General features: G+C 29.9%; 2 protein-coding genes across 3 annotated transcripts; one reads left to right on the forward strand and one right to left on the reverse strand.

Annotated features, from left to right (window-relative positions):
• The first annotated feature begins 9,371 nt into the window (after positions 1-9,371).
• Positions 9,372-26,341, forward strand: LOC142331947 (uncharacterized). Its single transcript, XM_075377999.1, has 7 exons — positions 9,372-9,468; positions 12,439-12,620; positions 13,770-14,077; positions 16,045-16,236; positions 17,499-17,668; positions 19,253-19,325; positions 24,891-26,341. The coding sequence occupies exons 1-7, from the start codon at positions 9,372-9,374 to the stop codon at positions 26,248-26,250; spliced, it is 2,382 nt and encodes a 793-aa protein (XP_075234114.1). The 3' UTR covers positions 26,251-26,341.
• Positions 26,342-32,721: 6,380 nt separating this feature from the next.
• On the reverse strand, positions 32,722-216,844 carry LOC142332226 (putative divalent cation/proton antiporter TMEM165). 2 transcript variants are annotated; one of them, XM_075378517.1, is made up of 7 exons: positions 216,513-216,844; positions 137,651-137,846; positions 118,969-119,144; positions 89,610-89,765; positions 68,311-68,481; positions 50,444-50,549; positions 32,722-46,900 (listed from the first exon to the last, which is right to left on the reverse strand). In XM_075378517.1, the coding sequence occupies exons 1-7, from the start codon at positions 216,666-216,668 to the stop codon at positions 46,824-46,826; spliced, it is 1,038 nt and encodes a 345-aa protein (XP_075234632.1). In that variant the 5' UTR covers positions 216,669-216,844; the 3' UTR covers positions 32,722-46,823. The 2 variants fall into 2 exon arrangements, with proteins under 2 accessions (XP_075234632.1, XP_075234633.1); XM_075378518.1 differs by lacking the exon at positions 89,610-89,765.
• Between the last annotated feature and the right edge of the window lie 26,059 nt (positions 216,845-242,903).

Raw genomic sequence — 242,903 nt, forward strand, 5'->3', positions numbered from 1 at the left:
ATGTACATTCTGACCGTTACTTTTTGATCACAATTAATTCTTTCGACTGTATTTTTATCTTTAAATTCCAAGTTCTTATAATAATTACTTTTTATAATCAGCAAAGAATATAATAAACTTAAAACTGATAAAAGTGTGGAAAGCTATAAATTCAAAAATTTCACTAAATTAAATTTAACAAAAATAAACTTTCTATTATACATCACTCAGGCAAACGTTAACCTAAATGAAGATAAAAAATTTTAATATTGATTAAATGAAACTACCTAAAATATTATAGAAAAAACCGGTAAAACACTAATCCACAGAAAAATAATTTATATGGAATTAGCACATAATTTTATGATAGGAAAAAAAAGGTTCTGATTTGATTATATCTACCAAATAACAAAATTTAGTAAATGAATCATTTTCAAAATACAATTTAATACATGCAAATGTTATTAAAAAAAAAATTTCTGATATTTTGTGGTTACTTTGAACGAATTCAACAATAATTGTGTAGAATATATTTTTTTTTAAGTTTAACCACACACTGTCATGATTATGAATGCCTAACAATAATTAGAAATAAATAATAAACTAATAATGTTAATTAGGTTATCATAATTAAAGGCGTAAGTAAAGATATTTGGAATAAGTAATTGTAAATTACATTATAATACAAAGAACGAGAAGTTTGTAATCTAAAAACTCACACAACCAACAAAAAAATTACTAGTTTTAAATCTTACTCCTTTCTGTATGTCGTAGGTTATATAGTAACCCATGGTACTATCATTAAAAATATTAAGAAAAAAACTGATTGTTTGGAAACTATCACACTTATACCACCAAACTATGAAAAAGATTCTACAAGACTGTAAGTGTACTGTCATCAGCATTTAAACACCCATACTCCATCAGGCCTCCCTCCCTCTGATCTATTCCTGTAAAAAATTTAAAAATTATATTATTCAATTTTTTTTTAAATATGTTCTAACTTCAGAAAAAGAAAAAATACTGCATAAAGAAAGGGAGAAGATCACACACATCCTCCATAAGCCACTACTCATGGTTCCCCAAATTAACAAAAAATAAAGTACTGCAATATTTTAACTTTTTTTTCCCAAGATAAGTTGCACTTCAAAAAAAATTAAAAAATACCTTCCAGAAAACTAACAAAACATTCACTGACAAACACAGAAACTTAGGAAAATACAATTTCCAGATTAAACTACAGTGATTGTTGTAATAAATATTGCATTGGACAAACAAAATACTCATTCTACTTGAAGATATGAGGAACATAACAAAGACATATGAGGAACAACATATTACTATAAATAAGACAGAATCAAATGACTTTAACGAAACATGACATTTATTTCTACATACACATTTCTCACAACACAAACAAATGCGATCTCAAAACATTTGAACAATGTGAAATTTATAAAATTTGACAAAAAAACAACTCATTAAGTAAGCAGTCGCATTAGCTGAATATATTATTCAATTATTTACTTCAATAATATACTTCCTAAACTTTTTAAAATTGCCACAGTTGGAAAAATGCTACCACAGATTCCACTACACAGATAGTTCTTTTGTTAGCTCTGAAAGTCTGTTTTGAAAAAATGTTCCATTAATTTAAAAGCGAGGGTACTTACGTATTAACGCCACCACTGCAGCTACAGCTTGATTTAAAAACAAAGTAGTCAATCGGATTTCGGTGGAAAATGAACAATCTCTTTATTAATTTTAATAAATGGTTATTTATATTTATTATTTTATAAATATAATTTAACCAAACTTAACCTACGCTCACTAACCTTGACTAATTAACACCGTAATTTTTTGAGTATTTATTTAATAAATTCAGTAATTATTGCAATTATTTATTATTTAAATAATCAAAACATTCCTGTTAATTAGTCAAGGTTGGCGAGCAAAGCGAGCGTAGGTTAAGTTTGGTTATATATTTATAAAATAAGTAAATATAAATAACCATTTATTAAAATTAATAAAGAGTGTGTTTTGAATCTATGTTAAACTCTATATCGGCCCATTTTCCACCGAAATCCAATTGACTACTTTGTTTTTAAATAAAGCTGTAGCTGCGATGGCGTTAATACGTAAGTACCAAAGTGATTTATTTAATAATTATAAAAAAATCAACCTTTGTAAATAATTTAACAGGAAGTGCCTGCATCAGCTAAAACATGAAAATTCTGAACACAGCACGTAAAAGCCATCAATAAAAAAAAAACAAAGAAACACACATTGCATTTATACATTAAACAAAGAAACAACATTACATTTATACAATAAACAAAGAAACACAGCACTGGTAAAAAATATATTGTTTAACCATACAGGTAGTGGATTACCTAACCACTTCAAAACTGGCACAAATACAAATTAAGGAGCAACAAATTAATTCCAAAAAAAATTTTCTGGATTTATATTTCTCTATATTTAGTAAATTTTATATTTATTTTTATAAAAATAGATACAAGGCCAAGAAATAAAGTTAAAACACCAAGTGATTTCAGTGACATGCCACCTTCAGCATGGAATTAAAATTTTTATCTAAACAGATTCAAATGTATCAAACTTAATGATAGACTTAATTTATAAAAAACCACCATTAACAGCCAGTTCTATGACTTTCATTTTCCATTTTGAAAACACTGATGTAAGCATACTTTTTTAGTAATCATTTCATTAACTGGGGTCAGTGCAGTAGTTAGCACAACTATCTTCTAGTTCATCTGGCCTCAGATTTGATTAAAAATCTCACCCTTCTGATTAAAAATAATTTCACCCAGCTAATGGCTCATTTAAAAAATAAAAAATGAATGACTAGTAAATATTCATACTTTGTAGGCTGATGGGTTAAAATAGTAAAACATTTAACAAATTTGTAGAATTTTTATTTTTAGAAAAAATGTACATGCTGTGCTGTGTGCTATAAATTAATTTTTTTGGTGATCTGACATGACAAATGAAATCCAAAAACTGGCACAGCCATTTTGAAGAATGTTTAGCATCCTATGGCAGGTATACTAAAAAGGTGTGAAATGAAATGTTTCCTATTTATTCTTCACTGAGCCAAATATTCTGGTGTGTATTAATACTCCAAGGCTACTCAAACATAAGGGATTCAATCCTACCACCTTCACTCGATTTACCACAGGGACTTGCTATATAATGAACATCATTATTCTTAGAAAAACCAATCCTGACTGATACAGTAACGGCACATTTACAGGACTTTGAAGCAGAAGATGATGGCTTTCAAGAAAGAATTATCACTGGAGATGAAACGTCAGTCTACCACCATTGATCAGAAAATGAGTAAGCAAATAAGGAATAGCACCACAGCTCTTTACCAAAAAAAAAATTTTTTGCAGATAAAAGCAGTAAAGACTATGTAAGCCATCTTTCAGGTGAACAAGAGTTCATTTTGAAGCACTAAATACACAAAAGGCACTTTATACATAGTGCCTTGTATGCATACCTCCTAAAGAATCATCATCCTGTACTTAATTCAAAACGTTATGGATTTCTAACTACAAGTGTTTGTTAAAGCATGACAATCCTTAACCCTAAATTACACATATCACTATTGCAACCATTTACAATTTCTTCAAGCATCTTCCAAACCTATTTTATTCACTAGATCTCAATAGAGCAATTTTCACATCTTGACCACACAAAGAGGTTTGGGGAGGTAAGTTTTTTAGGTTCATCAAAAAAGAGGGGAAGCAATAGAACATGACTAGTTACACTTTCAGCCAAAAGAGGGAGTGTAACTAGGGAATTTTTTAGGGATTCCTGCAAATTTAAGGCATACAAACACTTTTATTGCACACCACAGAACTAAGAAAAAATTATTTGGAAATACGTACTTTTTTAATTCAATTTACTGCAACTTGAAAAATGTCTGATGTTTTTAGTTTACTTTCATTTATGTACACCCTAACCTGTTAGGAAACAACATTCTCTCTCTGATCCCTTACTTATAGAAAAATAATAAAAACAATTTTGTCAACAGTTTGAAAAAATATACATATAAAATATATATATATATATTTTTTTTTAAATATTGGATGTATTACATTTTAAGGGTTGAAAACTGTTTTCATTCTTAAAAACCCTTTTACAGAAAAATAATTTTAGAATATAATTAAAACTGAGACTGAAACATCAAAACTTAGAGAAGCTCAATAAAAATATTTTTTTTTTTATAAGAGGTTCTAATGATTTTTTTTCTTTTTTTCAACAGAATTAGTTCCAATAAATTTATTTTTCAATCAGCTAAAATATTTAATAAATAAGTAGAATTTTAATGAAATCCTGTTTGACAGCAGCTCTACTGTATCACATACTCCTTGTCAATTATTTTAGAGATATAGCCAAAATAGGTAAATTTACCAAGTCCATTATTCTTCAAACATCTATAATTCAGAAGTTCAAACTTCCTTATAAAGATGATGATTAAAATCATTTCATCATGGTAGCTCAAAAGCATAAATATAATAATTCCTATTATCAGTACAAAAATAAAAAAACATGATGTTTAGATTTCATAATCTAAAAGAATGCTAAACCAATAATAAAAGTATGGGTTCTCTTTGTTCTGTATATTTATTTTCATATTCAAATACAGAATAAATTAAGAAAAATTTTTATATTACTATTTGTTTATAATTAGATCCCTTAGTTTTTATCCTAGGCTTATATTCCCTATATTTCCCTATATTTTATTAACCTAGGCTTAAATCTTCACATCTATAATAATTCCAGCACTTTACTAGTTCCTGCCCATGATTTTAGTACCTGCAGGCATTTTTCATACAAAAAAATTTACATGTTGAAGAGTTATAACAGTTTATATTACTGCCCATTATTATAGAATACCAACAACATAAAAAAACATTACAGTATAAAGTTTACACTAAAACAAAAAATCCATTCATAAAAAATTATCAAGATTGATCTGAAAGAATTGCTCCATTAGTGACTGCATACTCAAAATGCACAGACACATACAGACTCTTCATAACATACTGACAGGATCAACCAAAATTAAATATTTTTAAAACATTTCATCTTTAATGATCATAGCATTATAAAGATGGCACTTAATATGATCATGCTAAAACAGGGAAATATAAAATTTCATTTTATAAATTTTAGTTGCTGTTAAGAGTAAAATTACAAGTTTAATTTTTAAGAAAATAATTACACTCGATTTCAATGAAATGTTAGAAAATTTAATTCATTTTTAAAGAAAATATAACTGGAAAATTATTTTTACACTTGTTTTTAGGAATTATAAGTAACTTTCATAAAATAAGAAATATTTTTTCTTAATCATTTCTTTTAAAAAAACTTAGCTTACAACGTGGATCATGCAATAAAATTTTAACTTCTACTGTTGAATAATTTTTTTTTTTATCTTTAAGCAATTTTCATAAAGCTATTGTGGAAATCACTTTTTAATTTCAAGTTCTTTCAATTTTTCCTAATTATATTGGAATAGAATTATATACAAAGCACTACTTTTTCATACAGAAAAGAAGAGTAACATCTAGCAGAATCTGTTAACGATTATAAAATTAAAAAAAAATCATGAATATTTATAATAGAAGTATAAGTGCCACACAGATGTGATGCTAGCATTCATTGCAGGCAGGAATGTGTTGACATAAAGCTCCAATGCCCATGTTTTGATAGGTTTGATTTGATCCCAATGATTAATCTATCATACAAAATGTATTTGACAGCAAATTTTAAGACCAACAGTTAAAAATGTCTAACTTATGACAACCAAGAAAAGCTCTGATTTACTCCAAGTTTTTCTCACAAAACATATTCATTTAAATTATTTGCCATGTTTATCTATATTTACCATACTCTGGTTTTGGTAATAAGTATCTAACATATTTACTACCTTCATTAGTAACCAACTATAGTAGTATTGTTAAATTCACTGTATCAAAATAGAAATTGTAAGTATGACAAACTAGCCGGCCTCTAGCTTGTTAGAAATAAAATTGAACGTTTTTAAATATGGTTATTATTCCGAGGTGTAGATTTTGATTTTTTCCGACTGATTGTGGCGTACACACTCCGACGCTAGTTTTTAGCACCATTATTACATAACTAGTGGATAGGATATAAATATATTATACACAAATTAAAACCTTTATCGGAAACTGCAATAAATAATGTATGTAATATTATAATGAAAATATATGTGATCACTACTTAGTTTTAATTGTTGAACAGTCACACAAAAGAGTTGTATAAAATATATATACTTACATGAAACCCCAAATTTCAAAATAAATTTGTTTGCTTCAACGTCTCGTGTATTCGTAACGGCAACCGAATCTCTACGGATCCGCTAATACATCGATATCTAGTTAGATAGATTCGATCAACCTCGATTTTTTAATATAGTTTACATTTGTCCGTAGTCAACTACACCTTCTATTCTTTGTCGATGTCAAGTGAACGTAACAAATTTGTTTTAAATTGTTCCTAGATAATAGTTTTTACATTATTAACATTAAATTATAATCATTTATTTGACTAATTTTCAGCAACTCTTATTTGTAAAATCAGTAAATTTGTTTTAAATAGAAATTATGTGACTCGTATTATCCTTACATCATCTTACGAAATTTAAGTGTATTTTCCTTATTGTTATTATTTTTATTTTTACTGAATGAACGAACGAAGTTCTTGATTGGGATTAAAAGTTACTTTCTTTTAAATATGCAGAATTATGCATTCTGATGAGTTGAAAGCAAACAACATCAATTATTCACTAATAAACCACTACAAAATGTTTACCAAAGGAATTTTTTAAGCTGCGTAAACGGAGTTTACATCTCCGACTTTCTCGTTTAGAATTAGGGGGAAAGACAAAAATTCTACAGTGATTACATAAATATAATAACCACAACGAAAATATTTACAAAATAATTTTTTGGTAGTTGAACTGAAATAATGAAAACAAATAAAATAAAACTAAAAAAAAGATCTCCCAAATTTTTTTCTCTGTTATGCATACTTTATTCATATTTGATTTTATTTTGAAGTTTTTCATAACCCAAATTTACTTTGTTTATTTAAGTAACGTTAGATGCATTAATTATGGTTATATTTGGTCAGCCTTTTTAAAGTGGTTCAAAAAAAGTTTTATCTATAATGATATATATATTATTCAATAGTTTGAATATATTAATTATTCAAACTATTCTATCATAAAAAAGATTTAGATCTAAAAAAAGGCCAACTTCAATATCTAAAGTGTGAAAGGAATTTATTATTCTTTGTGAAACAGGCCCTTATTTCTTCAGCTAAGTTATGGATTATTGAAGAATGCTTTAAATCAAATGACATAAACACTTTCATAATGTTGTTTGTTGATCTGATAAAAATCCTTGTGTAATTATGAAGAAGGAAGGCTTAATGTATCAGAGTTAATGTTTTGGTTGATCACAAAAAAAAGAAATGTTAGGACCTTATTTCTTTACTTAAGTATAACAGGCGATTCATATTTTTTATTTCCAAGTTATAAACAACCCTGTATTTGGAGGAACTTCTCACGTGATATCTTAAGCTACCTAGACCAGATTTTTCTACATGTATTAGAGAAAAATAAATAATTTAGTAGCCACCACCATATTCATGTCTTGAGATTTTTTGTTGAGGAAATTGTCAAACACAAGGTCATTTTCTTCAAATCCAAATGACCTGAATCACCTCAAGCTGTCAATTGTAAACTCAGTTGGTTTTATAGATGAGCACAAAAATTTGTTAGAAAAATTACGTAATTCAATAGTTAAATGCTACGATTGCAAAAGGAGAAAAGAAATATCACTGAATACTTCTTCTGATGTGTATTAAAAAATTAAATAAAAAAGATTTGGTATAACGTATTTAAATTATTTTCATATAGTAATTGAGAAAAGTAGTGTTTTGCCTTCCCAGTATTTACAAATCTTAAGTTTTAAAAACTATTTTTAAAGGAAAATTATTTAGGTAAAAGACAAACAGAATTTGAAATTAAAAAATCCATCATTTATTCCAATTGTTTGAAAATAATTTATTATCATTATTACATAGAATTGGATAATCACGTAAAAATGATACATTTCTTAATCATTCTTATTTTCAAATTATTATGAGATGAAATTTAAAGAAAATTAGATAAAACTTTAAGTGAAAAAAATAAATAACAGTTATTCCCATATTATGAACAGCCAGCCTACTGCACTACTGCAATTCAGTAGTACAGTGGGATGCCGATTATGTGAATGCTGATTTTCCAGATGTCCAACTATCTGGACTGCTTACATCTGCATTTGGAAATTTAAAAAAATTAATACACTATTTAAAAACTCTAAAATCCTATTCAAATAAAGCTTTGCTTCAACAGTAAATATATTTATATCAATCTTCAGTTTTACTGGGTTTTTAACTGACTTTTTTGCAATTCGTATAAAACAGAACCTAAGATAAAATAATAAAATTTAGGTCTATATTAAACTAATTATAAATTCAACTGCTGAAAATATTGATGTACATTAATCAGTCAAGAATGAACTATGATGTAATGACTTATCACTAGAATTATATGGTGTTTATTTTAATTCTCCTATGCATATACAGTAGGTCAAAACAATTACATTATTACTGTTTACTTTGCCATATAAAGCACAAATATATTTAAAAAAAAAAAATTGAATAATCTTTTTTTATATCATGATTTAAAGCTGCAAGATACAATTATGATAAAAATGAAGAGGTTAGGTCAGACAATTATAATATGCATCTTAAGACCAAAAGGAAAATAATTAATTACTGTTTTTTGTATTTAATTTACTCAAGTAAAAAAAATGCATTGAATGAGTAACTGTAATTATTTTTAAATATAGTTTAAAATCTATATAAAAATTTCTGTCTGTGTTGTGGTAAAATAATCCTGTCCACTCAGTAACCAGCTGGAATGTGTGGGTTATCATGCCAGGAAATACTATATTGCTGATTATATTGTAATTTAAACTGACAGTGTTCAAATTTTATGCAAACTTAAATATTTCTCATCTTAAATAATTTTTTAAGTTAAGTTACAGATGAAATTTTCTGGATTACAAAGTGTTGGATTGTAAGTTTTTTCTTCTTTTTTTGTAAATAAGACATGGGTTACCTAGCAACAGAATTACCTTTACTTAAAATTTTATTCCATTTTAAAAATTTGCAGTTGTTCATACAAAATACACATACTTCAAAATTACACGTATTTTTTTAATAATTTTCTAAGAAAAAAAATATTACAAAACATTTAATAGCTAATTTTAATCAATATGCCAACAGAATTAGAATTAATTGCTCTGGAAACAGAATTTGATCTATACTTACCTTTCTCAAAACGACTGGTACTAAATTTACCAAATTCTGATGGTATGTTTTAAATATAAATGTATATTCTATTTTATAAATTTAAGAGGAATTCATTTAAATAACAGTCCTGTAGTTCATAAGAAAAATTACTTTTGCATAAATGGATCAATCAAAAGAAAGTTATGTTTTTAACCTACTTTGATGCCAGTACATTGATATAACTCCCATTGTAAACCTATGCAACATCAATGCATTTAAATATAAATGTTATCTATATTCCTTCACTTAGTAATCATTCCTCAGAATCTTATTCCAACGGTGCCTCAGGTAATTTCTTTTTAAACCAAGGTCATTACTAAAAATGTAGGCAGGAATTTAATTTCTTATAAAAATTAATTTTTATAATTATTCTCATTATACATCTCTGGGATATTTTCTTAAATATTTGTTTTGAAACAAATCAGTGATGAGCCATATCCCCCTATGCTTTCATATTATTTGGTAATGGTATACCGCTCAACGAAGTTTATAAAAGTTACAGTACTATAATTATAATTGTCTTTTTACTTCACAATTTAAAAATATTTCAAGTAAATTTATATTCTATTCTTCCCTTGGGAAATTTGGTGTCTACAGAATGCAGTTGATCATTGTCTGGAGAATGTGCTTCTTAGTTTACAACAATCTGTCTGTACAACAGAACAGAATTCTTTTACTATCTCACTACAGCCCCTGATACTTTACTATTTCAAGGATATTATGCCAAGAATGATATATCTAATCCACTCATTATATTGATATTTTCCTCCTTCAGGCATTCCTCCTTGTCTTTTAATGCCTTATATTTGTCTAACAAACTATGGATGTTTAAACTATTAGTTCACTGTTGCCAGAGTACCCAGTTTTCCATCAAAAAGCTTTTTCTCAATATAGGCAACTTCCAGCAACTTACTTTCACACCCCAAACTACATTTAGCGAGTTACAACACACTCAACAAGCTTTGGGGGTACGCCTCTTGTTGTTATCCCAACTGTGAACCATTACAAACTTATCCATTCATCAGTGCAAAACAAAGCAAATAAAATCAATTTCTGAAATCTTTTTAAGATTCATATTATTTTTCTGTACTGTTAAATATAATTTCTTTTGTATTTGGCAACTACTGGTAAACATAAGACACCCAACATATAAAACATATTTTCTCTTTTAGCAATTAAGGTCAATTTGTTATTGTAATCAGAAATTTGATTACTGGTTATTCAAAAAGAATGAAGCAATTTCATAAGGAAAAGTAATACAAAATTCTTATCAAATCACATGTATTACTCATAATAAAACTTTCATTTCCATCTTACAAATGTTCAGTGTGACCTACAGAAGCAGCATGGATAACATCAAGACGAGAATTCCACCCAGATGCATGGCAACATGTCGCATGTCAGAGTTGATCACAATTTATATTCGATGTTTGTAATCCATGTTTGTGGGTAGCAGTAGATGAAAAACAAGATCTTTAACATATCCCCTCAAGAAAAAATCACATTCAGTTAAATCTGGAGTTCTCACAGGACAAGAACAAAGAGCAAGTTCTTGATTACTGTTTTGAGCAATCCATCATTGGGGCACTTTTTTCATTCAAAAAAGCTGGTACAATTAGGGGCCAATGAGGCGATGCTTCATCTAGTTGTAAAATGAAGTCATCTGAATCTGCTTGCAGTAACGAGAAGAGCCAGTTTTGGAGTATGTTGAGAAGGATTTGCCCTGAAAACTGTTTCCCCGGAAGAAAAAAGGACCATAAATTTTGTCTTAATACACTGCACAGAACACATTCACCTCAGAAGAATCTCTCTCGTTCTTGACTGTTACATATGGGGGTTCCAATCCCCAAATGCAAACAATATGAAGTTGGTTATGCCATTTAAATGAAAAGTCGCTTCATCAATGAAAATTAAATGTGAAATGAAAGTTTCATCTTCCATTTTCTTCAGCATCAGTATGCAAAATTCCCATTGCTTCCTATTGTCGTTATAGGAAAGTGCTTGAAAGAGCTGCAATCTGTATGGTTTCATAAGCAGATTTCTTAGCACATGCCAAATACTTTGAGGAATTGCAAGCTGATTGCTAGCCAGATTTGTGGACTTAATATGGGGTATGCTGAAAAGCATCATGAAATCTCTTCAATTGTTCCTCTGAAAGCCTTGGTCGTCTGTATTTTTCTCTTAGAGACACCCATTCTATAACAGTTCTATTGAACTGAAAAATTGTCTTGAAATCTGTTTTTTTAATAATACTGAATTAAGTCCGTAATTTCTACATTGCCGAGTCAAAGTGCAAATAACATTGTTTGATAACAGAGAGAGATATAATTTCCATATTTCCCATCTATCACTATCTCCTGTGTTTCACTATCTATCCTATTTCTTACAGATGTGAGGAATATAAAGCAACTGAAGTAAAAAAGGGAACAGTCACGTGTTTACTTTCTCCAAAAGTAATTGTTAATTTTAAATCCAGTCAATGTGATAATGAAAATTTCACTTCTAGAGCTGCTATCACCTCTATTTTGATAGTTGTGATATTCTGATAGTTGTGATATTCTGATATGCAGAGGTGGATTCAAAAATGTGCTGCCTACAGGGTGAACAACTGGCCAGTGCTGCCATTGCACTCTTGCTGCTGAGCTGTTGCCATGCGGTCCATTACTGCCTTTGAAAATTTGTTGCCTATGAACATTTGCTGCCAAAGGCTATAGCCTAGTTTCCCTATTTAGAAATCCACCACAGCTGATATGTTTATTTTGTATTTAGGTATAAGTAGTCTTTTAAGCTTGAATTCATTGACGCAGATGAAAGGATGCATCTTAAGTCCTCATTTAACAAAATGCTGAATAAAATGAATATAATTTAGAAAGACAAACAAAAATCCTATTGTATTTGTTACTGAAATAACACAATTGAAATCAGTATATGAAAAAAAGCTGGAATTTTGTTATTTCTACGATAAATAATAAAATAATACTAATTTTACAGACCGTGTCCGTGCAGCTCAGTGGTTACAGAAACTACGTACTATTCATGATGACAATTATAAGAAGTTGCGTAATGAACATCTTAAGCTACTCTTATTTGCACTTCATCGTCGAAGTCTTGTGGGTATATTTGAAGTGAAACCACCTAAGGATGAACTTGAGTCTTTCCATGATGGGTTGACAGTAAGTTAAGTATTTATCACTTTTATAGCTGTAACATCCATAGTATAAAAATCTGAAAAAAGTTGCCTATTTTTATCCCATTGAACTAAAAACTAAGATTATAAAAGTTTCTGATTAAGCCATTAACTCTTATCTTTCTCTTCCCATTTTTCAAAATCATTTTTAAGTTTTTGCAGATCATTAATATTCATATTTTCTCTTTTTCTACCATTCTTATTCAAACAACTATTAAAATTTTTCTATTCTTTCTACACACAATCATATTAGACTTGACATTTCAAAGCTGTCATTTCAAACTCACCAGTGCTTACTTCCTTTCTATTTTTATTCAGAAAAAATCGTTCTATTCAATGTTACTTGTATTATCCATTTTGATTATGTTGATTACTAAATTATTTGTATTGAAAGTGACAAAGCAAAATAAATAGAAGCTCAGTTATTGATGATAAAGCTGCGTCTACTGCTACTGTTAGTGTACTGCTGCAGTACTTTGCAGACAGCTATCAATTCCTGACGTGTTCATCATTTGGATTTGGTCATATATGTAACGTGGCATTGCTTTAATGTGCACTATTCACCTCTGATAAAGTTATTAACCTATAACTCTACCTAATATGTATGTAGTAACTACTTAATTTTGTTTAATAAGAATCTAAATTGTAGATTACACTATTTGAATAATCGCTGAAGGGAAACACATCTGGGTATACAGAGCCACCCATTACCAAAGTACAATAATAGAAAGGTTACTAATCAAGGAACTGAATGCTAGTTCCAAATACATAATATAATTTGTGTAGGTAATTTCAATTATTTTTAAAGCTGTATTTTAAATTGGTATTCATATTAACACTTTGTCACACAGGTCAATGAATTATTGTTATACTGTGATCACATAATATAAAGATGAGTATATTATTTTGTTACTTTACATTGTCTACTAACTGTGCTGTTTATAAAAAAAATAGCTTGGATACAAAAAACCACTATTCATTTTAAAACATAAATTTATTGATTAGGAGTAACTGCTAAAATGAAGTGGAGTGTTCTCAGGTGTTTCTGCTACTTGAAGCAACAACTATTGTTGAAAGAGAACCTCACTGTAAAACATATTATAATGAAATTTATATTCCTTTATGTATTTTATAGTTGTTGGAAATGACAAGAGAGTTAATTGAGATAACTGAAGCAAGAGCTTCATCTGGTGCTAATGCTGCAGATCCTTTAGCTTGTCCATTACCACCAGTTTGGACAAATTTATCATTCGATTTGAAGGAATACTCAGCAATGCAACATATTCCAAAATTTGGTGCTCATTGTTTCTATGCTGTTTCAAATGAACCCATTCAGTTCTGGAGGAAATCTTATGGTGAATATCCAGGAGTCGGTGATATTCCTAACAGTCTACAGTGGGAGAAGCTGTTGGCTAAAATCAGTGATCATGTGCTGGAGAAACAGTAAGTTATAATTTATAGCTGTTATTTAATATTTAAATCAAATATTGTAAATTTTTAACTAAATTAACTGTAGGTTTAAAGTTGTGTGTGCAATAAGTCTTTAAGTTTTTTCAGCATAATTGATTGATGCACAGTAATTCATTTTGCTTGCCTCTAGGTGTGTGTTAGTATTTGTTTTTGTGAGTGAGTAAACAGGATGAAGGAAAATAAAAACCATATGTGCAGTAAGACAGTGTTGGTTCTTCAGTCACATTGCATTGTTTGACAGTGTCATTTTTATTGCATTTTATCCGGATTTATTACTTTTCCTACAACTAGCAGCATTTTGATGAAAACCCTGGAATGTTAAAATTGGAAGTTCAAGATCATGTGGCTAATCTTTGTGGTCCTAGTTGTGCTTCAGTTCATATGTAAAGGAAATTATTGACAAAGGGAAAAAAATTTTGTAGAAAATAAAACATTAGTACGCCAGCTAAAATCATCTGAGAATTAACAGAAAAGTAAGTATAAATAATTTACAGAATTCCATAAATGCCCAACACAGACTGCCTACTTTAATAAGTGTGGTAAGTATTTTGAAGCTAGACCATCTGCAATTAGAATTCAATTTCAACATGAAACACTGGACAATAATTTTAAGGAGCATCGAATTTAAATGGAGGAAAACTGAAGACAAAAGGAAAATGTTAACACTTGCAAAACTTGGTTACTACTGTACTTAATTATATATTCTATTACATTAGTAAAAGTAATTCTTCAGCACAGTTTATAATATGTGTGTAGAAGGTATTTTGCTATTAGAAGGTAGTCTAAAAAGAAGTGAGCCTTTTCTACATGAGACAGCATTAGCGCCCCAAATCTGAGTATATTAGTTACAGTGGGTCAAGCTGAATGTCATTTGACAGTTGAATCCAGTAGATGTGCAAAAAGTGTTGGAATTCTTATACTCATGTGAGGTATTGCGCCATGAAGATCGGTGAACTTTCTGCAAAACAATTTTATTTTGATAAAGGTACAAATCTGTATAGGCCTGTGAAGAAATTTGTTTTTTACGGTCAAGATATTATCAAAAGCTACAGCCAAAATATGGTTGTCACTTTCGTTCTGGAAATTTCAATATCCAAGATGCTCCTTGCAATGGGCAACCAATCATAGAAAAAGTGAATGATATTCTGGCAAAAGTCCAAGACCAGCATTTAAGCAGTTGTGACATTGCCAATTATCTAAACATTAATCACTAAATGATATCATTTGGAGAAATCTGGCTACAAAAATAAACTCAAGTTAAGGTGCCACATGATCTGACATGCAGAGATTTGCAGATAGAAATTCAATTGAGTAGATTTTTTTGTCTACGAATCTCTACTGTAACATAAAGAAATTGAAAAATTTCTGAAGTGCTTAAGTTATGAAAAGTGGATAACCTACAACAACAATGTGCAAAAAAGATGTGGTTGAAGTGAGGAGAAGCTCCACAGTCTATGGCAAAGCCCACATTGACACCCAGAGAGGTTATGCTGTGCATTTGGTGAGACTGGAAGAGCATTGTGCATCAAAAGCTGCTGCTGCCAGGCAGTACATAGACTCAGACCTGTAACGTCAACAATTAGCATGATTGCACCTAGCAATTCAGTGCCTGCTGGACCCTGGCACTGTCAAACTGTCATTTGTTTCTGTCTCTGCAGAACTCCCTGAGTGATGTTAGTTTCAAAAGAGGCCTATGAAAATGTCACAATATTTTCATCAGAAACCACAAAATGTTCTGCAGAAACAGGATTATGGTGCCAGAAAAATGGCAGGTCATAAAAACAAAATGGTGCATATGTGTTTCCATAATGTTATTTTCCAATAACAATAAATATATTCACAATTTTGGCCTTCAAAAGCTCAATTTTTTTAGATAACCTATGAAAGATATTAGTGTTTTTTATTAATATGCTTAATACAACTGCTATTATTTTTTTCAGGGCTGAAATGGATAGACGTATAAATATTATGAAGGCAATTGAAAAAGGTGAAGCAACAGAAGATGAATTATATCCAGATATTGATTTCAGTAAAAAGATTGAGGTTCAAAAATGTCCTGATGAAGTTTTTAAATGGAAAACTGATTCACCATTGCAGTTACATCAGAATTATGATTTCTCTGATGTTGGAATGTAAGTAGAATTTTAAAAAAAATAAATATAAATAAAGAAACCCAAATTTATTATGTTTTCATGCCCATTTAACCTTGTTCCTTAATCTAATATTAGGATACTTATTACATATGTTTAGAAAGAATTCCACCTACATTGATATTAAAATAAAAAACCTCCAAGGATGTTACAGTAATTGCAGAAGAAATATTTAAAAATTAAGAGATCCAATATCACAATCGGATGGATTGTTAAAAACTATTCTATTGATTAAAAACAACTAACCAAAATATTTCTATTTTTTTTTCTATTCCTAATGTGTATTTTGCAACCTCTTCAACTATGGACCAAAAAGGAACCCCATATATGACATTGAGATGTTTTAGGCAATTAGAACCATCAGATAGTAAGAAATTGAGTTTACAATACTTCCAGGGATCCTTAAAGAAACAATTTTTTTATACAGAAAAGTACAAAGAAGGAAAAGTTACTTAACTACAAAAATCAGGTGGCTTTGATCAAAGTAGTATTAGAAAAAGAAGATAGCAAAACTTTTCAAATTAATTTTTCCCTTGTAAATGGAATCCACATTGTTCGCTACATCTTTTATGTGATAAAATTATGTGAATGATAAAATTTTAATATTTATTCTTTACTTCTGGTCTTTTCAAATACTTAATTGCTTTTTCTTAACATAAGTTAAGAACAAGCAAAACTACTAGATCTTTTTCTTATTTCTTTGTGCACTGGAGCTTGCCTACCTTGATCATACTACCTGAAGTTATGTCTTCTTTATTAGCTTAACCATTTTTTTCTTTTAATTAGTTGTATTTTTCAAATTAGTATGCACTTTCAATGACTTGTTATATTTTTGATTAACTTTTACATTTTTTCAGAATTAAATCCTCTACTAAATTTCTTAATTGGCAGTTGTAACAGTTTTTATACTAAACTTAAACAAAATCAGATTTGAGTTTTACATGACTTTTCTAAAATTAAATGTGAGATACAGTTTTGGGGGAACCATTTATAAAATAATTTTCAGGTTAAATAACATAAAAGTACTTTTAATTTTTTACCATAATTATTATCCAAAAGACATTTATACTGGATTATTCTCACTTTTTATTATAAATTAGCATTACTAAAACAAGATAATATACTGAATGACTACTATCATTACAATGTATCACCTAACTGATTTGCATTTGTAATTTTTTAGAAACCAAAATTGTAGATTATTTATCATATTTTTAAACAAATTTTGTTTGATTTTGTTATAGAGCTGAAGATATAGAATCACAGGGTAAAGAACAGTTGGAATTAGATGAACAAGCATTCCAAGTACTAGATTCCAGTTTGCCTGGTAGACAGCGTATACATGTGCGTGAACCGTACTTCTATCATCTACCTGGTGACATCGTAGAACGCAGAAATCACGGTGTTGATGATAGTATGTATATCTTAATATTTCTTATCATTACAATTCATTAAATTAGATTGAAATAAGAAACCTCCCTGAAATAATAATATTCAGAACTTTACATGGTAGTTGTATGCAGCCAATGGCTAGGTTCACGGGCAGATCTACAACCAACAAATTAGATAAATACCAAGAACAGAGTAACTTTAAAGGTACTAAATATTCTGAGGAAAGGAATAGTTTTCAAGAAAGAGTGAAAAAGTGATAACTAACCCACAAGGGAGCTATGAAACAAAACAATTCCTCAGGAGATCAAGGAATTTTTTTTATCCTTGCCTCAAGGAATGGGAGCAGCATCTTTTTAGCTACCCAAATGTGCTGAAACTGGTTATCCTTCAAATACTAAAGATCCATCTAACAAGTCTCATGCTTTCTTTATAAAATCATATTACTCATGCCCAAAAAAATAAGGTATCTGAAGTAATCAATTTAACTATGTGCTATTTAATTAGACCTACCTCCCATCCCAAAGAAAGAAATCATTTGAGAAATTTATTTATATAAGCAACACTATACTAACATACAAATACTATTTTTATGAGATAAATATTCTAGTATGTGACACAACTGTTGAGCCTGAAAATATTAAGATAAATTACTAGTATAATACAATATTAGTTCAGGTAGATAAAAAAACGTAAAAGAAAAAAAAACAGTTTCAAATACAGTGACAGCATTGAGGATCTGAACTTAAGGATGGAAAATATCAAGGGATGATTCAGAATTAATAGTAAAATATTAATGATTAAAATTTGGTATTAATTTATTTTATATTTTTATTATATGGGAAATTTATTTCACATAATAAAAATATGATATAGGCAGTTTTACTTCACACATATTTTATCCTATCATATCAGTAATTCCTTAGGTCCTATAAAAAATTAACTGTTTTCAAAATCTGACTTCTGCCAAATAAATATTAATTTGTGGTACACCGTAGAAATGATAGAGATTTGAATTTAATTAAGGATTAATTAAATTTGTACATAGGCAGTCCCATTTACCAGAGGTGTATTTGCTGTTAAGGTTCTAACATCCTCAGTTGGGCCACTGTCAAAAGTAGGCACATGTATAACTCTAAATGAGAAAGAATGGATAAATAAAGAAAAGTAATGGACATTTGGTCTACCCATAGAGGAATTGAAACACAAAAATATTTCCTCCAGGCAATGGTACAAACCCTATATATTCATATATATATATATATTCATATATATATATATATATATCTGGTAAAATAAAAATTGCCAAACTCCTCATAACTTATTTTCTCTCAGAAGTTACACTGTAATGATTGGTATAACAACTGAGCCACCACTCCTATTAACTTCTCTTCAAGCAAGGAACTTGAGTTAGTAGAATTATTTTATCATATTATTGGCTAGACTTTACAAATTGCAAGAGTTTTTTACAATTAGTTATATTAATTGCAACAGATTTAAATAATGCACTTTTCGGAAATCCTGTTTAAAGTAACAGCCATAGTTTCTGTATATTATTAAATATTTTCCATAAATTTATCATAACTAACAATTTATTTCAATTTTACAGACGTAGCTGAAGATGCTTATGATTATGAATTGCGGATACAGATGATGAAGAAAATTTGTCCAGTGTTTTTGGAGTAAGACGATAAATAATTTTTAATTAAATTTGTTTTTCAACTAATCAGTAGGGCATATTTATAACACAATTTTTTTTTTTAATTTTAAGATGTTCTCCAACATGGGTAATTATTATTCAATGGAAGAAATATCTTTACACATTGCCTACAAATTTAATCTGTGCTTTGTACATTGTAATTAACTGTAATAGATTATAAATTTTATGTTATTTGGTTGACTGTTACCTATGAATTTTTAATAAAAAAAAAAGTTTACCCAAATATATGAATTGAGGAGAGTAAAATAAGTTTGGGTGATAACATTTGTGCCCCTGTAACTATGAGACAGTTGCACTGATTTTCAAAAATAGATATGTATGATTTACCTTGTATGAATCTGCTGGACTCTTTTATTTGTTAACGGACTTCAAAAAAGAAGGAAGTTTTCAATTAAATCTGAAAGTTTTATGCATATATATTGAAAAGTATATAAAATCTATTATTTCATTTTAAGGCAAAAGTTATAAAAAAAAATTACAGTTTATAGTTTTATTTACAATTTTATAAATTACAACTACAAAAAAAAATTATAAGGCAAAAGTTACAAAAAAGTACTTTACCACTGTTTGAGCTGGCTGTTACTTGGGAGTGCTGAAGTAGTGATAGATGTGATGCTGGTGTTATATTGGTTTTTTAAATGCTTTTCTTATTGTTTAATCATATACCTAGCTCGAACATTGTGTATTATTCATCAAGAATGAATTAAATTACATTTAATTCATTAAGAATGTTGATTTTATAATCTAGTTCAGAATATAGTAGTTGGTCAAGTGTATCTAGTATACATCGTTTATGGTATATGTATAGAAATTCCATTAGTTTGTTTCAGTTGGGGTGGTTTACTAAATGGAACTGAATGGTGAAGTGTTTTTAAAGCTTTTATATCATATCCAAAAAAATCCTGTTTTTCTTATGTGGGACTAGTTACAGAACAAACTATAAAAGTTTTTTACATGCTAGATCAATCAATATTTGTTGGATGGATTGTCCGATGAATATTTTATTTATGGTTCAGAGGATAGTGTGTTTTAAACTGTCTTTTTTGTTTACTTCCTTTTTATTTTGTGGTGGAAGATTTTTTAAAATAATATATTATGTACAATATAAATATCATACATAATATATGTATGACATTAGTCATACATATCACTGATGAATAAATTACCTTGGATTAAAAGTGAACGATATGTCTGTTCTTGATACTCTTTTCACCCCTAATCAGCTGCATCCTTAGATTTGATGTACCATACTAATTCTTTTCACTCTTCATATTAAGTCTGACACTTATTAAAACAGCAGTCTTATGATACTACAGGACATATTGAATTTTACTTTTTTCTTGTTGCATGTGAGATTTCTGTCAACATCAAGCCATGTCAATGCAAACTACATTGTGTCCAACTTAGAGACCCCATCACTAACAGATATTAATTTATAAAAGGTGTTGAAAATGATGTCCATTCGCTTCTATGCACTTGTCAACACATTTGACCATGTTCCTGACTACTCTTATTGGTTGTACCCTGTTTGTTACCTGGATGGCATTGGTAATGTTTGTCTTCAATTTCTGCAGGATGAGTTCAATTTCTACAGGATGAGTTGATTGCTCATACAGAACTAGTCAAATAAGGGGATGTTGGTGGCCACAATCCTTCAGAAAAATTCTTCCACCAAAAAATACTGTAGCAGCCAGAAGATGACATGCTCATCCTCTTGTAGTAAGGCGATGAACTATTGGATAACTTTTGGTAAATGGTAGCATCCAATTTTTTCATAAAACAAGGGTTCTGTTATTCATCACCTTGTAACTGCATGCCTATTTGTATGTAATATATGTGTACGGGAGATTCAAAGAAAAAGGTGTGGGTTTTCAGTACCCCATATCCAGTAGTTCTGAATATTAAATAATCTAAAATGCCAATCCTTTTAGGATAATCAACATTAGTTAGCTCAGCATTCTCCTCACTGAAATGTGGGCTGAACCTAGTAAAATGTTCTTTTCCCAGCTTAGTCTTTGCAAAAATCTGAGGAAATCTTTGGAACTGTCAGATTAATATCCTGTACAACCTGTGTCATTAAAACTGACCTTTGTTGGGCATGTTTCTGATCACTGAAGCATTTTTCACTAGTGCTTCCAGTAAAGATTTATAGAATGCTGTGCATTTATGCATCCACATTTCTCCTTAGCATTTATTTTTTCTAAAAAAATATATATATATATATATATAAAATATATTGTTATATAAAATATATTGTTTAACGGTAAACAATTAAAATTGCAATAATAGATTATTAATCAAATGTTTAGTAATTGCCATGAAAACAGCTTCACAGAATTAATTTATTCTATAGGCCACTTCATTCACAATGTTGGCAACAACAAATCCATCAGAAAAAACTAAAACTACAAATAAAAACATGCAGTTGATTTGGTTGCCACACTGCTTTCCTTGCTGGTGAGATATCCATTCCTTAAATCAGTAAAAGTAGTATTCTTATGGAAAAACTTACTCATAGATTTGATCAGACTGAAAGATATTTTGTATGCTTTGTAATAAGGATTATGGTTAAGTACTTGGTAAGATAGTAATTAACTGACAGGAATATACTTCTTTTTTACTGATCTACTGCCGCATTTCTTGAATCATTTTTCCTTTTTATGGGTTCATGTTATCCTGCTACATCTAAATTACTGAAAATGCCTAACTCTATATACCATGATTTGCTTTAAAAACAAGTTGCAAGTTAAGATAGTAAGCTACTTAAGTCAGCCCTAAAAGTGTCTAAGAAGTCACATTTACTTTGTCAGTAAATCTGACTGTGACTATTTCATATCTAGTCTTATCAGCTTTTGTTGCACAAAAAGCCATAATATGCTTATTCATCTACTCTTAAAGGAAGCAAAAACCCTCTTTTCCATTTAATTAGATCTTTCTTTCTTCTCCCTCCACTTTCAACTTCTTATTTTTCACATTTGAACTATTACTGCTCCACCCATATGACCCACTTCATCTATGTTTTTGTAATTTGCTTCATTTCAGACCTGAACATCATCATAGTTTTTCTATTTTTCCTTTCACCTTTCTCTTAAATTCATAAACGGGTTCTAAAAATCTTAATTGTCTTACTATGTTTAATGATGACTTCTTACAAATTGGTATATCCTATTTCATACAATAGAAGCAAGTCTTGAAGAGATGTCAATTAGTTCATTTTTATTTGTAGTTAAGGCAAAAAATTATTGGTTTTATGAAGTGTGGGTAAGGATTTTATGTTAATATAATAAATTCTAACCCCATGTAATGAATGAACACTACATTCAAAATTATGTAACTTAGATGATTTATGCAAAGTAAATCTATAATTTTTTTTTTAATTTGAGATATTATGAATAATAGGATCATAAGATTTGAAGTTTTGTTAAAATCACTTTTATTTCATGTTTCAGTATAAATTCTATTTGCTAGTGAATTATTTATTCAAAATACAGTATAGAACCATATTAAAAAAAAAAAATTTCAAAATTTTACAGCCACGGAAATAATTTTTCATAAATTTTAAGACATGTTTCACGAATAAACAAATATATAATTGATTGAACAGAATGAAACAGTTTGATAAAGCTAGATACAACAGCTGGCTACAATAAATAAAAGTTAATTAATAAATTTTAAACAAAGTTTATGAAAACCCGATCACTCAGCTTTACAAAACTGGACCATTTTAATTATTAAACAATTACTATAAGTAGACTGCCTAATAAATTTGAATGAAAGGAAATAAATGAAAAATATAATTAAGAAATAACAATATTTAAGAACTTTACATGAATAATCTTTATCAGCAATTATACAAAAAATTGATATGATAATTCAAAAAGTTTAACAAATTATTGGGAGTCAGATTTTTGTTTGGCAATAGTAAATTATTTTGATCGTTTTTTAGCCAATACAAAAAAAAGTTAATTAAGGATAGCTAATTTTCCTTAATATTCAACAGTATATCCAGACAAAACTATTTTTTGTGTTTCACAGTATAACTTATGAGAAAGTAGAGGTGTACGTATATCTCACATTATATTTTAAATATATTACCTAATGATCTAACAGATTATACCTACAATTTCTGATTAATTTATACACAGCATAGTAGTATTGTGGGGTTATACATTGCTTGACCACACTCACTCTTTAAGTTAGCTGTGTAATGTAGATGTTACTTTTTGGTTATTTGGGAATTTTCATGTTATAAATAGTATTTTGTGAGTTTATTTCATTTTTTATTATAAAATTACATTTTTGTATTTTTTGTTTGGTGTATCTGAATATATAATAATGGATATAACTCCAAGAGAAAGTTCAAAAAATTGCTTACTTTTCTGAGCATACTATATGTGACAAACAAAGCTTCTGAGCGTGGTGTCGGACTACGGACAGTGAATACTATTTTAAAACAATTTAAAGAAACTGGTTTCTTTTCACCTCAAAAAGAAAAACTACTCCAACACATGATTGGTAGTTAGTGACAAAAAGCAAACTTGATTCAAAATTAACTTCTGGGGACTTAAGTCAAGAATTAGCAGGAGAACAGATTTACATATGAAAACTTGACTTCCTCATATGAAAACTCTGACTTCTTGCAATGGACAGTAAGCTATTTGGCCAACTAAAAAGCATCTTTTAATATCATGCAATATGCAAAAAAAGCTTTTGAGGGCCAAATGCACATGCTAATGGAGCAAAGAGACTACAAAATGTTATTTTTTCTGATTTGCTAACTGGATCAAAGAAGATTAGAAAAATGTTGTTTTCTAACAAGTCACATTTTTATGTTCAGTGGCAAAGGGTTCTGTAGATGCATCAGATGAAAATACATCACCAACTCATATCCAACAATCAGTTTAAACATATTTTTGGGGTTGTTTCACATTTGAAGACCCTTGTTCATTACTTCCAGTAGATGGTATGTTGAAAAGTGATGGATATATAAAAAGATTCTGAAGTAAAGGGTTGTCACAACTTCATAAATTCCCACAAGGCAACTGAGTGTTCAAACTAGATTTGGTGTCATATGTCACACTGCCAAAACATTTTAAGTCCTCACATAACCAGGCAAATCCCCAAACTTAACCCAAATGAAGATCTTTGAGCAATCAAAAAATTACATAAATAAATTGTACCACAAAAATTTACCTCATTAAAGCATTAATATCGAAATGGTTTCATGATGAAATCAGAAAATGTGTAGTACAGTTGTTGAATCCACACCAACTCATGATGTGAAGTGATTAAGAATAAAGGAGGACTTAATAATTACTAGATCACAAATAGTCCAGGTATGATTTATTTTTTTTCTAAAAGTTGGATTAATTTCTAAAAGTTGTATTTGGATTAATTTGCACAGATACAGTATGTATTAACTATGTTCTTTTCTGATTAAAGTACTTGTCTTCAATAATATTTTTGAATATTAATTTTTTTAAATTAAGAAATTGGTAATGTTTAAACAATTTTTAATGAATTTCAGACGGGGAGGAAGCTCAAATACAGCAGTTAGCGATGACTCTACAGTCCTTGGTCGTGGATACATGTCAGACATATGCAAAAAAAAAGATTTTGAAGAACCACCGTGCTGTAAAGAATTAGATATGTGTTCAGATAACACACAATCAGGAAACAGTGTTTCTTTTGACACCCACCAGAATGTGAATGTACGTTTTCAATCTGATTTTACATCGCAGAAAGAATGTTCAGTGCTGTATTCTGGAGTTAATAATGTTGTAAATCAGAATAAAGTAATAGCCTGTTTGCCTACGCTACCACTACCTGATCTTGAATACTTAGTTAATTCACAACCACCAAATTCTCTGAACTCATCTCAATGTCCAGGTAGTTGTCAAACACCAGTACTACCACAGGTAAACTGTCAAAATCCAGAACCACAACCAAAAATTAGTCAAACTTCAACTCCGCAACTAAACATTTGTCAAACTTCAACTCCACCACAAAATATTTGTCAAACAACTACAACTCCGCAACCAAATATTTGTCAAACTTCAACTCCGCAACCAAATATTTGTCAAACTTCAACTCCGCAACAGAATATTTGTCAAACTTCAACTCCGCAACCAATGAATTCTGGTTTTCAGATTGTTCCAAACAGCTGTCAGACACCACCACTCTCAATGAATCCCAATTTTCAGTGGAACACTACTCCGTCTACAACACCACAATCGACAACTTCTAATTTCCAGTCACACATTTGTCAGACTGCACCACAAACTATGAATTCAGATTTTCAAGTAGCTAGGAAAGGTAGTCCAACTACAACACCACAGTCAATAACACCCAGATCAATGAATTCCAATTTACAACTGGCTTCCGCATGTCCTCAAACACCCCCGACACAAACTTTAACAAGTAATTTACAAATTTCACAACCGCAAATGAATAACCTTCAAGTTTTAACGCCACAAACAATGAATTACAATTATCAACAACCTTCTACACCACAAACACCAACTCCACAAACACCGACAACACCACAGACACCGTCAACCCTGGACAGTTACCAACTTGGACAATTTAACTGCCCAATTTCACCATCACAATCGTTAAATTCTAGTTTTATACCCTCTACAATGACAACACCTTCATCACAGCTCACAATGGATCAGATAAACTGGTTCAATCAGGCACAACAACAACAGCAGTTGAATTATATGGTAGGCGATTATCAGATGCAACAACTGGGACAAAATCCGGGTGATATGGCGCCCCAGTTGGATTCATACCAGCTATATACTCTACAACAATTACAAATGCAACGAGGCATTTGTAATTTTCCACAACCGCAACTTCAACAAGATAACAATACATGTAAATAAATAAAAAAAATCCTTAAAAAATGCAATAATTTACTTCAAATATGTTTTTAAAGAATGTATTATGTAGACATATTTTATATATTTTGTCCAATGTCACAAGTTATGTTAAAGTTTGTTTTGGTTTTTTCTTCTGTACAAACAAGAATTTGGTTAATTTTAAATTGTCTGTAACAAAAAGCTTTTTTTTATTTCAAATTGTCTGTAACAAATAAATTTTGAAATTATAAATATCTTTTGTGTGTAAAAAATCTTAATTTCCTTTTCCCATTTCATATAACATAAGGCAGGTTAGGATTCCTTAATGAAATGAAAGTTATTAACTTATTATGTATGTTTGTTAAATGAATCCCCATATTACCTACCGGGCTGGTCTAGTGGTTAACTTGTAATCGCAAATCAGTTGATTTGCAAGTCAAGAGTTCTAAGGTTCAAATCCTAGTAAAGGTATACTTTTATACGGATTTGAATACTAGATCGTGGATACCAGTGTTCCTTGGTGGTTGGGTTTCAATTAACCACACTTTTAAGGAGTGGTCATACATATCATCCTCTGAAGTAATATGGTGGTTTAAGTAACAGTAATTTTGAATTGCTGTTGGTTAACCTGGCTACAACTAAAAATCCTTTTACTGACACTTCCAATGTAGTTGTCAAGATTCCACTTCTCTAACATGTCCTAACAGGGTTTCTTTTTCGTTTATGTACTTCCTGCATAAGTGTTTCTTTAATCCTGTTCATTACTCATTTTAAACTATAGTTTACTCACTTGTCTGTTATCTTGTGTTTGTGACTCATTAAAATTATTCTACATGTTAAAAGTTAACTGGAATTTCTAATCTTATAAATCTTATTCATTAAATTAAAACTTATATGTAACATTATTGGAACTATTATAAGTAATATTAGCTTATCACCATTTGTTTTATGAAACCAATAGCAAAGTAATATATTAATCGCCTACGTCATAGCATTTTTTTTTTTTACAATGGATTTCGTTGGTTGAACCAACTAACCAACCAATTATGTGCAGTTTTAATCATTTGTAATGTTTCTCTTTGAAAATAATAGGTGTACTTGCCAATTTTTTGTATATTATACTGGGAGGTCAATAATTAGCTGATGAGAAAGGATTAGGTAAAATGACCTCCATTTTACCTAAACAAATGACTTAAGGATACTTTGAAAAATACTGAAACTGCAACATTCTAATAACTTTTTGCAAGACATTTTGGCATGACTCCACCAGATTTGGGCGCACATTCTTGACTATCATCATCACAGAACCACTTTAATATTATTAGTTATGTGTTTTTTTGTTGTACCATCTTACCTAAACTTCTCTCCAAATATTCAAGCACATTAATCTGATTTTCCAGTATTAAAGTCTTGACCAATTTTAAATTATGAGGAGCCAAGTCATGTTGAAAACTACAATAAAAAATTTGCATGATTGGAACAAAATTACATTGTAATATTTCTACATACTTGGTTGAATTCATCATTCCTGTTCAAGGAATGAATGGCACTAAAATTCCAGTGCCATTTGTCATGAAAAACCCCAAAACATCTGTTTCAGAGGATGTTTTACAGTTTGTTGGATATTCTCAGTTCCCAAAGAGTCACAATCACTCATCTCATGAAATTTGCTTTTTTACCCTGCACAAATAGTTTTCATCACAAAAAGTTACCTTCTTCCAGTCATGATTTATATTTTTGTTGTTTCTTTATTTTAGGAGTTAAAAATTGCCAGTAAATCTTCTTAAGATCTGAGCTTAATTAAAATTAATTTAAAATAAAAATGAATCCAACTTCCTTGGATTAATTTTATTTATTACAATTTAATCAGTTCTTGGAATAGTTTATCTGTTTGTGCCCACATTTTCCTTTCCTTTTTGGAGATTGATCCAGATTCTTTGACTGTAGTCAGAACTCTTGACACTTGATTTGTGTACACCAACTGAAGAAATGATATCTCTTCCTTTCATAGAAGTGTGATCTTTAAGAGCATAATCTTTACATGCTTCCTTGAGGTAATATCAATTTTTAAACACAAGAAAGCAACATGTGTTACACAGAGCACAAAAACTAAAAAAACTATTCAAACTTTTCTTCTAAACTAGATCAGTCACACCACCTCAAGGCAGAAACCGGTTATCACATAACAATTTGGAGAAAAAATAGCTGTCCCAATTAATTTTTACAGTATAGTATGTCATACATTACATCCCCATCTCATTGAGCCATGGAGGCAGTTGCATATTGCTCACTAGTTGAGCAGATTGCAACATACACATTAAAATAAAAAAAAATATTATTCAATTGGGCAGAATAGCAATAAATTTTTGAGTCCGGGAACAGTTAAAATTAAATCTTACGAATTTTTTTTAAAACAAATGTGATTTGGAGATTACTGAAAAAATTTAAATACATAGAACAGTATTTTTTGTATATCATATAAAAATGATAGAAATTTGTTCTTGCAGCCTGTTTTGTTTTTTATTTTATAAATTTGTCAAATAATGTACATTGTTTCTCTTATGAATAAAATTTAAAAGCCATAAAAAATAGAATAACATCTGATTTCTTGTTGAAATGTGCATCCATTTACGATAAAAATATTGAAGCAATTAGGCAAAAATAGTAATTCAGTGTTTCTCAATTGATCAATTTAAACAATAAAGAATTGATCTGTATTGTAGACCAATTGAGCTGCACTGAATGGTTATTAAAATAATTTTACTAAGAGAAAATTTTCAAGCTCAGTTATAAAAAATAATCTAAACCTTCACTTCCTTTTCCAATTGCTAAGCAGTCTACATTCTGTTTACATTATGACTGATACCAATTGAAATGGAAGTGAAGGTTTAATTATTTTTTATAACAGAGCTTGGAAATTTTTAAGTAATTGCTAAGAATTAGCAAAAAACTAAACGAAATGAATAAAAAAAAAAAAAATTAAAAACTGATATAAAATCACTAAAAAGATATGTATATTTATAAAAAATACAGTTCAGCAAAGTATTGCATTATTTCTAACATTTTTTTTAAATCCATTTTTTGTTAAAATTGTGGATAGAATTTTCAAGTTTTTTATTTTAACTTCATCTGTTTACATTGACTGATTTTCAAAATACACTCTAGGTTTAGGGATTTTTTTTTTTGTAACAATTACACAAGTATTTTTTCTTTTATATATATATATATATATATATATATATAGCTTTGACCGATTATAACGGTTTTCTCTTTCAAATTTTCTTGCAGAATATGTGGAAGTTTCAAAAATTTGAATTTACTACCTTATTAGTAATGCAAGAGCATTTATAAAAAAAACATTTTTTTTGCTTTTAAAGGACTAGCATTTTCCTGAAAAAGCTCCCCTTCAAAACCCCCCAAAAAAAAATTTGAAGATGAATGTTAGCTTGAAGGTCTAAATGACAGTAAATTCTATTTTTTATGCTGAAAAAATTCCCATTGAGACTTTGGATTGAGAAGTAATTAAATATTCTAATTAGCATTTCAGCTGCACATCTCTTTTAATACATTTAATGCAGTAGGAATGTGTTTACTAGATTTCTTATTCAAAATTTATTAACTATTATTAATACTTATTTTGTATACTTTAGATTTGTATAAACTTCATTGATATTTCCCTAAAATATTTGTAGTCATATACATCACTGATTGCTTTCAAATTTTACTTAAATGTGTTGTGTATTTAGTCAACTGGGCTGGTTTAGTGATTCAAATGATTTAAAACATTTCTTTAAAAGCTAATTTTTGAAGTTGAAGGTTCTGATGATTAACTCATCAGAAATCAGTTCTTTAAAGCTCTTAATTTTTGAAATGAAGGTTCTGAGGTTCAAATTATAGTAAAAGATACGTGTACTTGGATGTCTGAGTTCAATTAACCATACATCTCAGGAATGTCAGCCTGAGTCTGTACAAGTCTAACCTCATTTACATGTCATGATATACATATCATCTCATTGGCTTTGAGGGGGGGGGGGAGGGTTACTTATTGTTCACTAGTAGAAGAGATTGCAATATGAACATTAGGAAAAAGTATATATACAATAATCATATACAGAGCATTTCAAATATCAGGGTTTTAAAGTTATGTAATATTTATTGTTTAACTTTGATTTATAAATTATACTTGAAATAGTCCCTGGCAACCAATCCAGTGGTCAGGAAAAATTTCATTCAACCAATTGCATAACAGTGTTATGTCAGTAAGGTGGCACCATTTTGTTGCCAAATAAAGTTCTGTGGTTTGTATTGCAGTTGAGGGAAGAGCCATAGTTGTAACATATTAAGATATTCATTTCTGACAAAAAGAATGGCTTGAAAACTTACCATCAGGATACAAGAAAAAAAACACTAATTTATGGTCAGTATCATACACACTGTAATATTTTCTGAGGATTTTCTCATCCCCAGATATGCAGTGAGTGTTTACTTTTCCATTAACATGAAATGTTGATTCATCACTGAATGACACTATAGTCTTCATCGTCATCAAGGTGCATAATTTCATTTGCTAGCAAGCAAAGCTTCATCAGTAGGCTTTAGAACTTGTAACAGGTGTAAACGATATGGATGCTGTTGTAAGCATTTCCTTAAAACCAGTCACAGATTTCATTGGAATTCCTAATTTGCAGCTAACAATCCGTGATAATTACATTTTTACTGTTTTTTTTATTTCATTCAATCACTGTCAAGTTTAATTTCTTTCTTTGTTTTTATCAAACAAAACAGAATAATAAGTTACTTTGATTTAAATATTTTTTTATTATAAAATATTTATTTTTAAATAAATTATAATATCAACAGATAAGTTTCATTAAAAAGTTTGTTTTCCCTTATACTCACAATAAAACTAAAATAGAGGAAACATAAGTCAAGGAAAATTAGAAACATTATTCTTTTATAAAAATAACATTTTTTTAATAATTACATATTACCAGAAGATATAAAGTTATTTTCATTTTTTTTTTGTTTTTAACTTTTTCCACTGGAGATGTAAGAAGAGTTTTTTAAATTCTTTATTTTCCTCAAAATTTTGACATGGATTTCTCAAAATGACCATTCATTTATGAAAGATATATCACAATTTAATATTATTTATAAATTATTTAACGTATGATTAACAACATTTTCAACATTCAAAAAAGATTAATTTTTAATATTAGTTAGTTTAAAAATAGAAGTAAACTGCCAAATTAGAACTCTGTAGGAGATTGAACATTTAGAAACAGAAACATACCAGTACTAAATGTTATAAACACTTACTTTCTGTTCAAACGGTTTTATCTTACAATGAAGAAAACCAGAATCACAATTATTTTTAATTCAAATACATTAAATAATCTTTCATTTAAATGTGTGACTGTAAACAAAACATTAGCAAGAATACATATTTTATATGTATTTTAAATATTTTTAAATATTCTATAACATTTATATGTATATAAAATACTTAATAATTAATATTTAATAAACCATAAAAATTCTTCAAAACATTGATAAAATTATTGTCTTAAAAAAAATTCTAAGCCATAAATCATGAACAAAAAAAACACAAGTTAGTTTACTTAAGAAATATATACAATTCTAAGAGAAATAATTAGCTAATAATAAGTTAAATATAAATTAATGTTAGATTTTAATGATTAATTAAAATTTAACATTAAAATGAGGTGTTACCATTAAAAATTCCCAAGCTCTACACACTTATGAAATATGGGTTGTGTTTTGCAACACTATAGGATTAACATTAATGAAACTATTACATCTGTTGTTTAAATTACATTGTGCAATAAAAATAAATGTAATTTATTTTTTTACACAAAAAAAATAAATTTAAAAAAAATAAGTGTAATCACAATTTCAGTTTTAAAATAGAATTTCTTGTAATGAACTTATTGACAAAAGTAACAACTTTTCCAAATTTGTTGTATTCATGTAAAAACCAATCGAACAATTAGTGGTGAAGGATATAAAAAAGTTGCTAGTAATTCCCAACTGTGTATAATGGTACTCTGGGATATCATGGTCATTACGGTTAAATGTTGTTACATTAATTGTATAATTAAGCATCAATTACATTTTTTTTGTACTCCTTTCTAAATTTTATCCTGAGTATTTTTTTTATTACTTTTAAATTTTGATTATGACAATTATAATGAACAATGATATGGCACAAGTGGATGAACTAACATCTATTTGCTAGGTTCTGTGTTTAATGCACAAAGTTAACATTCTCTATTTGCAGGAATATATTTTCTAGAAAAAGTATTCACCAGTAGGTAATAGAGCCAAAAGTATAATATATATAAATAATTTAAAACCATTTCTACTGTTCTGTCTTGAATTTTACAAAAAAATTGGGTATTTTAAAGAAAAATACAGTTATGTATTTTTACAATAAAATACAATCTTAAAACAGTTTCACATTAAGTATTAATGTAAAATGTGTGTGTGTGTGTGTGTGTGTGTGTGTGTGCGCACATGTGTGATATAGATAGGGGGTTACAAAAAAAATGGCTGTAAATCAAAGAAATCAGCAGTTTTAAAAGTTTAATGATTCCTGGGAAATTACTTTGATTTTTAATTAAGTTTTTTGTTTTAAATATACAATGTACTCGATTAGAATAATCTGGATATAAAACATAAACTTGGGAGAGAACCTGAATAAAGAACCAGAAAAGAATATTTTGAAAGCTCAGGGGGTGTGAACACCTAGTAAAGATTAACGAAGACTCGCTTACTTTATAGGAAATAAAAACAAGACTGCAAAGGGAATAAGAGAGTGGCAAGATTCCAGAGAAAAAAGGGAAAGAATGATTGTTAAAAGATGGCTAAATATAGAAGAACATAAGAAGTTACGATAAGCCCAACAATGCAAGTACAAGGGACTGATAAAGAAGTTACATAATATAACTTTTAGTTATGTAATATCATTTATTTATTATTGTTTTCGTAATGCATTATATAGATCAAGGTTTTCAACTAAAAAATACTACAATTACATTTTTTATTAGATATCCCCTCAACTTCAGAAATTTCCAAAAAGCAGACAATTTGATCCTACAGTATGCTGTTTAGAGGTGTCACTAGTAGTTAATAAAAGAGGAACAATTTCTCTAAAGATACTGTGGTAACAATCTCTTTCATTCAGAATATTCCAAATTTCAATTCTTGGCTTGTATGTAATTCATTTTGCCCATCACACAAGAAAAAATTAAATTACAAGAATCTATTATCATCAGAACAAAAAGAAAATATACATTGATATTAATGAATGAATAAACATGGCAAAGTTTTGGAGTCTCGCATAATATTAATAGGCTTGGAAAAAAAAAATATTGGGGGAAAAATGCTGACTTAATATTTTACTACTTTTTAATATTTTTCCAAACATATAGTGGCCAGTTGTAAAGAATTAAATTTTTTCATGTGGCTTATTATTAATATTATGTGAGACTCCAAAACTTTGCCATGTTTATTCATGCATTAATATTAATGTACATTTTCTTATTGTTTAAGAAGATATATACCTTAAGAAATTAATATAATTGATTTTTATGGCTCTATGATTTGAGGTCCCACATGAAATAACATGGCCTCTCAGAGGTTTGAACATATATTTTCTTGATATGCTAATTTCATACAATAGGAATAAAGTAGGATATAATTTGCAGATGGTAGATATTTTTATTTAAACTTAATAATATGGTTTCCTGCTTAAAATTTGTTATAATTTACTTGTTACTTGTTTAAGAGAATATCTTGCTGGTTGGTTGTATGGCATAATTTTTTATTTATATTTGCCATGATTCTTGCTAGATGAAATATAACTGCTCAGTTTTTACAAATAAGTGAAGTATTTTATCAAAACATAATTTTTTTTATTAAAAATGAATAATATACTATACATTAAAAATATAAAAGAAAAAAATTAAAATGCAAAAAATATACATGTATTGAGATAAACTGAAAGAAAAATTAATATTTTTTAATGTATTATTTGACAATAAAAGATTGCACATACTGAGCACGTAGTATTCATTCTTGGAATGTCACCGAGCATACTTTCTTCGAGATTTGGTGGAATATTGTTTGTAACATGTAATGAAATGACTCTTTTTAGCTTTTTAACAGTATTACATTTTTATTAATAAATAATAAAAATTCAAATTTCAGCATTAAAACTTGATATTTAATTCCTAAATATTATATAATTACTGACACTATTAAAATTTAACATACATGACACTAAGTATATCAATTTCTAACTTAGAATGTGAAGAACATTTGTACATAGAAAAATACGCAAAATGAGATATCATATTTATATATGATATATCTTTGTGTCCTGCAAAAAAGATAATTCCAAATGGAATCTCATGGCCTGATTTTGATATTATGCGAGCTTCAATTACGATCTTATAGCCAGTAAAAAAGGCTCAAAAAAATTCACATGGCAGTCAAGTTGTTAAATAATCTTGATAGGTTTCTAAATATCTAAGAATAAAACTTGTAATGATTTTACCAGATATAGAATAGTGAAGATTCTTTTTTAAATAAAATTTTGGGAATTAATTCGGTAACACTTTATAAATAAATTAAAAATATTATAAAATATACACCAGTTATAATTTAAAACACAAACATTAAATTATTAATATTGTTATAAACAACTGAATATATATTTATTAATTATAATAAACTAATATATTTTGATTATAGATTGGTAATTAGTGCCATAAATGAATTCACATGAGAAAATTATATATTAACAAATGATAATGTGAGTGGCAATAAAAAAATGTTTTTGTTAAAAAAAATCAGATCAGTGATCTCAACTGTGTAATCAACTTAATACAAGTTTCTCCTAATATATACAGCAATCTAAACAACTAATGAAGGTAAGCTTACATCTGATATCCAAATGGGTGCACGCACAATGCCACACTCCCAAAAACCTATGACCCTATATATTTATTTAGAATCATTCTTATCAATATTTAATAAAATAATACTCTTTACCAGAATATATGAATAACAAAACATATAAATAAACATATAAATTCCATAAAACATTTGTTAAAAATTTCCCAACTCTGTTATTAAAGTGCTAATAAAGTAAGGTGACAGAGCTATGTCATGTTACACAGAAATATATTTTTGGAAAAAAAATTTCAGTTGAAATATTGGCATGGAGTGGTGAGCAATATGTGTTTGTCATTGTGAATTATTTTACAAATGGCAAATCGAGCATCGAAACTTTGCTTTAGGCACGGCGATCACTTTAGGCTAGGTCAAATTATTTTGGTCCCTGACAGTCAGACCATATTATTGAGTGTTAAATTTTGGAGCTATATCTTAATCTGCAGAATAACTCACTCAGTACAATTTGTTGCATTTTAAAGCATCTTATTTGAGGGTTATGTAACACAATCTCCATAACACTTGGCTTTTAAACTCGCTGCTGCTGCTGATTTTGGGTTCTCAGATAAGACTGTGAGAAGAATTTTATACATGGACATGAAATTTCATCAGCACAAAATGATGGCAATACAGCAACTAAGTGAATGTGATGGGGTAAATCGCATTACATCTTACCAGGCTATTCTTCAAAATGCTCTAGCATACCCAAGTTACTGTTAAATGTCAAAGTTTATTTTCGCTAGCAAACCCAAGTTACTGTCAAGTGACAAAGTTTATTTTCGTTTGACAGGTTGTTATTGAACAAAATTTTCAGTTGCACAAAATAATCCTCAATCCTCTCAATGAGCGTCTCTTCACTGTGAAGGAGTCATTATTTGATATTCTATTGCGAATATTTGAGTCGTAGACATGTATTTTTTTGAAGAAAGAATGCAAGCTGTTACTGTAACTTTCAATCATTATGTTGACATGATATGCAACTTTCCAAATGAAGCTTAATGAACTGTGATCAAGAAGTATCAATTCATTGATCAAACAGCTACAGGATTAATGAGTAGAGAGAAATGTTTCCAAGATGTTTAATCTCACATCAAGGTGATATTCAACAGCCAGCAAATTCATCTGACCTTGCAATTTGTGATTTTTTTCTATGGGGGCATCTGAAGACATAAGTCTTAAAATATAAGCCAATGACAATTGATGATGTTAAACTTGTTATACAACTACAAATGTTTTCCTGGTGTATTATGAGAAATGACTAGGCAAGTAATGTGGAACGTTAGGAAACCTTTCAAACTTATATATATAATTGAGGTCGGCATATAGAAATCATTTTTAGAACAAAGTAACAAGTATGTTAAATAAAAACTGAAAACATTGTTCTTTTCAATTATTAAATATAATTTTTACATCTTGTATTATGTCAATTTTGTTCTTTTTTTCAAAACCAGGAACTATTCAGTCAAGCCCTGGTTACTCTTGTTCTTAAAAAAATTATGAATTAATTTTCAAATTTACAATTAACAAAATACTCCTTGATAATGTTTCTCTCTGTTCACACCGATTCAAAGTAAATTTATTATTTTAGTTTACTAATGATTTTTTTTTTACTTTTTTTTTGTAGCAATCTATGTAGCAATGATTATGATTTTGTTTTTATTAGTTCTGAAATTAAAATAAGGGTTAAGGCAACAAATGAATTTTTTTTTTAATGTAAATAAAATTTAAAACTTGTTTATTTCGATATATTCCCTTAAAAAAATTATTCAATTTTTTCCATTTTATATTATCTGTAAATGATTACATTAACCTCATCCTGATCTATTTAAAAATTGTTTAAATGAAAGAAACATTTTTCATAGTAAACCTTTTTTGCAATAAAGAACAATTCCACTCACATTATATTGGTAACTTACAAAATGATAAACTTAGATGATAAGGATTAAAATGAATACAAAATATTAATTAACTTATAGCCATTAAATAAAAATAATTGTGAAAACATATACGAGAATAATTTTATAATTACAGGTTATTTGCCTCAAATAAACCAAGCAGTTTCATAATTTATAAATTTAAAAAAAAAGTGTGCAACACATGCTATAAGTATTTTAATGAAAGAGGTATAAAAACTTAAAAGAATTGAGATATATAATTTTATAATTTCTACATTACAAAGACTGACATTATATGTTTCTGAAGTTAGTGTCACGATTATAATGAGCACATGCAAATTGAAATGAGGCAGGCAAGTGATAAATGAAGTAGTTTCTTTTGGCTGTTTTTTTAGGCCAAATACACTATTACAAATCAGTATGTCAAGCCCACCTAAATGTAAGTGATATTTAACTTTAAAAATGATGTCAATATTTTATCCAACATAAGAACTGGCTGGCTATATAATAAATGTTACTACTTTTGGAAAAAGATACAATGTGTAGAGTAGTACCTAGCATATAAATCACATGGCTAATATTCTTAGACAACAGACCACATAACTTGTTCTATTAAAATTACATATAAGGTTTATCTGGTAAATTTCAGGATTTTATAACTTGTATCCCAGATATGCTCATAATGGAATGTCTATCAGCGTATCATATTGCAATCTACTGGCAACATCGCGAGAGTGGCACAGCAAAAACTAAAACATATTTTTTAGCCATACTAACTATACCTTTTAGTATTAACGAGTGTTACATGTGCTTTTCATTGCATTTGAATGATTTTCACAAGCAACAAGAATTTCAATAAAATCTGTAATTAAAAAGGAAAAATCTTACAGAGACAAAAACAACAAAACAATTTTACTTTAAAAAATATTAAAAACAGCATTATGTAGTAAGATTTCAACTAGCAGGCAAATGTACAAACAATGGAAACATTTCAAAAAATATCCAAACTTTTGAAATTATGATGATGCTTGTTCAGGCCAACCATCAACATATATTAGGTTTTGTTAGCCATGAATTTCTTACACAAGGTAAGGCAATTACCAAGGAACATTATCTTAAAATTATACAGACATCTTTGGGAAATATAAGATAACTGGAAAAAAAAGGTTCCATGTTTTGAGAGTAAAACTATGATGTTCATGCTAAAAATACACCCATCACTATTTATCCATTAGTTTTTGGTGAACCATGAAACAACAGTTGTTTGCTTATGATCAATAGACTTATTTGAAAGCAACAAGAGAATAGTTTCTAAGGTAAGCAAAGAAAATTTTTTTTAAATTTGACTTTTCTGGGCTATTTTATTCATAAAATAAATAAAAAATTTCAATGAATTTGCCATAAATTATGATCAAATGAGTCCATCAATTACTTTCATACCATAAGACTCTTTGTAAGACATTGCACTTCATGGGGACAAAATGATATTTAAATTATTCCAATTTAGACATAATAATATCAAACAATCTTTACTTCCTGAAAAATATTTTCAAATAATTATTTTAATATAATACAAAAGAAACTTTTTATTAACAAATACAATCTTTTAATATTAAGAGAAGTGTACATATTTTATAGTGACCCCTATTTAAATAAAATTAACTTTCTCCAAGTGCCCAGATAAGGGATTTTCCATTTCATTTACGTAAAAAAAAAGTTGATAAAAAAATATATCTTCTTATATAGATTAGTATACGAGGTGTGGCTATTACATAACGAGACTAATGCTGTAAAATATTCTATTTTAAATTTATAAATATTTAGTTATTACCCCCTTCTATACCTACTATGCTCCACGCAAATTTTCTATTGTTCGAAACAGTGCTGAAAGTCTTCTTCTGTGAGCTCATAGACACGTGCCGCTTTTTCTTTCACAGCTTCAACAGTCTGAAATCCTGTTACTTTTAATGCAGATTTGACCTTGGGGAACAGATAAAAGTCACATGGTGCCAAGTCAGGCAAAGGTCTAACACTGGGATGTTATACTTGGCTAGAAACATCTTGGCAGACAATACAGTGTGAGCCGGTGCGTTGTCCTGATGAAGAACCCATGACTTGTTCTTTCACAATTCAGTTGGTTTTTTTAATATTATTTGTTGAGCAAGGACCTCAAGGTAGTAATGTTAATTGATAGTTTGACTTTCAGGAACTCAGTGAAGGTACACAATCCCATGAATATCGAAAAAAACAATCATCATTCCTTTGAATTTTGATCATCTTCAACGTCTTCTTGGCCATCTTGGAAATGCTTAAACCAATCAAAAACCCGTGCACGTGATAAACATTCACTGCCGTATACTTTTTTTAATAAAAGGTAAGTTTCAGTAGCGGTTTTTCCAAGTTAATATGAAATTTCACGACAATTCTTTGCTCTAATAAAACACTTATAATTTTTTTGACAAAATACAAAAAAGATGTTATCCAAATGAAGGACATGGCCAAACTAATATGTCTACAGAAACTGGGAATGGCAACCAAAGAAACATATGGATGCACAAATTTGCCATATGCACAGTTCTTCTGTAGCAGCATTAATCCCGTTATTTAATAACCATACCTCATATTATAAGAAATATATCAAAAATTATTTGCCTAAAAATGAAACTTTATACCTGACTTGATAATAAAAATAATTAAACATATCAAATTAAACAGAACTTACGCACAGAATGATAGCTGTTGAGACTAATGAAAACTGGTCACAATTATTACAACACGTGACGACTTTTTTCAACTATTAATGTTTATCATACTTTCATGAGTAAATTATTAAATTTGCAATAATAACATAGGCATAAAGATCAATCTTTTTTCAACAGTTATAAAATAAGAAGTAACCACTTTAAGCAGATGGTTGAAATTATTAAAGGTGATCGATTAATAAGTACTGCTCCATAATTAATAATAAACCTGTTTTTACCTTTTAAAGGCCAAAAACTACTTATAAATGTGTAATGATTTTTATTTTTTTACTTTCTAGGACATATTTTCAGAATGGAAGAGACCAGACTTATCGGACGGATAATCAAACTTTTCTGGAACAAGAAAAGCAGACCGAACTGGTAATATGAAGTATAGAAATACATGGAGGAATTAGACATAACAATAATGGATTAATCCATTAAGACCATAATGGATCACTTTAGTTCATTTGTTTTTGGGCAAGTTCTTTCTTTTTTTGCTGATTTGTTGTTTTTCAGCTTTTCTTTTTTGCCAGTAATTTCTAAGGGTTTCAGATCTTCTCGCCCTTTCTTGTTCAGAGTACACCCGGCTTATTGTTTTCTTGGGTTTTGATAGGAATCTCGTTTCTTTATTTTTTTAATTTCTCATAGTTTCCAGTTTTAGTTTTTAGGTTTTCATGGGTTATGTCTAATTCCTCCATGTCTTTCTGTACTTTCTGTATAACCAGTTCGGTCTGCTTTTCTTGTTCTAGAAAAGTTTGATTATCCGTCTGACAAGTCTGGTCTCTTCCATTCTGAAAATAGACCTAGAAAGGAAATTCTCTTCTTTCTAAACTTATTAATTATCGGGATGATTGTTTTGTAAATCTCTTCGTTTGGAATATTTTATTTTATAAAATATACCAAACATTTTTTAATTGAAAACAAATACAGGTTAATATATTAAACTATTCTGAGTCGCAGTAACAGATAAAACTATTGTTCTAATCTGTTTAAAAATTATAAATCAAATCTTATAGCATGTTGCACAATTCTTAGAATACTAAGAGATTAATAGTCACATTATCAGGGAAAATTAGATAACAAATTCATAAAAATATTTTTCAATCACTTTGTAGCAAAAAAATTTGAATAATCAATCCCATACATTAAAAAAGTCCATTTAAAAATTTTTAAAAACTTTACCAATCATTATACAAATATAGATTTATTTTAAAATTCACATCAATTGACATGTGTAAGCAAAAATAAAACTGATCTGTAAACAGAGAAATATGTTTATTCAAAATTATTTTATTTGGCATTGCTTGATAATTATTGAATAAATAGAAAAATGAAAAGAAAATAACTTAACCCATCTCATACTTCAATACATGCAGGTTTACAGTAGACTCTCACTTAACTGATTCACATTCGACTTGGTCATGGCTAGTCATGTAGAAAATTGGTTAACAAAGAATTTATATACATTCTGATAAAAAAAAGTATAAATACAATAAATAAAAATTATGCTTTTACATTGAGAATTGTTAAGTGACTAATTTAAATATTAATTTTTTTTTTTTTTTAATGATTTCCACACAGTCTACCAAATAACAATGAAATAAATTTTTAATTTTAATCAAGACACAGATGCCATTTTTTGAGGGGTGTATGAAATTCATAAAATTATACTTAATCTACAATAGAAGAGTAATTAATTTCCTTTTTTACATTGATATAAACTCAGGAAAGTGCATCTAGGTCTGTACAATTGCAGTTGAAAAGCTGAATGATGAAGATATTTGTTTAGTTTATCTACATATGAAGTGGTATATTTAAAATTAGCTTCAAGTAGTGCTTAGTTTATCTGGTATTTAATTTAGTGTACTATAAAAAACATAATCTTAGTAGAAATTAATACTAATGTGTATTATGTGTGTAACACTTGTGTGTATTATTAGTATAATTATTGTACTGCTTTAGTGATGTATACTATTAATAATAAAATATTGCAGCTTGAATTATCAACACAGCAAACAATTTCCTATAAGTTAACAACAGGATGTTCATACTTATGTTCCTGTAAATGTGTTATTGCTCTATTGCTCTATGTGCATATGATTTTCAAGTGGTTATTTTGTTACCTTATTCTGCAGTCAAAAGTATATCAAACTGCTTTAATTAAGGTTTAATGTATCTCTACGTTGTTTAAATTAACTCAACAGAAGAAAAAGGAAAAATACCCTACATTAGGTCTACCAATGAACTCTGCAAAAATTTTTTGTGAAAAATTAAGAAATTTTGTCATGAATTTAAAGAACCAGACAACTTGTACTCTATTTGTGATTTGTGCATCAGATGCTGAGGTTTCTTTTGCGTTGAACGGAGTTACAATAAATTAACACAGCAACTGATCTCTCATAAAAATTATGTCAATGAACACTGCATAACATAAAGCTAAAAACCTACAGCATCATTTTAGTTCAGGAAATTACGGACAAGACAAAACTGACTATAAAATATTTTGTGAATGGTTTCTGGGTAGCATCGAATAAGGTTTACGGAGTCTTTTCTCTTTTACGCTTCAGATAAGGGATGGTTTTCATTTAATGGGATACATAAATTTGCAAAATACACGACACTGGTCCACCAAAAATCCCCACTGATTTTAAATCAGACCATTTTATGACCTAAAGATTGGCGTTTGATACTATATTACAAATGAGTATTAGAAAGTGAGAGTGTACTGAATTTTATATTTTTTATTCTATTTAAAAATACAAACACCACTGTAACTAACTTTAGTTAGTAACATTAAAGTAACTTACTGAACCGTAACTAAAGTTTTTATGACAAATTTAAAAAAAATTGTATATTAATTAATTTTATTAAGTTGAAAAAAAATAAGAAAACTTATTTATATTTCTCAAAATATGTATAAATAAAAAAACTACATAAAAGATTTCTTTTAACAATACTTCTACATAAGCTTATAATTAAAAGTAAGTCAAACACTTTACTAAAATAAGAATATTACATACAACTAGTATACCATTTCTATTAAAACTTTACACAACTGCCATTTCACCAAAAAGGAAATGACTATGATATATATGTACGAGAATATATACATAAATATATATCATATAATAATATTAATAATCCTTAATATCACTTTGGTTACAAATATAATATAATACTAAATTTTATAATAATACACCATAAAAAACAACAGCCAATAAATTCAACATATCTGTACCAGTAATAATATTATAAAATAAACAAGCAAAACAAAATAATCAAATCCTTTCAATAAGAACCAAAGAAAAAAAAAATCAAGTTAATATTTTGAAACTATAGACTGTATAGTGTCCTGGGAAAATCTTTTACAAAGCATTTATTAATTATATTCAACTGAAAAGGCACACTGTTTAGATTTCTTAATATATATTTTACATTGTTATTTTAATTAAAAGCAAAGTGATGAGCATACTAAAAAAAATTATGAACCACTTAAATTTTTTTTGATCATGAATATAATCACTTTTTAAAAAAGGATACATTTAAAATAAAATATTTAAAAAATCACCTTTCAAATATTTAACGGCAATATCAGAAATATAATCTCTAATATTACAACTATAATAATAGAATAAGTAGATCTGTTATTGTAGTAAAACAAAAGATCACAATATACATATAATAACCTAACACCTACAATTGGTTATTTTGTTGTTAATTTCAATAACATCTATATAAGTTAAAGAAAATTAATAAAAATGCTAAAGATCCAAACAGGAAGGTATATGCTGAATAGATTTTAATATAAAATTGATCAAATAATAATCAGATTTAGGTGATTTGTATACTAATTTTCAAAGTAATATTTAAAATAATTTTTACAAAACAGAATATATTTGTGAGAATTTTACTTATAAGAAAACAGACAGCAAAACATTTGTTAACATGTCTATTAAATATTTTAAGTAAGAAATAAGAATTGGCCATCAAAACTTGAGAATTATTATTGTGGGCAAAAATTGTGGTTTAGCTCAAGCTCTGGTAAGTATGTTCTAACACGAGACACATACTATTTATGTACAAGTTTACATAATTATAATAAAAAAAATAATAGTAATCTTTTTTTCCTATTGTAATCTGAAAGAGGTTAAATTTATTCCATTTTTTGTCCATGTATTTTGTTGTTTGGTTTTGCTCTACATTTATAGTGCTTCTTTTTTGGTACATATTCTATTATTTATTAGTTCTTTGTATATTATGTTTTATGAAGATGAAGGAAGCCGGCCTTGGGCTCTAGTTGTATGGGGATTAATACTGGAGTTAAGAGTTCCCCTTAAGTTTACACAACCAACAATAAGGCTGGTTTTATATTAGGCCTAAATACAGAATCCATTTAGCAAGAAATTCATACAATTCGTAGGGCTACTCTTAATCTGTAGTTAGACAACACTGCACTGCAGCATGCAAAGCATGTTGGGAGGACAGTATCATGTCATGTAGGTAGGAAAATATTGTTAAGTATTATAGGACAAAACGAATATAAAATCTTAGTTTTAACCTCTAGAAAAAGGATTTAAGAATGTACAGTTAATGAGGCAAATGTATGGTGTAGATTTTATCTTATTGAAGTCATTCAGGTGGAATGCAAGTTCAAAAATGAGTAAGAAATAATTGAAAATGGAAGCAAGCCTGGACAACTGATTTCTATTTATAAAGCAGGAACTCACTGTCAAACAGATAATAATATCACAAAAATTATATGACTGAGAAAGATGAATGCGGAAGATTCTGGTATTAACAAACAAATCATTTGCCTAATGTAGGATTTGGACAAAAAACAAGATTGCTTCCCAGTATGTGCCGTATTCTTTATCAGATAATCAAAGATGTAACAGTGTGTGTTATGCAAAAGACATTCTTCAAATTGTTGGTAAAAATAAAAAAATTCTTGAATTTGATTGCAGCAGATGAATAGTGGTTTTCTTAAGATTCTATGACTAAATAACAATACTGAATGAAGTCACAAGAATCACTAAAAAGAAAAAAAAAACAAGCCTTCAAAAGCAAAAAATAAGGTCAAGGTTTGTGTGTTTCTATAACAGCAAATTAATTATTTAGACAAATTTTTATTTGAGAGTTCTAGAATGTTTATAGAGAATGATTCATTATGTTTGACTTGAGTATTCAGCACCAAGCAATAGGTTCATTAATCCTGACAATGCTCTGCCCCATTATGCGTAGTTATCAAGAACATTTGGTTAAAAAACAAGAATGTATGCTCTGCACCCAATTTCTCAGATATCTCTAAAATTATTTCCTGCTTCAAATTAAATCATTGAAAGGCTGTTCACTTATCTCCAGTGAATTCCATTCATTGTTACATTGTGTCACTAATTTTATTGTTCTACAAAATACTATTATTTTAATGGATTACTAAATCCAGTTATCAAAAATACTTATATCTTTAATATAAAAGGAAAATTGGGGAAAATTGTTCTAGAACTGATTCTTAACTATTCTCCAAACTTAAAATCTCAAAACTAAAGAATTGGCTTGTGTCTCCACAAGCTCTGGTCTGTTTGGGTAACATTTTAGAAATAGAGATTCTAACTGATGAACTAAATGGGAACCAACCTCACCAAATCACCAAATCATACCAGACTAGATCACATCTAGAGTTGTAATTTGGGACTTACTGAATGTGACAAAGCGGTAAACAGAAAACACATTTTTGGATTGGTGTTTTATCCTGGTTAAAACACCACTCCAAAAATCAGACGAATCATCTTTAAACTTATATAAGCAAAGAAAAGAAACCCATTAAACATTTAGATTTCAACATATAACAAAAATTCCTATCCACAAATACAAAATTAAGACATTACACAACAGTCCTAAAACCAGAAGTAATCTACGCAGCAGAGACACTCTTCAACCTAAAGAACCTAAAGACGCTCTTCAGAACGTCTAAAGAAGTACTGGGAAGGTAAAACCAAAACAGTGCACTCTTTGAAATAAACCAGACATGGTATAAATAAAATGGTTCAATGTGGCCTCAAAAAAGAAAGGAAAATTTTTCATATTGTACATTAATTTTACTGGAATATAAGTTTACATAACACAGTTGAAAACTCCACTCTATATCCCTGATTCTGCAGTTTAGTCAAAGCTATGTTATATGATCAATATTTATATATCACAATAATATATAATACATACAATTATATCTCTGTATTTTGTTTAGGACTAAAATGGGTCACTAAATTAAGATTATCATTTTTTTTTAAATCAGCGTCTTAAACACTCAACAAACTTTAAACTGACATTTCTTTATTTTATCTCTTTACAAAATAATATTTGATAGTATTTTGTAAAACCTTTTGGTAAAAACCAGAGAACATCATAAATATGAAGTAAATTTTTATTGTTATTATTAATGTTAACATCATACAAAAGCTGTAAACAAATTAACACAAAAATATTCTACCTAATATTATGTACAATAATAACTACATAATTATAATGAAACAAAATACTATAATTGTAATAAATCTGAGATATCAATTTTATTACCTACCAGCACAAATATGTTAAATAATATATTTTAACAATATAAATTACAGTATAATTAATTAACCTAATTACATATTTACATCAATTAATAACAATATTCTTATCACATACATTGTAACTAATATTGTATCTTAATATAAACAAACAGCCAACTTTTTATTTCATCTAAAAAAAAAAGAAAACCTGTTTGATGCTGGCTTGTACTGACATTTATAGAATAACATCATTTTACGTATATAAGCTAACAATGTGATACAATGACGTGTGATGTTTTTCTAAATATTCTGTGACTTAGCTTTTTTTTTTAATATTTTTTTGTTATTACATTAAGATATTAATTCTAATGAAGTCACAGTAAATACTCGATTCAAACTTATATAACTCATAATTAATTTTACAGCTAACACTATGTTTCAGTTACTGGATTAAATATTAACGCTGATAACGCAAACACTAAAAAGACAACTCCACCGATAATAGTTACTGTAAAAAAAAATAAAAACATAATTATTATAATTCTATTAAATTACGTTTATATTTAATTTTGAGATTATACTACCTAGTAAATGTAACATAATTCAGGCTCAATTGATTACAGTTTGGCAGCTGATCTATTCCAATCTCATTCACTGGGGATGAAATTTATTGTTATTGTCAGTTATAAACTACTCATGCATCAATGTAGTATAGTTTTGTTCAATGTAGTTGGATCTTCTGTCAGGACTCCAGAGACCAAAACCAATATTCAAAGAAGAATTTTTATAGGTATGATGAAATCATATATTTTATCACAACAAAGTGGTATAAAATACACATCTTGCCTAAACTTTTTCACTATTTGAACTTGAAACCATATCATGTAACAACGAACAACAAAAAGAGAACAGAAAAACTGAAACATTTTAATTATTGCAACCACCTTCTAAAAAATATTGTTGATGGACAGATAGACCTGATGCATATTTAATGTGAAATAAGCCAAGGTTTCAATCCTCTAGCCATGTTAATTAGTACAAAACTGTGTACTGGGTAACTGAATTGTTGATGGACAGATAGACCTGATGCATATTAAATGTGAAATAAGCAAAGGTTCATTCCTCTAGTCATGTTAATTAGCACAAAACTGTGTATTGGGTAACTGAAATTCTCACTGGATGTTGAGTATTCACTTCACAATGAGAAATTTGGTATATGGTATACTGTTTCTGGTAAGTACATGAGGATGTGATGTTATCTTCAAAACGTGAGTTGAAAATGTAATGTCTGTTCTTGTTCTTTACAATGGTAAAGCATTTACAATGATAAGCAATGTAGTTCTTGACTCATTTGCCATTTTCTAAAGTGTTATTGTTGTAATTTGCAATATATTAAAAGCTGTTGCTCTAATATATAATTAATTGCATTATATATGCATATAATATATAATAAAAGCAAACTGATCTATTACTTGACTTTTGACCTGTAGTCTTCTTGTAGTATGAACATATATTTTCTGACAATAATTTTACATAACAGCTCTGTATCAATAACTTGTATGGAATGTATCTGAGTTGTAAAGTTTTGTTTATACCACTACTATTTTCCAATTTCACTAACTTCCTTGATTTTAACACTTCTAACATTATATTGTACACAAAGAAATACAAACAAAACACTAAAAAAAATAAGATTGTGTAAGAAGCACAATTAAGGACTTTGTTGATAATGTCTCTCATGCTATATCTAAAGTTTACTAATTATTCCTAGTCGACGTAACAATATATACATATTCTTGTACATTTCCCTGGTTGAAAGGTATATCTGTACATGATTTGCAACAATTATTCATCACAAAAAGAAAATGAAGCTATTACTGGTGCCAAAAGTGCAATTGTATGATTTGTCCTTTTGAAGAATTACAAATGTAGGAAGGAAAACAGAAGAGAACATTCTGAAAATGACTCTATTAAATATTTATTTTATTAATAAGTATTAGCTATTAGTATTAAGGATTCACAGCAAAAAATTGTAAAAAAAAGATAGTGTCTAAATTATCTCAATTTTTCTATAAATAAGGCGTGATTTTAAAGTACGAATCATTTTGAAATTCCGCCACTGCTACGCTGCGGTTGGCATTCCACACAGTGCACTGCGTACCCACATCGGTTGGCAAGCCACAGACACCATTATGGAAATATTCAACGTTGTTTACGTTTGTAAGTATTTAAAATGCCTCTTTGCTGATTGAGAATCCTGCCAACTGTGAAATATTTGGTGTGATTTGTTTTCTTAGAGCTAAAGACAAGAAAGCAGCTGTAATTCATCATCAGATCAGCGAAGTGTATGGAGAAAACATTATGAGCGATGGAATGGTACAAAAATGGGTTGAGCTTTTAAAGATGGCCGCCAGAATGTTCATAATGTGGAACAGAATCGGCAACCTTCTATCATTATGGAAGATTTGGTGCAGAAAGTTGATGAAAAAGTGAAGTTCTTCTTTGTTGAAACAGTTTTTCAACACATTTCAACTAAATAAAAAATTGGGTTTGAATATTTTTCAATCTATTTAAATAAAAGATTTATCTATTTATAACCTTCTTCATTAAAGATTTCTATGAGCCATTAACTAATATAAATATATAATGTATGTTAAAAATACTAATTTAGAAGTTAAAAAAAAACATTTTGTATAAATTTTGAGTTATGTTCAGAAAGTAAGATTATAAAATTTTTCAAAAATTGAAAAATGCAGATCTATTAATGAAACTTGTGTGCCATATTATAAAAGTATACCACTATTTTTCTAAGTATCTGCCATTCAGTTCCAAGTATTTGTTCAGCCAAGGTATTAACTTTTGTATTCCTATGTTACACATCCCTACTGCCATCTCCTTTGATCTATTACACACGACATTCTTCATCCCTTCGTCAGTTTAAAAGCATTTTCTGTCCATATAAAAAGGGTGAAAAGAAAAAACATCACTTGATGCCTTGTCAGGACAGTTCTGAATGTTTTGGTTTTGTCAGGACAAACTGTTTTGGTTTCCCAACCAAAACAGTTGAGGAGGTCAACTGTTTTGTGTACGATGTGGAGCTGAGCATTATCGTGCAACAGACACACTGCCTTTGTCAGCTGCCCTCTTCTTTTGTTTTGAATGGCCTAACGAAGCTATTGAAGAGTCTCGCAGTGTCTGTCGGCATTTATGCATTGACCTGAAGTCAACAAATTAATAAGTAAAATTCCTTTTAAATCTCAGAAAAATATGTTTTTTTTTGATGACTGTTGATCTTTTTGATCTAGAAAAATGTGATCTTTTTCACAGTCTGTTGCATTTTGAATTTTTTGCTGATGGGGGAACAGTATACCACCACTGTATAAATAGATTTTTGAATTTCAGTGTGCAGTGAGCCACCAGGTTTTATCCTGTCAGTATAGAGTCAAGGAATTCTTCATCCTTGAGCTCTTAACAGTTGAGAAATCCCCAAGCACAATGAACTCAATTTATGATCTTCTGTTAACATTTTCTGTACCCACTGCTCACACAGTTTTAAAAAATTCAAATGGTTGATTACTGTGTATAACTCAGTTTGACCGACTTCTGGACACATAGCTGTTCAACTTTGACAACAACAAATTCTTGCCACAATCGACAGCTTTCCCAGCCCTCTGTTCTTTGATAATGTTTGTTCTACCATCTTTAAACTCCCTAAACCAGTCTGTTATTTCATCACATGATGTCACATCATCATAAACACAAAAATTTTTGCAGTGGATGTTGGCGGGCTTTACATTTTTAGCGAAAGTCAGATATCAGTTGATGGCTTGCACTTCACATTTCGTAGGATCGGGAATTGCTGGGTTCATGTTAAAACAGGATTCTAACACAACTGATCAAGCTACTGACACCAACCTAGGCTTGTTCTCTTTACTTGGACCTCCCTTTCATGCAGAAGTGCCAACTTTGAAAGGAAAAATTTCCCTCAGAGCTACAAACGCATTGTAATCTTACTTTCCGAACATACCTTGTACATAGATTAATTCCATACCTGTTCTAACAGATATCCTCTGTGCTATAAAACGACCACCTAGTACTGCTAATCCTGTACATAACGCATGTCCAATAATACCCCCTAACGTTACACCAAACACATCCTGTAAAGAAAAAAATGTAACATATTTAATTATAACAAATTAATGACTATAGGAAAAATTAATTCAACACAAATGTATAATTATACCACACAAAATTGTTTCCAATGTTCAGTGTAAATCAAATGGCCATAGAATGATTTTTACTCATTCACTTACCTATCACTTTTCTTCCTTCACAGATCTGGAGAAAATACTTAATAATGCAGGGCTCTAATATAATAATATTATATTCATCTATTTCATCAATATTATATTCATCTATATTTCATCTTCACAAGTGGGATGAATAAGAAACGTCACTAGCAGCTGAGGTCATTCCACGTCAAGTGAACCAGGGGTCCCCAGTTAACTATCTCAAACTTCATCGAATTTTTTGTGGACAATCACTGTAGTCTTAAATGGCATTTTACCAAATTGTAGCTCTATATCTGCTATTGTTGAAAAAAGGGTACTTACTGGTAGTCTGCGCATACATGCAAAATAATCTAACTCTGACATAATTTTGAAGGCAATAATATAGGTTTGAGTCCTAATACTTTCGGTTAACATTTTATGCTGAATTCAAATATATTATTCACAAGTTTCTTTTAGCACCTGGTTCTGAGATACAGCAGCTGAAATTAAGCTAAAAAGTTGTGACGTTTTGTAAATCAAAGTTTGAGCTTATTTAATTTCTTATCTAGCACTTTAATCAGAACAATACTTTGTAACTGGAAAAAGGGCATAATTGTGTGTAACATCCTAAAGTTTCAAAGCAACTGGAGGCTTGTCAGGATTTATCATCAAATTTAATCAAAAATGTTTTAGTTCGATTTTTGACCTACATTTAAAAACTTATATCTCAGCTATACCTTCTTAGATTTTGTTAGTCTTATAATAGTTAGAAAGAGAACTTAAACTACCAAATGGTAGTTTACCTCGCAGTTTATAAGTGGTATAAAAACAGTTAAAAAATAATGCATCTTTCACACAGGGATCAAGTTTTCTGTAACGTTTATGGATTAAATGAATACTCTTTGGTAGAAAGTAATTTTTTAAGTAATATCATCCATTTTTCTGCCTGTTAATACAAAGTTGTTAACTGTATTAGCTGTACCTTGCCTCCTATTGAATATACAGGAGACAGTTTCAACTAATTATATCTGTTATAGCAGGCATAATTTTTTTAAATATTTATTACACATTCACAAAAATACTAAAATCATAAACAAAAAGAAATAAAGTCGTAGTAGTAATAACGTATTACAAGATTATAGAACATAGTAGCCTCAAAATAAAATAAAAATATCTAAAGCAGTCATAAACTATTTAGCCACAATATTTTTAATCCCACTTCAGCTTAAATTGTTTCTCAATCATAGACTGGATGCATTCTAGATACATATATTGTCGTCCTGATGATGCTTCAATAGTAGAAAAAATGTGTTGATTTGGAATCCAGAAAGTGTCCTTTGTAGGGGGCCAATGATAAGAACGAGTTGTACCATGAGGGTGTCATGATCTTCAAAAGATATATCACGTATATTTCCAATCCAAATATTGGCCTGGTTGCAAGCTGGTAAGTGATATGTCTTCAGTAGGTTTATCAGTTTCATAAACATCAACTTTCAATACTAAAGTATCATTTGAGACTCTGCTGATTTAGTTTTTAGCTTTGGTAACTGGCTTAAACTGGTGGTTCTCTCTTGTTCCAGCAATTGTGTGACCACTACTAAATTGGATTTTCTGTTCAGGCCTCTGATTTTCTCAACTTCTTCTATTGGAATAAAAAAGAACCTGATTCTTGGTATAATTTCTTTATAAAATTCAAATAAGTCACTTGGTATCAATATCTGGTTTTCTATAGGTTGCTGAAGAGTGGCACGTGCTGCTAATCATTCTGTAGTACCTCCAATTCCATCATAAGGTGATTTTCCATGGCTAGTACCAAAGAAGTTCCATTTAGTTGTTATCTCAAAGTCTTCTTCATGGTGGCACAAATTGATAAAATTCTTGTATTGCGCAGCTGAACGATCACTGAAGTAGTATATATGCTTTATTTCAATCGCTGTCTTCAAGTATTTGATCAGTTCAATCAAAAATGAATGAACAGCAATGACATTACGGCACAGACAATCACTGACCATGCAAATGCTATGATTCTGAAGCTCATTTTTATTGTAATAAACCACAAATGGATGGAGTGTAACTTGGCTATTTTTCCAATGGGATCCTTGTCATCTTTCACAACAAATTAATAGTTCTCAACAAAATCCATTAGCATAATGGTATGATTATCATTTAAATTTTACTTCAGTTGTTTTAAATATGAACTAGCATCTTGTGCTCTTCTTACCTTCTGCATCAGGTAGTCTTTTGAAAAATATTCTTTTGCTAAAAATATATAGAATTTTGAAGCTTTTTATTGTAAAGGTTTTTGTTGTTGTTAGTATGCTAAATTCATGAACATTGTTATTTAGTTACAATTGGAAAAAACATTTAACAAAATCATGTAGAATGAAATATAAACCAAAAATTTTTTTCTGCATTGTGACTTTGGATCATGGGACCCAAAACTAATACATAACATACCTTGAAATTAAATTTTTACAGGGTTCTAAATGAAGTAAATATTTAGCTACGACTGTACAAATCAAAAGTTAAAGACATATCATCCCTTTTATCTAATCATCTCAGTGTTAGAAGAAACATTATAAAGACTATTTGTAATTGTACTGTGTAACATTATCTGATACAATGGTCAGTCACATTCAGAATCCAGGATGATTTTTAAGACAAATTTTTCCTGATTGTATATAACCAAATAAATCATCTGTCTTTTTTTTTGTTTAACGTGAAACATACGTGTAAACCATACGGTCAACCATTGGCTTTGCATGATAATTCGTAAAAGTAAATAAAAAAAAAAAAAAAAACAAAGAGAGAGAAATTCTATTGCTACTGGATGAAGAGAAACAAATTAAAAAGTAACATCTCTTTATCAGCTTTCATACGGCTGAGAAAATTTATACTATGGGTAAAAAACCCCTGGATTCTTATATTTTTTAACATTTTGAGGATACTGAGTTAAAAACTGTAATCTTAATTATATAAATTAGCATGTAAGTATTTGTATGTTCAGGCACACATTTCTTTTTTATATTTCACTAACAGTTTAACCTCTACAAACATGAATTTGATGTGATAATTATATATTAGGGGATCTCATTCTGCAGTAATATGCAAATAAATCTACACCGGTTTTTAATTTTTTCTGTATTGTGACTGCAATATTTAAACCATAAATATTCTGTATGCTCTTTCAATAATATATAGTTATGTTCTTTGTTTATCTAATAATCAGCACAAAACAGTTTTCCATTAAAAATCACTACATTTTTCATATTTAGTTCAATGTAAATAAAATATTAGATGTAACTCCAACAAATTATTCCAAAATTGTTTCTTTTGTAATAACATTGACAAAGAAACAAGTTTCACTATAATGCAATGACAAGTAACTTGTAAATGTGGTATTAGCTTTAATACTGCAACTAATGTTCTAAAGAAGCTCAAAAAACCAGTTTCTATTCCCTTTAAAGAAAGGGTATGTATGACTGTAGAAAAAATTGACTCATTGTAGATTACATTACTAGTAAGAAAAAGTAAAACTGAATATATATAAGAGTAACAGAGATAGTCTACTGTAGATCAAAGAGATAGCAATTGGCGATACAAATGCACGTATACAATAACTGCATGATATAAGTTTATGTTGCTTGTGGCAATATTACAACTTAGATGATAACTTAAAAGCAGCTCTTAACACTTGTAATGTGCATAAAAAAGCTGATGTGGGCCAAAGTATTGCAAACAAACCAAATAAGACTGGAAAGAAAAAACAATTTTCTGTTAAGTCAAACTTTTATGAAAAAACATCCTGAAAAAAGAGGTTTTGGAGGTTGCTATACATTTGAAAGCCTGAGTTTATTAGTGACAACATCAAAATGTGATAAGTACATCAAGATTCTGCAGGCATAGGTTGCCAAAGTACTTCAAAAACTCTTTCTGAAAAAAAAAACAATATAGCTAATTAGGATTTCGTGCCAAGCCAAATCACCAAAAAAGTAAAATGAAAGAGGCAATTCCCCTGATATTAAATAGATAAAAAATTTGAGGCACTCATTAGAAAAGAGATGGCAAAAAATATATGGTACACCCACTAACTTCATTTAATTAACTGCACAGGTTTCACAACAAAGAAAAATAAAAATGCTCAGCTAACTGAATTTATGCCAAATTACGTAGGAAAACCAATCAAGAATTAATGAGGGCATATTATCTGCTACAAACTTAAAATTTGTACAGGTTTATGATTTTTTTAATTAAAATAACATCATGAAAACTTTTTTCAGATTAATTTGAAAGCATACTGAACTTATATTTTTACAAATGAAAAATGCAACCAGAAATGTAATTAAAGCCAATGAGAAAATAAGTATAAAAAGCACACTGCTCAAAAATAGGATTTTTAATAATTGTTAAAAGATTTATCAACTTGGAATTTCTTAATTATTTTTCAATAAATTATTATAAGTACAAAGTGTTAGGAAAGTCGCTGTGCAGTATGCTTTAGAATTATGTGATGCATTCTGTTCTTTCAGTGTTAGGTTAGTTGCCCTATGGATTCGTTGGGCATTGCTAAAAAATAAACCAAGATGTCAGCTGCTGAGTTGTAACTGAACGTGCTTTGTTTTGTTTTATGTTGTTTTGTTCATTGGAATCAATAGTTGAGCAAAACATAATAGTTTTTTTGGTAGAGGAACTTTTTTTTATCGGTGAACATGTCTTTCGTGATGTTGACAAGTGTACTGATTTAGTGAAGCACAAATTTTCTGAAAAGTTTCCAAATACTCCTGTTCCTCTCCACAATGGTGTTCGAACTCTTACTGAAAAATTTTGGGCAAAAGGCTATGTTAAAGACTGATCAAAGTTGAAGGCCACCTACACTAAATGAACAAAGTTACTTGATATTTCGGATGTGATGGCCAAAAGTCCATCGACGTGAATGTGAAAGTTAAACACATTCACGACAGCCGCTGTTTTTTATTGCTGTTGTTACACATATACTTACAAAAATCTGAAAATTTCCTTTTTACTTTTTTAGTTTATACTTAATAACATATATGTGAAACAAGCATAATTTCAAACAAGTATCACTCCAATCATATGTTTTTTTTTTTTTGCACGTATCCTGTTGGGTGCACGATGTGCCTTTGTTATGATATATAAACTCCTGGGCGTCGTGCACCCACATGGGTACACGAGCTCTCATTCTTCTGCGTATGCCGCTAGTTGCACCACTAATTGCATGCAATTGCGCACTAATTGCTTTTGTGTTTGAGGTTATAAACCAGTATTGTTTTAGATTATTGTATTGTTTTTACATGAACCAAAACATGGATTCCAGTGAAATAGCTAATGCTTTAAATGAGTCTATGGATGAACTAGAACTAAGTGATTTCGAAGAATCCAGCAATGAATACATCCCTTTTTCAGGTCATGGTAGTGACAGTGATAATGAATTGTCAGGCGATAGCGGTGACAAACAATCTGAAGGTGAACAAGGAAATGCTGACAGTTTCAGTACTTCTCGAAATGTTGAAGATAACTTTGTAATTGAAGTTAATGGTAATGTAAATATTGTACATATTCATAATTTAAATAATGTAGATTTTGCGATTGAAAGTGTAGTAGGTGGTCAAGGAGACCTAGGTTTGGTTGTAAATGCTACTGATCAACCTCACCAAACAGTACAAGAAAATGTATAGGGAGATTGTTTGTACACTATGAGACAATTTCCTTTCACAGGTAGAAATGGTGTACAATATGATTTCAACCGATCAGACCCTATGACACATACAAGCAATTTCTATCTGAAGTTATCATAGATCATGTTGTACAGAAAACAAATAGATTTGCACACAAAACCTTGGAAACCACCTAGCTAAAGTGATAATCAATGATGGGAGAATGGACCTGATTGTTCTAATGCAGAAATTAAAATAATGTTTGGCATAATCATGATAATGGGTATGTGCACAATACAAAAAATGAAATTGTATTGGTCAAATAATCCTTTGAACAAACATGAGGTAATTAAAAAAGCAATGACAAGACAAAGAATTGAAATGCTTCTCAAGTGTTTACACTTTAATAGCAATTAATATGTTGATGCAGAAGAAACTCGATTGTCAAAAATAAAAACTCATGTATATTTACTCAACAAGCAGTTTCAAAAAGTGACACAAGATAATACATGAGAACGACGTCACTGATGAAACAATGATTCCATAACGGGCACCTTATAATTTACCAATGTAGCACCACAAAAAGTCATAAATATGGTGTGAAATTATATAAACTCTATGGGGAACATGGCTAACATTCAAAATGAAAGTATATGCTAGTAAGGGAGACATTATTTTTCTTTTGCCTGTTTAGCCTCCAGGAATTACCGTTCAGGTACTACTTCAGAGAATGAATGAGGATGATATATATGAGTGTAAATGAAGTGTAGTCTTGTACAGTCTCAGTTCGACCATTACTGAGATGTGTGGTTAACTGAAACCCAACCACCAAAGAACACTGGTAACCACGATCTAGTATTCAAACCCATATAAAAATAACTGCCTTTACTAGGATTTGAACGCTGGAACTCTCGACTTCCAAATCAGCTCATTTGGGAAGATGTATTCACCACTAGACCAACTTAGTGGGTAGTAAAGGAGACATTACTGGGAAATAAGAGCACTCAGAAAAGATTGTGATGCATCTTATATCTGATTTCCTTGGTGAAGGGCATATTATTTTATGCAGATAATTTCTGCAACAGCGTTTCACTGGCAGAATGTCTGCTGGAAAGAAAAACTTATTTGTTTAACAGTACACAGTAACAGTAAACATAAAAAACCCTACATGCAAGATTGAGGAAAAATTGAAAAAAGGAGAACTCTTTGCTAAAGAAAACAACAATGATATGAAAGTTATAAAATGGGTTGACAAGAGACATTGTTCCTCATTCATCCTCTGAAGTATTATCTAAACGGTAGTTACCGGAGGCTAAACAGGAAAAAAAAGAAAGAGACATGTTCTAATGGTTTCCATAAGAGTAGAAGATACTGATAATTTGACTTATTCAGGTAAATGTAACAGAAAGGGGGAGTAAGTTCAAACCAATTGCTGTAGTTGGATATAACAAAATTAAAAAAGGTGTTGACATTTCTGAGCAAATGTCATCATATTGTACAACACTTTGAAAAACTAACAAATGGTGTAAGAAAGTAGCCATTAAAGTGCTTCTTGGGACCAATGTTGTGAACGCCTTGTTATTTTAAATGAAGGCCGAGCTCGACGAAAAAAATGAGAAATGTTGTGCTTCAAAGAGGAGTTAATCAATAAGCTAATATCAGCTACAGATGATCAAACAATGCTAATATTCTGCCAGTTTCTATAGCATAAGCAGAGGTACGGAGGCAACAAAAGTCAAAACACCACAGCCTCATAAAAATGGAAAATCCAATTCACAGCACAAGACCTGCCTTCCTATGAAAATCTGACTAGAGAAACTAGCACAAAAGAAGCCAGAAAAAAAGCCAAAAGGATGTCTACATATTGCAAAGACTGTCCAAGCACGCCACCCATGTGCCTGCAATGTTTTAATTTAAATATAATGTGTAGTTTCCAGGAGCACAATACCGAATGTTTTTTTATAAAATTCCTCATTTACATTTCATTTTGTTTGTTTTCATATTTTATTCTTATTTCATTTTGTAAATAAAAACCATTTACTGTATTTCATTTTAAAACTTAAAAAGTCTTAATTTAGAATTGTATTATGCAAAGTTTGAAATATTAACTTAAATAAAATAGTTATTTGTAAACTTGTATTATATAGTTCTTTTCATGACACTTCCAATATGCTGTTGTATGATTTTAAACACCAGACTAAAAATAAATGCTATAAGAAACCGGTGAAAATGTGTACTCCATAAGGTGCACAACACACTTTACTAATGGGCAGAGTGCACCCCTATGGGTACATGACATCATTTAAAAAAGAATTTGTGTGCCTGTATGGGCACATGACTTAGCGAACATATTAACACAACATTAAGATATCAGATAAAGCTTTAAGAAAAGAAATGAAACTTTTCCATACAAAGTAATTGTGTTCAAGAACTGAAACTTACAGACTTCTGCCAAAAGACTAAATTATTGTCAATGGTTTAAACATTTTATTGACCAAAATTTTGTAGGTATCCTTGACATTACGTTTTTTTACAGAGTGTGATTTCATCTAGGAGAGTATATTAATTCACAAAATACATGACTGTGCTCAACAATTAACCCCCATGAATTACATGAATAATCTTTATACAAAGCAAAAATTGTATGAGTAGAATGCACACATTGTGGGTCCAATCTTTTCTGAAAATACAGTTAATAGTGATCGTTATTGTGCTATTTTAACAAGCTTTATTAGTCACTTAACAGTAGTAGAAATCAATCATAGTTGGTTCCAACAAGAAGGTGCCACAGTGCACACAGCTAACAGGTCAATGACTTTTTTACAAAATGTTTTTGGTGAACAAATCATTTTGAGGGTTTTGTGGCCTGTATTATCGCCTGATCTGACTCCCCCAGATTTCTTTCTATGGGAAGCAGAGAAACAAACAGTATATTACAATAGATCATGCACAATTAACGTACTAAAAATTGCAATAACACATTCCAGTACGTCAGATGGTTTAAGTGTTTGAAAATTGTGCAGTGTTGTATTGATGTTGGAAGTATTTTCAACAACTTTTATAAACTATTCAGTTATTGTAATATCCATTTCTATAAAATAATGAAATAAAAAGTATTAATAAAGAAAGTTTCATCATTACACTTCCATAATTCCAGTAGACAGCAACTTTCCAAATGCACTCTATTATTACATGGTAGAAATAATAGTTAACTATCAGAACAACATTAATACAGAGGTGTAAGTAAATCATATTTCTATAAACACACACTAATTTTTTAAAAATAACTTCACTGTGATAAATTTTCTATTTTAATCTAACAATTACAAATTGTTTATTATTTTTTTCCAGTCGTCTAACTTTCATCAAAAAAAGTTTGTAAAACGTTGGTTTTAATCTCTCACAAAAATTTTTTCTATAACATTACAGCTTAGCAAAAGATCATTCAAAAATAATAAAAGATTTACTGATAGATAATTCAATAATCAGTTGATAAATGGGTAAATAAAGAATGATTCAGCACATTTTAGAGGTTAATAAAAAATGAACAAAGAAATGTTGCACGTGTTTTTATTTTCAAACATTAGTGTAGGTACTAGAGTTACTAATGATCTTGAATGACACACTACCATGATGTAAAAACAGGGGTGATCAACAGTTGAGCAATGGCTACCATGCAGGAGAAAGCAATGTACTAGTATGGTTTCATGAAAGCGGATCTGTTATTACTGTTTGTAAACATTTTGTTTAGAGAACGGTTATGAGCCTCTTAATAAAGACTCTATTAAATATTGGTATCAACAATTTAAGGTTACAGGAAATGTGATAAACAAACAGGGGCTGGCAGGCCTCCCTTTTCTGAGGAAGTTGTGGAGTGAGTAAGAGAAACTTTTCAGAGAAGCCCGGGTAAATGACTTGTCGTGCAAGTTTAGAACTGGGAATACTGCAATTGACAATCGTGAAGGTTCTACACAAATGTCTAAAATTTCATACATAAAATTCAGTTGGTACATGTAATTGAAGATGACGATAAGCTATACTATTATAATGTTCCCATGACATTCTTGATAAACTGAAAGAAGATAATGCGTTTTTAGAGAAAATAATCTCTCTGCCTCATCATAATTATCAAATATGAAATAGTGAGAAATCTTATGACTCCTGAAAAACACAACATGGTAGCCCAAAATTGTTTGATGCGCGTTGACTGCTTATGAAGTGATTCTTCTTCGCCGAGCCAACAGTTACTAGTGCTAGTTATCTCGACATACAGGAGTATGCAGTACCACAAATTGAACATCGGCAACCCAATGATTACCTCCAACAAGATGGCACACAACCACAATGAGTTTTACATGTTAGGAATTACATGAACAATTTTCCTCAGTTTACACCTCAAATTTCCTCAATTTGGATGACTGTGGTGAACCAATTTCCTGGCCATCTTGATCCTATGACATTATGCCATTTGTTTTCTTTCTTTGGGGGTTTGCCAAAGAAACACAATGTACAAATACAAGAAACACATTGAAGGTTGTCAACATCTATGAAAAATCCATGATGTATTTAATTTAATTTAACTCCAAATATTCTTTGTAATGTGTGCATGAAATTGAATATCGTCTACATATTTTATGCACCAAAAAAGGTGCTCATATGGAACTAGTTTGAAGTTAATAAGTGTTTAAACAAAACTGTTTTAAATGGCCTGTTCAACAACAAAATATACATTTAAGTACACTGCTTTGTTATTTTTTATTAACACCTAAAATGAGCTGAATAATTTATCATCACTCTGTATTAACTTATAAATATGCATACTTAATAAAATGTCTAGATATATAAATTAATACGAATATCAATAATTATATAATAAAAATTGTAAATGTAGAGATTAAGATGATAGTAATAATTGTATAATAAAAATGTGAATGTAGATTAAGATAGCAAGATGAATAGACTTTATGAGAAATCATCAGGGGTTTTTTTTATATTCAACATACATTTAAAATATTTAGTGATGCTAAAATAAACTAATGACAATTAAAAAAAAAATCTCTGTTTAAACAGCCCAAAATATTAGTTTTTTTTTTATTTGTACTGCTCAGTAATTTTAATTTATTTAATAAAATACTAACTTTTCAAAAGATGATCTAATATATTTTTTAAGTAAAAATTCCAAATAAAAAATGTTTAAGAGTGACCTTACTGTTACTAACTTTACACCCATTGTCTACCCAAAATTTACTAAAATTTATCAATTAAAAATGATACTCTTACAAAAAAAAAAATTTAACTAACTCCTTCAAAGTAAATCACCTGGTGCATTGATGCATAAGTTTTGGTGCAATGTCAATACTCAGTAATACTCCTGGATACAGCTAGATTTGCATGATTAGTGCCCATGGACCTGATGAGAAATTTTGAGCCCATGACCCCAAAATTATCCTACATCCCTCCCAGCTATCGTATCTGTCCCTCTCAGGTATCCTCCTGAATCCAATTTTTAACCAACATTATTCTAACTATCCTACTAAATCACTTTCATAAATCATAAAAGTTTGTAATCAATTACTTTCAAAATTTTAAAATATCAGGGGCAAGTAATACACAAATACATCCTACTGTGTATTCGTACTTACTGTGTTAACTTTTTATACTTTATTACCATAATTAAAAAGGTGAAAAACTTCCAAAACTTGGCATAAAAGGTATTAAAAGATAATAATTTTCAAGTATAATATAGAGGTTATATTACCAAAAAAGCTAAGTTCTATATGAGAAACTTCTAAAAAAAAAATGAATCTGTAGTACATCAAAACTGTTTACATCTTGCTTTGATATGAGCAAAATCATTAATAACATCATGAAAATCAAGTCATCTTTTTCGACTGCTAAAACAGCTAGATGAACCAATCTCTTATGAGAAAGAGTAAATCTCAAATAATTTTTGGTTCTTGATAATGTGGAAAATGATCTTTCAGCTCCACAGTGTACGTAGATATACTTTAAGGCAAATACTTATAAGTAAGTATTAACAGTTATCAGTCCTAAAAATTTTTCTATATAAGAAATTTGTTAAGTAGCGATAGCGACATTTGTTCAGCATTCGCTCGAGTTAAAAGTCCTTTTAAATAAAGACACTCAACAAGAAATGAAGATTTTTCAATGTCAGTTCCATAAATTTTCTGCTAAGAAGATGCTGCTGTGGTGATTTTCTTAGCATTCAAGCTGCATATATTTGTTAAGAAGGTGAATCTGCTGAGAAACTTAATACAGACAGTGATTTTTTTGTTCAAAAGATGCTTTATTAAGGATCTTATCAAAGCTTTCTTGAAAATTATGGTCTGTGCTTTTTTCTTCCTTCCCCTGTCCAGGTTCAGATTAGTCAGATTCATTGAAGAACTTCTTTCTTTTTCTTTATCTCTTAGACCTATTTCTACACATTCACCATCAAATTCAGTTTAAAGAACAGTTTGGACAGTCTAGGTTTTTTTATCAGCCATCTTATAGAAATTGAACAGACCTTTCAGTTCATCTGTAAATGCAATCAGAGATCTGTACAGCACCACAACTGTATCTGCATTCATATGGCATTACTGTATCTTTTCATTAACAGAGTTAAATTTATTATGAATATCACCCCATAAGGTTGCCATAAACAAGTTTCAGTGCAAACATTTTGCCACAAAATGGCACATTTCAAAAGTTCTACTGAAATATGCTGACAAGTATGTAAGACAAACTAACACTGTGAACTATTTCCTCATAATCTTTACAATTTTTATTTTTAAGAAGTTCAGCAATGATTGCAGTGATGTCAGTTGAAGAATAACCAAAAATTCTTCAATATCCAATCAACATTCTGGCATTATTAAAATCCTTAAATCAACTGTAGATTAAAATAAAAATCACAGCTGCGTAACTAGAAACTTGATTTAATATTTGTTGTGTCTGATGTCATCTTTCTGAATTTAAAACAAAATTTTTACTCTTTGTAGTACCATTCAAAAATTGTGTAGCAAAATTAACATACACTCATAAAAATGAATAGTGCAAATGAATACATGCTTACATAAATATGAATCACTACATTTCTTAGTAATTCTGGAAGTACTGAGTGTGGCATGGTTCTGTACCACACTCATTTGAGTGGATCATTTTAATTTTGAGAATCGTTGGTTAGCACCTTAAATTAATAAAAAAAGTTACTATTCCAGTCTGTTTACAAACGAAAGAAAAATTATGAATAAATACGCTGTGTGGTTCAAAAGTAAGGGCTGATGAGTAGCGATTTGCAATACTAATTGGTTCGCACTTGCGCAGTAGCTTTAAGTGGTATGTTGGGCATATAACCGCCACATTGCTATCAGTTCATTGTTGTTTACTTTTGCGAGATAGTGTGTTAAAATGAGTGCGATTTGTTACTGTTAATGCTTTATTAAGCTCAAATCTGCCAGTTGTAAAGTTTGATCAATGATTAGATTTCTGAACACAAGAGGACATAATGCTGCTGAAATTCACTATCAATTGTGTGAAATAAATTGTCCTCCGCAATGAGTAAAGGAAAAGTGAGGTAATGGTGGTGTCATGAATTTAAGGAAAGCTGTTCAAATGTCAACAAACAGAGAAATAGCAGGCCTAGTGTCCGGAATGATGATCTCATTGAACATGTGAAAGAAAATCTTTGTTTTACAATTAGCAATTTTTCTCTAGAATTTCCAGAAGTTTCAAGAACAATATTGTTGATAATTGTGACCGACACCCTAGGCTATCATAAACTGTGTGCATGATAGATGCCAAAATGTTGACAAATGGTCACAAAGATTACAGAATCACATTTGCACACGTTTTTCTCAACTGCTTTAACCACGAGGGGGACGATATGGGAAATTTTTTCTCATATTGTCACTGGTGACTAAACATACGTTTTGTACATCAATGCTGAGACAAAACAACAGTCCATGCAGTGGGGGCATCCCAGCTCACCTAGACCAAAAAAATTCAAACAAGCCCAGTCTTGAAGGAAAATCATGGCAACTGGTTCCAAAAGGAAACACTTTTGATTGATTTCATGGAACATCATATCACAAGTCTGTTGTGAAACACTTTCTAAACTGCACTGTGCCATTCAAAACCACTGAGTTTTGATCATCCACTGAGTTCTGATCTTGCACCAGTGATTACCGTCTCTTCCTCACCTAAAATACTGGCTTGTGTCTTATCGATTCAAGGAAAGTGAAGAGTTGAGAATTTTGGTGCAAAAGTGGGTACAACCCCAGTCGGTGGAATTTTATGCAGCGAGTAGCTTTTTTCATGATATCAAAAGTGTCTAGAACGAAATGGGGATGTAGAAAAATAAAGTAAATATGTGAATACTTGTGAACATTAAATCTTTAATTTTTTCAACTGTTCTTAATTTGTTACAGATTGGCCCTGCTTCTGAATGCACCTCATACATAATAATATGTAGACTTATTTAACTAAATAAATTCGAATATTAGAAAAAATTAAATTAAAAATTATAATTTTGTAACAGTAAGTTTTTTTTTTTTTTATATCTTATTAAACACCCCAAGGCAACCAGCCTCCGCCCGTTAGGACATAGCATAGTCACCTTGCAGTGTCGTGGCAGCAGTCTCTGCCCACCCTATCTGCCTCCTACCGGAGGAACAGTAAGTAATTTAGATTACGCTACCATAACTTGATTTAGTGTGATTAAAAATAAAGGTTTTAAGTAAGTGTGAACTTATTCATCAGAAAGATTTTCTAGAAGTTTCCTAGCAACTGAGAAACGTAAAATAAGAATTAAAACAGTTGAAACTATAATTAATAAACTGGTTCTTGTAGATCACCAAAGTAAATAATAAGAGCAGGATTTATTAATGGCCAAAGACCATAACAAATGACACCACTTAAAATAAAAAATTAATCTAAACAGTAATCATGGACAGTTATCTGACGTAGAATTAACTAAATCATAGTCTCACAAATAAAAATGATATTTTATGTTTACTATCACAACTAGCATTTTTCATATTTTCATTCACACTCTGTTTCATATTCACACTTAGAATTAGAATTAACAAACTTGTTTCAAGTTTTGTTACATAACCTTAATAAAGATATACTTTCAAGGAACTGGAGACCATAAATGCAGAACTTAAATGTTACAGATCTAAAGATATGTAAAACACATTTCCAAACCATGTTAAATGTAGCAATAACCATAAAAGAATTCTCAAAGAATTATTAATAAAAAGACAGTATTGCAAATGATTGAATAACACTGCGTCAAAGTGAGATTCATAGCCACCAAGTACTATGTAATATTTTTATTGCTATGTTTTTATTTAAATGTTATTTTTCATTTCTACAGTTGTTAATTTGAAATTTATTATAAACTGTTGATCTTTTGAAATAGTCTATTTCACCGTCACACTATGAAGGAAGCTTTTGGTGATCTCTTCCAACATTTCTCTTTCTAGGATGTTATTCAGGAAGTCATTATTTTGTATTACAAGTCCTATTGACTTAACAATTCTTTCTCAATCATTCTGACAGTAACATTTTTTCATAGATTTCTACCAGCAATTACTCGTTAGTTTTCCAAGTTTTTGTTCTTTATGTTCATATCTGTAAAGCTTGTAACCTGGCACATTATAGATTTTAAAGTCCAAGTCTCACTTCCATATATAAACAAACTCCACACAAAGAATTTCACACTCTACCTCTTCAAAACAACACTCGGGAAGTTAGTAAGTAGATTCTTTTTGTTTTAAAACGTTGTCTTAGCTAAAGCTATTCTTTCATTAAAATCACTGAAGCATTTATTATTTATACTTCCTAAGTAGCAAAATTCTTTCAACTGGTTTAACACAGCATACTTCAATCTTGGCTTTCACTTGTTTCTCTCATTACCACCGCTATTTTTATCTTCACTTGTAATTCTTAAAGTAGTTCTTAAAAATACTTCTACCATCTAGTTCACCTTCTTTTTTGACTTAGTTGCTATTACTACAATTACATGACCCACAAAGCAGATATATTGCACCTGTTTACATTAAATCTTTATTTTTTTATACATCTCTTTCAGCTTATAAATTGCGTCAATAAACAAATCAAACATGCAAGATGATAAGAGGCAGGCTTGTCTCACGCCTTTCACTGGCTTTGCTTTTTTCTTGTGACCGTTTATTTCTACATCTGTACTTTGTGATTTGTAAACATTTAGGATCATCTTGATCCCGAGGAGAAGACATCCAGACTTCTATTTTCCCAAATAAATCCTAATTTCTTTTTATCAGTTGAAATAAGTTTGCAATCAACTTTTTTGAAAGCTTTTACAAGCCAATGAATTAACTGCCAACAAATATGTCCTGTTAAATAGTTTTACTCTGTCGGATCAGTTAAAAAGTCAGTGCTCCTTCTTTGGTCCCATTATTTTAGATTTTAGTCACATTTTCCAATCGGCTTGTTTCATAGTACATTCTGCAAGATATTTGACACTCAAAAGGGTACTACTATCATTCTATAATTAGAACAATAACTTGCATAGCAGTTCTTTGATAATACTGTTCAGCTTTTTACTTCCTTTTATGGAGTAAAGTATTGTGATCACGAAAAATTTTGGTTTTTAGATTTCAACAGAAATATCCATTTTGACCATCCCTGAATCCATCTTAACTAGTTTCTGTGTGATATCTGTACGTACATATGTATCTCACATAACTCAAAACGAATAGCTGTAGAATGTTGAAATTTTAGATTTAGGATTGTTGTAACATCTAGTTGTGCACCTCCCCTTTTGATTGCAATCAACTGAATCAAAACTGCCCCCACAAAACTCAAAATTCCAAAAAACTGGGTATTTTTTTAACTGCAGTAATAAGCCCTAATTGAGAGCTTTTCAACAATATATCATAAGTGGTACTTATTTTCATTGGTGTCAGAATTATAGCCAAATAAAATTTTAATTTTATGCCAGCATTTTACTAGCAACTGGATACCTGCAGTATACAAAGATCTGTCATTATATTGAAACCAAGATAAGGCTGATTGTTGTTGAAATGTAACAATTTCATGACAATATTTGCATCTTACAAGGGAAGGCACATTGGTTGGAATCAGACTTCATCTCCTTTTTTTAACTTTTATTTTTAATTTAAATATATTGATTTATTAATAATTATTAATCCGTGAAAGTAAAAAAAATTCTTACAATAACTAAAAATTCAATAATAATAATAATAATAATTTTAAAAAATCAAAAGTTATTAGTGAAATAAAATTTTATGTACTTTTGAAAATGTGTAAATTAATTTAATAGGCGTACAAGGAAGTCATGTGGTGTCACTGATAGTATGATTCTAATTTTATAACATCTGCCGATTACCTTAAACAGATATTTCTTCATTTTGTCAGCCATATTTTTATAATTTTTCTTCATATGTTATCAACATATCAGCGTTGATTTGTTGTATTATACTCTGTTAAGTATGGCATCAAATTCTTTTCTGGGTAGCAGATGATCCTATCATATGTTGATCTATAACATTCTTCTTTTCTAAACATCCATATGTTTATTTTGATGTCTTGTTTGTAACGATTTTCAATTTATCACTCCCCATATTGGGTGCAATACTTTTTAAAAAGTAACAGTTAAGTATTTAGAAAGATTATTACTCTCCCAAAGTAGTATAAATTTCCTAATGAAAACACTGACTAACAAATAATACAAAAAATAACATCAAAAGAATAAATATAATATGAGATATCATTTTACTCAGCTTAATGTTTTATAATTTTTCTTCAAATTACATGAGACTTTTTTGCAGTTTGAGAGCATAAGTAACAACAATCTTACATTATTTTGGCAAAAACACCTTATTTTCCAGTACAGATATATTTCAATAAATGTGTTATATATTTCATGTTATATAAATGATATATTTCACTATTTAATAACTAACCTCTCTTGCAGCGAGTATAATTGTAGTAAGCTGAGATCTATCACCCCATTCAGCTACAAACGTTAATGTGAAAGCTTGTAGAAAAATTCTAGAAACAGCTTTTAAAACATTCTGTTGTTTTCTACGATTACTAGCGCTTTCTACATCAACTGTCAAAGATTCTCTCTCCAACTGTAAAAAGAAAAAAGTAAACAAAAATATTAGTTAAAAAAGAAAGATTTTATCTTTAACAAATAAATATAATTTAAAAATATGAAATAATCAGAAAAATTAACTATTTCTAACAATTTTATTCATATTAACAAATAAAGAAAAGGCACAAACAAAATAAATATCGGAAAATATTTAAAACTTATTTTTATAATATCAGTGTGAATACATTATAGCTCTGACTGTAGCGACCAAAAGATAACATTAATAACTGCCCAAAATATACACACTGAGAAATCTTTAGAGTTATTTTTTTGGGGTCCTTAAGCGGTTGCATCCCAAATTAATATGTTAAGTATATTTGTTTGCTAAATTATATCCCTGAATCACCAAGCAAGTATATATTTTTAATTGATCCCAACAAAAAATGGTGTCCATAAGACAATAACCAGCAGCCAACATTATAATTGGTTTGGGCTTAAATCTCAATTTGGAGACTTATTGGCCATTATATCACATCCATTCCACTCCATTAAACCTATCCTTGTTTGGCACAAAAAAATGTTGTACGTTAATAATGTGTAAATTTACTAATTTTTACTTTCCTGACAGCAGTATGTAACAGAGGGAAAAATACATTTTGAGGACCAAAAATAGAAATAAAAAAAAACTCCAAAATATTGGCTACAAAATTCTGTATATGTGTACATATATATATGTTGGCATCTATTTGGATTTGACATCTTATCTCCATAAGTTTTGGATATCTCTGGTTAATATTAACCTAAATGAAAATTAGTATAGTAGACTTATGCATTGGAAAAAAAATTATTTCCAAATAATCAAAAATAATTTCATTCGAGATGGTTTTAATATGTTTAAATATATTTTGGGGTAGAGTACTTCAGCACAGGACTGAATTTGTAATAAATACTGAAATGTTCAGAAAGCAGAAAAACTACTGAATATCCCTTTATAGATAACCATTATTTTAAATCAGGCTTGTGTGAATTTAATTTCTTTTCAGGGGACAGGAAATTAAACCAACAACTTTTTTTAAAAGACATTAGTTTCTCAACAACACATGGTTAAACAGCATTATTTAACTTATTAAATATAGCTATGCAATGTATTACTATTGCAAACCTTTTAATTTGCAAGATGCAAATACTTGTGATGTTTTAGATCTTGGAAAACCATCAGATTGCAAGGAAAGCAATTTACAGTTTTAAACAGCACCCACAGACATGATTTGTTTCAGACATCTACACGTTTCAACGTAGGAAAATTTGTAAGAAATTTTTGATTTGTTGTGCATCAGATAAACCATCTTAGTGAAGTATTCAGAAAACTGCAATACTATCAAATACCCTTCATTAGATAAACATTACTTTAAATCCAACGAGTGGGAATTTTCTACCGCAAAGTAAAAAAATAAAAATTTAATAATATACATTATATGATTAATATTCAAAATTGAATCCTCAACGGAGAGATTTAATTTAAAAAAAAAAAAATTAAGAATGTTAAATTTATTACAAAGAAAATAAATGAAATACACCAAAAAAATTAAAAACTTACATTTATCTGAATTTTATTTTTTTGTTGGTTTCTAATTTTTAAGGTTTCAGTAATTCATAAATTTCTCATTAAAAAAAATAATAATTTTACTGAAAAACATACACAGATTGCAAATACTTGGTAAAAAAACAAAATTTTTGTCCTAATATATGAGGGACATTCAGGTCAATTCAGGACTATTAATTTTTAATAAACGTACAACATACTTAGTGATAGTAAAAAATACTTTAATTTCTCGATGTAATCCCTTGCAACATTTATGCCAGCATTTTACTAGCATCTGGATACCTGCAGTATATAAAGATCTGTCATTATATTGAAACCAAGATAAGGCTGATTGTTGTTGAAATGTAACAATTTCATGAACAATTGAACAATTTCAAAAGCCCGAACAGGTGAAAATCGCTGGGAGCAAGATCCGAAATGTGTGGGGTGTAGCATAAACTTCCAGCCACGATCTTGAAGTGTGCATGTTGTGTGGTGGGATGTATGCAGTTGTGTACTGTTCTGCAGAAACAAAACACCTTTAGTGATCGCACCAGGTCATTTTTTCTTGAGAGCATTTGCACATCTTAAAGAATTTTGCAATAATACTCACTGTTAGTATTTACTTCACGGGGTAGAAAACTGATGTGAATGATGACATTTTTAAACTAAAAAGTGGAGACCATAACTTTGGTGGCTTCGAACCACTTCGACCGGGATCATCACTAACTGGTATACAACCTTCTTTAAAAGATCTGCACCAGAAAAATGTTTTACTACGACTAAGTTTCATCACTGTACTGTGCAAGAAGTAGCGATTACATCTCACTGGGTTTTACGCCTTCATTTATGAGAAGTTTCATTACAATGTGCTGTTCCACATAGCCACTCACTACTTTGGACGCCATGTTCTTTACGACTGACTGTTATTGTTGTTTAATGTTGCTTCATGCCAGCACACCTATGCAGTAATAGCTGACACTTGCACCTTATGTGTTCTTATGCTGTACCAACATGTGCAGGAATCTCTTTTACACTCTAGTTTAACAAAAGTCCCAGATTGACATGAACATCCCTCATATATCAATTACTACAAAAAGACTGCAATATTTTTAACCTGTTTATAAAAGGAATCAGAAACAAGAATTAACGTTTAAACTTTATAAGTTTAAATAACATCACAAAACAAATAAAAAGTAACACTTTCTAACTTAATAAACCACATTGTTTTCCAATCTGATGGTTATACAGCACCTTGAACATCTCAGGAGTAGCAGGGTGTGAAGCAAAACAAAATGTGACCAGCTAAACCTATGATTAATGAACTGGTTCTAACACATCTTTTCAAATAAGGAATGGTGGATACTGTTCGGCTACCAACATCTGCTCTTTGTTAATAACCTCTTTTTCATTAATTATTATAAAAATTGGAAAAGAAGTAAATAATTCATACAATATAAAAGAAAAAGATTGTGTATAGTTATTTTTAAAATACATTGGGAGTTTTCAACAAAAAAAAATTAATTTAATATAAATGAATTTTTAAAAATTCAACTGAAGAAAGTAACAACAAAAGTGCTACCTAGGTAAGTCATAATTTTATAGTATTTAAAAAACAAATTTAATAAATTACATTAATGATGATAGAGGATTCAAAGTTAGTTATAAAAAAAATTATAAATAACCAAATTTGACTATTATACTTAATTGTACAGATTATACTTAATCAGCTTTCTACAGGTTAAGATAAAATGCCATTCTCTAGCATGGATTTACAAATCATGACATGGGAAAGGAAAATGTTGAACATTTTTTATCGTAACTTGCTGAATAAAATTATTGTTGCCAACCACTGTTAATATTTTAGAAAAAGTTTATGTTTAACAAAACATATACTACAGTCAAAAAATTAAGATATTAAACCTTTTTTTTTTTAGTGATTAACAAGGCTGTAGTTTTTTTTTATGTATGTAATTATCATGCATTATAAATCTCCATTGTCCAGTATTTGGATTTCCACTAAGCATTACAGGACACTCGTACATTGTAAGCTTTTGCCTCTTATTTGTCCATCATCGATACAACAATTTGTGGATTTTATATTTAAATGTGCAGTGTACCAATCACCCTGGTCTGATAAAGTTAATTAATTTTAAATTTAATCCTTCTTATGTCAGAATTTAATCTTTACAATTACTCAGTATGGAATAAAAAACAAACAGGGAGGATAAAATAAAAATGCACCTGCCATATACAAAGGAAATCAAGAGAATGAAAGACGCCTCACCATAAATGTTCGTACAGAATGTAGTAACTTGAACATAGTAACTAACTTGCTAATTCATCAAATAATTTCAAAATTTATTGATAGGAAAATGGAATAAAAATTTTGTGGCATGAAAAATTCAAAACTTGACCAGGATTTCTATATGAAAAGTGAAGATGCAACAAAATGCTCCTTACATGACCTGCAATGTTCAAAGGATTAAAATTTATGTCTGCATACCTTTCAAAAGGCAGTGCATCAAAAAAATTCATAAAAATTGCTGTTATGTCTGCTTATTCACCATTCAAAATCTTATACTAAATTTAGCTTAAAGTGTAAGAAATGAGACATCTTTCAAATGTTGGTTATAATATTCAATACGTGACATTTAAATATTTAATCTATAATATAAATATTAAGTCACAATGATTGGTCAAAGATATAAATCCTTAAGGAATAAAATCCCAGCTATGTTCCCTCACAAATATATATATATATATATATAATGTTCTTTCAGCCTCCACAAAGCACGGAATTAGAGAAACACTTTTACCTTTAATTTTTTTACTTCATCAAAACGCTTTTGGGCCTAAACCCATCAGTGATATCTTTTATAAATTCTTAAACTGTTTACAATTTACACAATAACTCTATTAGCTTTTTACATTTTGTAAAAATTATTTGTTTAAAATAAAAAATAAATTTAAAAAATTTTAAAAACAAATTTAGAACAAATATTTGTTCAGTCAAGAATGAAAATGTATTACAATAACTATTAATTTACCATATCTTTGTATACAAACTTAAATAATTTTAATAAGAATGTCCTCATCAAATTCTGTTTGCAGATTTATAAGGCTGAATTCACGTTTTTATCTACATATATACATTTTTTCTAAAATTTCCAATTTTTTATTACTTTTTTCGTCTTCAATACTTTTTCAACTATTTCTAAATTATCTTCTGCACCAGTTATATTAAGATTTTTATCAAATTGTCAACAAGATTTGAGAACCCATCTTTCTATTTTTAAATGATGTAAAGTGTTCATTAAATATAAATTTAATGATCTATTATTTTTACCAATATATATCTTTAGCTATTGTTGCATTTAATTTTATAAATACTGGAAGAATCATATTTATTTTCTACTTTTTCATTATTTTTTAAATATTTTGTTATACGATTGTCGGGTTTATATTTTTTATCATTATACACATCATTTAAGTTTTCTATAATTTTATTTGTATAAGAGTATTTTACATAAACATTTTCACTAATTTTATTGTCATTTATGGATAATAAATCTGTATGGATGGATGTAATGTATTATTGAAAAATTCTGAATTATATTTTTTATATATATTATTAATCAATGACATATAATATTCATTTTTTATTACTATATTCTTTATACTATTTCATTATACAATTCCCGTTTATCATTAATGTATTTTATTGCTATGTTTACAATGTTCTTAAAAATATTAACCTTTTGAGACCAAGGATCATTAGAACTAGCAGACCAGGCAATGCTTCACTACTGCTAGATTTGAGTGTACATATAGATTAAAAAAACAATTGAAAGTTTGATAAAAAATTAACAAAATGAACATAATAGAACTTCACAAAATTTAACTTTTTCCTTTTACCTTTCCTTTTTTCCCTTTCCCTTTTTACCACATTTCCTTCCCCCATTTCTCCTTTTCTTGTTCCCTTTCCCCATTTCTCAGTTTTCCCCTTTTTTCTTTTTTACATTTTCCCCTTCTTCCCTTTTATCTTTTTTTTATTTTTCCCTTTCTCCCTTTTCCCCCGCTTGTAAATCAGTTCAGTAGTTTCTTAGTCTGTAGTGGACACACACATCAGAAACATTGAAATGGAATTGTAAAACATTTAGTATGACGTGTGTTGCTTTTACGTCCAACAGATAACACTGTTTCTCAAAAAAAGCATGTTTTTATCTGTCATAGGTGTGACATCATAGGTATACACATAATATGCATTTAAAAACACATGCGTATTTGAATGCAATGTTGTGTCAAAATTTCAAAGCAATCTGTTAAGAACTTTCAGAGATTTAAGATTTTGAACAAACAAACATTTACATTTTTATTTATATATATAATTTCATTTGAGGTAAGTTTTTTATATATTCCAGTTATTATTTATTTGAATATTTACATCTAAATAATTTATTTTTCTGTTATGTAACAGAAAACACATACATGTTACATAACAGAAAAATAAATTATTTAGATATAAATATTAAAATAAATAAAAACAATCAAATAATAACTGGAATATATAAAAAAAACCTACCTCAAATGAAATTATTATATGTAGGAATTCTAATCATCTTTGATCACAAAAGGTTAATATTTTTAAGAACATGATAAACAGAGCAATAAAATACATAAACAATGAACGGGAACTATATAACGAAATAAAGAGTATAAAGAATATAGCAATAAAAAATAAATATCATATATCATTGATGCAAACAGAATTTGATGAGGACATTCTTATTAAAATTATTTAAGTTGGTATACAAAGATATGATAAATTAATGGTTATTGTAATACTTTTTTTCATTCTTGACTGAACAGATATTTGTTCTATTTACTTTTATTTTAAATGAACAATTTTTACAAAATGTAAAAAGCTAATAGAGTTATAGTGTAAATTATAAACAGTTTAAGAATTTATAAAAGATATCACTGAGGATGGGCTTAGGCCCGAAAGCATTTTGATAAGTAAAAAAATTAAAGAAAAGAGTGTTTCTCGAATTCTGTGTTTTGCAGAAGCTGAAAGAATATTATATATATATATATATATATATATATTAATATATATATATATACTTACGTACAGAGGGGGAAAAATGCACTATAAAAAGTTTAACCCAAATAAATTAATATATATATATATATATATATATATATATATATATAATTTTGGAATCAGTATAGAGTGTAGTACAAACCTCTTCACTTTCCCAGTTTCAAATTGACTAAGATCAATAAAATTATATAATTTAATGAATAATTCACTAAAAAATCTGGTTGAAATGAATAATTCATCTTCACTAATTAGGAGAACGCTTAGCCAAATCAACCTGATGGAAAAACATTGGATATGAAATGATATATTTTCATAGTCAAATCTTCAAAGAGGTATAATTTCACCTTTATAACATATTTTCAATACATAACACTAAAAATTTATTAAAATTGTAAAGGTTACTTGTTAAAAGTCATCTAATGAGCATATATGACTGCTATGTATAACATAATGCAGACCTGAAGAAGACTAACAAATATTACATTGCAATTCCCTCCTCCAAGGAGGGCGACAATTAGTCCCTCACCACAGTTTTTTTTTTGTCTTCAGTCATTTGACTGGCTTGATGCAGCTCTCCAAGATTCCCTATCTAGTGCTAGTCTAGATTATCTAGTTAGTTTTTAAAATCTTTTTTATGAGTACTACATTAATATATAATTGCAATAATAACATCTCCGTAAAATTAAACTATTGAAATGAGCCAGGAGTTTATTCACTGGTTTTTATTATTTATATTCTTTTTATTATTTTTATGGGATATGTAACGTATGATAAAACAGTCTTGGTCTTTTGAAATTAACAAATTTTAAGTGTATATCAGCTTCTACATGCCAAATTAAATCAAGTCCATTGAAAACAATAAAAATTCCAAATTCATTAAAGTGTTAAAATATATTTTCCCATTTTATTCTGGCATCAACAAAACTGAGATTTGAAAATTATTTTGAAAAATTTTTGATTTTGAATCCAATTTAATTAAAATAACGTCTTATTTGGACATTGAATAAAGGGTAAAATTAAACAATTTAATATTTTAATAAAAATATATACATGAGTTAGATGCCATAATCATGATTGTATTAATCAACCAGTAAAATATCAGTCACTCCTGGAAAACGCATAACCAATCCAAAGAATAACACGTAGTCCATATTAGGCTTACCAGGGAAAGTAAGACGTGAAATGATCTCATAATGTTTTCTTCACTGAACCAAAGGTACAGCTGCAGATCAACATCCAATGCTTACTGAGATGTGCTAATATTCAGCTCTAGAAAAGGCATCTTAACTAAATAATCTATAGAGCCTAGTCTACAATGAACATCATTAATCTCAAAGGGAAAAAAATCTAAATAGAAACACTATTACCTCATGATAATTTAATGTGTCTTCATAAGAAAGTCTTGGAAAGCAAATTAATATATACTGTTTCCAGTAACTAAGGGAAAAAGTTTTGTTAATTTTTATCATCAGATATGAATCATTCAAACAGAAAGGTAAAAATAAACTAGTTTCAAGTTCTGTCTTTCAGCCACTATTTATTGTTGGGTTCTAATTAAAAACATATTCTGGCCAGGAAAATCACAATATAGCATGACTTACACATATATAATGGTTTCCAAATAGAGATGCATTATTATTTATTAGTCACAATTGAACAGATATTTACTTACAAATTATCTCATGAATCATTCATGCATTCTCTTTCAGGTAAATATCAACTATTAGCATTAAATATTCATATAAACATATTTTTGCAATACAGAATTCAATGGAAATTTACCTTTTCTTTCTATAATTACAGAATTTCAAACAATTCCATTCTTCTTTTTTTTGTTTGTATGTTGTTCAATTTATAAATGTTCTGATAAAAGAGCAGAACTTGTGGAAAATCATATTCCTGATATTTAACTCTAAAAATTAATTTTTTTAAAAACTTTTAACATATATTTATGCATATGTATATATTTTTTAATTTTTTTTTCCAAATAATATGATTTTACAATAAAGGATGAAATGCTTTTTTTTTGTAACTTCTAGAAAAATATCAGGCAATGATAATATGTAAAAACAATGATTGACTGAATTATTTTTATTTCTGTTAAAACCTTTGTCATTGCACTACTAGATATAATTATTAAGCGCAATTTATTCAACAGTAAAAAATATGCATGTTCAACATTAAAAAAATGTAATTTTTTAATGTAGTAGAGTAAATAAAAATTCCAGTCAAAAGACTGCGGTGAGCATTTCATTTTTTCAACTGGCCAAAAATTCTTGTTTACAATACACTGCAAATAGAATCATATGGCATTACCAGTAAATAATTCTGCCAATAGACAAATTTGATTACTGAAATTATTAAATATAGAGAATATAACTAATAAAAATAACACAACACAAATTTAGTAAATAGCATAATTGTTATGATTTGGTATCGCAGAGTGAAAATTCTAACAGCAAAAAATACACATTTAAAAAATCATATTAAAATTTATAACAAAGCAAATGTATTAACATGTGTAACTGATATGTAATAACAAAACAATTTTTTTTCTTATATATACAAAAAAAAAAAAGTTCAACTGGTACTACCTTCACCAAAGCAGTGTTTTCTTTTTCATTTATTAATAAAAAGTGACAAACAAATATTCAGCGATTTACAGTTTAACACAAAAAGCATTTTAACACAACACTTACTTAATAATATAACAACAGCTTTTACCGAATTACATATTAAAAGTATTTTTACACACTTTTTAAGAAAAATTCTGAGAATCTTCATTTAACAGCTCCTGTAATATTTTTCAAATACATTAACTTGTACGTGTACATATTATGATGAAATACCTATACTCGTAATCTAAATTATTTACAATCTAACCATTTTTCTCTGATAATATATAAATAAAATCAGATATGTAATAAGAGATACCAAGAATAGCTTTATTAGATAGTTATTAAGGTAAAAATACAAAGAGAAGAATAATAAAGAATTGTAAACCAATTCTAAATATTAATCTACATTTCAAAAGTTTAACAATTATCATTCAGTGAAATAGAAGAAATATTAACAATAAATAAATTATACAAAATTAAATTATTATATAATGCTTTAAAGAATTAATTAGAAAAAATAATTTTATGAGTGTTTAAAAAAAAAAGTGTTAATTAAAAACTGATGCAATATCAATTTGGAAAATCCAAAACTAAGTGACAAATTATCTTAAACAGACTAAACAATTAAAGTGACCAGATCTCTTTTCCATTAAAGAACATTTTAAAAGTATGTTACAATGCACATAGTGAATGTGCCTTTGGCAATCACACCAATATTGTCACACTTTCTATTGTTTTAATAACTACAAAAAACAGTATTTTTTTTTAATGCAAACTCTTACTTATTTACTTATTCTTATTTACTTTACAAATAATTTAATTTAACCTAATTTACAAATACTTCATTACATTATAATCATAATTTTAAGCTATTAATAATTAATATACTAGGTTAAAACAAACTACAATGGAAATTCAATAATACAGAAAAAACCGTTCATTCAATGATAATGGAACTTTTAAACGGTCAAGTAGACAACCTTGGGAACACATTTCATCAGTTGTTTTTATAATCTCTTAAACCTCTATAATAACAACTTTTTTTGTTTTGAGAATGTCGGCTTTGCTTGAAACATGTACACCGGAAGAGCAACATTCAGTGAAAGATTTTTGCTATAAGAAGGTGTGAAATTGGCAGAAATTTACCCAAAAATGTTGAAACAATATGAAAATGTTTAAATCACAATAACATAGTATGGTTATAATTAAATAAGTTCATATTTGAGAAAACTTACATAAGAAAAAAATAATTTTTCATTTATTTTCATTTTTTTTTGTATAACTGATTAGTCTTTTTAAAAATTAATTTTGTTTACTTGTTAGTGTTGTTTACTGTTAAGTGGGTGGAACAGTTTAATTCGGGCAGAACAAGTGTGACTGATCTCCATCGCTCTGCAAGACCAGTTGAAGTTTCGACTACCGTACTGCAAAATTGTATAAACGATCTTATTCATGAAGAGAGGTGAGTCAAAATTTCCCAAATTGCTAGTTTGTGTAAAATTGGTATTGGAACTGAGCATTCACGACATGCTGAATTATCGCAAAACATATTTGAGATGGGTTCCAAACAGTTTCAAGACAGTTTGAGATGGGTTTCAAGACAATTGACTCAAGCCCATAAAGATACCCAGATTTGCATTTGTTCTGAGCTCAAAAAAAAGTTTGAAGCTGAAGGTTTCTAAATCATATTATATAACCTGTGATGAAACATGGATACATCAATTTGAGACTGAATTCAAATGGCAAAATCTTGAGCAGAAATATCCAGATTTTCCCACAAAAAAAATTTAAATGTTGCTGGAGACTATGTTGAAAAGCAGTGTAAGTTTCATTGTCACTGAATAAATAGTTTTTTCTCTACATTAATTTGTCTTGTTAATTATTAAACATCCGTCTTAGATAATGTTTTCAATATTTTTTTATAAAAAGATCAACCAAAATAATTTCAGTAATTTAATAAGAATTTTGCAATGAATACTGAGGCCATGTTCACTGAATGTACCATAGTTCCCTTAATTATCACAATATCTTCTATATTAAACAAAATTTAATCAACATAAATAAATTCAATTTTCTATCATCATTTGAGAAAACTTTCATAAGAAAAAAAATATTTTTCATTTATTTTCATTTTTGTTTATATAACTGATTAGTCTTTTTAAAAATTAATTTTGTTTACTGTTACTATTTCTTTTATATTTTAAGTTACATTTTTATACTTATAAAGACTTTTATTAATTCCTTTTTAATGACAATCATTGTTTTACAATCAATGTAGCTTTAAATTTTTAAATGATAAACCATTATTTTAAATTGTTATTAAACATCTTTCTCTTTGTAATTTTACAACAATAAACATAACGATCAGGAACAAAAAAAAAAAAATAGCATTAGTTACATTACACAGAAGCGTCTGGAATTGAACTAAAATTTGTTAATCTGCGGTCAATTTATTCAAAAATATATAATGAAAAAAAGAAAGTTTTGACTTTTTGTTACAAATATGGAAATGAAAACATTTCTATTGACATCAAAGATATTGCAAAAATGACCTGGATGTAAGCATTTTCTATTAATTTTAAATATAAATTTAAAAAAAAAGAATAGACTGCATTAGAATTTCTAACAAAAATTTTATCTATTTAAAAAAATATATCATGTGTAAAAATTACAACACTTCAGAAACACTTCCACATACTTCAGAAATATGAAATTTATTGAACTAGTTTTATTGTTTAAGTTGTGTACCAGTTGACAAAATAACTGAAATTGACAAATTAAAAAAAAATACGTTAGCTTGCTTACAATAAATAAGGTTACTCTCCAGTGATTTCTGGCTGAATTATCAAATTATATAATTCAATATAAAATTATTCAAACATGAATACTTTCATATTCTATATTACTCTGAGGAGATGAAAAGGTCATCACAATGACGTCAAAGTCAACTCTTATTTTGCTCAGCCAGTTGGTCTCAAAAAACAACAATAAAAAAAAAATTACAATCAATTTGGTTAGAGAAAAGTACTTCAATAATCTATTTAATTATTGGTATATAACTGACCCACAATTTATGCAATCTGAATGAATAAATTTCACAGTTCATTTACACACTACCAAATGCCACAAAATTCTAAGGGTGGCCCATTGTTTTCCTTAAGTTTTGAATCTTAGGTAGGTTTTTTCTAGAAAAAAATCAATTTGTTCCAGCATATATTTAAACTACTCAACAGAAAATCGTTATCAGTTAAGTGGTTCTACCATCCTACATAAAGTTACACAGCCCTCTAAATAACTATGGGTGGAATGAGTGTCCACTGCTTGGTTTTTGAGCCACGCTTTTAGAAATACTGTTATATTTTTTAAAAAAACTGTATTTCTATAATATTACTCAAAGATTTGTTTTTCTTTTTTGTATTTTAAAAATAAAATTACAGCTTCCTTTTTTTAATAAAATATATGAATAAAATTAAAGAAAAAATAATAGGTCATAATGTTTCTGGATATTTTGAAATAAATATTAAAAAAATGATAAAATAATTCAGAGCATGTGATTCATGAAAAAGATTTATAGGTACCCAAAACTTTAACGAGAGCAATTTAATTTGTATAATTTTTACAGAAAAACTTAGATTAAAATTCTCAAATGTTAATATTTCTAAGAAACATTTATTAATATTAAGGAGATAGGCATGACTCTTCTTGCTGACTTTTTACTGATGCATTTATGCTATTGTCAGTAGTCTGTAAAATATTTGCTAATTTAAAGCATAAATGTATTTTTTACAAAACAAAAAAAAACTTTAAAAGGAAATATTGTTATAGGGGATAAGGGGAACAGAATAAGCTGTTAGAAATGCAATCAGTGAAATTAGAACACTGCTTGTACACTTCGAAACATTTATGGATATCTTACACTTATTTGATAATGCACTATGGCCTGAGCTATCAAGGCCAGGTAAATATAACAAAAAAGTTTCAATTGCAAAAAAAATTTCAAAATTTTAAAATGACTGAGTGAGACAGTTACATGCAGAGGAATGTCTCTTCCACAAAATTGTAGAGAAATTCTATATTAAAACTTATATATTTTCAATAAAAATGTATTCTAGTAAAATTTAACATTTTATGAATGAAAAATTCATTCCTCATTTAAATGTCATGAGTTGGCAATGGAGCTTGATTGAATTTTTTCATCTTGCATTGTAAAGAAATATGTACATTGTACATGGCTTTCAGAAAGCAGTGTTGTTTGATTATTAATATGGACTGATAAGCTAATGCCAATTTTGGCACATATCCTATAATCCTATTTTACAGCATTTTATTATGCATATCTTTTTTCAGGATAGCCCCATTTGATCCGAAGGAACTCTCTCATACATCCATATTTATGAGCCTAAAAAAAATATCACATGGGTAAAATATAGTAGATAATACAGACAATATGCAATAAATCGTAACAGGAAATATTGAAAACTACTCTCACAGATTTTTTATGTATCGCCTTATTCCATCTAGTAGATAAAGATGGAACATTCTCAAATGCAGATTAACACCTGTTAATACAGTCTACAAATTTAATAATCGATCAAAGATAAGTATTACAAATAATACCTCATGTAGGAAGTGTGTAGAGCTTCTGACATGCTACTTTGGTTTGTATGTAAGCGAAAGATTTGCAAGAAAATTGCACACAAACATGCCTGTCAGGAAATGCATATGATTAAAAAAACAATGTACAATAGAGAGAAAATATTCACAACCGATGTGATTTAAAAAAAAAAACAATCTAAGCTGTAAGCATTATTTACAGTATTTAATAAAAAGTGATTTTTGTTGCAGAATTGCTTTTTATTTCTTTGAAAGAATAATTTTTTTGTGAAAGGGTTGGGTATAAAAGGCAATCTGGACATAATTAATTTGTCAGGAAATAATGGGTTGGTTGTTTCTATTATATACTCTTGTAGATATCAAATTGAAATTCCAATTCCATTAATGAGCATACTGGATCCATTGAAACAATTCTTCCTGCTTTATGGCAATTAATTTTGGGCATGTATACAGTTGTAGACTGACAGATCTATCATCAGCCTGTATAGATTTCTGTTGCAAGGAAAACAGTGTTCCAAAGACAACTAGCATTATGGATGGTAAACAAGGCCCAGTACAGGCAGTTGGGATACAGTAAAAGCTCCCGCTTTCAATTGGAATCTTCCCTCTCTGGAATATAAATAAGTATAAAAATTTGTGTAAAAATATAAAATAATCTTTCTATTTTTAAACTTACTAACTAGAACTTAAGTATCTAAAATTCAAACTGCATTTCTTCAAAGATAAATAATTAGAAAAAGTATTTTTTTAAATTTTCATATAATAACTAACATTGTAAGCATAAAATGTAATTGATCAATCATCTCTCATTTGTGTCAAATTGTTAGGAAAGTAAATTACACAGTCTCTTCCCATACAGATATAAATAATTTATATTTTCTGAAATCAAGTTAAGAATATTATAGCTTAAGGTCCGCAATTGGAAAACCTCCTCCTACTGAAAATATTTTAACAGAATAAATAATACTAAAAAAAATAATGTAAAAAATTAACTATAAAGACAATAATTAATTTTATTGTTAGTAATTAATTTTTCAAAAATAAGACAATTAATTAAAATCAAACAAAACATTTAAAAAACAAAAAAATTAATATCAACCGACAAAAAAACTACATCAAACCCATAATTACTTGTGTTAGTTATATTTAAATTAATAAGTAGTAAAATGCCCATGGATTGGGAATGTCCAGATGGTCAATTCCTGATGTGGGGAAAAAGGATATGAAATGTAACAATAGAAGATTATCATATATTAAAATCTGCCAAAGTACAAAGGTTGTCTGAAAAGTTTTGAGCCTACACAGAAAGACGTATTTTTTCTGTAAAATATAGTTTTATTTTTCAACAAAGTTTAGTTTCAAGTCGATACACTTTTTCCAGCGATCTAACCTCTTTAACCCTTCCAAATAGTAGCTGGTGTCTTTCTTTGCAAAACAGGTGTTTACGTATGCAATAACCTCCTCGTCTGATGAAAATCTCTTTCCTCCAAGCGAAACTTTAAGATTAGGAAACAGAAAAAGTCGCTTGGGGCCAGATCTGGTGAATACGGTGAGTGGTCTACCAATTCAAAGTGCAATTTGTGAATTTTAGCCATGGCAACTGACGAAGTGTGAACAGGCGCATTGTCCTGATGGAAAAGCACTTTCTTCTTCAAATGTGGTCATTTTTTTGCAATTTTTGCCTTCAGCTTATCAAGTAATGGTGTGTAATGCTGTCCCTGTGTAGTGGTGAATCCACGTCTCATTTACAGTAATGAATCAATGCAGAAAATCTGACTCATTTTGCTTAAACTGCTCCAGCAGGGCCTTGGAATTGTTCATTCAAATGCGGTTTTGGTCCAAGTGAGTAAATGTGGCACCCATCATGCGGATAGCTTACGCATATCCAATCTTCAGTTAATATATAACAAACACATTCTTTTAATTTGCCCATAGCCTCTGCTATCTCTCTAACTTTAATTTGTTGGTCGTCCAGTACAATTTGGTGAACCTTTTTCGATGATATTGGTGGTGGTTACAGTTTTTGGTCGTCCCAAATGCTCATCATCAACCAAGCTGGTACAACCATGTTTAAATTCAGCTGCCCATCTTTTTACAGTGGCAAATGATACGACAGGTTCCCGTAAACAACATCCAACTCGATTTTAATCTGCGTAGGCGTACTGGCTTTCAAACGCAGTATTTAATAACAGCACGATATTCAATTTTTTCCATTTTCACAAAAAACACTCATAATGAATTACTCAAACTATTATCAAACAACAACTGAGCATCCAAAATGGCTGAAATTCTAGTGAGTACCTTTCAACGCATGCGCAAATACATTCTCTAACTTTTGTTGATGAGTGCTGCAATCTTCATGTTAAGGCTCAAAACATTTCCGACAACCCTTGTAACTAACCTCTAACTAATCAGTGATAAAATACAAAACAGAATTTATCAATTTTCTTCATTAATTCTCTACTGTGGCATGGGTCTAGACTCCATTCCTAGCAACCTGCAACATCTCTGGAAGTAGAATCTACATAAAATACAGTGAAGTTCTAATTACAAAAGATATATTTCAAAAACAGTCATCATAGATCACTGAGGTTAGATGACACCCAGGTTATGACACTGAGGGTAGTTCATTAAGAGGACAACTAGATATGCATTCTACTAGTATTAGTGGCTAATGTTGGGTTAAAGATATGATGAAAAACTATACTGTTATTCTGTAGGACTGAAATCCTGTGAGGAATGGATTTCTACCTCTATCACAGTCCATTCTTCAACCATAATCCCCTTTTCTCTTAATAGAAATCAAAAGAATTGTGCAGATACCAAACAGGGCCCATTTGCAAGATTGAGAAAGTAGTAACTGATGAAGATAGGACTCTTATTTCTTACCTAGGAATTCTGAAAATAATTACAAGTAAAGCTTGACCTGATTAAACATCTTCCTGCAATGTAAATGTAAAATAATATTCAATATTCATCATTATTTCTGTAACACAGCTAAAGTTATTGATCTATTACAGATTTTTAGCATTTTTCTTTAGTGCAGGATTATAATTAAGAGGTCATTTACTACCATTTTCCTTCCCTGTAAACTATATAATCATAAGAAGTCATTAACGTTCCCTGTAAACTATATAATGATATAGACTAAAACGTCTGTTCCACATAACTCCATTACTAATCAAAATTATTACGTGACCATTATTATAAACTTCTATTAAAGCTTACCATACTAAGAAACCAGTTTCCCAAGCAGGAACTATCTTTGTTGTTTCAAAGGGTTACAGTCTCTACAAGACCTTCTTAGAGTAAAAAACCAGTTGATGACATCATATGCAGGTTTGATCAGAACATCTCTCCATAACAAAAAATTAATCAGGTAACAGATTAAACCTTCTAGAATACAGAAAGAAATTACATGGTCAGACAGGGTTATTAGACATAATATTCTTTCAAACATGGTATAAAATCATAGATGGATCTTTAGAAGATTATATCTTCAAGTAAAATGGATTATGTAAGCATTGAAGACCCAAGAGGAACTAACAAAAAGGTTACAAATGACATGTACTGACATAGTCATAGTTACCACAGCAAAATGTAAATAAAAAGCTTAATTTTTAGGGCAATATTTATAGTTGTGTTGATAATACATGATCACCATTGGGGTGATCAACTTAGAATTATAAAAACTGGCTACCAATATTTTTTAACTACACTTTTTAAATGGTAGAATAATTATGCTTTATTATTTCAAGAATGCAAAAGAAAGCTGTTATTGGTATATGAAGGAAGGAAAAGAGAAAGTTGCTTACAGAAAGAAATTAAATTACTGAATAAGGGTATGTTATGTTAATGGTTAATGATTTTAATGCATTTAGAGATAAATAAATTAAAATGCATATTTAGTGAATATAATGAATTTTTTTTACTAATAAAAATATATTACTTTCTTTCTTTACACTGATTTCTAATCACACTCTGGTTTACGAATAGTTTAAAAGTGTGTTAATCTTCATATACAATTACACTTTAATTCTACATAAAACAACCTAGAAGGCTCTTTACAGAACTGAAAAACATTTACTCATCTAATGTATATAATATGTAGATCAGTCAGTAAGTTCTATGAACGTTTGAAAAGAAGGAACAAAATTGTGTTCCTCACAGAAATCGAAACAAGCAATATATATATATATAGAAATATGGACTACAAAAAATTTAATTTAAATTTATACATTCTCCCAGTAAATCTGTAGAGTTAGAATAAACTTCAGAGATTCTGTTCACATTTTTATAACTGGACATAAACTAACTAAAAAATGTTACCAGCTTTGACAAAACTGAGGTGCACCTATTTTGATAAATAACCTCAGTGATCTTATGAAAACTTTTACTCAGCATGCTGCAAAAGGTATTGTTACCAATTATTCTTTATTTTACAATAGTTCATAAAAAAATTAAAAAAGAAATGCCAAATCCTTACAGGAAGTCAAACCTATCATCAGAAAATATATGAAACCATGATGGTAATCACTACTATGCCATTTTAGCATGATAAGATTAATCTATTAATAATTTAATACAGAATAGAAGAAAAAAATTTCAAAATCAATAGAATTGAGGACTTATTGGTTATAAGACACAAGGCTTTTAATTTTTTTAAATTAAGACATGTAATAAAGATTTGGAACTTACCAATCTCAACGACACAATCGTATTTTTCCAACACATTATACTGTCTGAAGAAAGAAATATGTGAAAAAAAGAATCGATGCAAACTCTAATTCGTACAGCACCTATTTTGGCAATGCATCCAAAAAAGTAAAAATTGTAAGAAAATGAAATTGGTTTAAAGGAAATCATTTCCATTTTTAACAGTACTTCGATTCCTGTATTGCTTGAAGGAAAAAATGGTTAGTGTGGAGTAGCACAACCATCAGTTTGAAATGAATTGTGCATAAATGAAATGACTGCAGACTAAGCAATGTACATAATTAAATTTGTATTTTAGTCATTGAACAAGTATTTTATTAAAGAAATAAAGCGGGAAACATAAAATTGTGGTAAATAACAAAATCATGTATATGAAACACAAAAACAACTACAGACAGTTTCTTTCCCAAATGTGACTATTCTCAGGGGAATCTGTACAGCTTAAATAAATAAGCATTCTCATTTTTAATTATTGATTTTTCAAGAAAACCACCACAATAAATACCTAAAGTGATTAATTTTTTTATGAATAATAATAATAATATTAAAAATAATAATAAAAATTACATAAAAAATTTTTTAAGATATCCTTGTGTTGTGTAACCAATAAGAACCAATTTTTCACAAAAATACAGCACCAAGAGGGGGTTGTAATTTGGATCACATAAAATTAAAACTACCGAAACTTACCAAAAAAACACATTATAATCTAACACAAAAAATTCAAGGAATTTACAATTAATACTATTAATATCAATGACACTTACCAGTTTTCATATATTACTACACATATTTTAAAAAAGCGAACACATGAATCATTTGTTACAAATTTATCTTAATGATTATAACTGAATAATTAATTAATAAAAGATGAAATTAGCTTACATAGCAACATATACATGTATATATACGAATCAAATTTCAAAAGTAAGACACAAAAAAAATTTATTTTAATCACAATCAATTATTTACAAGTTTATTTCTTACTCGTATTAAAATCTCTGGCAAAAAATCCCAACTTTAACATAAATTTAAACAAATTTGAAGCTGAATCCAAATAATGTTAAATTTTCCTGATAGATGGCTTTAGATCACATAACTAGTAATAAATATCAAATTTGCAAACAATTGTATGGTTTTGAAATGTGACGTATTACTGTATTTTTAGAAAAGTTATAATTATATTAGCTAATATATTTAACAATTTATTCATCTTGAGAAAGAGTGAAAATAGACAAGAAAAAGGAAAAATGTGACTCGGACTGAAAAAAAAATCTGTGATACCTATGGACATGATGTGGTATCAAAACATGCAGCATAAAGCTGGTTCAAACGTTTTCAATTCAGAAAGTTTGATGTAAATAATGCATCTTCCTCTGGAAAGCCAATGACTGAAAAAAATTGATGAAATTATGGAAAAAACTGAGCAAAATCGGTACATTACTGATTGTGGTATAAATAAAGAATAAACACTGAGCACAATACAGTTTCAAAATATTTGAAGAAGGCTGGATATAAAAAAACAAAAAAAAAATCACTATATTTGTGTGTTAAATGATTTAACAATAAAAAATTTAATAGATCAATTTTTTATTTGCAAATCATTGCTGATATGAAACTAAATCGAACCAATTTTGAAAAGGTTTATTATTATATCAATGAAAAATGGATCATATATATGACAATAATGTACAGAAACGATTATGATCAAAGAAAAGTGAAGCTCCAACATAGTGACAAAGCCAGGAGTTTGATAACAAGAAATGTGATGATGCTCTGTATGCAATGAGATGGTAAAAGTATTATTTACTATGAGCTGCTGCTGCCAATGAGTCAAATGACTGATTCTAACTTCTATCATCAACAACTGTTTAAAGATTATGACAAGCTATCAAGATAAAATGATCAGAATTGATCAAAAGAAATGATTTTGTCTGTCATCACAACACCACATCCCCACACACTTTTGGTGACTCATCAAAAAAATTAAAAGAACTTGGTTAGGAAGTTTCAATACAGCCACCAAACAGTCCTGACCTTGCACACCGTCAGATTACCATTTGCTTGAGACTTTACAAAACTCTTAATAAAATTGGTTCGTTTAAGAGACCTGTGAAAATCATTTATCACAGTTTTTTGTCCAGAAAACACATAAATTCTACAGTAAGAAGATTATGTATGTTAATTATACTAAAAAGTTGGGGGAAATAAAAAAAAAAAACTATCAATTGTATAAAAAAATAAGTAAGAAATATACTTAATTTTATTTGTGTTAATCTCTTTTTCTTTTTTTAAGTTTATCTTACTTTTGAAATTTTAATTGTACACAGAATAAACAAACCGGCAACTATATAGCAAGAATAAAAAACCATGCTGTGAGATGCTACCATATCCCATAAAACTTACCCCCACCCATATTTTTAATTTAGAAGACACAAAACAAAAAAAAAAACAGTAATAATAATAATTAATATTATTATCGTAATAATAATAATAATAAACAGAGCAACATTCAACATTAGATTAACCTTAGCTTTGTCGTTCGGGGTTGTAGTTTTATCGACAACTTGAGTTATAACAATCGAATCTTTCAATTCACTCTTCTCTGATATAGGAACAGCGACATTGACTGTCTCTGATGATTTAGTGGTCACAGTGTTCGTCTTAGAACTTGCTGCAGCTGCCTGTGTAAACCCATATTGTATACAAAAAAAAAATCTCTGTTTCATCTTTTTTCTTTTCATCATTCCCATTTTAAAATGATTAAATATTTATAAGGAAGGTTTAATAAATCATAAACCCCCGCAATATATAGATATATTTTTATTATTATTATTATTATTAAATTATTAATATAATTTATATACTTTTTTTTTAATAAAATGACAAATATTTCTACATGTCACAGTAAAAGAAATAAAAAACAAAAATTGTTAATTATATTAAACATGACTCTTATAATATTGCATAAACAAAAATTAGTACTGATAACTGTTCATAATGTATCTATGAGCATAAATAGTTTAGAAAGTTGCACACCATCAGCAGAATTTAATAATTTTATTGAAATTAATTTTTATCTCTTAATTTTTTTTTCTTTTTGTTAAGTACTTTCACAAAGATCTCTGCTTCTTCAGAACAAACTTCAGTAAAAAATAATTTTAAAAACATAATTTAAGATACCAAAACTGCAGAGAGAGGTATATAAGATTACTACAAAAAAAATGAACAAAAATAAATGAACAATTATGTTACTATTAAAATTTATTTATAAATAATGAAATTAATGATTTTTAGTACCATTAATTACCAATTATATTTCTTTAAATTATAATGTCATAACACAAATTATTTCAAAATATTAAGCATAATTAGTAACAAAAAATTTAATTGTAGTATTTACAAGGGCTATTTAAATTAACCTCTGGTCAAGTAATAAAAATGAACGGAAAAAAAAATTTACTGTTAATAAAAATTACATATGCACTTATATTGCTTCCCAACTTTGTTCCTACCCAAATTCAAGAATTTTTCATTTTGAGATACCAGCTTGTCGATCCCTCTTCAAAGAATGGTGCCAACAAAGTACCCAATAATTTGCTGACTCCATTCTCGAGTTCATGATTGGTTTTGAAGATTGATTTTCAATTGACAACAAGAATCAGAAAGCTGACTCTTAAACTTGTTTGGTATACCCTCAATGCTAATGATGATGAAAGGCCAATGCTATGCAAAAAACTGATCCCATTCATTAGCATCCCTTGCCATTTATTCTGTATCACTCTTCTAAGCTTTGTCAAAGTTTCATAATAAATGTCTACAGTTATGTTCATAACTGGCTTAAATTCTACAAAAAAAATTTCCTTTACGGTCAAAAACAAGATGATAGCCATAATATTTTGTTCAAATTGATTTTTTAGAATTTTCTGGGCCTGTTTGGAAAGTATGTGTGCATCCACTCCTTTTGATTGTCTTAATACTAATGAATCAAAACAATGTTTCGTCCCAGTAACAATAGTGTCAACAAATTCACTTCCTTTATTCTGGTATTGCTGAAGAAAGAGGCAAATCATTTCAGTACCTATAGCGCGTAGTACTTATGAAAACCCAATCTGCCTACAATAATTTCATAAAGAAAGATCCTTAAAAAGTTCACTTTGTTCAGTAATTATCCAGCAGCATTTATCACAAACATATTCAACATTTTCAAAAAGTTATCACTCATAATGAAATGTTGCCTTCTTCCTTCCTTATAGTCCACATTAGTTCAACTTTCCCTGAATTCTACACCATTTTCTCACAGAACCATCACTCATTATACTATTACCATAAATTATGCACAACCGACAGTGGATCTCAGTTGCAAAGTTCCTTTTGCTAGTAAAAAATGAATGATGTTATGTACCTCTCAATTGACAAGGAGCTGTAACAACCTTTACCATATTTCACCACTTACTACTAAAATGGTGCAGAACAAAATGGTGACTGACTGTATGTGTAATGATATTTAAATTAAGCTGTCTGCTGTGCTTGTTGCTGTGAAAACCAGCTTGTTTATAACATAAAACCAGAAGTTAATTTATAAATAGGCGATGTATTATTAAGCAGGTGATTTTAAAATACAATTCAGACAAACTTATAAAAAAACAAACAGAAACTTAAAAATATTTTCAGAAACATCAACAAGCTTAAAGAATTCTAATTACACTAATCTTACTAGGAAAATATAAAAACATTTTAAATTTAAAAATATGTAAATATTAGAAAACAATAGAAAAAAATATATATCCTTTACTCTCGAGATAATACACATAATAAAATAACAATGAAAATATAATTAATGAATAAGTAAAATTTAAACATGATAATCAGCTTGGAGAAAATAATAAATTTAATTTAAATTATTCAAATCTGTATTTACAATTGTTATTCAAATTATGGTAACACAATCTATAGTTTCATTATCTACAGATTGTATATTGACTAGAGAATAGTTCATTTTACTTCAAAAACATATACTTCTGCAATTACAATATTTAAATCATTTTCTGTAAAAAAAAATTCATTCTAAAGAAATAGAGAACTCTGAAAACATTTAGAGGCTCTTTATAAAAAAAACACAAACAAAACAACATAAAAGAAAAAATTAATTTTAATAAAATAATCTATGAATATATGCTCATAAGATAAATTACTAAATTACTAAAATTAAATATAAATTCACATAAAGTTAAAAAAGTAATTAGTTCCTCAAAATAATCTTAGTACTACACATACTGAAAATAAAAGTAAATTAATATCTAAAATAAACATTATTAATTTATTACTTATATCATCTAACAGTTATATAATCATTACCTCATTTAAATGCACATTTTTAATTACATACAATTAATTAATTAATCTAATTACAGTTACATAATAATTCATATAATTTAAATGGTTAATGATGGCTCTAAATTAATTAGAAAATACTCAATCTTAAACATTCCTTTAAAAAAACACACTGGCAACACCGCTAAAAAAAAATTGTCAGAAATTTAAAAAAAAAACATTAGTTTTATTCTGAGTTAATATCAAAGAAATAACAAAAATCCATTAAAACAATAATTCAACCACAAAAAAAAAGTGTTTTTGAACCTTATTAGTGAAAAATCACTAAATATAATTGCATCACTAATAGACTGCCACTACAATCAAAGTTTTTAAAATCAAATACATGAAAAAAATTGTCGATCAAATAAGAAAAAACTATTGCCAGAACAATTACCACGTAAATTAATGGTAAAAGAATAGTGATGGAAAATAAAGTAACAAACTGTAGTTTGGCTATCAAGAGTCAAGTAATATTTGAAAACCTAAAATGTCAAGAAAGACCTTGACAGAAACAGATCATCCTGGAACAGATTCTTTAATAATATAATAAACTGGTTCTCTTCTATGATGCCGTCAACAATAAGTAATAAACGAAAAAAATATATCTACAACATTAGGAAACGAAAAAAATTAACATCAACCATGACTGATGAATTAAAAACTACATGTGGCTGTATATATTCTAAAAAAACAGATGATATTGAAGAATGTAGAATTATAGAACAATAGAAAAATAATAAAGTACCATGTAATAATTAATAATGTACCAATAATAACATAATGCAGCTATTTTTAAAAAATGTAAGAGATGTGTGGTAACAGATTTTTCTTAAAGCAATTAAAATGACTAACTCTTCACATAGTCACTGTATTTTATTAATACAGTGTATGCTTCTCAACTGTCTAAAATAGCTTTTATATAAAAAATATCTGTTTTTCATTACAAGATTACATTGCATTGTTTTAACAGAGTGATAATCATTCAGCAACAGTCTTACTAAACCTTACACAGAAAACATGCCTTACTTATTTATAATTTTGAATTAATGGATGTTATTGTATATTGGATAAATTATAAGGGTAAATAATTAATTATATTGGTAAAAATTTTAAGTACTCAGTTTTTGTGTGTTTTGTAATTTTAGGTAATGAATGTAAAAATGTGAACAAAATCTATTGCATAATTACATTTTTACTGATTTGTTGTATGACTTTGCATGTGTGTGTGTGTGCATGCACACGCATGTTTGTGTGTGGGTATCTATTTTGTTAATGTCTCTGGCACAGATAATGGATAATCATGAAATTACCAAGGTAAATTATTTATATGATCCAGTAATGATATTAAATTTAAAAAAAAGACTAGAAATGGTGCTTCTTCTTAAATCCACAGCCACTATCTATTTTCTTGTAGGTGTATTTTAGTGAAAATTAAATTAAGGAATTTTTTAAGAACTATCAGCAATAATATAATTTTCTGGATCTTCCCCATGCTCACCAAAATAGTTATGATAAAATATCAATGCAAAATTGAAAGTTGTAGGCTGTCTTCTTTTGGATCCATTAACTACCGCAATTCAAGCATTAAATTTTAACATTTTTAAGCAGAAATATGAACAAAGAACAGTAGAGATACTAGATGGGTCATACCTCCCTTTTGGTCCATGGAAATAATTAATTAAACAATTTTTTTCAACTACTTCCTTGTAAAAAATAATTTTGGAATTTTCTAAAAATTATTCTCAATTAATAAAGAAAATAAATAAATAAGAAATCGGTGTTAAAATCAAAAAGTTAATAACAATTTTCATATTTAACACTGGATATATTTGAATTTCTATGCAACTGCCAGGAAAGTTCAGCAAACCATTCAGTTAACTTTTTCAAACAGAAATAAAAATAAAAGAATTATAAGAAAAATGTTAAAATCAAATAACAATATAAAACAGAAAACAAATACATAAAGGTTTACAAACAATAGAATTATTTTGGCTCAAACAACAAAAGTAAATTCACTTTGAAGATAAATAAGAAAACTTTGACAACAACATGTGAAAAAAGTAACAGAAACAATGATGATAAATATTTAAAGAATAAAACAGTATAACATATACTTCAGCTATAAAAAGCAGTATGAATAGATAAAAAAAAGCAAATATCAAAGATAAATTTTAGCATGAATAAAAAGAACTACTAATGAATGAGTTTTACTACTATCAAAGAGATTTATGATAGGTAGGTTGAGAGGGGAGAAAGTTTGTAGGCATGGATTTTATCCATGGGTAAAAAAACCTCCAGATTGGACTTATTATAACCAAACATACTGATAAATCTAAGTCATTTGTTATTTCTTAATTTGAAATATTTACTCATGAACTATTCTTTTCAATGGAAAATACATTTTGGTATTTACACACACTGGTTGCATTTTAAATAAAATTAACAGAAAAGAAAAAGTAATAGATAAAAAATTAAATTCACTCCCTCTATGTTGTATTTGCTTTTTAATTTACATTCTCAAGATTGACTTCAAAAAATAAATTTTGATAGACAAAAACATTTTAAACTCATTTCTTTGAAGTCTGTTTTACTTCAAATGGTAACAGGAGCTCCATCGGGCTTTTGAAAAAAATATTTTTATTTCATGGCCGATTATGCATTTTCCCCCAAAAAATTAAAGTAAATAGAATTTTCAACTAAGTTTATAGAACTTTTGAATTATTTTGAAATTTCAAGAATTGAAAATAACAATCTTTTCATTATTTTGAGGAGATAATTTTTTGTGGTTTATTTGCATAGAATACATTATAGTAATATATTTCCATTGGCAAAAATTATTTAACATGAAGCATTTTTATTTAAAAATGCTTTTAAATTTTAATTGAGGGATTCGTTCTGAGTAATAGTTGCTTGGAAAAACACTGGTTAATTATAGTTGTACATATACAAGAAGATGTCTCACTGTAAATGGTGAGGTATCTTCACAACCAGTATTAAGCATTATTTTTCATTAAGTGGAAATATTTCCTTAATTTATTTTCATTACAGAGCAATTTCCCATTAAACTTGACTGAAGTGACTCTGAAATGTATTAAACTAAAACTAGAAAATATCAAATTCTCCCAAATGCTTTGATTTCTTTTCTGATAATTTTTCATCATCCACAAAGATTAATAATGCTAAAGCAAGATTATCCAATTTGTATGAGTACGTACCCTACATTAAACCCTTTCACAATAGATACATTGAGCATAATAATTCACAATGAACGGTCCAATGGCTGTTGAGTGACCTCTACATCCACTCACCATCATAACCAGCAGATCGTAATGCCAAGGAGAAATCAAAGTTTTACAAAAGAACACAAAAGATTAGATGGTTGATAAGAAGGTTCAAAAAGAATTTGATGAAAAAGAGATTTGATTACAAATTCATTAATTGGGCAAAGGATAAGCATTATAGGCTATCAAATGCGCTATTATTTAATAATTCTGCAATATATAAATTTAACTAGTTAAGGTTATAATTATGTTTAAATTAATTTGTAAACCCATGTTGTCAGTTGTATCTTAGTTATTAGAATACAATAAATGGGACTTACTCATGACTGATCAGCCTTGGACTGAACAAGACCAAATGTTGACTAAAACAGTTTCCAACCTGCTTTAAGAAAGTACTAGACAAATTTTAATAAAAAAAGAACACCAAACATGGCAAACTGGAAATGTAAAGTGAGTGTAGAAGGTAAAATCAGCAACAAATGGCATAAATTGACATACATAAAACAGCCAATTAGATATATTCTAATATGTAATACATTCAACATTTCAAAATGTATCATAAAATTTAAAAGAACAAAAACATGTTAAAAAACAGGAACAAAAACATGCAGAGAAAAGTAATGACACAGCTTACATAGTAAATAACTGGGGCAACACTACAGACAAGCAGCACCGAAGTAGTGAAAATGTATAAATCTTGACCTTTGGTATGAGTTTCAACTCCATACCATTACTAAATGACTGTTAGTGTATATTACCTAAGTTGTGTTTATTAGTAGCATATCCATCAGACCTGGAAAAAATGCAACATAGAACTTACAGAAAGTGAAATAAATCTTTTGATATCCATTGCTCAAGTTTTCAGATGCATTTTCAGAGATTTTGAAATGATAGAAGATGAATCCTGCTCTTACATTAACAAAAGATGAAAAATACAGTAAAAGAGAACTCTCATCAAGTCAGATTGACAACTGTCATTGAAAATAAGTGTAGATTTGTATTATAATTGTTTTACTGTACGTGAATTTTAATTCAGGAATTGGATAAGTAGAGAGCATGTGGAAATTAGGCCCAAAACCTCACTATGTGTCAAAAATTAGAATAGAATAGAACACAGGAAAATTAAATAGAATATATTCTGAAACACATCCAAGATGATGGAAATTTTCTCAAAATAACAGTTTATGTATAACGGTTTTCAACAACAATCCAGAAAACAAACAACAATAGCAGAACACAACAATTAATCATACCTCAGAACTGCAGGAATGAGAGCATATCCAAAACCAAATTTGTACTCGGTTCAGAAAATCAGTTGTTCTTGAGCAGCCAAGCACCGCTGACAATTGAATCCAACTCCATAAAAATCCTCCTGGTCACAGAGAACTCTCTTCATGGAATCTTTAATCAGTAAGGACAATGCCATTCCATCTTCCTAATCTGAGTTCTCGTGAATTTTTCTATTAAGAAAGACTGGGAGCCTTGTCTGGGGGTGCACACTTTTCAAGGAATTACACTGAAGAGAAAAATGTTGATTGATACAGTATTTAAAAAAAGAAACCAGTAAATCATTACTACAACATCCTGTATCAAACTAGTAGAGAGCTTAAAGTTAAAAGAAGTCCCTTTTTTGTATTAAAGGTTTGAATTTATACTCTAAAAATTCTGAAAAAATATATAAATCTTTCTAAACTACATGAAAAAGAAATTATCACATTAAAAAATCAGCATTAATGTAAAAAAAAAAAAATTATCACCTATTAAAAGAAATTTAATTAACCAACAGTGTTGACCTCCATGATATTGGTAATGTTAATGCTTTTCATCTTAAAGATTCTGAAGTCAAATTAAGGTAGATTTTTAACATTTATAACTCATTACAAAATTCATTTGTCAGTTTATTACAAAAAATGAGGTACAGTAAATATGAATGACAATCAGTTGGGTAGTTAAAAATGTGAATATATAAATTAAAGAAGTAGATGCAGGACTGAAACTGCTGTGAAAACAATGGAAGTCATAAAAAGTGAAACAGTTGGGTGAGTAAAAACAAGCAAAAAAAAAAAAAAAATAGAGTAATAACAATATGAAATTCACAAAATATTTGTACTTCTATGCAGTATAAAAAGACATGTTTGTAAAAGTTTAATTTCAGTATATGTTGTTATTCAAACAAGAACTTTTTCTGATTTGAGATTTCTACTATAGTTATGAACTGACAAAACCACAATCTAAAAAATAACTTTATATTTTATTTTATTAATACCAGAAAAATTATAATCAAGTTTCTGGGTTGCATATAATCACTATGAAAACATTAGCAAAATAAAACATTATATTAATAGCAAATATATATTTGAATAGATTTAACAATACTTTTAAATTCACCAAAAAGTTGGGAGAGATAAAAAAGTCACTCTTTAGAAATAATCTGCACAACAATGTATTCAATACAAAAAGGAATAATTAATTTCAAATAAAAACTCAAAATATCTTAAGGATTCTAGAAGAAAACAACAAGAACATAATGGAATCAGAAAAGGCAACAACACTCATGCAAAATGAAAAAGTACTGAAAACAAAGCAAAAGAGATGCCAATAAGATAAACAATTTATTGTGGTGCTATAGAGACCAGTGTTAGTAAAAAAAAAAAATAAATAAAATTTATACACAAATTTTTTGTCATAAAAAAAACTTTAAAAAAGTAAAAAAGGTAAATGTGTAATAACTTCCTAAACTGGCTTTACGCGCCCTTTGAATATGTTTTAACATAAAACATTTCAGGGCCAGGGATTAAATTTTCTGGTTTTTATAATTCAGTATCAGTGGTGGATTGTAGCTAAAATTAGTGGGGATGCTGCTCCATAAAATTTTTTTTTGGGCCTTTTCAAGGCCATAGTTAAAGTTTTCTGTAAAAAACCAGAACTGAAAAAAATGAATCAAATAGAATAGCTGGAAGCAGGATAATAATCTAATTCTACACTTTATCACATTCAAGAATATAGTACACAGTTTTTAAGCCCATTGTGCTTAAAAACTGTATTTGGTTTAACCGAATAAACAATAAAATGTCAACACAGATAATATTTTTTAGCATTATTAGATAAAAAATGTCCGCTTAAAAACACTATCATCCAGTGGTGCTTAATTTAAATCTCTATGTATACAGAAACAAATACATAATTAGTTTTTACTAATTACCACCTCTTTCACCCATCCAACATGTTTTTGGACAGATTTGGCAATCAAAGAGCCCCTGCTTTCTGCCATCTTCTGATCACTACTGAAAAAACACTAAACCACTTTTATATTCCTTCCACTGACTAAACTAGAAAAGGGAACGAACAAGGAACGTTTCATAAACACATGGAATAAATAAAAAACTACCTTCCATCAGCATGCCAGAGTCGGCACTATCACCCTCGCAGCTTCCTATGTGCACATGCACACAATAGCCAAACACCACGCTGCTGGAACTGAGAAGCGCACAGTTCCACACAACGGTTTTTTCATAAACTGGGGGATGGCTACTGACATTAAGCATAAGGATTATATATTGTGCAAGTTTAAAGAAAGATTTAAGAAAAAAGGACTATTAAATGTATCAATAATATCAAGTGGAAAGAGGGGTGCTGCAGTTCCACAGTGCCTATATGTGAGCCACCACTGTTCTGTATACATCTTGTTATCTAATAAAAAAGCAGACAACACAGTTGTAGAACCTTCCTGTCACATGGCTTCTTTCTGTTGCACGGCTTGCACACATAACTTAATTTAAATATTTACCATTTTATTTAAATGTATATTTTTTGTTTAATATTTAAAGTGTAAAAAAAGCATTTAAAGTGACTGTTAGTACTGCTACACCTGCACGAATGAAGTACGGTAAATGCTTTTTTTACACTTTAAATATTATTCATTTATTTAATTCTACCGCTCACGTGTGATGTAAAAACATAGCAGATTACTGCAACAGATGCATGTTAATGCTACACTAGCAGTCCCTTGTGGGGTACTACTGGGGAAGTATACCCACTTAGCCGCTAGTTTATTTAGATCATTTTTTGGAGTGGGTAAGCGATTTTCCACAAAAAAAAAACATTTTTGAAAATACTATTATTTTTCAATTGTTAACAAATGTGCCTAAAATAAATAAAACCTTAATTGGGTGAAATCTCAAGATACTGAGGGTGACCATGCTCTACAGTCTCACCCCCTTGACCTTTTAAGTTGAAAATTTAATGGCATAAATGCCCCACATATAGAAGTAATCTGACCAAGTTTGATCAAAATCGGTCCAGTAGTTCTGGAGATAAGAGGAGTGCAAGACCACACAAGTAGATTATTTAAAATTTAGAAACTTATCCATGAATTAATATAAATATTTAAAAAATTGGAGGAAAAATAATTTAAAAATATAAAAATTTCAAAAACTGTAAGGTAAAATACGTAGATTAGCAAGAAATATTTCTAATTTTGTTTTCATAAATGAAGCTACAGATTGTGTATAACATGAACAAGAGTTAATAATTATGGACAATTATAGATAAAAAATAATTTATGTTAAAAGTATGAAACTATCAAAAATATAAATTGGTATACTTATCACTGATTTAAAATGCCTGATTAACATCTATTTTAACATACATAACTATCAATAATCATTTTAAAATGGCAAGTTTTTAAGAAAAGTGGTAATTTTGAAAAACAATGTTAAGTGGTATGATTTCTTGTTTTAAAAGGTATGTAATATCGTCTGAAATTTACTGCTTAATGTTCAAGTAATACATTAAAAATAGCATGAATTATCTAAATTTTTTTAAGGCAATTAAACTGTTCAATAGAGACTGAATAATTCGTATTAAAAACCAATATGAGAGATGACCAGTTAAGTTTTCAAATCCTGATCTTGCACTGATTAACTCGATCAAGGAAATATGAAAATATGCTTGAAAGGACAACTAAAAATTCTTATATAAATATTGTTATAGTTCACTCAATCACTAATAACCAAATGTTACTGTTAAAAAATGTGCAAGATGGATTCAGAAACTATTTTCTGATGATTAAAAAAAAAACCAAATTTATAAAACTGGGAACTCAAACAATACTAATTGATTGAAGGATACTTTCTTCACAATAGTAAGTAAATAAATATATTTATTTAATAAATGGGAAGAGCAAATTACTAAAAGCCAGAATCCTAATAGCAAATCATTGAATGGCAATCCGGATTTTTTTTAGAAAAGAATGTCCAGTTTTTTTGTTGGAAAATCAGTATATTATATCAGCAGCCAGAACTAAAAAAGTAAGCTTAAAAAATAAATGATCTCTGTAATACTGAAAAAAGACTGTTTATAGAAGGAAAACATTTTTTTTCTATGATAATCCTTATCCATTCTACATAATGAATACTTGAAACCACGAAAAAATTAGGCTGGGCAGATCTGCATCTACCTTATAGAGAAAATCTTGTACCATCATGCTTCTTTATGTTTGAGTCATTTAAGCAGCTATTATAGGGAATCAAATTTCACAAAAAAAATAAAAACAAACAGAAATCTGTCCCAGACTAAGAGGCAAAGAATTGTAGCTGCTGGCATAAAAAATAATAACCTTATAATTTTAGCCGCCATTACAAATAATTAAGTTGACAAATTTATCAAACAAATCACATTAAAACACCAGCCGTTAAAATTAAAGACTTCTTTACTTATTGAATGAATCTCATATACAGAAACTGTAGAAAATGGATCAATTATTTTATTAATGTAGGAAAATTCTTTTGTGTAGTGTTCACAGAAATTTTAAGATTAAGTTCATAACCTGTGAATAGACTAAAATAGAATATAATGATTAGAAGAAAAGAAAATCATATAAGTAGCACGATAACACTAGAACAGAAATTAAAATAGTCAAGATATAATTAAACTGATTATAACATTCTTGATTATTTGCCTAATAAATAAGATAAAATTTGTGAACAACCACGGCAAGTTTTTAAGAACAACCAAGAAAAACAAATAAATTAATCTTTCTTTTAAATGAAAATCTTTAAATATGTCCAAAAAAACAGCCAATTCATGAAATTAAAAGACCATAGCAACTTTCTAAACTGGGTTTTATACACCCTTCGAATAGTATAAATGGAATATACTTTTACATAGAACATTTTGAGGCCAAGGATTAAATTTTTTGGTTTTTATTATTTAGTATACATCCTGTTATCTAATAAAAAAAAGGCATACAAAAATTAACTCATTCTTAATGTGATGAATTTGAAAAGAGATGCAAAAAAATAACATATTGTAACAGGACCAGGATAAAGGGTTTCTTCCAATTAAGAACAACGAAACAGAAAATAATGAAAAATCTAGAAGAAACTAAAAGGGATTCTTTTATTAGAATAACGGGTCCATTTAATAATAATTTGTTCTTTGTAATACAAATAATGGCGCCTCCAAAAACCTCTTGTTTGACCAGGATTACCGGACCTGAATAAGAACTAATAGAAAAACTAAAGGCACGGACAATGAAAATAATTATGCTTAACCAATTAAAGGACAAGTTGGGTATTGGTTCTGAAACCGAGAAGGTATAAATATTACCAGGGACCAGCAGACAGGGTCAGTACTTCTGCGAGACAGTTTTTGGCACATTTGTGTAACAGCATGTAGTAACAAATGAAGAGTATGTTCACGAGTATTCCAGTGTGGACAGTGGTTGATTACAGGAAATTGTTTGGTAAATTACTGGTAAACAGTAGTGAAAGTGACAGTATTCCAATCATTCATAAAGTGTACGGTAGGTTTTTTGTAAACAGTAAAAGTAATAATACTTGCAGAAAGTGAAAATTAACTTTAAACTTTTCTATCGTTTCCTTGTTGCTAATTCACTATTAGTCATTAAAAAGTTTTTCATAAATTGGACTGTACTTGGTATTTATAATTTAACTATTATTAAATAAATACTGTTTTTATTTGGATTACTATTTTGTATGTTATATATATTTATTGTTAACATCATTATTTGTTTTATATGTTATTAGAATAATAAATTGTATTTACAATTCTTACGTTTGTTAGTCCATCAATATCCTTGCTGAACTGCAAACACATGACAATATTTAGAAAAGAGTATTTGCAGACATCAAAGACATAATGGGATGCCAATTTTCTGGATGTCCAACTATCTGGACTGTTTACATCAGCATTAGGCAATTAAAAAAAAAATTAAGTTATTTGAAACATTTAATATACTACTCAAATAAAGCTCTGCTTTAACAGGAAGAACATTTTTATCAACTTTTTTTTACTGGGTTTTTTAGTTGACTTTTTTGCAATTCACAAAACATAGAGTAACAAGACCAGTACAGTGGACCTGAGTAATGGATTCCTACCAATAAAGAAGAAAATAAAGTAATGGGAAGAATTCAGAAAGGGACTAAAAGGAACCCTTTTAGTAAAGGTAACACGTCCATTTAATAATCTTTTGTAATACTGCCCACTAACACACCTAAACAGATGTTCTTTTGTGAGAAGAGTTACTGGACCCAGGTTAGGAATGTTTTTTTTTTTTCTTCAGTCATTTGACTGGTTTGATGCAGTTCTCCAAGATTCCCTATCTAGTGCTAGTCGTTTCATTTCAGTATACCCTCTACATCCTACATCCCTAACAATTTGTTTTACATATTCCAAACGTGGCCTGCCTACACAATTTTCTCCTTCTACCTGTCCTTCCAATATTAAAGCGACTATTCCAGGATACCTTAGTATGTGGCCTATAAGTCTGTCTCTTCTTTTAACTATATTTTTCCAAATGCTTCTTTCTTCATCTATTTGCCGCAATACCTCTTCATTTGTCACTTTATCCACCCACCTGATTTTTAACATTCTCCTATAGCACCACATTTCAAAAGCTTCTAATCTTTTCTTCTCAGATACTCCGATTGTCCAAGTTTCACTTCCATATAAAGCGACGCTCCAAACATATACTTTCAAAAATTTTTTCCTGACATTTAAATTAATTTTTGATGTTAACAAATTATATTTCTGACTGAAGGCTCGTTTCGCTTGTGCTATTCAGCATTTTATATCGCTCCTGCTTCGTCCATCTTTAGTAATTCTACTTCCCAAATAACAAAATTCTTCTACCTCCATAATCTTTTCTCCTCCTATTTTCATATTCATTGGTCCATCTTTGTTATTTCTAATACATTTGATTACTTTTGTTTTGTATTTGTTTATTTTCATGCAATAGTTCTTGCGTAAGACTTCATCTATGCCATTCATTGTTTCTTCTAAATCCTTTTTACTCTCGGCTAGAATTACTATATCATCTGCAAAACGTAGCATCTTTATCTTTTCACCTTGTACTGTTACTCCGAATCTAAATTGTTCTTTAACATCATTAACTGCTAGTTCCATGTAAAGATTAAAAAGTAACGAGGATAGGGAACATCCTTGTCGGACTCCCTTTCTTATTACGTCTTCTTTCTTATGTTCTTCGATTATTACTGTTGCTGTTTGGTTCCTGTACATGTTAGCAATTGTTCTTCTATCTCTGTATTTGAACCCTAATTTTTTTTAAATGCTGAACATTTTATTCCAGTCTACGTTATCGAATGCCTTTTCTAGGTCTATAAACGCCAAGTAAGTTGGTTTGTTTTTCTTTAATCTTTCTTCTACTATTAATCTGAGATCTAAAATTGCTTCCCTTGACCCTATACTTTTCCTGAAACCAAATTGGTCTTCTCCTAACACTTCCTCCACTCTCCTCTCAATTCTTCTGTATAGAATTCTAGTTAAGATTTTTGATGCACGACTAGTTAAACTAATTGTTCTGTATTCTTCACATTTATCTGCCCCTGCTTTCTTTGGTATCATGACTATAACACTTTTTTTGAAGTCTGACGGAACTTCCCCTTTTTCATAAATATTACACACCAGCTTGTATAATCTATCAATCGCTTCCTCACCTGCACTGCGTAGTAATTCTACAGGAATTCCGTCTATTTCAGGAGCCTTTCTGCCATTTAAATCTTTTAATGCTTTCTTAAATTCAGATCTCAGTATTGTTTCTCCCATTCATCCTCCTCAACTTCCTCTTCTTCCTCTATAACACCATTTTCTAATTCATTTCCTCCGTATAACTCTTCAATATATTCCACCCATCTATCAACTTTACCTTTCGTATTACATATTGGTGTACCATCTTTGTTTAACACATTATTAGATTTAAATTTATGTATCCCAAAATTTTCCTTAATTTTCCTGTATGCTCCGTCTATTTTACCAATGTTCATTTCTTTTTCCACTTCTGAACACTTTTCTTTAATCCACTCTTCTTTCGCTAGTTTGCACTTCCTGTTTATAGCATTTCTTAATTGTCGGTAGTTCTTTTTACTTTCTTCATCACTAGCATTCTTATATTTTCTACGTTCATCCATCAGCTGTAATATATCATCTGAAACCCAAGGTTTTCTACCAGTTCTCTTTGTTCTGCCTAAGTTCGCTTCTGCTGATTTAATAATTTCCTTTTTAACATTCTCCCATTATTCTTCTACATTTTCTACCTTATCTTTTTTACTCAGACCTCTTGTAATGTCCTCCTCAAAAATCTTTACCTCCTCTTCCTCACGCTTCTCTAAATTCCAACGATTCATCTGACACCTTTTCTTCAGGTTTTTAAATCCCAATTTACATTTCATTATCACCAAATTATGGTCTCTATCAATGTCGGCTCCAGGGTAAGTTTTGCAGTCAACGAGTTGATTCCTAAATCTTTGCTTAACCATGATATAATCTATCTGATACCTTGCAGTATCGCCTGGCTTTTTCCAAGTGTATATTCTTCTATTATGATTTTTAAATTGGGTGTTGGCAATTACTAAATTACACTTTGTGCAAAACTCTATAAGTCTGTCCCCTCTTTCATTCCTTTTGCCCAGCCCGCATTCACCTACTATATTTCCTTCCTTGCCCTTTCCAATGCTTGCATTCCAATCTCCAACTATTATTAAATTTTCATCTCCTTTTACGTGTTTAATTGCTTCATCAATCTCTTCGTATACACACTCTACCTCATCATCATCATCATGGGCGCTTGTAGGCATATAGATGTTAACAATCGTTGTTGGTTTAGGTTTTGATTTTATCCTTATTACAATGATTCTATTGCTATGCGTTTTGAAATATTCTACTCTCTTCCCTATCTTCTTGTTCATTATGAAACCTACTCCTGCCTGCCCATTATTTGAAGCTGAGTTTATTATTCTAAAATCACCTGACCAAAAGTCACCTTCCTCTTCCCACAGAACCTCACTAATTCCTACTACATCCACATTTATCCTATCCATTTCTCTTTTTAAATTTTCCAGCCTACCAACCTTTTTTAAACTTCTAACATTCCACTCTTCGACTCGTAGAATGTTATTTTTTAATTTTCTGGTGACCCCCTCCTTAGTAGTCCCCACCCGGAGATCCGAACTGGGGACTAGTTTACCTCCGGAATATTTTACCAAGGAAGACACCTCCATCATTGCTATATGAAAATGCAGAGAGCCACATTTTCTTGGAAAAAAAGCAGCTGTAGTTTTCCATTGCTTTCAGCTGCGCAGTACTCAGAGGACTGAGAGATGTTGATATGGCCGTTTAAGTCGTCCTGACTCACGCCCCTAACAACTACTGAAAGAGCTGCTGCCCTCTTTCAGGAATCATTCCTTAGTCTGGCTCTCAACAGATACCTCTCCGATATGGTTGCACCTTCGGTCCAGCTACTCTGCATCACTGAGTACTCAAGCCCCCTCACCAACGGCAAGGTCTCATGATTCATATAGGAGGGTTAGGAATGTATGGGAACAAAAGGGTTTGGTCGATTGTTCTCACGCTCAACTGGGGTTTGGTCTGGCAGGTAAAGAATATAGGAGTATAAATACTCTGAGAAAAACCAGTTGAAATGAGGACTGCGAAATCAGTCTATGTGAGACATTATGATGTCAGTCTGAGAGATGCGAGTCTAGGAAAGAGTATTCTGCAAGGTCAGTGAAGAAGCAAATTTCTAGGCGTACATGTTTCAACACAATTAGGGCAACATTACAAGTAATTCCAGTAGATGAAAACAAGAAATGGTTCAGTGAGTTACTGTTAAGATTATAAGTGAAAGAAATAGCGTACTAAATTTCATTCATAAATTGTTACAGTAGTTTTATTTATGAACAGCAACGGTATTTGCAGTAAAAGAACTTTAAACTTGTCTTATCTTCCTGTTGTTTATACAAGACTAGCGGTTAAAAGTGTTAATGACTAGCAGTCATGCTGATGTGTTTTGTCAATGGGACAGAATTCTGCTTTTCATTATTTATCTACCAGTGAATAAATCCTAATGATTATTTTAAATTCTGTTTTGTATGTAATCAATGTTCATTATTATTATTGTTGTGGTTATAATTACTATTTTTATTGTGAGTTGTTTATTATTGTCATTTACTATTATTATTACTATTGTCATCATCATTATTATTACTATTATTGATTTGCCTTGTTTTATTTATGTTTTTAAACCAATAAATTGTAATTATATAAACATTTTCAATTGTCAGTCTCTCAATATCCTGATCGAGCCACGAACACGTGATAATACGTAAATTTAAGCTGCCTGTTAAACTAATTACCTAATTAACTTCTGAAAAGATTGAAGGAAATAATTATTTGATCAAGCATGAACTAGGATGTAATTAAATAATGATTTATAACCAGGACCATCACACGAAAATATTCTGAATGTCTATGAGTATGTGGTCTGGTTGGAGGAACAAGAAGAATACAATTCTACAAAGTTATGTTTCGATTAGTGACTGTTACTTAAATTTTGTATAACACAGAAACTTAACTCAATTTCTCTTCAATATGACTTTTGTAAGTTTTTCCTTTTAATTGTTTTTTTAAATGAATATTCTATTATAAGTTTTGTTAAATTAGTTTTTCAAATGAAATCTCTGTAAAACAGCAGAGTAGTAATACTGAAATATATTTTCATCTTTTTATTAAGTGTAATATTCATTAAACATTAAAATATTTTGGCAAGTATATAAAATAAATCTTTTTTAATTCTTCAGTTCAGCCTTACAAAGGTCAATCTGGATAATCGGCAATCTACTATATTAGTTTTAAGTAACACTCATTAAAAAATGATGATTAGATGAACATTTCAGGAAGCCAAGTATGACAAAATAAAATAAATAAACCATGATTAAATACCTCAACTATTAAGATTCTGAAATTAGTGAAAACCCTCAAAATAACAGCTGCAGAAGTGATTTTTATCTGTGACTGTATTCAATTATCTTGGATCTATGATCAGTGTAGTAAGCAATTATGTGATAAAATTTAACAAAAGATTTACATAAGTCATTTCAAGGCCAGAAAATGGAGTATGGGAATTAGTATGAAACATGAGAAAGAAATTATCAGAAGTTAATCTACCACCCACATGTATGCATACGCATGCGCTCACGACACATGCACACACGCATTCAAAGACAAGTACACATACATACAAATCAGATTACTAATATATTAAAAATTAACGAGAAATGAGAATGCTGAAATTTTCTAGAGCACCAAGAAAAAAGAAAATCAAAAATATAAGGTGCACTAATCACAAAAACAGAACAGGTGCAAAAAAAATGTTGAACTTGTTGGGAAGAAAAAAGAGCGAGCAGAGAGAACAGCAGATGTGGAAAAATTATACCACGAACCAATGGTGATGAACAGAGAAATATAAAAAAGTTACCTAATATGGTAACACCATATAAATTGAAAACAATAAACTAAGGAAACATAAAAAAAGAAAAAGATTAGTCAATTCAAATTCTTCAACACGTAAATTCAAATTCTTCAACATATATTTTTATAGATCTAATAAAAATTATTAATTTTTGAAAACAAATCTTGCAGCAGTATGTTACAAACCACAGGCAATGCTGTAAAAAATAAATAATAATTTAAAATATATTCCTCATAAACTCATTTTATTTTATTTTTAAAAAAAATTTTTCTGTAATGAAAAATAACACACATCATTAAAAACCACGTTAGATAAAACAAATATTTTCTAATACAGTACCATTTAATCTCAGAGTTAAATTATCTTATTTAATGCAAAAACACCAAGGCAAATAACTTGAAGTAGTACAGATTACTGCTCAGACGTCATAAAATGAGCAATAATAATAGTCATTAAAAAAAAAGCTGAGAAAAAATGTTAAAAAAAAGCTTCAAATAAAATTTTTAAGCAAAACAATAAGTGCAAATAAAAATATTAAGTAAAAAGCATATAAAATAAAAAAATAAAATTTAAAAGAAAAACATAGGGGGAAATACATAACATTAAAGAAGAACATAAAATACTTTTACAAAAAATATTAAATTGTTCAAAACTTGTTTAATACAAAAAACCGTTTTATGAAATTCTACAAAAAAAAAAACAAAATAAAAAAAAGCAAAATATCTCTTTTCCAGGTATTTGCATATCCAAACAAAAAAATTAAATAAAAATAACTAAAACATGAAAAATACATCAAAACTACACCACTGATTATTTTACTACAAAAGAAAGAAAAAACAATATTACAACACAATAAAAAAATTTCATTCTAAAATGTTCAATCATTTAAAATTGCTGAATCTTAATTAATCAATGACACAGCTGAGGAGTTTTGAAGCATTGAAAAATGTTTATAACAAACTGATAGCAATTTATAATACATAATATTTGTGTAAATAACACCTTGAGATCAACCCTTTATGATTTAAAAAATAAACCATTTTTGAATGACGTTAAAATTTTCTTAATTAATTAATTAATTTTATATTTCAGTTAAACTACATAATTTTTCAATTCATACAAAAAGATATATAGGAAAGAAGAATTTGGTACAAATGTTAAATATATTATTAGATTGATTAATCAATATAAGTAAAAGTTCTGGTTTTACTCAAGCAATAGCTTAACAATTAGTGATGATTTTTATATAATATAACAGTTTATCACAGGTGAATGTTTGTATATAATGCACAGAAAGTAGAAACACTAATTTGTTGGTTTGAATTAAACTGTTACCATCTCTGTTATGGCTATAATGCATGTCAAGTCCTGAAGAACAAGTAATATTAGTCAGAATCACTTTTTTTGAGAGTACTGATAATTATTATCCAACCCAGTTTCTGTGGTAAACAGGGTAAGGTTTCACTTGCAATTAAGTAATGAATATCCACCTGTTTTTGGTCCTTATTATTCTTAGGAACAGTTAAGTCATTTTTTATGTCACATAACCTACAATTGTGACAATTATGACACGCAATATAAAGAAAACATTTTCTATACCTGCATGGTAGACTGTTGAGTGAAAGAGAATTTAGTTAATTGGAAAGCAATGAGATGCCACTTCACTCCTCAATTTGAGCTGGCAGATTTTTTTTTCTTTTTCTGTTTAGCCTCTGGAAGCACCATCAGGTATAACTTCAGAGGATGATATGTATGAGTGTAAATGAAGTATAGTCTTGTACAGTCTCAGGTGCCTTTACTAGGATTTGAACCTTAGAACTCTTGATTTCTAAATCAGCTGATTTGCGAAGACGTATTCACCACTACACCAATCTGATGGGTTAACTGGTAGATCTGCCATGGAATTTTTTAATTAATTGATAAATTAATTAAAAAATAATATCCTTTTGTTTTTAATTATTATTTTAATTACGCTAAAGTAGTATTAAATAAGTTTTTTTTTAAACTTACTAATTTACATACTTTCTTTATGAATTTTATTGCTTTTTGAAATCAATACATTTCCCATGATGAGTGAAAACAGCAACAAAATTTAATATCATCATCATAATATTATTATTTTTCATCATAAGGGATATATTAATTTGTGCTTTTACATTCTCTGGTCTAGTTATTTATGTCTATGATTCATGAAAAGCATCCAAAGTACAAGCAGAATTTATCTCAAAATTGTTTTTTTTTTTTTAAAGTAATGATGATCATCATACTAAAGTGAAAATCAATTTTAATAAAATGAATTAAGTTCCATTCTATAAATGACTTGTATCTCTTATACAGCTGCCAAAATTCATTCATGATAAAATTAATTTTTTTTAAAAATACAAAGGATAGTTCACAAACTGGGAAAAAATTTAGTTCCTGTAGGATTCTGGCTGAATTGTTTACATTTTAGCTGGATATTTCTCTACTCCATACGATGCTGCAAATGAAGTGAGGGCAACCCTTTAGAAGCTTGGCCAGTAATTTGACTTCTTAAATTTCCTGAATTATTGTGATTAAATTAATTTAAGCAAGATGACACAAGACATTGATTAGTAATCTTCTATTTCTATACCAGGTAAAAATCCTCTGATCTGCTAATAGATTATGGGCTAGAAAAGAACCCACTGGCAGAAAGAGAAATTAAGATTTTCTTAGGGTGGGATTGTTGGTATCAATCCGTGGTTATTTCACTGGTAGATCATACTTCCTTAAAATCAAGTCAATTTTCTTATCCTATATCCTTCTTCCTCCTAACTGCTTCAAGTTCTGTGCAAATAGATCAAATGCTATACGATGCACCTTGAAGATGCAATGATATTTTGAGCTAGTGCATGCTTTATATGATCTAGAAGGGTATGACTGGATACTGGATTTCAGTCAAAGGTCAGAAAATAAGATTTACTAAAAGTGTTTATAGTTAAAACCAAAACCTTTAAAAAAAGGTCTCTAATCTCTCAGTTAACCCAACTGAAAGTTAATTAATCTTGAAATTACTCAAGCTGATAAATCCAATTCAACGGTTTCTGACTACATTGCAGTAATTAAAAAAAAAAAAAAAACAATTGAACAGGTGATAAATTTATATTGTAATACAAAAACTCAGATTGATTAACAAAAAAAATTAATTTTTCTTAAATTAAAATGAAAACACTTAATTAAAAGTAAAATATTTTTGGCCATATTTTTTATTATTTTTATATAATACAATTACTTTAAGAATTTTTGAAGAAAAAAATATTAGCCATTTTGAGCACAGTCTTCAAAATTTTAAAACAAACATAAATAATTTGTCTCGTAATCTAAAAAAATCCCAAACACTGAATTATTTTCCTTTTTTAACAGTATAAATTTTAAGAAATTATATATTTGTTTACTTAAAATCAAACAATAAAGTAAAATAAAAAAGAAATCAGAAAAAAATTTGAACTAAAAAATGTCTAACTATTTTACATATACAATCCAGGATCTTATAAAGACCGATTCAATGAACTGTTTGTGAACAGCGATTACACTGTTTATTGGTATAATTTAATATTGACATCAAAACTCCAACAAGCTGTACCAATGATTCAATTATAATAATATAGAAAACAAAATAACAAAAATTTATTATAAAAACAAACAATTTAAAAAATAAATCCAGAATTATATATTTTAATGTAAACTTTAATTAAATTTTGCTGTCAAGTTTTAATGAAACATACTTGGTGCCTTATATTCACAACATGTCTTCATCTCAAATGTGGATAGATGAATTATATTTTTACCCAACAGTATGACTTCCTTCTACCATTAATATATGCTATATATGATAACATTATCTTCAACTGGCCGGTTAGATGTTTCATGAGGCTATCTTTTGGTTCCCTCTTGTATACAGGTGGGGATACTGCCAGTCCAGCATAAGTTTTTTAAATAGCATATTAAAATTTATATACATTCATGAAGAAATTATACATATTTGCTATTAGGAACAATTGTGTGGCATTTACCATAACATGGATACAAGTAAAAGGCAGCCCAAGCCAATTCAATCACAAACAGTGATCTCTTTGATTTTGTACACCTAAAGCTTTAGAAGTTATGTGCGAGAAGTATTCTATTATCATCATTATTGAGTTTTAAGTTTTTTTTCTTGTTTTTAGCTGAGCCACAGAGGTTTCCCCTAGTAAGTATAATTTTTCATAGTTAAAAATTTTGTTAAATTCTAAAAATACTTATACATAAAAATTTTTGTTAAATGATTTTGTTTAAACAGAAGAAAATTTAGTTTAAACATAATTTAAAACCTTATTCATGCAACAAATATAGCATTTTGTGACAAAACACTATTTTTCATTGTTTTATAACTGATCTATTAATAGATTTTTTATCAAAATCCTTGATCTGTGAATTAATTAACAAACAAAAACTGAAAAAAAAAATTTTTAAAGAGTATTTCTTTGAACAATATAGACCTATATAGTTATAGCTATAAGAACAATGTAGTTATAATAGACCTAAGCAAAATAATTGTAATAATAACACTTGAGAAATTAGTAATATATCTTTTCTTTAATACCAAAGAGCATTTCAGTAACATAAAAATATTAGACTCAGAATATTTAAATACTTTTTTTATCTTTAAATTTTTAAATGGAAAACCTGAAATTTTATGATTATTCCTAAGAGGAGTTAATAGGAAAAATAAGGAAGGGGCTGGAAACTTGAAACATAGTAAGAATTTTCCTCTTTCGTAATAAACTAGCATTAAAAACAATTTTTCCTTACTCCACGATTAAGGTATTTAAAGATGTAAATTAATTTCTCATTACCAGCAAAACCTTATTTCATTTTGATGCAATACTGAAATCTGTCAAAAATATTTACTTCAACGTTACTCAAGAGTTATTTACTGTTTTAAGTTTAGGAATTTCCATTAAAACTCACCTAAAGTTAAAAGCTGCCTGTATTCCCTAATTTTTATCCATCTGTTACGGTAGAAGCTTAAAATTCAGTATAAATTAAAATTCCAACATTCAATGAGAATAACAAAGTTTTCCTTCTAAACAGCTCTCCTAAAAGAATGTACAACTGGATTAAGGGTTTCAATGTTTGTATATATTAAGCTAATCAATTATAATAAAACGCTAGCATTTAATTATAAAAACAACTAACTCTAAATATAATTGAAAAAAAAAAAGAAATTAGATGTTCCATTTTAACCAATTCCCTGCTTTTTGCAAATGTTCTAGTATATTAAATAAAAAACTAAATATTTGACAGAATGAAAAATCCTATAAAATTCAATGAAAATATATTTTTGGATTTCTCTTTAAACTACACAGGTGGATCAAATATAAATGAGACTTATTATTTAAATTTTTCTTATTTGCAGCAAAAAAAGAAAAACAAATTTACACCATTTTTGTACACAGTCTCCTCCTTTGGAAATTAATTTTTCCAGCATATCAGTACCTTTTGATCCTATCAAAATAAAAAGAACTGGATTGTATCACAGCCAATTGCACCTCCTTCCCATAGTCATTGTTGAATCGCTGACCTCCCAGATTCTTTTTCTTTGAATAGCCCAGAGAGATGAAAATAACAAGATGATAAATCTGGATTATATGGAAAGTGTTCAAGCAGTCCATTTATTTTCTTCTATTTTTGCTTGTCAGCTGCAGTATGGTACTTCGCATTATCATGGTGAAAAATCATTCCTCATATCGCTCAGCCATGTCTTTTGTGGTGACAACCAAATTTAATCTCCCTTACACTGCATTGACATTAGGACGCTGATGGTGGGGTACCAGTCACAAAAAAATACCTGAATTAGATTTAAAACTCTTACCAGTTCAGCCAACAGCCTGATTCGGTACCGTCAGATTATCGCCTTTTTCATTCATTAAAATCTTATTTACATGGGAGATGATTTGAAGATAATTTCTAAAAAAAAACAAAAAAACAACGCAAACTTGGTTCTCAAGATCGAACTGAAGACTTCTTTGCTGATGAAGTATGAAAGCTAGCGAAAAGATGTAACAAATACATAACATAAGAGAGAGAAATTATTTAAAAGAATATTGTAAAATATTAACATCTATACTGAATACTTGGTAACAGTTGTATATACGAGATCTGTAAATAAAGTAATGAGACTGATTCAGAAAAATGTTTTATTTACAGTCCAATTATACATGGACTCTATCACCTTCAAAATAGCTTCCTTGGGAAGCCATGCAATGCTTCAAACGGTTTTCCCACTCTTCATAGAAGTGTTGGAACTCAGAAACCGGAATATCCTTCAGATGGTGGTTACATTTTTTTAATGTTTTCTACTGTTCCAAAATGATGTCCTTTGAGGTGTTTTTTTTTAAATTCAGGAACAGGAAAAAGTTGCAGAGAGTCAAGTCAGGTGAATAACATGGTTGAGGAACTACAGGAATGTTTTTTTTTGCCAAAAACTCATTAATTCAGAGTGCAGTGTGACAAGGTGTATTATCATGATGCAGCATCCAATTGTCTTTGATGGCTGGTCTCACATGAGCAACTCTTTTTCACAGTCTTTCAAGAATTTCTTGGTAAACATATTGATTTACAGTCTATCCTATAAGCAAAAACTCCTTATGGACAATGCCATTACTATCGAAGAAACAAATTAACATGGTTTTGATTTGATTCATGATGTTGATCATGATTTTTTTTTATCCTTGTCGAGATTTTCTGTTTAATAATGATTTTGTCTTTCTAATAGGTTTGTACTGCACATTATGTCTCAATATTTCAGTTATCTTTATCTTAAAGTTAGAAAAAACAACAAATCTTTTTCTCATAATTTTCATTAAAAAGGTTTTTTCATATATATTTATGAAAGAATCTATTCTCTAATTTTTACTTTCTCAGCTACACAATTATGCTGTACATCTACACAATATACAATATAAGGGATAGTATGGTAATAATTAAAATTTTGAGCATTGGGGAATGCTAAAAAAAATCTCAATTTTAACGTTTGACAAATTCCAGACATATGTATGTAAACTTACCTACTTTTGGTAATCTGCAGACCTGATTTGTTTGAAATTTGGAGCTAAATATAAGGTATGAGGTATAAGGTATAAGGTTATGAGGCCAATCAATTTTGATCACAATTATTCAAAAAGGCAGGGAAATACGAATCTTTTGGGCTCCCATACATCAAAACTTTACTCAACAGGAAAGTAAATTTTTTCACATAATTTAATGTCCTAAGATACTTAGCTAGAAATACTTTCTGAGGGTGATTGTTCTTATTCAAACTTTCATAAGGATTAGGATAAACAGTCCTTTTTTCTCTCTTGTATTTCTCAACCCAAAAGTTACATTCTTGAACTAATTAGATGATTCTTTTACATCAGTATGTTGCTTTGGTTATGTATTTAAGCATTTCATTCAGCAGTAATAAGCCTACCTTTTTTGGTTTTTTCATCAATCACATTTTGCTTCATAACTTCATACTGGATTAACTGATTTATGAAAATTTTGTATGATGACTTTTGCATATGTATCATTGATGCCATTTAATTTTGGTAACAATTTTTCAAAAACATGGGAAGATTGCCTGTGTGATCAACGTGGAGCCAATTTCAAAAATTCTAGAGTAAAATAATTTTTTTATATAATTCATTACTTACATTCAAGGGACATTCAATAATTAACAAGATAAATTGATATAGAGAAAAAACTGTTCAATCAATAACAATGAAACTTTTTGAGGGTCAAGTTGGCAACCTTGGGAACACATTTAATTTGCTATTCGATCATAATTGTTTTAAACATAACCTCTTTTGTTGATTTCAGAATTTCTGCTCTGCTTGAAATGTGTATGCTGGAAGAGAAATGCTCAGTGATAAGATTTTTACTATCAGAAGGTGTGAAACCGGTGGAAATTTATTCAAGAATGTTGAAACAGCATGGTGAAAAGTGTTTAAACCACAGTAACGAGTGAGTATAAGTGGGTGGAGCAATTTAATTCAGACTGAAAAAGTGTGACTGATCTCCAGCCTCTAGAAGATCAGTTGAAGTTTTGACTACCGTGCTGCAAAATCACATAAATGATCTTATTCGTGAAGATAGGCAAGTCAAAATTTCCCAAATTGCTAATTTGTGTAATATTAGTGTTGAAACCGTGCATTTAATCATTCATGATGCACTGAATTATCGCAAAACATGTTCGAGATGGGTTCCAAGACAGTTGACTCGAGCTCATAGACACCCAGATTCGCATTTGTTCTGAGCTCAAAGAGCGATTTGAAGTGGAAGGTCATATAATAACCTGTGATGAAATGTGGATACACCTTTTTCAGCTCAAATTCAAACAGCAAAGTCTTGGGTGGAAACATCTGGATTCGCCTACCAAGAAAAAATTCAAAACTCACATGTCAGCCAGTAAAGTGATGTTGACAATCTTCTGGAATTCGCAAGACCCTATTTTTGGTGACTATTCAGAAGAACATACCTAAACAATGAGTACTATTCTAACATGCTCCAACAGAAAGTAAGACCTGTGACAAAGTGAAAACATCAGGGTGCTCTCTCAAAAAGTGTGATTCTCTTGCATGACAATACACTCCTCCACATCGCTCAGAAAACAGGAGAAACGCTCAAAAAGTTGGGTTGGGAGGTGTTGCCACATCCTCCTTACAGCCCAGACCTTGCTCCATTTGATTTTCATTTGTTTGGCCTGCTCAAAGACTTTTTACAAGGCAAGAAGTTTGACAACAAAGCGGTACACAAACGGATCAAACAGCAAGGTAAAGATTTCTACACTGTGGAGATCTAAAAGCTCACAGAACAATGGGACAAGTGTCTAAATGTTGCTGGAGATATGTTGAAAAGTAGCGTAAGTTTCATTGTCATTGAATAAATCATTTTTTCTCTACATTAATTTGTCTTGTTAATTACTCAACATCCCTCATACTTACACATTTTAATATTCCACTTAATTTTACTCCTAAGTAGTAAGCCTGTAGAAAATGAAGCCAGGTTTTTTTTCATAAAAAAAGCCTCATTTTTTATACATTTTTTTAATAAAAAAAACCTCAGTCATGGCTTTTGTGGTGATACAAATTTAATCTCACTTACAATGCACTGATGGCGAGATCCTCATGCGAGTATGAAAGCTAGCAAAGTGATGCCAGGCTATTTTATAATATTTCACATCATAATTAGTTTTACAATCTTATTTATGTAAATATGTCTATTTAAATACTTATTTTGCCTTTAAAGATTATTATTAGTATTAAAGAAATTTGTTACAAAATATATCTGAAGGGGGCCTTTTTATTATTTAATATTTATAACTAGCTGATTTAGCAGTAGTAACAGTACTCACAATTGATTTATTTCCTAAAAATGTTGAATTCTAATTTATTATTTTCTTTTATTATGGTATTTTACTAAAATTAATTTTATTATTCTTTTGTGGAATTTACATTTAATTATTATTATTGCTAGCTCTTAAAATATATTTGTTTATGTTCATTAATATCAGAAAAGTTATCTTAAAGTTATTAACAGTTTTCATAATACTATTTACATAAATATGCACGGATAAAAATTTTATTACATCACTAAACAATGATCTCATTCTAACAGTGACTCATTATACATACATGATGACATATGCAACGATGTAAGTACATAACCAATACTGTTTAGATATATATTCCAATATATATATAACATACTATTATCAAACTGACTGAACCAAATAATAATTATAATTTTCATCAAATCAATTATTTACGAACATTAATTATTTTACATTAATTAACAAATATTATTAATATACATCTGTTCCTCCTGCGTTATGATGATGAAATCAAAGTAAACCCAGTTGGAGAAACAATCGACATAAATTAACATTATAAGGAAAACATATGTTTCAGGAAAAAAGATAAATGAAATCCCATTATCATTAACATGCCAGATACAGTACAGTTAGTTGAGAGATGACAGAAGCTGTCCTTTACAGTGTTCTCTTCCTGAGGTAACAGATATGATAGAGTACAAAGGTCAAATAACCACAGATACTAACTAAATATTTAATGACCAAAAAGAAACAGAATATAAGCAACATCACATTGTATAATGTATGCAAAACAATGAAGAAATAAAAAATTATAAGAGATAAACATAATAATATATATGACCAGCTTGCACATATATACATTAGGAACTAACTGTGGGCTACATACACACGTGCATGTGTGTGCGTATATAAACACCCATATATATATATATGTCAAGTATGCATTAATTAGATTTGTAAGTAAATAAATATATAATTCTGGATAATATTTATAAAACATAAATTTAAATCTAAATATAATAAAACAATTATTAACAGAAAAAACTAATAAAACTAATTATACCGACCTCATCTTCACGTTTTCTTAAATCTGATTGTACTTCTTCAAATTCTTCTTGGCCTTCAGTCGGTGACATATAATAACCTTCACGTAACATTTTAAGACCGAACAACGCGAAAAGTGCGGTGGAAACATAAAATGTATATGCACGAGGTATGACTGTTGCAGCATAACCAAATACAACTGTAAAAGGAACAAGAAAATATCATTTTAATGAAACTATAGAACTTATTATGTAGTCCAAATAGTATGACAGCACTTTAACTTCTTTTATAAGAAATGCAAGAGTGTGTGTTTATTAATAATTTAAAACTGTAATAATCTACGAGTATACCAGTCAAGCAATCAATGAACATAATGGTAAAACTTTTTTCTTTCAATTCTAATTGTAGGTGATATTCTACGTAAATAGTACAAGAAGTGGATTGCTGTCAAACTATTTAAAAAATGCAATATTCATAAATCGAAGATAAAAAACATCAAATCAATCTTAAAATATCAAAATTATACATAACTGAAAGGTCATTAATATTCACATGTGGAAATTATTTAATCATTACTCTTTAAATAACAACAAATATTTAGGTCCAGTTACAATTACTGACAGTGAAGATGTATATTTATAGTGTATGACAAAGTGCAAAGTCTAGTTAGAATTTGAGTCTAGAATTCTACAAATGAAAGGCACAGATGCTACTACTCTACCATGGAGGCTGGTAGATTTTATGATTGTTAACATTGACTACTAATTGTGGATTGCGGATTGACAACTAATGTTGTCACCATGTTCTCGGTACCTGCTATAATATTAATTTTTTAATCAATCTTTTTGTTGAAAAGTCATAGCCTGATTTCTGGTGTTATCAAAGAGTAAATATCCCAGAATTCATATATTTTATAAGTTCAAGAGTACATTTATTTTTTTAAAACAACATAGACTTAGTACAATTATTAGCTACTAATAGCATATAGAAAAACAGCATGAAATGTTGCTTAACTTTGGCGATCTATAGGAAGCAACTTATTAATAAATGTGACTTTAGTGATCCGCACCGATATGGCTTACATGTCCTTTAATTCCTAAGATGTTGTTACTCTGAGACAATCCAAGAGATTCAGAATCGTTGTATGAAATGCTATTTATCACGTTATCCAGGACCCCCAAGAGTTTTACTTCAAGACTGTTTTACCTCAGAATTTCATGTACTGAATTCAACATTGGGTATCCGTATTATATGGAAGTGTTTTACTCTACTGCATTTATCAATGGATTGAAGTTTATAAATATAACAGACAAATATTAATAAATATGACTGAGAAAACACTGAACTCCATGAATTGATTTTTAATTCATGAATGGTTTCTTTTTAATTCTATTAAACTGTAAATAGTTCAATACACACTTACAGGATAAACAGACAGATAAATTATTAATTTACTTTATTTATTCTTTTTACTTACCTTAGAAAAACAGCAAATCTTTCTTCTTGATTTAAATACAATTTACTAGCTGTATTTTTTTAATCAGAAAGGATTACTTACAGTAAGAAAGAACTCAAATGACCTAAGAAAGAGATTTACCAAATGGTTTGTGTATGTGTTTATATATGTTCTATAAATCTGAACAGCAGATGATCAAACAAAAGGAATAAAAGTATTCTGATAAAGAAGAAATCTGGTAATAGAGAGTGAAATGGACTGACAAAATGAGAAGTAATAAAAAGCAGAGAGGAGGAACATAATTTTATAGGAAAAATATTATCTTAGTTTGGCCATAACCTGAACGGAAAATTATCCTGTTTCTGGAAAAGACTGGAACAGTTACAGACATTTGGAATAACTTAGATACAACATAAAACTTCATTTAACAATAATCTTTGTTAATCTCCAGACCAGAGAAATAAAGCTTCAATCACCAGATTATTAACACCATTACTAGCTACTGTAACTAGAACAATACACTTTGTTATATTAATAAACTGTAAATTTTCTCATAATAATTTTGAAGTTTTATAATTCCTAAGAGCTTCATAAGCTGTAAGCTTCATAATTACAGAAAAAACAAAAATTAGAAGTGGTCTTATTTTATTCTGTAATCACTTTTTTGTTAACTTATGTGACTCCAGTTTAAAATTAAAATTTTCCTCCAAATATTAAAAGAAAATAACAATAATTCCTTTTTATTGCTCTCACATGACACTGCTGTAACGATCTTAAAATTACAGATCATTAACTCCTTTATAGCTAATTTTTTAAAACTGTCATCTTATATTTTGAAAATTTTAAAAAATTATACATAAAAATAACTTATTTTTATAAAAAATAAATTTGCTTATTTAGGATGTTTTTGATAATTTTAAAATACTGTTATTCTGCAGTTGTTTTCTTTCTAAAATTTGTTATGCTTTACTGAATTAATATATTCTGTTAGTAAGTATTCTGTATAGTGTAAGGTATTTTAATGTAGTTTCATTTTCTAAAAAAAAAAATGTTTTTACCTACATACAAACTCTTTTTTTTAAGATACCTATTCTATTTTCTCTCTGTTCTCATAGCTGATGTGGCAGAGATCCTGACATCTGACAGGTAGTAGAGGTTTCATTATATATGTAATCAAGAGACTCTCCATTTAATACATGGTACTTGGGACAGGTTACTAGGAAAAACTCCTTGGGTTTCTTGAACAACATTCACCTGCCTTTAAGTACTGCAACAACTAGATGTAGAGCTTTACTCTACTTTTGTACCAAGCTAGCATAATTACCATAACTTTTTTTAATTTTATTTAAGGGTAGATGATAAAATTGTATAATTTAATTCAAAACTTTTCAGTTTGACAAACTGAAAATTAAGGAAAAATCAAGGTAGTTTACAAGGAATGTAAACATTCCTTGTAAACAAAAGGGATACAAGGAAAAATCAAGGTAGTTTAATGATAGTTTGTTATATTCTTTCTAGTGATCACTTGTTACCCACCGGGTTGGTCTAGTGGTGAACGCGTCTTCCCAAATCAGCTGATTTGGAAGCAAAGAGTTCCAGCGTTCAAGTCCTAGTAAAGCCAGTTATTTTTACATGGATTTGAATACTAGATCATGGATACCAGTTTTCTTTGGTGGTTGGGTTTCAATTAACCACACATCTCCGGAATAGTCGAACTGAGAATGTACAAGACTACACTTCATTTACACTCACACATATCATCCTCTGAAGTATTATCTAAACAGTAGTATAACAGGAAAAAGAGAGTGATCACTTGTTAAATTAGTTGCAGCCTTTTTTAGATTACCTAACCTCTATCAGTCCTTTGACCCATACCTGTATTCTCTTCTATTTCAAGATAAACTTATTTTAATTATCTAACATCTTTACTCTTTTTCAGCCTCTCTTTTTGCACCTTTCACTAATTCTTCTAGTATTTTTTTAACAAATCCTTTTTCTTGCATAATATGTCCCAGCTTACTGGAACATATGACACTGTTCTGATTAAGCTCCTATTCTTATTCCATTTTTCATACTCATTTAATCTTCAATCTCATCCACATTCATATTTTGAATATCTTCAAGTCTTTTTCCCCTTTTTTTTTAAAGTTCATGTTTCACATGAATCCAAAAGTAGACTCCAAACACTTCACAATTTACTTCTTCAAATATTTCCTCTCATGGCTATTCTTGTTTTTATTTTGTTTTCACTTTTCCTACCTTCTGTTAACATTAACACTAAATATCTGTCCTTTTTTTACTTCATTTCTTCCTCTTTTCTTCAGAAATTCTATAACTTAATTTCTCTTATTTTCATTGCTTTTGTTTCTGTAATATTCATTTTCATACCATATTCTCTCATAAAGTCTTTTTATTTTAAAATAATTTGTCAAATATCATGTCACCTCTGAACCTTATGTAATTTATTTTCTTTCCCCGTATGCTGATCGCTGATCCCTTCATTTTCATGTAGAACATTTTTATAAGTTCAATGCACATATTAAACAAAGTAGGTGATAAACAGCACCTTTGTGTAGATGAAACCATTTGATAAGAGCATTATTTTCATAACCATTTTCTGATTTACATATAATTGATTACTTAATCTTTTATCTTTCTTATCTATTCTTCGGCTTCTGAATATTTGTTTTTTTTTTCGGATTTGTATTAAAAAAAATCCTATCAGTTTATCAGAAATTATAAGTTGTTAAAATCATGAATTTGAAAATAACCAATCTGTCAATTAATCAAATCGAATGAATTTACCCTTGAATAAATCATTTTTAAAAAAATTCAATATTAACACATCAAAAATTTAAGTTACTGCATTACATATAATAAAGATAACAGTAAAACAGATTGATAAGTTCAAATTAATGAAAATAAATTAATAAAGATGAAAAAAACGCTTAGTATGTATCACAAATTAAAACAAAGACATTTATTGAAAGTGCAACATTTTGCTACAAACATAACACTGTAGTGATTATATGATAAATAAAAAAAGGACTGTTTTAATTCAAAATATTTAGAAAAAAAAACTAAAAATATATAAATAGGAATTACATAACAAAAACAGTTAATGCCATTTTAAAATTCACGGTTAATAACAACGGTTAGTACATAAACATATTGACACGGTACACTTATTTCTTTTCTCTATAAGATAAGAGCTATACAACAATAACAGTTGGGAAGTAAGTAAATATTCTAAACAAGCATGAGAGGAAATAGTTTAATTATAATCTCATCAAAACATTTGTTATGAAGTTGTGAAAAAGATAATAAATATAATCAAATTAAGATATTACTACTAACAAATATCTGAAACATAATTTATAGATAAAAATATACCAAAATGTTTAGATAATTTTTATTAGTACATTGCAAAAAATAAAGAAATCCACTGGCTACAGACTTTAGTTAAGTTATATCCGTATTAATTCTGTAATATATTTTTTACACCTACAATACCAATCATTAAGAATGGCTATGTTACTGAAACATTGCATTATATATAAAATTTTAACTTAAGAAATGATTAAATCTGGTCCCACCACACTTTACTGTAAGGGTCAGGTTATTTTATTTGTGCAACATGTATTTTAACTTGCTGAACAACTTCTGCTTTCATAAAGTGAAACAAGAATAATTATAGCACAAAATCTAGATTCAAGAAACTGTCTCAAAACAGCTTCAGATTAACATGGGCAAACCACAATGGCCACTTTAATTTTTAATACATTTTTGTGAATAATTCATTACACAAAAATGTTGGACACTCTTTTTCTGGAATTGATATATCAGAAATAGTATATATATATATATATATATATATATATATATATATATTACAAAGCTAAAAGATAAAAGCATTAGATTTAAACAAAAGACAGACAAACGACAAAATACAACGAAGAGGGTGTTTACGGATGAAGAAAAGAAAGCAAATCTGAACGGATGAAGAAATACTGGGCAGCTCGAAAGAGTAAAATAACACGCTTTTCTCAGAAAAGATCCAACAAAAATTGACTTAAGTGGTCCCATGTTGGCCGTAAAAGCATAATAATAATAATAATAATAATAATAATATATATATATATATATATATATATATATAGCAAATAATGCTATTATTACTAATGTTACACAAAATGAAGGATGCCTCTAAATAACTATGTAAATCTAACTGGAAATTTAACCATTCTTCAGGGTATCTTTCAGTAACGCAATGATAAATTTGACAACTCTCATGGCAGACAGGTTAATGTATAGCTGCTGCTGCTTGTGTAAAGCAAACTAAAAGGTACCACAATAAAGCTATTGATCTTCGCAAAAATTTATTTGCAAAAGGCTAGGTTTATGCAGCTCTTAGTTTTGTTAAAAGTTTATATAACTTAGCCATACTTTACTCAGGTAAGTCTTTAAATAGGTCTTATGATCAAAAAGCTTTTGTACGAAAGCAAGTGTTGAGATCTTTTTCAAATAAAAACGAAATACCCAGAAATTTTCACTTGAATATTAATTCTAATGCTGCTTACATAAGTAGTATTTGAAATGACAATGGTGACAAAAGTACTGTTGATAATACTGCTTATATCAGTATTAATATTGCCAATGCATGTTTTTCCATTATTAACTGTATTAACTGCAATAATTATTGTTTTTTAATTTGAAATGTTTTAGGAAAATGCGCCAGAATAGATTCATTTCTAAAATATTATAACAAAATTGTAACGAGTGAAACGTGAAGATTTTTGTTCAGAAGATTTTGTAAATATTACCAGTACTGGCTCTATAATGACATAGTACACTTTCAAGATGTTATGAGACTACCAAGGAACATGCTTAGATTGAAATCAGAATCATAAAAATCAGTTAAGCCATTTTGAGGAATCATAATAAAAGACAAAAAAAATATACATCTACATGACAAATTGACAACCTCCTACTTTTTGAAAATTGTTAAAAATGTCAGTTTTATAATAAAATAATAAAAAGTTTGGATAAATTATTTTCATAAGTTATAAAATAACATGATGGGTATAAACATATATCTTATATAAAACTTATTAAAAGAATATTCTACTACATAAAATAAATTTTATGGGGAAAAGCTTTCTTGTGGGAACAAATTAAATTGATTTCACTAGGTTTATTTATAAGTTGTTAAAGGGAATTTTTTTCAGTTTAACTCAAATTCAACAAAGTCAAACTAAATGTATTTCTTTAATTGAAATTTTTCATTTCTGAAACAATTATCCAGCTTTATAATTAAAGCAATTGTTCTTCAAGATAGAAAGTACAGAGATAAATATTAAACTGCTAAAATACTGCAATTAAAAAAAAAAACAATAGAACAGATATTAAACAATAACTGTTTAAATTAATAGCCATCTTGAAAAAAAGCATGAGCTCAATTAGTGTAAATAATGAATTACAAAAATTTGATAGAAGAAGGAACAATTAATTATGTATGTAATAGATAAGTAACCATCAATCTAAGTTAAGGAGGTCCTAGTTTAGTAAAAACCCTTTTCTGTAAATCACTTTTTTTGTATTTTTCTCAAAAATAACAACAAAAATGTGTATTTTTACATTTCTATAACAATAATCAAACAAACCAAATAACATTTCTACCGAAAAAAAAAAATTTTCCATATTAACAATCAATCTTGGATTAGTCTTCTATATTTTTTTTATTTCTACATATCGAATTTATTCAAACATGGGTCTTCCAAATGTACATGAGATAGATTCAATATAAGCATTACTGTTTATAATTATAAATATTATCTAACCAAACTTAACCTATGCTCACTTTGCTCGCTAACCTTGACTAGTAAGGAAAGGTTAACAAGAGAAACAAGCGTAGGTTAAGTTAGGTTAATTATATTTATAATTTCTCTGCAAATACCTCCAAATACCACTGATTTGGAAAAAAAAAGAAAAAAGTGGTACCCGCGTACTGAAAAAGGTTCAAAATTATAAAGGACAGGGCAAATTAAAACACCTAGGTAACAACTTTATCATATGGAAATTTAACTGAGCCATTGGAAAAATGATATGAAGTTTTGATATAATTTCAGAGCGTTCCAAACAATGCTCAGTGATAATTTGAATTAACAAAACTGCATTACATTAATTCCATTTAAAAACATTTGAAAGAATTCTCTAACACAAGTCATGAAACAATAAAGCCATTTTCCTGAACAAGAACATTTAAAAAGTTAATATTTATATAAAACATACACTTGGTACAAAATGAAAAAAAAAGTGAAGAGGTAAGTGAAGCCTTCAAAAATACCTAATATTGAGATATGAATTTTCATTTAGCTCTGGTTCATCTGTAAGCACATTTTAATCTTGAAAAAAGCTTAATAAAATTTAAGTACTACACTTTATTTTATACAATCTTATCTTTGTATTTAGATAAAAAAAAATATATTGTGACTTTAGTAAAAAGATAGCATGACACAATTAAATAGCAATCATGAAAATAAGATGCTTCAGAAAATAAACAGATAAATATGATAATATTATCCATTAAACAGATGTAATAAAATACGTTAAGGTTAAAAAATCAAAGGGAAAAAAACAGCATCCAAAATGAGTCAACTACTAACAAAAAAACCTATGATTTCGAGATTTATTTAATTTTTCCTTAAATCAAGAAATATACCTTGGACTGGTGCAGACAAGACAGAGAAAAATTGCCACCTCATTCATGAAAATTAAAACGTAAATTTTTTAAAAATCTACATTCTCTTAAACCATACAATTAATTTTGCTTAGATTACAACATAATTTTCTATTTTGTTTTTGAACTATCATTTTCAACACGAAACATTTTCTATTAAATTTTAAATTTAGAAAATTTTAAATCCAACTAAATTTAGATTTATTAAACTATTAAAACATTTTCAAATTAATGTTCTCTAGTTGTATCATTATCAATATTTTTTGTTTATTATTTACGTTATATTTTTAATTATTGTCATTAAATTATATATACATTTGCTTTAATGTTTTACAAATTAACTAAAGTTTTTTAATCTTATTAAAGGAGAATCTTTGGCTCAGTTTAAACTTGATAAATGAAAAAAACTACTTTTAAAACATCTACATCAAACAGAATTTAGATGTCCACATGTTGTCTCAAGGTTACTCAGGGCCACACCAAAATACTCAGATATATGCAATCTTAAGCGGTAAAAAAAAGGTAACTTTAAAAGAAAAATAGAAACTTAATGTATATATTTCTATTTGAAAAAAAAAACATTTTGTCAAACATTTCAAATTATTAGTAACAAAATTATATGAATAGTAAACACATGACACATTTATAATGTCAAGAGTGAAAAAAAAACCAATGTATGTGGTTCTGGCAGCAATAAATTATATTTAAATAACAAAAACAACAATACAAATACAGAAAAATCAATAAAAGGAAAAAGGTTACAAAAATAAAAACAGATATAATAAAAACGTGAATAAAGAACATGGTATAATCAGTTCATTATTGTTCATAAATAAGTATTCAGTGCATGTCATCTGACAGCAAATCAATTTATTTTTAATTCAATAAATAAAATTTTATTACCAAATTACAGAAATGATTAAAATTAGACACTACATCAATGATGAGTAATTTTCTAAACATAATACGTATAAAATTGAGTCCTCTCAATTATAAAATAGAACATTAAAATTAATCTTAGGTCTTACTCTTTACGTGATTATTTATTTAAATTAAATAACAAAATTATGATAATTGATATAACTGATTATTTTAAATTATTTAACAAAAGAACAGTAATTAATTTTTTTTTAAATGTTTTAGAAATTTGTTAAACTATTAAAATAAAACATTATAAAAGTTAACATAAATTTAATCTTTGACTAACGTCAAAGAAAAACAACAAATTTGTTGTTTTTGTGTTGAAAAACAACAAATGTATTAACTCAGTATAAGAAGGGAATTCGATAAAAAAAAAGAAAAAAGATAAATAATGTGTAGACAGTAAAACTATATTTTGCAAAGGAAAATGACTAATCAAATAAAACAAACATTAGACACAGTTCTTTTCTTGGTGGGTCTGCACCATTATTAAAACTGTTCACATATTGATTGCCAGTTAAGATGTGATCAAACAAGTTACAACCACAAATGGAAGCACAAATTCATCAGATAATTGAAGAATGGGATGATAAAAACCGGTATCATCATTTTGGCCACATACTGTAAATTGAAAATTAAAAACATAGCTGTGAAGTTAGCTAATTTTTCCATAACATCTTACACAAACAATTGGATATGAAGAATCTTTGTACTCAATGGTTGTCACATTTGCTCTAATTCAATCAAAAATTGTTTAAACGGATGATTTATTTCATTCTAGAGTTTAGAATATTTTAAGCAAAACCCTAATGAATATTTTTTGCACAGATTCATAACTATCTATGAAATCTGGGTTCATCACTGCACATGTGAGATGAAGAAACAGTCTAAATAATTAAAGCATAAGAGGCAATCCGAAGTCAAAGCCACTGTTTTAAAACTAATTACTAAGATCTGGACTAAATACTACACTTTACAACTTATCATAAAAGTTAAAAATTACATCCACCCTGATGTCAAGACAAATAAAGCCAAGAAGGGCCAATTTTATTTTATTACCATCAAGATTGTCAATACTATCTGTCCCGCCACCTTTTTATTATCGGGTTCTATGATAATAGAACCATAATAGATCATCCTGGTCTGATGATCTAGGAATATCATAAACTACAGCTACATACAGAAATACGGAATGCAGCTGTCTACAATTTCTAATTCAACAAAGTTGCATTAGTTACCTAGATTTACAGAATATCTTATGAATTAATATGTAAGTTTTTGGATAAATCATAATGGTATAGAAACAAAAAAAAAGAAGTTTAACAGAGCTCAAACAATATAAATGAAGTAATAGGTATGGCTGATAGACAAGAATACAGGATATATATATATATAATATACCACCTGTACTGTTGTCTTCTTTAGAAGCAGAACTGAATGGCTTAGATGGTTTATTAAATTTGATAAGTAGCCAAAGAGATTTAGAAAAAGTGCTATCACAGTAAAATATTAGGAGCATATAACTGTGACAATCACCACACTATCAAACTTCTTAGTAATGTCCTTGCATCACTAATACAGTTTAAAACTAAGCATAATGTGTTGGTAAAAAGCTCACTACGATAATGGCCAGTTTGGTTTCAAAAAGAGCACAGGTACAAAGTAATTCAGATCTTCAAGTTACTTTTATAACACAGGCTTAAAGATAAACCCAGTTTAGTAACTAATCTGCAGCAAATTTGTCCATAGAAGGCATTTGACGATGAGAAAAAAAAAATTTCCTTTTTTAATTTTAAGGAATTGGATTTAAATACAGAGGAAAAAAGATTTTATATACAGTATGTAAAAGATCAGCTGCAGATCTCTTATGAAATGATAAGGTAGAATATGAAGAAAAACAAGCACTCATTTAGAAGATGTAAGAAAAACATGCAGTTTGTTCTCTTTTCAAGTCACAATTGGATGAAGTGTATTGCACACTGGAACACAATGGGAGAACAAAATGTTGCAAAAAAGACAAATGCTGCAATCTTGTAGTTTCATTCCTCTACTAATAACAGGACAGAATCTGATGACCCACAACCTCTCATTTTTTGTCAGTCATCATTCTTATGGAGTCAAGTACGCCTGGTATGGCAATATGTCTAAAACAATGTGACGAGGGAAAGGACTACCTTTTTAATATTAAGATGACAGAAAAAAATAGAATGCATCAATATGACTCAGAAAAAAAACAGCAAGAATGGAATGCAGGTACTACAGTTCATTAGAATCAAATAAATTCAAAACACAACCATCAGCAATTTTCACTTCTTTCTGCTTTCTGCAATTAAAGATTCCAAATTAAGGTTATTCATTTCACCACAGGCGATAAACTGAAAGATTTGAACCACAATTTAACCTCATTAAACCACATTGAACCACCTCATTATTTAACCTCATTAAACCATTGAACCATAACCTCATTGAACCACAATGAGGTTATATATCAAACAAAGACTTCCAGCATTCTTTATTGATGGAACGAGAAAGCCCCTTTGCCCTGTGGTAGAAATATAAGTGGTAAATAATGACCTACGTGGAAAAATAAATGGAAGTTTTTCCAGCAAATAAAATGTACTTTTATGACATACTTTTTTCACTTGACTATCACTTTTCATTTGCTAGTAATGAGCAACTGTACATAACATTTCAGCAACGCCTTATACATAAAGAAGACCCAATATATTAATTAATGGAAAAATTTAAAGGAGAAAGAAATCAAAGAAATTTAAAGAAAATTGAGGTTAAAACATTAGCACAGAATAGGCAGAAATAGAAAATATCAACAAACCAATCAAATGACTGATGACTGAGAAGAAAAAAATCATTTCTTATATTACTTTTTTTTTTGTCTTCAGTCATTTGACTGGTTTGATGCAGCTCTCCAAGATTCCCTATCTAGTGCTAGTCGTTTCATTTCAGTATACCCTCTACATCCTACATCTCTAACAAATATTATATTGTTTAATATATATTTTTGTGTAAACATTAAATCATGTGGCCAAAAGCTTGGCTCTAAAAAGACTAATGAAACAAAATGATGATGATAATGATAATAAAAGAAAAATAAATAAATTTTGAATATCTGTTGTACATTATACGGATATCAAGATAAAACATTAAATATCTCAGATCAAGAAAAACTAAAAGAAAAAAGGAAATGACATAACTAATAGATAAGACATTGGATTGACAGTGATATATATTGAACTACGGAAGTAAAAACTAAAAAAGGAATTAATAATAAACTGGTTAACTACATGGTTATTAAATACATAAAAATTATATTCCATAATTTCAGTATAAATAAATAATAATAAACAAGATCTGAATCGATTGTATAATAACAACAATATGAAATATCAATGTCAAGAACAACAATAAAATAACAACAATCAGTTTATACAACTACCATCAGACACGGTCATTATAATGTATTACATTATTATATGGTGTAATGAACTATATATTATTATATATACTGAAAACACATGAATGAAAACTGCACTCAATTTTTTGAATAGTTTTTTGTTACATATTTTATCAATACCATCTTCATAAATCTAATAATACTTTTAAAGGCCTATAGTATCAGGTACTGACAGTAACATAAAGAAAAAAAAATTGTAACAATATTATAAAGAAATTTATTTTTTTAAAAATCCTTCAAATTCAAGTACAACAATTACAAATGACTAAGCCTAGTCGTACTTACAAAACTAATATAATAATAAGTCTGTACCATTATACTTCATTTTATCAATATCACTGAATCTAAATCAGTAATAAATACAAAAAGTGTTCTACCATTGTTAAATTTAAGCACACTATTGTTAATAAAAATAACCTCCAAATAGAAAAAAAAAATCAGATTAAATTAAATGTACTTGGGTTTTAATTGAACATATTGTTCATATTTATAAGTAAACTTGGTTACCAGGTAAAGGCCACCATCATTTTCAATCATCCATGATGTATTTGTTCAGATTTAGTTTGATACTTATTGATGACCTATATCTTAAAAAAATAAAACTCGGTAAGATGCATACTTTTTCTATGAATAAACTGCATTTTTTTTTTACAAGATGGTTCCACCAAAGACCCAGAGAATAAATGTCTGAAAACTAAAGATGTGAATTAGAGAAAAAATGCCTACAGCTGGTATCATCTTTCATAAATTGGTTTTTGGAAATTTAACATTACTGAATAAAGTTTTCCATCCGACAAATAACTGGATGATGTTGGCATTTCTTCTTCTTATTATACCCTTAAAATCAAAAATAAAATAGCTATGTTTAATTTTGACATTTATTCTAAACAACTGACTACTACTAGAACTTTCTCTTAAGTTTCTTGATCAAGATATACAATGAATAAGCCCTATATACTGTTGTCTTCCAATTAATACATTTTGATTTTTTCAATCCTTTTCAGAACCTACATGTTAGTGATTACCCACCCCCAACATTCTCAAAAGCATTCAATATATCTACATATCAAAGGCATTCAGATCTTAAGCTATAAGACAAATATTAGTACGTCTCACTCTTGTAAAACTGAGTCATACTGTTGCTTAGTAAAAATCAATTCTACAAAATAGTAAACTAATAAATAGCACTGTTTTTCCTTTTATTTTCCTGTCTAGATAGCGCTACAGCTCTATATTATTGTAATCTGTCCAATTTAGGCATATGCGGTTTTTACTGGATCTTAATGTTTTGACACCTAATGAACCCAAAAATTTTTTTAACACAGTATAATATCAATATAACCTTTAATTTTTTCATACAATCTAAAATGATATATATTTGTTCTATCATTAAATGCTCTTCATCGTTATATTTTTATTTTTATTTTCTTAATTACAATCGATAGATGGCCATGCTATAAAAAAGACTTTCATCAAAAACTAACACTGTTGTTTATCATACTGCTTCCTCAGCAACTTATCAGATCTTAAGTAATATTATATAAGAATGAATTACAAAGACTTATCACCCGATCTCAAAACTCGGTCATACTTTTAGTAGGCCATAACGTAGGAAACAGAATCATTGGACATATTCATACAGAGCCGACCCAAACCACACTGACACTATGGGCAGATGTAGTAACCCTACATCTCCCTGTATTATTAGTACAGGGATCTAGCCGAATGCACAAAAAATAAACTGTTAAAAAATGAATTAAGTAAATGAATCTGAAGTGAGAAACAGACAAAGAACCCATCCACAGAGGGCATTCCACGGAGTAAATTATACTGTTTCCATATTTAAACTGTACAAGAATAAAACTAGAGCACATTTATCTTCTTATTTTTATATGCTGTAACCAAAACGTTGTCAGTGAGATACGCATCACTTCCGAAATAGTACAAACATTATAAAGATAACAAACATTTCATGTAGGATTTACAAAACAAAATGTATAGTGAAGTGGTTTGTCATGCCTTCTTCACTAAATCAAACATGCTATCACACTTTGGAATTCTAAGTTCACAAAAGATGATGTTCTACTTTAAAAGTGACACACATAGTCTGTTCACCAGGAAATTTCTCATAGTAAACATCATTAACCTCAGAGAAAGCAACTCCAACTAATCTTCTTGTATCTCAGGTGTTTTAAAAGTTAAAACTATAAGGAAGACTAGAAAAAATAACATAATGCAACAAATTAATTAATTAATTAATTAATTCCACGGAGTAAATTATACTGTTTCCATATTTAACAGTACAAGAATAAAACTAGAGCACATTTATCTTCTTATTTTTATATGCTGTAACCAAAACGTTGTCAGTGAGATACGCATCACTTCCGAAATAGTACAAACATTATAAAGATAACAAACATTTCATGTAGAATTTACAAAACAAAATGTATAGTGAAGTGGTTTGTCATGCCTTCTTCACTAAATCAAACATGCTATCACACTTTGGAATTCTAAGTTCACAAAAGATGATGTTCTACTTTAAAAGTGACACACATAGTCTGTTCACCAGGAAATTTCTCATAGTAAACATCATTAACCTCAGAGAAAGCAACCCCAACTAATCTTCTTGTATCTCAGGTGTTTTACAAGTTAAAACTATAAGGAAGACTAGAAAAAATAACATAATGCAACAAATTAATGTACCGCTTCTAACAAGAAGCAATGCTAAAACAAATTGCTTCTACTTAATAGGGGATCTATATATCAAAATAAAATGCACTCAAATAACAACATGAAAACTAAACGAGATATCACCAATCCAAGAAATGAGGTTACAGAGCGGGTTATGCAAAATACAATTCTGCCAACCGCATGTCACTAAATATCTCTGTTGACGCGTAATTAAAAATGTTTGGTTATTTTCTGAACAGACCTCCTACGAAGAGGAAATTTATGGCATTGAGAACACAAGCCTGATTAGGAATCAAGCCCAGAACTACTATTCGACCATAGTAGTTGGTTTTCCCTGCATAACATTCTTAAACAGCTGGGATATCCCAAGCAGGAGAGCACTATTAGCACGTGCGCGTGTGTTTGTTTGTGTTGTCCTGTGTTCTGTTCATTAGTCAAATAAACAAATATGAACATGGTCAAATTTGAATACAAATAAATATGATTTAGGTCGTAAACAGATATGAACAGTTTGCATCAAAACTGCACGTGACATTAATTTCAGTGATTTACAGAAAGTGGTTTTAAACAAGACTTGATGACTGGTACTTTAAATTCACAATCTTAATCTCCATTATGCTATTCTCAGAGATGTTTTTAGAAACATCCACTTTGCTGACCATTGTTATTAAATCATCAGTGGACGAGTTGTTGACGATTCAACAATAGAAATCACTGTTATGAGTGAAATTACTGTTTTACCAAGATTCAAAATTAGCGTATATTACTTAAAATAAACAAATACAGTATTATTACATAAATATTAAAAAAAGTTAAAAATTTAATTATCATTCCTGTAAGTAAAATTTTTACACCAAATTAAAAATTTCTAATTTAAGTGGTTCACCTAAAACTTTTGTGAAACATAATAGAGTTATCACTGTAAAATTTCAACAAATCCTAAAATACTGATCAATCCCTTCATTGCTTGATCTACACTGATTCTAATGTTATTATTTCATTCATTTTACAATAAAAATGGCAAAAACAGGTTTAATAATTTTTGTCTCTGGTAAAAAACAGGAGAGAAGTTAAATTAACAAGGATCTAAAAGAAATTATTTATAGCTTATAGTAACTCTAAGGAATAAAGTAAAAAGTAAAAGCTACTGCTATTTCCAAAATAAACTAAACCATTCAGTAATGACGACACTGATTACAAATATAAACTAAAAATATTACATCCTCTCAAATACCTGGCTCTACTCCATATTCTATATATATATATATATATATATATATATATATATATCGGTGTATATAAATCACTTACAATTAACGTAAAATATACTTTAGTTATCGACATCAAAATCTGTATTCTGATTTGCTAAAATGGAACATATTTTTCTATCCACATGTTTTTTACTCCTTTATATTTTCTCATTTTTCACACAGTTTTTTTATAAATTAAAGGCGAAAGTGTTAAACTTGTAAATAATTATCTAAAAGGTAATAACTTATAATATTAAAATAGAATATGAAAAAATTATTAAATGATGAAAAAATTATTAAGGTATTAACCCAAAGGCATAGGATAAAGTGGTAAACTTCTATGTATCTCAACCAGAAGTGGTCCTTCTACGAGACAATTTCATCTCTCGCTTCCCTCTTTTTTTCCACCTTCTTCAGATAAATGTAATGAGAATCAGATCAGCCACTGTCCCAGTTTCATTTATTGACATTTTTTCCTGGTAGTATCATGCTGACATCTATTATCTGTCAGGGCAGACACCTTTTTATTAGACCTCTGTATGGTGGTGACCTTCTAATAGAAGAAATTGTACTTTCTTTTTTATACACAAGGGAAAATTGCAAAAAAGGCATACCAACAGCTGAGATGCCCACTGGATAAAATCATGCCATCTGAAAATTTATCTAATCTAGCCATGATTAAGGCTAGCATAATATTTGAGGACCTTTATAACAATTAAAAAATAATAAATTATTAAATAATTATATTGTAATAAGTCTTACTAATAAATTTTCAGTCATTATGTGTTTATACTGATTAAAAAAGGAAAGAAATGCAGCAAAAGGTTCACTGTGTTTTTTAAACTGGTCAACCCTATCATTATAAAAACAGTCTTATCAAGGGAAAACTAAATCACAAGAATTTACAGAAAAATATTACTATAATTTAATATTTTAATTTTAATTAAGATTCGACTTCTGTGCAGAGTAATAGTATCATTTGTATATCATCTGGTTTGATTTTTAAATCCCAGTCGGACAAGTAATCTTTCACATGCTATGAATTTCATATCTCATAGTCTTCTGATCAAGTCGGAGTTTCAGAAGCAATGCAATTACAAAAACATATTAATATATTATTAAGAAAACAAATTATAAACATATTACAAGGATAAGTGAAATATAAGCAAACTTGGACAAACAAGGGGAAGAGAAATCTACTTGAAAAAATCTACATCTGAGGACTGGAAAGATATTCTTCAAGATATTTATGTGAAGTACAGCACTTGGTAGTGAAACACAAACAGTGGAACATGAAAAGTAAAAAGAAACAATAAAATCTTTGAAGTGTGTTGTGACAGAAAAATATTGGAAGTTAAATGGTTTGATAAAATGTGAAATGGACAAGTCTTAAGATGATTTGAAGAGGGGAACATTTTTGGCAGAATGGAGGAAAGAGTCAAATCAGATAGGTGGGCCATATAATATTAAGGTTATGCTTTAACCGGAAAATAGAGGGATTTTACAAAAGGAGAAAAATGTTAAAGATAACAAAAATTATAATATATGAAACAAATAACTGATGACATAGAATAAAATAGTGAGAATAATGCTGCAGCACAAAACAGAGAGGAATGGAGAATACCATCAAACCAATTAAGCTACATACCAGAAAGAAAATTATATGTTTTGAAGAGAGAAAAAAATCACCAACAAAATCCAGCAACAATAAAGAAAGACATTCTCATATATTAGAGCATGCCTTGCATTCAATAAAACAAAAAAGTTAACAAACAAAAGTTGAAACCCTGATTATCACAACCTCTCAGGTGTCAATACAAAACAGTAGGAGATGTGTTTAAAACAAAATTCTTCTTAATCTAAGTAAATTTGGCTGTGCATGATAGTTAAAATCTCTTAGAAATTGATAATTTTCATTATTTTGATAAAAAAACTTTAATTATGACAAAGAGGGCATATGAAGGGAAAGTCTGAAAAAGAAGGTCGACAAAGAGAAAAAAATGAGATAAATCTGTTTGTACAATGACTACCATAAATTTCTGAATATGAAATTAATAGCTAAACAATGAATTCATTAGAGTATGATAAAACAGAAAATTAAAAATATAACCCACAATTAATAAACAAAAATATATTATCATTATAAATTATATATTATGTAACATAAAACACTTACCAGATAAAACTGTCATAAACGCTAATGCAGATATAGCACCGGCAAAAACTGTAAGTCTTGAATGTTTCATAGCCATAATTGCGGCAATAAAAAATGTTTTATCTCCGATTTCAGATACAACTATCACAGATAAAGATGCAACAAATGCATGTAGAAATGCTTGTACCGGCTCAGCCGTCTTTGCTGGTCCAGTTGGCTGAAAACAATAAAAAACAAAAGAAATTTAAATACATTACATTACAACATAACATTCAAACTAAACACAATTTAAAAGACAACTGACCATGATTGCAGAACATATGGTTTCACATACAAAGCAAGATTGCAAGTGTTAACCTAAAAACGAAATAAAATACGAATATAATTAAAAACAAGTTTAAATCTGTGCTAACACTGAACATAAAAAAATGTACTTCTGCAAATAAAATATATTAACTTTAACATAAAATCAATAATTTACCAAAGTTGGTTAAATTGTTACACAACACAATGTAAACAATAAAAGTCAAACAAAATTTTCAAAACTGTTAATAGATTAAAAAAATTATACACTTAATATTATTTCCCAAGGTTTTTTTTTTTCAGTCGTGAAGATTATTTTTATTTGTATTTCCTAAAAATACAATTTACAGTAATAAAAAAAAAGAATTTCATGTAAATGTATATGCGACAACATATTTATTCCTGCCGTTATTCCTGCCAAAATATTATTCACAAATGTCTGTTTTAAAATTTATTAAAAAAATTTGTCAAATAAAAATGGAGATGATACATCTTTGAGACCTAAAATGTAAACTTGTTTAAATTAAAAGAAAATCTTGTTTATAAAAGAAAATCTTTTAGCAGCCATAACTAGAAAATGAAGCGTTTTCAGGCCTACATTAATATGAATTTTTTTTGTTTAATTTAACCAATGGATTGTATTCCTGAAGTGTGTCCTCTATAAACAGAACCTCCATATATAAGAAAAAAAAATATATATATATATATATCTTCTGTACTTATAAAGAAATTCGTCCTGATTGACTGACTGATTAATTAATGCCCAGCAAAAACTACTAAAAATAAATTGTTGAAAATTTGTGTATATTCTTTTCTTAGAGTGTAAGTGCACACTACAAAAGGATTTTTTGAAATTCTGAGTTTAAAAATGGTGTAATACTGAAATTTACTTTTTTATTTCTTGGTAACAAATGAAGAAATCAACTTCATTTTTGGTGTGTTTAATCTTTATGTGAATATCTAAAAACTAATTTCTAGATTTTTTCAAAATTCAATCTTGAAAGCAGGTGAAGTAAAAAAAAAAATAAGAAACAATGATTGCAAATTTTTTCCAGTTTCAACTATACTAAGTGAGATATTCACAAGACTGGGGCTTACAAATACTCTTTACATAAATATCTAAAAACTATTTTCAGGTTTATTTGAATTTCATTTTTTAATGGGAGTGACAGGCGTACGGCATGGCAGCTCAACCAACACAGCCACTGTTACTGTAAGTGTGATGCAACTGCCTACACCTGCCTCCTTAAAAAACATAAAAGTAATTAAAGAATTTTTTTTAAAAATGATAAATGAAGTACAGTCACTTCCTAGTGGTGTTTGCCAGGAAACGTTAAGAACCACGAAAAATATATTTTTAAGATGGAGGCCGACTGTTTTAAAAGTCACATTCTTAGATTACTCAAATTTTTGAGTCCTGTGCTGACCAGACTGTTGCTCTGAACAAATTACAATAGACATATTTTTTATAAATTAAACAGGATTTATTTTTTATAAATAAAGCCTTTATTTATCATTATTATTCTCACAAGAATGATTTTAATGACAGTGGGGTCCAAGGGGCAGAGCCCTCTGGCTAGATGGGAAGGAAGAGGGAAGCAACCCATGACCGGCTAAACATCCCCTGACCGTGATGAGAAAATCAAATAACCATATAGCATGGGCAATGCCAAAACATGGATGGATGCTATTAAATATAAATATATATATACTTTTTTTTTTAATAGTTAACTTTTAAATTGTATCTTTTGAACAATTAATAATTTCACCTTGGATACAATTTAGTAAGGGGATAATTACCATGGAGAATCTTTTACCCCTGTACTGTACACTAAGTTATTGTAGATGAAGTGTTTTTTTTTTTTAGTCTTCATCCTCACTTGCAACAAAAACTGACATTTAAGAGAGGTTAGAAAAAACATACTTTATAATAAAAAAAAATTAATTTAAATCAAATAAATAAAAGTAAAATTGTCATTTTTTATACTATTTTATCATTAACTCATTTAAATGGCAAAAACTTGTCATTTTTAATATTGAAAAAACCGACAGCATTTTCTTTATTTCCCAGAATTCCAATAGCAAACCAAATCCGGCCTGCACCACCAGTAATATGCTCACCTGAGCAATAAAAGTATCAATCTTACCATATGGGGTAACCATTCAAGAGCATCAAAGTTTTTTTTAAACGGGGTGGAAAGGTCCAAATGTCACCAAAGGTGTAGTTGAAACCAAGCTTACGTCAGAGTAGACTCACCGATTCAGGCCAATCACTATAAAACGACCTAACAGTAAAGAACACCCCAGTGTTTGATTGTATAACTCTCCTATAAGCTCAGAGAAATTATAACCATTAAATTCTGTTTGTTGACTGCTAAATAAATGTATTGACAATTATCACCAGCCTCCTGCACGAACTAATTGAAAAAAACGTAGTTTAGTCAGATACTTAACTCAGGAGATGGACAGAGTTTTCATAAAGGAAGTCTAAGTCTGTTCTTCAGCAGCTCGTTCATATGTGAAAGAAATAAAATTTTGTAAAGCATGTAAAATCATCAATCAGTAATATGTTACTTCCATTTTAAAACAAAGTACTCTAATCTCCTACGAAATGTGAATGGAGCAGAAGAAAATTGTCTCCAAGTATACTCTAATCACTCCTTCGGGGTACAATTGTTAGTCTCAATTCCATCGGTTTGTCTGTGGGAAGATCACCCCTTTCTTAATACTGAGACTTTATCATTTGACTGCTTCCTATCTAGCAATATTCTTTGGGTTTAGATAAAACACTTAACGGATCTGTTCTGTAACAAAGATATTATAACACAAACTTTGGCGAAGCTATGCAAAAAGTCCAATCATAATTTTAAAAGTAAAGCTGTATCTTCTAATCCTTCCTGCATACACAACAAATAATACTAACTGAAATTAACAGTAATGGTCTAATTTTTCACTCTGCTGCATATATAATATATACATTAATTCATGAGTGTAACAACCACTTGTACAGAAACTCTAACATTCAACTGAGTTTATGTATGGATTAACAGCCAGTTTTTCCAATATGCTGTATGTTCCCCAAACTTGGACAATGACCAGGGTTCCAGATTCCCCTTAAATAGAAAGATAAACTTATAAAACAATCAATTTTCTTGTTTCCTTAACTAAAAATAAAACATAACTGTCCAAATGCACCTTTTGGAATCTAGGTTAATTATTCTGAATAGTAAAGTTTATGCATATAATTTTATTTATGTATCGATATTCACTTAAAAATCAGAAACAGTTAGACCAAACTGAAAACTCTTTTATGATTAATTGGCTTAAATTTAAAAATTATTATTAAGCATAAATTTATCCGTAAAATTCCACTAGGATAAGAAAGCTTTACTGCTTATCAGAAAATCTTATTTTTTAAACAGAGAACATGGTATATTTTTCATTAAGGAAATTTTTGAACGCTGAATTAATCATATTTCTCTGATTGGTAACATAATTACTGTAGATAAAATTTAGAAAGATAATTCAGTTTTTATTTTGATATCTCATTATTAAAACTACCTGAATATTTCCTGAAATATTAATGATGTAACAGAAATATTTATTCTATCATAATTTCAAAAGAGGGCAAGTGACATAATTTTTTAAAACAGCACTTATCTATATATATTATAAATATAATTAAAAATAATATCTCCTGTAAATTGCTAACACTGTTTCTTTTTCATATTATATCTGCATAACTAACAAAAGTGAACAAAATCATACATTATTCCATTTCGTGCCTATCAAATGAATTTATTTGTCTGGTTTAGAGCCTGTATGAGATTACACATGAATGATAAAATCTGTCTAAAAAAGACTTCCACAATCAATTTATTTAAACCATGCACAACAATTGAAAAGTAGAAATCTTATAAATGAAATATATACTACGCCTTCATTTGAAATATTTACCAGTGGGCTGCAATAAATTTGAAACAAACTAATGGAACAAGATATTAAACTGTATTCTCTTTTCTTTTTAATTTATATGATTAGGTTACAAGATAATCACTATTTTAATTGACAAAAATAAAATTTGAAATAACTTTTGTTGGAGGTTTACTTTTTTTTCATTTAGAGTTAACCTGATTTTTTACCACCCTCTTTTTTAAAAGACTAGTTTTCTTTTTAAGACTTCACAAAAGTTAGATGTTCTCAATTTGCTTCTTTTTTTTGTATACTTCACATTATTGTAATCAAAATCATGTGAACTGATTTTGATGATAGTAAATTTTTTTATTCTGTAGAGGGGTTCGTTTAATTGTCATATTATAATTTTTAGCCACATAATCTAAGCAGGAAGTTCAATTAATCAAAAATTAGGTTGCTCTCATAGAAGATGGAGTATACTTTTCACTTTTACATCCTAGCATTATTTAATTTTGGACTGGTATACTGTAATATTCCTCTGCTAAATTCATCAGTATACAAAATAGTATTTCACTACAGAAAGAAATAATAATTTGTTGCTTTACACTATTTAAAAGAGTCTTTCTTAAAGCCATGACACTTGTAAAGCAACTGTAATGAAAAAGGAGTCAACATTCTCAGAGTATCATAAACGTAATAGCTGATGAAACAAAATGAAGATACCACTTGTATAGCTGAATACCAACTGCATTTTAGTGAGCCTAGAATGGTGATAAGTGACCATATATTTGATTGGGAAAAAAACCATTTCACTCCTCGTATTCTCTAATAAGCATTGGCATGGGATGCTTGTTATTCTTAAGGATACAACCAATATGATTATGGCACTTAAAAAACAAAACAAAGAAAAAATTACTATAAATTACACCCGATATTATTCTAATAAAAGTTAAGAAAATTATTTTGTAAAATTACGGTAAAAAGTGAATAATTTTTTTCTGCACTTCATTTTAACTTATTTCATTTGAAAGTGTGATACGATCCTCCAATTCTTTAATAAAGCAAACAATTACACAACTGCTGAAACTAGAGAACAAATTAAGATCAGAAGAATTGTATCAAACCAAAGAGCAATTAAATGATTGGCAACAAAAAACAAATAAACAAAATTATGATCAACTCTGACTTAGGGAGAATATTGACCGACAATATCAGAGGAGTAATGAACTACAAGATAAAAAGTTTTTTGCAATTTATCAAAGATCAGGCATGTATGCCTCAGTGTACATGTTGTTCTTGTGTGGATCTATTTTTCAATCACTCTGTACTTAACTTTAATATAGATAAAATTCAACAGAAATCCCAGAATAATTAAATAAAATTAAACTAGAAAATCCAAAAATAATACGATTCTAAAATATAATTTTCAATTAATATTAAATAATCAGACGCTTCACCAAATCATATACACATTACATATACACATATGTAATAATTCATATTAAATTACATATACACATTTTTAAAAGTACATAAAATTTTATTTCACTAATAACGTCTGATTTTTTATTGTTATTATTGAATAATTTACTTATTGTAAGAATTTTTTTACAATCACAGGGGTTAATAAAATTACTAACAAATCAATATATTTAAGTTAAAAAAAAAAAAGATGAAGTCTGATTCGAAACTGATGTGCCTTCCCTTGTGAGATCCAAATTTCATTAATTAAAATTTATTTGCCTACAGCTCTAAGAATGTTAAAAATCAGATGGTTGGATAAAGTGACAAATGAAGAGGTGTTGCGGCAAATTTATGAAGAAAGAACCAATTGGAAAAATATAGTTAAAAGAAGAGATAGACTTATAGGCCACATATTAAGGCATCCCGGAATAGTAGCTTTAATATTGGAGGGACAGGTAGAAGGAAAAAAATGTTGTGCAGGCAGGCAACATTTGGAATATGTAAAACAAATTGTTAGGGATGTAGGATGTAGGCGGTATATATTGAAATGAAATGACTAGCACTAGATAGGGAATCTTGGACAGCTGCATAAAACCAAATGACTGAAGACAAAAAAAAAACTCTGGAACCAATGAAAATAAGGACCACTTATGATATTTCGTTGAAAAGCTCTCAATGAAGGATTATTACTGCAGTTAAAAAAAGTCCAAAATCCAAATTATTTTGGGGATTTTGGGCTTTTCTGGAAAATTTTGGTTCAAATGATTGCAATCAAAAGGGGAGGTGCACAACTACATGTTACTCCAGTCCTAAATCCAAATTTCAACATCCAATAGTTAATAGTTTTTTATTTATGCGACTTACATACGTACGTACGTCAAGCCGAAACTAATCAAAATGGATATTTCCGTTGAAATCTGAAAACCAAAAAATTTTCGCGATCACAATACTTCCTTTACTTCGTACACGTAAGTAAAAAGAGATATATAAATGTCATATAAAATTCGTAAATAGGAGCTTGTTTTTTTAATTCAGATTTCCAAATAATTTTCTTGATTCGAATATAATTAATTTGAATAAAAGAAGCAAACTAAACAATGTTCCAATATAGTAAATCAATAATGGAAACATATTTAAAATTAAAACACAATTTTATTTATCATTAAAAAGAATTTCTCCTGATGTTATTTGAAATTAAATAAAAATCGCGTCTTTTGATTTACCATAAAACAGTATGTAAATGATCATAAGCATTATGCAAATGTAAGTAATTTTTGCTACATTGTTGTCAACAGTTGTTTCTGAATGAATAATTTATTTTTAAAATCATTGGCAAACATAAAACACGTCAGTATATTTATTCTGTAACAGAAAATGGAAGTTTTATTATATTTATATGTACATAGGTGTCTCATGAAGAAACGAAAAGAATTTAAGGGCATTTCTAAACCTTAAAATCTGTCGATCTGACAGAAAATATTAAAAAACAAAATACCCGGTTAATAATTGTACACATCTACCTTGCATATTTATAAAAAAACAAAAAAAACAAACAAAAATTAGTTAAACAAGTTTATAAAAAAAGTTCATATAAACAGAGATATGGAAATGCTTTGTTTTCGAGTTACGACTAGCAAAAGATTTCGCCTGGATTTCAGCTCTTCTAATATAAAAAGAAGCCCTACCATAATTTTTGGGACCCAAATTAAGGATTAAAGTTGGTGGGTTTTTTATGTAATTTGAGTTGGGAATTAGGATGAAACATGTCCCAGAACTGTAACTCCAGTAGGTTTTAAGATATCCGATGTAAAAAAATATAATAATTCAGTGTCGAAAAACAAGTTTTTTTTAGGTTTGTGTACATAACTTTTGTTAAATGATTAATAAATACGCAAGGTGGTACTACGTATTAACGCCACCGCAGCTACAGCTTTATTTAAAAACAAAGTAGTCAACCGGATTTCGGTGGAAAATGGGCCGATATAGAGTTTAACATAGATTCAAAACAGTCTCTTTATTTATTTTATAAATATAATTTAACCAAACTTAACCTACGCTCGCTAACCTTGACTAATTAACACCGTAATTTTTTGAGTATTTATTTAATAAATTCAGTAATTATTGCAATTTGATTATTTAAATAAATAATTGTAATTACTGAATTTATTAAATAAATACTCAAAAAATTACGGTGTTAATTAGTCAAGGTTAGCGAGCGTAGGTTAAGTTTGGTTAAATTATATTTATAAAATAAATAAATAAATAAATATAAATAACCATTTCTTAAAATTAATAAAGAGACTCAATAAAATAAATACTCAATTTTAAATAAAGCTGTAGCTGCGGTGGCGTTAATACGTAAGTACCTGGAAGGTTTAGTATAGTAACAAAACTTATAGAGAATTTAATTCTGAGAAAATTAATGTAAATACAGCCTTTCCGCCTGCAGAAGGTTAAAGAACTTCAGCGAAAAGATTACCCACAGCAGTTAAAACTTCTATCATTGGCTTCTAGACAACGCTAAGGTAAATTCAATTTTATTTACCGATGAAGCTACTTTTACGAGAAACGGAATCTTCAGTTTCAAAAGAGTAATTTATGGAGCCAAGGCAATCCACACGGTACTGTGGAAACTAGTTTCCAATGTAGATTTCATATTAATATTTGGTGTGGCATTATTTGTGACAAATTCTGGGACAATTTTTTTTCTTCATGAAAAATCTTACGGGAGATGCATATGTTCATTTTTTGAAAAATAATTTGCCAGCCCTTTTGGAGAACGTACCGTTACAAATTACATTACAAATGATTTTCCAGTACAATGTTGCAACGCCACATTTTTCTTTAGTAGCTAGAAATCACTTGAATGTTAATTTGTTAAACTGGATCAACTGACTTGATCGTAACGACACTGGATTACTTCATTTGGGGCCAAATGAAAACAATAGTATATTAACAAAAAGTTAATGCTAAAGAAGAGTTACTCATTAAAATACTAAATGCTATTGAATTTTTACGAAACGATCCTGAGAAAATACGGAAAACTACCGGAAATATTTTTTGTCTGGCAGAGTGCTGTGTACGTTGTGAAGGAGGTAATTTCGAACAATTACTGTAACTCAGGTTTGTTATTCTGTTACCATTTATCATTTCATGTCTTTTATTTATTTATTATTTTTTTTACTACATTGAGAATAAATGTTTATTAGGAACAGAAAAAATAATAAGATTTTCTGTCTATTTTTTTCTGTTTCCTTCAATAAAAAAAACAATTTTTAAAAGTTTGTATTTACTTTTAACTGATTATATTTACTTTTTTAATAATCTCACAATTGAATTTTCTACAAGTTTTGTTATCTTCCGCATTTATTTAGTCATTTAACAAAGTACTACAAACCTAAAAAAAAACTTGTTTTTTACACCGAATTTTGTGTTTTTATCGGATATCTTAAAAACTACTGGAGTTACAATTCTGGGACCTGTTTAAAAAACATAAGAAACCACTAATTTTACTCCTTAATTTGGATCCCAAAAATTACAGTAGGGCTTCTTTTTATTAGAGAGCTGAAATCCGGGAGAAATCTTTCGTTAACCGTAACTCGAAAGAAAAGCGTTTTTTCAGACCTATATGAAATTTTTTTAATTATTTTCACCGGTAGAGCATGTCCTGATATTTTTTCCCTTTCTTCGTGGGACACCTGTCGCTCGCTCTCTCTCTCTCTCTCTCTCTCTGTGTGTGTGTGTGTGTGTACACACTTATTTCAATTTCCCTACGTCCACTATTTTTTTGGTTTTTTTTTTCAATAAAAACGTACATTTTAAAAACTGAAAGAAATATTTTAATAAAATTTTACTGATGTATAAAATACCCAAAAACATCTACAAAATTAAATAATTTGGAAATTTTACATTAATAACAGAAATTATTATTGGTTATTTTTAATTTAATTAGTGAAGGAAGCAAGAAAGGCAAAAGATCGTTAATAAACTGGCAAACTTGTACAATCCGCTTTGGAAATCTCAGTCATTACTCAAGTGTTTAACAACCTATTTGATTAATGATTTGTTATTTTGTTCATAATTAAGGGCTTAATATTATATCAAATAAATTATAATTCCATAAAAATAATATTTCTAGAGCTAATAATGATTAAGATTGATTGAAATTTTTAACTTATTTATTTTGTCAATGTTGTTGGTATACGTAAGTACACCAAATTCACAAAAATATCTCATACCATTCTTAAGACATAAACATTTAAAAAAAAAAAGAAGAATACTGAACTCCTGGGACATCAATATTTATGTATTGTGTATGTGCATGAAAATCTCAACTAGAATTCTATACAGAAGAATTGAGAGGAGAGTGGAGGAAGTGTTAGGAGAAGACCAATTTGGTTTCAGGAAAAGTATAGGGACAAGGGAAGCAATTTTAGGCCTCAGATTAATAGAAGAAGGAAGATTAAAGAAAAACAAACCAACATACTTGGCGTTTATAGACCTAGAAAAGGCATTCGATAACGTAGACTGGAATAAAATGTTCAGCATTTTAAAAAAGTTAGGGTTCAAATACAGAGATAGAAGAACAATTGCTAACATGTACAGGAACCAAACAGCAACAATAACAATTGAAGAACATGAGAAAGAAGCCGTAATAAGAAAGGGAGTCCGACAAGGATGTTCCCTATCCCCGTTACTTTTTAATCTTTACATGGAACTAGCAGTTAATGATGTTAAAGAACAATTTAGATTCGGAGTAACAGTACAAGGTGAAAAGATAAAGATGCTACGATTTGCTGATGATATAGTAATTCTAGCCGAGAGTAAAAAGGATTTAGAAGAAACAATGAACGGCATAGATGAAGTCCTACGCAAGAACTATCGCATGAAAATAAACAAGAACAAAACAAAAGTAATGAAATGTAGTAGAAATAACAAAGATGGACCACTGAATGTGAAAATAGGAGGAGAAAAGATTATGGAGGTAGAAGAATTTTGTTATTTGGGAAGTAGAATTACTAAAGATGGACGAAGCAGGAGCGATATAAAATGCCGAATAGCACAAGCAAAACGAGCCTTCAGTCAGAAATATAATTTGTTAACATCAAAAATTAATTTAAATGTCAGGAAAAAATGTTTGAAAGTGTATGTTTGGAGTGTCGCTTTATATGGAAGTGAAGCTTGGACAATCGGAGTATCTGAGAAGAAAAGATTAGAAGCTTTTGAAATGTGGTGCTATAGGAGAATGTTAAAATGAAGAGGTATTGCGGCAAATAGATGAAGAAAGAAGCATTTGGAAAAATATAGTTAAAAGAAGAGACAGACTTATAAGCCACATACCAAGGCATCCTGGAATAGTCGCTTTAATATTGGAAGGACAGGTAGAAGGAGAAAATTGTGTAGGCAGGCCACGTTTGGAATATGTAAAACAAATTGTTAGGGATGTAGGATGTAGAGGGTATACTGAAATGAAACGACTAGCACTAGATAGGGAATCTTGGAGAACTGCATCAAACCAGTCAAATGACTGAAGACAAAAAAATAAAAATAAAGTTATAGCGATATTTTGTTTTTCGAAAAAGCCTCCCCATTTCCGATTTTGCTCATTAACGAACTCGACCGAGATTTTGGGTCATTATATTTTATGTATCAATTTGAAAGTGATTGGCACAAAATTATAGTAGTTTTCGTGTCCAAAAGAAAGTGAAATATATATATATATATATATATATAAACTTTTGAACTGATGGTGATTTTGGGGTCTGGGGGTTGTGAAACGCGAAGATATGTCAAAATTTTCCGGAAGTCAAATCACGGTACCCATTACAACAGGTAGCTTTATGAAATCTACCTAAAAGGCTATTTAAATTATAACTTTTAACAACAACAAAATAACCGTAGAAATACTTATTTATGAATATTACCTCAGTTATTAAAATAAGGTGAATTACTTTATAGCTGTAACAATCTTTTGTTAAAAAATAATTAAACTATTATCTCTGTACAATGCATCATTTAAATACAATTTTAAATGTAAACTATGAATAATTTAAAATTACTTCGTTGAGCCAATTTTTTTTTTTAATATACTTTAATTATTTTTTTTATTTATTTATTACGAGTCTTTATTTCGAGTGTGCGGGGGGAAGACTTAAATTTTTCATTATTGTCGTCTAAAATTACCAGGTTTTCCAAAATGGAAAATGAGTTTTACTTTTCCAGATACGATCGGCGTAATTAGATTTGCTTTAATTATACACATAAAAGATTTAAATGATAAATAAAACCATGAATTACTGCCAACAGAAAATCCACGACGCATATAATTACGAACTGACTAGCATAAATGTAAATGGTACAAATATAAGAATAAAGACCTTGAATAATACGTTTGAAATATAGCATTTAATACTGTACTGAACTTTTACTAACCGTACAATACAGTTAATAAAAGATATTTAAAAAGGTAAAAAACAACACTCTACAACTAAGTATTATTAAGTGTGTCGGTTATTATACATAACGTGTAATAGTATAGATAAAACTGCCACGTGACCAAATATATTCCATCGAAATAATGTAAAATATACAAGAGTAAGTAGATACACCGGTTTAAAATCATTTCTAACATTAATCGCATTCTATCTTTGGCGATAAATTTTTAATTGTAACACGCCTCATAAAATTTACCGTAAATAAACATTTTATTCTGACGCAGTACATAACAATATAAAATTATATAGACCACTGCGGAACAGATATGTATGCTATTCTACAGATGTGCCAGTATTTACTTGGATGAATCAAGGGAAATCTTTACCAGATCAGTGAAAAAAGATAAAAAACTTGTTCTTTTTTTTTTATAATAAAAAATAAAAACTACAGTCCATATTAATCTTTTAAAAAATACGTACATTAATATTAATTTAAATAATACGTGAATATACTAAATATAAAATTTAAAAAATTATAAAATAAATCGTAATTCTGAAGGCGTTAATGAAAATACACACACACAATACGTTCGGAAAGTTGCTGTGCACTGGAATTAACGGAAGTGAAACGACGAAATTTTCTTAATAATTACTTTGCATCTTATTCCATAATTTTACAGAAACAGATATTACAATAACTGGAATAGTTTATAAAAGATGTTGAAAATAATCTCCTTCTAAATCAATTCAACACTGCACACGCGTTTCAATTTGTTTTCGAAGAATTTAACTACCTGATATATTGAAAAGTTTCGTACGTATGCCGTTATTGCGGTTTTTAGTTCGTGAGTGATCAATTGCGATACAATCCTTGTTTCGCGGCCCCCTATAGAAAGTAATATGGGGGAAGTCAGATCGGGGGAACGTGCAGGCTACAAACCCCTCGAAATGATTCGTTCACCGAAGACATTTTCTAAAAAAGTCATTGACTTGTTAACTGTATACGCTGTGGTCAGTGGCGGCTCGCATGTAAACGAGCCTCTATTTCCATATTATCCATGTTATCGATAACATTTAATATAATGAGTTCTTTTTTCTTTAATTCTTTCTTTATACTTGTACAATATACAATACTTACGCTTAATGTCAGTAGCCATTCCTCCGTTTATGAAAGAGATACAAAAATCTTTGTATGGAACTATGCGCTTCACAGTTTCAGCTGCGTGATGTTTGACTGTTGTGCGCATGCGCACATAGGAAGCTGCAAGCTAGGCTACGAGGGAAAGAGAAACAGCACTGTCGCTCCCGCAGTGCCGATCCTGGCGTGCTGGTGGAAGGTAGTATTTTTTTTTTACTCCGCGTTTGTATGAAACGTTCCTTGTTCGTTCCCTTTACTAATTTAATCCATGGAAAGAATATAAAAGTGGTTTAGTTGTTATTTCAGTAGTGGTCAGAAGATGGCGGAAAGCAAGGGCTCTTTGATTGCCAAATCTGTCCAAAAACACGCTGGAAGGGCTAAAGAGAAGGTAATTAGTAAAAAATAATTATGTATTTCGTTTCTGTGTACATAGAAATTAATATTAAGCACCGTTGGACTATAGTGTTTTAAGCGGACATTTTATTAAGTTATTATCTAACAATGTTGCGACGTCTACGGGACGCCCTTGGTTAACAGCGTGGTGGTAGATTTTAGATCGAGGGTAGACTGTATGTGTTCATAGGTGATGAATGAAGACATCTTGTTGATTACTGAAGGATTGTTTAATTGTATGCCTTCTTGGCGGTTTAAAATAATTTTGTAACATGACACTTGTAACTTATAACTTAACTTTAAAAATAGCAAACATAAGCTAAATAAAACTTAAAGTAATGATCATTCGAACAAGAATTGAGAGAGTGTATCCGGATGCGGCCGCCTTGGGTCAGGTATGAGTGCAGACTGGTAGAAGACGCTACCGTAAATTGCTCGAGGGACAGCTTCTGACGTAGAATGGCGTGATGATCTGGTGTCCAAGTTTGCCGTGGGCACCCTGGCCACCCCTAGGTTTCAGCACCCGACGGCAAAAGGGAGTGAAAACGTAACAAATAATACTAAAAAATACTATCTGTGTTGACATTTTATTACTTATTCGGTTAAACCGAATGCGAGTTTTAAATACAATGTGCCTAAAAACCGTGTACCATATTCTTGAACGTGATAAAATGTAGAATTAGATTATTATCCTGCTTCCCGCTATTCTATTTGATTCATTTTTTCCGGTTCTTTTATTTTACAGAAAACTTTAACCATGACCTTGAAAAGGCCCAGAAAAAAATTTCTGGAATAACCCCAGTAATTTTAGCTACTAGCCACCATTAGCTGTAGCGCCATCTTATTGAAACCGACAGTGATTGATTTACACTTCTGTTAACCGAATAATGAAGTTTGTAAAACATTACAATAACGATCTACTACTATTATCTGTATTTTCAAAAAAATTGGGCCTATAATGTATTCTACTCACACCGACCCAAAAATATGATAAGAATCATATTTTTACAATTTTTTTTAATCAATATTTAAGGATGGTTTTAGAAGAAAATTTATTCAAATATTTAAAATATTGGAGAAGCGGTAAAACTTAAACAAAGAAGATATTTAGTATTTTATAACGCGACTTTTTTAAATAGTAAGAATCGACACGCTGACTAAATCAAGTTCTATAAGAGATTAATTACACGGTTAATATGAATAAAATTTTAAAAATTCTTTCGCAGTTCTGTGTAAGAAAACCAACTTATCGTTTCTGACGCCCTTATCATTTCGCAGTCAGAAAATTACTGATTTTCAGAGTACAACGCACTACTTAAGCTCGATTAACGGGTAGAAACTACACACAAGTATCAATTAAACTCAATCATCACTGCATAAGCGCCTATGAAAAATACACCAATACATAGTCAACAACACAACCTCAAATTTTTTCCGCCCTTAAATTAAATGAAACTCAAGAATGACTCAACCAATCTTCATCAAATTTTCACATGCACAATATTACGGCTTACATGAATTTCAATTAAATTTTGTAGTTTTGGACATTTTCGGGGCAAAAACTGTATACACAGGCCTATATATATATATATATATATATATATATATATATATATATATATAGGCGAGGGCTATTCAGAAAGTAAGGAACGTTTCCACCTGACGCCGCCAGGCGCACGCCAATCGCGTATATATTGGTGTGCTCGTGCTCGGCACCTCAGTCAGCGTCCAGCAGTGACAACGGGAACATCTCCGCACTGCCCGCTTTTTTTTATATACAAATTTGAAATGTGTGCTGCAATCGAAAATCCCGCCAATTGTGAGGTGCGGTCTGTGATTCGTTTTTTGTTGGCAAAAAACTTAAAACCAATAGAAATTCATCGGGAACTGTGTGAAGTGTACGGTAACAACGTAATGAGTGAAAGTTCTGTCAGGAAGTGGTGCATTCAGTTTAAAAATGGCCGAACAAACGTTCACGATAAAGAGAAGAGTGGACGTCCGAGCATTGTGACTGACGATCTGGTCTCCAAAGTTGACGAAAAGATTCGTGAAAACCGCCGTTTCACAATAACTGAACTTTCTCTATGTTTCCCACAAGTTTATTGTTTGAAATTGTTTCATAGAAGCTAGGCTACCGTCACTGAACCCAACGGGTTGGTCTAGTGGTGAACGCGTCTTCCCAAATCAGCTGATTTGGAAGCCGAGAGTTCCAGCGTTCAACTCCTAGTAAAGCCAGTTATTTTTACATGGATTTGAATGCTAGATCGTGGACCGGTGTTCTTTGGTGGTTGGGTTTCAATTAACCACACATCTCAGGATTGGTCGAACTGAGAATGTACAAGACTACACTTCATTTACACTCATACATACCATCCTCTGAAGTATTATCTAAATGGTAGTTACCGGAGGCTAAAGAGGAAAAGAAAAGGCTACCGTCACTGAGTGGTTGAGATCACAGGCGGCAGAATTCTATGACACAGGAATTTCAAAGCTTGTCCACCGCTATGATAAGTGCCTCAATTTGTATGGTGATTATGTTGAAAAGTAGTATTTTAGTCCCTCTTTCGCATGTATATAATAAAAAGTTTTTCTTGTACTTGGTTTTTTAAAATTTCAAAACGTTCCTTACTTTCTGAATAGCCCTCGTATATATATATTTAAGGAAATTACATTTCACCCCGCAATCCAATTGTGCGACCGAAAGTACTTCTTTTCGAAAAGATACTAAAATTAAAAATAAATTATTTTTATTTTAATTAAAAAAGATATGATGTGGACACCACATGACTTCCTTGTACGCCTATTAAATTACATATACAACTTTTTTTTTAAAATGAAAAGTACATTAAATTTTATTTCATTAATAACTTCCGATAATTTTTTTCATATTTTACGTAGATTTCATAAGAAAGCTACCTATTGTAATTTGTACCATGATTCGACTTCCATAAAATTTCGACATATCTTCGCGTTTCACATCCTCCAGGCCCCAAAACAACCGTCAGTTCAAAAGTTTATATATTTTACTTTCTGGTGGACATAATAACTGCTGTAATTTTGCGCTAATCACTTTCAAATTGTTCCTTAAAAATAACTCGTCAGAAAATCTCGGTCGAATTCGTTAACGGCCAAAATAGAACCATTAGAATGAAAATTGGGGGGGGGGGGCTTTTTCGAAAAAACAAAATATCACAATAACATACTTATTAAGTAAAATATCGAATTCGTTTTTAGTTCCTACTATTTTTTGGATAAGGGCCTAAAACTTATGTGAGTAAAGTTTTTTGATATAACAAACCATTGGCCCAAGGGATGGAAAAAATGGGGTTACGAAGACAAAAAAAAATCATACCTTCCTTAATAGGCACAGTATTGAATCGGTTTAAAGCGGACGTTAGTCCTCTAAACATTACCATAAACCTTTGTCTGAAACAAGTTATGATATAACCAACCATTACGGAAAGGGATAACCAAAGTTTTGGTGGAATTGCAAGAAGATAGTATGCTAAATGTAACTGTCGTAATGAGTAAATTTGAAGTTTTTCTTAATTTTAAGGTGGAAATATTTTTTATCCCCTTAACACCGGTAAAATCTACCTCCAACTTCCGGCATGCCGAAAAGGATTTATTTTTTTTATTGTTATTATTGAAATCTTATTTATCGTAATTTTTTTTTGCAGTAAAGGGTTAATAATTATTAATAAATCAATATATTTAAATTAAAAAAAAAAAGGAGATGTCTGATTTGAACCGATATGTATTCCCCTTATAAGATCCAAATATTTAATTAATTAAAATTTCATTTAGCTATAACTCTGTAACCAATGAAAATAAGTACCACTTATGATATACCGCTGAAAAGCTCTCAATGAGAGCTTGTGACAAAAAAAACCAAAATCCTTTATTTTTTCTATGGAACACTTTAGGTTCACCCGATTGACCCACCGGGTTGGTCTAGTGGTGAACGCGTCTTCCCAAATCAGCTTATTTGGAAGTCGAGAGTTACAACGTTCATGTCCTAGTAAAGCCAGTTATTTTTACACGGATTTGAATACTAGATCGTGGATACAGGTGTTCTTTGGTGGTTGGGTTTCAATTAACCACACATCTCAGGATTGGTCGAACTGAGAATGTACAAGACTACACTTCATTTACACTCATACATATCATCCTCATTCATTCTCTGAAGAATTATCTAAGCGGTTGTTACCGGAGGAGGCTAAACAGGAAAAAAGAGAGAAAAAAAAGAAAGCTGTTCACCCGATTACAATCAAAAAGGAAGGTGCACAACTAGATGTTACAACATTCCTAAATCCAAAATTTCCACATTCTATCGCTAATCGTTTTTGAGTTATACGAAATACATACCGTACATAGGTCACGCTGAAACTAGTCAAAATGGATTCAGGGATGGTCAAAATGGATATTTCCGTTGAAATCTGAAAACCGAATTTTCTCGCTTTCACAATACTTCCTTTACTTCGTACAAGGAAGTAAAAATACAACAGAGTGAAATTTTCCTGAGATATCGGCTATTAAATTTATAGTTTTATTATACCACGACTTTTTCACAGAAAGATAAGTGACGTAATCTTTTGCAGCGAACGATATTTTTTTATACCGTATATAAAAATAAGGTTACAACAGTAAATAATTTCTAAGACGCGTCTGATTTTCATTTTATTTTTGCGTTATATATACGATAAAAGTAAAAACACTTCACTGTACAATCTGGAATTTGCTGTACGTATGATTGAACCACCTAGTCTAGTGATGAACTCGTCATCGCAAATCAGCTGATTTCAAAGTCGAGAATTTTAAGGTTGAAATCCTATTAAAGGCAAGTTACTTTTATACGGATTTGAATACTAGATCGTGGATACCGATGTTCTTTGGTAGTTTAATTTCAATTAACCACACCTCTAAGGAATGGTCGATCTGAGACTGTACAAGACTATACTTCATTTACAATCATACATATCATCCTCATTCATTTTCTGAAGTAATCCTTACGGTGGTTCCAGAGGCTAAACAGCAAAAGAAAGAGTGTATATGTATGAATGATCTTAACAGCTTTATCAAAAGTTAAAAACAATTTTTTTTTATTTTAGAAACTTTATGTAAAACATTTCAGGCGATGAAACCCAAAGCGAAAAGACTAGAATAAATTACTTTTGCGTGGATAGGTTTTTTACAATCTATAGATAAATATTAGTAAAAGATTTCAAATGAAAATAATTCATATTAAATATTTTTAGAGAATTCTGACTTAAGGATTCCACAACCGAATAAAATATAAGATTTTTTATCGGGAAAACATACACTAAATATTATTTTAATTACGGACAACAAACAAAATATTTTTAATTTACAATACGTAGTGAAATTTTAAAAGTAAGTGTGATATCTCATAACTTTCTTAGAACACAATGAATTCATTACTACAACATATTTTCTTAAAACAAATGATAGAAACATTTTCTTTAACAGCTTTCTGCCGTGTTTCACTTTTACAGAATGAACACACGTTCAAGCGTTTGGCAACAATAGATAACATACGAGATAGGAATAATAATACAAAAATCACTCGTATAAATAAAAAAGTAATATTTTTATTAAATGTTTATTAATAATAATTATTACTGTTGCTAACAGACACCACTATATTGCGACTACTTCTTCTATATACGTCTTTTAGTTATTTAAAAACAATTTGATTTTACTTTTCATTATAAAAAAAAATATCTCCATAAAAATTACTGATATCTAATGAATTATTTACCAGAATTTTATAAATTAAATACCAAAAACAAAATCCAATTCATTATTTATTAAATGTCATTCGCGGAAACTATACGGCTATATCTTCACAACATGATCTAATCATTGACCCTCGTTGTCACTAAATCAATTTGAATCGTCGACGTAAAAATTTGTCACGCATTTTGTTTAAATTTTTTGCTTATTCACGAAATGATCTGGATAAATTTATACCACTAAAATCTTTATCAGAGTTTAATAATAAATTTTAGTTAAGGAATCATAAACATTATCCGCGGTTTCCAGTTTTAATCGAAAACCGGTAAAAAATAAGGACATCCAGAATTTTACATTAAAAAAATCTGATGTGGACACCATATGACTTCCATGTACCTCTATTAAATTACATATATACATTTATAAATATATGTACAATTTTATTTCATTAATAACTTATGATAGTTGTCATATTTTTTTTTTTTTTATTGTTATTGAATTATTTATCGTAATTTTGTTTTACATCACTGATTAATAATTATTAATAAATCAATATATTTAAATTAAAAAAAAAAGTTAAAAAAAGGGAGATGAAGTCTGATTAGAACCAATTTTAAGATCCAAATAAGAGACTTTGCTGATAAATAAATGTGGTTGCACATATATGCGTAGAATGAGAATGAAAAGAAATTGGAATGAAATAAAAAATGAATAAAAGTACAATACCGTAGCTACGAAAGCAGTATTTACTTTTCAATAAAATCCCCGTTTACACTGATACACTTTTCCCAACTTGGACAAGTTTTTGTATTCCGTCAGTGAAAAATTCTGCGGTTTTTCTCGGATCCAAATGGTCACAGCGTCACCTCATTATCGGTGGTGTAATGATTACTTTTGAGATCCCTCTTGAGATGAGGGATGAAGTGGAATTTGCACGGAGCCAAATCCGGCGAGTATGGCGGATGCGGAATAGGCTCAAACTTCAGCTTGCGAAGAGCCATCAGAGAGTTTTCGCAGTACCCATCGTGCACAGATTTTACAGTAACCCAATTGCTCGATAATACGGCCTACTCGTTCTTTAGATGTGCCTAACTGAATGGCGATGCGTTGCTGGGCGATTCGCCGGTTACTTTGAACCAAATCGTCTACCTCCTTTCGATGTTTCTCGTCAATCACAGAAAACTGGTCGTCCGCTGCGAGGTGCGTGTCTTTAACAGCTTAACATTCGCGAAATTTCAAGGCCCACCTATTCACAGTACTCTTGTCAACATCTCAACCTCCGTTAGGGAAGACACCTTGTGACGATTCCAGTCGTCACCCCCTCCCCATTTGTAACGCTGATGGGCTTTAACGGGAGGCTCCTGTTAACAGTTTCAATACCGTAAACCGCTTTTAAACGATGAAAAATATTCGTAGGATTCCCATTTTCTGCTGTTAAAAATTCGATGACAGCGCGCTGTTTTAACTGGATTGACATATTGGCCGTACTCGACTCCATTTAACTGATACTGAAAATAAACAGGTAAACGGATTTCAAAGCATTATCGCAGGTTTGTAAAGGGGGATTTTAGTTGTCGTGCTGTCACGCACAACTCGATAGTACCTTTTGTCTCCGTGTAGCACACTAGTGTGCAAAAGTTATCAGCCGAGCCTCATATTTCATTAATTAAATTTTATTTGGCTATAACTCTGGAACCAATGAAAATAAGTACCACTTATGATATATCGTTGAAAAGATCTCAATGAGGGCTTATTACTGCACTTAAGAAAAAGTCCAAAATCCAAATTGTTTTGGATTTTGAGATTTTCTAGAAACTTTTGGTTCAGTCGATTGCAATCAAAAGGGGAGGTGCACGACTAGATGTTACAAGAGTCCTAAATCCAAAATGTCAACTTCCTACGGGTAATCGTTTTTGAGTTAAGCGATATACATAGATCACGCCGAAACTAGTAAAATGGATTCAGAAATGGTCGAAATGGATATTCCGTTGAAATCTGAAAACCGAAATTTTTCGCGAATTACTTCGTACGAAGTACAAAATAGCCTATCAGGGCTCGCTTGGCTCGCCATTCCCGACTGGCCAGGGGCGTACTCATTAAACTCATGCTTGTGAGAATAATAATGGTAAATAAAAATTAAAGCCTGTTTAATTTATATATAACACCATCGTATTGTAATTTCTTCAGAGTAACAGATTGTTTAGTACAGAACTCGAAGCTCTGGCGGCCTCCGTTGCGCGAGTGGTAGCATCTCAGCCCTTCATCCGGTTCCGGGTTCGAATTCCGATCAGGCATGGCATTTTCACAAGTTACAAAAATTGTCATTCATCTCATCCTCTGAAGCAATTCCTAACGGTGGTCCAGGAGGGAAAAGGACTCGAAACTCTGAGTGTTCTGAAGAGGCCTCTATTTTAAAAATATTACTTATAATTGATTAAAAATGTGTTTTGCCCCTTTTTTAGCGTTACTCGACAAACACCACCCGAAGATGACTGTACTTCGTTTTAAATTTTAATTTTAATTGAATTTATTAAATTTATTAAAATTAAATTTTAATTAAAGTTTTTTTTTAATATGTTTTTTATTCAATTCAGCAGGAGCAACCAGTCGCGGCGCGCAAACAGTGCCAGTGGCTGGTTGTATTGATTGAGCCGCCGCGCCGTACACCGTTGCACCACTTAAAAAATCGATAATAAAAAACCCAAACATGGTTTTTAGATATTTATCTTACGAGTATTTGCAAATTCAAATCGTGTAAAATATCTTGCTTAGTATACACGAAAATGGGAAAAATTTGCAGTCATTGTTCAAAATATTTTTATCTTTCTTTTCCACTTTCAAGGTCGAATTTTGAAAAATTTACAAACTGATTTTTAGATAATCACATGAAAATTAAACGTACCGAACATCAAGTTAATATCTTGATTTGTTACCGGGAAATTAAAAAAAAAATTCAATGTTATTCAATTTTAATCCTTTAACTCGGAATTTCAAAAATTCGTTCTTAGTGTGCAATTACACCGTAAGAAGAAGTGTATATAAATTTTAATCAATTTATCTTCAGAAATTTTTGCTGATCATTGATCATCAATCAGTCATAACAAAATGTTTACAGCCGGCCTCCGTGGCACGAGTGGTAGCGTCTCAGCCTTTCATCCGGAGGTCCCGGTTCGAATCCCGGTCAGGCATGACATTATCACACGCTACAAAAATTGTCATTCATCTCAACCTCAAAAGCAATAGCTAACGAAGTTCCGGAGGTTAAAAATAAAAAAGAAGAATTAGAATTAACAGCTCAAAAAAATAAATAAAAAATAAGTTTTTTAATAAATTAACAACTAAAAACTAGCTCACACAAGATTGAAAATTACCCGTAAGAAAGCGGACTTAAAAATATGTAACACATGAAAAAATGCTAAACCTGACCGGGATTCGAACCCGGAATCTTCCCGGGATTTTGATGATATGATATTAAAAAATAAAATAAATAAAACCTTGATTTCAGATGATGAAATTAATAATTAGATAAAGTTTAATTATAATAGCATGAATGCATTATGTGAGACGTAATTATGAATTAATCAGTATCAGAACTTTCACCTTTTCTGATGAAACAAAGCCATCCATTGTTAAACTATGTGCGCGCGCGAATGGGGATATAGTACTTGGAGGGTGATGAAATAAAAGTCTACTGGAAGGAAATGAAAGTATTCCTTTACCCCTTTCTTCTTATTGTTAGTTAACAGTAATCGCCGGTAATAACCTTTATTTTAAAATTAAAAACTTCATTTTTTTTTAAATCCATTTTTCTTAAATTTTCAAATAATTTTTTAACCGTTAGATTTACTTTACAAATTTAATGGAAAATATTACCTTATATATATATAAAAATGAATGTTTATTTGTTTATTTCGTATGCGTTCCTATACCATTAATCCGATTGGGATGAAACTTTGGTGAGTTGTTGTGCGCACGCCCGCGAAGGTTTCTGAATTAGTTTGGACCCGCTAGGTGGCGCTGGGGGTCAACCCACCGACGTTGAATATGAAGTTTTACAGATGTACACAGAAGTGATCGGTCAATAAAACAATCGAATTATTAATTCAACAAAATACTTCAGTTAACAGAAAAGGCTGTACTACTATGTTGTCGTTTTTAATAACGTAACGACCACTTTGAACGATTTATTTAAAATAATATTAAACGATTTTTTCTTTTACATAAATATTACTTTGCCGATAATTTTTTAAATAATATTAATTAAAAAAATTCTTGAAGTTTAAGAAGACCGATTTTTCATTTTAACCTCAATTTGAGGTTATGTTGCCTGTTGCTGATATTAAATTGAGGGTAACTCAGAAACGACTCGACCAATCTTCATCAAATTTTCACATTCACAACTTCAAATACAATACTATAGCATGTCTAAATTTCAATGAAATCAATAAAGTAGTTTTGAAGATTTTCGAGCCACAAATATATATATATATAAAATTGCATTTTAATTGAATGGTATTTTCATACTCCTCATACTTCTAAACGTAAAGAAAATTCAATTTCACCCCGCAATCCCAATAAGCGGCCAAAACTAATACTGTATATTTCTTCGAAATCTAAGTAAAAAAAAACTTAGCATAACTTTGGTTACCAGGGCTTCACTCTTGAAAATTTATTACTTAAGAAAAAAATTACGTGGTTTAAGTACTAATGAGTAAAATTTTATTTGTAGTTATCTACTGTGTATCAAACCTAAAAAATTGTGTTTTGCAACACGAATATTTTGTATTTTACAACAGATTTCACAAAATTTACAAGAGATACAAACCTAGGATCTGTTTGAAAAACATTTTTCAGGTCAAAAACTATATGAGAACATCAAATTTTATCCCTTAAATTAAATTAAAAAAAAAAAAAAAACGTAAAGAAGTATATAAAAAAAAATTATTCCACGCTTTCAGAATAATATCAAGTTTTGAAATATGGGAAGCATGGTAACTATACCATACCACCCTCTTGATCAATTGTAACCAAAGCTAAAAGTATTAATAACCGATCTTCAAAAGTCAACATGTAACAGTTCATAAAAACGGATTACTTTACTCAGAAGACTTTAAACGAAACTATAAATGGAGACAAAAAACAAAAGAAAAAGCTTATTTCCCTCTACTCCTGAGTGAAATTGCCCAAATACATGCCATAGTGACATACATATAAACGCACTAATATAAAGGAATCACCCAATTAATACAAGAATGTTAATTCTATGTCCAGAAAAGACAAAAAAGGAATTTTTTGCCCCAACTCTTACAAGGGTTTGAACTGAAAAACAAACATTATCAAAAAAAAAGCTGACAACACAGTTGTAATACTTTCCCTTCCTTTCTTTTTCCTGTTTAGCCTCCAGTAATTACCTTTCAGATAATACTTCAGAGGATTATATGTATGAATGAAAATGAAGTGTAGTCTTATACAGTCTCAGTTCGACCGTTCCTGAGATGTGTGGTTAATTGAAACCCAACCACCGAAGAACACCGGTATCCACGATCTAATATTCAAATCCGTGTAAAAATAACTGCTTTTACTAGTACTTGAACGCTGGAACTCTCGACTTCCAAATCAGCTGATTTGGGAAGACGCATTCAAACGTAGACCGACCCGGTGGGTTTGTATTTGTGGGCTTTACGGTCAGGCGACATCCACACGTAACTTAAGTTACCACGTCAGTACTACACTAGCGCTCCTTGTGGTGACAGGAGGTACTATTGACGCAGTATACCTACTTAGCGCCACTAGTTTTGAATATTTTTTTGGGTGAATATATTTTTGCGATTTTGCAAATATTATTTTTTAATTGTTAATAAATGTGCCTAAGAAAAATAAAAGACAAAGGCGAAATCTAGAGATACTGACTGAGGGTGATCTTGCTCTACAGACTTCTTGACCTTATATGTTTAAAATCCTTGACCTTGACCTTATAAAATTTAATGACATCAATACCCCATATATAGAAGTAATCTGACTAAGTTTGTTAAAAATCGGTCCAGTAGTTCTAGAGATATAAGATGATTTAGAGTGCGACACACACACACCCACATACATCCGGAAAATTTCAATCCGGTTTTTTCGGGTTCCTTAGGTGTCAAAACATCAAGATCCAGTTAAAACCGCATACCCCCAAATTTGAACCGACTACAATACTTTTCTTTCTAAAGCTATAGCGCTAGTCGGGAAAGTAATATCTCAAGTATATAAAGGGCCTATCCATTGAGTAAAAGTTTGAGGTACAGATCCCGTAAGATTCATATCTTCCTAACCGCTTCACCGATTGTGACTAATTAAACGGGATCAGCAATCCGTACACTGAAATCATCGTACCAAATCTTATTCAAATCGGTCCATCCGGTTTGGAGATATTAAGTAAATACAGGCCAACATATTTACATATATACTAACGGAACTTTTCAATACTAAAATTAAGTTTTTTTATTGGAGGCAGTCATAAAACAATCAATATCTGTAAAAACCTCGACCTGCAAAATTTAAACCGATCAGCGTACTTCCTCTTTCATACAGTACACTGTATAGCTATGCAGTATAACTATATAATCGGGAAGTAATAAGCCGTGTAAGTAAAAACGGTAATGTAGATTTGAATTTATTTTAAATAGTGATTTCTTTCCCTACACAAGTAAAGGTATACTTACGAACCAGTAAAACAGAATGATCTGTATAATATTTATACAAAAATAAATTATAATTATTAGAGCATGACGAAAATGGTTCTACATATACGTAAAATACATACAGTATATATAATCTAAAACAATTTACACAGTAAATTAAAACATTACCAAGTTTAAGTACTAATTTAAGTTATCGCTCACAAAAAAATGATTATGAGAAAATTTTACTTAAAATGATTATTAATGATTATTCTTATTATGATTATTCTAGAAAATTTTACTTAAAATGATTTACTATTTTTCTTCTTTTTTTTCAAAATTAAGAATGTCTTACGAAGAAACGGAAAATTTTCTGGATATTATCGGTAAGTGGAAATAAATAAATCTTCGTAAGATTTAGAATTTTGTTTTAATATTTATTTTAAATTTGGTTTAATACTGCTAACAATTGAGACCGTAGATAAAAAAAAAGACAATAAAAAACCACGCTTCTAACTATGCCCACTCAAATAGTTTCAACCTTAAATTGAGCGTACTTCAAGAACAATTCAACCAATCTTCACCAAATTTATACGTGCACAACTTCAAATACACTACGACAGCATATAAAAATTTCAATGAAATTGATGAAATAGTTTTGGAAATTTTTTATCCACAAAATGTGAGTCTGAAACTGAGCGTAACTCAAGAATGACTCATAAAATTTTCATATGAACAACATCAGATACACTATTACATCATATATAAATTCAATGAATAGTAGGTTTGGAGTTTTCAAGCCAAAGAATGTTGTTATACGTAAACCTATCAAGACGTTCGTTAGAACTACGCCGGTAAAAGCCTCCAGAACTGGACGGCACGACGAAGTCAACGAACTATGTTTACAATTCTAAACATAACCTACCCTAAAAGTGAAATGAAAATCTGAAAAAAATTAAAAAATAAGCAAGAAAATTATATTTCAGTTCAATTAGATTTGAAATAAAGATTACTTACAAAAAACACCTCGAATTTGGTTTGACAACGTTATTTTCTTCCATTTGATGAACCGCGGGACTCGAATATGTCACTTTTCCCTCAAAAATCTGGGTTTACGAATCGCGCCGTTAGGTGGGAATACATGCTGGTACTACGTATCGTACAAAAACTTGAAAATGTATTTGAAATAATAACATTTAAAAGAAAATATATTACAGCTTGTTTTAATAGTAAATGCTCTTATGTAAATGGAAGTACTGAAGATGAAACATTTTTTTTTAATTCCCATCGCTTCATTAAAAAATAAATAAATGTGTTGGTTTACAAGAGATTATACCTTCTAATTAAACACAAACAGTGGGGAAAGTGTTGCAAATTTGGCAACAAAGATTTGTTACATAAAAATATAAATAAATTCGACTGGTAAGATTTTTATTCTACATCTATAACTATTTTAACTAACTGATGGAGAAATAAAAAAAAAGTTCATTTAATAATAATATAAAAATTGTGTCCACGGATACGATAAAAATCGAGGGTTACACTTACAAAATAATATATGCAATACTACATCACGATCTTCGATTCGTGAAGGTCATTATACTAGTTTTATTAAAAAAAGAAAGATAGGTATGAAATGAATAACATGATTATCAACAAAAAAAATTGGCCAAGAAATTAAAAAAAAATATGTATATTTGTTTGTTGTAGAAAGGCAATAAATTTTAATAATAAATCCATAAGATAATAATCAGTAATTCGGAAAAAAATATCACTACAAAACGTAGTGATATCCAAAAAAAATTACAATGACATTGTAAACCATTCGGTAAGAGTCTCGCAGATATCATTTCTTCCGCTCAAAAATAAAAAATTTCCATAATATAAATAAAACTGTTTTTAACAAAATTATACTGATCAAAAAAGGTAAGACACTACATTTCTATTATCAAAATCTGTTATTAATTTAGAATTTAAAAAAGAAATACATGTCAAATATATGTAATAAACAGATATTAAACAGATATCAATAATTGATAACAAATAATGTTTAAGCGTTTCATATAATAAACAAAAAAAAAAAGAAATTGTTACAAAACTCTTACCGGACTTATTTCAATTATATGTAACAGATATCACATCTACAGAAATAACTTATTCGTTGTTTAATAAATGAAATCGGGCCGGTAAGAGTTTTGCAACATTTTTTTCTTTTTTCTTTGCTTATTACATGGAACACTTAAACATTGTTTATTATCTATAATTGTATATCTAACTATTATATATATTTAACATGTATTCTTTTAAAAAAAAAATCATTTTGTTAAAAATAGTTTTATTTATATTACAGAAAGTTTTATTTTTTGAGCGGAATAAATAATATCTGCGAGACTCTTACCATACGGTTTACAATTTCATTGTAATTTTTTTTGTATAATAAATATATAAGGAAACTACAATTTAAATAAATGGTATCTTCGTACTCCTCAAAACGTACAGAAAATTCTTTATAATCTTCACACTCCCACCAAGCGACCGAAAATAATACTTTACTTTTCGAAAATTCATAATCAAATCTAAAAAATTATGTTTTTCAACACGAATATTTTGTATTTTAAAACAGATTTCATATATTAAATATTAATATATAATATTAATGTTATTATATAATATTAGTATTTTAAAACAACCTCCTACGAGGCTACTACCTCTCCCAATCGATTAGCGGTGAAAGTTCAGGCGGCCATGTGAAAGTTGCGAAGAGACAGGGAGACCGAGTTATTTGGGATGCGGTTTGTACCGCATCCCAAATGTTGTTTGAGCCGGGTCTGTACCGGAGCGGAACGGTGATCACAGTGCACCGGTTCTAAATTTCGTTCATTCGCCCACCTCCCTCCTGAGGATGAGGATTTACAGCCTCGCGATGGATGCATGTCAGCAAGAATGGCACACCACGACTAAGAGAAGATCCTTGTATAGATTTATACAGGACTTGGGGGGGATGGTATGCCTCTCCTTCCTTTTTAAGGGCAACGGGTGTCCAGGTATTCTCCAACCACGCGAACTTGGGTTTGTTTCGGTTCCGCCTGGCAACTGATGAGGTGTGCGTCTACGGGGAGGTCCAGTCGAACGAACGTATGATGTTCGACTGCCCAGCTCTTGGGGGGCCAGAACTTAGGCAACCCTGGAACATAGAGGTCAAGGGGAAAATTGGCCAATCATAAGCGGCGAATCAATTTGGCGTAAGCCGCTTCGTCGGACCGTGTGGGTGTTCCTTGATGCCGTTGTTTTGTTCAACCGGCATCAGTAGTTTATTTAAGGGAAAGATTCCTACCTCACTGTTGTGAGAAGCTACCCGATAGTTATGGCTGGCCATCAGCCAATTAAAGCTCCCCAAGCGCTTTAATATTGGTGACAGGTACTTGCTGGCATTCAGAGACCTAAGCGTGGCAGCGAATTGCTGTCTTGACGTGATAAATTTAATTTATTGAATATCATATATATTTTAGTAGTTGACGGGGTGCGCCTACTCATTTTAGAAAATACAAGTGAGCGTTGGGATACGAAGTTAGTGGTGTGTGACACCATGCTTAGTTCGCTCTCGCAATTAGGTTAGCTCTAGAAGCTAGTTAGGACACTGGTCGCTAAACTGATTCGAGGCTAAGTAGCTGTTTGTGACAGACATTCGGTCTTATCCTTTAGGGAGACCGAATGAGGTGGTGGCGGGAGAAATGCCATGCAAATAAAAAAACAGATTTCATAAAATTACAAGACATCTGGGATCTGTTTAAATAAAACATTTATCAGGTCAAAAATTATATGAAAACATTAAATTTTACCCTTAATTTAAATTACAAGAATTTCAGTATGGCTTCAATTTATTCTTGGAACAGAATTTAATACAACATTTTTTGCAATTTTTAACTCGAAAACGAAACATTTTGACATCCGTGTTTACACAAACTTTTTCTTTATTTACATTTATAGAACATGTCCTGAAATTCGTTCAGTTATTTTTATTTGACATCCTATATAATTAAATCTGGTTCAAAATTTTGTCTGATTTTTATTCAATTTGGAACATTCCTAATATTGATTATTAGAAACATTTTTTGGTGAGGTTCTGATTTGTTAGTAAAACGCTTCATATTTTACCTAATAATAAATAATTTAGCAAGATTAATACTTATTAAAATATTAATAATTTGAACAATAAAAAACCGCCATTTAGAATTTGCAAAACACATTTTAAAAAAAAACCATGGGATTCATTTAAAAGGAAAACACAGAAAAAGAAGCGTTTTCACGCATTTTTAAAGAAACGTTTTCTTGGAGATTTTAATACTGATAAATACGTTCTAAAGTGGTGCTATTTATACATGTTGCATCCTGTATAGATTCAAATATATACATGAGAAGTAGATCAGTGAAGAACATAATTTTATCCGCTTTAATGCACTTTCTCTTAATTGCATAATTAAAATTAATAAAATCTTTTTTAATTAATTATGAACAACTAATCAGATTTTCTTACTACACAATTTATTATTGTTTAAGCTCCAACCGAGCACGCATCCATTCGTATATGCATATAAACCAAAAGAAACAGTTTAACGTTTTGTTCGTATATTTCTAAACGTTGTGATATTATTCTAGGAAGAAAAACGTAAGTAAAGTTACTGAAACAATCTGTCCACACCAAAGCACTGTTTTCTCTTCCCAAACCAACACAACAGCTTAAATGTGTGCGGGAAAAGACGGAAATTTTAGCATTTAATTTTTTTTAGTATTTTCTAGCATTGTATTATTTAATTATAAATAAAATGTCGATGAACTTTTGATAACAGCTGCTGCAACTGATCTTCATCTTTATAGTAATAGTTACAGAGTCGAGGCAAGATAAAATAATCCATTAATACTATGACACATGTAAAGCGCCTGGTTTATAAGAGAAATATGTTTAGTTTCCCTGAGAGTAACTATGATCACAATATAAACTCACCTGTAATAAAGTCGAACAGCTGTTAAAAAAAAAGTTGTTTTATAACGGTTAGCAAATAAGTACGTTAATGTGTTAATACTGGTAAAAGTAACAAGTTATTTTTATTCAACTAATACTTTCTTTCTTTTTCCTGTTTAGCCTCCGGTAACTACCGTTTAGATAATTCTTCTGAGGATGAAATGTATGAGTGTAGTCTTGTACATTCTCAGTTCGACCGTTCCTGAGATGTGTGGTTAATTGAAACCCAACCACCAAAGAACACCGGTATCCACGATTTAGTATTCAAATCCGTGTAAAAATAACTGGCTTTACTAGGACTTGAACGCTGGAACTCTCTCGGCTTCCAAATCAGTTGATTTGGGAAGACGCGTTCACCACTAGACCAACCCGGTGGTTAATTCAACTAATACTAATTTGTTTTATTTTTACTTTCGTATTGTTCTCTACTTTAAAAAAAAAAAAAAATTATTAGTTAAATATTTTGATGTCAATTTTTATTTAATTAGGTTTTACATTTTTTTTAAAAATGGAAGTTAATTCTTATATTGAAGTGATGGCAGACATGCATATCTTGACTAAAGCAGATTGTAATTCAATTGAAGCGCGCCGTCTGTAAGTAGAACGTTTTTCTAATAATTATTTCCCAATGAAAAAAAGTTTTATTATAATTCTACATGAAAGTTTTTTCTTAGGGCTTATGATCGAGGAAGACTGTGAAGTACAAAAACACTGGAGTTGAAAGACGTAATAAGGAAAATCCAAGAACACGTCACGTCAACGATTGCATGAGATCATCACACTCGTATGAGGAGAATTCTGCGAAGCCATCAGCTGTTGGCGATTATGAAATCGAAATTTTTTTATCAAATATTTTTTATACAGTTTGGCATGCAGAATCCGAAAATTAACAGCCACGAACACTTCTTGTTACACTGTGTATGTCTCTCTCTCTCTCTCTCTCTCTCACACACACTCTCTCACTCTCTCTCACTCTCTGTATCTGTGCGTGCTCCCGTGTATATATATATATATATATATATGTGTGTGTGTGTGTGTGTGTTTGTTATTAATTAGCATTTTTTATCTTATGATCTATATACGAGTACATATATTATTTTTTATTAAAAACACAAATAATTTTTATTATCATCTTACCATATATTTGTCATAGGAATATTTTCTCCTACACGTTTCCCACATCAATATATATGCATCATCAGGGAAAAATAAATTATCCAACATAGCATTTAATTAGTCTTACACACGAAAAACACATAACATCACAATATTAAAAATTAAAGTACAGTAAATACAATTTATAGTGACGTCAAAGAGACCGACGATTTTAGGTCATTATAACCGACAGTCACAATAACCGATGTTAAGGTAGCTTAGTGTACTAAAGTCAGTTATTTTTACTCGGATTTGAATACTAGATCGTGGATACCGGTGTTCTTTGATGGTTGGGTTTCAATTAACCACACATCTCAGGAATGGTCGAATTGAGAACGTACAAGACTACACTTCATTTACACTCATACATATCATCCTCTGAAGTATTATTTGAACGGTAGTTACCGGAGACTAAACAGGAAAAGAAAGAAGGTAGCTGAGTGATACTGCTTAATATGCCATCTAAACGGGTAATGTAATACAGTAATAATAAAAAAAGGAATAATTAAAATAATTTATTTCTGCAACAAAAAAAAAATATACATATATAAAAAAAAAAATACGCAATAAATACAAATACGGTAGAGTAAAACAAGATTTCTTCTAAAAGTAATTTCTAAAAATTACTTTTTGTGCCAAAATTCGGTTATTTTGATTGGTTTCGAACAGTTCGTGTTGTAATACAGTTTTTGAAGGTTCCTTTCTAAATTAAAACAAATCCTCTTTGTTTCTTCATTAGCAAGTTCTGTAAAACTGAGAAACTGGCAAACGGTTTTCATTCCAACTCTGGAAGATGTATTGTCCTTATTATTTTTGCCATTCTGTAACATCCAGATAATGTGCGCTTTTTTCTCTATCGTGAATGTTTTTCGCGAAGTCATAATTGAATGAATTACACAGGATACGTAAAATAAAATACTGTACCCGCACGATAAGATACGCTCACAGCAAAATAGTAATAACAACTGAATGTGTAATCTACAGTTTACAATAATCTGGTGCAGGAAGAAGATAAAAAAAAAACAAAAAAAAACTATAGTACACATGCAAGAAAAAAGGAAATTGTGATTATTTTAACCGTCAAAATATTTCTGTAGTTACAATGTAGGTATACTACGTTACTAACGAATCACTTCCGTACGTAATTACAAGCGATAAAATGTTGCATTGCAGTAGGAAAAAAGTCATAATAACCGATATATTACTACTACTGTATTTATGTATTAACAGCATACCAAGCCAATCAAGAGACAAGTATTATCACTATATCCGATGTATTTACTGTACGTACGTCCTGTTGTACGTACTTACTGTATTTATTTACAATAAGCACGCAAAACTACCGAACTAGAGATAAGGCGTAAACTTAGTCCAGATAACACGACAATTTTGCGTGCTTTTAGTAAATATATACTTATATATATTGACATCATGTTTTTTTTTTTTGTGTGTAACAAAGACATAACAAAGACTAACAAGACATAATATGAATAATTTTTCATTCCATGATGATGCTGATATATTGATTCGGCGAAACTGTAAAAGAAAATATCCCTATAACAAAATATGGTAAGACAATAATAAAAATTATATATATGTTTTGAGTAATATATATAAAGCATGTTTCTAAAATGGTGGGCTGACTATACTTTTTCGGATTCTACTTGTAAAACTAAACAAAAGATATCCTTAAGAAAAATGGCAAATTCTCCTTCGTTCTCCCACTGTCCGCCATTTTGTTATTTTTATATAAAAATGTATATCTCATGTTCGGATAAACAAATCACATTACTTTGTAAGCGTCTTGATAACAAAGTTTTAAAATTACCAAAAAAATCAGGACTTAAATACCTTCGAAAATTACAAAATGGCAGCCATTTTTAGTCTCCATAAATATAAGTTTTATTAAAATGTATGTTATTTGCTAAAATATTAAGCCTTTTATTTTGAACGTCGGTTAACAAATAGCCGAGTTATGGCAGAAAATTTAGGTTATAATAATTTTGTGTCTGTTTTCATGTCCTCCATTTTACGTTCAATTCGATTAAATATTAATTGTTTTTATTTATTGTTAATTCTAATATTGTAAATTAGTATCAAATATTAGTAATAATTTTCTCGCAATAAAATTTAACATTACATAATAATAAAACAATTGATATTAATTTTTCACTTTGGAATAATTTTACAGAGCGACTGACTATTACTGCTGATCTTATTAAAAATTTTAAAACTTCTTTCAACAGCAATGGTGTTCAAAGCCAGGGTATCTGGAGCGAAGAGAAATCCTCATAGTACATTCCAAAGTAACCATCAACAATGATTTTTCCTGAACATACGGACAGGTACTATTAACGACTTCGGGTTTCGGGTTCTCTTTTTCGGGTTTTCTCATTCTACCAAATCATTTAAATGGAGAAAATTATTATGCTCATTTGCCAAAAATCTTCCACATATTTTGGAACCTCTACAATTAAGAGGATATATGTGGTTTCATCACGATTGATCTCAAGCATATTTCAGTCAGTCGGTATCAGATTTTCTGCATGAAACGTTCCATTAAAAATGGATAGGCCACGGAGGGCCAGTGCCCTGGCCTGCCCGATCAATTGACTTAAACCCTCTTGACTTCTACACGTGGGACCATTTGAAACATATTGTTTATTCAACTCCAATACTCAAGATTGCAAAGAATCCAAAATGATTTTAGAAAATTGGGAAAACTCCCCGGAATTTTTGAACGGTTAAGACAATCTCTCAGAACAAGACTAGAGACGTTTAATTTCTAATAGTTGACACTTTGAAAATCTCTTATAACTTTTAACAATTGTTAACTGTTTATTATTTTTTTTAAATATACCTTTACAACAATTAATGTAAGATTATCACAGGTAGTTGTTTTATTTTTTTAATTATTAGGTCTATGATTGTGAGAAAATTATTACTTAATTTGATAATAATTTGCAATACTAGAATTAACAATAAATATTTAATCGAATTGAACGTAAAGTGGAGGACATGAAAGCAGACACAAAATTATAACCCACCGGGTTGGTCTAGTGGTTAACGCGTCTTCCCAAATCAGCTGATTTGGAAGTCGACAGTTACAGCGTTCAAGTCCTAATAAAGCCAGTTATTTTTACACGGATTTGAATACTAGATCGTGGATACCGGTGTTCTTTGGTGGTTGGGTTTCAATTAACCACACATCTCAGGAATGGTCGAACTGAGAATGTACAAGACTACACTTCATTTACACTCATACATATCATCCTCATTCATCATCCTCAAGAATTATCTAAACGGTAGTTACCGGAGGCTAAACAGGAAAAAGAAAGAAAGACAGAAAATTATAACATCAATTCTCTGCCATATCTCGACTATTTGTTAACCGATTTTATTTTGTTCCAAATAAAAGGCTTAATATTTCAGCAAATAAAACAAAATATGGAGATATAACGGATTGATAAATAAACATGGCCGCCATTTTGTAATTTTGTTAAGGTATTTAAGTCCTGATTTTTTTACTAATTTTAAAACTTTATTACAAAGACGCGTACCAGATATTAACGTGATTCGTCTAGAAATAAATTTACTAACGGACAGGAGGAGAACGAAGAAGAAATTGTCATTTTTCCTAAGGATATTTTTTTGTTTATTTTTACAAGTAGAATCCGAAAATGTACAACCAGCCCACCATTTTAGGAACACTCTGTATATATACTTATTACATTTGAAAATAATAATACTGCTTCAATTTTCTTGTTATCTTTGCGTTTCATATACAAAAGTGACGTGAAAAATGTTTTCTTTAATGATTGATTTTTGGTGAAGTATTTAATGACTTTTCTTGATTTGTATCGATTTATTTTAACATAATTTCGAACGAACAACAAAACCTTTTTTAACAGAATTTAACGAATGAACTTATTTTAAAAAAAAAAGTAATAATTTAAAAAATTGAAATCTTAGGAATATCTGAACCGATGATAATTAAATGATTGTGATTCTGAATGAATTTTAGAAATAATTTAAAGAAAAAAATAAACAGTTCTAAAAAAATTTTTGTATGTAAAAAAATAAAAAAATTACTGAGGATTCCTATCCGGGAATTAATAAGATGTGGACATGGTGGACAAGGTAGTTGGTTTGTATAGAATACGAACGTAAAAAACCTCATCGAATCGCTAGTAACCAATACTCACTCCAACTTCGCAATACATAGAAAGCTGTAATCTGATGTAGCTTATTTAAAGAACTTAAATTTGATCGCTTTACGGTCCTTAAGGGAAAAAAAGAGGCTTAAACACTGAATACATGCCCGTGAAAAATACGGGTAGTTAAGCCATTAAATATAAACAAGCACAATTATAATAATAAATTAACGCACAGGGTAAATTAGTTCGTTATCAATCGACAGCAAAAAGCTGTTTCTTGGGGTTTTTTTTAGTATATAAAAAAAAATTTTTTTGAATTATTTTTAACCACTTTGCAATTAATATTCTCAAAATTAGAAAAAAAATTAAAATTATAAATATCATTAATTACAGGCAATTAGTAATCAAATAATTTTATGACAAGTATGAAAAAAGATTTTGTTTCAATGCCGACCACTATATTACTGTGAATTAAACAACCAAACCGCATTCTACAACGAATTACGTGTTAGCATCGAATTATACAATATCTAACAGAGCTAGCTAATGTTGAAACAATCTGTAACATTTCTTAACAATGCAATGATAAATATTACTATTTAACCTTAAAACACCTTTCACTAACCGATAAAAATATAAAAAAAAGTTTCGAAATTATTTTTTTATGTTTTTACGTAAAAACCTATAAATATAAGTTATCCACACAATTAAAGAAAACAACTGTATTTTTTAGCGGATTAAAATTTTAACTTTATTTTTAATCGACCATACGGTTCAGGAATAGTCGGCCTGATTCTGTAAAGACTACACCACATTTACTTGTCGTACATATCATTTTTATTTCATTATGGCGGGGGGGGGGGGGAGAGATTGTTATTCACTAGCTGACAGATTACAAAGTATACATTAGGAAAATAAATTTTTAATCGACTATAAAAATTAGATTATTATAAATAAGTGGTCTTTAAAAATTAAAACCGTCACAGTCTATGATCACGATACTCGGCCACATTTTTCAGATTTAATCAAAATTTTCAATTAACCGTTTTAAAATTTTCATACAAAATCAATTTTAAATTTACGAAATTTTTAACAATGTAATTCAACTCAAGAATTTTATATAAAATTAAATGTTTCATAGCTAACTTTGAAGAAACACTTAAGTTCAAGTAAATACAGAAAACTCCCTAAATGCTCTAGTAGTCTACACGAGTGAAATTAACAGGGCGGTATGGTTTTTAATGAACGAAAAGGATTGTAATTGAATTCAACTCGTATATATGTCTCGGATTTTGATTTCAAATTCGGATTAAACATCGTTAGAGGATTACAAGAATACACGAAACGGCCGTCGGGTTCACCTCAAAATGGCCGCCAAAATTAACATTTTGAAATAATCATTACTCAGTAACAGTGTAAGCTGTCAAGTTGGTTCAAACGCACTAACGTAAGATTTACTAAATTGCATAAAATAAAGGGTGATTCAAAGAAACGGGAAATTTTGAAAGTTGCGTTGGTAGCCGTGGGCGATTGGTACCACTTGATAAGTGGCGCCAGCCTCTCTAACCTAACCTGCCATTTAGTTGTCATGGATCCTTGGAGAGGTGCGCAACGTGCATTTGCTATCAAAGCGTTTTACAAAAACAATGACAGTGTGGAGGAAGCGCGTAGAGAATTTCGCCGTCATTTTAATCTGGGACGGCACGACCGTGTTCCATCAGCACATGCAATTAAAACGTGGATATTTAATTTTGAGGAAACCGGTTCGGCAATGAAAAAGAAACCTCCAGGCCGTGAGCGAACCGTCCGTACACCACAGAATGTTGAAGCTTTACAAGATGCTGTCACATGAAGTCCACATCGGTCAATCCGTCGTCTCTCAGCACCTTTACAATTGCATAGTTCAAGTGTTTGAAGAATGTTAGAGAAGGACTTGGAATTCCATCCATACAAGTTGCAGATCGTCCAGGAACTGAAACCGAACGATGCAGTTGTGCGACCACAATTCTGTAATGTAATGCTTCAGAAGATAAATAAATGATAACGAAGAGTTTGTTCACAAACTGTGGATGTCAGACGAAGCGCATTTCCACCTCAGTGGATTTGTTAACAAGCAAAATTTCAGATACTGGGCACAAGAAAATCCTACGCAGCTACACCAGCGTCCGTTGCACAGCCAGAAAGTGACCGTGTGGTGTGCTATGTCATCTTACGGTGTTATAAGCTCTTATTGTTTTGAGGATGACAACGGTCTTGCGATTATAGTGACGTCGGCTCGTTACGTAGCCGTGCTTGAAACCTTTGTTGTGGAACAACAAAAGAGATTTCCACCGATTCTTAACACAGCCTGGTTTCAACAAGACGGAGCAACGTCACATACCGCACGAATATCGATGGCAGCTGTACGCCGATTGTTTGGACAACGTGTCGTTTCACTAAATGGTGACATTAGATGGCCTCCCAGATCGCCTGATCTCTCAGCTTGCGATTACTTTTTGTGGGGTCACCTTAAAAGGAAAGTGTTCCACAGTAGACCTGCTACAACGGAAGAACTGAAGGCAAAGATCCGAGAAGCAATTGCGGAAATTCCAGTCGAGATGTTACGTCAAACCGTGAACAATTTAACGAAGAGACTTCTTGAGTGTTTACGTAGAAGAGGAGGTCACCTGCAAGATGTCATCTTTAAAAAATAAACTAAAATGTATGTATCCTAAAATGGCAACATTTGTACAATTACGTTAAATAATACTCATTTTCTAAAAAAAATTTTCATAAAGTTATTTAATTTTTAAAATTTCCCGTTTCTTTGAATCACCTATATACGAGTCTATTCAAAAAATAACCGAACTTTTTTAATTACACACCAACGGAGATATTTAGTGACGTGCGGCTGGCAGCATTGTGTTCCATATAACCTCATCTGTAACCACATCTTCTTGGATTGTTGTTATCTCGTTTAGTTTTCGTGTTATTTTTATTTGAGTGCAACGTGTTAGTAGTGATTTTTGTAATGTGCGTTTTTCGGGAGTAATGATACAACGTAAAATTTTGCGTGAAACTGGGGAAAACTTTCACAGAAAATTTTGAAACAAGCTTACTGAGATGTTACTCTGGATCGTATGCAATGCTACGAATGGTTATCGCGATTTAAAAGTGGTCGTCAGTCGATTGAGAAGATGGCCTTCGACCATGAAGGCTTTCGACTTCAACTGAAGACACATACGTTCAGAAAATCAATGATCTGTGCGTGTAAATCGCCGATTGACTGTCGGAGAACTTGCAAAAAGGGTGAGCATCTCGATTGAATCGTGCCATGACATTTTGACTGAAAAATTGAATATGTATCGAGTTATAGCGAAGTTTGTTCCTCGTTTGATGACCAAAAAGAAAAACATCGAGAGGACAATTGCCGGCAACTCCTTGAACAAGCTGATGACGATGAAACACGCATGCAAAGGATCGTAACGGGAGACGAAAGCTGGGTTAACGGGTACGACATTGAAACAAAAGTTCAATCATAAAAAATCGCTACTAACACTTAAAAATGTTGCACTCAAATAAAAATAACAAGAAATCTCGACGAGATATCAACAATCCAAGAACATGTGGCTACAGAGAAGGTTATGCGGAACACAATGCTACCAACTCCACGTCACTAAATATCTCCTTTGGCGCGTAATTAAAAAAGTACGGTTCTTTAGAACAGACTTAATAAAATATCAATATTGTAAATCATATGTAACATCTTCGAAATGGCGGAAAAGCTAACTTAAATGAATAATAATTGAAAAAAGACGCCATAAAACCATCAAAATACAAGATAAATTAATTATATTAGCTTATGTAGGACCCCAATAGAGATTTATTAAAACCGTAACAAACTCATTTGCGCCACCTGCAGATTTTTTTTAATTTTAAATTAGAAAAATGTATAACCTTTTTATTATAACAGATACTGAAAAGGAACTAACGTCATATAAGACTATAAATTATGATTAACATAATATGTGAGATAAAACAATAATACTCAAATATAATATACAAATACATAGTATCCGAGTTAAATAGAAGTTACGAGATAAATTTGTTAAGAATGAATTAATAATTGAGAGAACAGTAATAATACTAAGAATGTTCGTTCGGGAAAGTTATAATAGACATTTCATTGTTCAATTGGTTTATTTTTAATTAATCGAGATAAGGCACTGTAATCTAAAGAAAGCAAAAAAAAGATCTACTCGAAAATACTATTGTAACCAATTTCTCGGAGGTGATCTATCGAAATATTTTCTTAGAAAAAGATACCTATATATTTAAGCACATACTAGAATGTCATCAACGTAACTTTTATAGAATAATACCTTAGTATTTAATCTCTCTAATATTTTATTTTCTAAATATTCCATAGTTACGTTTGCCAAGCAGGCTGAGATTGGTGAGCCCATAGCTAAACCACGGTATTGTTCATGTCATGTGTATGTATATACATATACAACACAAGTCACTGTATAATTAATCATATGGAAGTCATGTAGTCAAACGTTTATCGAATAATGTTATGTCTTCTCAGTTCTATTAAAACCCTTGATCTTTTCATATGATCACTCTTTTGTTATTGTGCTCGGTTTTTGTTTCAGTTACTTATTTATTTACTCTGTGTTATTTAAAGTTAATATAACGCAATTTTTTAAGTTTATTGAAACGTCAGTGTAGTGTATTCCTACATTTGTGTCTGTACGACTTGAGTTACATCATTATTTTGACACCCCGTCTGATACCGATTCAGCTGATAATAGTGCGCGGTAATTGATAACCCCTCTGAATAAAAGTCCGCGAAAAAATTCCTTATATCCTGCAGAAAAATATATCATTTAAATGCTTACAAAAGCGAATTACAAACTAATCCAACTGCGTCGATTTAGGATATCGTTAATAAAACGAATAAAATACGTGGAAATTGTCCTGCTTCAGCGTACAATGTGATTCGCGAGTATTAATCTAATAATGAATTACGGTCTCCTAAGAAAATAAAACCCCGCAGGTCGATTGAAAAGTTGACGATTTTGATAAAAACGCGAATCGTAAAAGAGTATACGAATTTTTTTCGAAAAAAATTACCTACAATAGACAAAGTGTTACGAGTTGTAAATGACAATAACGATCTACCAGATTTCCGAAAAAAAAACATTTTTTAAATCTGTAAAAAGTATGAATTTTAAATACGAAAAACGGGACCGGGAAAAGTACTTTAATTGTTACGGATATTGTATGGTGAAGACATTACCTCACTGAAATAAAGAAAATGAGCCAACAAGGGCGTAGAATGTATTATTATATGGATGAAACTTGGGTCAACGAAAGCCACACGAAAAGTTTAGTTTGGAAAGATAAAGCTGTGAATTCGTCAAAAGAAGCCTTTTTGTGTGGTTTACCAACCACACAAATCTGTGATGGAGCCATAAGGCTCCATCAGATAAAGGTAGGCGCCTCATAATTACACGTATCAGCAAAGACACTGGATTTGTCAATGGTAGTCTCTGGATTTTTTAATTTAAATCTACACAGAGTATTATAACGAGATGAACTCTTTGAGAAATGGTTTAGCGACACGTTACCTCTCTGGAAAATAATTCGGTTATTATCTCAGACAAAGCCCCTTATCATTCATATAAAACGGAAAAAATTCCAGCTGTGTCTTGGAAAAAGGATGAAAAAGGATAGCAAAATGTGAGTTCAAAAGGAATGATTTTTGAAGAGAATTGAACTTAAGGTCCAATCATCGCAAAAAGTTTTTGAATATTAAAAGTAATTTTAATATGTATAAAATTGATGAGTTGACGATCCAGTGGTAAAACCGTGCTTTGATTACAACCGTACCGTAGTGAATTCAATTCAATCGAGTTAATTTGGAGAAAAATCAAAAGTTAAGTAGCGTCAGAAAATACTACTTTTAAAATATCTGATGCTTAAAAGCCATCGATAAAACAGGCCAGCAGGAATGAATAAACAGTATAAAACTGTAACGGATACTGTTGTACCAAATTATTGGGAATTGGATAATATAATAAAAAACAAAATTGAGCCTCTCATCAATACTGATAGAACTAAGGATTTGTCCTAATCAGAAGACCAAAAATAAATTGAATTTATTATCATACAAATTTTATCCTAAAATATTAGTGAACTTTTACTGTTAGTGGTCAATTGACAACTTCATAACTCTTGAAAAACTAAAGAAAACTACGTAATAATAAACAATTTTATTGAATAAAATACTCATCGGTTGTCAGATATGCCGAACAAGGAAATAAATATTTATTGATCATTTAACATGTTTTTATTTATTTAAATTTAAAATATACTAACTATAGTTTACAGTGACATCGGATATAATGACATACCGGATATAGCGACCAAAAACTTGTCTCTAGGTTGGTTTGGTATGCTGTTAATACAGAGTGTCCCATATAAAACGCAACCCATCAATCACTCATCCATGAAATTTCAAAAGTCAAGCTTACTCTCCTACTCGTTACTGAAATGGACTCGTCCAACATCTGAACATCGCGGCGACGCAGTAGAACACTACCGATAGTAACAACAATGCAATCATAACGTTCAGTGTATTGCTAGAGAGAAGATGGTGTTTTCGCTAGATGAACGTGTTTTCATTGTCGAGTCGTACTTCAGTACGAAATCAGCGGTTGCAGTGCAAGATTTGTTTCGCCATAAGTACCCAGATAAACCGGCTCCTAACAAAACATCAGTATTAAGGTTAGTTGCAAAATTTAGAGAGACCGGTTCTGTTAACAACAAGGAACACAAAAGATCTGCGTCAGTGTTGAATGCAGATACAGTCGCTGAAATCAAAGACCGATTACTCGCCTCGCCAAATAAATCGATCAGACGTTTGTCTGCTGAAATTAATTTGTCTAAAATCGACTGTTCATCGGGCGACCAAACGATTACAATTACGACCTTATCGCATTCAAACGGTTCATCGACTTATTGAGCTCGACAAAGAAAAACGGCTACAATATTGTCAACGGTTCCGTCGATTTCTGCGTGAGGGAATCAATGTTATGGATTCGTTATTTTTCACAGATGAAGCACGGTTTCGTTTGGATGGCTAAGTAAACAGCCAAAACAGTAGAATTTGGAGCGCTGAAAGTCCCCATTGTCTAAATCGACTGTTCATCGGGCGACCAAACGATTACAATTACGACCTTATCCCATTCAAACGGTTCATCGACTTCTTGAGCCCGACAAAGAAAAACTGCTACAATATTGTCAACGGTTCCGTCGATTTCTGCGTGAGGGAATTAATGTTATGGATTCGTTATTTTTCACAGATGAAGCACGGTTTCATTTGGATGGCTACGTAAACAGCCAAAACAGTAGAATTTGGAGCGCTGAAAATCCCCACGTTTATCACGAAAAACAATTACATCCGCAGAAGTCGGGCGTGTGGTGCGCGATATCGCGGAAGAAAATAATCGGTCCTATTTTTTTCGAGTACACCATTAATGCAGAACAATATCAGGATATTTTATTTCAGTTCATCTCACTCTTGTAAGAGGAAGACAGACACTGCCGGCTACAACATGACGGCGCGACATCGCACTACGCAGGTCCAACTTCTGATTTCGTCGAGGAATTCTTTGGTAATCGTGTTATCGGTCGAGCCTTGTGGCCACCAAGATCTCCATTTTTGACTGCGGCGGATTTTTTTCTACGGGGTTACCTCAAAGAAAAAGCCTACAACAACAAACAACGAACACTTGAACGATTGAAAGTCAATATTGAACAAGCTGTATTAAATATCCAGCCACAAACGTTGAAAAAAGTTGCAAGAAACGCTGTAAAAAGAATTGAAGCTTGTATTCAAGAAGATGGCGGCCACTTCCAACATTTACTCTAAATGTAAGGTAATGGATGGTAATAATAAAAATTACATTTACATTTACACATGCCTTTTTATTACTTCAATACCTACCAGTATAAGATTGGGTTGCGTTTGATATGGGACACCCTGTACATAAATGCAGTAGTAGTGAAATATCGGTTATTATGACTTATATTTCCTACTGCAATGCTGCATTTTATCGCTTAGAATGACGGACGGAAGTGATTCATCAGTAAAGTAGTATATCTACACAGTAGTTACAGAAATAATTTGAAGGTTATAATGAATCACAATTTCCTCTTTTTTCGTACATATGTACTGTAGTTCTTGTTTTGTTTATCTTCTTCCTGTACCAGATTATTGTAAACTGAAGCAGTTACACATTCAGTTGTTATTACTATTTTGCTGTGAGCGTATCTTATCGTGCGGGTACAGTATTTTATTTTACGTATCCTGTGTAATTCATTCAATTATGACTTCGCGAAAAACATTCACGATAGAGGAAAAGGCGCACATTATCAGGATGTTACAGAATGGCGAAAATAATAAGGACAATGCATCTTCCAGAGTTGGAATGAAAACCGTATGCCAGTTTCTTAGTTTTACAGAACTTGCTAATGAAGAAACAAAGAGTGTTTGTTTTGATCTAGAAAGAACCATAAAAAACTGTACGAGGGTAAATCAAATATAAAAGGGATTTTTGTTCCTGAGCGTCTACGGTTGCTAGGACTGGGCCCGCAATTCTAATATACTTGGGCGGGGTCATTAGGAGTGGAGACAGTCGGCCAACCCACACTTCCAACCAACTCGTCAGAAAAGCTAACTATGTAGGAACAACAGGTGCACCCCTCTACTGCGCTACGTATAAATAAAAAATTTCATGCTCTTGAAGGAGTTCAAGCGACGGAAAATTTCTGTAGATTGCGTGCACAGTTCGAGGACCAAATATTGTCAAGAACTCTTGTGTTTGCCTGGCATAAAGAGTTGAAGGAAAGACGAGAACGAGTGGAAAAATCAGGAACACGATCGCCATCCTCGGACCAGCACTACAGACAAAACATTTCCGCGGTTCGAGACATTCTTGAAGACAAGTGAAGAGTGAGAGTATCAAAAATTGCAGTACAGGTCGGAATAAGTTATGGGAACTGTCAAACGATCATCACAAACGACCTAAAGTTCCGTAAAGTGTATGCCAGATGAGTTCCGCGCCTTTTGACCGCAGATCAGAAGTTGAGACGTTTGAAGGTTTGTCAGAGGCTTACAGCAAGGTTTGCAAAAGAAGGTGATGATGCATTTTTGATTCGGATCGTCATCTGCGACGAAACGTGGGTTCATCACTACACTATCCAGTCGAAACAAACCAGTATGGAGTGGCGGTGAAAAGGAATGCAGCCCCAATGAAAGCCAAGACTCGACTGTCAGTTGGCAAGGTTCTTTCAACCGTTTTTTTTTCTACCGGCGAGGCATTTTGCTCATTGAATTTTTGCATGAGCGACGCACAATCAGTGCTGTTTACCACTGGCTGTTGAACGAAGAGAGGGCTGCATATCGCCGCAAAAGACGAAAGCAACCGATTCGAGAGGTCATCCTCCTCCACAACAAGGCGTGGCCCCATACTGCAGTTCTAACGGTCTCGAAACTAGAAGAAATTCACTGGACTCAACTTGTTCATCCTCCCCACAGCCGGACCTATCGCTCTGCGATTTTCATTTGTTTGGGCCGCTTAAAGAATCTCTAGGAGTGATGACTAGCGCGTGGAGGGATTCGTGCGCAATTGGCGCCTGACGTAACCAGCTTCATTCTACGATGCTGCGATAAAAAACCTTCCTTCTCGCTGGGAAAAATGTATTTCTAAAGCAGGAAACTATGTAGAAAAATAAATTATATTTGCCTTTTATTTTTCAATAAATAATTTTTTTTAAAAATAAAATCCCGTTAATATTTGATTTACCTTCGTATTGTATTTAATATTGCATATTTTTGTTTTTTAAATTATTTTATTGCCGAAATAAATTATTATTATTTTTAAAGATATTATTACTGTATTACAATACCCGTTTAGATGGCATATTTAAGTAATACCACTAAGCTACCTAAACTCGGAATGACCTAAAATCGTCGGTCCCTTGGACATCAGTATAAACGATATTTGCTATATATATATGTACTTTTTGTAAGTAATAACAGCGCGTAGTTATTGAATATTAACATCGTGTAGTTTCTTTTATATGCATCAGAATTTACAGGAAATGCTTATGAATCGGCCGCCTGAACACTCCGTACGCACAGTTTATTTACTTAACTTATAAGTTAACTGAATTACAAAGTCTTTAACTCAGCATTTATTTTTGCGTCAGATATTTCACCCGATAATAATATAAATCTTGACTATACGTCTGACTTCAAACCTTAAGAAATTTTTCTTTAGACTCGATAGGTAACTGATATCGAAAACAATATTATATTAAACTTAATACCGTACATTTTTTTTTTTGAAAAATACTTCTGAGGCAACTTTTTAAAAAGTTACAATTACGTAATTTAAGCGAGTTACTACTGGGACTAAACGCGAAATCCTAGCACTATCCTATCTACTTGACTAGTAAGGCGCAATACATCGTCCTTCAAAATAAGACAATAGCTTTATCGCAGGGAATTCCAGAATCTGCAATGCTAACTTCCGATCATTACAGAGATAAAGTAACGCAAAAACGAGAGAAAAAAATTTTACAATACTTTTCGACTATTGGAAACTTTACATGTCCTCCATAAAATATTCCAAATTCAAAAGGACTTTTCAACGAAGGCTGAAAAAGTTTACTAATCGGGCTAGCCGAGAACTTGCGATCCCTCGTATGACTGTCGTGTGGTAAAACAACACTTGCATTTCAGACCTTACAGATTACAATCGATACAAGTTCATTGTGTAAGTGACAAAGAAAACGTAAAACTTTTGGGATATGTTCTTAGTTATGTTGCGATATGTTATAGATGATGGTAGGTTCTTATCGCGGTTGACTTTTTAGTGATGAAGCAACATTTCATTTAAGCGGTAAAGATTCGCGTCAAAATCTTCGCATATATGGACTTGAGAATTCGCACGAGATTGTACAGCAAGAGCAAGATACACCAAAAGTTCATATTAATTACATAGTAATTTCCATTTACCTACTATTTTTATTATTATGTCCGAGCGCTTTCGTATATTAATCCATCATCAGGAACATTTATGTGTTATACATTATAATTATTTCCTTCACAAATTAATATATTAAATAAATTTTGAATTTTTAAAAAATCCAAAATTTATTTAATACATTAATTTACCAACGGGCCATGATTAAAAATAATAATAAAAAAAAGTTAATAATTCTTTGAATGGTTTCATTCACAAAAATTTATGATCGCACTATCCTCGATAAAATAAAAAATTTCGTTACCATTTTTATGTATCTGTCAACACATAAAAATGGTAAAAATTTTTTTTTTTTAAATTCAGGAGGTTAAATCGTTATTTTTTTTTCAAGCACAAAATATTTCAAATTAAGAAAGTCTAGGGCCTGCATAAAACTTTGGAATTAAAAATTATCTTTCAAATACCAAGAAACCTTTTATTCCGAACGTAATAAATCAACATCCGGTGCCGTGACAATAATACAGAAAAATATCTTACTAATTAAAATTAGTATTGAAATTCTTTTAAAGCACAAAGAGTAATAAAATAAATAATGAAAGCACGGAAGATAATTTTAGATTAACAAACACAAATACTAAATACAAATACAGAGCTGAGATAAATTGTTATTAAAATAAAATTGAAAAATAAAATTACACTCAAGAATCGTTTACAAAAACATTTATTTAAAATTTAAACTTGGATAGACATTTATAATTTAAATAATTATTAGGCCATGCGTAAAAATACCAATAAAAAATTAATAAGGATATTGAAACATGTGATTCAAAATTGGTTCCAACGTAGTAGGAACGATAATAAATAGCGAACGAAACCATATTTATAAGAAACTAGCAGCCCAGCAATGCTTCGCTATTGCTAGATTTGATGTATATATATATATATATATATATATATATATATATATATATAAAATGAACACAATTGAATGTTTAATAAAACATTAACAAAATGAACATTACGGAACTTCACAAAATGTAATCTTTCCCTTTTCCCCTTTTCTACATTTTCCTTTTCCCATTTTCATTTTTACATATTATCTTTCCCCAAATCCCCATTTTCCTCCACTTTTCCTTTCGTTCCCCAGTTTATCTTTCCTTTATTTCCCTTTCCCCTTTCCATTTCCTTTTCACGTTTCCCCTTTTTTATTTTTTCCATTTTTCTCTTGTTCCCTTTTACATGTTTCGATTTTTCCCTTTTTCCCCGCGCGTAAATCGGTCCAATAATTTTTTAGTCTATAGCGGACACACGTATCGGAAACATGTGTTACTTTTACGTCCAACAGATAGCGCTGTTTTTCGGAAAAAAAACATGTTTTACCTGTCATAGGTGTGACATATTAGGTATATAAATAGTAGGTATATAAAAACACGCGCTTATTCAAATGCAGCGTTGTGTCAAAATTTCAAAGCAATCGGTAAAGAATTTTTGGAGATTAAGGATTTTGAACAAACTAACATTTAAATTTTTATTTATATACGAGGTGCGACAATAAAGCAATGAGACTGATTTTTCTTTGCAAGATGTGGCAACCCTGCAGCTTGCGTAGGCACACCAACTTTGACCTTGGTCTATAAGCTACTTTTAGTCCAAGCGGCACATTGATACAACTGCTCAGTCGTGAGTTGTGCTGTAATAAGTGAACACGTGTTTGTATCACTCGTCACAGAAATGAAATCGCAAAATATTGCGCAACGGTATGCCATTTTTTTTTGCGTTACATCGGGTGAAAACGCGACGACAACTTATGGTAAGCTTCAGAAGGCTTTTGGAGAGGAGGTTATGTCAAGAGCTCAAGTTTTTCGGTGGCATAACATTTTTAGTGAAGGCAGAACTAATGTTGAAGATGAAGACCGCAGTGGACGACCATCAACCTCACGGACAGATGTCAACTTGACAAGGGTGCTTGAAATCGTACGATCTGATCGAAGATTATCCGTGAAAATGATTTCAGAAGAACTCAACATCAATCGACAAACGGTTCGTCTAATATTAACTCAAAATCTTGGTATGAGAAAGATTTGTGCAAAAATGATCCCCAAAAATCTCACACAACAACAGCGAGAAACACGGAAAAATGTGGCAGCCGATCTGTTAGAGCAAACGGAAATCAATCCAGATTTGTTGAGCCGTGTTATCACTGGTGATGAAGGTTGGTTTTTTCAATGCGATCCAGAGACAAAACGCCAAAGTTCGCAATGGTGCTCAAAGGGATCACCCAGACCAAAGAAAGCTCGCATGTCAAAGTCAAAAGTGAAATGCATGCTTGTGTGCTTCTTCGATTCCAAGTGAATTGTTCATAAAGAGTGGGTGCCTCCTGGACAAACAGTTAACCGATATTTCTACAAAGAAATTTTAGAAAGACTTCGTAAACGAGTTCTTCGTGTCCGTGCCAACATTGCTGATAATTGGATTCTGCATCACGATAATGCGCCATCCCATACTGCTCTGTCAGTACAGCAATTTTTAACCTCAAAACAAATTTCAGTACTACCACAGGCACCTTATTCACCAGATATAGCACCGTACGACTTTTTTCTATTTCCAAGAGTCAAAATGGCGGTCAAGGGACACCATTTTCAAACAACACAAGATGTCCAAAACGCTGTGGCGAGGGACACAAAAACGTGTTCACTTATTACAGCACAACTCACGACTGAGCAGTTGCATCAATGTGCCGCTTGGACTAGAAGTAGTTTATAGACACCAAGGTCTAAGATGGTGTGCCTACGCAAGCTGCAGGGTTGCCACATCTTGCAAAGAAAAATCAGTCTCATTACTTTATTGTCGCACCTCGTAGATGAAGTACAGGATATTCAAGAGATGTTTTCAAAATCAGAAGACATTTTGGCAGAATACAGAATGAAAATTTGTTAAGGAAATAAATTAATGAAAATAGAATAGGAGACAATAAAAAAAAGAATGGCTGGATAATAATACAAAATAAGGAAGAATAAAACAGTACGATTTAGAGTGGAAAAGCTAATCGGCCGGGATACAGGACAGATAAAGGATCAATTAAAACAGTTAAGTAGATTAGCAAAAGAAACAATGATACAAACAAAGCCGGAGAAGATTAAAAATAAAACAAGGCCTAAAAAAGAAAAGATCTACTTATCAGGAAACAGAGGGAGACAGAGATTGACATAGTGCGAGGGACCTGCCTCAGGTCATCATACAATTAATTAATTATATCAATAACAGAATTTTTGAAGTACAAAAAATAACTTTCAGAGAAATTTTGTGAAAAGAAGCAATAATATTATAATAAAAGATAGGAAATTCCATAAAAAAAATTATTTCCTTTTTAAATTTTTACTTAACTATTCCTTATTTATCGCTACAAATTCGATTTAATTCTGCATCTAGTCATTGGTATATGAGTAAGAACGCACGCGCAATTACACTGATTACAAAACAAGGGGAATAACACAATCTAATAAATATATAGAATAAAATTATACGTAATCAGACATGCTTGTTTTAATAAAATAAGGTTTGGTTAAACCACAAACAACGATTAAGAAAGAAACAAAACTGATCAGACCTTGAAAATAAATACGAAATAAAACAACGTTAAACAGATTTACAACTGTATATTTTAAATGCTGTCGTATTTGTTGAAAAGCTTTTCCGTTGTTCGTTTAGAGTTTAAAAAATTAACTCCTCCGCTGCTGATAAAAAAAAGAAGAGTTATTATTACTACTATTATTTAATGATAAAAGTAATAATCTGCCTAATCGTACTTATTTTCTAATTTATTTAATCGAAATGCTTTTTTAAACCGAAATATTTGTTTCTACACTAAGAAATTACTACTAAAAATATTTAATCTATAACAAATAATTAATAAAACTAATAACTTTCAAATCAACAAAGAAACGGTAAAAAGTTTAAAGTTTATTATTCCTAACCCTCTGAAAACACAGACAAAGAACTGTTCCCACATTGATAACGACTTATTTATACAAATATGATAAAATATTTAAATTGTAAATATAATAAATTTCGTACGTTAAAGTCCGTTTAATAATAAATCCCCACCTTTTACCCAATCGCAAACAAATATTTATTTTTTTACTCGTACTGGCTACAATATAAGCTAATACCCTAACACGGTCACAATAAATATAACGTAATGTTAAATTACGAAAAACGTTAAATAATTTATCAAACGTTAAGCATAGAGAAAAATACATTTAGAAAACGCTACTACCTAGAAAGGATTTATTTTTTTTAAACAGACGAATGAGATCACACTACTTAGCCTTTTAAAAAAAAAGACCCTGTAAAAATATATTACGAGGTCTGTTCAAGAAATACGTAGACTGTTTAAATTGCTCGGATCCAATTGGTTCCAGTTAAATACGCTTGGCGTCGCTAGTTCGTACAGTACAGCTGATTAAAACGCAGTTTTTTTTATTGCAAATATCATTATTGGTTGCTTAGCTACGCGGTTGTTTGTGAAATGTGTTTTTTCGTTTGGCGGATTTTAGAATGACCGACTTAAACGAACAAAGAGTTGCTGCGAAATTTTGTGTTAAACTCGGAAAATCTGCAAGTGAAACTTTTGATATGCTCAAAACGGCTTACGGCGACGTTTCTGTGAAACGTGCGACATGTTTTAAGTGGCATGGACGTTTTAAAGGTGGTCGTCAGTCGATTGAAAACGATGAGCGTCCTGGACGTCCTTCCACGTCAACTAACGACTCACACGTAGACAAAATCAACACCCTGGTTCGGACAAATCGATGTCTGACCATCAGAGAGCTTGCTGAAGAGTGTGGGATATCAGTTGGATCATCTTACGAGATTTTGACCGAAAAATTGAAGATGCACCGCTAGTTTTTTCATCACGACAACGCTCCAGCCCATTCAGCCCAAAAACTCGTGAGTTTTTGGCCAAACACTCGATCACTGTTCTTTCCCACCCACCCTACTCACCTGACTTCGCTCCTTGTGACTTCTTGTTTCCCAAACTCAAAAGACCTTTGAAAGGAAGAAGATTTGAGACGATTCCCGAGATTGAGGCAAATGCGACGAAGGAACCGAAGAACATCAAAAAAGAAGCGTTCCAGGACGGTTTCCAAAAGTGGGAACACCGTTGGGATAAGTGTGTGCGTCGGGGAGGAGAGTACTTTGAAGGGGACCCAGACAAGTAACTTCTAAATAAAGCACATTTTGTTTTATGACGTTAGCCTACGTATTTTTTGAACAGACCTCGTATATCTCGCAATTTTGGTTAGGATTGTCGTAGCCCGAAATCTTTTATTTCAAAATTTTTATTGATCAATGCCCTTTAAAATGATCTCACAACCACACACCTATTTAAAATGTTGAGTTTGAGAAATCACCTGGTATATTTAAGTTTCAAAATAAGAACTTTGCTAAATTTAATTTTCCTACATTTAACGGGTGAAAAATTATTTAAAATTTCCCGTATTTTATTAAAGCCTTAATATAATAGTTTAGCGTTAAAATAATGTCGAGGCTGACCAAAAATCGAACCCAGAATCTTCCGAAAGAAAGATAGGTACGCTATCATTCCGCCACGAAAGTTACCATCAATATTATTACAGAATCAACGTCATTAACGAACAACCACACCAAACCTTTAATGTAATCATTCTTTAGATACGAGGACTGTCCATAAAGTAATTTACATTTTGAAATAAAAAATCAGCCAGATAAAAAAAGAAATTTTATTATATACATTTGAAAGAGACAATCTTAAACTATTTTTCAACACAGTCACCATTTAAATTGAGGCACTTATAACGATGCACAAGATTTTCAATTCCTTCTCTGCCGCCTTAGATTTTTGGCACAAAACTTGTGATAACCAAGCTTCCCCGAGACAATTTCATGCAGTAAACGTTGTGAAATGAAGCGAGGGTTCCGTCTTCATAATGCGGCGATTTCCACGAATATTATCGTTGACTTTCATCGTCAGTTCATCAGTTACAAGGCTAAGCCGACCACTGCGGTCCTCATCATGAATACTGGTGCGGCCATTTTTTAAAACTGAATGCACCACTACCTCATTCCACCTTCACTCATTATTCCATCTCCGTACACTTCACAAATTTACCGAGAACTTCAATTGGTTTGAGGTTTTTTTGCCAGTAAAAACCTCAAACCTGATTGAGGTTTTTGCTGATCGCTGAACGCACTTCACAACTCGCGGGATTTTCTACTGAAGCGCACATTTCAATAATTCACAACGAACAAAGTAGAAAAATCACAGTCCATACCCTACAACAGCTTGATGCGTACTGAATATAGAAAAATTTTGACGCCAAGATGGCGGCCCTATCCCCACCCATCTCCACGCTAGACACAAACGTAAGTTAATTTCTGGACCGCCCTAGTATAAAGCAAAATCGATTGGTATACGCAGCAATTTTTAATTTATATTTTAGTATTTTTGGACCACCAGATAACCTCAACACGTAAAGTGATAAAATAATTCAAGGGTGATCATTTTAATTACTAATAATAAGTTTCCTCAATTAGGCGTATCGTAACGTAGAGCAGTAAAAAAACCTGTTCTCATCAGTCGCTTGAGGTTCCTTCCGAAGCATTCGATTCATAACCGGGTGATTTAAACACATATAATTTCTTTAATAAATAATTTACACCAAGAATAAACGCTCGTGTAAAAAAAATCATCCAGCTTTCATTACACGCATAACAATCGTACCGTATTTCCAATAACCAAAGGTTTTTATCAACTGTCTTGCCGCAATAAAATCATAGTATTAATTAAAATTAGAACGGTATCGTCATCTATAATGGGGCAGAAACAATGTCGCTGTAAATCATAGCCTGCAGAGCGAAATTTTAAAGCAAATCAGCTGAATTGGGTAAATTTCATAAGAAAGCTACCTATTGTAATGGGTACCGTGATTCGACTTCCAGAAAATTTCGACATATCTTCCCGTTTCACATCTCCCAGACTTCAAAACCACAGTCAGTTCAAAAGTTTATATATATATAAATTTCACTTTCTTCTGGACACGATAACTGCATAATTTTGCACCAATCACTTCCAAATTATATATAAAATATAAAAATAAAAATTATATTATATTTCAAATTATATATAAAATATATTTTGGATCGTCCCAAAATATCGGTCGAGTTCGTTAATGGCCAAAATCGGACCATGGGGGTGGAATGGGTGACGGGGCTTTTTCGAAAAAAAAAACTAAATATCGCTATAACTTTCTTATTAAGTAAAATATTGAATTCGTTTAAAGTGCCCACTATTCTTTGGATAAGGGTCTAAAACTAAGTAAATTTTTTTTATCACCAACCATTGGACCTGGGGGGTTGAAAAAATGGGGTTTCGAAGACAAAAAAATATCATACCTCCCTTAATAGGCACAGAAAATCGAATCGGTTTAAAGCGGTCGTTAGTCCTCTAAACATTACCTAAAATTTTGTCCGAAACAATTTTTGATATGATCAACCCTTACGCCAAGGGATGACCAAAATGTGACTGGAATTGTAAGAAGATAAGGCTTGTCGTATGCTAAATATGTGGCATTTTTTTTCACTTGCAACCATTGTCGTATTGAGTAAATTTGAAATTTTTCTTAAGGTGGAAATCTTTTTTATCCTCTACTTAGCACCGATGAAATCTACCTCCGCCATCCGGCGTGCCGAAAGAGATTTTTTTTTTAAAATGAGATCTATAACAATGGCATCCATTAATAAAGTTTTTTTAACATAACAAAATCCACCACATATTAAGAAATAAATTACGCGATTATATTTATTTAAGTAATTTTTACTTTCCTGGCAACATAGTTCTAAAACTACCTTGCGAGAAGTTAAGTAATCATACAAAAAATGTGATATGGATTTTTTTACGCTTCTCGACGTTTCACAATCCCAAAAAACAAAAAAGTGGGAGGATAATGTTTCTACGTACGTACGTGTGTATGTGTGTTGGCGTTTTTGAAGCTTAATAACGTTTGACTGGATAAACCGATTTGGATGAAATTTTGTACAGATAATCTTTTATATGGGGAAATATATTGGTAAAATGTTGGGTTATATTTCCAAAGGGGTTTTGGGCGTCGATTTTCTAAAAATTTTGAATGCAAGCAACAAAAAAAAATACTTTGGGGGCAATACTGGGACTGGGAAAGCTAATCAAAGTTAAAAAATTACGATTTTTTTTAGTTTTTCATTTTTTCTTGGTTTATTTAAATTTTTAATATTATTAAAAGTTTAAATAATAATTTTTTTGTAATAATATTGCAATAAAATTTAATCACAGTTCACCACCCACATCACCAAAAAAAGGTATCTTAGGTAACTTTTTATTAGTTGTACATTTTTTCAGTGGAAATTTTTTTAAAGTTTCTTCCGTTAACATAGTTAACGAAGAAAAACCAAAATATTTTCTTCGAAGTTGATTTTTGTAGTAGGAGAGCAGAAAAAATTAAAAAAATACAGTTTTTTAACCTTTTTTTGGTATTTAACATATACTGATAATTTTACAATAAAATTTCTCACCCTCACTCCAAAAAGGAAATCTTAGGTAACTTTATTCATATATAATTACTTTTTCACTACATAAGAATAAAAAACCAATAACAGGAAAGTATTATAATTTTTTGTTAGTTTTTTTCTTTAATTCTAAACTAAATAAGTGCCGTGTTTAGATTTCGCAACACAACCACTTAGGTAACAGCTCGAGTTATTACACTGTTTAAAACTTTAGAACAAAGGCGTAACGCATACTTACCGTAAGACTGTAAAAGCTATTTTATTTTTATTTCTTTAATACTACGATACTAAGGAAAGTAAATTCTTTCCTGGTACACACCTTTCATGTTTTAAAACGCATTATTTTCTTGATATAAAGAAAATCCCTACCATCAGAATTAATATTTTCTCATTCGTTCGTCCGTTACGTCCTAAACCTTTACTTGAATTTTTTTTTAAAAGGAAAACCATCTTGATACGAGTAAATCTTTCCCGCAGCACTTCCGGAAGAATAATACAGTCTTTTAATTACTTCCCCGTTTACAATTCTTCCTAAACTTTATTTTTCTACAATATTTTTTTTAATTTTTCACAAAACAGTCGATAATAAATTAGTTTTGAATCTTTACCGTAATAAATGACGGAAAATTAAACCACAAAGAGGTAAGATATGTTAAATAATACATCGGAAGTTCAATAAAATGGATTAAAATGGATACAAAAGATAAATAAACGAAGATCGTTATCAAAATCCAACCGACACGATCAAGTGGAATTCTCATGCAAAAAAATCGCTTTTATAATCAGAATGAAATTTAAAAAAAAAATATATATTTTTGTTTAACGCTTCGCGATGGTGAAACGTGGACAAAATAAAAAAAAGAAAAGCTTAATAAATACGGTGTTAAGGGAAAACATTGCAAGCAGTTCGATAAAATTTTAAATGAAGAAGACAAACAGGAGAGAGAGAGCGAGTTAAGAAATTTGAGGTGAAATGTTGAAAACATACGAACTAGGTCGATGGGCCGTGTATTAAGACACATATTTAATTAATTTAGCGAAAGAGTAACATGTAGAAGATAATATCTGAAGAGGAAATAAGAATCAGAATATAACGAACAAGCTAATCGAGGAAGTTAAGATGAGATTAAAATATTAGCACAAAACGGAAAAAAAAATATTATCCAACCAGTGGAATGATCGTCGACTAAAAAAAAAAGTTGTTTTCAAGGAGAAAAGTAACGCATACTAAATAACAGAAAATACTTGTTTATTATTTATTCAAAAATAAAAATAAATTTACAAACAGTTCTATCAATCGGCCTTTCATCGGGAGGTCCTTTCTTTCTTTTTCCTATTTAGCCTCCGGTAATTACCATCAGGAATTCCTTTAAATGATGAATGAGGATAATATGTATGAGTGTAACTGAAGTATAGTCTTGTACAGTCTCAGTTCGACCATTCCTGAGATGTGTGGTTAGTTGAAACCCAATCACAAAAGAACACCGGTATCCACGATCTAGTATTCAAATCAGTATACAAACAATTCTGCCTTTACTAGGACTTGAACGGTGGAACTCTCGACTTCCAAATCAGCTGATTTGGAAAGACGCGTTCACCACACATGCGGAGGTCCTGGATTCGAATTCTAGTCAACCATGGAATTTTCATAAGCTACATTTTCCATATCCCACACACAAGCTTCGAGCTTATGTGGCGATATCAAGCCAAAAAACAAAACTAACATTTTTTTTAACGGTCACTACACAACAGAGTATACAGGACTCTAGTAACAAAATTAATAAATTTAATAGCTAGTAATTTTTTTTTTTTAATTTCGGTTAAAGAAATCAAATATTAAGAAAACAAAGACTGAATCAAGGAAATATTTTCTTACTTAATAAATGTTATTGAAGTAAAATAAACAGATTTTCACAATAATTATAAAAACAAATACGAGGGTTGTTAAAAAAATCTGATGTGGACACCACATGACTTCCTTGTACTCCTATTAATTAAATTACATATACAATTTTTTTTAAATGAAAAGTACATCAAATTTTATTTCATTAATAACTTCTGATATTTTTTTTATTTTATATTTATTGAATTATTACTTATCGTAAAAAAATTTTTACAATCAGAAGTTGATAATTATTAATAAATCAATATATTTAAATTAAAGAAAAAGTTAAAAAAAGGAGATGATTCGAACCAATGTGTTCCTTCTCTTGTAAGATCCAAATATTTCATTAATTAACATTTCATTTGGCGGCTGTAACTCGAACCAATGAAAATAAGTACCACTTAGGATATATCGTTGAAATCTCTTGATAAGGGCTTATTACTGCAGTTAAGAAAAAAATCAAAAATCCAATTTTTTTGTTGTTGAGATTTTAGGCTTTTTTGGACAATTTTGGTTCATTCGATTGGAATCAAAAGGTGAGGTGCACAACTAGATGTTACAACATTCCTAAATCCAAAATTTCAACAACCTACGACTAAACGTTTTTGAGTAATGCGAGATACATACGTACTATGTACGTCAGGCCGAAACTAGTAAAAATCAATTCAGGCAAGGTCAAAATTAATATTCCCATTAAAATCTGAAAACCGAAATTTTCCGCGATCATAATACTTCCTTTACTTCGCACAATTAAGTAAAAAGATCGAACTTTTAAAATTGCGGGCCAACGTAAGCAAATATCGTGCTCCGACCACAATGCGCACTTAGCGGCATATCTTTGTAACATACCGCCTTTTTATGGGTACAATCTATGCTTTAGTTGTCGAGTAACTACCGAATGAGTAAGGTTGCGTATAAACTGCTCGTCGAATTACTGAAAAAGTAAAAATGAAGGAGTTGAAGGAACAACTCGTATGTGTGAAATTTTGAGGAAACCCTTCTTGTAAATATGTGTCTCAAAACCTTCGACTTCGAAAATCAGCTTAAACAATTCATTTGCGACTACGAATTAATTGCTAGACCAGCCCGATGCACAAAGTTTTAGAAAATATCTCATAAAATCTCTATATATGGGACATTGATGTATTAAATTTTGAAAAATTATACTCAACTTTTTGTATAATAGTCATAGAAAATTGAGCTTTATTTCGATGCAACTTAGTTTCTTACCAGTCATGGGGTCTTCAGGGGTAGACTGGCTGGGTTCGGCCACCAGGCCGAACCCAGCCAGCAAATTTAAATAGCTATTAAGCTATTTAAAATTACTAAGTTCTAAATCGTTTGAATTTACTGGTAGTGGTACATTCAAAATTATTTCTACACAGTCTTTGTCTCATATCTCGAAAATCTATTAACCAAAACAACTAAAACTTGGCATAAGTATTTGGTTATATACACCAGCTTACGCCTGATTTTCGACCCCATCGGACAGAAACAGTCTAATTTCTTTAACTTACAAGCAGCCGTTTTAATTTAACAGTGAATATGAAATTTAAATTTTAGAAATTTACTAGGAAAAAATAATAAAACCTAATTATATTATAACAGAAATATTGAATACTTGATCGCCCAAAAAAGTTTAAAGTGAAATCACAGACAACTACAGTTTCTCAAAACGTTCTGAAAAAGGAAACCGTTTAGTTATTTATTCGGATATGTAGCATTAATTTTACAAGACATGAAAAATTAAGCACAAGATATACCAAAGAAAATCAAAATTAGAATTATCCGACAGCTGGCCACCATAGCGCGAGTGGAAGCGTCTCAGCCTTTCATCCGGAGGTCCCGGGTTCGAATCCCGGTAAGGCATGGCATTTTCACACGCTATTTGTCATTCATCTCATCTTCAGAAGCAATACCTAACGGTGGATCAGGAGGTTAAAAAAAAGAATTAACGGACAAGAAACATCTTATGGTTTTTTTTAGCTGTTGAATAACTTTGCACCGAATCGAGCTAACTCATTCAAGTAAATAATCAATCTGATAAATAAACTTTTCAAAACAAGAGGGTCTAACGGGACTCTTACTTGTGTAAATTAAATCGGGACTCCGACTTAACAATTTAAATTTTATTTTTTAGTAATATATGACACTTTATCTGTTATTTCAGCTGTTATTTAAAATATAAGATAGCTGTCGAGTACGTGGATAAAACGACACAGAATTTTTTTTTATTAAAAATTCGATTATCTCTTTTACAGATTATACTGTAAATACAGTATAATTTTTATGATAAAAACATCATTTGGTTTTCGAGGATCCACTGGGATACAAAATCTTTTATTAAGAATTAATCCCATTTTCCTCAATTATACATTTAATACTGCAAAATTTTTAAAGTAAAGCATCATTTGATCAAGAGGATCAAGGCCAACCGGAATTTTTTTATTGAAAATCTCTTTCATAATTGTTCGTAATACAGCATAATTAAATTATTAATATATTCAATAACCTTACGGCATATTTGAGATAAAATATACTGTGTAAGTTGTCACACAACTTGCTTTAAAATATTTATCATTTTTATTTAAATATAATATTTTTTTATTTATTTCATTCATTGATTGAATGAAATAAAGCGCGCGCACATACCGTATTTCATTTGCGCGGGTGTGGCGGTATGAACGGCCACTTTAAATATTATTCATTCATTCATTCAATTTTACCGCTCACCTGTGACGTCACAACATAGTATTCGACTACAACAGCTGTATGTTAGCGCTACACAAGCGCTCCTTGTGGTGAAAGGGGGTACCAATGAAACAATATACCCACTTAGCCACTAGTTTATTTAGAGCATCTTTTGGATGGGGATGCGATGTTGCAGATTTTTTTTTCAAATATTGTATTAATTATCAAACGTGCCTAAGAAAAATATGACCTTAATTATGCAAAATCTCGAGATACTAAGGCTGACCTTTGATCTACAGCCTCACCCCCTAGACCTTTAAAATGTTTAATTTAATGGCAACAATGCCCCGTATATAGAAGTAATTTGACAAAGTTTTGTCAAAATCGGTCCAGTAGTTCTAGATATAAAAGGTGATTTAGAGGGCGACGCCGAACATACTCACGTATATACGAACATCCGGAAAATTTTCATTTTTTGGGTTCCTTAGGGGGAAAAACGTAAAGATCCGGTGAAAACCGCACATGCCCAAGATAATTTTCCTTCTAAAGCTACAGTGCTAAGTAAAGGTTTTTTCTAACTCAATATGTTGAACTACGCCGCCAGCGCACGTGCGTGACCTCTGCTACTTTTTTCCTAATTGAAATTTGGTAAATAATGTAACGGATATTAAAAATTTTGTTACTTCTATTTTATTATACAACCAAAGATTATCAATGAGATCACATTTATAACTCGATTTTTTTTTTAATTTGAAGAACATTAGATTCTTCATATCAAAATATCCCGATACGAATAACACCAAGGTAGTTTGCTCAGATAATTATTATTACGTCATTATTTCTGACATCACCGTTCTGGTTACGGAAAAGTTTTAAATTACTAAGGCCAAAAACAATCCTCATAAGGCTGAAGAACTTAAAAAAAAAACTCTTGCGCAGTTCTGCGCAAAAAGACTGATTTTTCGTTAATTTTGTTTCCTTTTGAAAAAGTAGCAGCCATTCTAATCTAAAATTTTATAAAAATAAAAAAAAACACGAGATTAAACAAATTCCGACCAAGATGTCAATAAAAAAATATCTCTAAAAATAAAAATAATTATGCAAAACTGATATCATATAACGAAAGAAAAACAAATTATTAAAAAAACGGGTTTTTGTTTTTATAAAGGCTACACATTTTTGAATTAAATGCAACTATAACATATGTTTTAATAAATGAATGGATGAAGTGAGGAATTAGTAGAATCAAATTTTACCAGGTTCATGTATTGTTTAATATACGAGTAACAAAACTTTTTAAATATAGGCCAATAGTAATACAAAAACACCACTTTAAAGTTTTTTTCTACTTTATTAACTTTTTTAATTTCTTTTGCCCACGGATCGTTTTTGATTTTTCATAAAAACATATCAGAAATAACTGAATCGAAAACTCCTTCACCAAAATGATTTCTGTATATCACTTTTCATTTAGTAATGCAAGAGATTATACATTAGGATTTTTATATATTTTTTTTAATTTAAAATTTACATTACATAAGCAGGTTATATTTTTTTACTTTTAGACAATACAATAATAAATTAATAACTGCTGAATTGAAATAAAATTAAACGAGTTGATCAATGAAAAGCTTAATAAGGCTTTCCCAAACGAATATTCTCATTGTTATAACTACTATATCAATTATTTATCCATTTCTAATAAAGTTATTGTCTTCTATTTAACTAGCATAATTAAATATTGCACGTTTGTGTTACATTTGATCATTATTGTTTGATTTAATACAATTGCTATTTATAGATTACACATGTATGTATACTACATCTGAGAAAATACTGTATATGTATATAACACTATATATAATTATAATATCTAGTTATAACCTTATAGCCGAAATTGTGTCTGCTTTTGCATCACGCAAGAACCAACCGACCGATTGAAGAACAAATTAACCGACCAAAGAACAGATTGTTAAACGGACCCGTTATTCTAAAAAAAAAAAATCTCTTTTAGTACCTTATAGATTCTTCTATCTTTATTTTCTCTCTCTTTCTTATTAGTTAGAAGAAACCCGTTACCGTTATACTAACCCACCGGGTTGTTCTAGTGGTGAACGCGTCTTCCCAAATCAGCTGATTTCGAAGTCGAGAGTTCCAGCGTTCAAGTCCTAATAAAGCCAATTATTTTTACACGGATTTGAATACTAGATCGTGGATACCGTGGATACCATCTTTGATGGGGTTGGGTTTTTCAATTAACCACATATCTCAGGAACGGTCGGACTGAGACTGTACAAGACTATATTTCATTTACACTCATACATATCATCCTCTGAAGTATTATCTGAACGGTAGTTACCGGAGGTTAAACAGGAAAAAGAAAAAAGGTTCGTTATACTGGTTACATTATATTCAGAAAGGCTTCGTCAGCTGGCAAAAGTTTTCGCTCTGATCTCTGCCTTTTTGGTAAAATTAAATCAGACCGTAATACTTAGTCAATTTTTTTTAGGGTTTAGTTTAATTATATTTTTAATAATTTGTATTTACGTGAAATTTATATTCATTTTTTTCTCTAATTAAATTTGGATTTAAGCCAGGACTGAAGGGGTAAATTTATTGTAATTTGACCCGAAAATAAAATAGGTTACAGAACTCTATTTTGAGTAATTTTTAAGAAATTTGGAATAAAAGACAAAAGGTTGTGGTAGAATAATACACTATTTTATATTTGGCGTAAAATAAATTTATTAAATGGTTAATAAACTCATAAAAGTTTAAAATAAAACTGTAAGGAATTTGATTGTGAATAAAATGGTATGAAAATGAAAGTAAATACAAACGTAAGAATTCTGAAGTTTATTAAAAACATAACACATCAAACTGTGACAGATTTTAACTAGGTATTAAACGAAATAAAAATTTTCATATATATATATATATATGAAGTCCTACGCAAGAACTATCGCATGAAAATAAACAAGAACAAAACAAAAGTAATGAAATGTAGTAGAAATAACAAAGATGGACCGCTGAATGTGAAAATAGGAGGAGAAAAGATTATGGAGGTAGAAGAATTTTGTTATTTGGGAAGTAAAATTACTAAAGATGGACGAAGCAGGAGCGATATAAAATGCCGAATAGCACAACCTAAACGAGCCTTCAGTAAGAAATATAATTTGTTTACATCAAAAATTAATTTAACTGTCAGGAAAAGATTTTTGAAAGTGTATGTTTGGAGTGTCGCTTTATATGGAAGTGAAACTTGGACAATCGGAGTATCTGAGAAGAAAAGATTAGAAGCTTTTGAAATGTGGTGCTATAGGAGAATGTTGAAAATCAGATGGGTGGATAAAGTGACAAATGAAGAGGTATTGCGGCAAATAGATGAAGAAAGAAGCATTTGGAAAAATATAGTTAAAAGAAGAGATAGACTAATAGGCCACATACTAAGGCATCCTGGAATAGTCGCTTTAATATTGGAAGGACAGGTAGAAGGGAAAAATTGTGTAGGCAGGCCACGTTTGGAGTATGTAAAACAAATTGTTGGGGATGTAGGATGTAGAGGGTATACTGAAATGAAACGACTAGCACTAGATAGGGAATCTTGGAGAGCTGCATCAAACCAGTCAAATGACTGAAGACAAAAAAAAAAAAAAAAAATGTGTGTGTGTGTGTGTGTGTGTGTAGGTTTACTCTGTAAATAAGTCAGACATTTTTTTAATTTTTTTTTTAACATATTTACCTAAGAAAATCGCGAAATGCTTTTTCCCATTATTTCAAATGAGCCTACAGTTTTTTTTAAACAAACCTATTACAAAAATCTCTGACTTTGAAAGAAATTCACCAGTATCAATAAAATTAGTAATCGGTAAAATCTTGCTCTCGATTTTTCACCCCGACTTAACCTAAAAAGAGATCGGACCTGATACACCAACTGTGTAGAAGAACGATCAATCGAGAATTCCATACGATATAACACTGCTCACCTTTATGAGGCCTGTCTATATGAGAAAATAACCGAGCATTTTTAATTACGCGTCAAAAGAGATATATACTGACGTGCGGTTGGCAGCATTGTGTTCCATGTAATCTCCACATGTTCTTGGAATGTTGATATCTCGTTTAGTTTTCGTATTATTGTTATTTGCTATTTTTGGGGGCAACAGTACAACGTAAAATTTTGCGTGAAACTGGGGAAAACTTTCACAGAAACTTTTCAACTTTTGAACAAGCTTAAGGAGATGATGCTCGGGGTCGTACGCAATATTAGGAATGGTTTTTATGATTTCAAATTGGTTGACAGTCGATTGAAGATGACCCTCAACCAGGAAGACCTTCGACTTCAACTGATGACACGCGCGTTCAGAAAATTAACGATCTCGTGCGTGCAAAACTGGATTGGCAAAGGATCTCCACGCCCCCAAAAAAAAATGTCAGTCTCGATCCGATGTTAAATGATACTCTGTTTGTTTTTTTCGATTTTAATGGAATTGTTCATTTTTAATTCTTGCCTTAAGGTGAAACAGTGAATCGAATCGAGGCGTTTTACAACGGTTACGTGAAAAAATCCGCAAAAAGAGACCGCAGTTGTAGCGAGACAACTCTGGTTCTTTCATCGAGACAATGCCATGTAAATTTAAAGCAATATTGGTTTCGGTTCCGGCTGGCAGCTGATGAGCTGTGCGTCTGCGGGGAGATCCAATCGAACGAACACATGATGTTCGATTGCCCAGTTCTTGGGAGAGCCAGGACTTAGGCCAGCCTGGAACTTAGAGGTCAACGGGAAAATTAACCACTCACAAGCGGCGAATCAACGTGGCGAGAGCCGCATTGTCGGAACGTGTGGGAGTTCCTTGATGCGATTGCTTTGTTCAATCGTCATCAATAGTTTACCTAAGGGAAAAGACTCCTACCGCGCTGCTGCAGAAAGCTAACCGAGACATATAGCTGGCTACCAGCCAGATTAAGGCTCCAAGCGCTTTAATGGTGGACAGATACTTGCTGGCATTCAGCGGCCTAGGCGTGGCAGCGAATTTCTGTCTTTCACGAAATAAATTTAATTATTGATAGTCATATATGTTTTAGTAGTTGACGGGGTGTGCCTACCCATTTTAGTGATATATGACAAGCGGTCGGTGGGACACGCAAGCGAGTGGTGTATAGTACCACGTTTATTCCGCTCATGCTTTTAGATTAGCTCTAGGAGCTAGTTAGGACACTGGTCGCTAAACTGTTTGGTGGTTCAGTAGCCGTTTGTGACACAGACATTCGGTCTTATGCTTTAGGGCGACCGAATGGGATAGCAGCGGGAGAAATGCCAAGCAAACCACGACAATGCGCCCACACACACACAAGTTTTGTCAATTCGTCAGTTTCATGTCAAAAATTAAATGACTGTTCTCCCTCAGCATCCCTACTCGCTAGATCTGGCTCCTTGCCATTGTTTCTAATTTTCGAAATTAAAATCAGTGATGAAAGGACCCCTTTTGAGACTATTGATGACATTAAAGCAAATCGTCACGGATCTTAAACGCCATTTCAAATGAAGCTATCCAGGACTGCTTCGAGAAGTGGAAACACCGCTGGGAGAAGGGTGTGAATAAGAAAGGGGGAGTAATTTGAAGGAAACAAGGATCAATAATCTGTAAAATTAATAACAAAGATTAAAAAAAATGAAGTTCCGTTGTTTTCTGAACAGATCTCGTATAGTAAACTAGGAGTTTTGAAAATCAAAAAATCAGATTGTAGGAAATAAACTCCCCACTAATGAAACAAATAATTAAACCTTAAAATGGTAATCTCATTTAATCAGTTATATGCTGATTACATTAAAATATAAATCATTTATAAAGAATTTTTAAACGGTAAGCAAAGAAAGAATCAGGCTGAATTTAGGAAAAGTAAATCAAAATTATTTAAATAAAAAATGATAAGAGTTGAAAAGCTAGATCATCCATCAATCATTGATATCAGGAATCATATTTTACAAACCGTAAAAAATTTCACCGAGTTAACAGCAGATAAATAAAAAATTAAAAATAAAAAGAAAACAACGAACACTTCTAAATCTACTAATTCAATCATTATTATAAATAAAACAATTAAATTAAAATCCAATAAAAAAATTAATTTTAATCTACAACGAACGTAAAATGTTAAAATAATTTTAACTATTTTCCTACCTTAAGATTAAAAAAAAACTTAAAACACTGTGAAATTAATTTCAGAATATGCAACATATTTATATAAAAAAAAACCTTTAATGCATAATAATAATAAGCTATTTAAAAAAAAACTGACTGCTAATGAACTAAAAACAAAATTATACACGCTTGTAAAAAAATTTCACAAAAAACATATATATAAAAAAAGACTACTAGACTAAGTACAGTTCACAGACAATAAAAAAATGAATAAACTATTAAATAATCACTGGATTTAGTCAATCATTTAAGTAAATAATGTCGAATGATTATAGATAAGATAATATTACATAATAATAATAATTCACAAACGACAATATTAAATTGTAAATCTAATTAATTTAGAATTTATTTAAATTATACATAATCTTAGTAAACAAATACATATTACAGAAAATTACAACTTCATTATTTACTCTGAGGATTCTGTTCAGCATCGAAAGAACCAATCGAGGACGATACATTAATTTAAATGACATGAAACAGAAAAACATACCGAAAAAAATTGGAGGGCAATGAGATATTACTTCCAAGATAACTGAAAGTATGACACAATTTTTATTTTTTCAGAATATAAAAAAGATGGCTACCATACACTATAATATATACTTAAATTGTTATAAAAATCCGGGAGTCACTCGTGCAATGAAACTATTCATTACAAAGTTAAGCTTTCATATATAACAGTTCGAACATTATAGACTTATACGTATGACATATGTCTATACTATTATATAAAGAGGGAGAGGGTATCGGTTTCTTCGGGATAGACGAAAAAAAAACTATTCGATCAATCGCAACACAAATTTTTACCCATGTTTCCTGGCATAACTGAGAGGAGTTTTAGATACATTTCGTATCTAAACCGCTTCAACCGGAGACATGCCGGTTGAAGCACAAACTTTAATGAATTTAATTAATGAACTGTGAATCTCATTGTATGAGCTGTGTTTAAACTCAATGATACGAATCAATCGAATGAATAATATTACACAAATATTAACGGGAATTAAATTCCCGTTAAATGAAATAATATTAAATAAATTTAAAAAATTATCTTATAACAGCAATGGGCTTCCCGTGGGGACTGAGTATGGGCTAGAGTGGTGAGGTGATGCGAGCACCTCGTGGGAGGCTAAACCAATCATCATCACCAACTGGTAATAAACGGGATGCCCTTGGGGGGCTGTTTTTTGAAAGTGCAATGGGGTGCTCTTACAATATTTCTGCAAACAATCGTCCGATTTTCAAAATTCAAACGAAGTATTTGTTAGTAAATTGAAGACTAACTATTGCATGCCTAGGTATACTCTAGATCTAACAGATCGCGGTTATTCAGAAATTGTGTATATATATATATATATATATATATATATATATATATATATATATATATATATAAAATTTGTCTGTTCGTTACCGCATCACGCAAGAACCAATCGACCAATTACTTTCAAATTTTCAGGGTACATTCCTATAACCCCAGGAAGGTTTTAAGCCATCGACCGAGGCCCTAGTTCCCTTGAAGGTTACGATATTAAAAATAATCATTATTTCTTCACCTCAAAGGAGGGTGAAGTTGTGAATTAAAGATATTCATTAAGAAAAAAAATAGAATGATCCTTTTACTTCATTATTATATTTCTGCCACCATGGCAAAGAGAAATGAAAATTTTTCATCGTCAAAGATGTGTATAATTTAGTTACCATAGTTACTATTATTCTGTCTTTTAGTTTCTTCTTCGGGTTTCTTATCGGTATTATTCTTACAACTATGAGGATATCGAACAGTGCGGCGGTCCGGGGGGGGGGGGACGGAACCCTCTGGATAGACGGGAATGGTGACCGAAGCGTGGTAGGCTCCATAACGCCGGGAAGCACCGAGAAGTCCCTGAGTTGACTCCGGGGTTCGCCTGGGCCCCTTGGGTCCAGGTTCTAGCTAGACGGGCCGGTTAGTCATCTATAAACTAACGGTAGTAAACGGCCTGACATGGACATATCCCGTAACAGATCTACGAGGGAAAGTAAAGGGTGAAGTGATTTCCTCATTTTCTTCATCAAGCCGAATACAATATGGGCAATAGTATATATATCACTAGTACTAATGTACAATGCGTAATTACAAAAACACAAAAGTATTGAGTCTTAAATGTGAACATTCTCAATCCGTTCACCACACCACCAGATTAATTGTAATAGAGAAGATATCATTCTTCTCAAAGAAATACCTCTTGTACGTCAAGTCCCTTATATACCCGTAATAAAATAAATAAACAATAGTTTAATTCCCTTTTTGCAAGAAATTATGGATTAATGTATGATATAAGGAAACCCTAATTTAAGTGAATGGTATTTTTTACTCATCATACCTAAAAACGTAAAGAAAATTTATTTTCATCTCCTCCCCTACTCAAACCATGCGACCGAAAGTAATACTGTAATTTACTTCGAAAAGCCGGTAAAAATATCAGACTAGGAATCAAACCAGAGATCAATTAATAAAACAAAAGCCGACAATGTTAACCACTACATCAACTGGATGACCTAAAGTTTCGAATAAATTATGAGACCTAATGGCGCAAGGAATAGAATTTAAAAAAAAAATTAATAATTCTTTAAATCATGATCTTATGGAACTCGTATTTTTCGTTTAAAAATCTTTGGCAATTGATATTTTACGACAAACAGTCTTGCTAATAAAACTGAATAACACGTAATTACCTTGAAAAATAAATCATTTTTATATCTACAGGATTGTTCTCCATATATTACATAAATATTAAATTATGGCTTTTAGACCATAAGAGAGGGTTTATATATAGAACCCTCTTCGATTAGTCAATGATAATTTGATAACACAATATAATATTTTGTTTAAAAATAAGGTTAAAAAATAAAAAGCACAAGATCTTTTCTAAAAGGTGTTGTACAGAGCGTTCGGAAAAGTCGCTGTGTAGTATGCTTTAAAATTATATGAAGCATTTTCTTCTTTCAGCGTTAGATTGGTTGCCCGGTCGTTCGTTGGGCGTTACTCAGTAATAAAACAAAACGTCAGTTGATGAGTTGTGATTGAACGTGCTTCGTTTTGTTTTGTCGGAATCAATAGTTTGGAAAAACGTAATAATTCTTTCGATAAAGAAATGAATTTTTCTTGTTGAACACGTCTTTCGTGAAGATGACAAGTATACTGATTTAGTAAAACATAAGTTTTCTGAAAAGTTTCCAAATACTCCTGTTCCTCACCGCAATGGAGTTCGAACTCGTATCAAAAAGTCTCGGGCGACAGGCTGTGTTGAAAACTCTGATTGAAGTGAAAGACCACCTAAACACAAAACGAAGAGAAACTGCTTGATATTTCGGACGCTATGGCCGAAAGTCTATCAAAATCGATGCGTAAGTTAGCACAGCAGCAAGATATCGGGCTTGCTACCGCACATAAAAAACTGTAAGAAAAGAAATTATTTCTTTTATCCTACAAAGTAATTCTGTTCAAGAACTGAAACCTACAAATCAAGCCAAAAGAGTAAATTATTTTTAATGGTTTAAACGATTATCGAGCAAAATTCGTTAATATCCTCGACATTACGTTTTTTTTTACAACAGATGAAGCGTGGTTTCATCTGGAAGAGTATATTAATTCAAAAAACACATGACTGTGGTCGATAACTAATCTCCTTGAATTACACGAACAATCTTTACACGCAGCGAAAATTGGAGTCTGGTTCAGTGCGAATAGAAAGCGCATTGTGGGTCCACTCTTTTTTACATGCTTTTCTTTAGTTCACTTTCGTTCCACGGTTAACGGACAGTACACATGCGCAGTAGGTTTTTCGGATGAACATCGATGTAGTCCATCAAGCAATGTAACGCTTCGAACACCCTTGTACAAGATATCGAAAATACCCGTATTATATTTACTCCCGTAAATATTTAAACATCGTACTAATAAAAAGTATAAAATGAAAAAAATAAACACGCTTTTAAAAAATCTAATAAAATGGATTACTCAGTAAATATAAATAAAAGATAATTTTGTTTTCAACAAAATAATATGTATAAAGTTGTCTATTTTCGCAAGATCACAATGAAAAGCACGGGGCGCGCTTTCATATAGAATATCTACATAAATTCTTTAAATACGACAAAGGTAAATTGTAAAATAGAAATGATAACTTCAATATACAATACCTAGTAAATCTCTTTGAATGAAAAGGTGCAAAATAGAGCTGAGGTCGCACCCCACTTTTTTCATTGTGGTCTTGCGAAAATAGACAACTTTATACGTATTATTTTGTTGAAAAAAAACATCTTCTATTTATGTTTACTGGATAATCCATATTTTTAGATTTTTTTATAAGCTTGTTTTCAAAAAAAAATTATTTTTTATTTTATACTTTTTTTTAGAAAATACAGTTAATAGTGATCGTTATTGTGCTGTTTTAACAAACTTCATCAGTCAGTTAAAATAAATGGAAACCAATCACACGGTTGTTTCCGACAAGATAGCGTCACAGCGCACGCAACTAACAGGTCAATGACTTTTTTACGAAAAATCTTTGGTGGAAAAATCATTTCGAGGGGTTTGTGGCCTGCACAATCGCCCTATCTGAGGCCACCAGATTACTTTCTATGAGGGGGAATAAGGAGTGTATCCTAACAGACCATGCACGACTGACGAACTAAAAACCGCAATAATTGCATACGTACAAGATATTCCAGTACATCCAACTGGTTAAAGCGTTTGAAAACAAATTGAAACGTGTGTAGTCTTGTACTGGTGTTGGAGGAGATAATTTTCAACACATTGTATGAACTGTTCCATTTATTGTAATATCAGTTTCTATAAAATAATGGAATAAAGATACAAATAATTAAGAAAGTTTCGTCATTATACTTCCATAATTCCAATGCACAGAAACTTCTGAATGTACTGTAAAATTGAAAGTTTTATTTTTATTGACTGATTAATATAACGTAAATTGTTTATATTATAAAACACGTAAATGTTAATTAATTATTTTTTCTAAATTAATTATTTTTTCTAGTAATAACTGACGTAGATAATACTATAGGAAAAATAAAGAAAATTACACATCAATAAGTTGGCCAGGTTTTTTTTTGTGTATTTTTTCCTGACCCTCAATATTATTGCGTAATATATCTTTAATCATTGAAATAAGGAAACATCTATCCGGCATACAAGATGGATCTAACTCTTTCATTCGTTTGTAATACAAACAAACAGTTTAAACACAGCAAACTTGGTTATTTTTTCAGCGTTACTGTTAAATACTTCTAAGTTTAAAATCAAACCAAAGGAAATAGTTTTTATACATATCTATAGCAATAAAGGACATTTTAGAAATTATTTATATTTTTTTTTTTTAAATTTGAAATAAGTTATAAAATTATTACAAAAATAAATTTTTATTTTAATGTTATTTTTACAAACAAAAGACGAATAACTCATCTCAAATTGATTATATATCAGACTAGTTAAAAAGAAAACGTATTTTTCGTTAAAAAAATTCTACCTCGGATCTTAGTTTTACAAGAAAAGCGAATTAAAACATAATCGCTAAAGACTACACACAATAGCAATATGTAACATTTTACGAATGAAATGAAAATGTAAATTAGAATCTGTATTTTTTTTTTGCCCACATGCTTTTGAGGTACTCTGATCTTTGACGCCTGTCCTCGTCTGAATACACCCTGTTGGATTTCTTTTTGATTTTTGGTTCAAATGATATCATATTAGTTTTAATTAGTTGTATTTTTCAGATTTTGTGATTAGATCTTCTTTGGAGATACTCAATTCTTCCATATCTTTTCGGACTTCCTTTATCCATTTCGGTTTTGTTGTTCTTTCCCAGTATAAGTTATTTATTTGGAAGTTTGCAAGTCTGGTTGTTTTCTGCTCTATGTAGGTGCCTCAAGAATAAAATTCTTTTTTTCCTGAAGAAATTTGTTAGTGAGGTTATTATTTTATATACTTCTTCGTTTGGGATTATCCTCCACTGTCCTATGTTTTTCTTGTTTATCCATTTTCTGAATATCTTCCTTTCTATCTTTTCGATCCCTTCTACTTCTCCAATTTTGTATGGTCCGAAGAGAGTTTCGCTGGCGTATTGTATTTCTGCAAGGATTACTGTTTGGTAATGTTTGATTTCAGTTTCTGTCGACAGGCATTTTTATTGTATACGTTTTGGGTAGTTATTAATGATTTTTTAAGTGTATCAGTTCTTTCTTGCCAGTTCATTTTCTCATTGATGTTGTGTTATGGTATCTCCCAGGTATTTAAATTTTCCCACTAGTTCCACTTTGTTTCCGTTTACGTTTACATGATTAATGCATAGAGGATCTCTGACCGTAATTTTAGTTTTTTCGGATGATATTTTCAAACCTATTTATCAGCAAGTTGTTCTAGTATTTCTAATTGGGTACTAGCTTATTTTATGTTGTTTGAGAGGAAGCCTAGGTCGTCTGCGAAACCCAGGCAGTATTACAAAGTTATCTTCCATACTTGGGAATGACTTGAGGTTTTGTTAGATCCTATACCCACCCTCTACGCACCTACACTTAATGTTGCTGCATATGTACGGAATTGTATACATTTTAAGCTTTTTCTACGGTCTTCAACTTGATGCTTCCATTTAATCATTTGGATTTTTTCGGAATTCCTCCCTAAAAAACCACTTAACTTTTTAACCAATCGGCCAAAAATCTATATATTTTTAATATCCAATAAGAATTAGACAGGAATATGCATGTTTCAAAATAAAAAAATTAAAATTGGTACTTTTTCATCTCTTCCCCCCCTCAAAAGTTTGCAAGTTTTTCACTTGGAGATAAATGAGAGTAGCAAGAAATATTGATATTTCAAAAAAACATTTACCTTTTTGGGAATTCCGAAAAAGATCCATTTAATTTACTAACGAACTGTTCTTTCGTTGAAAAAAACCTAATATTATTACTTGTGCTTAAGATAACTGATAAAACACAAAATTTTACGTTGTTAAAAATAGAATTTAATAAAAACCATTGGATTTTTTTCGGAATTACTCCTCCCCCCCAAAAAAAAACACTTAATTTGTTAACCAACTGGCTAAAAATCTATGTAGATTTAATATCCAATAAGAATTAGGTAGTAATCTTTCAAAACAGCAGTAAATAACTCAAAATAATGGAAATTCAAGTCAGGTGAATAAGGTGGTTGAGGAACTACGAGAATGTTTTTCTTTGCCAAAAACTTATTAATTGAGAGTGCAGTGTTACAACGTGCATTGTCATGATGCAGCATCCAAAGTCTTATTGTAGAAATTCCTGAACAAGACAGTTTGGGAAGTACCATTTATTAATAACTGGTTTATACTTTATGAAAATTGGAGTAATCATTCTTAAATTAAATATATATATATATATATATGAATATATAAACTGTCCGAGCACAATATCACCTTACCGACTCAATAGGGGAAAAAAACACTTATTTTACCACTAACTGGTAATAAAAACAAAGATTGGCAAGAACTGTACAATTACAAGTAAATATCTTAATACAAAAAAAAAACTGTTAATAAAAACAATTCTTAAAAGATCAAGTATTTTTTTTAACCTCCGGGACTACCGTTAGGTATTGCTTCAGAGGATAAGATCAATGACAAGTAGCGTGTGAACAAGCCATGCCTGACCGGAGGATTCGAACCCGGGACCTCCGGATGAAAGGCCATGATGCTACTACTCGAGCCACGGAGACCGGCCAAAGATCAAGTTTAGTTCAAAAAAATTTAATATAAGTATAATTTGTTCGTCAAAATAATCTGTTATTTTTCCATCAGTTTCGAAGTAAAAATAAATTTAATAATGGGTTAAAAATGTAAAAGAATACACAAAAATCATAATCAAATGCAACATATTTGTTTACGATAATTTTCACTTATAAATAAAATAATAATTATTAAAATTACCACAAAAAAAAATATTAAAATTATTATGCGAGATAACAATACTTAAGGAATAAAGTATTAATAAATTAATACGAAATAATTTAAGCTATCGGGTTGATCTAGTGGTGAACGCGTCTTCCCAAATCAGCTGATTTGGTAGTGGAGAGTTCCGGCGTTCAAGTCCTAGTAAAGTCAGTTATTTTTACACGGATTTGAATATTAGATCGTGGATACCGGTGTTCTTTGGTGGTTGGGTTTCAATTAACCAAATATCTCAGGAATGGTCGAACTAAGACTGTACAAGACTTACACACTTCATTTACACTCACACATAACATCCTCTGAACGGTAATTACCGGAGGCTAAACAGGAAAAGTACTATAATATAAAATAATTTATTTTTATAAAAGTAAAATATAAAATGAAAATTTAGTTTTTACTAAAAAAAATATATTGGATGAAAAACATATGAAAGATCAAAAATCTCTAAACATTTTATATAGGAATACTAGATATACACATATTAAACACAATTTTGTTTACTTTAACGGATATAAATGCTTGAATACATATTTATAACATATCTCAAGAACAACCGGTATGATAGAGGAAAAAATTGGCCGAGGCTTCACTTTTTCTTGTATATATACTTCTTACATCCAAGCTGTTTCAGCTTTTGGAAACCACTTCTTGGTTGGAGGGTCTCCTGTATAACTTCCAACATTATAAATAATAAATTTCAATAAATAAATAAAACTATTAAAGCCGACTTACTAATACTTCTTTTGAAATTATTACTATTTATATATAAAATAACAGATTGAACTACCACAAAATAATTAATCGATATCAGTTATGAAAATATTTTTATTTTTTTTTTTTTTGCTTATATGAATTAATTCACCAAAAAAGCTTTTGAGCGTATACATAAGAATACATTAATAGAATATTGTAACATATAAAAAATGCCGTACCTGACCGGAATTTGAACCTGGGACCAAAACAAAATTTTTAAGAAAAGTGCTATTTTAAAAACTACCAAATTAATATATACATCTCATAGAGAAGAATATTGAAAAAAGCTTCATAAATCGCTTTGAATCTTTTGCCAAGTTAAACAAGATACCAACCGCAAATTAAATACTATGTTGGATGAACATCTTTCAAATAGCCAAAAAGTATATATAAAAATTTATCATGTTTTTCCGGTTTGTTTACTGCTTTTAAAAATTTTTGTAGACTGCTATCTTTTAAAAGTTTTTAAGTAAATTCAAAAAATAATTTGTATTTTTATTTTATTTATTTATTTATATAGCAACAACACGCCCTCTTACAGTTGATAGATAATAAATGAATTCTGTAGCATGTGAAAAATGTCATGCCTGACTAGGATTCAAACCCAGGACCCTCTGGATGAAAGGCCAAGACATAACCACTCAACCAGGTAGATTGGCATGTTTATGATTATTATTCTACCTTTAACAGATTATAATTTACAACATCTGTAACTGAATTGTATCAAATTGTAATGAAGACGTATACCATAACTATAATTCATGGATATATGGGGGTTAAAGACTTCGATTCAATTATAACTTCTTTGATATAAGTTAAATGCTGAACTTAATCATGAAGTGAATTTACAATTTTTTTTAAATTTACTATAAGATTGTAGATAAGACAATTAGCGGCTGATTAGAATAAGGTTTTTTCTCATATGAAAGTAAATTTTCCAGGCAAGACAATCTAACCCCACCGGATTAGTCTACTGGTGAATGCGTCTTCCCAAATCAGCTGATTTGGAAATCGACAGTTCCAGCGTTCAAGTCCTAGTAAAGCCAGTTATTTTTACATGGATTTGAATACTAGATCGTGGATACCGGTGTTCTTTGGTGGTTGGGTTTCAATTAACCACACATCTCAGGAATGGTCAAACTGAGAATGTACAAGACTACACTTCATTTACACTCGTACATATCATCCTCATTCATTCTCTGAAGAATTATCTAAACGGTAGTTACCGGAGGCTAAACAGGAAAAAGAAAGAAAAGGTAGGACAATCTAACCAAAAGGTATTTTGACTATATTCAACAGAAGTAAGGTAAACCAAACAGAACTTTAAAAATAGGCTCTTTTCTCAAATTTACCTTAAAACCCTCAAATAAAGTGTCTGAAGGGAAGCAACAAAAACAAAATAAAACAAGCTTACTTTTAAGTATACTTGATCCAAAAATTATTATTGATTTTAAAAACATTTGATCTCAAACTTAGTCACATACACTATTTAATGAGATAGTCGTCATGTGAGATGGGTTGTATGTTATTGAACAGCCCCCCACATCTGGTTGAACTTGGAGAATTTTCCTTTTTTTTATCATGAAAACTGGTAAGCATAATTTAATGATGAATCAGCGATCATTTACAGATATTTTATTTAAAATTTGTTTCATGGTAAATTATTTAAATTACACAGCTACTCATTGTTTACTGTTCCTAATAAAACTTGACAAAGTCTAGTTTTATCTTTATATTTAAAAAGTGTGAGTATCTAATTTTTATCATTATACATCAAGATTTTCATTTATATATATACTTAAAATTTCAATTTATTTTCTATCACCATGTTTTTTAAAATAAAATAATGGGTATTGGCCTACATAAAAAACAAAAATCAATTTGCCCATTATTCTAATAAACTTTATTGAGCTATCAATAGTCAATCATGTCACAGAAGGCAATAACTTTAATTTAAATAAGATTGTACTTAAAAATATATCACATGCAATTGCACTAGTTAATAAAGGCTACCATTTATAAATAAACTTAATCACATAGGACAAGTTTAATGGGCATCGCCATATTACTTTCATTGAAATTATACTTTACATCAAAATTACTACCAATTCCTGATGTAACAAGGCACAACATAATGGAATTAAGACTTCTCCAGAAATAAACGTAGAAGTTGGGCTGACAATTATTTTCAATTCACTAATAAATTGACTTTAACACCTGTAGTTCAATGTACCACAGAATCAATCATTTCACACTTGTAATTCTCATACCAGAGTACTCACAAATGAAAATGATATCTTAGGTTAGTCACCATTCCAGTTCAACATGGAATGTTGGAAATGAAAAAATGATTACAATATTCAAGATATATAAATATATATACAGCATTACATTACTATATGGGATTTGTAGACATCTGCCACGAATCAAAAGTTAATTAAAAAAATTACCAGGTTATCTAAAGAATAACAAACATCTCATATCAGACTAACTAAAGACAGGGGTTTATTGGTTTCCCTGTTACCGTCTTCATTAAGCAATGAATTGTTGCTTGTCAGCACATCAAGTGTGTAATATGTATGTGATATTCATCTCCACAAATGACAGTTTCATTCTGTTCATCACATATTCTGGGTAAAAAAAATAAACATCACAACTCTTAGTGAACGCAACTTTCAATGATATCTCTTGAATCACAGGTGCTTTTCATGTGTCACAGCCATACAAAAGACTAATCGAATAGTGTTACATAATAAATTAATGTACACCCTCTCTATCGTGAACAGTGCATTACATGTTCATTACTTCAACTCTATATGGAAATGAATAAATGCAGCAATTAGAAAAAAATATAACAAATAAGTTGAATGAAGTTCCACGGATGGCCCTTAACTTAAATCTTTTGGTAATAGAAACATCAACTTAAGAAGTTGTAAATGTCTGAAATAAAACAATAAAATGAATTTTTTTTCAATTTTTATATGATAAATAAAATTAAAATGTATTCACGAATATATAACAAATAAATATAAATAATATTAGAAAAAAGCCGACACTGAAAGATCACTGTACCTAACAAAAAAGTCGGCAATTTTCTACCCAAACTCGTTTATCACATTAGAAAGAAATGATACGCATGTGATCTTGTCACGTCAAGAGAGATTAAATAGGTTATTATTAAAATGTCAATATTACTATTAAGGTTAGTTTACCGATTAACTAAAAAGCCAACCGGTAACAACTGTCATTAGCGGATTACGGAAATGAATCGTATATAAAATAAAAACTAAATATATGCGTGAGCAGAATCGATGTAAAAAAGAAACTGTTTACTTACCACTGCATATTCCGTACTTCTTTCTAAGTTGCCTTTTTCAACCTCGTGCAAACCTGGTTCGGCTGGCTCTTTCTCAGCTCTAGCTATAATAAATATGGTCCATAATACCGTTAAAATAAAAAGTTTATACCTATAAACGTTCATTTTTACAGTCATTGTAAAATAACGAATAGCACCTACCGCACACCGCACAGTTTAATTAATCGAACAAATCTCACACACACATATACAACCAAGCCGCTTGAAGACTCTCCAACTCGTTCTGACTTCTACAGTTTAGCCAACCTATAATAAAGTAAACAGATAAATAATCCGGGAAAAATACATGAGCTTCTCTCTTGGCGCTTATTTTTAAGTAAGAAAAATTCATAAGCCGCGCTTTTATTTATTCATTGTTCAGTATTTACAGCCTTCAGTTATTCATTTCTATATCCCACCACTGATATCACTGCAAAGTAAACTGCCTTAAGCTATCCCCACCAGAAATACAAAGGTCACTGGAACATTGCAAATATCTCTATATCTCAAGTAGATTATCAAAAAATTATTACACCGGATTTTCATACAAAAGAAATTAAAAATGTAACAAAAAAATGAATAATTTTTTTAAAATGTTCTCGAATTATTTCCGCTTAGGAAAACAATTACAAATGAGTAGTAACAACCAACTTAAAACAAAACTCTTATTAATTTAAATAATTGTCAACATTAAATATAACATCAACTTTCATGTTTGTTTTGCAATACAGCTTAATGTATAGGTTTTACTACTCGGATTGTATTAATGTAGTGTAGATTTATATTAAACAACGTTTGTGTATGGTTTCAACCAGATTTATTAATTATTTTTTAGATTAATATTTATAAAAGTAATGCCTAAAATGGATTGTTGAAATTCTATTCTATTCTATTCTTTCTTCTATTCTTTCTTTTCTAAATCAATTATTCCCCTTTTTATGAAATTATTTTACTGAAAATGAATCGCATTATTAAGATGTTGTAAACATTAAAAGTATAAACGCACCTTTTAACTGAAATTACTAAAATTATCCACAAAACAAAATTCAATACTCAATCAAGACCTCCCGTAAAAAATGTATTATTTTATTTAATTTTTAATTTAGTACTTTTTTATTTTATAAGAAATAATTTATTTTCATTATTTTTATTTTTATTTCAATTATTTTTCCTAGAATTACCTTTTAAATTTATTTTAACCACCTCACATTTTTTATTTTAATATTTTATTATTAATAGTATTAATACAGTTAGGATTCAGATAACTAATCATATTAACAACATTCTAAAATTCATTGACGAGACTGAATTCTTCAGTACTGTATATTATTTCATCAACATTTCAGTATTACTAAACTGTTTTCGTATAAATTCAAATAGAAATTAACCAATGAGTAGAAGGAGAAAAAATGCATTTATCAAACAGAAGAAGAGAACTGAGGGAAGCATCTGATATTAATAATTGTACAGTTGAGCAAGCATGCTTATAAAAATTTAATGTAGCATTAGAGATTCCATCAGTTAAGTAAAGAACACAAATTAACTTCACTGGCATGGTAGTTTAAATGTAAAGTAACAATAGTTGTAAAAAAAGAGTTATTGTTACTAATAAATGTAATAGCAAGTTTCAATTATGGAATCATAAAAGAATAAATGAGAAAATAAGAAATATATAATAAAATAAACCCTGCTGACTGACAACGACCCAAATCTCTCTACATCTATTTCCTATAAAGAAAATTAGATTCTATTTTGAAATAGTGTAGAAATAAAATATAAATCACTGTTCATCACTTTATTGAACAAACTGTAAACAATAAAATAACCTAAAGTCAAAATATGTACTTAAAAAATAAAATATTTTACTAATTAATATAAATAACTAAACTAAATATTAAAAAAAAATTATATCCATATTAAAAAATTCAACAACTTACAAACAGCATGTCTGTATAACTCCTAAATCAATACTTTTCCTAAACTAAAATAATTATTCTCTTACACACCAACACTAAAATATGATATAAATAAACTGCTACCTGCAAACATTTTAATTTGAATAAGATAAGTGATATCTTTAAAAGTATTAGAACAAAATGTTTGTGAGTGTCGACATGTGAATTAGTGTTATCTTATTCACAAAGTTCAAGATACTACTGATTTATATTTTTGCTATTATTTTTCTTTTTCTTTTTTTTTCAATTTTTTTTTTTAACATAATTAAATGATAATGTTGACTAGTTCACATTAATTAAAAGAAGTAGTACTGATGATGAATTGCTATTTTTATGTAACTAATTTCAATAAAACAGATTTTTTAATAAATTTTTAAAAGTAAATATTTTTCTCTTAAAAAATGTAACTGTATTAAAATTTTTGGTCGGTTATTTATATTGATGAGTAAGATTTTTAACGATCACTTAAATGAGATTTTTGAATTGTCCTTATTGCAAATTTTTATAGTAATTTCATATACTTATGATATATGGTACATATATCATAATACTTACCATATAGATACATTTTGTATATACTTACCATACAAAAATACTAAAAATACTTACCATAATACATAAATAAATTCTTACGGTATATTAAGTATATGGAATGACTATAACAAAGTATTTATTTATTTGGCATCAAAATTATTTAATATTTCTGTAACTATAAGTACTGTTAGCTTCAAATGTACACAACCCTGCAAAATTGTGGGGTTTCAAACTCTTAAATTATACAATGTATAAAAAGGTTTTACTACTAACGTTGTACTGAAAATAATCTCTAACAGTTTTTGAACTGTGGAATGAGGTTTGGACTTATCCACACCTAATCACATTGATGATAATGCAACGCATCATGCTACATTGTGATTTTTGTTGTGTTTTTAAAAAAACAGCCACTACATAAAAATAATATTCACCAATGGAATCACCAGCATAAGGAAACTGGCAGTTTGTAGGTGCAAAACATTCGAGAAAACCATCTGTTAATGATTTAATTACTTGGCAATAATTCTAAACGATAGACTTAATATGAGGTATAAAACAATTGCACTCCTTTATTAAAGATAAACATGATAATAACCCCAAAGTGCAGGTTTGGTGGGTTTTCATCGAGGTTAGAGTAATAAGCCGGCCTCTGTGGCACAAGTGGTAGCATCTCAGCCTTTCATCTGGAGGTCCCGGGTTCAAATCCCAGTCAGACATGACATTTTCACACGTGCTACAAATCATTTATCTCATCCTCTGAAACAATACCTAATGGTGGACCCAGAGGTTAAGAAAAAAAAAAATGAAAATAATAAGCCCCCCATTTTTTTTTGTTTTTGGAATCTATTACAAAATCACTTAACTAAATAAATAGATGGTGTAATAAATAAATTTTAAGTAAAAATTCATATTTAAACAACATCCATACTTTGTAGTATCTTCCATACTACAGCAAAATTATTTGTTAGTTTGTGGATATGATACTTCCATAATGCTGAATAGAAGATGGGGCTGAAGACATGACTATCAAGATCGTTAGATAACATGTTTTTTTTATTTATTTACGTTTTGGGTTATATTAAATAAATAATGTATTATAAAGTGTTTATATAAACAGTATTGAAAAAATTGAAAATTTGAAAGCAAAAATCACAGAAGCTATTGAATCAATCATATCTAATTAAGTCTAAGCTTCATTAAGTCCCATGAATTAGTTTATTATTTAGATGTCTTTACTGCAACAAAGGGAAGCTGCACTGAACTGTAGATAAAAAAAATTTATGATCTTTCTTTCATTTTACATACATTTGAAGCTAACAGTATATATAGTTATAAAAATATTAAATAATTCTAAAACTAAATAATAAATATTTTATTCAGATCAGTACATAATAACGTATTAAATAAATCATATTAAACATTACTGCTATTTCATAAATAAATATAAGTTCATTAAAATATACTCTCTGCAGATACATCATACATTAGATGGAGATTTTATAAAAAAAAAAAAAAAAAAAAAAAATGATAGTAGATGTAAAATTTACAGTTAATAATCGTGTCAATGTTTTTGGGATTCCTAGACATATAACAACACCCTGGATAAGGTATGTAATATATGTTAAAAATGTAAATGTTGATGTTTATTTAACGTCTTTTGTTAAACAAGATCATTTAATTAATATTTTGTAAAATATTTCCTGTTACATAATTTCAATATAAAGTGTTCACAATCTAAGACAACTTTTCTAAAATATTTCTTTGTTATGAAGTTATTGTACCCTTTCATATGAGTAACTTTTTTATTATTACATTGCTATGAAAAATGAATATTGGCCTTATTTATGTGATTTTTGTTTATCTTTTGACTTAATCATTCAAATAATCTGATTGATGATCAAACTTATTATCAATTTACTGGTCATCACTTACAGAAAGTGATGATTTCATAAATCTTCCAATAAATGATATCTTCAATTTTTTTAATACTCATTTTTTTAAAACTGTTTTTCACTTTTTATTGAACGTATAAAACTTTCTGAATTAACATCATCTGCAACAATCCATGAATAAAAAATTGTCTCTTAGGTGTGATTTTTAACACTAGTGATGTTTCAGAAAATATCAAACAGACTAAACTGAATAAACTGTTATTTCTTAGAAAAAATATGTTGTTCCACTTCGGTACTAACTGCATAACAAACACGTTGAATTAGAGCTGTCAGCTCATTCTAACAAATTTTATGTTAACGAAAACAGATAAAGTGAATAAATTGTTTACCGTTTGCTGAGAACAGGTCATTTGCCCAGCTAACTGTTATTTTATCAATATTAAATGCATTGTAAGCTAACTGCTAAGATCGAACAGTTTCAAAACAAATAAATTTTATTCATCAAAATACTTCAATATTAATACAGAATGAAAGTGTCATTAAACTGTCAAATCTTTTGATAAAAGTACAGCTGGTTTTCAGTGGCATCAATTGAACATCCTGCCCCTTCTGCCAAACTATCAAGAAAAGTACTATAATGAAATTTATTTTTAAATGCATAAAAAAAGCAGGTTAGCGTTTTAATGGAAAAATAAGTCATTAACATTAACAGATTAATAATAATTAACCTTTTTATCCACAACAGAATGGAAATGGTATATGCATTTAGTGTGTGTGTGTGTGTGTGTGTGTGTGTGTGTGTGTGTGTGTGTGTGTGTGTGTGTGTGTGTGTGTGTGTGTGTGTGTGTGTGTGTGTGTGTGTGTGTGTGTGTGTGTGTGTGTGTGTGTGTGTGTGTGTGTGTGTGTGTGTGTGTGTGTGTGTGTGTGTGTGTGTGTGTGTGTGTGTGTGTGTGTGTGTGTGTGTGTGTGTGTGTGTGTGTGTATGACTGTTACCATTTTTCTCAAAAACTACTGGACTGATTTTGATGCAGTTTTTGCATTACATAGGTATCACTTAAGACCTAAGACTTAAGACTTAAGGTAAGAGCAGGTTCTAACACATGTTTTACAGTTATAGGCCACCAGGGAGTGCTGCAGTAAATAATTAATGTAATCATTAACAGCGCCTTGGAATTGACAAATGATGTCGTACAAAAATTTGATAATGTACTTGAATTAATAAAATTTAAAAGAAAATATATTACAGCTTGTTTTTATAGTAAATGCTCTTTGTAAATGAAAATACTGAAAATGAAACAATTTTTTTAATTCCCATCACTTATTCAAAAAAAAATAAAGTTAGTTTACAAGAAATTATAACTGCTAATAAAACACAAAAAACACGAGCAGTAGGAAAGTGCTGCAAATGTGGCAACAAGGATTTGTTACATAAACAGAAATAAATTCGATTGGTAAAATTTTTATTCCACAATTAGAACTATTTGATGGAGAAATAAAAAAAAGTTAATTTAATAATAATATAGAAAGTGTGTCCACGGATACAATAAAAATCGAGGGATATACTTACAAAGTAAGTTCAGTATTACATCACGGTTCTTCGGTTCATGAAGGTTTTACTAGTTTTATTAAAAAAAGAAAAATATGGTATAAAGTGAATGACGACTATCAAAAAAAAAAAAAAATGGCAAATTCAGAAAATGTATATTTGTTTGTTGTAGAAAGGCAATAAATTTTAATAATAAATCCATAAGAAACAATCTGTAGTTCATAAAAAAAAATAAAAGAATAATCTAACAAAATGCAGTGATATCCAAAAAAATTACAATGAAACTGTAAACCGAATGGTAAGTGTCGCAGATATCATTTCTTCCGCTCAAATTACAAAAATTTCTGTAATATAAAAAAAACTGTTTTTAACAAAATGATACTGATGTCAAAAAAGGTAAGACACTACATTTCTATTATCAAAAGCTGTTATTAATTTTGAATTTTGTTTTTAAAAAAATTCATAAAATAAATAATAGATATAAAATAATAGATAATAAACAATGTTTAACCGTTCCATATAATAAGAAAAAAATAGAAAAATTTGTTACAAAACTCTTACCAGCCCGATTTCATTTATATATAGAGTGATTCAGTAGAATAGGGCAATACTTTGACAACTCATTGTAGAGGCTAAAGATAAGAAAAAATTTCATTAAACATAGATCCGAAAACGCTTCGTTAGCGAGTTATGCAGGTGAAAGATTTCGCCCGAGTTTCAGTTCCTCCAGGTAAATTAAGGCTTTCTGAAATTCTGGGAAGGTCAATTAAGGGTCAAATTCAATTGTTTCATATGGTTTTTGAGCTGGGAAATCGAAAAACATTGCTCCCAGAACTGTATCTCTCTTAGTTTCTAAGATATCCCATGTAAAACGCCAAAAATAGGATCAAAAACACGTACGTTTGACGTACAATAACGTTGTTAAATTGGTAATAAATCATACATTTTTTAAACGTAAATTGTAGAGAATTTAATTTTAAGAAAATTGATGTAAATAATGTCAACAGAAAACAAATAAAATTTTAAACATATCTTGTAAGGTTTAACACGGTGATTTATTTTAACTACGGCGTTAAAATGAGTACAAAAGGACAGCGTCTACGATCTTTTACAGTAAATTAAAAATGCGCGTTATAGAAGAGGCTGAAAAAATTGGAAATCGGGCGGCAGGAAAAAAAATTTGACGTAGATGAAAGCTGCATTCGAGACTGGCGTACGAAGAAACAACTTCTGGTGAAAGGCACTGGTAATAAAGGGCTTTTGTGGCTTAAAACCAAAATACACAGACAGAAAAAAGTTGTATGACATTGTTATGAAAAAAGGAAATGCGGTTAAGCTGTCACGAGACAAATGTGGTTATCATATGCTCGTGAAATCGCTAAATCATTGAATAAAGTAGATTTTAAAGCAAGCCGTGGATGGATAACACGATTTTTTGCACGAAATGGTTTGTCAATAAGACTAAAGGCGACCATTTCTCAACGACTTCCAGACGCTTATGAACAAAAAATATTACATTTTCACAATTACATAATAAATCTTAGAAAAGATAAACGCTATTTGCCTTCTCAAATAGGAAACTCTGATCAAACCCCGTATATTCTGAAACGCCATTTAACAAAACCGTAAACAAAAAAGGTGAAAAAGTGTTAAGGTTCGCACTGGTGGTAATGAAAAACAAAGGTGTAGTGTTACGCTTTGCATTACTTCTGATGGATCAAAATTACCTCCGTACATTGTTTTTAAAAGAAAAACTCTTCCTATCGTACAGGTAAATGAAGTTATTATCAGAGCACAGGAATCATTCCATATAAATCTGATTACACATTAATCCACATTAAATGCTTTACTTTAAACTAGTACTTACATTACGGTAATTAATTATTAATATTGTAATTTAAATGAACGAATTAAATGCTTTACTTTCTGAATATTTACGTATTTTTTTATTATATCTGTTGCACTTTAAAATACCGGTATATACTCGATATTTTTTTTTCGGTCCGGAAAATCGAGGTGCGGGGCGGTACTCGAATAAATACGTATATTCATTTCCTATCATTAGCATCATATGATCATTGAAATCCTTGTTAGCGTATTTTCCTGATTCACAGATTATTTATATTTTTATTAAATACAAAACACTGATAAACATTTTTTTAATAATATTGAATTCTGTTTTTTCTGTGGATTAGTTTTTTCAGTCTCATATATTCCAAAAATAAAATATTTTATAAATATTTTCCTTAAATATTTTCTTCTTAATAAAGGAAACTGAGGTTGAAGAGGATTCAGTGTTGTGAAGGGAGAGAGAAAATAGGAAAAGACCATGTAAACTGCCACTGCACTTATAAGTTTTGTATGTTCATACCAATATACTTTTGAAATGTGAAGCCAGATAGAGATGTGTCTATCCTTTGAATTAATAGAAAAATTACCAGTAACTATATTTTTTTGATGCCCTGATAAAAATAAATATTTTATTCAAATCATAAAATTATTATACATTATGACAGATCATATCAGGACTAGTATAAGAGCTGTTTCATAGGAAATACTCCATTTATTTTTTGTAGGCAAACAACCAGATAGGTTACTGTCATCTGAGAAAAATAATTACTACATTGCTTTAACTATAAAGAAATTCAAGAGAATTTTGAGAAAAGACTTCATAGGTTTACAGTAGCATGCAAATTAATTCGAACACAGAGAATTTTTTATTTATTTCTATGTTGTGGCTACATGCTTGACCACACCCATTCTTTAAGTTGTCTGTGTAATGTGAGGTTATTGTTATTTGGTTATTAAGCAATCTTCATGTTATAAATAGTATTTTGTAGAAGTTTATATAATTTTTTATTACAAGATTATATCTTTGTATGTTTATTCTGGATGTCTTAAATATATAATAATGGGCTATAACTCCAAGAAAGCTTTTAAAAATTGTTTCTCTTTCTGAGCATACCACTATGACACAATGACAAATAGCTTCTGACTGAGAATGATGTTGGACTACGGAAAGGGAAAACTATTTTAAAACAATTTAAAGAAATTGATTCCTTTTCACCTCAAAGGATAGGTAAATGCGGCTATAAAAAAAACTACTCCAACCCAGGATCAATTATTATTGAGAAGAAGTAAACTTAACCCAAAATTATTTGCTGTGGACTTAAATTGAGCATTAGCAGCCAGTGGAACAGATTTACATATGACAAGTGTTAAATGCTGACTTCTTGCAGCTGGACAGAAAGCTTGATGGTCAGCTAAAAAGCAGCTTTTAACATCAGCATTGTGCAAATAAAGGCTCTTGTGGACTAAAGCACATGGTAAGTGGACCAAAGAACACTAGAAAAATGTTATCTTCTGATGAGTCACATTTTTAGGTACAGGAGCAAAGAGTTCCTACATTAGAAAATCATCAATGAAAGTACATCACTGACTCATATCCATCAGTCAGTTAAACATCTCCAGAAAATATGTTTTGGGGTTGTTTCACATTTGAAGACCCTTGTTCATTACTTCCAGTAGATGACATGTTAAAAAGTGATGGATATATCAAGATTCTTAAAAAAAAAGGTTGTGATTCAACTTCAAAACAAATTCCCACAAGCAAAGGAGTGTTCCAACAAGATTTGGCACCATGCCATACCGCTGAAAAAGCGGAAAAAGTTTTCAAAATATGAAACAAAGTGCTCCTGTGGCCAGGCAATTCCCCAGACTTAAACCTATTGAAAATTATTCAAAAAAAACAACTCTCAAAAATGAATTGTATAATAAAAATTGGCCTCATTAAAGTAATAATATCAATATGATTTCATGATGAAAAAATAAAAAAAATGTGTAGTACACTTGTTGAATTGATGCCAAATCATGCATGTATGTGAAGTGATTAAGAATGAAGGAGGACATGTTAATACCTAGATATTCAAAAATTGTACAGGTATGATTTTTTTTCTAAATAAAGTTACTTTTTATTAAATAACATCTGTGTTCGGATTAATTTGCACATTACTGTAAATAACAAGACAAGTTTTGAATATATAGTAAATAAATAATATAACCTTTAAATACATAAATAATAAACAAGATATATTTAAGTAACATTTTACAATGTAACGCATGAAGGACAGAATAAGCAAATAAAGTAGAAGTTGTAAAGAAATCCCACATTGACTAGAAACATTTTTGGAAACTAAATGAGAATGAAATCTATCTCTTAAATAAAGAAATTACATAATATACAGTTGTAAAAAAAGATTAATAAAAACAAATACATTACACATTATACAAACTACAACTAATTAAGGAGAAATGTAAAGGGCTCCCCCAAAATCAAATCGAATGGAGAATACATTAAAAATCACAAAAAGCTGAACTAATTTGAAAAGTTCTTCAGTTTTAGTCAAACCATTACCTAAAACAACACCAATTCTATGTACTATTTTAAACCTATGACTCAACGTTGCAAAATGTACTCAGTCGAACAGAATGCAGTTAGGCAGCAGTTATTCAAGAGAATACTGGAGCACCACCAGTTGACACGAAATATTCATGAATGCTTAATATGCTCTAAATGTAGATGATAAAGGACAACAAATTTTCTATTATTTGCCTAGGAAGATTAATGGAAACCACAAACAATCTTGATTAGTTTAGTACTGAATTATACAGTAAAAAAGGTGACACACAGTTGTAGGACTTTCCTGTCACACAGCTTTTTTCTGATGCGCGGTTTACACACACACGCACAACTTAATTAAAAATATTTATCATTTTATTTAAATATAACATTTTTTGTTTATTTAAATAAATCATTCTAACTAAAACACGTGCACATACTGTATTTCATTTGTGTAGGTGTGATTGTACTAGTGGCCACTTAAATACTTTTTTACACTTTAAATATTATTCATTTATTTAATTCTACCTGTCATCTGTGACATCGCAACATAGCAGATGACTACAGCAGCTGTACGTCAGTGCTACACTAGCACTCCTTGTGGTGAGAGGGGGTATTAATGATGCAGTATACCCACATGTAGCCACTAGTTTATTTAAAGCATTTGAGTGGGGGTGTGATTTTGCAAATTTTTTTGGAAATATTATTTTTTAATTGTTAACAAATGTGCCAAACAAAAATAAGACCTTAATTAGGTAAAATCTTGAGATACTGAAGGTGACCTTTGCTCTACAGCCTCACCCTTTTGACCTTTTAAGTTGAAAATTTAATAGCATCAATACCCCATATATAGAAGCAATTTGACTAGTTAGGTCAAAATCGGTCCAGTAGTTCTGGAGATATAAGGTGATTTAGAGGGTGACACTGAACATACACAAATACATACGAACATAAAATTTCCATCCATTTTTAAGTTCCTTTCAAAAAAAAAAAAACTTAGAGATCCAGTGAAAACCACATATGCCCAAATTGGACTGATAACAATAGTTTCCCTTCTAAGGCTATAGCTCTGCTGTAGCACTAGACAGGATAGTAAAAAGATTAATAAATAGAAAAAAAAAAGTATAATCCTTATTAATATGTAAAAATAATAGTGATGTCACTATATGGTAATAGTAAATAAATAATATTTATAATACATTTTTAAAATAATATAATGTTTTTTTACATGATAGAATGAATGCAATAGTTTTCAATTATTAGAGAAATGTCTGAAAATAATACTAGGATTCAGAATAAGAAATTAGTGTAGTAAAGTTATATTAAATTTGAAAACATTTTATTACAAGCTTTTTTTCTTTCATAAAAAAAAAATTCTATAGAATTAATAATTAATTAATTTAATTCTATAGAAAAAATAATTCTATAGGTAAATCTAATTTCTCTATGGCTTCATTTACTCAATAATAACATCAAAGTTTTCAAATGATTATTAAATATTATATCTTTCTAACATAAGAATGCCATTAAAATTCTGCATTATTATTTTGATGTTTCTAAACAAGATTCTGTTTGGTAATAAATTATTATGAATAATTTATTAAATTTATTTTTACATTATATATTATTTATACATTTTTAAAATCATAAAACATTATTTTAATTATTTATTTTTAATTAAAATTGACTAAGTAAGTTGTAAATCACTAAGTATTTGTAGTTGTTACTGTTATCTAAAAACATAATACTAAGAGGTCAGAACAATCTGTTGGGATTAAATGGTAATGAAACAGTAAATAATGAAATAAATGATGTTGTTTATACTTTTGAGATCTAATTATATTTACTCTTTTTTATGACATTAATATTTAGAATGCAATGAAACAGATTACCGATTCATTTAAAATATAATACTCTTATTTTAAGAAAAGATAAATTAAAACATTCTAAAAAAAGCTAGTATATAACTAAATTTAGTTATGGTAAAGAAAAAAAAAAGAATGAATTGACATAAGGTAATCTATATAAATTAAAAAAGTAAGATCATTAAATTTAACAAAACAAAAAAAAACGTAATTTACCAAATTGATGAAATTATAAATAAGAAAAAAATTTCTTTTGGAAAAAAGATAAACAGTTGGTAGGACTGTAACTTAGTAGGTGAAGGGAATAATTACTTTGCACACATACACATACACACACAAACATCAGGTGTAGATGTGTTACTCCATGGTTAAAAAAAGGAACTGCTCTAGCATTTGCCTAAAAAGATCTAGGTAAACTACAAAATATCATGATTAGAGCAGAATTACAAATTTCAAAAAAAATACATGCAAAAGAAAAGTGTTTATATTATTAATATGTAAAAATAATAAAATTACAAGTATGTCATAATAGTGATGCAGCTATGTGAATATAATAAACAAATAAAATAGATACAAAATATAACAACAATTGTGCAGGAGTTAATGAATAAAAGTTTGAGTATAAACAAATATTTAATACTGATTAGTACATTAGCATTATATAGATCACATCAGGAATTGGTGGTATGCTAATCCATGGATAAAAAATAACTGTTCAGAATTTGCTTGGATGGATCAAGGAAGCATAGTAAAAACTTGAACAGAACAGCTCCACAAAATACAAAATTAATTATAAAATAAAAAATAGGGCTAGATTATTAAATTTAGAATAAGTTAATGTTAATAAATTAAAATATAAATTTATAAAATAATAGGGAATTAAATAAATGAAGATTATAAATAAAAAACAATTCAGAAATATTTGAGCATATTTGAGCATATATTTATACTGTTATAAAAAGGAAGAGGATTTTTCTTTATTCAGGATAAACAAAAAACTACTTGATCAACTGCAACCAAATTTTTTCCCATGATTCTTGGCGTAACTGAGAAGGATTTTAGATATATTTTCATGTCAAAAAAAAAATTAAAAAAATATATATATAAACTGAATTGAACTGAAAACTGTGACTGTGACTCTGACTTGAATTTGAACTGTCTGTCCCTTTTCACTAGGTGAAGAGAGTTTGAACCCAATGATTTGAATCAATAGAATAAATAATATTAAAGAAATAATAGAATTAAATCTATGTTAAATAAAGTAATATTAAATAAATAAAAAAATTTTTTTTTTAACAATAATGGGTTTCCTATGGGGACTGTCTGTTAGGCTAGAGGGATGAGATATGCAAGTACCTTGTGGGGGGCTATACCAATCACATCATCAACTGGTAACAAATGGGGTGCCCCTGGGGCACTGTTTTGGGAATTACAATGGGATGCTCTCATAATATTTCTGTAAACAATTGTTTGATTTTCAAAATTCAAACGGAGTATTTGTTAGTGGTTGAAGGCTAACTTTATCTCCTTGAAGGTTAGATATTAGAAATATTCATTAATTCTTTGCCCCCAAGGAAGATGAAGTTGTGAATTAAAGATGTTCATTAAGGAAAAAATAGATTCATACTTTTACTTCATTATAATATTTCTGACACTATGACAAAGAAATAAGTTTTGAATCTTTCATCGTCAAAGGTGTGTGTACTTTAGTTACCATAGTTATTTTTTCTTTTTCTGTTTAGCCTCTGGAACCACCATTAGGCATTACTTCAGAGGATGAGGAATAGTCCACCTGAGACTGTACAAGAATACACTTCATTTACATTTTAACATGTCATCCACATTCATCCTCTGAAGTAATACCTTATGATGGTTCTTAGAAGAAAAATAAAAAGAAAAGTTACTATTATTCTACCTTTTTTAATTTAGTTTCCTTTTCAGATTTCTATAAAGCCTGAATACTATAATTACTATTTGTCAGTATTATTCTCACAACCATGAGGATAACGTACAGTGTGGGTGTCCAGGGGGGGTGGAGCCCTCTGGCTAGATGGGAATGGCAACTGAAGTAAGCTCTGTGAGTATCCAGGGCGCCGGTTCCCCTGGAAAACTGGGAATGGTGACCAAAGCAAACTCTGCAGCCATGGGGTAGGGCCCGAGGAGCTCCTGAGTTGGCTTCGGGATTCACCTGGGCTGAGCTGAGCCCTGAGGGTCCAGGTTCTGGCTAAACAGACCGGCTAGTTTTCATATAAACAGGAATGCAGGAAATTCATTATTTTTTTAAATGGTACTATTTAAAAATTCACTGACAAAATAAAATTGTTTCTACATAAGAAACACTTTTAACTGGTGATTTATTAAAAGTAACAATAGTTGCATAATGAAGTCCTTTCACATAATCCAGAGTAATGAGTTATGTTATACAAAAACATGTCAGATTTTTTATAGAAACAGATAGTGTTATTTTTTTTAATAATAAGTGGCTATTGTTTATAGCAAAGACAGACATTCGTGAATATAAACACCTGATAAATTAAAAACTTAATTGAGTATAAATAAAAATATTTGTGAGTATAAATAAATAGTTGTGAGTATAAAAACCTCAATAAATATTTAATATGATAATAAATGTATTGTTTTTTTCACACATTTCAAAGCAAAATAGTACTACAAAATGATATGTTGCAAATAAAATCATTGATCAAACAATAAAATATGAATTTAATTACATTTTAAAGGAAGTAATGAAGAAATTTAGGTTTGTCTAACAAATAATAATTAATCTAAGAATTCATCATCAGCTTACTACCATATTTATAAAAAAAAATTGTGTAATATAATTTTAAATAAATTGACTAAAAGATATTTCAGATTGCTAGGTAATTTATTAAAAATAGAAACTGAAACCTAATAAAGCCCTTTCTCAAACACTGAAATATTATGCTGTAACACAGTCCTCTGGTAGTTTTATACAAGTAAATATTGATTTTTTTTTTATAAATAAATGGTTCTTTTTTACTTCGGTCAAGGTTTTCTTTCCTTTTTTTAAATTTAAATACAAATGAATAAAAGTATAAACATTTTTAATTTACCACAAAAATGGCCAATATGAATCAGACTTATTGACACAAAACAATATTGTGACACTCCATTTCATGTACTTTAAATAAACTTGTTCTGACACTTTGAAGTAATGCCATTATGTCAGATAATATTTTATACAGGCATAAAATAATGTGCCTGTAGTTATAAGCTGACTGATCAATTAAGATGCTTCAAATTGAAACAATATTGATTTGTTGCAAATGAAATATATTTGATAATCCCATGGAAATTTATCATCTAACATTATACCCAAAAATTTTATATTATGATCAACTGAAATACAACTATTACCATTAATTGAAATGCTATAAGTAAAGTTAAGTTATTCCAATCCAACTTGAGAAGCTTCAGAGGATGAAATGAATGATTTGTAGTGTGTGTGAAAATGCTGTGCCTTGAGAACCATGTTGTTTAACAAGTTAAATTAGAATAAAAGTTGTAGTCCATCCGGTGAATGAGTTTTTTTTAAATGTTAGCACAAGTTTCAAAATGATGTAACAGACTGCTGAGATTTTATAGAAGTAGCACCTAAAAGATTAAAAGGTACCTATTAATAAATCCCTATATTAATAATTACCTATTAATAAATCTTAGGATGGTAATTGTGCTAAAAAGCATTATCTTATTTCATTAAAGTTTGAATAAAAAATCTAAAATGTTCTCCATTTATTCACTAATATTGTTGAATACATATTGTCAGTCTTAATAGTGTGAGTTAATTTCTATCAACATGATATTAATATTATAAATTAAAGAAAAATGACCCTTACAAAATTAATAAATAAATAAAATAATAAAGCAGCTTTTTAATACTTTAAAGTTAGACTTATAACTTTAAAGAAAATAAATATAAGTTACTTATATTTATTTTTAATTTAGCTGGTGGGGAATAAACATTGTCTGTATGTAAAAATTATACCCTTAAGAATATAATCTTAAGAAACCTATACTGTAATAAAACGAGAATGCAGAGAAATTGTTACTAAGTGACAGCTAGGGCCTCTGGAAAATGTGTTAAAATATAATTACTTTCCTGGTTATAGCTCTGTGCTGTTGCATATAAAGGGAATGTATAACAACATTTCAAATTCTGAGTATCGAGATTTTAATAAATGTTAATGAAAAAGTTTTATACAGATTTCTGGAAGATGTATGCAAGTACGAGTATGTGTATTAGGCCTATATTTTGATTAATATCTCTGGCTCAACTTCACTCTTAAAGTAGCTAAAAAAAAAACTGTTATATATGGGTCATAGATATAAATTAAATTTCTGACAAAATTAAAAAGTGGTCGGAGTAATACTTACCATTTTGAATTTTGCATATTGGTTGTAAAATTTAGGCTTTAGTACAATGAAAGTAGGTTATTTCAAATTCCAAAATTTTAAATCAATCAAATTTAGGGGTGGAGGAATATTCAATATGATTTCTAAACAGTTTTGGCCTCCTATTTTGAAAGCCCTTAGCCAAAAAAAGGTTGAAATTTACATACACACGCATGCATGCACACACACACACACACCACACACCACACACATCCCATCTTTGATATGATCTTCAACCCCGGACAAGGGACATCACACTACTCTTTTTTTTTTTAGTAAACTATAATCTTTTTAACTTTATTAAATAATATTATACTAAACAGAGCCAATTTATTGAAGTATTAATTATTCCTATAAATAAACTTTTAAGCCTCAAAAAACAAGGGGAACAGGTCCTGCACTAAAAATATGAATTTTTTAAACTTTAATTTTCAAGATGGAAATCCAACTGTGTCTTGTATTAATATAGATTACACTGAAACTGTTTAAAAAAATAAGATCCTATGGTACTCTACCTGACTTAAGAATAAAAGAATTGTTTTAATTTTTTATAATTTCTGATACTATCTGTTTTTAAAGTTGAGGGTGCTATAGAAATGGCCGATAAGCAAGAGAAGCAAATAGAACCCAACCTTTTTTTTATTTATTAAAGATTTAGTTTTTTTAGAAATAAAATATTACTCTAAATACAATATAATTTTGATGACAAAAATGTCATTTGGTCAAGAGGGTCTAGCTAGGACCCAAATTTTTTTACTGAACATTTTGATCTTTTTTACAATAGTATTCTAAATATTACATAATTAAACCATTAATATTTAAAAACCTGAGGTGTACTTTAAATAAAAATATATTAAGAGCAAAGCAGTAAAGTTAGCCAACTTTTTTCTGACTTTTTTTAACATTTTCAATTAAAAATCTTAAGTTTCTTAGTAATTTTTTGAGATTCTTAAAAAAAAATCTTTACTATAAAGATACCATCTGGCTATAAAAAATTATGCTTAAAAATTGAAAAACAGCTTCAAACTTATTTTTTTAAAAATACATACTTATACATCTTGTAACTTTTTTTTCATTTAAGAGTAAGATTTGACAAAACCACCCAAGTAACTTCATTTTTAAAATAAAAAGAATTATAGAGTTTGGTCCACTTGGTGAACCTTCAAAAAATATTAAAATAAAAAAATATACACAGTTCAAATTAAGAAATTTTTCTTTTTTATCAATAAAAAATATAATTTTTTACGTAATAGAATTAACAAACACATTGGTTAGAATTACACACTAAAATATTGAATAAAAAAAAAAGAAGGAAAATATATTATGATTAAAGTGTTACTGAATAGATATAGTGTTGACTGCATCACCATTTTAAAATAAAGGATAGAATTTATTTCAGAGCTCCTTCTGCAAATAGCATAATATTGCATACAATGAAATGTAGCAACTATTGTCAGTGGTGAAAATAATTTTTCTCATTGTTCTAGTATGAGAATTCTTTATCTGTGCACATTTAAACTGAAAGCTTTACAAAACAACAATTTAAAGATTATAATTTCCCTGCTTCTAAAAAATGTAAGAGTATACTGCAAATTTTTCATTAATGAATTATTTTTATTGATGTGAACTTAAAAAAAAATAATAGTAGAGAACAGAACAGCATGAAACAAATTGCATGACTGAATACAAAAAGTAAAATACTTTACTTCTTCTTTAGGAAATTAATTCATATTATTTGAAAAGTTCTTTTTTAATTGAAAACTGAACTGATTACATTAAATGTGGCATATTTAAAATTGATCTTGTAATGTTCTTCGCTCTTGTGATCATGAAAATGAATACAAGATTGATTGAAAACATTGTGATATGATTTTTAAAAACATTGTAAATTTACTAAATCTGGTTTTGCTTTTGCTCAAAGAGGTGACTTTTTAATAATTTTAATTACTAAACTGTTATGGATAACAAAAATGTGGAAATTGTGATATTATCCATTTTTTCTTCAAAATAATTTTAATTTATAAAAATGTTCCAAGTACTTTTTCTTGCATAATAAAAATTAAAACAAAATATTATCAATGATTTTGTTAATATCAATTATGCTTATAAAATTAGTTTAAGGTTAATCAATCATTTATAATAATCATTCTCATCAATAAAGTTTTTTATATTTATATACATAAAAAAAAAAAACAGTTAAATTTGTGTAATGAATAGGAAATAAGTAATTATTAATTACTATTAAATAATAAAGGTCATACAAATTAACTGTTTATTGTTCCATATCATAAACAGTGTCAAGGATTATATTATATTTCTGGAGGAAAATATTATTTGATGCATAAAATTTAAATCAGGTATTAATTAATTGTAACAGTTAAAAATATTTTGCACTTCATAGGTCAGAATTTTTTAATTATTCTGAGTAACTGTTTACATTCATAAAAGACAATGTTACTGGTCGGTTAATATGACAATGAAAATATGGAAAAGAAGAAAGAGGAAGAATAATAAAATATACTACAAAAACAGTACAGAAAATTAATAAGTTGAAATGAGAGAAAGAAACAGCATGGATAAATGGATGTCAATGCATTTAGAAAAAAATACAAGAACTGCTTCAAAATACCCGCAGAGTTGGTCCAGTAACCCACTGGGTTGGTCTAGTGGTTAATGCGTCTTCCCAAATCAGCTGATTTGGAAGTCGAGAGTTACAGCGTTCAAATCCTAGTAAAGCCAGTTATTTTTACACGGATTTGAATACTAGATCATGGATACCGGTGTTCTTTGGTGGTTGGGTTTCAATTAACCACACATTTCAGGAATGGTCAAACTGAGACTGTACAAGACTACACTTCATTTACACTTCATACATATCATCCTCTGAAGAATTATCTAAATGGTAGTTACCGGAGGCTAAACAGGAAAAAGAAAGAGTTGGTCCAGTAGTTAAACCAACTCTGTGGGTTGGTCTAGTGGTAAACGTGTCTTCCCAAATCATCTGATTTGGAAGTTGAGAGTTCAAAGTCCTAGTAAAGGAAGTTACTTTTATACGGATTAGAATACTAGATCAAGGACACCGGTGTTCTTTGGTGGTTGGGTTTCAATTAAACACACATCTCAGGAATGGTCGAACTGAGACTGTACAAGACTACACTTCATTTACACTCATGCATATCATCCTCTGAAGTAATACCTGAACGGTAGGTTAATTCCTGGAGGCTAAACAAGAAAAGAAAGAAAGTGGTTAAACCCATGTATAAAATCAGCTGATTTTCGAAGTTGAGAATTCTAAAGTTCTGAGTCCTTGTAAAGGCATTTGCTTTTATATGGATTTGAATGCTAGACTGTGGATTACTGGTGTTCTTTGATGGTTTGGTTTCAATTAACCATGCATCTCAGGAGTGGTCGACTTGAGTCTGTTCAAGACATGTTTACCAGTATACTTACACTTACATTGTGCTACATCATGCTTAGCAAGTTGATAGCAGTGACTGCAGCTGCTAAACATACATACATACATACATACACACATCCAGACTTGGCAGCGGCTAGAAAAATGGTTGGTTAAAACAAACAAGAATTGCATAAAAATGGAAACATTTAAGTTATACAATGATAAAATAGAAAACAAAGCAACATACATAAAGGGCTTAATGTAAAAATACAACATTTACTATTGGTATAAAAGAGATTTTGTTTGTATAGCTTTTGGACAAGATAGAAAACTATCCTAATGATAGACTTTCTCACATTCTTTTTCTCCATATCCTTGATTATTTTTTTTTTTGTTATTGGTTCAGTGGGTGAATATCTGATCCTACCAAGTTCACCATACTGAGGATGCCAGGATATAACTAACAGTGCAACTGCATTCTCAGTGATATCTGGTAAAGATCAGGGACTCGGGTCAAGGACTAATCTGTTACCAAAGAAATCATCAATGTAGAGGTACTAAAGAATTCTATGCTCACCAACTGATCTGAAATATTGAAAAAGGAAGTAGTAGAAAGAGTTATAAACAAGTTTAAAATGAAAACACTGCGATATAACACTTCTGGTGTTACAAGGTCAGAACAGATGCAATCAAAAGAGAAAATAGCTGATAACATCAAACATTTAAAAAAATTATTATTTAATTAACATTTTTGCATTTCAAAAATGCAAACAAAAATTTAAAAACTATAACACTGATAAATAGCTCGACAATTTCTTTAATCTAATAACACTTCCACTTCCAAAAAAGAATAATGCTTGGTATTGCAAGTATCTCACGATAATAATCATTATTTCTCATCTATAAATAATTTTGAGGATAGTAATAAAGAAAATAATTGAGAAAATTGAGAAATGTTAAAAATGTCAATTTGGTATTAGAAAAGGAAGATGCAAGAGATGTGGGGACTTCAGGGGATAGACTGAAGTAGAATCATGCTGGGAGAACAAAGCTCAAAGGTCCTAGTCTCTCATGATCTGTCCTGGTCAAATATTTCTCAATGGTTTAAAGGACCAGAATGCACATAACAATTTTGTCCATGAATAAAACAACATACATATAACTGCCACTAAATAAATAATAATAACCTGCCCGTTAAATGAAAATCACAGCAGCAAGGGACATTCGTCAGTTCTTTTCCAAGATATGGAAAAATATATTTGGGTAATCTAACTAACTAGATGTTTCAAGTTTTACTTATATTTTCTTGATTGGGGGAAAAATCTATAATTAAAAATGAAATTTATTGCTAACTATTCTAGAAAAATGGATATAGCGACAGATATTTGTAAAAGAATTGTTTATGAATTAAAAAGTGATCAATGATGAAACAGAATATAAAAGAATTGGAAGAGCTTTAATACAAGAATCTAGTGTCAACATTTTTGTTCAATAATTGTGATAATGAGGTATCAAAGCACTTTTAAAAATTGCTGTGGTGTTTACTAATATTAGAGAATATAAAATGTATTATCTATGCAGATGATAAGGAAATAAGTGTTGAAAATAAAGAAATATTACAAATAAAGATGAATGCAAAAGAACAGAGATGAACTTAGAATGGGAAAAAACAGTGAGAAAATCAAATCTGAAAATAGATTCTAAACAAAAAAGTGCCATGTTAGATGTTTATTTAAATAAATTGGAAAACAAGATTCTGCTCAAAAATGATTTATAAAAGTTTTATTTAAAATATAAACCTAGATGGTAATTAAATAAAAAATCATCACTAATAAACATTCAAAAAGTACAGTGTGAATATAAATTTAGGATTAACCCCTAAAATCATTTAGGGGTTAATAAAAAACAAAAAAAAATTATTGATAATCTTGAATCAACATGCTGGTGTGATATGACAATGAGGGGATCATCAGTTGAGCAATGGATTATTTTTTCCTGCCATGCAGGAAAAAATAGTATGCACTCTATGGTTACATGAAACTAGATCTGTTATTACTGTTCATAATCGTTTTTGTTTAGTGTATGGATGTGTTCCTTCTAATAAAGACTCTAATTAAATGTTGGTATCAGCAGTTTAAGAATACAGGAAGTGTACACAAATAAGTGGTGACAGACCTGCCATCTCTGAGGAAGTTGTGTGAGTAAGAGAAAGTTTTCAAAAAAGCCTGGGTAAATCAACACATTGGGCGGGTTTATAACTGGAAATACCGCAATTGATAATTGTGAAGGTTCTACACAAATTCCTAAAACTTCACGCATACAAAATTCAGTTGGTAGATGCAATTGAAGGTAATGATAAACCATGTCATTACAATTTTATCATGGGCATTGTTAATAAAGTGAATGAAGATGATGTGATTTTGAAAAGTATCTTCTCTAATGAAGCTACCTTCCATCTTCCTGGTCACATTAAGTGTCATAATTGTTGGATTTGGTATAATATGTATCCTCAGGCCATTCATAACACAACATCATAGCCTGGAAATTAACATTAGGTGTGAGTTAACATCAGCAACCCAACGCTAACTTACTTCCAACAGTATGGTGCACCACCACACTGAGGTTTACAGTTTGGGACTACGTACGTTAACAATTTCCTTAATGTTGGATTATCTTTGATAGACTAATTTCCTGGCTACACTCTTATGTTATTATCTTGATAAAAATATAATCCAACTATCCAAAATACATAACACACTAAACTGTGTTACCTTCTAAGAAGACTAATACAGTAAACACTTATGCACGTTAGGCACAATTTTTTGTGCCTAATACCTGAAATTCTGTTTATTGACACAATTAGTAAGATGAAAATAGGACTCATCAGTTACTATTAAATTATGGTTTTGTGTCAATTATTTCTAACAGCTACGTGCAAAATTCCACTGGCTGATGTAAATCTCATAGCAGTAATTCTTGAAACATTTTAGTTTTAAATGGATGAGAATGCTAATCTATAAATCATCTGCCTAACATTTCTATATAACATGTAAAGTGCTGTGTAATATTGTCTGGCAGAGAATTAAGATTGCTGTAGCAGTGCTTTTATTCTCTTCAGATTTTCAGGGCTGTGAACTGTTCATAGACAGTTCAAAATCATTTGGCATACTGGAACTCTCATGTTAAAAAATTTGCATTGCATTGCAGTAACTGAAAAAAAAAAGTAGCAAATGCACAATGTTTACTCAACCAAGGCTCCATGGTTATTTGAATTGCTGTACAAACCACCATGAGAAATTGTCTACTCAATTTTGACACCTTTGTATAATAAATAAAAAAAAAAAATATTGCATAAGAAGTAGACAGTACTTACAAAATAGGTATTTGAAGGAGTGGTTTCAGAATAAGAATAAAATATAAAAGAAAAAAAAACAAACATTAGATAAAACAAGCTACTGTTATTTTATGCAATCCCAATATAAAGCTAAAGTTTAGCTCCAGGAACATCTAAACCCTGTTTACCTTCTATTTACATTGCCCATAAATAAGAATACAAAGAAAACCATTGAGACTATACAATAATTTTAATATTTAGGTGTTAGTATACATAACAAATCATACGCAATGGAAATAAAAAGCAGGATAGCAGAGAGGAAATTAACACTATGAAAAATAAGAAATCTGGCAAAAAAATTTATTTTTTAAAATATTTTATAAACTATCACATAGCTCTGAAACCAAATTTTTGTACCACTTAAAAAATGCCATGACTGACATAGCATGACTGCACTGTGAATGTTCATGAGGGAATGAGTAACTGGCCTCTTATCTTATAATTCTTGGTGCCATAAAATTCATTGACATTGATATGTTTTTCTGTAAGAAGTGACAATTATAAAATAACAATATCTAGTAATATGACATTAATGAGGGTAATAAAAGACAATAAAAAAATAAAACTACTCAATTCACCATCTCTGATTTTGTTTGTACATATACAGTCACTGTTTTTAAAAACACCACAAACTATGTTAGAGGAAAACATATTGCTTAATTTCTTATTCACTCATTAATGTTTTTTTCATGAGACGTGTATATATTCAAAATTTGCAATGGTTATATGATCTTTGTTTGTATTTGGTATAGTGATGTAATATACTTTTGTTGTTTCATATTTAATATTATCTGAATGTTAAAATATGGTTATTTTTTAAAATTTCTTTTTGTATAATGATGTATTTATCTGCTTCTAATAGGTGAATATTAAGTCTGAAATCACATTCTGTCTGCCCAGTGTAGAACATTTCATCTTTTACATACTTTTATTTTCTGATTATGTTATTCCCTGGAAGTATTCCAGTCTAGCAGACTACCATGTTATAAGGAGAAAAAAAATCATATTATGAGGAACGTTCAATAATTAACCCGACAAACTTATGTAGAGAAAAAACAATTTATTCATGTCAATAAAACTTATACTACTTTTCAATATAGTCTCCAGCAACATTTACACTTGTCTCACTGTTCTGTTCTGTGAGCTTTCTGATTCCCATAGCTTAGAAATCTTTACCTTGCTGTTTGAACAATTTGTGTATTGCTTTGTTGTCATTGTTGTCAAACTTCTTGTTGCACAAAATGTCTCTGAGTGGGCCAAAGAAATGAAAATCAGATGGTTTTCATTGTCACTGAGTCAACCAATTTTTCTTTATATCAATTTTTCTCGTTAATTATTGAACGTACCTCATATAAATTATAAATTACATATTTTATGTACATTTCCAAAAATAGTGTTGATGTTTCAAATATAAATATTCTTGGAACAAAGTATAAAAGAACATAAAGTACATGCCAGAATAAAGAGAAAGTCTCTAAAGTAATCTTACCTGTTTAATAGATTTTAATATGCAGTCATTTAGTAGCTTTACAGATACAAAGACAATGTTAAACCTTCTACCATACATTACACAAAACATCTGGTATAATAAAAAAACAATTTCAGCGATATGTTTTTTTATAAATAGTCCAAATTTCTTATTCGAACGGAAAAAAATTCTTAATTGTAAAATCTGGTAAGACTGTAGAGGCAAGGCTATCCAACCTTTTCATCTACCCGTGGCTGAGGAAATATTTCGTTAAGGTAATTATGTACAAATCTGGCAAACTGTGGAAGAGTTTCATCCAACTGGAGAACGAACTGTATATCCTTCTAACATATTCAGGAAGTTGTTTTCCTGTTAGTTTTTTTATCAAAAATTAAAGAAACACTAACAATCTTGTCTAACTAATTGTTCATACATTTAACTTTTTGACTGTCAGGTTGATGATGTTATGTAATGACGTGAGGAGGTTCAGTACCCTATATTCAAAAATTATTCCGATTTATTCTTCCTGAAATAAGAAATGTAGCTTCATCACTAAAAATAAACTTGTTTAAAAACTCCCTACCATAATATAACCTATTTATAATGTCAAACATATTCAATGAGTTTAATTTTGTCCTGAGAATAATTTTTATATAACACCTAAATTTTATAACCAGTAACAATCATTTTATAAAACCTTGAGTAAGTTTTTTTTGGAACACTGAACTCTACAGAACACTTCCATACTGATTTTCTACATGCTACACAAATAACTTGTATGGACAGCTTTAATGGTCTCTTTAGAATTGATATCATCCTGGACTTGACTATTTCAGTAGGTTGCCAATTTTGTTTGTCCCACTGGCAAATGTTATTTTTATGTGGCAGTTCTTCATTGAACACACGGTGGTATTCACACCTACCAAATGTAACTCACTCAAATTTAGCAAGCCACAAAATACATTTAATCCTACACCATTATTTTTCTGACTAACAAGCTTTATGCGACTACACATCTTGTAATATAGTACACATGGGCTGGTATTATAACCTGTTTATGTATCAAAAACTTAAGACATTTCCAATTAATTTAGATGTAAGTTTTATGGTGCTTCATTTGAAAACTGACAATTATTTTGTGCATTAGGTCACTTAAATATAATTGTTGTAGATGATCTTTTTTTCCTGTTTATCCTCCGGGAATCACTGTCAGGTATTAGTTCGAAGGATGATATGTATGAGTTTAAGTGAACTGTAGTAGTCTTGTACAGTCTCAGGTCAACCATTTCTGAGATGTGTGGCTAATTGAAACCCAACCACCAAAGAATACCGGTATTCACGATCTAGTATTCAAATCCATATAAAAGTAACTGCCTTTACTAGGATTTGAATGTTGGAACTCTCGACTTCAAAATCAGCTGATTTGTGAAGATGCATTCACCATTAGATCAACCCGGTGGGTTTAGTTGCAGTTGATCTGAAATGAAATAAA

Source organism: Lycorma delicatula, chromosome 11, assembly GCF_047948215.1.
Source record: "Lycorma delicatula isolate Av1 chromosome 11, ASM4794821v1, whole genome shotgun sequence".
NCBI lineage: Eukaryota > Metazoa > Arthropoda > Insecta > Hemiptera > Fulgoridae > Lycorma > Lycorma delicatula.

Excerpts from the sequence above, each read along its gene's own strand:
- LOC142331947 (XM_075377999.1), top strand. The coding sequence starts at position 9,372 with ATGCCAACAGAATTAGAATTAATTGCTCTGGAAACAGAATTTGATCTA. Across the intron at positions 12,621-13,769 it reads CTTTCCATGATGGGTTGACA|TTGTTGGAAATGACAAGAGA; the intron begins GTAAGTTAAGTA and ends TGTATTTTATAG. Across the intron at positions 14,078-16,044 it reads GATCATGTGCTGGAGAAACA|GGCTGAAATGGATAGACGTA; the intron begins GTAAGTTATAAT and ends TATTTTTTTCAG.
- LOC142332226 (XM_075378517.1), bottom strand. The coding sequence starts at position 216,668 with ATGACTGTAAAAATGAACGTTTATAGGTATAAACTTTTTATTTTAACG. Across the intron at positions 137,847-216,512 it reads GAAGTACGGAATATGCAGTG|CCAACTGGACCAGCAAAGAC; the intron begins GTAAGTAAACAG and ends TATTGTTTTCAG. Across the intron at positions 119,145-137,650 it reads GTTTATGACAGTTTTATCTG|TTGTATTTGGTTATGCTGCA; the intron begins GTAAGTGTTTTA and ends TTCCTTTTACAG.